Source organism: Mirounga angustirostris, unplaced genomic scaffold (genome assembly GCF_029215605.1).
Source record: "Mirounga angustirostris isolate CCGP_5_RB_7025 unplaced genomic scaffold, mMirAng1.0.hap1 SCAF_2, whole genome shotgun sequence".
In the NCBI taxonomy this organism is placed as follows: domain Eukaryota; kingdom Metazoa; phylum Chordata; class Mammalia; order Carnivora; family Phocidae; genus Mirounga; species Mirounga angustirostris.
In genome coordinates, this window is record NW_026991710.1 from 94,919,347 (window position 1) to 95,207,704 (window position 288,358).

Below are 288,358 nucleotides of genomic sequence, written 5' to 3' on the forward strand. Positions count from 1 at the left end.
GAAAGAAGCATTCTCTCTAAAATCAGGAACAATACAAGGATGCCTGCCATCACTACTCCTAATAAAACATAATAATGAGGTCCTTGTCAGTGCAGACAAGGGAAAAACAAAGTAATATAAGGAATGAAAAGGACTTTTTATTACTTATGTAAGATATAATTCTCCACAGAAAACTTCCCTAAAATCTACTGATAAATTGATAGAATTAATGAGAGTTTAACAAGGTTTAAAATACAAAAATCAATTTATTTCTAGGGGTGCATGGGTGGCTCAGTCAGTTAAGCATCTGTCTTTGGCTCAGGGCATGATCTCAGTGTCTTTGGATAGGGCCTCACATCAGACTCCCTGCTAACTGGGGAGCCTGCTTTTCCTTCTCCCTCTGCTATTCCCCCTCCCCACACTTGTGCACTCACTCTCTCTCTCTCAAATAAAAAATAAAAATCTTAAAAAAAATCAGTGCACTTCTGAAATATGAAAGCAAATAATTAACACACTTCTTAATAAGATAAAATAAAAAGTGACCATTTACAAGAGCATAAAACATAGGAATAAATCTTTTTTAATGTGTACAATTTATAGGTAGCAAATTATAAAACCTTACTGTAAGTCATTAAAGAAAATCTGAAAAAAAAATGGTAGAAACAACTATTTCAAGGATTGGGAGACTCAACACTGTTATGATGTAAACTTAACTGATATACTGTAATTCTAGTAACATTCTCAATGTGGTTTGTTTCACTCAATTTTACATTTAACATACGGTTTTAATATTTATATGGAAGAGCCACAGACCAAGAGTGGTAGAGGGCATTCTAGAAAAAGAACAATGTGTGAAGACTGGTCCTTCCAGATATTAAAAAGCAGCTATAAAGATACAGTAACAAATACAAGTATAAATAAATACTTATACAAAGGAGACTGAGGAGAGAGCTTAGCTATAGACCCAGAACACTGAAATAGACTCATGCAAATATTGAAACCTGATTTGATATAGAGTAAGAATAACACAGTGGTGTGGAAAGAACAGATTCTTAAATCACAATGTGACAGTAATACCAATAACAACAAAATAATAATAGTTGGTTTGGGATAAGGGGAATATAAAAACATATTACTTTTTTCCTTGTATTTTCTTCATTTATAAAAATGAAAAGAAACAAAATAGCAAATACCATTAAAAAAGTAGTGAATGAAAGGTGAGGAAGTGGTGATTATAAGTAACTTTTGAAGTTTGGCTATGAAGAAAAGCAGAGAATTTAGATACTAGTTATAGGGAAGCGAGGACCAGAGGACATTATTTATAATGTTGGAATACAGAGCATATTTATAGGCTGATATGAATGATCCAGTAAAGAGTGAAACCTTGATGATGCAAGAGGGTAAGTCAATCAATTACTTAAAAGTTTGTCTGTACGGGGGACTCTTAATCCTCTAAATTTGATATAAATGAAGCATAATTAAAATGAAGACATTGTGGGGGAGCCTGGGGGGCTCAGTCCTTAAGCATCTGCCTTTGGCTCAGGTCATGATCCCGGGGTCCTGCGATCGAGTCCTGATTCAGGCTCCCTGCTCAGGCGGGAGTGTGCTTCTCTCTCTCTCTCTTTCTCCCTCTACCCCTCCTCCCTGCTCATTCTCTCTCTCAAATAAATAAGTAAAATCTTAAAAGAAGAAAGCAAACAAAATGAAGACATTGTGACCTAAACTGGAATAGCACTGGGTTCTTTTCCAAGTCTCTATTACATTTCAGAAAAAATAGAAATTAGCTGAAAGAAAAAAAAATGCTGGAATACTTCTGGAATAATCCTTTTGACAAGGAAAAATGTAATGTATTCATTAGTGAAAAATACATGGATATCATGAGACCAAAGGAGATAATTTGATACAATTTTACTTTCTTTAGTTTCCATGAGGAAAATATTTTTTCTTGACGGAGGTTGAAGAGTTATTCTTTCAATTTTCTTATTTATAGAAAGTGCTATGGGTCTACTGAACTACTGAAGAACTTATAAATGCATGAGGGCAGGAGTATGAATAAAGTCATACTTACTATAATTCTTCCTTGATGTAAAACTCTCTGTATATATTTTGTTGTACTCTTAAGCCAACCTCAAGATTATGATTCTAATTTATATTAATTTAAAACTCATTTATGAGTAGTTAAAAAAAAGAATCTTGGTAGATGTTATCACTGCTCACAAATATATGGTCCTTCTGTATTTCTGGGCATAGGAGAAGATTGCACTTCCCTATTCCCTTGAATTAAATAGTGACCATGTGACTTTTTTGGCAAATCTAATATGAAAAATGAGTGAGGCATCTTCTGTTGGAAGTCAGTGATAGATTCTTCAGTTTGACTCTTCCTTGCTTCAGTGATTGTGAAAAACATGTTGATGTGGAGGTGCCATAAATTCAACAGCAGCCTCAAATTCTCAGTAACTATAAGGACAGATGCTCTGGGACATGTTTTACATCCTCAGTGATGTGTGAGAAAAAAAAAATGGGTTAAGCCAATGAAAATTTAGGATTGTTATTACCACAGCATACCTTAGACTTTCTTGAAAGACTTAAAAAGCAAGAAGGTAGAGTAGGAGAATTAAACCCCAGGAGAACTAAAAGAAGCTGGGTAGAAGAAAAGTTAAATATTCAAACTAGTCTTAGGAACGGAGTCTTGGGAAGAGTCTTAGGAAAAAAGGGGTTCTACGTGTAAGAAACAGTAGAAAATGTTATGGCATAGTATAACTTGAACTATTTATTCTCTCCTAGTGGAACTGTGTTTGAATGTTACCTACTTAGTTATATTTATTAATACCTTAATGAAATTTTATTTCATGTTTTTTCTATTTTAAAAAGGCTTTACAGTTCTGTGACCAGAATAGCTGTAGTCTAGGATTTTGAGCTGTAATTTCAGAAAATAGAATATGACTAAAAGAAAGTTTCAATATTCATATTCTTTGGGAAAAAAGAAAACTTCTAGCATTTTATTAATTCTTTACGGTGAGATTATCTTGTAAAGTTTATAGTGAGTAAAGAAAGGTAATTAGGGACACCTGGGTGGCTCAGTCAGTTAAGTATCTGCCTTCGGCTTGGGTCATGATCCCAGGGTCCTGGGATGGAGTCCCTCATCAAACTCCTTGCTCAGTGGGGAGCCTGCTTCTCCCTTTGCCTGCCGCTCCCCCTGCCTGTGCTCTCTCTCTCCCTCTCTCTCGCTGACAGATAAATAAATAAAATCTTTTAAAGAAAAAGATAATTAAAAATTATTCTGGTTCTTAATATACTAAGGAAATGTAACACATCATTGATCTTTTTGTACATACATGTTGTCCTTGTCATTTTATTTTAGGCATCTGAGTCTATTTTACCAAAATATTCCTAAAAAGTCTTAAGACTCACAACTGAAAATGTCCCCACCAAAGAATTTCAGAAACCTATTTTTTATGGTTAGGAAGGCACCCCTGCACATAATAATGAGAAAAGATTGTGTCAGTGAATTCCAGGAATGTCCGTTAAAAAGTTTCATACTCTGCCTTTCCTGTTTCCCTCCTTATTGACTTTTAATATTATAACAAACAACAGTATTGTTTTTATCTCGAGGGTCAAATTACAGAAAACAATAAACTGGCTAAGAGTAAGAAAGAACTATTACATAAAATCAAACAAGAAACTAAAGTTCCAAAATTCAGATGACCACTTTGTCCTTACTTTGGCTTGCTTGTGGGAATTTATTGAAGAAGCCTTTTAAACTTCATCAGAAAAGCCTCATACCAGTTAATGATAGTATGGGGGAATAAGAGGTTTTGCTATGTTTAAATTCCATTAGAGCATTGTGGGTTTTCACTTCCTAAGTGGATCTTTAACTTCTGAAGAAAATCCTTTGAGGTCTAAGCTTATTTGCTCTCAGAAAAAATATGGCTTCAGTCACTTCGGGGAAAAAAAAAAAAAAAAAGACAAGAGTAATTTTTGAAAATACATATTCAGAAAATATTTCCCTATCATAAATATGTAGCCAAAATTCATTTTTAAATTAAATTATTAGTTATAATGCATAAGTTTAAATTTTCAATTAAATGAAATCAGCTAAACTGAGCATTAATCAATTGCAATTTTTTTCTTCATTTCACTTAAAGAAGGAAGCATTAAATAATAAGAACAAATAGCTTATAACAGCAATAAGGTAAAATGAAAAAAATATTATGAGTCATTTCAAATCTTATGATATAGTTATTTTCCAAATTTTGGTGCTAGATTTTAATAAAAGATGGATTAAATTCTAGAGTCTCAGGCAAGATAAAATTTTCTTGTCCTACCTAGGGTCCGTTCATAAGTTCATGTTAAGTAAATCCATGATTAGGGTGCCTGGGTGGCTCAGTCGTTAAGCGTCTGCCTTTGGCTCGGGTCATGATCCCGGGGTCCTGGGATCGAGCCCCGCATCGGGCTCCCTGCTCGGCGGGAAGCCTGCTTCTCCCTCTCCCACTCCCCCTGCTTGTGTTCCCTCTCTCGCTGTGTCTCTCTGTCAAATAAATAAATAAAATCTTTAAAAATAAATAAATAAATAAATCCATGATTATATGAGATAAAATGCATAAAAATAATTTTGATACCAATTGTATTGCAAAAATACTGCAAAAATATTGCAAAACCAGTATTTTTAAGCACTATATCTTTCTGACTCACTAACTTGACTCTGAAGCTTTTGGTTAGACATAGAGGATTGACAGATCACATACATTTATCTCCTTATGAAGACTCATTAAAGTGGGAATTATAAAAACCCATAAGGTCAAAGGGACCAAGAAAGCGAATCGCTGCAGTGGAGAAGCAAGGCTCCTCGCTTAGCCGATTTACAACATAATGCCTGCAGGGGGCATGACTGACAGGAAAAATAACCGTTTCCACAGCTCCTGGAAACTAGTTAGGCAAGAAGCAGGGATAAGATGGGGAGCTGAAAACGCGAGACGGTGTGAAAGTCTGTATTTGAACTCCTCCTTCCCAGGTCACTTCTCTACAACTGATAAAGGTACTCCGTTTGTCGGACAGAAAAAAATGCAGGCCGTACCAGTGGCCCACGTCACAAATTCAAACCTAAGTCCGCCTGCCTTCAGGGAAAAGCCTCACCGTCCAGGAAGCCTGGCACACCAATCCCAAGCCTCCAGCTGGGCTTGAGTTCGCCCGGCCTCAGGAAATAGGGCCTCCCAGCCAATCGCGCCGGTGTGTTCTGCGCGGCCGCTTCTGACGCTCTATAAATGCGCTCTTACCCAAAATCCCTTGGGCGGAGTTGGAAGCCTACGCGTTGGCGTGGGAGGCCCCGCGTTCCCCTCGCCCACGGGTTGTTTTCCTTCGGAGGAAGGAGGTCGAACTCGTTACCAAATTATTTAGTTTTCGCTTGAGAGTTCTAGGGAGGAGGTGGGAAGAAGGCTGCTGAAGTCTCAGTACTGCTGCTAGACTCAGGTGAAGGGACTTCGGTTGCTTTTCAGGGATCTCCGGTAAGCTTTTCTCTTCTAGCTCCGTTTATTTTGCATTACGAACGCTGGAGGTTTGTCCTTCTGGGTGAAAAATTGGGGTGTGAGAGAATCCAGATTTTCATGGTGAAACTTCAAGTGTTTCAGTGTTAAATGGAATAGGACAAGACAGTAAAGGGCTAACGGGCGTCATTCAGTCTTGTGACTTGATCCTGCGGTCGTGAGTTTGAGCCCCAGGTTGGGAATAGAGATCACTTAAAAAAATGTTTTGCATCATGGCTTTAGGCCAGAACATGAGTCCTGTAGAGGTAAGACACTCAAAGAACAGAGAAGCAAGACAGAGTTATTTAGTCCTTTCTCTCTTAGGAGAACTGGTAGCTAGTATTTTGCAATGTATATCAAAATTTAACTGATAGTAGTGATATTTATTAATTATTGAAGTATAATTGACATATAACATTGGTTTTAAGCTTGCAACATATTTGTATATTTCTGAAATCATCACAATAAATCTGATTTACATTTATCATTATATAGTTACAAAAATTGCTTTTTCTTATGATGACTTTTAATATCTCTCAGCAACTTACAAATATGCAATACCGTATTATTTACTGTAGTCACCGTGCTGTACATTATATCCCCATGACTTTTTATTTTTTAATTTTTAAAAAAGATTTTATTAATTTGAGAGAGAGAGACAGAGATAGGGACAGAGATAGCGAGAGAGAGCACAAGCAGGGAAGAGAGGGAGAAGCAGGCTCCTCACTGTGGAGGTTCCCTAATCTGACATGGGGCTTCATTCCAAGACGCTGGGATCATGACCTGAGCCAAAGGCAGACACTTAACGGACTGAGCCACCCAGGCACCCTATCCCCATGACTTTTTAATTTTATAACTAGAACTTTGTACCTTTTGGCCTCCTTTACCCATTTTGATCCTCCCCCTCCCCCCCACGTTTGGTAGCCACCAATCTGTTCTGTGTATCTATAAACTTGGTTTTGTTGTGGTTTTTTAATGCTACATATAAATGAGGACATACGGCATTTGTCTTTCTCTGATTTATTTCACGTAGCATAGTGTCCTCAAAAGTCCATACATGTTGTTGTAAACAGCAAGATTTTGTTCTTTATGGCTCAGGAGCATTCCTATGTGTCTGGGGGGCCGGGGGAGCATCTTCTTGAGCCATTCATCCATAGATGAACCCTTTGATTGCTTCCATATCATGTTTATTGTAAATAATACTGCAATGAACTTGGGAGTGCATATGTTTTTCAAATTAGTGTTTGGGGCTTTTTTGGATAAATACCTGGTAGTGGAATTGTTGGTAGTTCTATTTTTAACTTTTTGAGAAACCTTCATACTCTTTTTTCACTGTAGCTGTACCTTTTTATATTCCCACCAACAGTGCACAGGATTTTCTTTTCTCTACATCCTAACACATGATTTGTTGTATTTCTGATAGTAGCCATTCTAACAGGTGTGAGGTAATAATCAGATTGTGGTTTTATTTGCATTTCCCTGATGATTAGTGACTTTGAACATCTTTTGATGTGTCTGTTGGTCATCTGTATATTTTCTTTGGAAAATGTCTATTCAGATCTTCACATTTTTAAATCAATTTTTTTTTTTTTTGCTATTAAGTTGTATGAGATTTTTAAAATATATTTTAAATATTAACCCTTTGTCAGATATATGGTTTGCAAATATCTTCTTCCATTCAATAGGTTGCCTTTTCATTTTGTTGATGGTTTCCTTTGCTTTTTGGTTTAGTCTCTTTTGTTAATTTCTGTTTTTATTGCCTTTTCTTTTGGAATCAGATCCAAAAAATATCCAAGACTAATGTCAAGGAGCCTGCTGCTTGTATGTTCTTCTAGGAGTTTTATGGTTTCAGGTTTACATGCAAGTCTTAATCCATTTTGAGTTAACTCTGTTTATGGTGTAAGATAGTAATCTGGTTTCATTCTTTTACATGTGGCTGTCCAGTTTAATCAGCACCATTTATTGAAGAGACTGTCCTTTCCTCAGTGTATATTTTTGGCTCCTTTATTATAAATTAATTGACCATATATGTGTGGATTTTCTGATCTGTTCTGCTCTGTGTGTCTGCTTTTATGTCAATACCATATTGTTTTAATTATTATAGTTTTGTAAAATAGTTTGAAATCAGTGTGATGCGTCCAGCTTTGGTCTTTTTTCTTAAGATGCCTTTGGCTAACCCAGGGTCTTTGGGATTCCATACAAATTGTAGCATTGTTTATTCTATTTCTGTGAAAAATGCCACTGGAGTTTTGATAGGGACAGCATTGAATTCTGAAGAAAGCTTCGGTTGTATGAACATTTTAACAATATTAATTCTTTCAATCCATGAGCATGGAATATCTCTCCATTTATTTGTGTCTTCAGTTTCTTTCATCAGTGTCTTACAGTTTTCAGTTTGCAGGTCTTTCACTTTATTGGTTAAATTTATTCCTAAGTGTTTTGTTATTTCTGATGCAATTATAAATGGGATTTTTCTTAATTTCTCTTTATGATAGTTCATTATTAAGTATATAGACGTATAACAGATTTTTGTATATTCATTTTGAATCCTGCAACTTTACTGAATTTATTTATGATATTAATGCTATTTAAAGTAATCATAGAACATTTGAATAACAAATATCAGATTTGTTAGCATTTTCCTTTTTTTTTTTTTTTTTTAGAAGATTTTATTTATTTATTTGGGAGAGAGATTGAGTGAGAGAGAGCATGAGAGCAGGATGAAGGGCAGAGGGAGAAGCAGACTCCCCGCTGAGCAGGGAGCCCAATGTGGGATTCCATTCCAGGACTCCAGGATCATGACCTGAGCCAAAAGCAGCCACTCAACCCACTGAGCCACAGGGGTGCCCAGCATTTCCCTTTTTTATTAGACTTTTGTACCTATATGCATAAGTGAAGTAAAATTAAAATTTCATTTTTATTTTTGTCAGATTTTGCCCTGCATTGTAATATCACAAACACTTGTAATACTTGCTGTGAAACTACCTTCATCCAGAATTTTAAAAAGTTTTTTTACTATTTCAGTTTCCCATTAGATATTCGTTGTTGAAATTTTATTTTGTTTTTAGGAGATTTCAGTAAGTTACACTTTCCCAGATATTTCCCACTTACTTATTTTTCATATATATACTATCAAATATTGCATATAGTATAATTTGCATTTGAAAATTTTATTTGTGGTATCATCAGTCAAAATCCTTCCTAATTGGGTGGTGATTTAATTAAATTTGCAATACTTTAATATATTTTATTTCCTATTTTATCCCCCAGAGAAGGATGCCTGGAATGGGTTTATTTTTCTGCTTTACTTTTTTCTAATATATAAAATCTTTCTCTAACTTGTCTATCTCCTCCACTTTTCTTTCTTTGTTTCTCATATTTTTTCAACTTCCTAATTTAATGTTTAAATAATTTTACCCATTTTTTAAAAAATAAGTGTTTGACTTTATCTCAGAAAACAATTGTGAGTACATTCTAAGGCATTGGAAAGAATTCCCATTTTCAAAAATAATCTCTAATTATAAGTAGAATATCCTAATTGAGCCAAGTTTTTAGAGGAATATTGTTTATTATTCAAATGAATATTTTTAATGAAAAATTTGTCAATTAACTTATAATTTTATTACTTTCTGAAAGAGGTGTGACATACAGTTTCTACTCATTGGAGTTTATTGAGATTCTTTTTCACGATCTATTCTTTGGATCTGTTGAGGAAATAATTTTTAGAAATAAGAGCTATCTTACATATTTAGACTTATTAAATGTACTGTACAACTCCCCTATATCCTCATTTTGATTAGGCAAAAGCAAATATGTTTTTTCTTCATTTTATATGTAAACTACATTTTTACAAGGGCAGTATGCATATATGTATTTTACATTTATTTTGAAAGACTGTGGGTGTTTTGTTAATGCCTCATGTATTTCCTTTAATTTATATTTGTATTTCTAAGAATTTCTGATTTATATATTTAAAGTTATGTAGTACAGCAAAATCTTTTTTCTATGGACATTGCTCTCTTTAATGCTTTTGCCTTGACGTATACTTCATTGTTTATTATAACTAATCTTGCATTATTTTGTTGGATTTCTTTGATGAAACTGCTCAATCTGTTACTTACAATTTGTGAATATTATACATTTTATAAGTAATGGATATATAAATCTTTAACATTGACAAAGTTTTTTAAATCTTTTTAATGAGTTTACACTTTTTTTTTAATAAACCATTTGTTTTGTGAATTCTGTTCTTGATGCTTTCAGTGTTTTGTTATTTTATGGACTATTTTTCTTTATATATTTTTTTAATATAGAAAATATAGGTAGTATACATGATGTTTTAAATTTTGTTAGTGGTCATTTTATGCTTACACTCATTGCTAAATGTGATGTGCTAGTTCAATTTTTTATTATGAGTTTTTTTAAATTAATTAATTAATTTATGTGACAGAGAGAGACACCGTGAGAGAGGGAACACAAGCAGGGGGAGTGGGAGAGGGAGAAGCAGGCCTCCCACAAAGCAGGGAGCCCAACGTGGGGCTCGATCCCAGGACGCTGGGATCATGACCTGAGCTGAAGGCAGACACTTAAGGACTGAGCCACCCAGGCGCCCCTTTATTATGAGTTTTAAGAGTGAGGAAAGATCTGGTGATGTCTTAAGAGTTGAAATTGCATTTGACTATAAGTAACTTAAAATAAATTACATTTACTTTTAGAAATAGGAGTTTATTTTTCTCATGAAAAACAAATCTGGAAGTATGTCATGGCTGCTGTTAGTTTAGAGAAGTACAAGGGGGCCAGTGTCCCCAGTATTATCTTGGCCTTTCCCTAATTCTCCTTTCAGGTGGCCTCTCAAGATCTAGTCATGAAAGATTTGTGATCAAGGAAAGAAGAAGGAATCATTAGAGGTTTTACAGAAGCGAGACCTTGCCTGGAAGTAGCTAGCATTAACTTAAGTGAGATAAGCAATTTTTCCCCTTGTTATTCTCTTCCATCCTCTTCCTAATTTGAGATATATATATGCATACATATATGTGTATATATATGCATATGTATATATGTATATATATATATACATACATTACAGATTATTACCTATATACACATATACTACAGATTATTAGATTTATTTTTCTTAGCAATTTTTTGGTTTGTTTTCTATCTTCAATTTCAGAAGTTATCAGATGTAATGTTTATATTGTTTTATAAAATTATATAAAAATTATTTAGACAAAATTATTTAAGTGCTCACATGATTTTTAGTTTGTTTTTTGAAATATCACTTCTGAATTGTATTTTATGTATTCCATGTGTATTAATATCGCCATGCTATCTTTTCAAATTTGGGGTCTCTACCTTATTTCCTTGACAACATAGAAAAAATTTTCAATATTAGAAAACAAGAATGATCCCGCTAGGGAGCAAGATGGCGGAGGAGTAGGAGACCTGGATTTCGTCTCCTCTCAGGAATTCAGCTGGAGAGGGATTAAACCATTCTGAACACCTACAAACTCAACAGGAGATGGAAGAAAGGAATAGCAACAACTCTCTGAACAGAAAAGCGACCACTTTCTGGAAGGTAGGACGTGGGGAGAAGTGAATCCGAGGCGATATTCGGGAGGATAGACGGCGGGGGAGGGGCCTCCGTCGGCTGCTTCTGGCAAGTGATAGAGCCAGGGAGCACAAAATTGGAACTTTTAAAAGTCTGCTCCGCCGAGGGACGTCACTCTGGTGGCTAAGCGGGGGGTGGAACCCTCCGGGACAGTGTGGTGTCAGGACCCTCGGGGTCACAGAAAGACCGGGGGTGCCTGAGGGCGGCGGAGCTCCCAGGTATCGGAGCAGGGAAGCCGGCTGCAGAGGCGGGGCCCAGGCGCGGGCTCTCAGCTCGGGGTGGCCATAAACCGTGATCCGCGGCCCAGTCGGGCCCCTGCTCCTCCAGCAGGGACCCAACAAGCGGCAGATCCGGGGAGACTCACCTTCCTCCCCCGGGAGGAGCCGCGCGGGAGTGCACCGCAGGGATCTGCTGGGTTTGGAGACTCCACCCGGGGTTGGGTGCCAGAGATAGAAACGCGCGGTCACAGGCCGGGTGAGCACAGAGTGCGGCCGGACACCGGGGAGACGGGAGTGACTGACGGCTTTTCTCTGGGGCTCACTGAGGAGCGGGGCCCCGAGTTCTCGGCTCCTCCTGGGTGGAGATTGGGAGGCCGCCATTTTCACTCTCTGCCTCCAAAGCTGGACGGAAAGCTCGCAGGGAACAAAAGCCCCGGAGAGCAAACCCGAGCAGATCACTTAGCCGGGAGGGGGCGAGGGCGGGGCAATTCCGCCTCCGGCAGGGACATTTGGGAACCACGGCAACAGGCCCCTCCCCAGATCAGCGAGAACAACCAAGTTTACCGATCAATAAGAACGGCAGAACTCCAGCGCTAGGGGAATACTGCACATAGAATTCATGGCTTTTATACCCTGATTCTTTAGTCTTTCACAGTTAATTTTTTTTTAACTGTCTTTTTTTCTTTTTTTTTTTTTTGAATTTTTCTTTTTCCCCTTTTCAACCAACATCTTATCAATCCCTTTTTAAAAAAAACAAAAAAATTATTTTTCATCTTTAGCGTCATATTCTATCCCTTCATAGTAGTTACCCATATTTTTGGCTTATATATATAAGTTGTTCTCTCTTTAAAATTTTGAGATAGTTTCTTCTAACAGATTAAAATATACCCTAAATCTCTAGTATATGGTGTTTTCTATTCCCCTGCCTGATCACATTCTCTCCCTTTTTTTTTCTTTTTTTAAATCCTCTTCTTTCTTTTTTCAAACAACTTCTTATCAATTCCTTTTATAAAATTTTTTATAATTGCCATCTTTACAGTCATATTCCATCCCTTCATCATATCAACCCTTATTGTTGTACATACATAAGTTTTTCTTTCTTTAAAATTTTGGGAGGCACTTTCTTCTAAAAGACCAAAATACACCGCAAATCTAGTCTGTGGCACTGATCTATATACCAGCCTGATCATATCTGATCACATTCTAGTTTTTTTTTGTTGTTGTTTTGTTTGTTTTTGTTTTTATCTTTATCTTTTTCTTTTTTTTCTTTTTCTTTTTTCTCTCTTTCCCTTTCTTTTCCCACTGCTTCAGGTCTTTTCTGATTTGTTTAGAGTATATTTTCTGGGGACGTTGTTACTCTGCTAGCATTTTGTTCTCTCATTAATCTATTCTCCTCTGCACAAAATGACAAGACGGAAAAAATCACCTCAACAAAAAGAACAAGAGGTAGTACCGACTGCCAGGGACCTACTCAAAACGGACATTAGTACGATGGCAGATCTAGAGTTCAGAATCATCACTTTAAAGATACTAGCTGGGCTTGAAAAAATATGGAAATTCTGAGAGAAACCCTTTCTGAAGAAGTAAAAGAACTAAAATCCAACCAAGTAGAAATCAAAAAGGCTATTAATGAGGTGCAATCAAAAATGGGGGTGCTAACTGCTAGAATAAATGAGGCAGAAGAGAGAATCAGGAATATAGAAGATGAAATGATGGAAAATAAAGAAGCTGAGAAAAAGAGAGATAAACAACTACTGGATCACGAGGGCAGAATTCGAGAGATAAGCGATACCATAAGATGAAACAACATTAGAATAATTGGGATCCCAGAAGAAGAAGAAAGAGAGAGAGGGGCAGAAGGTATAAAGAAGCAAATTATAGCAGAGAACTTCCCTAATTTGGGGAAGGAAACAAGCATGAAAATCCAGGAAGCACAGAGAACCCCTCTCAAAATCAATAAAAATAGGTCAACACCCCGACATCTAATAGTAAAACTTACGAGTCTCATAGACAAAGAGAATATCCTGAAAGCAGCTCGGGAGAAGAGATATGTAACCTACAAGGGTAGAAACATTAGATTGGCAACAGGCCTATCCACAGAGACTGGCAGGCCAGAAAGGACTGGCAGGATATATTCAGAGCACTAAATGAGAAAAATATGCAGCCAAGAATACTATATCCGGCTAGGCTGTCATTGAAAATTGAAGGAGAGATAAAAAGCTTCCAGGACAAACAAAAACTAAAGGAATTTGCAAACACAAAACTAGCCCTACAGGAAATCTTGAAAGGGGTCCTCTAAGCAAAGAGAGACCCTAAAAGCAACATAGACCAGAAAGGAACACAGACAATATACGGTAACAGTCACCTTACAGGCAATACAATGGCACTAAATTCCTATCTTTCAATAGTTACCCTGAATGTAAATGGGCTAAATGCCCCAATCAAAAGACACAGGCTATCAGACTGGATTAAAAAACAAGACCCATCGATATGCTGTCTGCAAGAGACTCATTTTAGAACCAAAGACACCCCCAGATTGAAAGTGAGGGGGTGGAAAACCATTTACCACGCTAATGGACACCAAAAGAAAGCTGGGGTGGCAATCCTTATATCAGACAAATTAGATTTTAAACCAAAGACTGTAATAAGAGATGAGGAAGGACATTATATCCTACTTAAAGGATCTATCCAACAAGAAGATCTAACAATTGTAAATATCTATGCCCCTAACATGGGAGCAGCCAATTATATAAGGCAATTAATAACAAAAGCAAAGAAACACATCGACAACAATACAATAATAGTGGGGGACTTTAACACCCCCCTCACTGAAATGGACAGATCATCTAAGCAAAAGATCAACAAGGAAATAAAGACTTTAAATGACACACTGGACCAAATGGACTTCACAGACATATTCAGAACATTCCAACCCAAAGCAACGGAATACACATTCTTCTCTAGTGCCCATGGAACATTCTCCAGAATAGATCACATCCTAGGTCATAAATCAGGTCTCAACCGGTATCAAAAGATTGGGATCATTCCCTGCCTATTTGCAGACCACAATGCTTTGAAACTAGAACTCAATCACAAGAGGAAAGTCAGAAAGAACTCAAATACATGGAGGCTAAAGAGCATCCTACTGAAGAATGAATGGGTCAACCAGGAAATTAAAGAAGAATTAAAAAAATACATGGAAACCAATGAAAATGAAAACACAACTATTCAAACTCTTTGGGATGCAGCAAAGGCAGTCCTAAGAGGCAAGTATATAGCAATACAAGCCTTTCTCAAGAAACAAGAAAGGTCTCAAGTACACAACCTAACCCTCCACCTAAAGGGCTGGAGAAAGAACAGCAAATAAAGCCTAAACCCAGCAGGAGAAGAGAAATAATAAAGATCAGAGCAGAAATCAATGAAATAGAAACTAAAAGAAGAGTAGAACAGATCAACGAAACTAGGAGCTGGTTCTTTGAAAGAATTAACAAGATTGATAAGCCTCTGACCAGACTTATCAAAAAGAAAAGAGAAATGACCCAAATCAACAAAATCATGAATGAAAGAGGAGAGATCACAACCAACACCAAAGAAATACAAACAATTATAAGAACATATTATGAGCAACTCTATGCCAGCAAATTATATAAACTGGAAGAAATGGATGCATTCCTAGAGATGTATCAACTACCAATCTGAACCAGGAAGAAATAGAAAACCTGACCAGACCTATAACCACTAAGGAAATTGAAGCAGTCATCAAAAATCTCCCAACAAACAAAAGCCCAGGCACAGATGGCTTCCCAGGGGAATTCTACCAAATATTTCAAGAAGAATTAATACCTATTCTTCTGAAACTGTTCCAAAAAATAGAAATGGAAGGAAAACTTCCAAACTCATTTTATGAGGCCAGCATTACCTTGATCCCCAAACCAGACAAAGACCCCATCAAAAAGGAGAAGTACAGACCAATATCCTTGATGAACATGGATGCAAAAATTCTCACCAAAATACTAGCCAATAGGATCCAAAAGTACATTAAAAGGATTATTCACCATGACCCAGTGGGATTTATCCCTGGGCTGCAAGGTTGGTTCAACATCCGCAAATCAATCAATCTGATACAATACCTTAACAAAAGAAAGAACAAGAATCATATGATCCTCTCAATAGATGCAGAAAAAGCTTTTGACAAAGTACAGCATCCTTTCTTGATCAAAACTCTTCAAAGTATAGGGATAGAGAGTACATACCTCAATATCATAAAAGCCATCTATGAAAAACCTACAGCGAATATCATTCTCAATGGGGAAAAACTGAGAGCTTTCCCTCTAAGGTCAGGAACGCAGCAGGGATGTCCACTATCACCACTGCTATTCAACATAGTATTGGAAGTCCTATCCACAGCAATCAGACAACAAAAAGAAATCAAAGGCATCCAAATTGGCAAAGAAGAAGTCAAACTCTCACGCTTTGCAGATGATATGATACTTTATGTGGAAAACCCAAAAGACTCCACCCCAAAACTGCTAGAACTCATACAGGAATTCAGTAAAGTGGCAGGATATAAAATCAATGCACAGAAATCAGTGGCATTCCTATACACGAACAACAAGACAGAAGAAAGAGAAATTAAGGAGTCGATCCCATTTACAATTGCACCCAAAACCATAAAATACCTAGGAATAAATCTAACCAAAGAGACAAAGGATCTGTACTCAGAAAACTATAAAATACTCATGAAAGAAATTGAGGAAGACACAAAGAAATGGAAAAACGTTCCATGCTCATGGATTGGAAGAACAAATATTGTGAAGATGTCAATGCTACCTAGAGCAATCTACACATTCAATGCAATCCCCATCAAAATACCATCCACTTTTTTCAAAGAAATGGAACAAATAATCCTAAAATTTGTATGGAACCAGAAAAGACCCCGCATAGCCAGAGGAATGTTGAAAAAGAAAAGCAAAGCCGGCAGCATTACAATTCTGGACTTACAGCTCTATTACAAAGCTGTCATCATCAAGACAGCATGGTACTGGCACAAAAACAGACATATCGATCAATGGAACAGAATAGAGAGCCCAGAAATGGACCCTCAACTCTATGGTCAACTCATCTTTGACAAAGCAGGAAAGAATGTCCAATGGAAAAAAGACAGTCTCTTCAACAAATGGTGTTGGGAAAATTGGACAGCCACATGCAGAAGAATGAAACTGGACCATTTCCTTACACCACACACAAAAATAGACTCCAAATGGTTGAAAGACCTCAATGTGAGACAGGAGTCCATCAAAATCCTAAAGGAGAACACAGGCAGCAACCTCTTTGACCTCAGCCGGAGCAACTTCTTCCTAGAAACATCGCCAAAGGCAAGGGAAGCAAGGGCAAAAATGAACTATTGGGACTTCATCAAGATAAAAAGCTTTTGCAAAGCAAAGGAAACAGTCAACAAAACCAAAGGACAACTGACAGAATGGGAGAAGATATTTGCAAATGACATATCAGATAAAGGGCTAGTGTCCAAAATCTATAAAGAACTCATCAAACTCAACACCCAAAGAACAAAGAATCCAATCAAGAAATGGGCAGAAGACTTGAACAGACATTTTTCCAAAAAAGACATCCAAATGGCCCTCAGACACATGAAAAAGTGCTCAATATCGCTCGGCGTCAGGAAAATCCAAATCAAAACCTCAATGTGATACCACCTCACACCAGTCAGAATGGCTAAAATTAACAAGTGAGGAAACGATAGATGTTGGCGGGGATGCGGAGAAAGGGGAACCCTCCTATGCTGTTGGTGGGAATGCAAGCTGGTGCAGCCACTCTGGAAAACTGTATGGACGTTCCTCAAAAAGTTGAAAATAGAGCTACCCTATGATCCAGCAATTGCACTACTGGGTATTTACCCCAAAGATACAAAAGTAGGGATCCGCAGGGCTACGTGCACCCCGATGTTTATAGCAGCAATGTCCACAATAGCCAAACTGTGGAAAGAGCCAAGATGTCCATCAACAGATGAATGGATAAAGAAGAGGTGTTATATATATACAATGGAATATTATGCAGCCATCAAAAGGAATGAGATCTTGCCATTTGCAACGACGTGGATGGAACTGGAGGGTATTATGTTGAGTGAAATAAGTCAAACAGAGAAAGACATGTATCATATGATCTCACTGATATGAGGAATTCTTAATTGCAGGGAAGAAACTGAGGGTTGCTGGAGTGGGGTTGTGGTGGGAGGGATGGGGTGACTGGGTGATAGACACTGGGGAGGGTATGTGCTCTGGTAAGCGCTGTGAATTGTGCAAGACTTTTGAATCTCAGATCTGTACCTCTGAAACAAATAATGCAATATATGTTAAGAAAAAAAAAAAGAAGAAGAAGGTAGCGAGAGGGGAAGAATGAAGGGGGGGAATCGGAGGGGTAGACGAACCATGAGAAACGATGTACTCTGAAAAACAAACTGAGGGTTCTAGAGGGGAGGGAGCTCGGAGGATGGGTTAGCCTGGTGGTGGGTATTGAGGAGGGCACATTCTACATGGAGCACTGGGTGTTATGCACAAACAATGAATTGTGGAACAATTCATCTAAAACTAATGATGTAATGTACAGGGATTAACATAAGAATAAAAAAAAAAGAAAGCAAGAATGATCATGTACCACTAAATTTTGTTGTTGAGAAATCTTTGGCCACTGTGATTTTTGTTTCTTTCCTAAGTTACTTTTTTTTTGCGGGGGGGAGTTGTTGTTTAGTTAGGTCTTCAGTCTCAATGCTTCTAGATTATTTGATTTTAAAAAATAACAAAAATCCACCTATTCAAGGGTGCTGACCTATTTTTACTTGTTTTGAGAAATACCAATGAGCTGTTATCATTTATAAGTTTTTAGTTAATTTTAAGATCACTATTTTTTAAAAATCTGTTTTAATTTGATTATTGTTTCTGTTCTATTAGTTTTGGTTACTTCTAGATATTACAACACCATTTCCAGATTACTGGGAACTTCTAACCTATTCTTTTTATCTTCTTGTTTCTTTATTTTATATACTATGAGTGGTTCTCAACTTTTCTTTCAGTTTTTTGATTTTATTTTTTGGAATATTCAGTTCTTTATGAATCTAAATTTGATTTTAATATGGCTTTGGAAGTGTTAATTACCTTCCAATATTTTTTGCTCGCACATAATCTTTACATGTATTCTAATCACTTTTTCATTTCAGTTTGTTACTTTATCTTATTTTTCATTATTATCTGACACATTCTCAGAATTCTAAAAGTTTAGTGATTTTAATATGCTTCTTGTGTTGTATTGAACTGAAATCCCCCTTTATTTCATGTTGTTCTTTTCATGTGCAAATCTATGTAACTAGACCAGTAGTCCACAGTGTAGTTTGGTGTAGAGGCTGCTACCAAGTGTAGATAGTAGCAAAGCTGATCAGAATTCCCTCTGGCCTCCACCCCCATTCAGGAATTGAAAAGTGTGTGTAAGAAATGCTTTCATGTTTTTATTGGGAAAGAAGAAGAAATTAGGAGAGATATATGAATTTTATTAATATTAGGAAACTAAAGATTAGTAAATTGTATTTATAATGTCCCTAGAGATTCTGTCATAAATCCAGTACCTTTATTCTGTTCTAATGAAAGGATACCTTTATTCTATTAATTAGAATAGAATATATAGTTCATAAATTTAATGGATACCTGGTTGATCAGGTTATGTATTATCTATTTTGTCAGGTTACGTTTTATGTATTATATATTATTCCACATAAGTTTTTAAAAAGATTTTATTTATTTGAAAGAGTGAGAGAGTGAGCATGAGTGGTGTGGGGGGAGACAGAGAAGCAAGCAGACTCCTTGCTGAGCAGGGAGTCCAACATGGGGCGGGATCTGCGGACCCTGGGATCATGACCTGAGCCAAAGACGGATGCTTAACCGATGAGCCACCCAGGCACCCCCCCCCCCCAAGAAATTTTTATAATGAGAATGTCGTGTTAGCTGAGTCAGTTTCTTGATTATTTCTGTTTTTGTTATTACGCTTAGAGGGGCACTCCCAACCCCAAATTAAAGAATATTGACAGATAAATGCTTTGGTTTTGCATCCTTTATCTGTATTTACTTGGCTATGTGATAAGGTGGTCAGGCCTAACCTCTTTTTCCATTTAAACAACTCATAATTGCCACAGTTTTTTATATCTTTATGTGAGTTCATCGTACCTCATAATTTATATGCATTGTATGTTAATATTGTTACTGATATTAAGTGATTCCTTGAAAAATGTTTGAACTCAAAAGTTGAGGAAAGGGCATTATGTATTATTGTTTGTCAAATTATTCTACTTACATGATGTAGTTCTAAGGCCACAGTGCTTAAAATAAACTCTTATTGCTAGGTTAAATATAACTTTAATTGTGGTGCCATTCATACAATATCTAATCAGAAGCCTATCTCAGGTTTATACAAAGGTGCTCTAAACATGCAGCTTTAACCTCCACTGATTCAAAGACTCTGTCATTAACCCATTTTCCAGGGTGAGGTGATTTCTAATTACTTCACATCCTGGTTAATTTCATGTGATAAGTTTGAAACTAATAGATGAATAGCCCTGATTGTTTCTGAAAATGAAACAGTTTGGATTAAATGGAAAAGAAAAAAGATGTAAGAAATGACAAAAGTGAATTTCACAAAGTCACACATATTTTTTAAATGACATTTACCTACAATTTTCCTGTCTACAAAGAAACAAAAACAAAAGCCTCTTTTGCCCTTTCAAAACCGATAAAAAATAGGTTTAAATGAAAAAAAAACATTCATATTGCTGTTGGTTTATATACCGTGTCTTTAAAAAAACCACAGAAAACGGGCAAATTAATTTTTTCAAAATATAATGGAGCAAATATGTTCTGTGTATCAGATATCTAACTTATTTTATTTTATTTTTTTGGTAGCAGTGAGACATTTAAAAAATATTCATTTAAGCATCCAGAGTTAAACTGAAGCCCAGCTTTTACTGTACCTCTGTCAGGAAACAATTCTTTCAAAAATCTTTCCTTCCTTGTATCTTTATAAAGAAAGATAAGATCTGCTGATGTTTAATGAACTTTAAATATATGATGAATGGTAGGACTTCAGATTTATCAGTAGTGTAACATTAACAAAACACCTCTGTGTGCTATTTGTGAAGTAGAGGTATGCTATTACTGTTGAAGGAGTCAGGGGCGAGTTGCAATTTCTTTAAGAAATGCACATTATATTCAAGTATGGCTTGGTATTCCCTTGCTGTTCACTCTTTTGAGTGCAAAAAGTGGTTTTTGCTAACTCCATTTTGCTGCTCATGGAAAGCTGAAAAATCAATAGCTGCAGGTTGATGAAACCTAAATCCATTTGATTCCTTTCCACCATTGCCATTATGCAGACAGTCAAGTGTGATGTATTTAGTTCATGCAGTACTTATTACTCTCAAGCACAGCTTCTCATCAGGGAAAAATTAGACCAGATGAGAAGTAATCAAATTCTGGAGAGGTTGCAAAGATCTTCTTTTTAACAGCTTCCTTTTTTATCCCCCCCCTGCCCCCGTCTTTGGCTCTCCTACTCTTTTGCAAAAAAAGAAAAGTTAAGATCTCTACCACAAAGCTCCAGAAAGTTTTGTCGAAATGTTTTGTCATTCTTTTTTCAGTATTTGTATTTAGTAATGGTTACAATAAAAGACACTAGCTGGATAAATGACAAATTAAGAAAAATCCCCCCTTACTAGAGCTACCAGAGTCATCACTTTGGCAGGATTGAATAAATAAAAAAAACAGCTTAAACTGATTGGACATTTCCATTTTTTCTTAATAGGCTATTTAATAAACAACTGTAGTGGTTGTATAATCCAGAGTTCAGAGCATGGTCTTTGGCAATGGACTGCCTTGGTTCAAATCCATTTCTGTTAGTTACTCGCTATTTGATTAATCTTGGACAGACACATTTTCCTCTCTGATTATCAATTTCATCAACGTCAAAGTTTTGGTCAGAGAATAAAATGGGTAATCAATATGAAGCATTTAACATCATAAGCATTCAATATGAATTATTTGTTAACATTAATCCCTTACATGGCAATAGTTGTATTTAAATATACAGCAACACTTTTCTACAGCAACACTTTGAATGTTACAGATATTTGACAAAACCTCTTATATCTCATTGCTGTAATGTATGTATTCAAATGAGTGATCAAATGATCAACTGGTCCAACTTCCTGGTTCAGTAGCTAAAATACTAAAATGACAGTTTAAGTGATTTGCCTGAATGTAAACCTCTGTGCTTGGTGGAGATCCAAGACTAGAACTTGGATGTCCTCACTTTCAGAAGTGTCTTTTACCTTTAAACTCCCATTTGTGAGTTTACCTAGACTTGCTTTCAGACATGGATGGACAAAATAGGCTCCAAATTACAGAAACTAGAATTTAAGGTAAGAACTTGGTCACAGGGCTATACAGAAAGATTACCCTTACTTTCCTAATAAGGGTACCAGTAGCTGACCACTTGGAATAGGTTAGCAGCTGGCAAAAATCATTATCTCTCTGACCAGTGGAGTAAGAGCTGTTGTTGTCCTAGGAAAAGACAACTGGATGGTACTGAAACTGTCCCACTCCTACCAGACAAAACAATAAAAATAAAGCAATGATATACCTCAGGAAGAGATGAATCTACCTTCATAGACTTTAAGGAAGTTGAAATTGTGATCTCTTTCATTTCTATGTTTATTTCAGTTATGTTGGTCTTGCAGAAACCAGATAGATTCTAACAAATGGTGGTGGATTATCATAATTTTGTTAGCTCCAGTTACATTTGTAGCCTTGAAAGGTATCTTTACCTAAATGTGTCAAGACAGACTTGGACACTGAGTATGCTGCTATTAATATGATAAACACTTTTCACTCTCCTCAGTTGAGAGGATCCAAAGCTGTTTGCCTTTTGTGAAAAGAACACAGGAATGTACTATCTTGACCTAAGGTTGGGTTAACATTACTCTCTTTTCTCTGCTCAAAAATAATCTGCAGTACCTTGATTATCTTGACATTCTGCAGAACATCACACTGGCTCACTATTTTAATTATATCATGAAAATTGGACCCAATGAGCAGGAAATGATATTATATTTAATACATTATGTTAAGATGTGGATCTCTGCCTATGGGAAATAAACTCTGCCTATGGGAAATAAAAAAAAAAAATCAGAGACATGACACATTAGTGAACATTTTTAGATTATTTGGGTAGAGTGGTTGTACATAATGGTGGCATGGTGGGATGTGTTCAGTGTTCAGGGGATGTGCTGGATTGTCTCTTGGTACTTCCATGCTTTTGTAGTGACCATAGCTCTAATAAGACAAGGCGATAAATAGTTCAGAGCTTTGTGGGACTCTTTAAGGAGGAATCAACCCACCATGAAAGCAATCTAGAACAGCTGAATTGCTGATTCAGGCTGAGAAAAATCTAGAATGTATGGTGGAAGAGGGAAATGATGAATATAACACAGTGGCAAATACAGTTTGTTTCAGTAGCTATGATATATAGTCTTTTGTACTGCATATAAAAAATGGTCAGCCACTAATTTGAAAACTCAATGACAAAAAAGACTAAAATGGTGCAAGTGGTAGACAGTATCAGGTGCCTGGGTTGCCTTCCTCTGCATCTTCTCTGTCTCACACACAATTCTAAATGAAACTTTGTGGATAGTTCTGTATGGACTTGGATACACCTGGTGCCAATTGTAACTTGTTTGTTTTAAGGCTTCTCCAGAGCTGCAGAGCTAGATGGGATTTACTTCAACACTGAATAGTAACCTGAAAACAAAAAGCAATTAGTGCTCTTGAAAACAACCCTTAACCACTATGGTGATAGGAGCAGAGGCATTAAACTCAGGTGGATAATTCCAGGAGACATTCTGTACCCTTGTTTGAATATCTTAGTTGTAACTGAACCTCAGTTGTCCGTAGCAATGTGTATTCTTTCACATTTCCTAGCTTTTTCTCCTTTCCTCAGCTCTTCATGTCTTTAACTCCTGCTCCCTGAGATTAACTCCTAGAAAACTGCCTGCTCCTAAATTCTTGTTTCAGGCTCTGTTTCAAGGGTTTCCCAGACTAAGATATCCTCTGAGAATAAATCTAACTGCATGGTTATAAGAGATAAATATTTTTGTAGAGCAATTATATCACAAGTTTACCTGATGAATAAAAACAGTTCTTTCAGTTATGAGGCCCACAGTATCTCATTATTTTTTTCACATAACTATTTTCTATAATTGATTATATATATATATTATATATAATATGTAATCATATATTTTATGCATATAGTATTATATATATGTAATGTTTATTTCCTATTTATTGGTCACCACTATACATTTTAAACAAAGTTTCTCTCTTTCTTTGAGGTAGTTCTACCCAAACCAGTACTACCTTGGCTTTTAGTACTCCCCTATCTCTGAAATTTAAAGAACTGTATTACATCATAAATGATTTAGGGAAAAACAGAAAGGCCGAGTACTTACAAATGTAGTTCAGGAATCCTAGGGGAATTAGATTAGGGACTCCAAATGCTTCACTGTTTGAATAATATATTTGTAATGATATTAAATTTAGTAGGATTAGACACATAAGAGAATTGTTAAATTCATGCACAAACTGACTTTAGTTACTTCTTACAGTGCATTGTTGCTGGAAGCACTCTTATTATATTGTGAATCTCTGTGGCATGTATTCATTAGAGTTTTATTACATTTTCAAAAGCTAGAGATGCAATTTATATCAATTTGCTTTCCATACTTCTTAGGGAATTTGATTGAATATGAAGAAGTTCTACTGAGTTCCTGTATGATGTACTGGTAATTGGGATATATACCTGTACAACTCACTTGTTAAAATGTCTAACACTTTCGGGTAATTCACTAAAAAATATATATAAGGCTACCAACTCCTACCAGCTTCACAGGGTCTAGAAATATTATTTCTGGATATACACAAACACAGGCACACAAAGACACACACACCTCTTGATTTTCTTTGCCCCTCTTTTGCAATTGGCATAGGACAGACAGAGAATCAGAAAAGGGCAAGAAGGCAACTTTCTCATATGATTCTATATAGCAAATCATTTACTTATTGTGTTTATTATATACTAGGTATTAATCCTCAAAGGCTTTCTGTGTGGTAGGTTTTATTTTATGTTTTGATTTTTTTTAACGGGTGAAGATATAATAATATATTGGGGCTTGGAGAGGTTAGACAGTTTGCCCTAGGTCTCACAGCTCGTAAGTGGTACAATCAGATTCAAATCCTTCTGACTTTGTTTTAAATTTTAATATTTTCATGACCACTTACTCCTTTTTTTAAGTTGGAATGTATCTTTTGTTTCAGCAATTACTGATTTGAATTTAGGTATACAATTATTTGTTTATGAATTGATATCTTACATAATTTTCTGTTACCTAATATATTTCATTCCCTCTTTACATTCTCATGAAGACATTTATCATTATGTGAACAAAAGTCTGGCTCATCCATAACTCTTTCTAGACTGTGTGTTCTTTTGAAAGAAAGAATTTCATAAATTGGATTATAATGGTGTACATAGAAGACTTCTACTTTCATTGATTAGTAGTAAAGGTGTATGATTGTATTTCTGTCTTCTATATTGTACTCTATGAATTTGTTTCCTTAATATTATTATGCATATTAACAAAATATATTTATATTACAGATATGTAGATTACTAATTACATATTTGAGTTACTTAAAATAGGTAAAATATTCAAAAAATAATTTGACTTTGGATACTCAAATGGCCAAGAATTTCAAGAGATGCAAGTTAAAAGGAATAAATTACATATGAGAGAGGATTTTGAACTAATGATTTGAAAAAATAAAATATTGAACCTATGTGATCTGACTCTATACCAAAGTAAAGACTTTTTAAATGAGGCTTGGTGGTAATTGTTTTGGTCCAAAAATATGACTTCATATGAAACTATACAGACTATTATTTTATGCCAAATGCAGAAATACCTGTAAGGCCAGCAGACATGTAAATGTTATCTTTTGCCTTTGATGCTTCTACATTGAAATTACGTGTGCAATTAGCAGAGAGAGACTTGGGAAATGCTAAGGCTACTTCGCCCCTTGCTAATTAATTCCAACTATTTGTTAGATATTTCTGTATTATCAGGAAGTTACTCCAAAAGTCTAATACTGATTTTTTTCTGTTATTGTCTAAGACTGTTTTCCCTGGTCCTTGATAGGTTTATAATACCTATAATATGAGAGGTATTATAACTTATTAACAGAATATAGCATTTCATTTTTGTATCATTCCATATCCTGTTCCTATTATGATGGGGACCAGCAATACATTTCTGTCACTTTATTTGCTGTTTGAATTGTTCTTACACTGAATCAAATCCCTTTGTCTATTAATTATATACAATTATATTCAATGATAATTAAATATTACTTTAATTCTCATTATTGCTTGGGCCTGAACTGATTCCATCTCTTATATGAAAACACTGACTTTTATCTTCTAAATACTTAATATTTAACAATTACTGATTTTTTTAAATATATATTTTTATATTTACTAAATTTTTTCACTTTATAATTTTGATTTGGTTACAAAAAACTGAGCTATTTTAGTAAATTTTTCCACCCTATTATGAAGCCCAGATTTTTTTCTTTTTAAAGAGATGGATTCTATAAGATAAGGAATCTCTTAAATAGCTAATGCAAAAATGAAAACTGTGAATCCTATATATTATTTTGAAATATTTTGGGGGAGATTGTTGTACTATTAGATAATTAATGCCAATATTTTCTTATGTTTAGTAATGAAACAAATTATTTAATAGAACTGCCAGTGCCACAACCTAAATGGTTTTTGATTTCTCCTGAAGAAATCTGATTACTTCCTCCATACCACCTATATAAATTTATTAATTTACCTGTTTGTAATTCTCTATTTTTTGAAATGACTATATGTAATATATATGTAATATATATATATAATATATGTGTGCATATGTGTGTGTGTATATTATATATATATATATATATGTATATATGTGTATGTATATGTATTAAGGGCCGGAACCATGCTCTAATTCACTAATCAATGTCTTTATCTTACTTAGAGCTTGATGCATTCTTGATGACCTAACGACGCACCTCTAACCTGTTCTCAGCACCCAGTGAGGAATCTTTGAAGTAGCCCCTCAATTTACAGCTTCTCGAGAACTCTCAGTGAACAGCAGCTATAGCTGTGGTATCTTAAGAACAGCATTCATTGCTGTTCTTGCTACATTCAAATGTAGCTACATTTATGACTCCTTCAGTTCCTCACATCATTACTTCCATGTGACTAAATCTAAGGACATATTTCCCACTTATATTATTTGACTGCTGTTCTGGTAAGAGTATTGACCACATACACTCCTGCAGCACCATTCAACCCTAGGCCATGCCTATTTCTCTAATGAGTCCTTTGTAGTGTCTCTCATAGGCTTTTCTACTTTTTCACTGTTCTGGAAGCTTTTTGTGGTTTGGTAATGTCATTCAGTATTCCTAAGGTTTTAATGTGGTTTTACCTGCCCCTTACCAAGTCCCGTAAACCCTTCAAATTGACATTATTTTTTCTCTCAAACCTGCTCTTCTTAGTTACTAATACTTTTGACAAATCACATCACTTCACGAATACAATGAGTTTCTAACTCCAGTTGATATTTCCAATGATGGCTTATGTGTCAGCTTGGCTAAGCCACAGTACCCAGATATTTGGTCAACCACTACGGTAGATGTTTCTGTGATGGTATTTTTTTTTATATTTTATTTATTATTTATTTGAGAGAGAGAGAAAGAGTGGGCAGAGGGAGAGGGAGAAACAGGCTCCCTCCTCGGGACTCTATCCCAGGACCCTGGGATCATGACCTGAGCTGAGGGCAGATGCTTAAGGGACTAAGCCACCCAGGCACCCCTCTGTGATAGTACTTTTTGTTAAGATTAAGATTTATATCAACCTTATCCTGCAAATAGTGAAGGCCTGGAAATATAGGTTAGCAGCACAGTTTTTGAGATGTATGATAAATCATATATACAGAAATGTGTTAATTGTTTTCTGTTTGTAATAGTGTTTAACAATTGCTGTTCCTTCTATTGACAGGGAGATCTCACCAGTGCCTAAAGAATCTTAACAAACCAGTGGTGATTTGTAGACTAACCTTGGTATGGTTTTATTGTTGAAACTGTTTTATAGGAGTGACTCTAAATCCCCTTTTTTTCAATTATTTTGAATAAACAGGATATTAATATCTGATTGCTAAATTATAATAATGGTAGAGATACCATGAAAATAGGTTTAACTTATTTTTCTTCCACTTTTCATTCACACATAGTTGTAAAAAAGAGGAAAATAAATGTAGATGTACATCCTACCAATAAATGTAGATGGAGTCATTAACTAGTTTTTACTTCTCCTTTAAAGTATATTTTTATTTCTGTTATAATTCCAACCTAACTGCTTTTAGAACATGATAATAACTTCTTACTTCTCCAACTTTGACCAGTCCTAGACAGTGTATTACATCTTTGAGAAACCCCTATTTTCATTTAAAAAGTGAGAAAATTTATTGGACAGTGTAATTGTAATAAAGTATTAAAAATATTCTGTGATCAAGGTTTTTAAATCCCATTTATATATTAATCTAGGTAGGTACATTCAAATCTTTATACTGGCATTCTTGAATCTAGAAATTCCTAGAGTTTAGGGATAAACATAGAAATAATACTGTGTAATTCCCAAGTATAACTCCTTTCAGGCACGAATATATGCATTCAAATACCTCCTAGAAATCAGAGGTGCCATGCTAATCTGAGAGCAAGTTTAAATGAAATAACTCTTTCCAAATGGGTAACTTCCTCTAGTGAGCAGGTTAAAAGTTCCATAACCATTGATAGAGGCTCATAGAATACTACCAACCCTATGACTGCTAAGCCCCAGACATAAGGGAATAGCATAACTTGATTCTAAACGAAGCTGTATTCTCAGATCTTATTGGTGTTTTATAACTTTATATCTTCAAAGTGAAAACTCTCACAGATCAAATATCAAAGACCTATGAAATGTTAATTCTTGTTTAAAAAATGATCTCAATATTTTATATAATTTCTACTATATGTTCATTATTAACTTAAATACTGAATGGAATTTTGGGCATTAGTATTTAGTTTGTGTAAATACTGCTACGTTGGGAAGGTAACATAAACCTTGATAATCTGCCTGGAGCACAATTCAAACAAATAAATACCTTTTCTTGTTAGCTGTTATAAAGGAAAGATCAGTGAGTATTTGAACTACCTGGCTTTTCATTGTGTGGGGAGAACACAGGGAGACCCATATTAAGAATAGTATCGTAATTCAGAGAAAAAAATGTGGGTTCTGTAGCTTGACTGTCTTTTTTTTTTTTTTTTTTTAAGATTTTATTTATTCATTTGAGACAGAGAGAGAGCATGAGCAGGGGGTAGAGGCAGAGGGAGAGGGAGAAGCAGACTCTCTGTTGAGCCAGGAACCCAAGGGCTCTCTCCCAGGACCCCAAGATAATGACCTGAGCCCAAGGCAGACACTTAGCCATCTAAGCCACTCAGGTGCCCCTCCTGTCTGCGTTATGATCTTGACTTTCACTTACTGGTATCTTGGAAAAATTACTTTTTTTTTTTTTTAAAGATTTTATTTATTTATTTGAGAGAGAGAGAATGAGAGAGAGCATGAGAGGGGAGAGGGTCAGAGGGAGAAGCAGACTCCCCACTGAGCGGGGAGCCCGATGTGGGACTCGATCCTGGGATTCCACGATCATGACCTGAGCTGAAGGCAGTCGCTTAACTAACTGAGCCACTGTGTGCACCTCAGTTTTGTAAATTGGTTGTAATGGTAACACATACTTCGTATGAACAATGCCTAGGATAGTAGATACTCAGTAAATGTTAGTTACTCATATTATGAGAAATGAAATCTATGTATCTAATGTTCAAACACTAGTGATTTCTAATCTTTTTCTCTCAGTCACTATTTTTGTTAGTTTGATGTTTGTATTCTAAAACCTTCATAAAATTATGTTTAAGAATTATCATGTTGAGGTTAACTTTTCTCAGGAATGTTATAATAGTCCTTGAAATAAATGCCTTGAGGTATATTACTTTAGCTCCATATTGGGGTGGCATTTTTTATGTATTACTTGAATAACAGAAGGCTAGAGCTGGAAGAAAGCTTAGAGGTTGTTATTTACAAGAGGGGGATCTGGATCCAGATAGACCTTCTGAAAATCACTCAACAAAGGTAGAGGATCTGAGAATGGAATGCAGGTCTTCTGAGACTTAAATCTGTGTTTTTCTTGTTATACTACTCTGCTCTTCTTCTCAGCAATTAAATTGCATGCTTTTAAAAAAATGCATGTATTCTTTCTATATATGTATTTCTTAAAAATGAAGAAGGCTACTATGATTGGAAAATAAATTTGTCAGGCTAATTTATATGCAGAGAGCATTTTCCTAGCCTTCTGATTCTAAATAATCCTTATACTATTGAACAAATGATTAGGCATTTTTCACATCTTAGGATGTAGGACCAATATTGTTAAATCTTTAATCATGCCCAGAGGCAGTACATCAAAGGAATCAACCATTGTAATGATCATGACTTCAATTAACTATTTTGTAATCCAATAATGAATTTCATTAGAGTATTTGAAGAACTTTCTAGGCATTATTACCATAATCTTCAGTGTTCCTCTTTGGTATTTATTTTGAGTCCTGAACATAATAAATAGAAAGGTACAGTCCCTACCACCAGATAACTTTCATTTCTTAGTAGAATACACTGCAGAGTAATATGTGTTGACAAAAGGAAATATTTGCACCTAAATTTTACTACTGTGGATTAGTTATAGGTCTGTGTTGGTTCTTTATGAGAGAGGAAAGAAGAGGAAAAAGCAAATGAGGGATTGTTTTTTTTTTTTGGCTGTCAGAAAGCCAGGCAAAAGCTCTTGCTAAATATTAAAGCTGCTACAATCTCTAAATGAAGGTGAGATATTCACTTACTTCTCAAAACACATGCAAGAAAGAACATAATATTGATGACTTTTGGCTCTGGAGAGCTGAGACATTTACTAATAAGAGGATCCAGGATCTTGTGATATTCTCATTTCCCAAATTAGTTTGTTTAAACCAAACCAAATCTTACTCAACTCAGTATCTCCTTCTATAAGACAATTTCTTTTTTAACAACTCTGTGTCTTTGAGAGTCTAAGTATGTTTTCTTTTAACAATAACTATCAGCTTATTTAAGGAATATCTGCCATTCCTGGTAGGCAGAATGAAATGAGTGAGTGTGTGCACATACACCTATTATTTTAAAACCTAGTGGTCTCTAACAGGTCCTTTGACATGTGAAGGCTTGACAAAAATCTACTGTATTTGATGATTGTTTTAAACAAAAGACTCTTCTGGGTATAGGAGAAAAGAAAAAAAAACGATTTTCATGCTCGTTTCCCATTTTTTAGTAATGTGAGACTCCTAAAAGGGGAAAAAATAGCTTATCCACAAGCTATTAAAGGCAATACTGTGACCACCAGGTGACTAAGATTTTTATACTCATTTCTACACAAATGGTGATTTTCTGTAAATTTATAATGAGTGGTTCCTTTATGTTTCCACAGCTGTGTCTGGAGTGCATTTTATCTGAAGTATAGCTTAACTCTTTCTCTCAAACATGTAAGAGTGGATCAGAATGACAGTGGTGTATCCTATAATTTTAACTAATTATGAGTTTATTACTATGATTTTTTGTCCCATATACTAATGGGTAGAGACAGAGTATATGGAGCTTAAATAATATGCTTATTATAAAACCATGTATTAGAAAATAATGTTTGTTTTTTAATTTTAGTTGATGAATCTAATTATTTAATGTGTCCTATAGCAGTTACTTTATTAATCCAAGCAAAATAGATTGTCAGTGATCAGAAAAATATTTTAAGCACATACTTTATTACTTTTCTTAATGTAACATTTCCAAGAAGTGCCTCTCCTATCCTTCTATAAACTCTCTTACGCATTCTTATTCCTCAGTCAGTGATACTCTTTCACTTGCTTCCTAAATAAATTCTTTTTGTGTACCTGCATTCAACTCAAAACTATCTCTTTGGGACTGTCCTTAGCCTCTATCAGTTAACTTTTTTTTCTTTAATGTTTTTACCTGTATGCTGCTGTTGAATTCATAGTCTTCAAGGAATAAGCATTTAGGAAACAGCAATAGTAGAAAATGGGCGCACATATATATATATATATATTTTTTTTTTTTTTTATAGAACTCCAGTGCAGGTGTCTGAGCAGGGAGCCAAATCATGGATTAAACAGAAGAACAAAAGGCACTATTGTGTGGAACAGAGGCTTGATTCTAGTGGAGAACAAAACAAAACCCCATTTTTGGAGCTAGACTATGATACCAAATGTAAAAAGCCTGATTTATTTCTCACCTAATCAATTTTTTTTAATTATATACTATCAGAATATATCCACCCCACTTCATTTTCAAATTGCTTTTTACATAAATTTTCATAGTGTTTTCTTATTATTTTGCTAGCTGGTAATAATTGTTCAAAATAATTGCTCCTATTTCTTACCAGTTTCCTCTTTATACAACCATCCCCTAGAGGAATGAGTTTCTCTGTATGTTTCAATGTATATAGAAATGCTAATTATATTATATTTATTGTATTGTAGTGTGTTATATTACATTTTATTTATTATATTAATTTCCTGGCTCATTTGACAACCGGCTTGACCATGTGACTTACTTTGGTCACTTGAATATGAAAAGATATAATGTGTGACAAACAGTTTTAAGAGCTAGTATGAGATCACAACACTTTTTAATTCCATAGCTATGAAACTAGCAAGTTTCAGAACAAAAGGGATTTAAAATTGATAAACACACTTAGCCATGAGGAATTTAACCAAACAACAGTGGTTCTTTGCTATTGTAAACTACTGAGATTTGGTATTATTTGTTGCTACAGCATAACTTATTTTCAGTTGATTAATATCTGCTTTGTCCATAGTTTACTTTTTAATTTGTTCCTTCTAGCTTGGTCACATTTTATTAAACATCAAATGAGAAATTCAACTGTTTCATTATTTTCTTAAAAAAACTGATTTTGCTTTTTCAGATCTCTATTTTATCTTTGTTTTCTATTTTTTTTGACAGACATTATCATTGTTAATAGAAGGTACCTTTATTTTATCATCGCTTTCTTCTACTTTCTTTGGGTTTATTCTGTACTTCTTTCAGACCTCTAAAATGGGTCATTAGCTTATTTAGTTTTAACATTTCTGTTCTCTAATATATAGTTTCTAAGCTATAAACTCCCCTCTTATTACTATTTTGCTTTAAGCCTACAGGTTTTAATGTATAATTTTGTTTTGTTTTGTTTTAATGTCTTTTTGAAACTAGAGGTAGTTAGAAATATGTTTTTAAAATTCAAAGCAGATGGTTGTTTTCTTTGCTTATATTGTCATTATTGACTTTGAATTTAATTGTATTGCAAGCAGAGTAAGTGTTCTGTGTGATAATGATTTTTTAACATTCCTAGACTGTTTTTAGTGCCATGTTTATAGTGAGTTTTTATAAATGGCCCATGTGTGCTACAACATAATTTGTATTTTCTCATTGTTAGGTGTAAGGTTCTGCAAATGTCCAACAAATCATACTTACTTGTTTCATTATACAGATGCTTCTTACTTTCCTAATTTTTTTACCTGATTTTTCATTAATTGAAAAGATCCTGTTAAAATTTTCTATTAAAATGGTGAATTTGTCCATTTCTCCCTGTTTTGCACATTATTCTGTATAAGATAAGGCAATTCTATTAAGAAATAAAAGTTTAAAATAGTTTTATTTTGTTACTGAGTTGAATCTTTAATCATGTCCTTAATGCTGCTTTTTCTTAATGTTATTTTATATAACTTTAACAGTGTCAATACCAACTTTATTTTTGTTAGCATTTTCCTGTATGTATTCTTCCATTTTTTTCTTTCAGTGTTTTCTTTTACTTATTTTAGGAACATCTCATAAAACATCATACCCCTAATTTTTAAAATCCCAATTTGGAAATATTTTGCTTTTAAATGAAAATTTATCAAGGATTAATTGTTCATTGAAATCTGCTTCTGCTTTTTCCTATTATTCCATTTCATTGTGTTTCCATTGACTTTCTGGCTTTGACCAAAAATTTTAGGTATGTTTTGTACATTTGTACCTTTCACTCTATTCTTTCTATGGAATTGTATCTACTTCTATTTCTTTGAAAACTGAACTTTATATTTATATAGGTTATTATTTGGAAGTTACATTTACTGAAGTATAGAATATATATTTTAATATAATTCCAAAAAAATATAAGGACCTTGGAGCTTTCTAACATATTTTCATTCCTTATGAAATTCCATGCCCTTTTGGTTTTGAGTTTTTTTAATCTTTAACAACCAAAAAAAAGAATTAGGATCATTATTACTTACATAGAGAAAGTTTAGTTAGATTCACCTTTATTAATTTTTTCTCACTACGGATATCATTTTCCTTCTTCCCACAGTATATTTTTTTATTACTACCTTTAGTTTAGGTCTATTTTTGGTAGCTCATTTTTCTTTACCTGAAAGTGTTTTATTTCATTCACATTCTTGAAAGGTATTTTTGTTTTTTTGTGGGGGTGGGAGGTTGGTGGGTTCAGAATTCTAAATTTTAAATATTTTAACCTCCCAGCATTTTAAATATCCTACTTCAATTTTTTTAACTTTCTTTTTTTAAAATTAAGAAGTCTGCTTAAAGATTAATTACTGTTCTTTTAAAGGAGTTTTCTTTCCCTGTCTTTAAGAAATTCTTTTAGCTGTTGGTGTGCCCGGTTTTATTTTTGAATCATCTGCATTTCTTTTAATTGTTGGATACATACTGTGTTTCTTGTACCTGTGAATTTAGGTCTTTCATCAGTTCTGAATAATTTTTTCTTTATCTTTTAGATACTTCTTTCAATCAAGTCTCTCCCTAGATGTACATTAGAACTTTCTGTCTGTACTTTTAAACCTTTTTTTTTTTTTTAAATCTTTCTTTGTCTCTCTAAGTCCTCTCTGAGTAGATTCATTATAATTTTCTTCCAATTGAATTATTTTCTTTCAGCTATATCTCCTGTGCTCTTTAATCCATATTTTGAGTGATTTTCAATGGTTATATTTTACTTAAAAGCCTTCTATTTTTCTCTTTTTCAAATATGCCTATTAATTACTCATCTTTGTAATTCTGATTTTCTCTTCTTTAAACATCCACTTATAGGAATATATATATATATATACACACACACACACACATTTAGATAACTTTCATATCAAAAGTACTGACTAGTCTTAAATATGTTTTTTGTTAACCTACTTCTCATTCATGACATTTTGCTTGATGGTATATTAACTGATTCTTGATATTTAACTCAACAAATCACAAACTCCGAAAATCTGGAGGCTTAAGTTGATGAGACTGCCTTCCATGGGAGATTTGCTCTTGCTTCTCTGTGACAGAGTCCAATATATTTGATATGTAGTTTCTCTGCTTATTACTAGCAATGCCTTTATTTATTTTTTTAAGATTTTCTTTATTTGACAGAGAGACAGCGAGAGAGGGAACACAAGCAGGGGGAGTGGGAGAGGGAGAAGCAGGCATTCCGCTGAGCAGGGAGCCTGATGCGGGGCTCGATCCCAGGACCCTGGGATCATGACCTGAGCCGAAGGCAGATGCTTAATGACTGAGCCACCCAGGTGACCCACTAGCAATGCCTTTAGAGCAACCCTCCCTTTTATATGTCATTGCTCAATATTCTGTGAGATCATTTCTTACTGGACCCGTGGAGATTTTTCATCTTTCCTGTGAACCTAAAAATACAAGGACAGTTTTATGCATAATTTGTAGCACAAGGATCGCTTTGAGTATCTAGCCCCCAATGATGTATTTTCTACCTTCAAAGTTCCCTTTTAGTCAAGGAGTTGATGCATTGAAATTTTGAAAGCTGTTTAAGTTCACCTACATAGTGTTAAAATTAACTGATATTTCTTTTTTTAAAAAGATTTTATTTATGTATTTGAGAGAGAAACAGTGAGAACAAGTGGGGGGAGGAGCAGAGAGAGAGGAGCCAGCAGGCTCTCCTGCTCAGTGGGGATCCTGATGTGGGACTAGATCCCAGGACCCTGAGATGATGACCTGAACTAAAGTCAGATCTTAACCCACTGAGCCACCCAGGCACCCCAAAATTAATTGATATTTCAATTAGCAGATATTTATGTGTATATTTTCATCAAAGTTATGTGGCAAATTTATTAAATAAGATATCATGGTGGTATGGGTAGGGATAAAAACTTAAGAATACTAGTTCTTTCTTTACAACTGTACTGTATTATACAATTTAAATTATGAGCCCATGAAGTTAAGAACTTTCTCTTCTTTTATTTAGTATATAAACCTGATTTAAATTGATTATATTTGTTTTCATGAAATAAGGTACTGAATTAATAGCTAATGTTTGGAGAGTATTTATGTAATAGAGAAGCCTGCCATCATAAATCACTTTGGTGAATACAACAGTTTTTTATTGAAAGTCATCAGAGTCAGCACAAAAATCAATTCAAATCAAATCAAAGTATAGCTGCACACATTTTAAGATTTTAATGGAATTAATATATTAGACTTTTATTTTTATTTATTTTTAAAGATTTTATTTATTTATTTGACAGAAACAGCGAGAGAGGGAACACAAGCAGGGGGAGTGGGAGAGGGAGAAGCAGACTCCCCGCTGAGCTGGGAGCCCAATGCGGGGCTCAATCCCAGGACCCTGGGATCATGACACAAGCCGAAGGCAGATGCTTAACGACTGAACCATCCAGGCACCCCTAGACTTACTTTTAACATTTAATCCAAATCTTTAGTGTGTATATAAAGTTTTTTGTTTCATTTCTATTTATATGTTTACCAAAAATATATGTGTTATGGAATATAAATATGATTTGCAATGGTGCCTTCTTAAGGTATAATATTGTATGCATTAATTTTTACACCCAAAAGGTTAAAATTAATTTGCTATTTTAGGGTGTTTTAGAGTTATTTAAAATCAAATAGAAAATGCACATTTTGTCACATAAAACTGAGAGCTGCTCCTGTCATTCAAGGCCAAACAAAAGCTACAATTATTAATTCATTAATAAATAGTCAATTAATTTTTAGCATTCCTTTTTAAACTACTCTGCATCCTATAACTATACATTTCATTGAATCCTGATCCTACAGTGTTTTCATAAAAGTGACAACTAAATATTTATTGCTTTCTATATCTTTTAGCTATTTGTGAAAGTATTGCATTAGGACTCATAATAATATTTCATTCTTAATCTCTGTAATAAGATGAGAAGCTCTACCAAAGTGTTCCCAGAATAAAAACTATATAGATAAATTATGTTTCTAGCCCAGAAATTAAGCCTACAATGAATCTACCTGATTTTTTAAAAAACAGAATCTTTATTTTAGGTTTTAACGTATCTTTATAGTTTTAAGAAATCCATTTTTCTTCTTTGAAAATTCTGTGCAACCCTAGCAGAAATAAGAAAGGCACCACCTCTTGAATGTAAAAGGAAAAGACCCCTGGCAAAAACAATGTGCCAGGCAATGTACCATATATGTTACCTACGTTAGGGCATTTAATTACATTAAACAACTGTAGGAGGTAAGTGGTAGTATTATGGCCAGTTTGCATAGGAAAGAGATATGGCAAATTGCCTCTCTCAATACCTCTTTATCCCCTTATGATAGCTTGAATTTCTATAAATTCAAGGTTGAAAATGTGAAGTATAAATTATAAAGATTTCCTCAAGTACACATAGCCTTGTGAGACACGGAAGTTAAAAGTGACCACTTCAAAGTGGCAGCAGCATAGCTCTCTTGAAGCTTTTGAGCAAAGTATTTAAATTTCCTTCTGCAAAAGCTCTATTAAGTGGCTCTAGTGTCCAAACAGTCCCTAGATTGAATGTTGCCAAGCTAGCCACAATGGCTGGCTCCCTCACCAAGCCAGTTTTACAGAGTATCTTGGAGGGCTTTCCTGATAGGTCAAACTAAGCTCTTCAGTTCTTGAACACTTTATGTCACTTAAAACCCTGTAATAAATTACTTTCTTCTTAATTTTTTCCTTAAGTCTTAAACGGATTATGTTTTCTGCAACTATACTCTGGTCTGAATCAGAGAAGGAAAGAGAAGCCAAGAAAGGCAAAGTAACAACATACATAAAGCTAATTATAGAGGCAAAATTTGAATCCAGTCAGTGTGGGCCCAGTGCCCAAAATGTTCACTTATACAGCTTTTGCCAATAAATCAAGTATTTAACAGGCAGATATGTGACATGATATCAGAAAGGGGCACTTTGGGAAATTCAGTGGGAATTTGAATAATATTTATAATGAAATGCAAAATCATATAAAGTATTCCCATATAGCTCCAAGAATATGAAAACATATGAAATGCTTTCCAAAAAGAATGAATGAGTAAACTTAACCCTATTTGAAATCAGTGGTGCCCGATATATGGTTGTTACTCAACTTTATTATGAATTATACTGATTAAAATAGTGACAGCTTATTCAAATCACTGCTTAAAAATAATCCAAAAGAAAACAGGGAAGCAGGAACTAAGAAACAAAACGCAAAGAAAACACATTTTCAAAAGGAGTAAATCTAAATCTAAATCTATCAATAAATAAATGTTAATGGACTAAACATTCCAATTAAAAGTTAGATATTGTTGAGGGGGGTGGAGCAAGATGGCGGAGGAGTAGGAGACCTGGATTTCGTCTGGTCTCAGGAATTCAGCTGGATAGGGATCAAACCATTCTGAACACCTACAAACTCAACAGGAGATTGAAGAAAAGAATAGCAACAACTCTCTGAACAGAAAAGCGACCACTTTCTGGAAGGTAGGATGTGCGGAGAAGTGAATCTGAGGCGATACTGAGGAAGATAGATGGCGAGGGAGGGGGCCTCCATCAGCTGCTTCTGGCAAGTGATAGAGCCACGGAGCACAAAATCGTAACTTTTAGAAGTCGGCTCCGCTGAGGGACAACGCTCCAGTGGCTAAGCGGGGGGTGGAACCCACGTGGGACAGTGTGGTCTCAGGACCCTCGGGGTCATGGAAAGACCATGGGTGCCTGAGTGCAGCAGAGCTCCCAGGTATCGGACGGGGAAGCCGACTACAGAGACGGAGCCGAGGTGCGGGCTCTCAGCTCGGGGTTGCCATAAACTCTGATACACGGCACAGTCGGCCCACTGCTCCTCCAGCAGGGACCCAACGAGTGGCAGATCCGGGGAGACTCCCCTTCCTCCCCCGGGAGGAGCGGCGCGGGAGCGCACTGCAGGTATCTTCTGGGTTTGGAGACTCCACATTGAGTTGTGTGCCAGGACAGAAACGCTTGGTCACAGGCCGGGTGAGCACAGAGTGCTGCTGGAGACTGGGGAGACAGGAGTGACTGACTGCTTTTCTCTGGGGGTGCACTGAGGAGTGGGGCCCCGAGTTCTCGGTTCCTCCGGGGAGGAGATTGGGAGGCGCCATTTTCACTCTCAGCCCCCAAAGCTGTACGGAAAGCTTGCAGGGAACAAAAGGTCCTGAGAGGAAACCCGAGCAGATTACTTAGCCCGGACTGGCAAGGGCGGGGCAGTTCCACCTCCGGCAAAGACATTTGGAAACCACGGCAACAAGCTCCTCCCCCAGATGATCAGGGAGAACAGCCAGCCAAGACCAAGTTTACCAATCAATGAGACTGGCAGAACTCCTGTGCTAGGGGAATAATGCACATAGAATCCATGGCTTTTTTACCATGATTCTTTAGTCTTTCAAAGTTAATTTTTTTTTAATTTTTTTTTTGAATTTTTCTTTTCCCTTTTTCAACCAACATCTTACCAATCCCTTTTTTAAAAAAACATTTTTATTTTTCATTTTTAGAGTCATATTCTATCCCTTCATAGTAGTTACCCATATTTTTGGCTTATATATATAAGTTGTTCTCTCTTTAAAATTTTGAGATAGTTTCTTCTAACAGATCAAAATATACCCTAAATCTCTAGTATATGGTTTTTTCTACTCCCCTGCCTGATCACATTCTCTCCCTTTCTTTTTCTTTTTTTCTTTTTTTAAATCCTCTTCTTTCTTTTTTCAAGCAACTTCTTATCAATTCCTTTTATAAAATTTTTTATAATTTTCATCTTTACAGTCATATTCCATCCGTTCATCATATGAAACTTTATTTTTGTACATATATAAGTTTTTCTTTCTTTAAAATTTTGGGAGGCACTTTCTTCTAACAGACCAAAATACACCCAAAATCTAGTGAGTGGCAATGATCTATGCACCAGCCTGATCATATTTAATCATATTCTGTTTTTTTGTTGTTGTTGTTTTCTGTATTTTTGTTTTTATTTTCTTTTTCTTTTTCTTTTTTCTTTCTTTCCCTCTTTTTCCCCCCGGCTTCAGGATTTTTCTGATTTGTTTAGAGTATATTTTCTGGGGATGTTGTTACCTGTTAGCATTTTGTTCTCCCATTAATCTATTCTCCTCTGGACAAAATGACAAGAACGAAAAAATCACCTCAACAAAAAGAACAAGAGGTAGTACCGACTGCCAGGGACCTACTCAATACGGACATTAGTACCATGTCAGATCTAAAGTTCAGAATCATGACTTTAAGGACACTAGCTGGGCTTGAAAAAGCATGGAAATTACTAGAGAAACCCTTTCTGGAGAAATAAAAACTAAAATCTAACCAAGTTGAAATCAAAAAGGCTAATACTGAGGTGCAATAAAAAATGGGGGTGCTAACTGCTAGGATAAATGAGGCAGAAGAAAGAATAAGTGATATAGAAGACCAAATGATGGAAAATAAAGAAGCTGAGAAAAAGAGAGATAAACAACTACTGGATCACAAGGGCAGAATTCGAGAGATAAGCGATACCATAAGACGAAACAACATTAGAATAATTGGGATCCCAGAAGAAGAAGAAAGAGAGAGAGAGGCAGAAGGTATATTGGAGCAAATTATAGCAAAAAACTTTCCTAATTTGGGGAAGGAAACAGGCATGAAAATCCAGGAAGCACAGAGAACCCCTCTCAAAATCAATAAAAATAGGTCAACACCCCGACATCTAATAGTAAAACTTATGAGTCTCAGAAACAAAGAGAAAATCCTGAAAGCAGCTTGGGAGAAGAGATATGTAACCTACAATGGTAGAAATATTACATTGGCAACAGACCTAACCACAGAGACCTGGCAGGTCAGAAAGGACTGGCATGATATATTCAGAGCACTAAATGAGAAAAATATGCAGCCAAGAATACTGTATCCACCTAGGCTGTCATTGAGAATAGAAGGATAAATAAAAATCTTCCAGGACAAACAAAAACTAAAGGAATTTGCAAACACAAAACCAGCCTTACAAGAAATCTTGAAAGGGGTCCTCTAAGCAAAGAGAGACCCTAAAAGCAACATAGACCAGAAAGGAACACAGACAATATACTGTAAAAGTCACAGGCAATACAATGGCACTAAATTCATATCTTTCAGTAGTTACCCTGAATGTAAATGGGCTTAATGCCCCAATCAAAAGACACAGGCTATCAGATTGGATTAAAAAAATGAGACCCATTGATATGCTGTCTGCAAGAGACTCATTTTAGACCCAAAGGCACCCCCAGATTGAAAGTGAGGGGGTGGAAAACCATTTACCATGCTAATGGACACCAAAAGAAAGCTGGGGTGGCAATCCTTATATCAGACAAATTAGATTTTAAACCAAAGACTGTAATAAGAGATGAGGAAGGACACTATATCCTACTTAAAGGGTCTATCCAACAAGAAGATCTAACAATTATAAATATCTATGCCCCTAACATGGGAGCAGCCAATTATATAAAGCAATTCATAACAAAAGGAAAGAAACGCATTGACCACAATACAATAATAGTGGAGGACTTTAACACCCCCCTCACTGACATGGACAGATCATCTAAGCAAAAGATCAACAAGGAAATAAAGACTTTAAATGACACTGGACCAAATGGGTATCACAGACATATTCAGAACATTCCATTCCAAAGCAATGGAATACACATTCTTCTCTAGTGCCCAAGGAATATTCTCCAGAAATGATCACATCCTAGGGCATCAATCATAAACCGGTACCAACCAGTACCAAAAGATTCCCTGCCTATTTTCAGACCACAGAGCTTTGAAACTAGAGCTCAATCACAGGAGGAAAGTTGGAAAGAACTCAAATACATGGAGGCTAAAGAGCATCCTACTAAAGAATGAATGGGTCAACCAGGAAATTAAAGAAGAATTAAAAAAATTCATGGAAACCAATGAAAATGAAAACACAACTGTTCAAAATCTTTGGGATGCAGCAAAGGCAGTCCTAAGAGGAAAGTATGTAGCCATACAAGTCTTTTTCAAGAAACAAGAAAGGTCTCAAGTACACAACCTAACCTTAAACCTAAAGGAGCTGGAGAAAGAACAGCAAATAAGCCTAAACCCAGCAGGAGAAGAGAAATAATAAAGATCAGAGCAGAAACCAATGAAATAGAAACCAAAAGAACAGTAGAACAGATCAACGAAACTAGGAGCTGGTTCTTTGAAAGAATTAACAAGATTGATAAACCCCTGGCCAGACTTATCAAAAAGAAAAATGACCCAAATCAACAAAATCATGAATGAAAGAGGAGAGATCACAACCAACACCAAAGAAATACAAACAATTATAAGAACATATTATGAGCAACTTCTATGCCAGCAAATTAGATAACCTGGAAGAAATGGATGCATTTCTAGAGATGTATCAACTACCAAAACTGAACCAGGAAGAAATAGAAAACCTGACCAGACCTATAACCACTAAGGAAATTGAAGCAGTCATCAAAATTCTCCCAACAAACAAAAGCCCAGGGCCAGATGGCTTCCCAGGGGAATTCTACCAAACATTTGAAGAAGAATTAATACCTATTCTTCTGAAAGTGCTCCAAAAAATAGAAATGGAAGGAAAACTTCCAAACTCGTTTTATGAGGCCACCGTTACCTTGATTCCCAAACCAGACAAAGACCCCATCCAAAAGTAGAATTACAGACCAATATCCTTGATGTATGTGGATGCAAAAATTCTCACCAAAATACTAGCCAATAGGATCCAAATGTACATTAAAAGGATTATTCACCACGACCAAGTGGGATTTATCCCTGGGCTGCAAGGTTGGTTCGACATCCGCAAATCAATCAATGTGATACAATACATTAACAAAAGAAAGAACAAGAATTCTAAGATCCTCTCAATAGATGCAGAGAAATCATTTGACAAAGTACAGCATCCTTTCTTGATCAAAACTCTTCAAAGTATAGGGATAGAGGGTACATACCTCAATATCATAAAAGCCATCTATGAAAAACCTACAGCGAATATCATTCTCAATGGGGAAAAACTGAGAGCTTTCCCCCTAAGGTCAGGAACGCAGCAGGGATGTCCACTATCACCACTGCTGTTCAACATAGTATTAGAAGTCCTAGCCACAGAGATCAGACAACAAAAAGAAATAAGAGGCATCCAAATTGGCAAAGAAGAAGTCAAACTCTCACTCTTTGCAGATGATATGATACTTTATGTGGAAAACCCAAAAGTTTCCACCCCAAAACTGCTAGAACTCATACAGGAATTCAGTAAATTGGCAGGGTATAAAATCAATGCACAGAAATCAGTGGCATTCCTATACACCAACAACAAGATAGAAGAAAGGGAAATTAAGGAGTCAATCCCATTTACAATTGCTTCCAAAACCATAAGATACCTAGGAGTAAATCTAACCAAAGAGGCAAAGAATCTGTACTCGGAAAACTATAAAATACTCATGAAAGAAATTGAGGAAGACACAAAGAAATGGAAAAACGTTCCATGCTCATGGATTGGAAGAACAAATATTGTGAAGATGTCAATGCTACCTAGAGCAATCTACACATTCAATGCAATCCCCATCAAAATACCATCCACTTTTTTCAAAGAAGGGAACAAATAATCCTAAAATTTGTATGGAAACAACAAAGACCTCAAATAGCCAGAGGAATGTTGAAAAAGAAAAGCAAGCTGCTGGCATCACAATTCTGGACTTCCAGCTCTATTACAAAGCTGTCATCATCAAGACAGTATGGTACTGGCACAAAAACAGACACATAGATCAATGGAACTGAATAGAGAGCCTAGAAATGGACCCTCAACTCTAGGGTCAACTCATCTTTGACAAAGCAGGAAAGAATGTCCAATGGAAAAAAGACAGTCTCTTCAACAAATGGTGTTGGGAAAATTGGACAGCCATATGCAGAAGAATGAAACTGGACCATTTCCTTACACCACGCACAAAAATAGACTCAAAATGGTTGAAAGACCTCAATGTGAGTCAGGAGTCTATCAAAATCCTAAAGGAGAATACAGGCAGCAACCTCTTCGACCTCAGCCGCAGCAACTTCTTCCTAGAAACATTGTCAAAAGCAAGGGAAGCAAGGACAAAAATGAACTATTGGAACTTCATCAAGATAAAAAGCTTTTTCACAGCAAAAGAAACAGTCAACAAAACCAAAGACAACCAACAGAATGGGAGAAGATATTTACAAATGACATATCAGCTAAAGGGCTAGTATCCAAAATCTATAAAGAACTTATCAAACTCAACACGCAAAGAACAAATGATCCAATCAAGAAATGGGCAGAAGACATGAGCATACATTTTTCCAAAGAAGACATCCCAATGGCCAACAGACACATGAAAAAGTGCTCAACATTGCTCGGCATCAGGGAAATCCAAATCAAAACCTCAGTGAGATACCACCTCACACCAGTCAGAATGGCTAAAATTAACAAGTCAGGAAATGACAGATGTTGGCAGGGATGCGGAGAAAGGGGAACCCTCCTACGCTATTGATGGGAATGCAAGCTGGTGCAGCCGCTCTGGAAAACAGTATGGAGGTTCCTCAAAAAGTTGAAAATAGAGCTACCATATTATCTAGCAATTGCACTAGTGGGTATTTACCCCAAAGATACAAATTTAGGGATCCGAAGGGATACGTGCATCCTGATGTTTATAGCAGCAATGTCCACAATAGCCAAACTGTGGAAAGAGCCATGATGTCCATGGATAGATTAATGGATAAAGAAGAGGTGGTATATATATACAATGGAATATTATGTAGCCATCAAAAGGAATAGATCTTGCCATTTGCAACGACGTGGATGGAACTGGAGGGTATTATGTTGAGTGAAATAAGTCAAACAGAGAAAGACAAGTATTATATGATGTCACTGATATGAGGAATTCTTAATCTCAGGAAACAAACTGAAGGTTGCTGGAGCGGGGGCTCGGGTGGGAGGGATGGGGTGGTTGGGGGATAGAAACTGGGGAGGGTATGTTCTTTGGTGAGTGCTGTGAATTGTGCAAGACTGTTGAATCACTGATCTGTACCTCTGAAACAAATAATGCAATATATGTTAAGAAAAAAAAAAAAAGATAGCAGGAGGGGAAGAATGAATGGGGGGCAATCGGAGGGGGAGTAGAACCATGAGATACGATGGACTCTGGAAAACAAACTGAGGGTTCTAGAGGGGAGGGTGCTGGGAGGATGGGTTAGCCTGATGATGGGTATTAAAGAGGACATGTTCTGCCTGGAGCACTGGGTGTTATGCACAAACAATGAGTCAGGGAACACTACATCAAAAACTAATGTATATGTACCCTCACAATTTCCCTCACTGGTTATATTTTGGGTGACTATAGTACATAAAACCAGGGAATTGGCAGTGGTACAAATGTGCGTATAGTTCTATGCAGTTTTATCATATGTGTGTATAAATATTCAGGATATCCATATATTATCAGACATAGAACTATTTCATCCACAAAGATCTTTTGTGCTACTCCTTTATAGTCACACCCATCCCCTACCATACCTAACCCTTGGCAATTATGAATGTGGTTTTTTCATCTCTATACAGTATGTGAACTTTGCCTACTGGCCTTAAGTGAACAAACTGAGCATTTTAACTTTGAGATCTATATAAATTATGTTGCAATAGTTTGCTTCTTTTTATTGCTAAGTAGTATTCCATGGTCTGCGTTCTCTATTCTATTGATTCATGCATCAATCCCTTTGATAATACCAGAGTCTTGCTTATTGTAGCTATTTAATAAGTCTTGAAATTAGATTTATTGATTAATTCTGCTTTATTCTTTTTAAAAAGTGTTCAGCTATTTTATTTTTATTTTATTGTTTTAAGATTTAATTTTTATTTTTCGGCAGAGAGAGAGAGAGAACCCAAGCAGGGGGAGTGGGAGAAGCAGGCCAAGCAGGGAGCCCGATGTGGGACTCGGTCCTAGTACCCTGGGATCATGACCTGAGCCGAAAGCAGACGCTTAACGACTGAGCCACCCAGGCGCCCAAGTAGTCAGCTATTTTAGTTCCTTTGTGTTTTGTATAAATTTAGAATAAGCTTGCCAGTATATGCAATTATGCTGAGATTTTGATTGGAATTGTGTTAAAACCTTTCATTTGTGGGAGAAATATCTACTATATTATGTTTTCCATTTAAGTTGTCAAATTTATGTATATAGAATTATTTTATAGGATTACCTTATGTTTCTTTTGATATTCTCAAGGTGTGTAAAAACATCCTTGTTTCATTATTGTACTTTAGCATGAATTTATTTGGTTTATCTTGCTTTGGATTCACTCAGCTTCTTTAATCTGTAGATTTATGTCTTTTGCCAAATTTGGTAAATTTCTAGTCATTTTTACTTCAAAATCTTGTTGAGCCTCACACTCTTAATCTCCTGGAACTTTCTTTTTTTTCAAAAGTTAGATCTTTGGTTATAGTCTCACAGGTTCTGAGGCCCTGCTTATTTATTTTCAGATTGTTTCCTTTCTGTTAATATTGTATAATTTCTTTTATTGTATTTTCAAGTTTAATGATTCTTTCCTCTATCATCTTCATTCTGCTGTTGAAACCATCCTGTGAATTTTTTATTTTGGGCATTGTGTTTTTCTTTTCTTTTTTTTTTTTTTAAAGATTTTATTTATTTATTTGACAGAGAGAGACAGCGCGAGAGAGGGAACACAAGCGGGGGGAGTGGGAGTGGGAGAAGCAGGGAGCCCGATGCGTGGCTCGATCCCAGGACCCTGGGATCATGACCTGAGCTGAAGGCAGATGCTTAACGACTGAGCCACCCAGGTGCCCTGGCATTGTGTTTTTCAAATCTAAATTTCTACTTGGTTTGTTTTAGATTTTCTACCTTTTGCTGAAATATTCTATTTCATTGTGGAGACTTTATTTTTTAATTTTTTTAATGTGTATTGAAAATTGCTAGATGGATTATTTTTATGATGGCTACTTTAATGTCTGATGTTTCTGTTACCTCATTGTTGTCTGTTATCTTTAATCATTCAAGTTGAGGTTTCCTGGTTCTTGTTAAGATGAGTGCTTTTCAATCATATACTGACTATTTTGGGTACTTCGTTATGAGGCTCAGGGTCTTATTTAAATCTTCTGGTTTAGCAGGCCTGTAGTGGCACCACACTTGTAGGGTAAAGAAGATGGTGCTTCATTACTACTTTGTGCGGATAAAAGTCAAGGTTTCCCACTCAGCCTTTGTTGACATTTCAGGGGTTTGGGAGGATGCCTCAGTACTGCTGGGTGGGGTTAAAGTTCAAACTCCATCAGCCTCCACTGTTACCATTCTGGCTGGGAGAAGCGGGACACCTTGTTCCTGCTTCCATATGGCTCTGTGTTGGATGGCCTCTTTCCTGCCTGATGAATTGAAGGGTCAGGTACCTAGCTAGGTTTGCCTAACTTTTATCATCACCCCAGTAAGGGGTAAGGGCCTTTGCTGAAATGTGTGAAGGTGAAGTCACCATTTTGTCCAAGGCACGTAGTTGAAGTAGGATGATTATTTAAAATATTTTTGTCTTGCTAATCTACCCTTTCTTGGTCCTTTTCTCTAGAGAGAAGCCTTTTCTTTAATTTTTTAAAATTTTAAGTAAATTTTTTTTTATTGTGGCAAAATCACTTTACATGAGATCTGCCCTCTTTTTTTTTTTTTTTTTTTTGAGATCTGCTGTCTTAACAGAATTTTATGTGTACAGTACAGTATTGTTAACTATAGGTACAATGCCAGAGTAAATCTCCAGAACTTACTCATCTTGTTTAACTCAAAGGTTATGCCCATTGATTACCAACTCCCCATTTCCCTCTCTCTTGCCCCACCCCTGGCAACCACTTTTCTGCTCTGTGTTTCTGTGTGTTTGATGATTTTAGATAACTTGTGTAAGTGAAATGATGCAGTGTTTGTCTTTCTGTGACTAGCTTATTTCACTTCACTTATTTCACCATCTTCTTTACCCTACAAGCATGGTATATATACCCTATAATGCCCTCCAGGTCCATGCATGTTGTTGCATATTGCAGAATTTCCTTCTCTTTTGAAGGTGGAGTAAAATTTATATAAATGCAAATAACAATTTTCTTTATCCATTCATCTGTCAGTGGACATTTAGGTTGTTTACACATTTTGGCTTTTGTGAATAGTGTTACAGTAGACTTGGGAATGTAGGTATCTCTTCAAGATGCTGATTTCGTTTTTTTTTTTTTTTTTTTTTTTTGATAAATACCCAGAAGTAGGATTGCTAAATCAGCAGCAATAGAAACAATATGGAAATTCCTTTAAAAATTAAAAAGAGAGCCTTTTCTTGAATTATTATTATTATTATTATTTATTATTATTATTATTTTCTGAGGTTTCCAGGATACTGGCTTCTCTAGCACCAAGTCTGGGCTTATCAGGTAAAAAGAAAACTGAGGAGATTTACCACCGTGTTGCTCCTTGATGGTGAGATTGCTAGCCTGTCTGCTTTCTTCTTGCCACCTTTTAAAGCCTTCTTATATTTGCTTTATATATAATATTTAGGGTTAGTATCTGTACTTAGCAAGAGGAATAGAGAGAAATGCATCTAGTTCATCTTGTCCCAGAATCAAAAGCCTTGCAGTACCCTTTAAACTGGTATCCCTGTTTTCTTTTCTTGCTCTCCCTTAGAGAAATTTAAATTCATTAAAGAATGAAAACAAGTTACAAGTAAATCAATAAAAGAAGTAGGGTAGAACAATATAACTAATTGTTCTAGCAGAAAAATATTTTTTTATTTTATAAACATATCTATATTTTACATTCTCCCTTTGAAGGTTTGTTTGATCTGCCTTTGCCTCTTTAGGCTTTATCCCAGTGTCTAATCATTACTTTCTTTTATTTCAGTGTCCTCTTTTCTATGGTATGGTCCTGTTAAAGGTTTTTAGAGTTTTTGTATTTCTAATCTTCAAAGTGTCACTTCTGCAATACAGAGAACAGTAATTTTCTTCAGCCTTTGATTGATATAGAATTGATTTGGGACTATTTGAAAATTAGTTTTATTTTTTTCTTCCCTCTCAGACCCTCACCTAAAATGTTTATTATTATATATTTCCAAATCAATGGTACATTACTATCTTCATTGAATGATTTTCTAGTGAGATGAACAAGTAAATAGTTCTTATTCATTTAACTTGAGATCTGGGAATAACTTAGGCAGAAGAAGATTATACTGTCATATCAAAATATCACCATCTCTGTTTTTTAGTTTCTCAATCAGCAATACAACAAAAACTGGATGCATGCTATATCATTGGGTTATGTAAATAATAATGAAACATTTATAAAGTTATTATATCTAATGGAGGAAGGGAGTTATGTAAAGAAACTCTGTTTCACTTTTCAGTAACAAAAACAACTGTAATAGTACAATATTTTGGGTTTTGTTTTGTTTGTAATAATTATAATAGTTTGGTAATCGATCTTTTAGGAGAGCATGGAAATTCAATAAAACATTTCGTTTGTTTAAAAAGATATTAAAACTATGATCAACACCTGTGATTGTAGATATAGAGTATAGCTACAGTTCATTGGCCACTTGCGATATAATTTTCATTTGCTGTATAATTTAATTTTTACAAGAAAACTTTGGAAATATATATTAAATGTTTTACTAATGAGACAAATGAAGCTCAGGGACTTTAAGAAACTTTCTCACTATTGTAGTTATTAAATACAAGATCCAACTCAGTGTACAATGTAAACCTACCTTTCAGTATAATTATTTGCCACCTTAGAGTATAATTAACTATTTTAAGATTATTTTAGGGAATAATAGTTAACTAAATAAGCAAATTATATTTCTTCAGTTTTGCCAGGTCTTTCTCCTTCCTTCCTCCCCTGTCTTTTTTTTTTAATATTACTAAATAATGATAATAATATGGATCATTTATTTTTTTAACTGAAGGATAAATCATATTCTTCTTTTTTTTTTTTTTTTTTTTTTTTTTTTTTTTTAAAGATTTTATTTATTTATTTGAGACAGAGAGAATGAGAGACAGAGAGCATGAGAGGGAGGAGGGCCAGAGGGAGAAGCAGACTCCCTGCCGAGCAGGGAGCCCGATGCGGGACTCGATCCCGGGACTCCAGGATCATGACCTGAGCCGAAGGCAGTCGCTTAACCAACTGAGCCACCCAGGCGCCCCTCATATTCTTCTTATAAAGGATTTCACAATAATAAAAGAGTGGAGAAACAAATTTTTCTGAAGTCCTGCTGCTTTCTGGAAGGCAGATATATGATGATTGCCAGTAGGATTTTTTAATGCCTCAGTGGAAATTTGTATGAAGGATAGTTGAGTACTTTTTGGAATGGGGGATGCCAGAATCTGAAATATAGGAGGTGTGTGAACAACATCCTCCGCATTAGCATTAACTAAGTATATCAGAACTTTAAAAAAAAAAAATCAGATGATTATTTCAGATATTTTTCAAAGGATATAAGAGGCATGATTCTATCTTTTGAACAAAACAGAAATTTCATATACTTTTCCCTCTAGGCTTAGATGTATGAAAAACTACCTTCTTGTCTACTGCTCATGCTCTTCTGTCTTCTTTCCCATACTGACCTATAGGGAGAATGGTTTTCCATTTGTCTAGGTCCTAGGTCCTATTACTGTGCTTCTTTTTAATCATATTAAGAATTTATGGGGCGCCTGGGTGGCTCAGTTGGTTAAGTGACTGCCTTCGGCTCAGGTCATGATCCTGGAGTCCCTGGATGGAGTCCCGCATCGGGCTTCCTGCTCGGCAGGGAGTCTGCTGCTCCCTCTGACCCTCCCCTCTCTCATGTGCTCTCTCTCATTGTCTCTCTCTCAAATAAATAAATAAAATCTTTAAAAAAAAAGAATTTATGACAACCCACCACTTCCAAATTCCAGAAAAAGAAAAATGTTAAATTTAAATTTCATATTTTAAAATTTTGATTTAATGGAAAATTATTATTATTATTTTACTACAAACAAATAATCTTTAGGTGAGAGAACTCGAAATTTTTTTTTAAGATTTTATTTATTTATTTGTCAGAGAGTGCCCAAACAGGGGGAGTGGCAGGCAGAGGGAGAAACGGGCTCCCCACTGAGCAAGGAGCCCGATGAGGGACTCAATCCCAGGACCCTGGGATCATGACCTGAGCCGAAGGCAGATGCTTCACTGACTGAGCCACCCAGGCATCCCCTTAAGATGAGGAGTAGGGTCCAATGATTGAGAAATAGAAGGGAAAAGAAAGCCATTTGATACAGATTATAATATTACAATGAAAATTCTTGTCAAACCCTAAATAAATTTCAATATTATAAATCGGAGTTTTGTTACAATTATATTATTACTAGTAGTAATAATAATAGCTAACATTTACTGTGTTCTTACTATGTGCATTGAACTAAATGTTTTACACTAGTTATTCCATTTCTTATATGGTAGATATTGAAAATATTTTCATTATATAAATGATAAAATTTAGGACTAGCAAATCAAATCACTTATCAGTTGGAGAGAGACTCAAGATTTGATCACAGCTGCACTACCTCCAAAACTTACATTCTAAGCCACTTCAGAATACTCCCTCCAAAAGGTCTGAGGCCAGTAGAAGCATACACACATTGTAAAGACAAATATCCCTTTTTATACATTTTTCTTAACTCCATTTTGACTGATTTGCATTTTTCAGGTTTGCATTATTTATGAACCTTGACTGACCTGGGAATAAAGAAATGCCACTGCTTTCAGTTGACAACTGATATAGTCTCTTAGATTTTCAATGGGAGGGAAGTGTGATTTCTCAAGCTGCTTGTGGGAGTTTAAACATGCAGTCTTGGGAGGAAGAGAAAGTACTTCCATTGGTTATATAAAATTTCAAACAGTGGTATTTATTATTGATATTTTCAGAGCCCCACTGGATATCACTATGCTATAGCAATAACAAAGAAATGCAAAGACCTGTGGTCAAAACATATGGATAAGGTAATTCTTTAGAAAATATATTAAGGGTGCTTTCTCTTCTGTCTCCCACTGCAACATGGCCATATACAATTTTAACTAGGACATTCATGCTCTGTTCTGCAAAATACTTGGCTTTGGTGATTCAAATCAACATATTGTCACAAATACTAAAGCCAATTATTATTTCTGAGAAGTTAATTGACAGAAGACAAATCATAATTTTTGAAGTATTCTGTTTTTGGTTGTCTTCATGTGTTTTCATGGGAAGATGAAAAAGATTGTATCAAGTGCCACTAACTGTATGCTTTTTCAAATTGGAATATGTTTTAGCATCTCTTAACTAAAACAGAAATAACTTGACCCAAGAATATATACTAGCATGTAACATTGTATCAGTAGATATCTTTTTATTTAAAGGTGTAGATTCCAGCTGCATGTTATTTCCAAAATATTGTGGGAAAAACAAAGGAGCTCAGAAAAATTTCTATTCATTTTATATATTCAAAGAAATGTTCAACCATGGAGGATTGCATCAATACTTCACTTACAGATTCAAGAATTCAAAGAACAGATTCTGTAAGACAAAGTTCTCAAGAACATGTTCAAAATCTATTACCATGAAGCTCAGGTGCTCTCAGTGCAAATGAAAACATCTGGCAGCTGGTGATCATGATATACTGGTATCCATGATTCTGGTAAGGTCAAGCACCTGAATTGTACTTTGAATGATAAGAGAATGATGTCTGAAGGTACTGTGGCATTTCTACCACTACTCATAAATTGGCTTAGCAGTTTTTTTTTTTTTTTTTTTTTTTTTAAAGATTTTATTTATTTATTTATTTGAGAGAGAGAGAATGAGAGAAAGCACATGAGAGGGGGGAGGGTCAGAGGGAGGAGCAGACTCCCTGCCGAGCAGGGAGCCCGATGCGGGACTCGATCCTGGGACTCCAGGATCATGACCTGAGCCGAAGGCAGTCGTGGCTTAGCAGTTTTAGCAAATTTTCTACTGCAAATAACTAATACGTTTTTCACACCATTTTCTCACAAGTGTTTTGTGAAAGTTGTTGAAGCTGACAGTTTTTTTAAGGGTAAAATAATTGTGGCTTATGCTCATGGAAATGAAAGATTTATGTCTTTAGAACAAGCAAACTTTAGGAAATACCAGTTAATTTCCTGCCTTTATTTTCTAAGTACAATTAAATATTTAAGGTGTGTTCAATGTGTTGTGATTTGTGTCCATGTCTTTGAACTATAAAACTAGAAATGTTCCTTTTATTTTTGTGTGTGTGTGTTTATTTTTTCTATGAATTCTTTTTATTCAACATAAATCAGGAGTTATTCATGTCTGTAAGTTTAGGAGATTATTTAGCAAGTTTCTTGACAACAAGCCTTTCAATCTATTTTTTATTTTATTTTTTTATATAATCATGACTATTCTTTATTTTGTCAATGTGAATTACATGATTTTTTTCAAATTTTTATTTAAATTCTAGTTAGTTAACATATAGTGTAATATTGGTTTCAGGAGTAGAATTTAGTGATTCATCACTTGCATACAACACCCAGTGCTCAATACAATTGCCCTCCTTAACCCATCATCCATTTAGCTCACCCCTGCTCCCCTCCCCTCCAGCAACCCTCAGTTTATTCTCTATAGTTAAGAGTCCCTTATGGTTTGCTTCCCTTTCTTTTTTTTCCCTTCCCCTATGTTGATCTGTTTTGTTTCTTAACTGCTCCTTTTGTTTTAAAAGAGGGAAATGAATATATTGATTTCCATTTAAATACCTTTCTCTTTCTCAGTAGATAGATATAGATATGGAGAGATGATCATATTTTATATATACAGATTTACAAAGAAATTAATGAGTAGCATTGCTTAAAAAATAAACTAGTGAGTGGCATTTCATCTTTCAGTGGGCTCAATAAAAAGGCTAGGTATGACTATAAAGACTATAAATGCTCTGAAAATTAATCAGCACTAACGGTTACTATTTGGAGTCCCTGAAATTCTGAAATAGAGGGTCTATGCAAACCTCAGCCCTTTCTAAACTTATCAGTCACTGATGACACAATTCCAATAGAATAAACAATCATCCCTTACCCGACTGTTGACTCTTTAATTTGGAAATACTGGAGATCCTATAATTTTATATCCTCATGTAAAGAGATTTCCAAAACTTTGTCAAGTTTTTAATCATTTAGCACATTTATTCTTTCAGTAGGCTTTTAGTAGATACATATTACTTGTTATGAACCACAGAAGTGTTAGAGGTAGACAAAATACTGAGTAAGGTGCATATCCACCCTCAGGGAATTTGCAGTCTAGTACACATATAGACTGGATTCAGTATCAGAAAGACCTAATTACAGTCTTCACCTCAGTACTTAAAATATAGACTAGAGATGTTGTGAAGGAAACTGATAATATTTGTGATTCTTATTAAACTGTACAGCACAAAATAATCAATAATTAGCATCTTTAAGTATAATATTCACTAATAGCATTCAAATACAGATACTATGTTACTAAAGGAACAACCTCAAAATTTCTTAGGTATTTTTCTGAGGAATTGTAAATTGTAAAATTCTAACTTGCTTTGTATTTATTTTGTCATCATCTTTAAAAACAATTAGAGGCCAAGTGAACAATAATTTTTTTAATCATAAAAGTTGAATTAATTTGTATTTTTAAACCTATTTGTATAACACATAGTTGGCTTTGTGAAAAAACATCTTTTTACAAGTTAAGATTATACTAAATTATGCTAAATAAGAAAAGGTATTATATATTTAAGGTGTATTCTTTTTTTTAAAGTGAACTTAAAGTTGAAAAAATAAACATAAAAGTGTACACATCATCAGAGTTCAATTCAGCAAATTTTCATAAAATAAACCACTCATGTTATCAGCACAGGGACCAAGAAAGAAGACAATATTAACAGTACAGAAGTTGCCTCTTATATACTTTAAGTCATTCCCCTACAAAATAAATACTGTGCTGATTTCTTTCATGTTAGAATAATTCTGTCCTTTTTGAACTATATATAAATAGGATCATGCAGTATATACTCTTTTGTGTATGGCTTCATCCACTTGCTAGTTTGTATCTAGCTAAGGTTTATTCATTCCCATTATTGTGTGGTATTTCCTTGCAGGGATAGCACAATTTGTGTATCCATTCTAATATTGATGGACATTTGGTTGATTATAGATTTTGGTTCTTATAAATTGTGCTGTTGTGAACATTCTTATATGTTTTTTTGCTGAAAATATGGCAGCATATCTGTTTAGAACAAATGTACTCTTGAGTTTGTTTTGTCTCAACATTATGCTTATGAGATCTATCACATCACTGTTTATAGTAGTAGTTCATTCGTTCTGCTTATTCTGTAATGTCAGAGTACTGTGGTTTGATATGTGTGTTTTCTTGCCTTTCCCTCTGGTTGCACATTTTTCTGATTTAGGTTGAATTTGCCTAGAATGATGTTTGCCCCAGAGAATGATTGTTAATAGCCTACTTATTCTTTACCTCTTTACTGCCATCCTGAAACAGCTCCCTTTGTCAGTCAGACACTTGGCAGTCAATGTTTAGTGGCCCAGAACAAGGAACTATTCCTGTTTTCATCATGTGAAAACCTGAGAAAATACTATCTACAAAGAGTTCAAAACTCTTCTAACATTTTTTTAAATTAAGTAGCTACTGACTTTATGTTTTTTTTATTTCCTTTTCTTTTTGGAATCCTTTATAATTAAGCCAAGTCAATGCCTAATTTACTAAAACCTTTCCTTTTATTACTCTTTTATCTCACATTTTTTTCTAGAAACTTAGAAAGTTATGGGGAAAAAAAACTTGCTTAAACTTGTTCAAAATAAAAGTTTATATAAAACTAAGGAGAGAATTACTCAGTTACATCTATCCTGTCTGGTGGCTATGGGCTCCTCAACAGCACATTGCATGCTTGATGGTTCTTCAGACATTGTTAGCTTTATCTCTATTTTAAACAATCAATTGTGTCATTTATACTTTTTCTTATCTTGATCTTTAGTTAGTAATAATATGTAAAGCTATATCTTTCCTTTTTCACTTAAATACAATTCTATTGCTTAAGTAAAATTCTACTTCCCAAGGGCTATATGTATTTGGAATTTTAGGTTTTTATTATTAATACATAATTTCAACATTCCCTAGAGACTTTTGTCAATAGTGCTATTAAAAGTAGGACTTTAATGTATACTATTTGTAGTATGGGATTCTCACATCCCATACACATACTAAGACAAACCATCCAAAGCTATCCTCAATAACTTTTTAGAATAGGTTGAAAACATAAACTATAGTAGTTTCCTTTTGTTGTTATCCCAAATGTTTTAGAGAACAACTATTTTTTTGGGAGAGAGTGATAGAGAACATGAGTGGGAGTGGAGGGGCAGAGAAGCAGACTCCCCACTGAGCAGGGAGCCTGACACTGGGCTTGATTCCTGGACTCTGGGATCATGACCTGAGCCGAAGGCAGACACTTAACGGACTGAGCTACCCAGGGATCCCAGAGAACAACTATTGATGTGGTGGATTGATAATTTTAATTCTGGGGACAAAAACAGCAGTCAGGGCATTTGGGAATAATGCATTAATACTGAACTATTTTTGAGGATATTATATGAACTATCAAGGAAAATAAAAATTGCACCAGAGTTAAACAGGCAAGGGATGCTTTATTCAAGACTATTATAATAAGGAAGAGAGAGTGAACTCAACTCCACTGAAATAAAAGGCAAGAGGATTTTTAAAGGATGAGATCAGCTAATGGAAAAGTACTGGAATGCATTAGGGATGGAGGTTGGTTTGTGTGATTAGGCCATCTGTGTTTGCCAACTGGCTCATCAAAGTTGGGGTCCTACCCTCCCACAAAGACTGGGAGTAGCGACCCTATCTTTTTTATGGTTACATTTCTAAGAGGTGACTTCCAGGTTCTTGAGAAAGACATCCTTAGGTTGTAGAAGATTCACATCTCATGAGGCACAGGAATAATTTTCAGTGACAATTCTTCTAAAGTAAATGCTGTAAGGAAAGGGAGATTAGAAGACTATAGTCAGGAAGAAACCTATCTAAAATTTATTCAAGTTGAGGAGGATGTTAGTACCTTCTTGGTTAATACAAAATATTTGTTTTCATACAAGAAGTCTTATATGGAAGTACCTTTGTATTTTTAATCCAGTAATTTATTTCCCCAAAACAAACTAACTAACCTTGTACCTAGTTTTGGCTTGAAAATGAGCAATGACATTTACTCTTATTCTTGCTTAGGCAGTTATAAAAACAAAAAAGGAAATATTTATTATATTGGGCATAGTTAATACCCAAAGAAATATTCCTATAATTTCAGTATACATATGCATTAATTCCTAGGCATAACTTTTTTTAAGAATTCAAAATTTAGTCTTAATACTAACTGCTTTCAATAGCTTATTCTTGAAATGCATACAATTTATCTGTTAAGTTTTTATAAGCTAGACCTGGTAAGTTTAATTTCTTTGGACAAAAATGAAGCCCAAAAGCAATGACTCCCTTTGGACCATAGACAGTTTCCAAGTTGCTGTAATTTAGTATTACCGTCAGATAAAAATAATAAAATATTTCAGCTTCCTTGCCTTATATACATTGAATATATTTAATCAGTATTAAAACAATGCAATTTTATCATCAGAGAAGAAAACATGGAAAAAAATCTTAAAATTATTGCATATGTTAATTGCTCACTGTTCAGAGGTCTGTTGACACTTAATGATTTGTACAGGATTATATAAATTACCACTTCCTGGTTTGCTCTTAGTCATGAATTTCCTATCCTACCATAAACACTTTATCCCATCTGCCTGTCAAACTGCTACTTTTAAATTTCACGTTGCTACATACAATAAGTGAATGACGTAAAATACAAATTCTATTAAAATTTATTTTGTATAAAGTGGTTTTGTACTTTGTATCATAAATAAATGCAAAAACAGTTTTTAAATGATTTCTCCAGAGCTGTACTACTCCTAATGCAAAAAAAAATGTTTTCTTCATTGATAAAACAAAACCACAAACTACTGATTTTTTACATTATTTTGTATATCTGAGAATTGCTGCAGTACCTCTCATTCTACAATGCTTAAAACATTTGCTTTCTAAAATTTAATCAAATACGAGTTTATTTTGAGAACAAATGAATAAGTATAGATGAAACTCCTTTGACTCTTACAAGACTCTAATAAAAGAGCTAGTCATAGCTCTTAAAAACAAAACACAAGAATAAGCCTCCTTTGTGTGGTATTATTTTAAGAGTTTTGTTTTTGGAACCATACATAACTTTCTGGTTTCAGTACATCTTTTATACACATGGTTTTATAGACACACTGAGTCATAGGATTAAAAAAATTATCTGTCCTTTGCCTTTTATTATTTTGTTCTTGGATTCTGATCTACTTACTAATCTAAAGCAACCATATGAGCTAGAGTGGCATCACAATGAGAGAAGGCTTGAGTTGCTTTTTAAGTGTATGGACTCTATGACAGATGAACAATTTCAGTTCTACAAGTCTTTCTGTATGTTTTATGGAAGCTATAGAAGGAAGAAAGGGGAAACAAGTTAAGATTGAAATGTCATCAAAGGGGAAATGACTTTGAAACACATGGGTACAGAGAATGTGAGGGTGAGTGGTGGTAGAGAGAATGAGACTAAATTTTTTTTTTCACATTTATTACCATGGCATTTCCTACTTTTCTGTTCCTGCTTTCTAGGATTCTGCTGAGATGTCTATTAAGTTGTTGTTTAAGAGCTGCACTCTCTCCGTCCTAACACTCTGCTAGACAACATTTCTCAGTCCTTCTGCTATTACTTGGAGACATGTGACAGAGTTGTGGCCAGTGCACTGTTAGTAGAAGTGGTGGATACCAGTTCCAGAGCTGATTGTTGTTTTGTTTGTTGTTTTGGCACTGAAATGAAGATTTATTTAGAGTGAGACAAGAAATCACAACTAATTATAAGTTTCAACACTACCACAGCATCACCAAGTTGAGAAAAAGAAACCTCTAAACATATTTTTTTCTTGCACTTTCAGGATAGGTTCAGGCTTATTCTTAGATATGTAAAATTTCTCACATAGTGTCCCAAATTCTCTCAGCTTCCTCATTTGCTGGCAAAATGCAGGTATCTAGTGATTATTCCAAGATCTTTGGAAGCCACATAAGGGAGGAGCCTTGTTTATTTGAATAACTCTATGAACCAGAGTCCCCCAAAGGCCAACGGCCATTGAACTCCATGGTGAGTGAAAAATAATCTCTGACTGCATTAAATTACTGAGATGTTGGAACTTTTTTTAAAAATAGTAATTAATAATACTTACCATGACCAACACAGACTATTAGTTGTCATTTCGTACTACTGAGATACGGTAGACACAACTGTAGACATTTTCCCATCTGTAAAAAAAAGTGTTACTTAAATGTTTTGCCTATTCTGTGTACCAGAATCTTAACTATAATGTTCTTTTAAAGTCCACATGATTCACATATTTCTGTTTAAGCATATTGCAAAAAGTTCTTTTGTCAGGACTTAAAAATTGTAACAGATATAACAGAAATACCTATTTGAATTACAGAATTCATATTATCACATGAAGTTACATTATATTTATATTTATTATATAGTTTAATATATAAGTATACATGTTTTATATATTTTTATATTTTTTATATATAACTTAATATATAAGTGTGTATGTTTTATTTAATATATACTTAAATTTGTTTTATAATTATATTTAAATATAGGGATAAGTGTTATATACTTATTCAGTTAACTGCAGAATAAAAATATCACGGTAAAGATTTGATATTAATGTTAAGTATTTTATTTGGGAGAGATTTGGAGATAATCCCTTTGCCAGTTTTGCTAAAAGAAAGATCTCAATTCAGTTCTTACCTGAATTTTTCTTGTTAATATTATTCAGTTCTGAGGAAGTTCTTTTTTGTTATTATTCATATACTGGGATGTTGTCTTCCTATAAAAGATCTTCATAATCTTTGGAAAATTATTGAGTCTTTTTTAATTATACAATTTATTTTAAGCACATGTTTGGTCTTAAGTTCTTCGGTATTTTAAAAAAGCAAAAGATAGTGTATGTACTACCTCCCTGACAATGACGGTGAAAGTCTTGAGAATTTACTCACTTTGCAAGTTAACAACTTAATCTACCAGTTTTCATAGTTCCTGAAAAACAAAAACAAAAACATTAAACTATTAGGTTAGAAGCAAAGGAGTTTATTACAGCAATATCATTAGCCAGTGTATCAGCTTTCCCTTGCATGATGCCCCAACTGCCAGTTCTAGCAAGGCAACACTAAGAGGACGAAATGGTACCTGCACTTGGAAGAGAGAACCACAATCTTAGGGAACTTGAATGTAATAAGCAGGAGGGATGCCTGCTCTTTACTCTAGAGGGAAACATTCAGTATCTTCCAAACTGTTCACTATAAAAACAGCCTTGAAAGAGTTCAAAACAAAGATAGTGTCTCTGCTTGTAAGATAATGCAGAAACATAAGAGATCAATGGGGAATTGCCTCCGAGTCCTACCAAGCAGCCTCTGTATCTATGGATGCTGTATGTTTCTATTCAACATCTGTAGGTTATATTAATCTCTTTTTTTCTGTCCTTACTACCATAATAGGAGAACAATTTCATTCTACTCTATTTAACTAAAAAGAGTAACATTTAGATTACAATTTGAGCCCAAATCTGTTTCTCCTCCTGGCCTGAGTCAGAATGTTTTGATACTTTAGTGTCATCTTTAAACCAGCTTCTCTGCATTCTTTTAGACAAGCTCATGGTGTTAATATTTAATTATCTACAGCCTGTGGCCTCTTATATGAGCAATGTGAGCCACAAACAAATGATTGTTGGACCTTTTCCTCCAGGGATGTAAATTGCAATGGCTATAATAAGACATGATGCATGCATTTTACAAAAAAAATACAAGGGACTGAATGTGAACATAGTTAAATGCCAATGTAAATATTAGTGCTATATAAAGTCATTAATTTCAGATGAAGGCTGTTTATAAAAATGGATATTAATGGACTATCCAGCCTAAAGAAATTATTTAAGTAGAAGTTTTAATTAGTTGAACATAAAGGTATAGTTTTCAGATGTCAACAAAATTAAATTCATCAATTTGGTCTCAAAATCACTTTAGAGTGGTACTGTCCAAGAGATAAATAATATGAGCCTCATATGCAATTTTGAAAGTTCTAGTAGGCAAATTAGAATAGAAACAGATGAAATTAATTTTAATACATTGTTTTTAAGCCCGTATATCCAAAATACTACTTATATAATTAATGTAGAATTATTAATGAGTTTGTGTATATTATTTTCTTTATCTTAAGCCTTCAAATTCCAGTATGTATTTTACACTTAATGGCATATCTTTGCTTAGGCAAGACACATTTCAAGTGCTCAGTAGCTATAGGTGGCTAGCACCTATAATATTGGATAATGTGAAAAATAAAGTCAACTTTCATTTAATTGCTTCATCAAACTCATAAAACGGCTATTAAATTAAAATTTCATGATGCAGGGGTGCCTGGGTGGCTCAGCGGTTAAGCCTCTGCCTTCGGCTCAGGTCATGATCCCAGGGTCCTGGGATCGAGCCCCGCATCGGGCTCCCTGCTCAGTGGGAGGCCTGCTTCTCCCTCTCCCACTCCCCCTGCTTGTGTTCCCTCTCTCACTGTGTCTCTCTCTGTCAAATAAATAAATAAAATCTTAAAAAAAAATTAATGATGCCAAGATACCCTCTATGAATGTACCTGAACAAAAGTTTTGAATTTAGTCTTTCCATTATAGCAGAATGATACAGTGGTAAGAATATTGGACTAAAAGCCTGGAGTCACAGGCTCAAGTTTCTACACACTAGCTATAGGACCTTGAGTGAGTCATGTAAACCCTTGGGTCTTGCTCTCTCATATGTAAATGAGGGTTTTATGATTTATAAAGTTGTTTTAGTTCTAAAATTCTATCAATCTGTGCAGACCAAATAAATGTCTGGAGGGGAGATATAAAATATCATTAACTTGAGAAATAGGTGATCATGGCTTTGGAAAATTAATGGCTATGCTTTACTAAACATAGCTACTAAATCTACCTTGTATTGGGTCATATAAAAATCACATAAACATATATGGTTAATTTGACATTAAGCATTGGAATAGCCTGAGAACTAACATTTAACAGAAGTTATGGGGATTATCTCATATTTAGATTTGAGTGTTATAAGATGTATATAATTCATATATTATCAAAAATTCTATTGAGCCATTGCATCTAATTCAGAAATGCATTTTTTTCTTCCAAAAAGAAGTCAGCCACAATGAAACAAGCAAAAGGTAGTAGAGGGAAAAAACGATGTATTAAACATGCTGCAGTCTTCCTAGACACATATATTAACCTGTCTGGCTGAAGGTATTTGCTAATTCATTTAGCCCAGAACATTGTCTTGAAAGCTCACAGCTGGTTACAAATCCAATCTTTTACAAAGCTATATACCTGCAGGTAGTTCAAAGAAATATTTAAGTTCAACTTCAGCTGCAATGGGAAGTTAATCAAGTTGACTTCCTGATTTTCTTATACAATTGAGTCGATCACATTGGATTTGCCCTTTAACATTTTGGCTTTTTTTCTGCCAAAAAATTATTTGGCTCTAGAAGGAGAGAAAAAAAAAAAAAAAACAAGCGTTGTATTTTATTTGCAAAGGTGGTGTGATTAAAACAGACAAAACTGACCTGTTACCTGTTTTATACCGAAAGGTCATTGGCCTCATTTCCTGGCAAGCCAAAAGTCTCAGTATATTTTGAGCACCTTGAATATACTTCAAAATCAACAATACTGCAGGTGAAATGATAGAGGCTTTTACAAAGTCCAATACTGTATTTCTTAATAGAAGTTCAGTATAGAAATTAATTCTATGGTCTTAGTTGCTTAACAATTTGTGCTTACGGAGGTTTATGTAGTTAATTTCCTTTAGTTGTAGACATTCAGAACAAACCAAAATATGACAAGCCTTCTTGTTAAATTGAGTACCACTTAAGATTATTTCTGATCAAAATGGAGAAAGTGTAAAGAAAAACTATAAATATCTATAAAATTAAAAAAGAAAAGAAAGAATATTACAGCAGTTCTAACAACACCTAAAATGTATTCATTTTTTTAGGAGAATTTACCCATTATTTGCTATTTGCCCAGTCACTATAAAGTTGCATGTCCACTTATAAATTTCTTTTTGGTAGAAAAGATAACTTCAGGGGCTATAAACATTAACTAGATTTGTATTTAACCTGGCAGCCTTTTTATAATACATTTTTTTAAATGGCTTTCATAATGGACTATATATTTGGGTTCTTTAAATGCCTGTGGAGTCACCATCTTATTAATTCATTAAGGAGTTAAATGAAGTAATTAAAAAAAGTGTCAAATGCACACTGTTGGAAATTGCAAAAAAAATGCACACATTCTATTAATGGAAGTCATGTTTTTAACATGTGAAAATGATAGTTTAACACTTAAAACTATTTTGAAGACTAAATTATTCATGGAATTCAGTTATCTTAGCACTATTAGAAGAGTCAAACCATACTTCCAGTTTATTCATCTGGGGAAATACCTCTTTCATTAGGACAATAGATTGCTCATCTACTCAGACAACTGATACCTTTTTTTTTTTTTTAAAGATTTTATTTATTTATTTGTCAGAGACAGAGACAGCGAGAGCAGGAACACAAGCAGGGGGAGTGGGAGAGGGCGAAGGGAGCAGGGAGCCCGATATGGGACTTGATCCCAGGACTCTGGGATCATGACCTGAGCCGAAGGCAGATGCTTAATGACAGAGCCACCCAGGCGCCCTAGACAACTGATACTTGCTCACTTTACCATACCTGCCAATTCTAAATTATTATGTCACAAACTATTACATCCAAATTAGTTCTCTTGAGCCCAGATTACAAAATCCTGAAAACATACTCTTCCAGTCTCCCATCTATACTATTAAACCACCAGAGCCCAGATTCCAAAAGCTTATATACTTTGCTAACCTCTCCCTTTTCTGAAACTGCAAAGATTCTATCGAAGATGTATTCTCCTTTAATAAAGGTCTAATAAACTTAGCTAAACTAGAGCAATAGGTTATTTCGGTGGTCTTTTGAAAAGAAAGTTAACAGTTTATGTTCTAGGCCATGGACTGGACTTTGACTTATTTTGAAGATTTTTTGCGTTTATGAGAATATGCTAATTTGTGGAGAGCATACTTTTGTCAGATGGTAAAAGTGCTCTGCATATCAAAAGTGTAAGGTTCAGTCTTTAAAGAATTTACACTCTGGATTATTTTAATGATAATTTCTAGATCTACCTTATTGTTATACATACAGAGGCTAAGTTCTTTAGAGAGGTGCAAAGAAAAGTTGTTACTCAGCTTTTTCTAGGCATAAGAATATTTGCAGTTCCTTTTAAATTTCTGTCAAGTTTCTTAATTGTATACCTGTGTGTAAAAGCCAAGATAATGGTTTCTAAATCTCTTATTGTTTATTTGTACTCTCATAAAGCACATTAATATTTACATTACATAATGGATGGCTTCTTGGGACAGATATTAGAGTTTTCCCTATGTAAAATGATCAAAGAAAGGAGTCCAGAAGTAATGAAAAAAATATATAAGGGAAATCGTAGCAGAGCTATGGCATCAAGAGTGGTAACAACGTGTCAAGCCATTCTTATTTTTATTATAATAACATTTCCCTTTGTTTATCCAATGGTTGTAGCTTAGAGGACTATATATAAAACTAAAATTATAGAAAATGTAAGTAGTATAAGGAAATTTTTTCTTGAAGAGCATACCATTTCAGCATTGTTTACATTTTTGATGCTTGTTTTTTCCAACTTATTATAATTCCTAAATAAGAAAAATGAATAAAAACCTTTTTTATTTATTACCCCATAGGTTATCTTTATGGCCTGAATTATGTGCCTGCCTGCCCAGAAATTATATTTTTGTAAAACTGTGTAATAAATACAGTGGACAAAGTAGGAATTGACAACAGCGACCGACACCTGTCTCCTAACATAGTTCCCAGGACACCAGGATACTTTCAAGTTCTGTGCACTTTTTCCTACTGGAAGGATGTGGATGAAGAGAAATATGGACTCATTGGTTCCTCCTGAGAAAGAGTCAGATTAACTGGCCTCCTCACCAAATCTTCAGAGGGACTGGTGAGGCTGGAAGACATTGATTCATTGGTTTTGAGAAGAAGGTCAACACACGTAAAATGTAGTTATCCAATCACAAGGTCTGATTGGTGCTCTCTCTCAAACTCCTCTTCAGACTCGTGACCATCTTTCATCAAATATATGCTTCCCTCTTTCTGATCCCTTCCCCAATATTGATACACAGGGCCAAGCCTCAAGGGCATATAAATTGTCTCATTACACAGAACCCTGAGCTTAGAATGGATTTATGCTTAGTTTCATGCTCTGCTGTCACCATCTTGGAAGTCTTGATATTTTTTTTTTTTAAGATTTTATTTATTTATTTGATAGAGAGCGAGAGCAGGAGCACAAGCAGGGGGAGTGGGAGAGGGAGAAGCAGGCTTCTTGCTGAGCAGGGAGCCCGATGTGGGACTCGATCCCAGGACCCTGGGATCATGACCTGAGCCGAAGGCAGACGCTTAACGACTGAGCCACCCAGGCGCTCAGTCTTGATTTTTTTTTTTTTTTTTGAGAGAGAGAGAATGAGAGAGAGAGCACATGAGAGGGGGGAGGGTCAGAGGGAGAAGCAGACTCCCTGCCGAGCAGGGAGCCCGATGCGGGGCTCGATCCAGGGACTCCAGGATCATGACCTGAGCCGAAGGCAGTCGCTTAACCAACTGAGCCACCCAGGCGCCCCAGTCTTGATATTTTTTAACATGGGGCATCACGTTTTCATTTTGCTCTGGGTCCTGAAAATCATGTTGCCAGTCCTGCTATTATATGGAAAGAGGGGTCATCTCTCATTGAATTATTTCTTCTTAAAGCTAAGGGAAATTATAATTATTAGCTCAGTTACTGTATCTTGCTTATCAAGAAGAGCAACATTCTAAATTCTAATAAAGTATTTTTTTTTTTTTGAGTAGTTAGTATAAGAGAACACATGTCCTGAAATCAGGAAATGTGGATCCTTGTTTGAATGCCATTAATCTACTGTATAACCTTAGGACGTGTATGGCTTCTTGTCCCATTTCCAGGAAAAACAGGATCTATTTTTAAATAGATTTAGGCTAGGTAATTTTAAACATTCTAGTTTTAAATTTTATACAAATTTGAGAAAGGAGAGCAATTCACTTTCGGTTGTTTTTTGCCATCTCCACCCCAAGTCATTTTATATTTTTCTCCTTGAATTGAAAGTCAGGAGGAGAAGAACCAAAATTTAGAGTACAGGGTCAAAGAAGCATATGTGGATTTGTGGTGTATAATTATGGATATTTAAAGGATATTTAAAGAATTACTTCCTGATACTTCAGCTGCTGACTCATCAGCAGGACTAGTAAGTTTTTTTCTTATGATTAGATCTTGCTGTTTCATTGCAGATCACACACACACACACACACATATATCCATGTATATATACATATACATAGAGTATAGATATATACATATACATATATATATATACACCCACACACACACAATAATTTAACCTGAATAAATTCAGCAAGTCTTAATTATCACTTTTCTCAAGATGGAGGGGAAAATTCTTTTTTTCTAGTAAATCCTACATGTAGCTGTATATGAAAATATATCTATTGCTTTAACATAAGTCCAGTAAAGCTTCAACATAGCACAGTATGATGGGTCCAAAAAGATAAAGAGCATAACCTTCAGGGATACATCACTGTGAAGCTGATGGAATGGACTAAGTAGCCTATTATAGCCAGTTGCTCTGACTTTGCCAGCTGAATCTCTCCTGCACTGATCTGTGCTTTGGGGCAACTAGATGCCCTTTTTAAATCTGGGTTAAATTACTTGGTCATGTGGTTGATTTTTCACCATCCTCATCCTCTCCTTGTCTACCTTTTCTCATACCGAAGAAGGTAAGAACTCTAGCCTTCCTCTCCCTGAGACTGTGTAAAAGATTGGAGGCAGATATCATTAATTCAAAATTTATCATATTTAAATTCTGTTATCCTATGGAATTTTTTCACAGGTCTTTTTTACTCTGTTATTTTAAAATTCAATATCCGGGGGTGCCTGGGTGGCTCAGTCATTAGGCGTCTGCCTTCACTTCAGGGCATGATCCCAGGGTCCTGGGATGGAGCCCCACATCAGGCTCCCTGGTTGGCGGGAAGCCTGCTTCTCCCTCTCCCTCTCCTTCTGCTTGTGCTCCTCCTGTTCTCGCTATCTCTCTCTCTGTCAAATAAATAAATAAAAATCTTAAAAAAATAATAATAAAATTCAATATCCCAGAATAATTCAAATACTCTATCTAAATATGTGAATAGATATGTCTTCACCTAAATACCCCCCACCAAGAATAAAAACTGTCCCAGGACACCTGGGTGGCTCAGTTGTTAAGCATCTGCCTTCGGCTCAGGTTATGATCCCAGGGTCCTGAGATCGAGTCCTGCATTGGGCTCCTTGCTCAGTGAGGAGCCTGCTTCTCCCTCTCCCTCTGCTGCTCCCCCTGTTTGTGCTCTCTCTCTCTCTCTGACAAATAAATAAATAAAAATCTTAAAATAAAATAAAAACTGTCCCCATCCTCCCTGCTGCCTCTTACTCTTCATTCCACTTATTAGCTATCACACTATATGTTATTATTTATTTATGCTGCTAATTCTATCTTTCCTGGCTAGAATGCAATTCTGAGGAAGGCAGTGCTTTATTCACTAACACTGTTGTACATAGTAGCTGCTTATTAATTATTTCTAAAATGAACAAATAGTGTTTAGCAAATTCATTTAATTTTTATCATGAAGTTAAAATTCCACATTGTGTATGGGGTTCTCATAGCCTCTATTAAACAGAGTTTTAAAGTTAGGCTGAATACAATGTTTAGATGATAATTAGTCTTCACGTTTTTCCTTAATAGACATATTTTTAATCCCATACTAACAACTAAAAGTTTTGAACACCAGGGCTTTCAATTGCAGAAACCTGGCTTTTTAGAGAAAATGGTGTTTGGACATTCCATAAATCATAGCCAAAATAGTAAAAATAAGTAGTTTATATAATAAAGGAGTTGAAGAATGCATATGTGTACAAGCTAATTTCTGCCCCAAGGGAACTCAGTTTTCATCAGCTGAAAGGCTAGAGAGCAAGAGAGTAAAACTAGCTGGGATGTTTGCTTGGTGCTGGAAAGGCCTTGCCCAACCCACAATGAGCCACAGATAAGTGTTGTGGGAATCTGAGAGCAGCGGGCCTTACCCTTCACTTCCTGTCATATCTCCTCCTAGAGCAGCCTCACCTGGAGCAGGTATCACTCTGGCAGAAATGGCTGACTCAGTGTAGTGAAATAAAACTTCCCACATATCTCAGTGCTTCTATAAAAAAGTCCTGGCTTTCTAAGCCATGGAAATGTGTACAATATAAAGATAGGAATATTTGCTTTCACTTCCTCAAGAACATCTTACTCTTTAAATACCATGAGAAACAGATATAGCCATTTGTCTAGTTAATTGCTCTGACACAAGAAGGCTGAATGGTTAAGCCTGGACCAAAGTGTTGGAAAGATAAATGACATCCCTTGCTTATAAAAGCCACAGATATCAGGGGTTTATTGGACCTTGGAAAGATGTATTTATATTCCAAAATGTTAGACTGAGAACCTAGGATCCTTTCCATCCACCCCAAAGAAACATATTCCCCTCGCCCTATTCTTTTGGAAGATGAGGGGACAGTTCTTTCTCCTTTAGGTACACAGAAAAAATTCATTGTTCTCCAACTGTTACCCTTGACTACCGAGATACTTCTGTGGGACATTTGGCTTGGTTTTCATCATATTGTAGGAGGATAAAGCCTGAGCCAAGGAGAGCCAATTTGTTTATTATTTACTATAAGATAAATAATAAGAAATCTGCCTCTGATCCAGAACACCTTGTGTACACATTCAAGATAAAATAAATGAAGATGCAAACTGAGGGTTCTAGAGGGGAGGGGGTGGGGGGGATGGTTTAGCCTGGTGATGGGTATTAAAGAGGGCATGTTCTGCATGGAGCACTGGGTGTTATACGCCAACAATGAATCATGGAGCACTACATCAAAAACTAATGATGTAATGTATGGTGATTAACAATAAAAAAAACAAATATGAAATGTATTAGAAAACATAAAAAAATAAATGAAGATGCATTCTAAAAACTCAGTCGTCAGGTGTTAGGGAAATCTCTGCTATGTCCTGTTGCAGAACTTGACACTCATGAGCTAAAGTTCTGTGTTCCCTTTGAGGGAAAACTGACAAAAAGACATTAACTTTGTGTGGGAATCCAGAGGATAACAATCTGCTGGCCAATAGCCATGATAGGACAGATAAATGCCAAAAGTCCAGTGCAATTTGTACATTTGATCATACCAACACAGACTGTAGACCACCAGAGACAAGCTGACTCATCATGTTCTTATAGGGTTAGATATAACACCCACTGCAGCATTCTTTGTCCAACACATAAATTAGATCACACTTGGGAGAAGGGAGAAAATCTTGAGAAGAAACCTGAATTAAGCAATTCCTCAAAAAGTTTAAGTCCTCCATAAATAACAAAGCTACTTTGGATTGGCAGATTTGTTTTCATTTTCAGGATGAATGGAGCTTCAAAATCTAAGGTTCATTGTAAGTTAAGAAGTCATATTTTTGCTTCTATGTAAGCATAAGAAATTATTTTTTTTCCAAGTTTAATTCCTTTTGATTTTCTGCATTTGGGAGAACAAGTTGATACTGATGCAGTGTTACACAGTTTACCACCTGGGTGCAGGCTATATATGTCTATAAATACACTTTCTAGGTAGATACATAAGATCTGAGGATCTTATGGGTAAATTGGAATTTCTGAAACATGTCTCTATATCTTTTTTAATTGGTACATCATTTCATTTACTAGTTGCATTACTTCCTGCTTTGCTGTATTACAGAAAAGGAATAAAGTAATATTGGTATTTATTTCAAAGGCAGCATGTTTTTTTGAGAGGACTAAGGTCTTTTATTTCCCATGTTTTGTATTTACTGTGCTACTTTATCCCTACTGATCCTCAAAAAATCTTTACAGATTTAACATGAATACATACATCTAAATCCTTCCCTAAGTCATTTTGTTTACTTTTGATATCTTGATTATGTTTTCTTTTAATAACATTTTTATCTGTTAGTGATATTTTATTCAACAAGTATCAATTGAGTGCCTCCTAGGAGACAGGTAATTTTCCAGGAGGATAAAAAAGCAAGGGTTACATTATGTTAGGAAGAAGATGCAATAATGACCACTGATTTATATAATGTCTTAATAAGTATAGTAGAAGATAAAAATAAAGGGGCAAAAAGGATATAGGCTATGTGGTGAAGCAGTTTTCAAAAGGGGTCATTGAGAAAGTGGTACCTGAGCAAAGATTTGGAAGAAGTGAAGAATACACCTTTTATGTATTTGACACAAACACTTCCCAGTAGAGGCAAAGACAAATTCCAAGGCCTTATGGCAGGAGCATGCCTAGTACATTCCTGGATTAGCCATCAGGCCAACATGGCTGGAGCAGAGTGAGTTGAAGGATTTGAGTCAGGGAGGAGATGAGATCAGAGAGTTGGGGAATGGGGAGGCACAGAGCTCCTATTAAGATATGCTATGCGTTTTAGCTTTTAATTTAATACTATATGACTACATTATTGGGTTTTGAGCTACAAAATTTATCATAATCTTATTTTCATTTTAAAAAGAACCTTCTAGTTGGTACTTAGAGAATGCATTGATTCCTATAAGGATAGAAACAAAACCATCTTTGTTTGTTTGTTTCTAAAGACTTTATTTTTCTACAAAAATTTTAACTCCACAGCAAAATTAAGTGGAAGGTACAGATATTTCCCATATATCCCCTGCCCACATGAGTAGTGGGGCAACCACCAGAGTAGTGCATTTGTTTTAATTGGTGAACCTTCATTGATACAGTCACCCAAAGCCCATAGTTGACATTATGGTTCACTCTTGGTGTTTTACATTCTATGAGTTTGGACAAATATATAGTGATATATACTTATCATTTACAGTATCATGCAGAGTAGTTTCATCACCTTAAAAATTCTCCGTGTTCCACAAATTCGTCTCTTTTTCCCACTAAACTCTGATACCCACTGATCTTTTTATAGTCTCCATTGTTTTGTCTTTTTCAAAATGTCATTGGGGCACCAGAGTGGCTCAGTCGGTTAAGCGTCTGTCTTCGACTCAGGTCATGATCTCAGGGTCCTGAGATTGGGCACCACGTTGGGGCTCCTGCAGAGCAGGGAGTCTGCTTCTCCCTTTCCCTCTGCCCTCCCCCCCACTCATGCTCTCTCTCTCTTTCTCAAATAAATAAAATCTTTAAAAAATGTCATATTGTTGGAATCATACAGTATATAGCCTTTTCAGAATGATTATTTCCCTTACCAATATGAATTTAAGGTTCCTCCATATCTTTTTATGGTTTGATCATTTCTTTTTAGCACTGAATAATATTCCATTTCCTGGATGTATTGCAGTTTATACATTCACCTACTGAAGGATATCTTGGTTCTTAGTATTGACAACTATGAATAAAGCTGTTGGAAACAGACCTGTATGGGTTTTGTGTGGACATAAGCTTTCAACTCCTTTGAGTAAATACCAAGAAGCCCAATTGATGCCATTGTTTTCCCTGGGTCCACCCCTCTCTTACAGATCCAAGAAGAGTTGTTGATTTTTCAGTGTGTTTAGCTTTTTGTTAGGATGGAGTGGTGAGTTCCAAGCTCCTTAGATTTAAAACTGGAAAATGGAAAACTATCTTTTAAAATATTGCCATCATCAAGGCAAGAAATGATAATGGTTTAGACCAAAATCATGAGATGGTAGTCATAAGAAAAGCTGAATATGTTTTGAAATTGGAGTCAATAGGATTTGATGATGGAACAGATGTGGTGCATGAAGGAAAAGTAGGAACTAAAGACTGACTTGAGACTGGAGGGGTGAAGTTTTTTTTTTTTTTTAAAGATTTTATTTATTTATTTGACAGAGAGAGACACAGCGAGAGAGGGAACACAAGCAGGGGGAATGGGAGACGGAGAAGCAGGCTTCCTGCCGAGCAGGGAGCCCGATGCGGGACTCGATCCCGGGACTCCAGGATCATGACCTGAGCCGAAGGCAGTCGCTTAACCAACTGAGCCACCCAGGCGCCCTGGAGGGGTGAAGTTTATTGGTGTGTGTGTGTGTGTGTGTGTGTGTATGTTTTAAAACTGAAAATCAGAAAACGTATAAACTGTTCAAGTAATTACCAGTGTTGATATTTCATTTACAGGTAGAATTTATTTTATTTTTAGAACATTGAAATTTGTTTTTTCCAGCAAATAAAACAATAGGAGATTCAACAGAACTAATTTTTGCTTCTTAGGAGGAACTGAGATTCCTTTGAAAATATTTAGGTCATTTTATTTTTGAACTAACTTGGAAAAAGTATGTTTTATAAAAATGTTTACATAGGATACCTTCTAGATATCTACTGTTTAGGTCATTTTATTTGATTTTGTTTTGAAGTTTATGGTGATGAGCAAATCATGTCATAGAGAATGGTTTTAAGATTTTAAGATTATTTATCGTTCCTTCTTAATTAACTAGTATTTATTCCTCTGGGTTCACCACCTTTTTAATTCAGGATATCCCACACAATCCTTTATTATTCTGGCCTATAAAGAACTGGAATAAATTAAATTTACAAGGTTCTAGTCTTATGTTTCAGAATTATCAATAATCTCTGTCACAAACTCTTCATTAGGACTAGGTATAATTTATAAAACTGAATAATCAATGTATATTTATTTTCCCATAATCTATAGACTTTGGAATTTTGACCACTATAGAGGAAAAAAAAACTATAGAAATAGACAAAAATAAAGGTACAGAGAAGCCATAAACTGGATGATTAACTCTTAAATAGCTTACACTTGGTTGAAAGATAATTTAAAATAAAATTTGACAAGGGAGGGTTGATAAGCATTCAATGCTCTTAGAAATAGAAATGACAGTAACTTATGCCATTGGCATAAACAAGCTTTGGCCCAGTAACCTCATTCATAATGTCACAAATTTAAGAGAATTACATGTTAAATGATGTTTCTCTGAGATAATTTTCTAATAGTCAAATTTCAATTAATACTTAATTTTCAAGGCCAGCAATTTAGTGATAAATTAATTTTTTGAACAATGCACCATACCAAGTAACAGAGACTAATTTGATTTTTTCAAGTGTGTCAAGTGAAAGGAATTCATAATAATATAGGGATCACTGTATATTTATATGTTAATGTTCCCAGGTAGTCATCTTGAAAGACTGGAAATGATAAATATGTTGGTGCATAAACCAGAGATAATGTTCAGCACTTCATAGACATAGGGACATTTAGGACAATGTAAAAACATCTGCCCAGGAAATTGTTTTCCAAACTCTGAAAATTATAAGCAATTATAAGAATTTTACCTGACTATACTTATAACTCTGACTTAGTGACAGCTTAACTGGTATTAAGCTTCATTTTTCAGCACTAGGATTTTGGGATAATCACTGTGTGCTGGTAATTTGTACTGCTTCATCTTCCTTCTTTGCACATGCTGAAAATGTTTTAGCAATATACTCTTAAAAGGGTAATTAGGTTGGAGTATTAGGTTGATTTTATTTTTTAAAGCTAGTGAAAAGAAATTTGGCATTACTGTACTTACCTAAAAGTTTGAGAACTTAAATTTTCTCAATTTTAATTTTATTCTTTTACAAAATGATACCAAGCCAATCACTTCCAGTATCAATGCTTATATTTCATTTGCACCTGTTTGTTAATAGCAAAATATAGGACTACTAAAAAAGAAAGAAAAATAGAGTGAAGATTGCATGGCAAAATATATAGATTTTTGTATCAGGCAAACTGATATTCAGATCTTAGCTTCATTGCCTACCCTATAACACCTCTTAATTTCAGTCTTAGTTCCATCTGTAAATGGGAAATATTTCTGCTGGGAAGGACAATGAGATGATGTATAAAGTGTTTATTAAAGTGGTCAGCACATAGTATTCAATGAATAATAATTATTACTGTTGACCAACAATGTACTTTTAAAAATTAAGATTATATTCATTCACTGTTATTATTACCAAAGCATACTTCCTCTGGTATTTCATTCACATTAATATAAAAAACTTTCCATATCAAAAGAAAATGAAAGAGAATAAGTGGTTAATGAAAAGATCATGAAATTATATGTGAAGGTCAAAGAGCACTAGCAGAATAGCAATCATAAAATTATATGAACTTTTAGACCTCACTGGAGAACACAACTCAACATACTTCTGTGTAATATATTTCCTTTTCAAATCTTCAGCCTGTCATGGCTATGTTTGAAAAAGTAATCCATTATATATTTTTTTACATGAAGCTACATTTTTTTCTTCCAATCTGCATAGAGGGAAATTGCATCCAGATAACAACAGCAAATGTACTTTAATCAAAATTCTGGAATACTGGTTACAGAGTCCTGAAGGTGACAGAAAAGGATTTGATGCCTGATAAATTTGAAATTTAAGTCTTAGGAAAAGAAACATAACAAGAATAAATAATATAACTGCTTAGTATTCTCTGTCAGTGTTTAATGTATTTAAGCAGAACTTCATAGTTTTTATTTTAATTTAATACTACAGAAACGATATGTTAAAAGTGCTAAGTAAAATTATAAAAATGACAAATATATACTGTATTTATGAAGCTATTTCGTTAACCTCCATTTTCCTGGGAGTCTCTTCTTCATTTTTTTGCTATACCCTAAAACTATTATTTTTCTATCATATTTCAGGTTTGATACAATAGCAAAAAGACAAATTTCAAAAGTTAAAAAAAATAAACAGGCACCTGGCTGGCTCAGTAGGTAGAGCATGTAACTCTGGATCTTGGGTTTGTGAGTTCGAGCCCCACATTGGGTAGAGAGATTCCTTAAAAAATAAAATTAAAAATAATAATCTGTCATTTACAGACTTGTATGCTCTTTCCAATATTAAGGCAACACTGAACGAAAACTTTTTTGTTTGAACAGCAGTATAGTTTTGCAACTTCTGTTAACAAGGAGAGAATTTGTATGGAGAAAAAGTTGAAACAGCTGAATAATACACCATCATCATTATCATCATTATAATAATCAACAGTATTGTTCCCAATAACTTATAGTAAAATACACACTTTTGAAACAGAAAACTATCAGTTTCATAGGTAGATAAATATATTGAATGTCTATAAAATACTGAAACATATTTTTTTAATATTTTTTATTTATTTGAGAATTTGAGAGAGAGAATGAGAGACAGAGAGCACGGGAGGGAAACAGGTCAGAGGGAGAAGCAGACCCCCCGCCGAGCAGGGAGCCCGATGTGGGACTCGATCCCGGGACTCCAGGATCATGACCCGAGCCGAAGGCAGTCTCTTAACCAACTGAGCCACCCAGGCGCCCCCATATTTTCAATCTAAATCTCAAATAGTGTGCGAACTGACAACTTAAAATATTTAATTATATTCTCTTTCAAACTTTAGATGATGACTACTTTATACATGGTTACAAGAAGAACAAGATGGGACAAGTATAATAACTGATTTTTTTTTCTTAATACCCATTTGTTTTAATCTTTTCTCAACTTTGGGAACTTGGTTTTTGATAGTAATAGTTCAGGAAGAATGCATACTTTGTCACTCATCTACTTTTTCAATGTATTGGCTGTCCTCTTCCAGGATAAAGTTAATAATAAGAAAAGTATGCACATGAATCATATTAGCTTTTGCAATGACAAGAGTCAGCTATAATGTCACTTTCATTGAGTTGCAGTTTATTGAAAGAAACATCACATACTTTTTTTAATTTTTAAGAACAAGGCAAGTGATAAAAAGAAATGAGAATACTGTTGTTAGCAGACAATGATAATTATACTGCTTTCATAAAGTATTTTCAAAAGATAAAATGAGGTATTTGTCTAATCTTTTTATATATCCCTCATAGTTTAAGTTTATTTAGTCACAAATCAGGAAAATAGATGTATTTGGTAATGATATTGAGTGGTTATTAATGCTTCTTTTGTCATCAAATTTGTATATTTCAAAGAATATACCTGCAAACTAATCTTACTAGTTATTTGCATAGTTGACAGAAGTTACATTTTCAATCTAATGAATTACAGTTATCTCCACTGCCAACTAATAATGAGAGCATGGTAGTAAATCTACTTTACTTTTCCAAGATTTTTCTTTGAGCTAATAATCTAAATGGCAGTGTTTGTTTTCTGAGACCTGTGTATTTTGCTCATTTCAAAATTTCTCTACACAATTTTCAGGGTCTTCATACTGACAATTCTGAAGCATTCCTGGAGTTGACAAAACAACTCATAGTAAAGGGCAGTTATGTAAATTACCTGCTTTGAAAAGATACTACCTGAAAATATTACCTTACTAACAGAAACAACACTTTCTACAGGCCTTAAAATGATAGATTTTGGTGGGAAAATGGAGGGAAGCCAAAAGGTAGTTCCCTAGTTGAATAATATAGATTGAAAAAGAGTGAAGAGAAGACGCAATTTAAAAAGCTAAACCTTTGGGGGACCTTTGAAAGAAGTACTTGCCAGCTGACCAAAGACAATTAACAATTTATACTGTGCAGGTAGAAAGGAATGCTGGTTTTCATTTTGCTGCATGAGGAAATTAGCTCATGTCCCATGTGTGGAATATTAAATATCTGAGTTTATTTATAAAGATTTCTTGTGTCAATAAAGAAATGCTGTTTGTGGAATATAGAATACAGAGAAAAGAGAGAAATTCCACTTGATTTCTGTTGCTAGGATCTAGATGATCACTATCTGAGCCAAAATAATGACCATGAAAATGAACTGGAATGGGTATATATGAAAAATATTTCAGAACCGATTGTGTTTTTGGAAGTTATGCCTTCTAATTTAAAATAATCTAACTTTCCACAATATTATAGACAGATGGAACCTGCCATTTACAGACAATTTTTCGGTAGGAAAAAACAAAAAAGACATGGTATTCTTTATTTGCCTCATTATCTCTTTTTGTTTTCTTTTACGTTCTTACCTAAGTAATTATTTTATTGTTTCTGTTTCTCAAAGATCAATTAATTCTATTCTTTAACATATCAGAAAATGTTATTCTAGTTTAATGTAATTTTTGGTATTTTACTTAACTCTCTTTTTCCATCTTTTAAAAATGTTCTATAAAGATATAAACCCATTAATGAAGAACTCCATGTATAGCTGCATTACTATCTATAGGTGTGTTGCCTTAATTTCTGGTCAAATTATCAATGTCAACATTTTATCTTTGAAAATGTTAATCACGGGCGCCTGGGTGGCTCAGTCGTTTAAGCGACTGCCTTCGGCTCAGGTCATGATCCCGGAGTCCTGGGATCGAGTCCCACATTGGGCTCCCAGCTCGGCGGGGAGCCTGCTTCTCCCTCTGACCCTATTCCCTCTCATGCTCTTTCTCTCTCTCTCTCAAATAAATAAATAAAATCTTTAAAAAAAAAAAAAAGAAAATGTTAATCACAGTCTTTCTTGAGTTTGGCTATAGGGCAATGTATTTTTTCCTTTAGAACTTAAAAAATTCTGTTCAATATTTCTTTTCTTGACAATTATGATTTATAAATAGGTTATGAAATACAGATTGGCATTTTCTCTGATTCTTTCCTCAGTCTACTGATTAAATTATTGTTAGGTCACATGGCCTAATTTTATCAAAATGAGTCTTGTTGCATCAAGAGTCAGCAGGTGTTATGGGGGTGGAGCGTTTCCTAGCCCCACCCAGGTACCTATACTGGAATTTTCCCATTAATGTCTCTATACCTTTGGGGATTAAGGCTTCTCTTTCTATTTTGGGGTGGGGATGTCCCTTGGCCTTTAACAAAGAAGGCAACCACAGTTAAAGCTCAGATAGATACTTAAACTCCAGTGTCTCAGAGACAGTCCTTCTGCAGGAAAACCCACAGACAATGGCCTGGTAACTCTTCAACATATTGAATGAGATGTGAGCAAGGCTCCTCAGCATGGGCATTTTGGGAAACTCTCTGTCACATGATATGGGATGATACTATGCAGGTGTTGGCTTGGCTTCTACTTGACTCAGTCGTCTCTCTCTGGTGGCCATCTAACAAGACTACTACCTTGTTTCTTGCCCCAACACACTCCATACCTTGGTCCAGCTGCCCCCATGTAGTCTCTATAATTGGAAAGAACAAGCTTTGCTCTTTTTAGTACCACTGTCCATTAATCTATTTACAGTATAAACTGGATGATTCTCTTTTCTCAGTACCTTTCATTTTGATTTTCAAAAGTCTATTTAGGAAGCAAAACGAAAGAAAACTAAAAGTGATATTAACTCTAAAATTCCACATTTCTGTATAATACTCCACCTTTTCCTCAAGGTCCTATAGATGTCTCTAATTGATAAGGAAATAGCATATTTATTTTTAATGTTTTACCATAACAACTCCGAGTCTTGATTGCTTTTGCTCTGTAGCTCACTATTATTCCCAATAATATAAATCTTTGTTGTAATTTCTCCAGTCATGCAAGTAATTTTCCAACGTTATAGACAATCCTCTCCTTGAAATCCTCTTTAAAGATATTGTCTATACTCTATCTCAGCACCTCATACTCATAATCATATTTACAATGTTGTTGATACAAATAACTGCAAAACTTCCATAGAATCGATTGCATGCTTCTAACCTCTGACCATTACATCTTATTTTTTTCCTAGCTTATTTTCTCTTGTATCCTGATCTCAAAAATCTTTCAACCACACTGAGTCCTCAAATACATTGTCCTACCAACTTTTGGATTTCCCTCATGTAATTGGTTTCCCTGATGCCTTCTTAATTTATGTTTAATCAATATAATCACTTCTTTGTATACACCCTCAATTCCATAGCTTCTTTATTTGCGTAAACTCTTGGCAAAACCATAGCCTTGTTTAAATTCATCTCTCTGCACCAGTGCAACTGAATATGGTCACTTTAAAAACAAAACAGGGTACCTGGGTGGCTCAGCCGTTTGGGTGTATGCCTTCAGCTCAGGTCATGATCTCGGGGTCTGGGGATCCAGCCCCACGTCTGGCTCCCTCCCTCAGCAGGGAGTCTGCTTCTCCCTCTCCCTCTGCCCCTCCCCCTACTCGTGCCTGCTCATGCTCTCTCTCTCTCTCAAATAAACAAAATCTTTAATAAAAGCAAAAACATAACAAACAAGATAAAAAAACAAAATTGCAACTATACTGAATGATCTCACTTTACATTTGTGATTGCAAGCCTCAAGTAGCTGTAACTACTGCAGCCAATCATACTCTACATTTCTAGTGCATTTACTTGCTTTTCAAATGTATTTAGCATCATAAATCAAACAAGTTGTGTATTGCTCATGGGATATTTTATGCAAGGTTTTGGAGATATATATATATATATATATATATATATATATATATATATATATATAAAATTTCCACACTGTTTTACCCAGAATAGGTTCACATGATCCTACCAATATGCTAGGTAGTTAGAAAATATAGTTTAGAATTATTTCTAGATTAAAGAGGAAGAACATGGGTATTACTGAATATTAGCACTTTTTGTCAATAGCCAGGCTTTGATAAGTAACTTAATGTAATATCTCCTTTAAATCAAACCACAGGGGCACCTGGGTGGCTCAGATGGTTAAGCATCTGCCTTCGGCTCAGGTCATGATCCCAGGGTCATGGGATCGAGTCCCGCATCGGGCTCCCTGCTAGGTGGGGAGCCTGCTTCTCCCTCTGCCTCTGCCTCTCTCTCTCTCTCTCTGACTCTCATGAATAAATAAATAAAACACTTAAAAAATAAATAAACCACAAAAATTTTCTTCAATATATTACTTGTATTCTCTTTTACATTAGAGTATGCTCTGAGAAATATGTAACATTCTCAGAAAAATAAGAAACTTTTCCAAATGTGTATAACTAATGCATTAGAGTGCCAAGATTTCAATCCAGACAGTATAACATTAGAGTTGCAAAGACTTAGTTTAGACTTTCTTTTGTGTTTTAAATGAATGGATAAAGATGTGGGTGTGTGTGTACACTCACATACACACACATACACACACACATATACAGGAAATATCACTCAGCCATCAAAAAGAATGAAATCTTGCCATTTGCAACGGTGTGTGTACACCACATATATATATATATATATATATATATATATGTCTTCTTTATCCATTCATCTGTTGAAGGACATCTCAGCTCTTTCCATAGTTTGGCTATTGTGGACATTGCTGCTATAAACATTGGGGTGCCTATGCCCCTTCAGATCATTCCATTTGTATCATTGGGGTAAATATCTAACAGTGCAATTGCTGAGTCTTAGGGTAACTATTTTTAACTTCTTGAGGAACCTCCATACTGTTTTCCAGACTGGCTGCACCAGCTTGCATTCCCACCAACAGTATAAGAGGGTTTCCCTTTCTCCACATCCTCACCAACATTTGTTGTTTCTTGACTTGTTATTTTTAGCCATTCTTACTGGTGTGAGGTGATACCTCATTGAGGTTTTGATTTGTATTTCCCTGATGCCAAGTGATGTTGAGCATTTCTTCATGTGTCTGTTGGCCGTTTATATGTATTCTTTGAGAAATGTCTGTTCATGTCTTCTGCCCATTTCTTTTTTTTTTTTAATTGTTATAAAAATTTTTTTTTGCCAATTTCTGGATTATTTGTTTTTGGGGTGTTGAGTTTGATAAGTTCTTTATAGATTTTGGATAGTAGCCTTTTATCTGATAAGACATTGGCAAATATATTCTCCCATTCTGTTGGTTGTCTTTTAGTTTTGTTGACTGTTTCCTTCCCTGTGCAAAAGCTTTTTATCCTGATGAAGTCCCAGTAGTTCATTTTGCTTTTGTTTCCCTTGCTTCTGGACATGTGTCTAGCAAGAAGTTGCTGCAGTTGAGGTCACAGAGATTTCTGCCTGTGTTCTCCTCTATGATTTTGATGGATTCCTTTCTCACATTGAGGTTTTTCATTCATTTTAAGTTTATCTTTGTGTATGGTGTAAGAAAATGGTCCATTTTCATTCTTTTGCATGTTGCTGTCCAGTTTTCCTAACACCATTTGTTGAAGAGACTGTCTTGTTTTCCATTGGACATTCTTTCCTGCTTTTTCAAAGATTAGTTGACCATAGAGTTGAGGGTCCATTTTTGGGTTCTGTATTCTATTCCATTGATCTATGTGTCTGTTTTTGTGCCAATACCATGCTGTCTTGATGATCACAATTTTGTAATAGAGCTTGAAGTCAGGCATCAAGATGCCTCCAGCTTTGGTTTCCTTTTTCAACATTCCTCTGGCTATTCAGGGTCTTTTCTGGTTCCATACAAATTTTAGGATTATTTGTTCCAGCTCTGTGAAAAATATCGATGGTATTTTGATAGGAATTGCACTGAATGTGTAGATTTTCCTGGGTAGCATAGACATTTTAACAATATTTGTTATTCTAATTCATGAGCATGAAATATCTTTCCATTTCTTTGTGTCTTCCTCAGTTTCTTTCATAAGTTTTCTATAATTTTTAGAGTACATATCCTTTACATCTTTGGTTAGGTTTATTCCTAGGTATCTTATGGTTTTTGGTGCAATTGTAAATGAGATGGATTCCTTAATTTCTCTTTCTTCTGTCTCATTAGAGTACAGAAATGCAACTGATTTCTGTGCATTGATTTTATATCTTGCCACGTTGCTGAGTTCCTGTATCAGTTCTAGCAATTTTGAAGTGGACTCTTTTGGGTTTTCCACATAAAGTATCATGTCATCTGAGAAGAGTGAGAGTTTGACTTCTTCTTTGCCAGTTTCAATGCCTTTTATTTCTTTTTGTTGTATGATTTCTGAGAACTTCTAGTACTATGTTGAACAACAGTGATGAGAGTGGGCATCCCTGTCATGTTCCTGACCTTAGGGGAAAAGTTCTGTTTTTTCCCATTGAGAATGATAGTCACTGTGAGCTTTTCATAGATGGCTTTTATGATATTGAGGTATGTTCCCTCTATCCCTACTTTGTGGAGAGTTTTAATTAAGAAAGGATGCTGTATTTTTTCAAATGCTTTCTCTGCATCAATTGAGAGGATCATATGGTTCTTGTCCTTTCTTTTGTTATAAATGTGATGTATCACATTGATTGATTTGCGAATGTTGAACCACCCTTGCAGCCCAGGAATATATCCCACTTGGTCATGGTGAATAATCCTTTTAATGTACTGTTGGATCCTATTGGCTAGTATCTCGGTGAGAATTTTGGCATCCATGTTTATCAGGGATTTGGTCTATAATTCTCCTTTTTGGTGTGCTCTTTGTTTGGTTTTGGGATTAAGGTAATGCTGGTCTCATACAATGATTTTGGAAGTTTTCCTTCCATTTCTGTTTTTTGAAACACCTTCAGAAGAATATATTAGTTCTTTGAATGTTTGGTAGAATTCCCCTGGGAAGACATCCAGCCCTGGACTCTTGTTTATTGGGAGATTTTTGATTACTGCTTCAATTTCATTGCTGGTTATGGGTCTACTGAGGTTTTCTATTTTTTCCTGTTTCAGTTTTGGTAGTTTATATGTCTCTAGGAATGCATCCATTTCTTCCAGATTGCCTAATTTGTTGGCATGTAGTTGCTCATAATATATTCTTTAAATTGTTTGTATTTCCTTGGTGTTGGTTGTGATCTCTCCTCTTTCATTCATGATTTTATTAATTTGGGTCCTTTCTCTCTCTCTCACTCTTTTTGATAAGTCTGGCTAGAGGTTTATCAAATTTATTAATTCTTTCAAAGAACCAGCTTCTAGTTTCATTGATCTGTTCTACTGTTCTTTTAGTTTCTATTTCATTGATTTCTTCTCTAATCTTTATTATATCTTATCTCCTGTTTGGTTTAGGCTTTATTTGCTGTTCTTTCTCCAGCTTCTTTAGGTGTAAGGTTAGCTTGTGTATTTGAGACTTTTCTAGTTTCTTGAGAAGGGCTTGTATTGCCATGTACTTCCCTCTTAGGACCGCCTTTGCTGCATCCCAAAGGTTTTGAACAGCGTGTTTTCATTTTCATTTGTTTCCATGAATTTAAAAAAAAATACTTTATTTATTTTTTTGAGGATCTTATTTATTTGAGAGAGAGAGAGAGAATGAGTGAGAGAGAGAGAGAGAGAGAGAGAGAGAGCATGAGAGGGGGAGGTTCAGAGGGAGAAGCAGTCTCCCTGCTCAGCAGGGAGCCCGATGCAGGACTGGATCCCAGGACTCCAGGATCGTGACCTGAGCCGAAGGCAGTTGTTTAACTAACTGAGCCACCCAGGCACCCTATTTATTTATTTTTGAGAGAGAGAGAGAGAGGGAGAGAAAGAGAGAGACCATGAGTGGGGAGAGGGAGAGGGAGAAGCAGACTCCCTGCTGAGCAGGGAGCATGATGTGGGACTCGATCCTAGGACCCCTGAATCATGACCTGAGCCGAAGGCAGACGCTTAACTGACTGAGCCACCCAGGCACCCTTCATGAATTTTTTTTTTTTTTTTTTTTTTTTTTTTTTAATAAATTCTTCTTTAGTTTCCCGGTTGATCCATTCATTCTTTAGTAGGATGCTTTTTAGCCTCCAGGTATTTGAGTTCCTTCCAAATTTCCTCTTGTGATTGAATTCAAGTTTCAAAGCATTGTGGTCTGAAAATATGTGGGGAATAATCCCAATCTTGGTACCAGTTGAGACCTGATTTGTGACCCAGTATATGATCTGTTTTGGAGAATGTTCCATGTGCACTCAAGGAGAATGTGTATTCTGTTGATTTAGGATGGAATTCTCTGTACATATCTATATAGTCCATCTGGCCCAGTGTGTCATTCAAGGCCCTTGTTTCCTTGTTGATCTTCTGCTCAGATGACCTGTCCATTGCTGTGAATGGGTTGTTAAAGTCCCCTACTATTATTGTATTATTATCAATGTGATTCTTTAATTCTGTTATTAATTGATTTATATAATTGCCTGCTCCCAAGCATAAATATTTTAATTGTTAGATCTTCTTGCTGGATAGACCCTTTAAGTATGATATAGTGTCCCTCTTCATCCCTTACTACAGTCTTTGGTTTAAAATTGAATTAGTCTGGGCGCCTGGGTGGCTCAGTTGGTTAAGCAACTGCCTTCGGCTCAGGTCATGATCCTGGAGTCCCTGGATCGAGTCCCGCATCGGGCTCCCTGCTCGGCAGGGAGCCTGCTTCTGCCTCTGACCCTCCCCCCTCTCATGTACTCTCTCTCTCTCATTCTCTCTGTCTCAAATAAATAAATAAATAGAATCTTTAAAACAAATTTAAAATCGAATTAGTCTGGTATAAGGATTGCTATCCCAGCTGTCCTTTATCATGATAAATGGTTCTCCACCCCCTCACTTTCAATCTGGTCGTGTCTTTGGGTCTAAAATGAGTCTTTTATAGACAACATATCAATGGGTCTTGCTTTTTTAGCCAATCTAATACCCTGTATCTTTTGATTAGAGCATTTAGCCCATTTACATTCAGAGTAACAATCAAAAGATATGAATTTAGTGCCACTGTATTACCTGTAAAGTCCCTGTTTCTGTATATTGCCCCTGTTTCTTTCTGTTCTATTTTACTTTTGGGCTCTCTCTTAGTTTACAGGATCCCTTTATTATTTATTGCAGGGCTGGTTTATTGATTACAGATTCTTTTAGTTTCTGTTTGTCATGGAAGCTCTTTATCTCTCCTTCCATCCTGAATGACATCCTTGCTGGATAAAGTATTCTTGGTTGCATGTTTTTATCATTTATTACCCTGAATATATCATGGCAGCCCTCTCTGGCCTGCCAGGTCTCTGTGGATAAGTCTGCTGCCAGTCTAATGTTTCTACCCTTGTAGGTTAAGGACCTCTTGTCTCGAGCTGCTTTCAGGATTTTCCCTTTATCTCTGAAATTTGCAAGCTTCACTATTATGTGTCAGGCCATTGATGTATTTTTATTGATTTTGAGGGGTGTTCTCTGTGCCTCTTGGAATTGAATACCTATTTCCTTCCCCAGATTAGGAAGTTCTCAGCTATGATTTGCTCACATATACCTTCTCTCTCTTTCTCTCTCTCTCTCTTCTTCCTCTGGGACCCCAATTATTCTAATATTGTTTTGGTTTATGGTATAGCTGATTTCTCAAAGCCTACCCTCATGATCCATTAGTTGTTTTTCTCTTCCTCAGCTTCCTTACTTTCCCTAATTTTGTCTTCTGTGTCACTGACTCTCTCTTCTGTCTTATTTACCCTAGCCGTTAAAGCATTCATTTTAGACTGCATCTCAGTTAAGGCATTTTTAATTTCAGCCTGATTAGATTTTAGTTCTTTTATTTCTGCACTAAGGGATTCTCTAGTGTCTTTTATGCTTTTTTCAAGCCCAGCTAGTATCTTTATAATTGTTATTCTGAAGTCTAGGTCCTACATTTTACTTACATCTATATTGATTAAATCTTTGGCAGAGAGTATTCCCTCTGATTCTTTCTTTTGTTGTGAATTTCTCTGTCTAGTCATTTTGTCCAAAGAAGCATAATTTAATGAGAGTACAAAATCCAAAATATCAACCATGACCCCAGTGAAATACATACTAGACAAATCCAAAGAGATCAGAAACCAAAAAAAAAAAAAAAAGGAAAGGAAACATAGAGAATATAATCTCACTGGTGGAGAAAATAGGGTGGTCCTGGGTGTATTTGGTCTGTTAAAAGACACTAAATCCCAAAATTCTAAAGAAGGAAAAACTTAAATACATACAAAAATAAAATTGAATAAAGTGAAAGGAAGCCAAAATGAAGAATATATTTATAAAATGTAAATGTAAAAATGAAAATTAAAAAAAAAGACTTAAAAAAGGTGTTGATAAAATAAGAAACTAGTTGAAAAGGAAAAAAAAAGAAAAAAAACAAAAAAAAATTAAACTGAATGACTAAAGAATCATGAGGAAAAAAACTTCAAATTCTATATACTATTTTCCCCTAGCACTGGAGTTTTTCAGTTCTGTGTGATACATAAACTTGGTATTAGCCTGATGTTCCTGTTGTTCTTCTGGGGGAGGTGCCTGTTTTGCTGATTCTCAGGTGTCTTTGCCTGGGCAGAGTTGTACTGCCTCTTGCCAAGGGGCTGGGTTCAGAGTGTAAGCTCCTTGGGGTTGCTTGGTCTATGTGGCTTTTGTTCCCTGAAGGCTTTCTGGGCTGCTTTAGGGGATGGAAAAAAAAATGGCAGCACCCTGATCTCCACCACCAGTGCTGGATGATCCCATCCCCCACTCTTCAGTGCACTCTCAGGGAAAAGCAGTCAGTGACTTTTGTTTGCACTAAACTCTGAAGACTCTTGCGATGTGCATACACATCAATCCTCCCAGGGGAAAGAGGAGGTTTCCCCAAGGTTTTGCTGCTTGCTGGGCCCCTGCTTGGAGAGGAGTCCCCTGATTGTGCTGTAGTTCCAGTTTATGCCAACAGCCTAATTCCCCACTCCATTGCTTGGGAGCTCTGCCTCACTCAGGCATCCCCATTTTTCTGTGACCCCAGGGATCATGGATTATTACTACTCCACCTAGGATTCTGCCCTACTTCACCACCTGAGTACCTTTCAGACAGGGAAGTCCCTCATCAGAGCAAACTTCTAAAAGTTCCAATTTTGCACTCTGTTGCTAATATCACTTTCCGGTAGCTGGCTTACAGAGGCTCCCTTCCCACCCCCTCACCCCCCATGGTTTATCTTCTGATATATCCCCTCAAATTCACTTCTCTGCACCTCCTACCTTGCAAAAAGTGGTTGCTTTTCTATTTGTAGAATTGCAGCATTCTTTTCTTAGATCTCAGGTTGAATTCACAGGTGTTCAGAATGATTTAATAGATATCTAGCTGAATTCAAGGGACCAGATGAAACGAGGGTCCCCTACTCTTCTGCCATCTTTCCTCCTATCACTTTTTTTTTTTAACTTCTCTCTATATTACAATTATCTGGTTAACCTCAAAGAACAGGAGCCTTTGACCTTTTGTTCATTTCAGTAGATTCAGAGCACTAATAACAGAATGATTTAAGTGTTCAATAAATATTTCCTGAATAAGTGAATTTGTGAAAGATTTACTTAAAATAACCCTGGGCTCTACCCAAGAAATTTGCATTAAATGTAAAGAAATGATTTTGGAAAATATTTTCTCTTTTCTAATGCAGTGCAAGCCAGCAGGTAGACATGTTTATTCAGTGTTTAATGTGTGTGAGGTGTTCTGCTGGGAGGTTATTGCAAATGAAAAACATGTAATTTGATGAAGAAAATGTAATTCTACTGGAAAACAAGGAAGGAATCCAAAATCAGCCATACCAGGTGTTATAATGCTTCTTTTGTAATATCAAAAGCATTCAACTCATTGTGAGTTGAAATCTGTCCTGAGACCATATATTCTAGAATGTGTTCTAAGTTTATCTTTTATTATGGAATGTGGGCTGTGTTTACCTAATGTACCAGATTGTAGTTCATTACTCTCAGCATTCAATCTAGCATCCTTCTCATTAATTTTTTCCTGGGAAAGTGGCCTAAGTATATTTGCATACTCTATGACCTGTCCAGATTTCAGTTTTGACCTGTGATAACTTCCCAAATCCACTTAATTGATTTATAGCTGTGGATTAGAGTCACTTAAGTACTCTAATGTCCTCTCTTTGCTGCAGATCTTCCTCCATACTTCACAAATGACCTGCATCCTCCCATTGAAAAAAAAAAAGTTTAAATCCTTATAGAAAGTTAAAAAAGAAAGAAAAAGTTGAAATATCACTCTCATGGAATTTATAATCCAGATGGGAGATTATTAAAAATACTACAGGAGTGTAATGTATAATCATAATTTATACATAAGTTTTGTTAAATATTAATGGAGCATGGTAATCAGAGACATGAAATAAAAGAAAGGAAACTGAGTGAGTTGAGTCTTGTGGAAAAAAAACAATGCTCCTAAGTGTAGGATAAGAAGTAGCAGTTCAAAGGAATCAGTGGAAACACTGAAAGTATCCAGAAAAGTATGTTTTCCAAAATTTAGTACTATTAAATAACCACTGTATCTAAGCCAGGCATCTGTAACTATCATAATTGATAAAAGACTTTTCCTTTACCTCTTCTGAATTCCTCAAGAGAAAAAGAGTAATTTAGGATCTATTAGAATCTACTTAGTTCCTCTTGCTTTGAAAGATGCCATGCATATCCAAGCTACAAATAATTTTTAGTCAGTAATGTAGATTGAATGTTATTTTTGAGAACAGCATGGAGTTGCTGGGCCTGCCTTGCCTGTTAGAAAATCCATGGAATAAGAGGAGTATTTGTGTGTGCAATTCAATTATCTGAGGATAAAACTAGTTGAACACTTTTTATTCATACCATGGACAGCAAAGTTAATCTCTTGCTTTCATGAAGCATTTGTTTTTGCAGATCTGTTCTAGGAAAGATTGAAATCATACCTTTACCTATACCATATTTGAGGTAGAAAATTATTTCCTCCTAACTCTTGAATAGGTATAAGTAGCTATTTAAAAATACATTTTCAAAAATTGAAGAATAGCAAATATGCATTTCTATAAATATCTTCATTATTTTATTCTTAAAAGCAATTAAACCTGTGAGTGCAAGGTAATAGATTTGAATGAGTTATGGAAAATTCATCCCTAAATCATAATTTTTAATAAAGTTGTCAAATTCAATTCTCATAGACTAGAATGTTTCTTTAGTAAAGAAAATCTGGTGAGAATTTTATATGTTCATGACATGAGCTTTGTAAGTCATAAAGTTCTTCATTAAGAGGTTTTGCCTATTATATCAAGCTGTTTGAGAAATAAATGGAAATATTTAAATTTGTTCAGAACTTCCTTACTGTTGTTGTTTTTTTTTTTTTCAAATCAAGTGAGTATTAGAGAGTAAAACTAGTTCCAGACTTGACTTGTTTCCATAAAATTAATTCTTCTTAATTCTAGCATTTGGAAAGTGTGAAAAAATTTTTGTATTGTGCTAAAATAACATTTTAGTGTACTTTGTCATCATTATAATCATCATCTTTGTATTACTAAATGTGTTGCTTTTTAGTCTTGGAATAAATGCAAATGCTTCTGTAAGTTTGTCCTCCCAATAAATTGGCTATGGTGAAAATCAAGTTAAGTTTGATGCATATAGTTAACTTTTCCATTTGTACACCCTCACTTTAGATTTAAAAATCTCCTGAAAGTGAGTTCAATGGTTTTTTGGCAGAGCAATCTATAGCTAGGCTTTGGACAATATGAGAATGAGGGCAGCCTGTATATGGGGCTAAAGTGGTAGGGATGGAATCAAAGTTAATATACTCTGAGTTCTCTAATCAGCAAGTTAACAAGTTAACAGATTTAGTGTTTGTGTCACTTTGTATGACTAATATTAATTATAATTTTAGAAAAACTAACAAGATAAGTTCTGGCATTTTAAAAATTTTGAAGATTAAGGAATTGAGTCTTTAATTATGTAATTTTTCCAGGATCACACAATGAGGTATACCTGAGTCAGAACTATACCACAAGAATATCTGATTCTAGTGTCCTAATTCTTAATTATAGGAGTTCTTATTGCATCACCATATAATCTATATGCAACCTAAAGTTACAGGAGAAGGTATTAGTCTTAATATCTGTCTGCTTGTCCTTGTGATTGAGAGAAAAATAAATCTAATTTTAGATAAAATGTGTATGTTTCAATTATCTTTTGTTACATAGCATACTACAAAATCTCATGATTTGGGGATGATTGGGTTTAACTAGGCAATTCTCAGTTGGGTTCTCATGAAGTTTCAGTCAACTGGTAGCTAGAACTAGAGTTATCTGGGAGGTGTCTTCACTTTCATATTTGGCAGTTTGTGCTGACCATCAGCTGGGACCTCATGTGGAATTGTCAGCCAGGACACCTCCACATGTCCTCTGCATGTGTCCTAGACTTTCTCACAACATGACAGGTGGATTTTAAGAGCAAGATTCCAGGAAAGAAAGCCAAGTAGAAGCTTTAACAAGTTATCTTTAGAAGTCATGGTGTCACTTCTTCGGTATTCTGTTACAATATGTGTCATCAAGACCAGCCAGTATTCAAGGGGAGAGAATTAACTCCACATCTAACTGGGAAGGGTATCAAAGAATTTGCAATCATGTTTTAAAACCACTTCAATATACATGTATTCTAATCTTCTCAATTATTTTTTTAGTACCAGATAGTAGACTCATTTCCTAATTCCTTGCCAGTTGTTAGGGCATCATTCATTGTTCACAACCAGCCAAATATAGGAACCAGTCTGATCGTTCATATTTGACACACTCTGCAGATCATTCTGGGGTATACGTTAAAAACTAGAAGCCTTGGAAATAGACATGATTATGTAATGAGTTGGAATGAAAAGAATACTTGCTTAGGAATCAGAGACATGGGTTTCTGGCTTATTTATCCCTATTAAGTCAACATATTTTTGGGCAATTTACTAAAGTTTTTAATGCTTATAAAAATGGAATATATACACACACACATATGTGTGTATATATATATATATATACACACATATACATATTTGGGTTTCAAATGAGATAATGAGAAAAAAGTGGTATGTTATATATATATGTGTGTGTGTGTATATATATCTATATATATCTATATCTATATAGATATATATAGATATTTTTTTTTACCATATATGAGGATTTCAGAAAGGAGGAAAATTGCTTAACCATTAAGTCGAATAAATGTGCTGTCTCCAGTATACTGAGTTTGAAAGCAGATAGAGGAAATTAAATAGAGGCATTTCGATATAGACATTAAAGAGTGTATCTACCAAACCCTTATTTTACAGCTGAAGGAAATGAGACCAAGACAGGTAAGATATTTGCAGAAGGTCACATATTGCTGGGCAGGGACATAACCAAATTCAGAAGTTCTTGACCAGAGCTTGACATGTTTATAGTCTTTGCTTATTTTTTTTTTTTTAATGTACTGGCTTGACATAAATTTTGCTCCTGTACTGGTAATTGTTTTACATAATCTTTCACTGAATTTAACTATTTGAAGCCACATTTCTGCCATTTATCTGTTTCTAAGTTCTTATAGCTCAAAATCAATATTTTAGTAATAATATTGTTTAAAATTTCTCCCCTTTGATGAGGTGTATAGAAGGAATGAAATCTGATTCTTGTGATTTATTGGTGGAGCAAGGGAAAAATGTAGTCAGGAAGTACATTATCAGCTGACAATGTGCAGAAACAGCACTAGGACACATGAATGATCTGCTAAGACATCATTCTTTTCAATTCTCTCTCTCTCTCCCCTACAATATAACCTAGCCTTTATTTATGGCAGTGAAGCAGCATTCAAGAAGAAATAAGATAGAGATTTGAAGTGCATGCAACATATTTTACAGTATATCTGATGAACCCATCTTAAATTTTCAACAAAGATTGTCTTAGAATAAAACTGTAGGTTTGTATTTTTTCGTTCATTCATTGGATATGTGTTACATGCTCAGGACCATACAATATGCTGAACACAAAATGATGACATGCTAGAGGTGGCTCTGGCTTTCACAGAGCAAGCCGTCTTATTGATAAGACTGATAATTGATCATCATGGTGGACCATGTACAGTAACCTGTCAGTGGAGGTAGAGGGCTCTGAGGAAGCTTTGAGGGTTGCTGATCCAGACAAGGGTAGTTGGGAGGTTTCCATTATGTTAGTGACATTTCAGCTAAGACTTCAGGCTTGAGGAAGTGTTCCTGGCGATGGTCAGAGTTGGTGAGAACATAATACATTCAGCCAGGACTTGGGGTAAATTTCTCTGCATCTCTTTTTTTTTATGACTCATTTTCCTTTCCCCAAGCCTAGAGTCCATCTCCCCTTTTCTAGGCCAATATGAGCATAAACTAAGAGTCAAAAAAGATTTATATGTGTCAGAAAAAGTTCTATAATTACAAATTTATGCTTGTTGCTATAAAAGAATCATGAAAAATGGGAACTTTTAAATTTGGTTTTAATTTCTCTTTCCAGCTATACTTTCCTTCTACCATCCCCAAAATAGAAGTAAATAGGAAGCTAAATTAGTCAGATTTTCAGATTTTGAAGTCTTAAGAGTTTCCTTTGTTCAAGGAGAAGAGTTAAGACATTTTTAAAATTAGTTTTGTTTCCTAATATCTTTTTTTATTTCAAGTTTTATTTAAATTCCAGTTAGTTAACATACAGTGTAATATTGGTTTCAGTAGTAGAATTTTGTGATTCATCATTTATATACAATACCCAGTGCTCATCACAAGTACCCTCCTTAGTACCTATCACCTGCTTAACCCATCCCCCTACCTACCCCCCTTCATCAACCCTCAGTTTGTTTTCTGTAGTTACCAGTCTGTTTTATGGTTTGCCTCTCTCTTTTTTCCCTCATGTTCATCTGTTTCATTTCTTAAATTCCACATATGAGTGAAGTCATACAGTATGGGTCTTTCTTTGACCTATTTCACTTAGCATAATACACTCTAGCTCCATCCACGTCTTTGCAAATGGCAGGATTTCATTCTTTTTGATGGCTGAGTAACATTCCCTTGTGTGTGTGTGTGTAGAGAGAGAGAGAGGTGGTATATATATAAGAGGTGGTATATATATATATATATATATATATATATATATATATATATATATCCATTCATCAGTCAATGGACATTTGGGCTCTTTCCATAATTTGGCTATGTTAATAACGCTGCTATAAACATTGGGGTTCATGTGCCCCTTTGAGTCAGTATTTTTGTATTCTTTGGGAAATACCTAGTAGTGTAACTGCTGGTTGTACGGAAGTTCTATTTTTAACTTTTTGAGGAAACTCCATCCTGTTTTCCAGAATGGCTGTAGCAGTTTGCATTCCTACCAACAGTGTAAGGGATTTCCCTTTTCTCTGCATCCTCACCAAAACCTGTTGTTTCCTGTGTTGTTAATTTTAGCCATTCTGACTGTGTGAGGTGATATCTCATTGTAGTTTTGATTTGTATTTCCCTGAAGATAAGTGATGTTGAGCATCTTTTCACACGTCTATTAGCCATCTTTATGTCTTCTTTAGAAAAATGTCTATTCGTGTCTTCTGCCTATTTCTTGACTGGATTATTTGTTTTTTGGGTGTTGAATTTGATTAGTTCCTTATAGATATTTTGGATATTCTTTATTAGATATGTCTTTTGCAAATATCTTCTCCCATTCCAAAGGTTGCCTTTTATCTTATTTTTTTTTAAAGATTTTATTTATTCATTTGAGAGAGAGAATGAGAGAGAGAGATAGAGCACAAGAGGGGGGGGAGCGGGAGAGGGAGAAGCAGACTCCCCACTGAGCAGGGAGCCCGATGCGGGACTCAATCCCAGGACTCCAGGATCATGACCTGAGCCGAAGGCAGTCGCTTAACCAACTGAGTCACCCAGGTGCGTGGTTGCCTTTTATCTCAAATCAAGTACACAAACTCAAATGCCAACTTGAATAGTGTAAGTAAACTAAAAGAGTAGATTTGGTCATGAATAAGAAATGAATAAGCAATTTAAATAATTAACTGTAAAAGATATTTAGAGGAATAATTGGAGATTTTGGATATAGCCTATAATATGATTAATTAATTATTGCTAATTTTTAGGTGTAATAATGGTATTGTGGTTATGTAGAAAAAGTTCTTTTAGGCTTTTTTTTCTTAGAGATGAATACTGAAACATTTAGAATTGAATATCATGATGTGTACATTTGCCAACAAAGGTGAGTAAGTATAAAAACATAAGTAAAAATTGTTAGGCACTATCTAACCTGAATAGAAGTGTTATAAATTAAAAAGCCATTATTCAGCTTTCTGCACATGAGGAAATGTAGGCTCAGTGTTGGGCAGATGTTCAATTTTTCAAAAGAAACTGTAAGTCCATATTTTTATATGACACTACCTGTGTTTAGAATATTGGCACTTAATTAATCAATATTTAAACATTCTTTATTCCAAACAAAACAGACTTAAGACCCTAAAGAGATCTTTGGGATTTCTAGTTTAGGCTCATACACAAGGGAGAAATGGAGCTAAGATTTGGGAAGTGAGGAGGCAGTTGCAGCTATCCAAGGAGAGATGCTGAATGCATCCCTCTAAACTAGGAAGCATACTTGGTCTTGAAATGTTCAAATAATACATGCATGGTAGATGGTAAGATTGAGAGAGATATGTTTCAGAAAGTTGTGAATTTCAAAAATCATGTTGGTTTGGAATGTACCCCTATTGATAGGTATAAATATGAACCTATGTCTGTCCAGTGTTAGATTTTTGCTGTAATTTAAGATATCTATCTTCCAATGACTTCATTGAATTTGGTGCTCCTCTGGTGGGATAGTATGTAGAATGGATTAAATTTTATTAAGTAGCTTGAAGTAAATATGATTTTTATTATAAATATTTTGTTGTGTGAAGCTCACACACTTGCTATGGATATTTTATAATTATTGCTTTGACAAAATACCAGTTTGTAGAAAGCATTAGAGATGATTATGCTTAAAGGTGGTGAGATCAGTAAGTGGTCCACTTTAGTAGTCTAGTATAGATGGAGTGCTGGCCTGAACTAAGAATATATAATGGGGATGTAATAAGTGAGTGATGAGAAATATTAAAGAATTTTGATTGAGTAGGACTTAACAATACAGAGATAAAGCAAATACAATTTTCAGTTTTCAAAGAGGTTTACTGTGTTTCAAGTTTAATAAACTAAGTGACTTATGGAGTCATCTACTGAGCTAGAAAAGGCTGATGCAGAAGCAAGTTTGGGTGGGGTTTTGTACATGCTGATATGAGATGCATGGGAACTTTCTGGTCAAGATGCACTGAGTCATTTAAATATTGATTTGAAGTTTAATAGTGAAATCTGAGCTAGTAATATATATTTGGGATTGCTAATTTAGTGATGATATTTAAAGTAGACAAATTGTCATAGAAAATGTGTAGGAAAGAGAAGGTTTGAAGGATAGTGCAGTAAATACTATCATTTTAGTCTTCCCAGTCTCCATTCCCTTATTCTTCTAGCACAAGAGTGTGCCCTTGACCTAAATTAGACCAATCATAAATACTCCTTTCCCTTGGTCACAGTTATTGGTAAAAGGAGTAGGCATGTGACTCAAATGATGGTAACTACCATGCATGTAAACCATGCATTAAAACTAGAGCTGGGAGAAAAATACTCTTTTCTGTTCTTGTAAGATGTGTGAGCAGATGACCTTAGAAGCAGATGTTGTATGGAAAAAGGAAGACAGCTGTAGAAGAGAAGTCATCAAACAGAGAAAAGCAGAAAAGAGGCAGTAAGATAGTCCTGATGGCACTTAAGATTTTGGCTCCACTTTTTCTCAAAGTCACTTTTTTAAAAGCCAGTGTATTTTCTTTGTTGGCTTAATTCTACCCCAATATACAACATTTTCAAGAAGTTAAAATGTAAAGGACTAAATGCATAGAATTGTATTTGCAGGGGGCAGAGGGTTGTTTAGGGCTTAAAAAAGAGGGTATTTTTCCCCATATACATTTTTTTTGTATATATATTTAACTTAGCAGAAAAAAATACAGTATGTTTAAATGCCTGTAAAAGAGATCCAGTAGTAAAGAGAGAATTACAGTGAATCAAACTGAAAATATTAACACTTATTAATTGTGTGCCTCACAAATAAGGAGTGACTAAGACTGAGCTCTAATAATAGTAGTTTATCTTTAATGAACAGGGCTATTTTACCAAGGTAATCATAACAGATAGAATATATTTTCCAAAAAGATTGTTGAAAATGATGAATTTAAAGCTTGTAAGAACATGTAATATATAATATTACATAGTAATCTTAGCATTCAGTGTTTTTTTTCCCTTAATCTTTAAATTATTTCATGTAAGCAAAGTGATACATATTGAAATTAAAAGTTGGTTTTATCACCATTAGTAGTATATTACATATTAAATCTAAAATAACAAATTTTTTCAAATTCTCTTAAGTGTTTTGAGATTTATCTTTGAGTTTTAGGTAAAAAACAAACAAACAAACAAGTAAACAGCCCCTAAAACCTTACTTAAACTGTGCATGTGAACCTGATACCAGTAATTGATGTTAAACTCACTAGAAATTTGGACACATTAGGAGCTGTGGTGATGTCACAGTGTTCACAGTAAGGAGGGGGGAGTAAGCCATGTAAATAGTCTGGGTTAAGGGTGCCTGGGTGGCTCAGTCGATTAGGCTCCTACCTTCAGCTCAGGTCATGATCCCAGGGTCTTAGGATTGAGCCCTGTTGTCAGGTCTCTCTGTTCCGTGGGGAGGGAGCCTGCTTTTGTAGCTCTCCCTGCTTGTGCTGTCTCTCTCTCTCAAATAAATTATGATTTAAAAAAAAATAGTCTGGGTTAGACTGAGGTTGACAAAATCATTAATTTATAGTCCCACTAAGATTATGGTAAAACCCAATAAATTTATATTCCCACAAGATGGATTTATACTAGAAAATATTACCTGGCATATGGGCTATGAGGCCTAGGCTAAAAGTATAATAGATAAAAGGTCTCTATTTTGAAGGTATTTCAGACAGCAACAGATAATTACCCTCATTGGATGTTTTTTGTGGAACTGAACTCTTGTAAAACAGGTGGCTCTTTCTACTTTTGGGGCTCTTTAATTTCCCACCTGGAAATTATGCTTCTAGAATATTACTATGAGTCTCATTGCTTTATTTGCTTAGTTATGAGAAGTAACTATTTTGGATTTAAAATGATATGTCATTACTAAAGCAAGTAATTCACATAGAATTTCATTAGTAAGTAGAGACATTATAAGGCCTCATTTTTATGATTATTTAATAAAATTTGTCTTGGTTTTTTTATTTCCTTTTGGCCAAAGACAGATTTTATAGAAAGTAGATTACAATTACTGTATTTTAATTAAGAATCTATGTCAAGAGAATAAAGGTGAATTGTATTTGTTACAATACTTGTTTTCTGTGCACATTCATCTGAAAAGACATTTGTGTTATTAATTTAAATATGTATCTTATATCCTTCTAAGAGTAGGTAAGTAGATGCTCAAACTTAATTCTTTTAAATGTGTTATAAGCAACCTTCTATTCTATTAGAAGGTTCTATTCTATTATGTTGATAGGATATACTAGATGCTACTTTTTAATTTAAAATAAATATAAGTACTTCTAATGTGTATGGTGGCCAATTTGCAATTATGATCTCCATGATGAGATTCTTCCAGGAAATGAGAGGTACATTATAATTTAAATGGAGTTGTAGATCTGGTTGATTTTAATTTGTGACCTAGAGGTCAATAGTTATTGGGTGTAATAACCTTCCAGTAATGGGGAAATTCAAGGCACATTTATATAATGAGAAATCATAACTAGTTATGGTTCAGGATGATGATTTTTCTCTTTGCCATTCTGATCTGCAATTCTGCCTTCATTTTATAGACTTCATACCTCTAGTGTTTAAGACACATCTTTACTCTAGACAAAGTTATAAAGCTACTCTTTGATTTATAATAAAGTTTATAATATCCACTATATTCAATGCAGTGCTACTTTTATATGCTTGCTATTTTTAAATGTGTGTTTTTATTATCTTTCTTATAAGTCTCATATTAGTGTTTGCCTAATACTTTGTTTCCTCAGGATTGTCTTTCAGATAATCAGATTTTCCTAGTTTTATTTATTTATTTTACTAAATTAAAATGCACATTTTCTAGATAGAAGAAAATTCATAGCAGAGCTGTCTTTGTATAAAACTATTTATTGCACATCAAGACAAAACTAAAATTTATTACAGTGTTAGAAACTAGTATTTCCAAGTTAAATGAGAATTACACATAGTAAAATAACATAAAATCTGATCTTTATTCATTATTACCGAATCAGAATTTAACCTTGAATTTAGAATAATGCAAATCAAAATAGAGTCAAAACTTTAAAAAGTGAGTGAAAAAGATTTTACTGTATAGAAGAAGTGTTTTACTCATGAATAACAATAATAATAAGGATAAGGGTAATACATTTTTGAATAATTATGCTGTTATGTGGAAGATTTTCACTCTTTAGGTGATTATCATATAGTTCTTTAATCTTCGTAACTACTGGGTGAAATAGTACTATCATTATATCCATTTAAAAATGAGAAGTCTGAGATTAAAAAGATTAAGTAACTAGGTCAAGGTCAGGTTTGCTATTAGTTAGTTTAGGTCTTTGGGGTCTCAAATCTGTGCTCTCTGAACCACTTCTCTTTGAAGTATTTTCTTTGAACATCTGTTTCAGACCTACTGAATCAGAATTTCTGGTTGTGGAACATAATAGTCTGCATTTTAACATTTGTACTAGAATTCACATTTCTTATACATGGCAGCCTACAGAAGACAAGAAATACCGTAAATAATTAATGATGAGTCTAATTCACTTGAAACAATGTACTAGTAAATAGGATTGTAGACAGCCCAACAGTAGAGTGGGAACAAACTGCCTATTTTAGTAGAAAACTGCCCATTTCAATGATACTTACAATGGTGAAGCCTTTTGACAGTACTTTTGTTGGATTTCACTTCTGACTCAGAATGAGTTCTTCATAACAAACTATGTATTTGGAGGCTCATATTTAGCTTGTCTCTTTGGCAACAATTGGGTGAGAGGAAATGTTAGCAGGAACCATAGCATGGGCTGTAAAAATCTACTCCAGTCCCAGTAATGTTGAACATTTGCTTAGTTTGTTTTAAGAAGCTTTGTAGGTACCACTCTTGCTTTTTAATGAATACATCAGAGGGAGTTTACAGACATAATTAGAATTCTTTAGTATCAGCACTCCTTTCCTGGGGTTTTAAACAGTTATAATAGGTGAAACAAATATGTTTATTTAAGGTCTTTGATATTTAAGTGAAACAAATTTTGTTCACCATTTGGTATTAAAAACAAACTCAAAACTGACCTATTGGGCGGGAAAATAAAAGAAATTAAAATCTGAGAATATCAAAGCAGGAATTTAGATGTTGAATGTTTGAAATATGGATGAAAGAAATATTCAGTGTGTTTCAGGTTTTTAAATAGCTTTAGTCAAATTCTTGAATTTTGGCTTATTGAAATCCTATGCAAATATTCATATTCTAAGGTAATATTGGATAATTTATGGCAGCTTTAATTTAATAAGTCACTTCTCTAAATGTGAAAATCACACTTTAGAAACAAAACAGACACAAAACCAAACAAAATGAGGTAAAAGTTAAGATAATTTTGGTCATGTGAATCTTACTTAAAATAATAGGTTATTCCTTATCTACCGACCTGGTAGCAATCAAGCGTCTACTTCCCACACACTGAAAAAGCTTCAGCCAAAATAAATAAACATTTCAAAAACAACTGATTTGTTCAGTTCCTCAAGGGCTTCCTAAGGGACCAGCATAAAAACAAACAAGCAAACATATTTTTATATTACAATAACAAAGAAGTTCATTGTAGAATATGTTAAGAAAATATAAGCAGGGGTGGCTCAGTTGGTTAAGTGTCTGCCTTTGGCTTGGGTCATGATCTTGGGGTCCTGGGATCAAGCCCCACATGGGGCTCCCTGCTCAGCAGGGAGTCTGCTTCTCCCTCTCCCTCTGCCCTTCCCCCTGCTCATGCTCTCTCTCTTGCTGTCCCTCTCTCAAATAAATAACATCTTTTTTTAAAAGAAAGAAATATAAGCTAAAAGAACAAAAATTAAAATTACCTATAACACAGACATGAACATTATTATTCGTTGTCTATTTATGCTGCCCACCCCTCAGAAATGGAGTCATAATTCTATGATATTTTAAATTTGATCCTTCATTTTACAATCTGTCTTTATTCTGCCATGCCATGAAATAGTCTTATGTAACTCTGTTTTTAATGGCATTATTCTATTCCCCAATGAGGATGAGGATTTAAAAATTAATAATGAAATAGCTTGTTGTTGGACATAATTACATGATATAGGGGATAAAATACAGGTTGTGGAAATAGAGGGTCAGCCTCTTTCAAGCTAAATGGCTTGGGCTGTGTTATTTAATCTCTGTACCTCAGTTTCCTTAACTGAAAATGTAGATTAAAATGTTTGTTGTCTCATTGAGTTGTGAGGATTGGATGAGTTAATATCTCTTAAGCATAGTAACTGGAGGGGTGCCTGGGTGGCTCAGTCAGTTAAGCATCTGCCTTTGGCTCAGATCATGATCCCAGGGTCCTGGGATCGAGCCCCACATGGGACTCCTGGCTCAGTGGAGAGCCTGCTTCTCCCTCTCCCTCTGCCTGCTGCTCTGCTTACTTGTGCTCTTTCTCTCTGTCAAATAAATAAATAAAATGTTAAAAAAAAAAAGCATAGTAACTGGAATATGGCACAGCTCAATAATTATTAGGTATTATGAAGACAATAATAATTATGTAATACATTCCTAGAATTAGAATTTCTGAGTAAAAGATGAAGCATAATTTTTAGAACTTTGATGCTTATCAAGAAATTGCCCAGATATGCCCAATGGGAATACACAGATTATCTATCTAGTTCTATTCCCAGATTCAGAGTTTAGGATCAAATTTAACATGAAAATTATCAAAATTTATTTTAAGAGTTATAAAACTAATATTATTGGTACAAAATCCAACTACATACCTTACTTATTTTTTTATGTATTACTTGTTTATATTTCTATTATGGTAAGCAATACATATTATAATCTTGGGATAGTTATTTGTTGTTTTCTCCTCTATATCCATACTAAGTAGCATGTTATTGTAACTTTATGATCTATTTCAGTTTGAAACATACAAATAGAGTATCAGTGTTGTCTTTTTTTAAAGTTTTTATTTAAATTCTATTTAGTTAACATATAGTGTAATATTGGTTTCAGGAGTAGAACTTAGTGATTCATTACTTACATACAACACCCAGTGCTCATCACAAGTGCCCTCCTTAATACCTATCACCCATTTAGCTCATCCCTTACCCACCTCCCCTCCATGAACCCTCAGTTTGTTCTCTATAGTTAAGAGTCTGTTTTATGGTTTGCCTTTCTCTCTTTTTTTTTTCCTTTCCCTATGTTCATGTTTCATTTCTTAAGTTCCACATGAGTGAAATCATATGGTATTTGTCTTTCTCTGACTGACCTATTTCACTTAGCATAATACACTAGCTCTATCCATGTCATTGCAAATGGCAAGATTTAATTCTTTTTATGGCTAATATTCCATTGTATATATTACCACCTCCTCTTTATCTATTCATCAGTCAATGGACGTATGGGCTCTTTCCATATTTTGACTGCTATAGACTGCTGTTATAATGCTGCTGCTGCTGCTATAGACTTTGGGGTGCATGTGCCCCTTTGAGTCAGTATTTTTGTATCCTTTTTGTAAATACCTAGTAGTGCAACAGCTGGGTCATAGTAAAAGCAGTAAAAAAAAAAAAAAAAAAAAAGCAGTAAAAAACTGCTTTTGACTTTTCGAGGAACCTCCATACTGTTTTCCAGAGTGGCTGTTTGCACTCCCACCAACAGTGAATAAGGGTTCCCCTTTCTCAGCATCCTTGCCAATACCTGTTGTTTCTTTTGTTGTTAATTTTAGCCATTCTGACTGGTGTGAGGTGGTATCTCATTGTGGTTTGATTTGTATTTCCCTGATGATGACTGATATTGAATATCTTTTCATATATCTGTTAGCCATCTGTACGTCTTCTTTGGAGGAATGTGTTCATGTCTTCTGTCCATTTCTTGAGGGATTGTTTGTTTTTTGGGTTTTGAGTTTAATTAGTTCTTTATATATTTTGGATACTAATCCTTTATCAGATATGTTATTTGCAAGTATCTTCTCCCAATCTGTAGGTTGCCTTTTAGTTTTGTTGATTGTTTCCTTGGCTGTTCGGAAGCTTTTTATCTTGATCAAGTCCCAATAGTTCATTTTTGCTTTTGTTTCCCTTGCCTGAGGAGATATATCTATTAAGAAGTTGCTACAGCCAATGTCAAAGAGGTTACTGCCTATGTTCTCCTCTTAAAATTTTGATGGTTTCCTGTCTCACATTAGGTCTTTCATCCATTTTGAATTTATGTGTGTGTATGGTGTTAGAAAGTGGTCGATTTTCTTTCTTTTGTATGTTGCTGTCCAGTTTTCCCAACGCCATTTGTTGAAGAGACTTTTTTCCATTAGATATTTCCTGCTTAACAAAGATTAGTTGACCATATAGTTGTGGGTCCATTTCTGGGTTTTGTAGTCTGTTCTATTGATCGATGTGTCTGTTTTTGTGCCAGTGTTTTTGTGCTGTCTTGATGACTACAGCTTTGTAATATAGCTTGATATCCAGAATTGTGATGCCTCCAGCTTTGCTTTCTTTTTCAAGATTACTTTGGCTATTCAGTGTTGTCTTAATTTTCATATTTAATATATTTTTGAGGTGAATACCTTTTTATCTTTTTCTTTGACCTGCTTTTGTTGAACTGCTTTATCTCTTTCTTTTTCTTTAGGAATGTTTCTACTAGATGCTTGTTCCCATTTGTTACTAATATATTAAACCTTTCTCTTCAGTGAATTTGGCCTGTTTTTATTTTCATAATTTGTTACTTTATTTGCCTTGATTTTTTTCCCCTTTCATTTCTTCCTCCTAGGAGATGTGTATGGTGTCGGTGTGTCAGTGTGTGTGTGTGTGTGTTTATATGTGTGTGTTTGTATATGTATTCAGTCATATCTATGTAAGTTTATGAACCTTTTTGTTTCTATAGTTGATATAAAATGGATGATTATTTAAAATTTTTAATTTGGCCTGAACCTTAAGTTACTGTGAATTTGAAACCCAAAAACATTAATATCTTCTGCAGTTTTCTCCTGATTTGGCTTCCATATGAAGCCCCTAAGTTTCATAGTAGCTCTATAATTAAAACATATCCTACACAGAGTGAATGACAGCCATTCTGTTAAGTAATTTGTATATATTCTTTAATTTATTAACATAAGGATTCCATGTTCTTCCATGTTTTTCAAATTAGACATACAAAGTTTAAGGAATGAACCAATTCCACAGATCTATAAATGACAGAGCTAAGTCTTATTGCCATTTTAAACCTCTATAAGATAACCTCTTCTGCACCATTGCACTCTAACATTTTGGAAAACTTAGAGGCAGTAAAAGGTGAACACCAGAACTATGGAGCTCAAAAGTCTTTGAGATATTCTGGCACAAATGCTTCACTTTTTCCATGCGTGGACTGAGGTAAAGAGGACCCATTGTGATTAAGTATCTTGCCTAACACATTCTAGGTAAGAATTTTAACAATATAAATTAGGGTTATTGCGTGTGGATATAAGACATATTTGGTTGATATTTTTGAATCTGTAATTAAAACATCTGGATATATTTAAATTACTTGTTTGTTTAGTATGACAATCTCTAGTTTTATTCTTTATATTCACATACTTTTAATGTTAAGAAATTTATATTTTTATCAATATATGCTCAGATAGCTTCATTTTGGGCTCCTTTAAGGAAAAATACAAACAAGATATATAATATCTAAGCTAATTATTGCTTATTAAACATAGGAAATGATGAATCACAGACCTGTACCCCTGAAACAAATAATACATAATAAATAATAATAATAATAATAATAATAATAATAATAATAATAATAATAAATGAATAAATAAAAAGAAAAAGAAAAAAAGAAAACCACAAAAAAATCCATAGGAAATGGTAGAGAAATTCTGTGTGCTCCACCTTTTTTTTTTTTTTTTTTAGATTTTATTTATTTATCAGAGAGAGAGAGTGAGAGAGAGCACAAGCAGGGATAGCGGCAGACTGCAGGAGAAGTAGGCTACCCGCTGAGCAAGGAGCCCGATGAGGGACTCAATCCCAGGAACCTGGGATCATGACCTGAGCTGAGGGCAGATGCTTAACCGACTGAGCCACCCAGGCACCCTGGTACCACGCAGTTTGATAGGCAGGTCTGACACTAAGTATAAACTACCTTTAAGTATCCTCAAATTAGTTTTCTCTATTCCATTTGATTTCTGATGAATAAATAGGAACTTGGGAGGAAGAATGAGAGGCAGATGTGTTAGGATTAATATAGGTAACATCAAGCACAGGCTGACATTTATAATTGCCATGAGTTGAATTCTCTGTTAGGACCTAGTCCTGCTGCTAAGTCTGAACCAGTATTTTTCTTCCAGTTTTTGTAGCCTCAAAACACTGATTAGCCCATTTATTTTGGCTTGCTGTGTTCTCAGTTCTTTGGTTTGATCTCTTTGCCTACTGACTTCACTCCTGTTTTGATCCTTCATTTTACAACACCCTTATATCACATCTTCATGAACCTATTTACTGGCTTGATCACATTTTCCTGCTGCAAACCATTGAAGCTTTATTTAAAAGATCTCCAAGGACATGTTTACAAAGACATGCACAAATTGTTCTTTTATGTGATTGAGGTAGGGAGCATTTATATCATACAAGCAAACCTGTGTTACTAACATTTATTGAATGTTTATATATTAAGCACTATGGTAGGTGTTAGGAAATTAAGAAGAATAGATACTGTTTCAACCCTGGGGACCCCAGTCTCTCTGGTGCCTTTTGTAACATCTAAAAAGAATGGGAAGTCATAGTATCTCTTTAGGGAAGATAGATATTCCTACAGAAAAAGAAAGTTAAATTTTAAGCTTTAACGAGAGCTTATAGCACCAAGTAGTGTGAGGGAGAGCTTGTGACCTACGTCCATCCTACATATATGATCCAGTGCCTAGAGGTGTGTCTGACAAAGAGTAGGTGCTCAAAAAGTATTATGTTGTGTTGACTATGCCAATGATACTGATTCTGTATGTCATCAGTACTAAGTATAAATAGAAAACACTGTTCAGTGGATCAGTCAGAAAAGGCCTATTGGAAGAGATTTTATTCAAAACGAAAATAGAAGCGCATACATGATGGGCAAAAGAGCATTTCTCTCAGAGTTTAGAGATTATTTTAAGCACAGATGGGAGTTGATTCAAGAGAACCTGTCTGCCTTAGCCATTTTATGAATATATTTATTTGAAGACAATAAATTTACATACACTTATATAAATTATAAGCACCCTTTTGTAATTTTTTTAGTAGGCTCCACACCCAGTGTAGAGCCCAATGCAGGGCTTGAACTCACAACCCTGAGATCAAGACCTGAGCTGAGATCAAGAGTTGGATGCTTAACCAACTGAGCCACCCAGGTGCCTCTGTAATTTTTTTTTTATATCACATTTATTTATTCTGTAAGAAGAAGGACTCAGGCTTTCATGAAACTAGGAGGGCATTAAAAAGGTATGCTGTACTAAAAGAAGGTAAAAGAGCTACAGCCTTTTTTTTTTTTAAGTATACATTTGATTGTTTTTTTATGGCAGTTCTTCACAATGGACATTTTTACTTCAAGCCAAAAGTAGGTGTAGAAAAGTATCTAGATATTCATAGAAGTTTCCTTTTCCTCTTCCTTGTTTTTTGGTGGAATGTGTTAAGAAGAAAAACTAAGAGAGGGAATTTGAGGAGTTAATATGGCAATTTGATCACTAGGCATTATTCCAAAACAGCACTTTATATGAACAACTGAAGAAGAATCAATAAACTCAAACAATGGCGACAGCTGAAGGCAAAGGAAGGTAGAAATTTTATTTTGGAACAATATAACCATGACATTGTTATTGGAGAAGCAGCAGCCATCACTGATTATGCCTTTGTGCAATAAGTAGATGTGGTGGTTTAATTCGGAGTAAAAGCACAAAGTCAGCCTGAGGTTAGCAGAGTGGGTTTTAGGCTCTTTCCCAAGCTCTAATACTAAGAATAAATGGTGTATGCTGACTAAGTGAGAGAAACAGCAATGATAACATCTTTAAATAGACAGAAAAAGAAAATGTTTTTGAGATCACCTTCCCGTGGAGAAAACAATTACTACTGGGGAGTCTCCATCTAAAAATGCAATTCAAAATTAAGCTTGTGCAAAAACTATGAAGAAGGGGAAATTTATTTCCATTGTTTCCTAGCCTCCCCTGTAAATTTCTGAATGTCCTTAGGTGCTAAACACACTTGAATGAAAAAGAGTATTTTTGTCGCAGCCAGCTTGATACAGCTAACATGAGGTACCATTAGATGCAAAGGACAGCTCAAGATGGAATAAAGCAAGTGCAAACTCAGGAGATATCCCTATTCCTACCTCAAGTTTGTGCCTCATTCCGCCTCTCAGCACTTCCCTATCCCCTCCCTGGGTAGAGACCATGGGGTGAAAATGTTCATTTTTACTGTACAAGTATAAATATTTATAAAATTGCTAGGGGATACATGTGACTATTTTTATTATTTTAGTGTGTAGAACTTCTTTCATGCTAGAAGCAGGTCCATAAAGGTTAGACACCTAAGAAAAAAATTACAACATTTAACCATTGTAGCTTTTTTTTTAAACTATTGTAACTTTAAAAAAAAAAAGATAAACTGGACAAAAATATTTGCTCTATATATTGGAGGGCTTATATCCTTTATATGCCAAACCTGTTTACAACTTAACTGAAAAAGCAAGAACCTCAATGGCAAATAGGAAGCAAATATGCGTGGTTATTTTTTATAAAAAGATAAAGATAAATTAAGATTTATGGACAATAAAAATAAGATGTTTGAAGTCAAGCAAATTTTTAAAGATAAAATGTAAACATCAGATTGACAATTATGGAAGAATTTTCAGTATTCAAGATGTATTGTTAATTTAAAAAATCATGTTTATGGGGCAATATGAATAGCTATTAATTGAATATGAATAGATCTCCATTATGGAAGGCCACATAATTATGAGTATACATGTTTTAGATGTAAATCTATCTCTATCTTACCTGTCTATCTTCATAATGACGTGGATGGGTAAACATGGGACAGTTTACTTTAGCTATTTCTGGGAAGTTGAGTGGGATTACATGGTAGTTAAAGAGAACCTTATTTCACATTTTATTAGCTAATGCTGAAATACACATGTAAATCAAAACCAGGTTCTCACATAGAACCAGCTCCAGTCTGAGATGAGATCAAGTGGTTCATGGCTTGAGCCAGTTCATGAGACTCATTGTAGGTATCAATTTCTAACTCCATATTCAGTGACATCATGTTAGTAGCTTAGAATACTCCATGGTGGGGATATTTACATTAAAATAATTAGTCACTAAAATCAGGGTTCTCTTCCCTTCTCTTTTCTCTCCTTTAGTCTACAGAGATGATTATTAAGCATTTCTCAGCACACCACTGGATGGGACCAGTATAATTGGTTTAGGATTTACCCCTTGCGTGCGTTTTATGTGAGGGATACTATTAGTAAAGTCAGGGTTCTTAGCAATTTAAAGTAGTGAGTGAAGGTTAAACAGTCAGTGAACAGTGTCTGATATTACAGTATAGGAGACAAGAACAGTAATAATTCCAGTGTATTCTGGATGGGGCTAGCACATTTGAGTTACCATAGTCAATCCTAGATAACCCATTTTAAGTGCTGCCCTGATTAACGAGGGGACTTAGGTGAAGAAAAATGAAAGATTCGGTATCTAAAGTATATGACACATAAGTAATTACAGAAGGATATGTGAATGCTTAGAATGAAACAGGCAAGTATAAGGAGGATATAGTTATGTTCTTCAGTATTTAAAGGTCCATCATTTGGAAGAATGTTTTGACTTTTTCTAAAGTGCAGGATTGGAATGTGCACATATACGTTCATGGAAATCAAACTATATTTTTGATAACTTAGTTGTGATTAACAGCATAATTATTATGGGCTTGACTAGTTCTAACTCATTAGATAAGTTTTTGGTTTTTAAACCATGTATAATTTAATAACTATGATGTCTTATTATATTTTGAAAACATAATACCATCTTTAAATTAAATAAGCAAAAAAGGATAATTTAATCTCATAAATCTTTTTATAATCCTATTCTCATCAACTCCTATAATCATTCACATTAATAATTCAATATATAAAAAAATCTTTACACTATTATAAAAACATATTAGTCTCTATACTTTCTTGGGTAACCCATTTCCATGTTAACTATAACTGAATATTTAGATATTAATGCTGAAGAACACTGCAGATTAGAAGCAAACATGTTTTTATGCAGTGTTCCTTTCAGCACAGTGTGAGAAATAAAAATGCTATATGTAATATTACCACACACAAGAAACCAATCCCATATTCAGGACCAGGAAGGCAGTTTTTTATCCCAGCTTCTCATTAGCTTTTCTTCTGAATTCTTGTAGTAATAATGGCAAATGCTGAAATCCCTTCTCCTTTATTTTGTTTTAGGTGGTTGTCATGATACTTTTGAAACAAAGTAAGATAAATGAAAAGTATGACTATAAACATATAGTCATTCTTCTTAACAAAATAACATCATACCTTCTACATATTACCCATGTTGCGCCATACAAATTGCTTATATATTGAATAAGCAGAAATACAGTTCCAATTATTTGTTTAACTTATAGGCAAAATGTATGAATTTATATGATTTATAAAGGGGAGATTAAGGCAGCCCATTTTAATTAAGAGTTTGGCATTTAGATAAGATTTTACTTTGATAATGTATTTCCTTCTCAGTGAATTCAAATAATAAATCAAGAAAATACAGCTTTTTAAAGTTTTCCTTTTTAATGGCACGTATTTGCTGATACCAACTTGGAGTCAAATGTAGACTGGGGGCTACAGAATTAGTGCACTAAAAGGGTGTGTTTCTTACTCACATGGGTGAGAACAAATGGCTCTGCATTCATGGGACTTTTTCATTTTATGAAGAAATGGGGAAATTTTTACATTGTTAAATAAAAATCATTTAAACTTTAATTTGACATTTGAGACAGTTTTGGATTTAAGGATCAGAATATCTGGAATTAAGTTCACATTTTACAAAAGCATATGAAAAAAATACTACATCACACAAAGTTCACAACTGCACTATGCAGAATGGAGAAAATAGCTGTCTTAACCTTTCTTATGAAGTTTGAGCAATAAGATATATATAATCCTAGTTTTTAAATATAAATGAAATGTACAAATAACAAGTCCTGTAATTTATATATTTCCCATACATATATAGACTATTTACATGTTCTAAATATAAGATGTGAATTTTGACAATATTTATGATGATCTACTTAATACTAAAGTGCTGTTTTTTTTTATTTATTTTTATTTTTTCAAGTTTTTATTTAAATTCTAGTTAATGTATAGTTTAATATTGATTTCAGGAATAGAATTTAGTGGTTCATCACTTGCATAAACTGAAGTGCTGTCTTAATCTGTTACCCTGTTACTTGATCCTCTGAACAACAAATGTGCCACATATTCTCTAATTATAGATGAAAATATTGGACCTCAGAGATGTGAAATTATTTGTCAAAAGCTAATAACCAGAAAAATAAAAGTAAAATTTATTTTAGCAAATTATAGATCCAGTGTTCTTTTATATATATGTGTATATATATATATACACATATGTGTATGCAAATATAAGACCGCATGTTTACCTTAGCAGAGCTTCAGTTTTACTTAAAAAAAACATATGAAAAAACTAATTAAAAATCTAAAACAAGGATCTAAACCATTTTGCTGTATTTGGTATAGAAATAAGAGATAAAGAAGTTTTAAGGAAGAAGAGATTACTGTAGGTTGAAGAGGTCAGGGAAGACTGTAATTCAAATCTATGATTCAAAAGTATAGCAAACTTTATTTTATTGCACTTTGCTTTTTTGTGCTTTGAAGATGTTGCATTTTTTACAAATTGAAGGTCTGTGACAACCCTTTATCAAGCGAGTCTGTCACACCATTTTTCCAACAGTATTTGCTCACTTCATGTCTCTGTGTCACATTTTGGTAATACAATACTTCAAGCTTTTTCATTACTATTCTGTTATGGTGATCTGTGATAAGTGATTTTTGATGTTACCATTGTAATTGTTTGGGGGCACCACAGACCGTGTTCATATGAGATGGTGACCTTAATAGATAAATATTGTGTGTTCTGACTGCTCCACTGACCAGCCATTCCACCATCTCTCTCCTTCTCCTCAGACTTCCCTATTCCATGAAATACAACAAATTGAAGGTCTGTGACAACCCTTTATCAAACACTCTCCCTGTGCTTTATATGTGGAACAACAAAGCCTGGATGACAGCACATTTGTTTAAAATGTGGCTTACTGAATATTTTAAGCCCACTGTTAAGACTTACTGGTCAGGAAAAAAAAAAAAAGTATTTTTCAAAATACTACTTGCCAATTGATAATGCATCTGGTTACCCAAGAGTTCTGATGACGTACAATGAGATTAATGTTGTTTTCATGGCTGCTAATGCAAGATCCATTCTGCAGCCTTTGGATCAAGGAGTGATTTGACTTTTAAGTCTTTATTTAAGAAATACATTTTGTGGGGTGCCTGGATGGCTCAGTAGGTTGGGTGTCTGCCTTTGAGTCAGGTCATGGTCCTGGGGTCCTGGGATCAAGCCCTGGGTCAGACTCCCTGCTCAGTGGGGAGTCTGCTTCTCCCTCTCCCTCTCTCCCCACTTGTGCTCTTGCTTGCTCTGTCTCTCTTTCTCACAAATAAATAAAATCTTTAAAAAATGAAGATTAAAGAAATATATTTTGCAAGGCTATAGCTGTCATAGATAGTGATACCTCTGACCGATCTAGGCAAAGTAAATTGAGAACCTTCTGAAAAGGATTCCCCATCCTAGATGTCATTAAGAATATTTGTGATTCATGAGAAGTCAAAATATCAACATTAACAGGAATTTGGAAGAAGCTGATTCCAATCCTTATGGATGACTTTGAGGGTTGCAAGACTTGGGCAGAGGAAATAGAGCCTGAAGGTATGACTGAATTGCTTAATCTCATGATAAAATTTGAACAGATGAGGAGTCGCTTCTTATGGATGAGCCAAGATAGTGGTTTCTTGAAGTAAAATCTACTCTTGGTGAAGAAGCTGTGAAGATTGTTAAAATAACAAAGGATTGAAATATTGTTTAAACTTAGTTTGTAAAGCAACAATAGGGTTTGAGAAGATGGACTCTAATTTTGAAAGAAGTTCTGCTGTGGGTAAAACTATTAAATAATGATGCCACAGAGAAGTCATTTGTGAAAGGAAAAGTCAATTGATATGGCAAACTTTATTTTTGTCATATTATAAGAAACTGACATAGCCACCCCACACTTCAGCAACCACCACCCTCATCAGTCAGCAGCCATCAACACTGAGGCAAGACCCTCTACCAGCAAAAAGATTTTAACTCCCTGAAAGCTCAGATGATGGTTAGCAATCTTTAGCAATAAAGTATTTTTAATTAAGGTATATACATTTTTAGACATGTACTTTTATACACTTAATAGACTATAGTCCAGTGTAGACATATCTTATATGTACTGGGAAACTATTATTTTTTAGACTCACATTATTGTGATACTTTATTGTGGTGGTCTGAAACCTAACCCATAATATCTCCTGGGTATGCCTGTATAATAGTATTTTTTAATGGTAACATGGGAGGTAAAGAAAGATAGTTCAAAGAAAGGTAATGGTAAGAGCAAGAGTTCATAAAGACTCTGTAAAGAGGGAGTTCTTTTTTTTTTTTAAGATTTATTTATTTTAGAGAGACAGCATAAATAGGAGAGGCAGAGGGAGAGGGAGAGAGAATCTCAAGCAGACTGTGCTGAGTGCAGAGCCCAAGGCAGGGCTTGACCTCATGACACTGAGATCATGACCTGAGTAGAAACCAACAGTCTTTTGCCCAACCAACTCTGCCACCCAGGCACCCCAAGGAGGAAGTTCTTAATAGATATGTTGGTATAAAATATAATTATTCTTCCATGTGCTTTATCAGATGCAACAATAAAAAGGACATTGCAAAAGTGCCCTTTAAAAATACTTCCCAAGTAGGGGCGCCTGGGTGGCTCAGTCGTTACGCGTCTGCCTTCGGCTCAGGTCATGATCCCAGGGTCCTGGGATCGAGTCCCACATCGGACTCCCTGCTCGGCAAGAAGCCTGCTTCTCCCCCTCCCACTCCCCCTGCTTGTGTTCCCTCTCTTGCTGTGTCTCTCTCTGTCAAATAAATAAAATCTTAAAAAAAAAAATACTTCCCAAGTAGGTAAAATTCTAGCTTATAATTAATTTCGTAAATTTACACTTTCTAAATTGAAATAAAATAAAAAGACTTAACTACGCCTTTTTCTTACTTGCCATTATTGTCATACACTTTCCTGTTTGCTTTACATTCGATTCTCTCTCTCAAATATTTTAAGAGACATTTTCTTTATATATACATATATATAAATATTATGAAGTTGTAAATTCAGGATTATAATTAAAAAGAACAGTTTTTGCCACTGCATCATTTTCTCACTACCAAGCAGCCACTTTGCACAGTTATTCCATTCCAAATATCCTTCAAATATGAACATTCAATAATTCTGTGGCCCTCACAAACTAACATATTGTATGTAAGAGCTAAATACATATTTTGTATTTTCATTATTGCAAGACAGTAACAGGAAGTGGCAAAGGACAAAGCCATTGGGGGAGGAGTTAATCATTAAATAATTGATTTTTTAAATTATTTAAATCCTGAACATACATTGAGAAGATTAATAATTGGGTCAATATTAGAATGTTTACTTGTCAAATTTGCTTGGAATTCATGAATTATAGGTGTGGAAATAAACATGTAACTTATGAATGAGGATTGATACTGGTCATTAATAATTTTACTTAGGGCTGGCTTACTCATACTAATCTATCTATTACAGTGTGTTGAGTAATATTTGCCTTATATTTCACTTGTCCTCAGCCTCTGTTAATGCTTATAATATGCTTTGAGTCATAGATTAAAGGTGTTACGTAGATATCTTTTAAAAACTTAATATGTGAATGAATTTTGGTTCCTAAAAGAGCAGCAGCAACAAAAAACAGACACGTTTATCAGGCAAGTGTTGTCAATCCAAATGGCCTAGAATTTTGGCCAATAAGGTACTTTGATTTCAGAACATAACATATGTACTTAATATAGCATAACATATAAAATAAAAATTTATACATATAATGCAAATTATTTAAGATACAGTGAATGCGAAAACTCGAAAGATGGCAGAGGAGTAGGGGACCCTATTTCAACTGGTCCCCAGAATTGAGCTGGATAATCTACCAGACCACTCTGAGCACCCACGAAACCAGCCTGAGATGTAAGAAGATCTGGATCTCTACAAATAGAATATCACAGGCGGTTGGTATCGAGGTACGAAGCGGGAGCTGTGATTCCGTGGGCAGCTATCGGAGGATAAACGGCAGCGGGAGGGTGCCTGGCCGTGGGAATCCTACACCACCAGTGAGCAACAGCGTTGCTCGCTGGGGATGGGGCACAGACTCGTAGAACGGTAGCGGTAGGGAAAGGACTCTAGGGCAGCCCTTGGAGCGGCGGGGTCGCGCGTGTGTGAACTGGGAGCAGCTGGCGGTTTTAGAAGCACAAAGGGCAGAGACGTGCCCCGACCTGGAGGCATGACTGGGGGCACTGCAGAGGGGCGCACAACCCAGGCTGCTGCAGTTTACAGCAGCATGGACAGAAATGGAGACAGTGTGGCCTGGAGAGCTCACTGAAGAACAGACTGCGGTCTCTCTGCTCTGAGGCAGAGGGCTGGAAATGGTCTCTTCTGCTCTGACTTGCGGAAGAGATGCAGAAAGCCGCTCGGGAAAGACACCAGAGAACAAAAGCCCCCAAAACTGATTCCCGCTGAGCCCATCCCCCGCCACAGGGGCACAGGGCAACTCCGCCCAAACAGGGTTGCCTGAGTAACAGCGCGGCAGGCCCCTTCCACAGAAGACAGGCTAGGAAAACAAGAGGCCAGCAACGCTAAGGTCCCAAGAAAACAGGTGCATCTTGCTTGGGTTCTGGTCAATAATTTGGACTCTATACATTCCCTCAAACACCCATCAACACAATGACTAGGAGGAGGAGCCCCCCAAATAGAAAAGACTCAGAGATTATGACTTATGCTGCAGATTTACAAATGGATGCAGATATAACCAAGATGTCGGAGATGGAATTCAGGCTAGCAGTTGTGAAGACAATGGCTAGAATGGAGAAATCAATTAATGGCAACACAGAGTCTCTAAGGGCAGAAATGAAAGGCAAATTGGCAGAACTTAAAAATGCTATCAATGAGATCCCATCCAATCTAGATAATCTAACAGCTAGGGTAACTGAGGCAGAAGAGCAAATAAGCGACCTGGAAGGCAATATAATAGATAAAAAGGGAAAAGAGGAGGCCAGGGAAAAACAACTCCAAATCCATGAAAATAGAATCAGAGAAATAAGTGACACCATGAAGCATTCCAATGTCAGAATAATTGGAATCCCGGAGGCAGTGGAGAGAGAGAGAGGACTAGAAGATGTATTTGAGCAAATCATAGCTGAGAACTTCCCTAATCTGGGGAACAGACATTTGCATCCTAGAGGCAGAGAGGAGCCCTCCGAAGATCAAGGAAAACAGGCCAACACCCCGGCATGTAATAGTAAAACTTGCAAATCTTAGAACCAAGGAAACCATCTTAAGGGCAGTTAGGGGGAAGAGATTCCTTATGTACACAGGGAGGAACATCAGAATAATGTCAGACCTATCCACAGAGACCTGGCAAGCCAGAAAGGCCTGGCAAGACATATTCAGGGTACTAAATGAGAAGAACCTGCGGCCAAGAATACTTTATCCGGCAAGGCTTTCATTTAGAATGGAGGAGAGATGCAGAGCTCCCACGACCAGCAGAAATTGAAAGAATATGTGACCACTAAGCCGGCCCTGCAAGAGATATTAAGGGGGGTTCTATAAAAGGAGAAAGACCCCAAGAGTGATATACAACAGAAATTTACAGGGACAATCTATAAAAACAACGTCTTCACAGGCAACATGATGACAATTAATTCATATCTTTCAATAATCCCTCTCAATGTGAATGGCCTAAACGCTCCATAAAATGGCACAGGGTTGCAGATTGGATAAAAAGACAGGACCCATCCATATGCTGTCCAAAGAGACTCATTTTGAACCTAAAGATACATCCAGACTGAAAGTGAAGGGATGGAGATCCATCTTCTATGCCAGTGGACCTCAAAAGAAAGCTGGGGTAGCAATTCTTATATCAGACAAATTAGATTTTAACTAAAGTCTGTAATTAGAGACACAGAAGGACACTATATCATTCTTAAAGGGTCTATCCAACAAGAAGATCTAACAATTGTAAATATCAAAGCCCCCAACATGGGAGCAGCCATCTACATAAGCCAACTGTTAACCAAAATAAAGAGTCATATTGATATCAATACGTTAATTGTCAGAGACCTCAATACTCCACTCTCAGCAATGGACAGATCATCTAAGCAGAAAATCAACAAGGAAACAAGAGCTTTGAATAATACACTGGGCCAGGTGGACCTCATAGATATTTACAGAACATTCCACCCTAAACAACAGAATACTCATTCTTCTCAAGGGAACATGGAACTTTCTCCAGAATAGACCACATACTGGGTCACAAATCAGGTCTCAACTGATACCAAAAGATTGAGATTATTCCTTGCATATTCTCAGACCACAGTGCCTTAAAACTGGAACTCAATCACAAGAAAAAATTTGGCAGAAATTCAAACACTTGGAAGCTAAAGACCACTCTGCTCAAGAATTTTGGGTCAACCAGGAAATCAAAGAAGAACTTAAACAATTCATGGAAATCAATGAAAACGAAAACACATCGGTCCAAAAACCTATGGGATACTGCAAAGGCGGTCCTAAGGGGGAAATACATAGCCATCCAAGCCTCACTCAAAAAAATAGAAAAATCCCAAATCCACCAACTAACTCTACACCTTAAAGAACTAGAGAAAAAGCAACAAATGATGCCTTAGCCACACATTAGAAGAGAAATAATTAAAATTAGAGCAGAAATCAATGAATTAGAAACCAGAAACACAGTAGATCAAATCAATGAAACTAGAAGTTGGTTCTTTGAAAGAATTAATAAGATCAATAAACCACTGGCCAGACTTATCCAAAAGAAAAGAGAAAGGACCCAAAATAATAAAATTATGAATGAAAGGGTAGAGATAACGACTAACACCAAGAAAATAGAAACAATTATTAGAAATCATTATCAACAACTATATGCCAATAAACCGAGCAATCTGGATGAAATGGAGGCCTTCCTGGAAACCTATAAGCTGCCAAGACTGAAACAGGAAGAAATTGACAGCCTGAATAGGCCAATAACCAGTAACGAGATTGAAGCAGTGATCAAAAACCTCCCCAAAAACTAGAGTCCAGGACCTGATGGATTCCCTCGGGAATTCTACCAAACATTCAAAGAAGAAATAATACCTATTCTACTGAAGCTGTTTCAAAATATAGAAACAGAAGAAAAACTTCCAAACTCATTCTATGGGGCCAGCATTACATTAATCCCCAAACCAGGCAAAGATCCCATCAAAAAGGAGAATTTCAGACCGATATCCCTAATGAATATGGATTCCAAAATCCTCAACAAAATCCTAGCTAATAGGACCCAACAATACATTAAAAGAATCATCCACCACGACCAAGTGAGATTTATCCCCGGGATGCAAGGGTGGTTCAACATTCGCAAATCAATCAATGTGATAGAACACATTAATAAGAGGAGGGAGAAGAACCATATAGTCCTCCAATTGATGCAGAAAAAACATTTGACAAAATACAACATCCTTTCCTGATTAAAACTCTTCAGAGTATAGGGATAGAGGGAACATTCCTCAAGTTCATAAAATCCATCTATGAAAAACCCACAGCGAATATCACCCTCAACGGGGAAAAGCTGAGAGCCTTTCCCTTAAGATCAGGAACACGTCAAGGATGCCCACTCTCGCCACTATTGTTCAACATAGTACTAGAAGTCCTAGCAGCAGCAGTCAGACAACAAAAAGAAATAAAAGGTATTCAAATTGGCAAAGAAGAGGTCAAACTCTCTCTTTTCACAGATGACATGATACTTTATGTGGAAAACCCAAGAGACTCCACCCCCAAATTACTAGAACTCATCCAACAATTCAGTAATGTGGCAGGATACAAAATCAATGCACAGAAATCAGTTGCTTTCTTATACACTAACAACGCAACTGTAGAAAGAGAAATTAAAGAAACGATTCCATTTACAATAGCACCAAAAACCATAAGATACCTCAGAATAAACCTAACCAAAGAGGTAAAGGATCTATACTCTAGGAACTACAAAGCACTCATGAAAGAAATTGAAGAAGACACAAAAAGATGGAAAAATATTCCATGCTCATGGATCGGAAGAATAAACATTGTTAAAATGTCTATACTACCCAGAGCAATCTATACCTTCAATGCCATCCCAATCAAAATTCCAATGACATTTTTCAAAGTGCTGGAACGAACAATCCTAAAATTTGTATGGAATCAGAAAAGACCCTGAATCGCCAAGGAAGTGTTGAAAAAGAAAAACAAAGCTGGGGGCATCACGTTGCCCGATTTCAAGCTATATTACACAGCTGTGATCACCAAGACGGCATGGTACTGGCACAAAAACAGACATATAGACCAATGGAACAGAATAGAGAACCCAGATATGGACCCTCAACTCTATTGTCAAATAATCTTTGACAAAGTGGGAAAAAACATGCAATGGAAAAAAGACAGTCTCTTCAATAAATGGTGCTGGGAAAATTGGATAGCCACATGCAGAAGAATGAAACTTGACCATTCTCTAACACCATTCACAAAGATAAACTCAAAGTGGATGAAAGACCTCAATGTGAGACAGGAATCCATCAAAATCCTAGAGGAGAACATAGGCAGTAACCTCTTTGACATTGGCCACAGCAACTTCTTTCAAGATACATCTCCAAAAGCTAGTGAAACAAAAGCAAAAATGAACTTTTGGGACTTCATCAAGATAAAAAGCTTCTGCACAGCAAAGGAAACAGCAACAAAACAAAGAGGCAACCCACAGAATGGGAGAAGATATTTGCAAATGACACTACAGATAAAGGGCTGGTATCCAAGATCTACAAAGAACTTCTCAAACTCAACACCCAAAAAACAAATAATCAAGTCAAAAAGTGGGCAGAAAATATGAAAAGACACTTCTCTGAAGAAGACGTAGAAATGGCTAACAGACACATGAAAAGATATTCATCATCATTAGCCATCAGGGAAATCCAAATCAAAACCACATTGAGATATCACCTTACACCAGTTAGAATGGCAGAAATGGACAGGGAAAGAAACAACAAATGTTGGAGAGGTTGTGGAGAAAGGGAAACCCTTGGGGCGCCTGGGTGGCTCAGTTGGTTAAGCGACTGCCTTCGGCTCAGGTCATGATCCTGGAGTCCCTGGATCGAGTCCCGCATCGGGCTCCCTGCTCGGCGGGGAACCTGCTTCTCCCTCTGACCCTCCCCCATCTCGTGCTCTCTCTCTCTGTCTCATTCTCTCTCTCAAATAAATAAATAAAATCTTTAAAAAAAAAAAGAAAGGGGAACGCTCTTACACTGTTAGTGGGAATGCAAGTTGGTACAGCCACTTTGGAAAACTGTGGAGGTTCCTCAAAAATTTGAAAATAGAGCTACCCTATGACCCAGCAATTGCACTACTGGGTATTAACCCAAAGCCACAGATGTAATGAAAAGAAGGCCATATGCACCCCAATGTTCATAGCAGCAATGTCTGCAATAGCCAAACTGTGGAAAGAGCCAAGATGCCCTTCAATAGATGAATGGATAAAGAAGATGTGGTCCATATATACAATGGAATATTACTCAGCCATCAGAATGGATGAATACCCAACTTTTACATCAACATGGATGGGACTGGAGGAGATTATGCTAAGTGAAATAAGTCAAGCAGAGAAAGTCAATTATCATATGGTTTCACTTATTTGTGGAACATAAGGAATAGCATGGAGGATATTAAGAGAAGGAAGGGAAAAATGGGGGGGGTAGTTGGAGGGAGAGATGAACCATGAGAGACTATGGACTCTGAGAAACAAACAGGGTTTTAGAGGGGAGGGGGGAGGGGTATTGGTTAGCCCGGTGATGGGTATTAAGGAGGGCACGTACTGCATGGAGCACTGGATGTTACATGAAAACAATGGATCGTGGATCACCACATCAAAAACCAATGATGTATTGTATGGTGACTAACGTAACATAATAAAATTAAAAAAAAAAAAAAAGATACAGTGAATGCATGGGGAAAATATATTTGAGACAATTTTTCACTCTGCTTTTAATTTACCTTTATATTCCTTTTTAAGAATTAGAGATGCAATTCACATTTAACCACTAAAAAGATGTTTATCCCAATTTTCAAAAAATGAAAGTCTATACACAGTTCAATGTGAATATAAAAAGAATATTAAAATTATTTCCTTAATAGATGTGATTATTTGTTAAATGCAAATAAATAGATGTGATTTGTTAAAATATTATGTGGTGCAAATAACTCAGTTATCTATATCTGTTAAACATTGATTTGTAAAATAAAATTAAGGTCTATTTTAATTTTTTTAGGTTACTCTGACCACTGACAGGTTATTATTTAAAAGATTATTACTAGTTTTGGGCCTGGACAACATAAGAAGATACGTAGAAAATTGGTCAGATTTGAAGGAGAGTAATGATGATGTCTATATTTTGAAATTTAATTTCTGAATAGGGTGGCATCATCAATTATGGAAAAAGAACCAAGAAAAGATGATTTAAGGCATCCTTAAATACATGAATAGTCATGACCTATTTACTGTCAAATATGTGCACCCAACGGGGCTTTTCAATGTTGGTATGAGAAGAAAATAATAGAACTTTATCATATTTATTTTTGTCTCATCCCATTATTCTTTTCATTATTATCTAGTTCTATTATGTATGTCATATATTAATATAATATAGGCATATAATTTATAAATAACTAAAGATATATTCAAAAGTAACTTAATTTTTAAACAGTAAAGTGAGGAGATCACTGCTCTGGGAACCTTTCACGTACCACCCAGGCAGGGCACAAAAAATTGAAGGGAACTCTAAAAATATGTTGGTTGAGCAGGAATTAAACTGAATTTAATTAATAAAGGTGATGCATAAGTCATTTACCTCTATGAGAAAAAAGAGAAAGATAGATGCATATTTCTTTGTCTAAATAAAATCATAAATATGATTTCATAATATATGAAGGCATATTATATTAACTATGAAAAGGTTAAGTATATGATAAGATTTCTCTGGTAAATTTCCTTCCCTTTTTTTTTAAATGAGAAATTAGGGGGCACCTGGGTGGCTTAGATGGTTAGGCGTCTGCCTTTGGCTCAGGTCGTGATTCCAGCGTCCTGGGATCGAGCCCCACATTGAGCCCCACTTTGGGCTCCTGGCTCAGTGGGGAGCCTGCTTCTCCCTCTCCCACTGCCTCTCCCCCTGCTCATGCTCTCTCTCTCTCTCTCTCTGTGTCTCAAATGAATAAATAAAATCTTTTAAAAAAATGAGAAATTAGGCCAGTTTCATCTTCTAAAAATACTTATTTGTGATATGCCAGGTCTACCAATAGAAGAAAAAGCAGGATAATTTTTGAGGTTTCTTCTTTTTAAAACCTTTTTTTTTCTATTCTAAAAATATGAATAAAATGCTGTTATTCAGATTTAAGCTGTGCTCAGTCCTTTGAATGATTTTTTTTTTAAAGATTTTATTTATTTGTCAGAGAGAGAGAGAGCACAAGCAGGGGGAGAAGCAGGCTTCCCACTGAGCAAGGGAGAAGCAGCATCCTCACTGAGCAAGTCCCCACTGGGACTCCATCAGAGGACTCTGGGATCATGACCTGAGCCTAAAGCCGAAGCTTAACCAACTGAGCCACCCAGGTGTCCTTGAATGATTCTTTTTAAAAATCCATGTTCCTATGTCTATTTCCTCCTGAGATAAAGCTGTATGCTTCTTATCAAGTGCTAGAATCTTGGCAGAATTAATTTACAGATATTACCTTTGGGACCTGAGAAGAGTCATGGATAGGCTTGTTAAGGTTGGATTTAGATTTTTCCTAACTCATCAACTGATCATTCTCATATTTAGCTTAGTTTTCTTCTATGAATGTTCTTATTTGCTAGTTTTCATATATATATGGTGCACATATTTGACATATATATATATAATGAAGGTGTTTTGATTATATAGATACTTAAAACAAATGTATTATATTATACATTAGGGGTAGCTAACCTCTTTTACCACTGAGAAGTAGCTTTTGTAATCACAGAGGTACTCCTGACATAGTCATAGGTATGAGCTTTGTTACCTTACAATATTTAAAGGATAGATTGGAGAAAAATAGAAAAATTTGTATATAATTTTATTTTGAAAAGATCTTTCAGAGTCCATCGTCTCTCATGGTTCATCTCCCCCTCTGATTCCCCCCCCTTCATTCTGCCCCTCCTGCTATCGTCTTTTTTTTTTTTTTAACATATAATGTATTATTTGTTTCAGAGGTACAGATCTGTGATTCAACAGTCTTGCACAATTCACAACGCTCACCATAGCACATACCCTCCCCAATGTCTATCACCCAGCCACTCCATCCCTAGAGGGGAGGAGGGGGTGGGAGGATGGGTTAGCCTGGTGATGGGTATTAAAGAGGGCACGTTCTGCATGGAGCACTGGGTGTTATACACAAACAATGAATCATGGAACACTACATCAAAAACTAATGATGTAATGTATGGTGATTAACATAACAATAATAAAAAAAAAGAAAAAGAAAAGATCTTTCAGTTGGGGTAAATAGAAGACTACAAAAATTTAATTTACTTTCTCATTTAAAATGAGGGGGAATTTGAGGAAAGTATTGTACCGCTAAAGTGTGAATTTATATTTTAGGGTGCACATTATGTTTCAAGATGTGCATATTTCATGGGCCCAACCATGACTTCAGGTCAGCAGCCACTTTTTCAGTGGACATGGAGGAGTGAAGTCCTAGAAATGCCACCACTGTTACACTTCCTCCTCTTTTACATCCTTCTCCTCCTTCTAAGGAAAAACTGAAAAAAGGTATTTGTGAAGCACCCTAACAAATGCTATTTATGAATGTTACATTATGCAAAAATAATGAAAGTGTTTCTGTATAAAAACATTATGGACATACTAGATACATTTTGTGCATTATTCTTTTTTTTTAAGCCATAAATATAAGAATACAAATTCACTAGCTTTTTGAGAAGTTATAAAACTGCGTAGAATTCATTAGAGAATTTAATGTCAGGAATTAGATTACCATTTAGGGATTCACAGTTTAGAATAATCCTTAAATAACTAAATTGTCCTTCACACAGTATTTTCATGGGGTGACAGCAATCTTTTTACACTTCTAACATGTTCATAAAGATACTGCACCAAAGATCATTTTGCAATACAGCATATGAATAGTTAAATCTTGACTCCTAGAATTAATATTTAATATTTCTTATTATTACTGTCAGTAGGAAAGAGCCTATCATTTACTGCTTGCTTCAAGCCTATCAAGCTTTCACAGCCAAATTAATAGTGTCACTTTGGACAACACCAATCTTATTCATAGGTCTTACCTTGGTTCCTGTGAAAAGCCTATTAATATACATCCCTTCAATGCATCAAAAATCCTATTCTCATTTTCTGAGTCCACAAAAGTTTCTGGGTATTTTTCATGAAGTTGTCTATTGTGCAAGTATGTTTCATACTTTCAAGAATTAGAAATCTATTACTCTATCCATTAATTAATTTAATTAAGAATTCTTTTAATATCTACTTTATATGTTGCATTGCACAAGGCAAAAGGAAACATTGAAGACATATAATAGCAATAGATGACCTAACTGACAAACATTTTAAAAATCCAGTTAAGGAGAGAAGACATATAAATAAATAGTTTGCAATCTAAGTACAGCAAGTATTGATCATAAATATGGTCAATATATTTGAAAAAATTAAAAAAATTAAATATAGAGCTGATGCAGCTGTAAAGGAGATTATATAAAAGGATTTGACAAAATTTAGTCCATTGATTTCAACAATTTTAGATATCTAGTGTTTATTAATTGGAATTGAATCCTTACCCCCACTGCCTTAACTGTCTAGGATTTGTAGAATACCCTGTTTTCTTTCTACCATTGTTTTAGGAATACAGGGAAAATTACATATGCCTGGCAGTTGAATATGCTGAAACCAGATTTGCTAATCAGATACGGCTACATTCCAAACACATTCACTTGACACCTACCCTGCAGGCCTATAATTTACAGCTTTCCCAGGTGACTGACATTCAGGATGTAATTGGTCCTCATATTATTTATTGTTAAGTGTGGCTATATGAAGAGAATAACACAGAAATAAACTTATTTTTGCAAGTTCTACTTTAAGTAGTATTTAGATGAATATGCAAATAAAACCATTCTCTTTGTAGGCAACTTAGCTTTGAATTTTTATACTTAAATCTGCAAATTAAGACTGTTTTGAAACCCTATAGTATCCTTCTTTCCATTAGAAATATGCCTGAAGGCTGCCAAGTGATTGGAACATCCAATATGACTAATAAATAATAGATGTTCCTATTGACTATAGTTAATGTGGACCTAGTCCTCCTTCAGGATATGGAAAAACATTCAATTATTAATTTAAAATGACATTCAATAAATAAACAGTCTTTTAAATTTAATCAGTGAATTTTAAAAGATCTATTGTTAAAAGATTATATTATTTTCTATTTTTTTATACTTGTCTCAAATAACTCATTATCTCCTTGCCTATAAATCTGCAATTTCCTAAAGGCTGGGTATTCTATGTTCCTTGCAAAATCAACTTTTAAATTTAGGATTTTACATATTGTAAGCATTTGGGTATTGTATATATTTTTATATTGGACATCTTTGCATTTTGTTTTGTCAGAAAGTTGAATTACTTCTTCCTGAGCTAGAGATTTTGATATTAAGAAAAAGGTTACAATTTACTCCTATTCGTGATTTTGCAGTTTGATTTGAAGGGTACCCTGTATTTTAGATACATATGACTGAAAAAAACATTTATTTTGTAATTACCGTACATTTTTTAAAAATAAGGCTAACAGTTCCATGACAATCACTACTAACACCATGTAATTTGCAAGCTTAAATACCTTCACTAGCTCTCCTTGCACATAAAATTAATTCCTTTTGATTGTCAGCATCTTCCCTATATTCCCTGTACTCCCAGGTTTATTTATTACTAAAATTTCATACTTTGTTCCAGCAAAACAGCAATGATTCCTATTCTTCAAATGGTCTGCATTTTCCTGTTTGTGATATGGCTCACAGTATCCCTTCTCCATTGTCCACATGCCAAAACACAAGTTCCTCTTCTATTTAATGATAACTGTTTGCCCCTAACTCGATTCTAGACATTACTCTATGGGCTTTACATTTGTTAAATCATTTAATCCTCAAAGAAACTGATGAAATAATTATTACCCTTCTCATTTTATGGATGAGGAAACTGAGGCACAGGGAGGTTAAGAACTAGTTGTCAGTCACCCAGCTGGTTAGTGACTGTCTTAGTCTGTTTGGGCTACTACAATAAAAATACTATAGATGGGGGGCAGTTCTAAATATTTATTTCTCATAGTTCTGGTGGCTGGGAAGTCCAAGGTTAAGGTGCAAGCTGACTGTCTGGTGAGAGCCCAGTTCCTGGCTCATAGATGGCCTTCTTATTATGTCTGCAGATGGCAGAAGGGGCAAGAAAGCTCTCTGGGGTCTCCTTTATGAGGATGCTGATCCTATTTATGAGAGCTCTACCTTCATGACCTAATCACCTCCTAAAGGCCACAACTCCTAATAAGTTCATATTGCAGAGGCAGGATCTCAATATATGAATTTTGGAGGGATACAAATATTCAGTCCATAATAGTGGCAGAATTAATATTTGCACCCAAAGTAAATTTCCAGAATCTATGTTCTTAACTACTACCATATTGCTAACTACTTGCTCCAGCTTAAGAGTAATCTTTTTAGTAAGCATCCTAACACCTTATGGACAAAAAGTACTTCTCTTTTCACTGCAGTATTTATACCCTTTGGATTTCTATTTTTGCTTTTATAACAGCTAAGATTTTATTATAATAATATGTGTATGTGAAATAAGCTAGTCGAATATTTTCAACTCTTTTGTAATCAAATATTACCAGTATTTAAAATTTGAAAGTCATTGGGGCACCTGGGTGGCTCAGTCAGTTGAGCATCATCCGACTCTAGATTTCAGTTCAGGTCATGATCTCAGGATCATGAGATGGAGCTCCACCTCCGTGGCTGCACTGGGTATGAAGCCTGCTTAAGATTCTCTCCTGCTCCTTCTGCCCCTCCTCCACTCATATGGGCAATAAATAATAAATAAATAAATAGAATTTGAAAGTCATTTCTGGGACCCTATCTCTTACCCACAAATATTCTTTTAGCTCTGTTAATTTTTTTTAAATAAAACAGCTTTATAAGGCTGCTTAAATAAAATGGAATATAAAATAAAAGCAGATGAAATTGTGCTTAAAAAGCATTATTAGATAAAAAGTCTCAAAAGTGATATTCTTGTTCTTTTATCATGAGAGTGTTAGTAATAGAAGTTATGAAATAAAGACTGAGATATTTCCTTGACTTTGATCAAAACTGCAATTTTGACCAAACTCACATGTAGGTATCTTCTAATATTTGCTCATTTCTGCATTTGTTCATTTGTCTGTGTTTTGTAATTTTAGGTATTTAGTACATATTTTCCAATTTTTTTTCTGAACTCTGGAAATTAGGGCAGCCTGCTTCTCCAGATTTCTCAGAGACTCATTGAATTTGTTTTTTTCCTGCTTCAAATCAGAATCAACTTTTCTGCTTCAAGTCAGAATCAGCTTGCATTTCTTGAAATTACTGAAGCTGATATAGAGATTTAGGTACCAGGAATGTTTGCTGATTGCACACAGATTTTTTTTTTAATTGATAGTATGAAATTGATTGTTTGACACTAGTTGGGACTGAGAGCAATTAAAAATCCAGCAAGTATTACATAATTAGAATTTGGCAACATACAGCATGCAATAATAAAACAATAAATCAATAATGTATAGTCATCTGGAATTAAAGGACACAATTAAGGAAAGACTGACAGATCAAGTGGCCATTGATTAAAACTAGTAATAAAACAATGTCATAACACAATTATTTGTAGAGGATGGGAGTGTAAGGATTGGAGGTGAATTAGATGCCTCTAATATTTCTAGATTACCAGAAGAAAGAGAAAGACAAATCAAACACCTACAATTTAATTTCAAGGCAGAGAGTACATTCTAGGAACTTCTATAACTCTCTTAATTCATGCAGTCATAGTGCCAAGGCAGCCAAATTTCATATGAAAAGACTGAATTGGTTTGTTGCCAATTTGCAATCTTAGTAGGATTTACAGTCTCACAAGGTTTTAAAAATGAAATTGAGGGTGCTTAATAAAAGATAAAGGGAGATACTAAAAATTGGAATCCGGGCTTCTGGTAATTCCTCTCCCAGTCCCCTTAGGGGATCCTCACCTCAACAACTCATACCTTGTTATTCAGGAATGGTTTCTTGAATTTGTTGAAGTTTGTGCAGTAACTTAATGTAAGCAAATTGCATGTGAAGAAAAGCCAAATTTCCCTCCTTCCTAAAATCTCCCTTCCGAACCTTCCTTTTCTAATACTGCTCATTACTTCTGTACACAAAACTAGAGTCAGGACCTCAAGTCTCTGTGGTCAAATTATAAAGTCAAGAACAAAACTAGATGGCTTGCCTCACAAAAGTATTTCAAGACATTTAAATAAGCAAAATTTGAACAAATACATGTGCAAATGGAGAGCAGAGAAGAACATCATCTTATTTTATTTTATTTTTTTTAAATTTATTTATTTGACAGAGAGAGACACAGCGAGAGGGAACACAAGCTGGGGGAGTGGGAAAGGGAGAAGCAGGTTCCCTGCTGAGCAGGGAGCCCGATGCGGGGCTCGATCCCAGGACCCTGGGATCATGACCTGAGCCGAAGGCAAATGCTTAATGACTGAGCCACCCAGGCACCCCAAGAACATAATTTTAGATGGAGGTCAATTTATAGATGTGGTTAGACATGTCATTCCATATTTAAATGCATTAGAACATTATTATCATGGGGATAATGATAACAATTATAGCTAACATTTATTGAATATTCCTACAGGGCACTATGTTTCTTTTTTTAATAATTGTTTTTACTTTACGTAAAACTTACTTATTATGATATATAGTTTATTAAGCTTTGACAAATGCAGTCATGTAACTACCACCACACTTAAGATACAGATCAATTTTAATATCCTCCAAAAATCCCTCACAATTCTCCTTTATAATCAGTCCATCCCCTCACTCCCAACTCAAGGTGACTGTCCATTGTTTCCATGGGTTTGCTTTTTCCAAAATGTCAGATAAATGTTATCATACAATGCATAGACTTTTGAGTCTGGCTTAACTTAGCATAATAAATTTTGTTGTTGCATCTATCAATATTAGGTCCTTCCTATTCTGAGTATTATTCATTGTATGGATTACCAGTTTTTTTTTAAATGCCTTCACCAGTTGAAGGACATTTGAATTGTTTCCAGCTTTTGACAATTATGAGTAAAACTACTAACAGTTACATAGTTTTTGTGAACACAGTTTTTACTTTTCTCAGTTAAATACTTAGGAGTGGGATTTCTACAGCATACTGTAAAATATGCTTAATAAGAACCTGTAAAACTGGGCACCTGGGTGGCTCAGTTGGTTAAGCATCTGCCTTTGGCTCAGGTCGTGATCCCGGGGTCCTGGGGTCGAGTCCCAAGTCAGGGTCCCTGCTCAGTGGGGAATCTACTTCTCTGCCCCTCCCCTGGATTGTGCATTCTCTCTCTCTCTCTCTGTCTGAAGTAAATACATAAATAAAATCTTAAAAAAAAAAAAAGAACTGTAAAACTGTTTCCATTTAATGTAATTGCTGATATGGTTGGATTTAGGTCTATTATTTTATTAGTTTTTACTGTTTCCCTCTCCCCCATTTTTTCAGTCCCTCTGTTCCCCTTTCTTGTCATATTTGGATTATTTAAGTGTTTTCTAGTATTCAATTTTAATTTGTTGATTGGATTTTAGGCCCTATCTCTTTGTATTGTGTGTGTGTGTGTGTGTGTGTGTGATTGTTGTAGATTGTTACATCTAATCCTTCAATGTCTACTTGGAATTTATATTTACCACTGCAAATAAATATATAAGCCTACAACCACATAAGCCCCTTTATCCTCCCCACATTGTTATAGTTGACATATGTACTACATATATATACACTGAAAATGCAGTAGACAATTTTGTAACTTTTGTTTCACCAGTAATATATATATTTAAAAATTTAATAGTAGAAATATATTGTGTTTACATATATAGTTGTCATTTCTGTTGCTGTTCATTCCTGAATTTCCAACTTTCCCTCTGATCATTTTTATTTAGCCCAAAGAATTTAGATTAGTATTTCTTTGAGAGAAGGTATGCTGTTGACAAGTTCTTTTAGTTTTTATGCTTCTGAAAATAACTTTTTAAAAAAGATTTTATTTGAGAGATAGAGCACACATGCACACACAAGAAGGGGTGAGGTGGAGAGGGAAAGGGAGAAGGAGGTTTATCAAGGAGCCTGGGGCTGGATCCCAGGACTCAGGGAGCATGACCTGAGCAGAAGGCAGTTGCTTAACCAACTGAGCCACCCAGGCAGCCCTGAAAATATCATTTATTTACCTTTTCATACCTGAAGGATATAGAATTCTTGATTGCCACTTTTGCTACTTCTCCCCCCACCCCCAACCAGTTAAATATATTGCTACATTTCATAGTTTCTGCAGGAAACTAGTCATTCTATTAGCTCCTCTATATGTACTATATCATTTTTTGTCTTTCAATTTTTTTTCTTTTATCTTTGATTTTTAGCAGTTTTTAAATGATGTATCTGGGTCAGTTTATTCTATTTAGGGTTTTCTGAGCTTCTTGAATGTGTATTTTTTTTTTAATTGGCAGTTTTGAGCCATTATCTCTTCTATGGTTCTGAACCATTTTTCTGCTCTCCAGCTAGGACTCCAATGATGCAAATATTAGACCTTTTGGTACTGTCCTACAATCTGGTCTGATGCTCTATTTTTCTTTTTTGTCCTCCCAATTTTTCTTCTCTCCATTTTTAAGACTGGATAATTTATATTCCTCAGTCTTCAAGTTCATCATTGCTTCCCTCTTTGGATAGGCTATTAAGCTTATCTAGCAAATATGTTATTTTGAATATTATAGTTTTCAGTTCAAAAATTTTCATTTTGTTTTTTCTATAGTTTCTGTTTCTCTGCTGAGAACTCCTATCTTTCCTTTCATCTCAATATTTACATTTGTCTCCAGTTACTCAATAATAGCCACATTGAAGTTTTTGTCATCACAGGATTGGCATTTGTTGATTGTCTTTTCCTTAGAGAATCATCAGGAGCTGAGCTGGAAAGAGCTGGGCTGCCAGGTGTCTAGGTGGCCAGTAAAACAAGCCCAAATGAAGGTAACTGTCAAGTCTTTAATCACTTACTGCGATAGTGTAAGCAAGAGACCAAACGAGAAAAGGCACTGGCTCCCTCATGCTCCATTCTTTCCCACAGAACAGCATCAGGTAAGGGTCAGGTGGATCAGCTCAGACATGAGGATTTGTTCACTGCTGAGGGAGTCCAGATGAAAGGTTCATGCTCTTTGTATACCTGGGAGGAGGAAGAGAGGAGCTTGGAGTGAAAAAATACTGAGTGTGAGAAAAGATGTTTTCAAACTTCCACCTTTCTCCTCCACATAAGATCTTGGTAGAGGCACCTGGGTCAGGCCTTGGCTTCCCCCCAATATACTCACACATTTAAGGAGGTCTCTGAATGGAGGCACCTGGGTTCACAATGCAGTACTGTGTAAGACCATGGGCTGTCAACTCCTGAGTCCTTGATTACAAGTACTTTCAGAGACTGTAGTGTACTTGCTGTGCACAAAGTCTAGTGTGAGGAGGACAATTTTCCTCAATGAAATCTTCCTGATAAAGTCTTTGTAATAGGCTAGGGTTGGGCTTGATAGATCACACATAGGCTTTGGCTTAGAGCCAGTGACTCTTCAATTTTCCTGTGTGTGTGGTAGTTTTGTTTGTTTGACTGTTTGTTTTTTAATGTTGAATAATTTTTATTTGTATCTCGGCCATACTGAATATTGTGATGTAAGTCTCTCATACTATTCAATTTTCTAGAGGATATTGATCTTTTGTTTTGCTTTTATTTTGCAGGCTCCCCAAATACAAAACATTTCTTTCATAGCACCAAGTCCTAGTGGAAAGGGCCCTACCTCATTTGCCTTAATGGTTGTCTAAAACCCTGATTCATGTGTAAGACTGTTGAATCACAGACCTATACCTCTGAAACAAATAATACATTATATGTTAAAAAAAAAACGATAGTAGGAAGGGAAAAATGAAGGTGGGGGGGAGTCGGAGGGGGAGATGAACCATGAGAGACTATGGACTCTGAGAAACAAACTGAGGGTTCTAGAGAAGAGGGCATTGGAGGGATGGGTTAGCCTGGTGATGGGTATTAAAGAGGGCACGTTCTGCATGGAGCACTGGGTGTTATACACAAACAATGCATCATGGAACACTACATCAAAAACTAATGATGTAATGTATGGTGATTAACATAACATAATAAAATAAAATTTTTTAAAAAAGGAAAAAAAATAAAAATAAAAAATAAAACCCTGATTCAACAGTGACAGGATAATGATAGACCTGAAGTTTCAGATATTGCTTGATATTATATAGAGGAAAAAAATCCCAAGGTATAAGAAAATATGGGTGTGGGAATATATTTAATATGTACAATCTTTTTTAAGCACCTTAAGTTTCCTTGAATAGATCTACAAAATTCTCTTTATCAGGTTTTGAGACTCTATTTGTAAAAAGAAAGCCCATCCCAGATTGAGTCACTGGCAAATTCTACCAAACATTTAAGGAACAAATCATATTGATTTTTTACTATCTCTTTCAGAAGATAGAAGCAAAAGGAATACTTCATAACTCCTTTTATGAGGCCAGCATTATCCTAACACAAAAACCAAAGGCATTGAAAGGAAAGAAGACTGCAAACCAGTATCTCTCATGGATGTAGATGTAAAAATCTTCAACAAAATGTTAGCAAATCAAATTCAAAGAAATATAAAGAGAATTATATACCACAACAAGTGGGATTTAGTTCAGGTATGCAAAAACAGTTTCAGCACTTGAAAATCAAATAAAGTAATCCATCACATCAACAGGCTAAAAAGGAAAAATCACATGATTATATCAATAGTTGCAGACAAAATTTCATGCCTATTCATGATAAAAACTCAATAAACCAAGAATAGAGGGCCTCTTCCACAATTTGGAAAAGAATATATAAAAATTGTAGCTAATATCATACTTAATTGGGGAGAAATTAGAATTTTTTCTGCTAAGATCAGTAACAATGCAAGGTTGTTCCCTCTAATCACTCCTTTTCAACATCGTTCTGGAAGTCTTAGATAATGCAGTATGACAAGAAAAGAATAAAAGATAAACACATTGGGAAGGAAGAAATACAACAATCTTTATTCAGAGATAACAGGGTCCTATATGTAGGAATTCCAAAAGAATCAACAAAAGAACTCCTGGAACTGAAAAGCAATTATAGCAATGTTGTAGAATACAAGGTTAATATACATAAGTCCTATATACCAGCAGTGAACAAGTGGACTCTGAAATTAAAAGCACAATACCATTTATATTAGCACTGCCCCCACCCCCCACCAAATAGTTAGGTATAAATTTAACAGTGTAAAAGATCTGTATGAGGGAAACTACAAAACCCTGATGAACAAAATCGAAGACCTCAATAAATGCAGAGATATTCCATGGTTCATGGATAGGATGACTCTCAAGGTGTAAGTTCTTACCAACTTGATCTACAGATTCAGTCACAAATTCCCAGCAAGTTTTTTTTGAAGATATTGACAAACCAATTCTAAAGTTGTATGATGAGGCAAAAGACCCAGAATAGCCAACACAATATCAAAGGTAGAGAACAAAGAACAGTGAAACTACCCAATTTCAAGATTCACTATAAAGCTATAGTAATCAAGACAGTGTTGTTTTGGTGAAAGAATAAACAATTCAATGGAAAGACTAGAGAGCCCAATAATATACTCACATATATTCAAATAAATGTAGTCAACTAATCTTTGACAAAGTAGCAAAGGTAATACAATGGGGCAGAGATTACCTCTTCCACAAACAGTGCTGGAATACCTGGATAGCCACATTAGAAAAAAAAAATAGTATACAACTGGGATATGATAATACTCCATTAACATTGTTGCAGTATATTGTAAATGTTGCCTTCCCTGGCTTCTAAGAATAATTACTAGAGTATCTATGAACTAAGGAAACCAAAATATTCAAATGTATCCATAATTATGGGAGCTAACACTAAGTCCTACAGATCCAGAAGGACCCTTTTCTCACCACTGTGAGTGCATATGCGGAAGTTACTAAAAAGAATTTTGATACAAGTGTGATTCAAAGTAATGCCAGTAAGACCCCATAATAATACCAGGCTTATTTCCAAAGTTCCTAAATTGGGTAGTATAGTTGGAAAAGACATTTTTAGGTAGAATTATTCCATTTGTATTCTCATTCTAGATGTTTTCTCGTCTATTATTATTATTATAGGTTGGGCCAAAAGTTTTCATAGATTTGAAAAAAAAAAAATACTTGGGGGCACCTGGGTGGCTCAGTTGGTTAAGCGACTGCCTTCGGCTCAGGTCATGATCCTGGAGTCCCGGGATCGAGTCCCGCATCGGGCTCCCTGCTTAGCAGGGAGTCTGCTTCTCCCTCTGACCCTCACCCTTCTCCTTCTCTCTCTCTCTGTCATTCGCTCTCTCTCAAAAATAAATAAAATTAAAAAAAAAAGAAAAAAATACTTGTAAAGTCAACTAAAGGATGATAGAGCATTGATTCCTATTGTGCCCAACAGATGCCTCTCTCCAATATGTTGGAATCTTCTTTTTATATATTTTTAAGATTTTATGTATTTATTTGGGGAAGTGAGAGCGAACATGAGCTGAGGGAAAGGCACATGGAGAGGCAGAAGCAGACTCCGCACTGAGCAGGGAGCCCTACATGGAGCTTGATTCCAATACCCTGGGATCATGACCTGAGCAGAAGGCAGATGAGCCTTCTGCTTTAACCTACTGAGCCACCCAGGTGCCCCCCGATATGTTGAAATCTTCTGAAAAAGGTTCAGAACAATTAGGAATTTTTCCACTAGGCAGAACTTAGGGAATATCTCTTACTTTCCCTTTGCCTAGAAGAGCAGGACTAAGAAGTGTGTCTGCATTTACTTATAAGCTATCTTTTTTTTTCTTTTGCTAGATTATGGGCTTTGAAGAAGCAATAGTTAAGAACTGGTGTCAAGATTGGGGAAATCAAGAAATGGGCAGAAGACATGAACAGACATTTCTGCAAAGAAGACATCCAAATGGCCAGCAGACACATGAAAAAGTGCTCAACATCACTTGGCATCAGGGAAATCCAAATCAAAACCCCAATGAGATATCACCTCACACCAGTCAGAATGGCTAAAATTAACAAGTCAGGAAATGACAGATGTTGGTGAGGATGCAGAGAAAGGGGAACCCTCCTACACTGTTGGTGGGAATGCAAGCTGGTGCAGCCACTCTGGAAAACAGTATGGAGGTTCCTCAAAAAGTTGAAAATAGAGCTACCCTACAACTCAGCAATTGCACTACTGGATTTACCCCAAAGATACAAATATAGTGATCTGCAGGGGCACCTGCACCTCAATGTTTATAGCAGCAATGTCCACAATAGCCAAGCTATGGAAAGAGCCCAGATGTCTATTGACAGATGAGTGGATAAATGTGGTGTGTATGTGTGTATATATATATATATATATATATGGAATATTACACAGCCACCATCAAAAATGAAGTCTCGCCATTTGCAATGACATGGAAGGAACTAGAGGGTGTTATGTTAAGTGAAATAAGTCTATCAGAGAAAGACATGTATTATATGATCTCACTGATATGCAGAATTTAAGAAACAAGGCAGAGGATCACAGGGGAAGAGAGGAAAAAATGAAACAAGACCAAACCAGAGAGGGAGACAAAGCATAAGAGACTCTTACTAACCTTAGGAAACAAACTGAGGGTTGCTGGAGGGGGGCGGTGGGTGGCTGGGTGATGGACATTGGGGAGGGTATGTGCTATGGTGAGCGCTGGGTGTTGTGTAAGATTGATGAATTACAGACCTGCACCCCTGAAACAAATAATACATTATGTGTTAGTTAAAAAAAAAAAGATTGGGGAAGACATTTTAATAGTCTGTAGCACAAAAATATAGGTGGCCTATGAATTATCATTAAAGTACCTAATTAATGAAAAGATTCTTAGAAATCATCCAAATTTATAGAATATTAATTCAACATTCTTTCCTATCTTTTACCATGTTTGTTCAATGATTATGTTCACTCATTCAACCAATATTAAGATTATTTGGGGGTTTGAATGTGCCAAGCAGTATTTTAGGTGCTGGGGATATAGAAGGAAACAAATCAGGCAAAATCCTTGACTTATAATTTAGTGAATAAAATAAAGAACCTAAATATATAATATTATGTCAGATAATGCTATGTGTGCTGTCAGGGTAAGGGAATAAATATTAAACATTGACAGATGGTGTTTTAGAAAGAACAATCAGAAAAGGACTCTGAGCAGAACTCATACATGTGTGATTTAATGGCAGGATGGCAGTTATTGCAGAACCTCAATAACATGTTCCTCCTCTGATGAAGTTCTCATATGAACCAATTTTCCTCCAGTAGAAACAGTCATGAGCCTAATCCAGCATTTTACACCATGTGACCAGCCTGTTTTCTAAAGCAGCTGATTTTGCTGGAACCTTTTCTAATACAAAGTGGGCAGTGATGTTCCTCAGGAAATATGCATTTATTCTGAATTTATTTTTGCTTTCCATGCCTGCCTTCTTTTCTTCAGGATTATTGAAAGCCTCTGTGGTTGCATTGAATGCCTTTGATTATATCATGGTAGCCCATCCATACTGCTTCATATTTAGGATTTTATTTCAGAGCAAATGAAGGCATCATTAAAGAGATCTGTTGGTGTTGCTATATATAACCTATTACCCCAGAGCACCTAGCCTTAAAGAATAAGGATGCCAACACTAAGCATAATTCAAAATAGGCTCAGATCAGTGATCTGTATATGAGATCATTTTTCTCAGTGCCAATATACATATATCTTGCCTCCAAGATGGCAAAGTAGGATAGATCATTTGATTACAATTAACAATCTGTTTTCAAAATAAATAGGAAGTTGTAGTGTCTGCTGGAGGACAAGTGAAGAAGATTACTTCTGTGAAAAGAAGAAAGGAAGGAGTAGGGAATGGGAACTCAGAGTGTTCCCTTCATTAACAAACACAGTGGCATAAAGTTAAGGAAATCTTAACTATATACATAGGACCATTTGGGTACTGTCTGTATAGTTTAAGACCACCAATATAACTTTATGTGCAGGTCACCCATGGCTTAAAGTCCATGGGACAAAGCTTTAGGTGTCTCCGGCTGAAAAAATTCATTTCACTAAACATATAGTTGAAGATAAAATGTAATGCATAAGAGAAGAGAGAAATCACAAGTACTATGCCCCAGTAGCAGTAAGAAAAGTGAAGTGAGAACTGTGTACTTTGCCCTATACCACTATCTCTTTCTTTTTGTATTATATACATATGTATATCATATTTATTTTTCTGTATTATACATATTATATATCATATAGATGGATTCATATGTGTATTATACATGCATATCTCTTCAATATATGTAATATCTATTTATGTAGAGAATTTTTTAATTTCATGTTTGAGTGGAGAGAACTAAAGAAGGAATGGCCATCACCCAGAGATAGGGGGCTTGAAGATGAATGTGGAATTGATTAGCCTTGAGGTACACTTTGTATTGTTTGAGGATAATTGAATTATGTTAATGAGAATGTAGCTGGGGGGAGTGAAACAATAGCAGGAAAGGTTTATGTTGACATTGTGAAGCCAAAGTGTGGATACTTAGGATACTTCTGTTTTCTTTTTGGCTTTCCAACATATGACTCATTTTATTGGGGGAATCTCTATATCCACAAGGAGAGAATTTGATTCTAATTATAGGAAACCAAAATGACTAGATATTTACTTCTCTGGTTACCTCTCTCAACTAGATTACACAAAAATTACTTATCTTCAGAGGTCCTTACCTCTGACTTGTATGCAGGATTTAGTGATGCAAAGAAGCAGGAACCAAAGAATGCATTTGTGACTAAATGTTGCCTCTAGTAGAAGCAGCAACATGCAGTTTTCATGAGAAACAGTAGCATGATTGCTAATAGCGTCCAGTGTCCATTTCAAACACTGCCTATCGTGCAAGGTATGCAGTCTGGTGTTGAAGGTTGGCAGCTGAATCTTCACTAGAAAAGTTAAGTGAGTGATAATTGGTCATAGCTCTGGCTGATCAGCTTCTTTTCCCTCCTGCTGACTTTCTGAGCCTGTTTCTCCATCCTAGACATTATCTAAATTAATATTAATAAATTATTTTTGCTTAATTTAATAACAGACTGTATTGTTCACAAATAAGCAACAAACATGACTAGCATGTAAATAGACTTTTTTAAAACAATTTTTATTATTGTATACAGTCTGTACATTTGGGTCATGAACACATAATACTCATGACACTAGTTAGTTATATTACCTTCATATGAATTATAAATTCAAGGAGACTTTCTTTAAAGGTCTATTGTAAAATCCAACAATGTACTTTATTCTAATTTGTAAAATAGTATGTTTGTCTCTATGATATTTATTCTGAAAGAGGAAAATTCCCCAGAAAAAAGTAGAGTCATGTTACAGATTTAGGACACTGTTGATTAGATATTTAGGTTTATATTTTGGTGACTTCTATTACATTATTTTCTTACCAATGTTCATATCCTTCCTGGAGTGGCTTAGTGTCGGAAAACATCCAACTACCGGTAATTAGGAGACCCAATAATGTAGTAGCTTAAAAAAAATAAATTTCTCATATAACACTCCGGGAGGGAAGAGTACAAGACGGTGGTGCAGTTCTGCCCAGTCACTGTGCTCATCCAGGGACCCAGGCTGCTTCCATACTGTTGTTCTATTCTCTGGGGTAGGGGTCTGTAAACTTTTTCTGTAAAGAGACAGAATGTAGACGGTTTGGGCTTTCCAAGGTATATGGTATCTGGTACAGCTATTCAACTCAGTTGTTTTGCTGGAAAAGTAGCCGTAGACTATGTCATGATTGGGCATGGATGTGTTCTAGTAAAATTTTTAAAAGAACAGGCAGAGGGAGAAATTTGGCTTATAGGCTGCAGTTTGCCAAACCTTGTACTAGGGTATTGTTGTTATTTGAGTGGTTGAAGTTGGGTCACTGCCATGTCTCAGTTCCACTGGCAAGGGGAGGAAAGGAAGTAACATCCAGACATGGAAGTGACAGATATCACTTTGGTTTACATTCGATTAGCAAAAATTATTCACCATTTCTAACTACAAGGAAGACTAGAATTGAAAATTGATAGTTTAGCTAAGCAGTGGTGTGTCTAGCAGCTACAGGTTCATTTGTTTTTGTTTATTTTTGGTTTTTTGTCTTTATGGAATGAGTGAAGAAAGGATTTTGGTGGAAAAAAAAAAGTAATCTCTGTCATAATGACACAGGATTTGGTGAAAAAAAAAATGCTGCAAATTGGTAACAATATTTTCCTATGATAATTTAGCCAGACAACAAAAAGTGTGGAGAACGACCTCTTAAATATATAATATAAAATTAGATTTATTAAGATTTGACATATCATAAAAGCTATTCTTCAGTGTTGTTACCTTTGCCATACTAATTAATCCAGTAATTTGAAATTAATTACTAAGTTGGAATGCTTAACAAGTATTTTAGAGAATATAATTTGAGAAGTTTTCAACTGTCAGCTCATTTTTTTTTTCTTTTTAGTTTGCATGCCTAACACATTCTTAAACAGAATCTATAACTTACATCCTGCAGAAATTAATAAATGTATCTGTGCCACTTTGTGGAGAATTTATGCCATTTGGAACAGCTGAATGCAAACTGGGTTGATGATGCTCTCCAGCTGTCAGTAGTTCACTGGAAAGTGTGCTGCCTACAGACATGTCAATATTTTATCAAATGTTTTTCTAAAATGCATACATTCTAAATCTATTTCCAGATTTTTCACCTAAAAGACAGTTTAAAAAGGAATTCACTGAAGTTACTAGAATATACATAGTCCGCAGCTTACATATGCTTGATTCCATGAATAAAATTAAAATGCCAAGACTATGTAATCATATAATAATGATTTACTATTAGTGTTTTATTCTTATGTTTTAGATACAAAATGTAAAATTTTTTGGCAATCATTTGTACCAAGACTATCTGCTCCAATCACTTTACATGTTTTCATTAATACAAAATAATAATGATAGTATTTACTTGCTGCTCTCAACTGGCAACTTACAAGAACACTCTTTTTGACTCTAATACTGAATATATATTGGGATCCACACAAACTTCTATTCTTATTTTTTGTTTCATGTTAGACTCCCCCTCTGTGTTATTCATGCATTAATTCAAACCCTGTGCCTTTTCTCACATTCATACAATGTTAATAGATAAAACTCAATTTGCTGTTGTTTGCTAAATTATTGCCGAATTTTGATACCGTGGCAGTAAAATATCCAAAGTTACATTTCTTTTTGTCTCCTAAAAGTTTTTTTGTATTGATATGATTTGTCAGGACATGATAAGTTTTAAATATCATTAGTTTTTGATGTAGTGTTCCATGATGCATTGTTTGTGTATAAGACCCAGTGCTCCATGCAGAACGTGCCCTCTTTAATACCCATCACGAGGTTAACCCATCCTCCCACCCCCCTCCCCTCTAGAACCCTCAGTTGTTTTTCAGAGTCCATTGTCTCTCATGGTTTGTCTCCCCTTCCGATTTCCCCCCCTTCATTCTTCCCCTCCTGCTATCTTCTTCTTCTTTTTAACATATATTGCATTACTTGTTTCAGAGGTACAGGTCTGTGATTCAACAGTCTTACACAATTCACAGTGCTCACCATAGCACATACCCTCCCCGGTGTCTATCACCCAGCCGCCCTATCCCTCCCACCCCCCACCACTCCAGCAACCCTCAGTTTGTTTCCTGAGATTAAGACTTCCTCATATCAGTGAGGTCATATGATACATGTCTTTCTCTGATTGACTTATTTCTCTTAGCATAATACCCTCCAGTTCCAACCACATCATTGCAAATGGCAAGATTTCATTCCTTTTGATGGCCGCATAATATTCCATTGTATATATATACCACCTCTTCTTTATCCATTCATCTGCCCATGGACATCTTGGCTCTTTCCACAGTTTGGCTATTGTGGACATTGCTGCTATAAACATCGGAGTGCACGTACCCCTTTGGATCCCTACATTTGTATCTTTTTTTTAATTTTTTATTTTTTAAGATATTATTTTTATTTATTTGAGAGAGAGAATGAGAGACAGAGAGCATGAGAGGGAAGAGGGTCAGAGGGAGAAGCAGACCCCCCCCGCTGAGCAGGGAGCCCGATGCGGGACTCGATCCTGGGACTCCAGGATCATGACCTGAGCCGAAGGCAGTCGCTTAACCAACTGAGCCACCCAAGCACCCCCTTACATTTGTATCTTTGGGGTAAATACCCAGTAGTGCAATTGCTGGATCATAGGGTAGCTCTATTTTCAACTTTTTGAGGAACCTCCATACTGTTTTCCAGAGTGGCTGCACCAGCTTGCATTCCCACCAACAGTGTAGGAGGGTTCCCCTTTCTCCGCATTCCCCCCAACATCTGTCATTTCCTGACTTGTTAATTTTAGCCATTCTGACTGGTGTGAGGTGGTATCTCATTGAGGTTTTGATTTGGATTTCCCTGATGCCGAGCAATGTTGCACACTTTTTCATGTGTCTGTTGGCCATTTGGATGTCTTCTTTGGAAAAAATGTCTGTTCATGTCTTCTGCCCATTTCTTGATTGGATCATTTGTTCTTTGGGTGTTGAGTTTAATAAGTTCTTTATAGATTTTGGATACTAGCCCTTTATCTGACGTGTCATTTACAAGTATTTTCTCCCATTCTGTCAGTTGTCTTTTGGTTTTGTTGACTATTTCTTTTGCTGTGCAAAAGCTTTTTATCTTGATGAAGTCCCAATAGTTCATTTTTGCCCTTGCTTCCCTTGCATTTGGTGGGTTTCTAGGAAGAAGTTGCTGCGGCTGAGGTCGAAGAGGTTGCTGCCTGTGTTCTCCTTTAGGATTTTGATGGACTCCTGTCTATAAAACAGTCATGAAAGAAATTGAGGAAGACACAAAGAAATGGAAAAATATTCCATTCTCATGGATTGGAAGAACAAATACTGTGAAGATGTCAATGCTACCTAGAGCAATCTACACATTCAGTGCAATCCCTATCAAAATACCATCAACTTTTTTCAAAGACATGGAACAAATAATCCTAAAATTTGCATGGAAACAGAAAAGACCCCGAATAGCCAGAGGAATGTTGAAAAAGAAAAGCAAAGCTGGTGGCATCACAATTCCGGACTTCAAGCTCTATTACAAAGCTGTCATCATCAAGACAGTATGGTACTGGCACAAAAACAGACACATAGATCAATGGAACATAATAGAGACCCCAGAACTGGACCCTCGACTCTATGGTCAACTAATCTTCGACAAAGCAGGAAAGAATGTTCAATGGAAAAAAGACAGTCTCTTCAACAAATGGTGTTGGGAAAATTGGATAGCCACATGCAGAAGAATGGAACTGGACCATTTCCTTACACCACACACAAAAATAGACTCAAAATGGTTGAGAGACCTCAATGTGAGGACATGATGGGTTTTAATTTAATTTCTCCTTGTCTGCCTGACTCCACTACAATGATAACATTTTCTAGAGCAATAAACAAAAATCTAAAATAATGGGTTACTATATAAAATAGGACTTTTTGGAGAGAAGTAAAATCTGGCTCCTATTTGTATTTAATAGGAATAACCTAGTCATGCATCTGAGTTTGTGTAATGTACTTTTATGAAAGATACTAACAGGGGTGTCTGAGTGTCTCAGTCGTTAGGCTTCTGCCTTCGGCTCAGGTCATGATCCCAGGGTCCTGGGATCGAGCCCTGCATTAGGCTCCCTGCTCAGCGGGAAGCCTGCTTCTCCCTCTCCCACTCCCCTTGCTTGTGTTCCCTCTCTCGCTATGTCTCTGTCAAATAAATAATTAAAATCTTAAAAAAAAGAAAAGAAAAGAAAAGAAAAATAAGCCAAATAATAAATACATTTAAAAAAATTGTGCCTGGGGCACCTTGGGTGGCTCAGCAGTTAAGCATTTGCCTTTGACTCAGGTCATGATCTCAGGGTTCTTGGATGTCAGGCTCCCTGCTCAGTGGGGAGTCTGCTTCTACCTCTCCCTCTGCCCCTTCCCCTGCTCGTGCTCTCTCTCTCTAATAAAGTCTTAAAATAATTGTGGCTAAAAACTTCACTAAACATTTGTTAACTTAAAGAAGATACTTCTATGAAAGGATGATTTTACTAATGAATAGTTTCGTCTGAAGTGGCTTACCCAATTATTTTGAAAGATCATATTAGATTCAGTGTTGAATTGACGTTGAAAAATAAATTAAAAGTTTTTCATGTTCTATGAGTCAATATCATTGTTCTGCCTGTAAGGGCTCCAATTCGCTCTTTGCACCCCATCAAGATTTGACATTCACTATACTTTCAGGCCTAGATCTGAAGCCCTTACTTGGAGAAGACTTTTCCAATGCCCCAAACTGAATCATGCCTTTCCACATTATCTGTAACACTTAACTGATCCAAGACATAATGAATATACATATTTAGATTGTCAGATACAAGTATAAAGTATTGAAAGCCTCTATGTAGGAACTACATGTTACTCATATATTCTTCAGGCCCATATATGCATTTGTATTCCATGATTGGCCCACAAAGTGGTGTTTCTTAAGATCCAAGGAACCTAAGACAATGAACTAATGCAAATTTATTTTATTTCTTTTGCAAATGCAATTTTTAAGATGTAATACATTGAATATATGCTATCTATTGGAATACACAGATTCAAGTTTTTTTTTTTTAATTTTTTAAAGTATTATTTCAATGTGATTATACTCGAGCTTCATGCTTTTCAGGAACTATAATTCTCATTAACATAGAGATTTCTTTAAAAAGTGAAGTTAGCAGATTATTAAAAATGTTTAGACAAAATCTCCAAATACTTAGTTATTACAGTCAGTAATTCTAGGATATTGTTGGTGAAATGATAGGAGACCACTTGTGACTCAATAAATATGTTGAATAATAATAACCTAACATTACTGAGTACTTACCTCCTTAGCATATTTTATTTCGTGATAACCCAATGGCTAAGAGATGTTAAATAAGAGATATTAAGTAATTGTATATGCCACTGAATTATTTGATTTTTTTCTTTTTTTTAAGATTTTTATTTATTTATTTGAGAGAGAGAGTGGAAGCAGGGGTGCAGGCACAAGCAGGCGGAGGAGGGGTAGAGGGAGAGAGAGAATCTCAAGCAGACTCCCTGCTGAGTGCAGAGCCCAAAGCAGGGCTCATTCTCATGACCCTGAGATCATAACCTAAGCTGAAACCAGGAGCCAGATGCTCAACTGACTGAGCCACCCAGGCGCCCCTGATTTTTCCTTAATACTAAAGTTTTGTTTCCAGGTAGGTGAAATCATTTCACTAAAATATATGAGGAATCCTAATAGAAAAGTTGGCCAATAGTGAGCTTTAAATATTTAGCTTTAAGGATTTGACTTATGAACATAAATATAGAAAAAGGCCTTCTAACAATTTTATCTCTTGTTCCCTCCAAAATGATGAAGTTAGCGTCCCTGAAATGTTGAATAACTTTTCCAAGTTCATCTATCTTATGAATTGCTAAAATATTGTCTGATTAGAAGTTGAAAATAGACCCATTGGAGACAAAATAATTATCTAAAGCTGGAGTGTTTATGAATATAGATTTATTTTGTATTATCTGTTTTGAATTTGACAACCCTGCAATTTTCACTTTACCTAGTTGTGTTCATTGGCCTTATAGTTAAGTGAGGTGATTATTGCATGTTTGGATCAATGTATATTTAATATAAAAATTGAAAATTTTTGTGAGTTTGAGAGCATATCTTAACCATATCTTAAAATTCCCTAAGTACCTAATATATAACATAAAAGCTGGTTAGCTATTGACTTGAGTTTCTTCTGCAAATTAGTTTTCACGGCATTGGAGAGGGTTCTAAAGTCTCTTCAACTAAGTACACATTATTGGAAATAATTTTCCTGTACTTTCGATTTCTCCATAGTGAGTGTAATTCTATTATATATATATGATTTGGTTTAATTTTACTATAAACCAGTTTAACTACATATTCATTATTAAATCAGTAAGAATTTATTTTAAATGTAGGTAACCAAACAAAAGAAAAATAATATATTCCACACTCATATTCTCACTTTAAGATAGAAATTTGGCTGAAAAAGTATGAAAATTGTTAGAATTTATGAAGATGGCTTGCAATAGATGAGTATGTAAAAATCAATATTCTTCTGATATGCTAAGAAAATATGGTAAAAATTAAAAGGGGCTAATGAACTCTATTATTAAAGAAAACAAAAGAAAATTAAAAATAAAACAAAACAACAAAAAATATAAAACAAGAGATAAATTTAATAGGAAATCTGCAGGATTTACGAACTTCAAGAGTGAGAAAATCTAAGGCCACAAATGAAAATTTGTCCTATGGAAAGATAATTTTATATTCTCAAAAAAGTTAATGTGCATATTTAGCACAATTCTAATCCATGTGTGAGTGTAATGTCTTAATGACAAAATTATAGCAAAATTTGGGGCACCTGGGTGGCTCAGTCTGCCTTCAGCTCAGGTCATGATCTCGGGGTCCTGGGATTGAGCCCCACATCGGGCTCCCTGCTCCAGGGAAGCCTGCTTCTCCCTCTCCCACTCTCCCTGCTTGTGTTCCTGCTCTGTCTCTCTCTCTGTCAAATAAATAAATAAAAATCTTTAAAAAAATTATAGCAAAATTCAGCTGCAAAGTAAATGCACAAGAAATTTTTGAAAAATATATTCATGGAAGGGGACTTTTCCTACAAAATATTAATATGTATTATGATGATAACATATTAAACTGGCATAGAAATGGACATGAATGAAAATCTAAAAGATACAAGTATGCCTCACTGTTTTGCAGTTTAAGTAACTCATTATTTTATAAACTCACTATGAATAAATAAATTTAGTTTCTTAATTTGTGCCTATTGCCAAAATGATTTTAGATCAATTTAAGAATTATATTTTAAAACTGATTACAAATTAGAAAAAATAGGTATATGTCTATGTTTATGTAAGTCCTCATGATACAGGACTTTAGAAATATAAACTCACAGATAGAAATCATAAATTACTTTTAAATGTTTACCTACAAAATTATAATATCCTTATAGCTAAAGCCTGATAAAGAAATGCAAGTATTGGGGCACCTTGGTGGCTCAGTTGGTTAAGTGTTTGCCTTCAGCTCGGGTCACCATCCCAGGGTCCTGGGATCGAGTCCCACATTGGGCACCCTGCTCAGTGGGGAGTTGCTTCTCCCTCTCCTGCTCCCCCTGCTTGTGCTCTTTCTCTCTCTCTTTCTTTCTGACAAATAAATAAATAAAATCTTTAACAACAACAACAAAAAAGAAATGTAAGTACTGAATTTGGAAAATATTCACACTAAGATTGGTAGGCAGGAGTTAAGTATCTGTCTTAATCTTATATTGCTATCTATATAAGCTTTCTATTATCTATCATCTATCTATCATCTATCATCTATCTATCTATCATCTATCATCTATCTATCATCTATCTATCATCTACCTTATCTAGGGAACACATGCAAATTAATGTTAGAATAGAATAAAACAAAATAGAAAAAAATGGTTTAAGAACATTCACAAGAGGGGCGCCTGGGTGGCTCAGTCGGTTAAGTGTCTGCCTTCAGCTCAGGTCATGATCCCGGGGTCCTGGGATTGAGTCTCGCATCGGACTCCCTGCTCAGTGGGGAGCCTGCTTCTCCCTCTCCTTCCCACTCATGTTCTCTCTCGCTATCTGTCTCTCTAAATAAATAAACAAAATCTTTAAAAAAAATAAAAAAAAGAAGGTTCACAAGGTATTTATTAGACTAAAAATTCAATGGTATTACACACACAAACAAAAGCAAATCCTACTGGTAAACCAATGACCAAATAAAATAATATGCTACATTTTATCTCTTGTATTTTATTATTTATTTTTTTATTTTTTTTAAAGATTTTATTTATTTATTTGACAGAGAGAGATAGCGAGAGAGGGAACACAAGCAGGGGGAGTGGGAGAGCGAGAAGCAGCCTTCCTGCTGAGCTGGGAGCCCGATGTGGGACTCGATCCCAGGACCCTGGGATCATGACCTGAGCCGAAGGCAGACGCTTAACAACTGAGCCACCCAGGTGCCCTATCTCTTGTATTTTATAATAAACATATAGCCCAAACCAGAGGTCAAGAGAAGTCAATATAAATGCCAGTGCAATATAAATGACCACAAAAGCTCAAGAAAATAATTTGGCAAAGTACATTTAAAGCTCTAAAAATAATGCAATTATTTGACCTCTTTGTGTTTCTAATTGTGAAAAACAATGAGAAATAAATACATACTTTAAACTGGAAAAAATATTCACTAAACTATTATATGTTCTTATACCATAATATTATAAAAATATTTTAAATGTGACACATAAACATTGTGATGTTGCCTATATATGGTGGAGATTATAGCTCTTCTCTTTTTTTTTCTCCTCTCCTTCCTTTCTTTCCCTATTCTTCCCTATAGATTCAATCTGTTTTGAGAAGCCCAAGGAAGATAGACATCATATGAGAGGACTGAGAGATAGCTGTGGTGACAGCTGAGTGACAGTTGTGAGTGTCTTAACTGGAACAGAGTGAGGAAAATAGCCATTCAGGAAGTGGGGGGGGGGAGTAATGGATGTGGAGGAAAATTTCAGAGACAAAGTAGGGTAAGGTAAGGAGGACATTTGGGTGGGAAGATGACCCATTATGTGTGTCAGAGCTTAAAGTGTGTGAGAATGGCATCTGTGTGGGGTTTGGAATGTAGGAGTCCTACACTAGGGCACAGAAGCCCAAGTGGGATGAGGAAAGCAATTATGGGGGCAAGGTGACAATGGAGGCCTGGCACGGGATGAGGCAACACCAGTATGATGAAGAAGATGGCATCATTGGGGTGTTTGATCCTGAACAGTTTATTGAAGTCTGTGTAGAGTAAAAAGGTTCTCTATGAGTAAGGAGGGGTGTTAGCAGCATGGCATGGTGGGTTGAAGCCTGATTTGGATGAAGAGATAATTTGTATAAAAGGTAGAGAGAGTAGTGGCCCAGGAAAGGATGTTGGAATAAAAGTGAAGTTAGAAATGCCTTTATGCTGGGGTTAGAGGGTGGATGGCTGCCAGTTAAAGTTTAGTTATTGAGCAAATAAGTAAAAATAATGATAGTAATAGGAGCCAGATTTCTCACTGTTGGATAAAAGAATTACAAGTAAGGGAAGAAAATAAATTGGAATGGACCTGTGGTATTGGATTGGCATTTAAGATATTGGTCTGAACATATGGATTTCAGTATATAGCTATAGGTATAGTTATAAAGAAAATAGAAACACATGTATGTACACACACATGCACACACACATTATATATATTTCTGAATTCTGTTCATTGAAAGGATAAGGAAATAGCAATGACTCAATAGTGATGAGCACTCCTGATAACTAAATGTTCATTTTTAATACAATTCTCTTTCTTTTTTTATGTCCAAAATAATATTCCAATTTATGGATATGCCACTTTTTATTTATCTCTTCATCAGTTGATGCACCTATGCATTGTTTCCAATTTTTGGCTATTATGAATAACGCTGCTATGAACATTTGTGTGTAGGCGTGTGTGTGTGTGTGTGTGCATATGCTTTCAATTCTCTTCTCTAGGAATGGAGTAGCTGGACTGTATGATAACCACGTGTTACTTTTTGAAGAACTGTCAAACTATTTTTCTGAATAGGCAGCAAGTAACGTTTTATGTCCCAATTAACATGCATGAAGATTCAAACTTCTCCACACCACCAATCCATTTAGTTATCTATCTTTTTTTTATTACAGTTATTCCAGTGCATGTAAGGAGTATCTTGTGGCTTCGATTTGAATTTCCTTGATGGCTAATAATGTTAAGCCTCTCTTCATGTGCTTGTTGGCCACTGTTATATGTGGGGTTTTTTTTTTTTTTTTGGATAAATGTCTATTCATGTCCTTTGCCCATTTATTAAATTGTGTGTGTTTTTATTGTGGTGGTGGTAGTTTGTTTTTGTTGACTTGTAAGTGTTCTTTATACACTTTTGAAGCAGACATATATATTAGAAATGCAACGTGGCAATTTTGGAAATCAGATTCCTTTCCCTCCCATTACCTAACCCAGGGATTGCCTTTGCTATTCTTGATGTTTGCTTATTTAGAGACGTTCTGGACTAGGTCTCCTAATCTGTATTGTTTGTCATTTATGGCCACTGAAGTCTTTGCCCGATTAGTTTAGTGGTCATATAATTATTAGGCAGAGATTTCCTTAAATACCTTGAACCAATAAGATTCCCAGCCTTTATATATATATATTTTTTATATCCCCAAGCTTTTTGTATATATATTTTTATGCCTTTAACACTCCAGTAGACAGTTTCCATTTCTGCCTTATTCTTCATTTTCTGTTTGCCTTGAGATAAGGCTAGCCAGAGATATGAAATAAAGGCCTTTTCAAGTTTTTCCTGAGCAAGTGAATCACCCTCTGTATGCAGGTGGCATTCTAGATATTCCCAAGTTGCCTTATCTTTTCAGTGTCCTGTGAACATTTGATTCCTGTTGTTTCAAGTTTTTTGATCAGCCTCCTTGAAAGTCCCAGCTGGTAACAATGCCTCAGCAGCTGTGATGTTAACCAATTGCCACTTACTGTTTTAAATAAATGCTTTTGGAATAAGACTATTTGTATTGAGTAAGCTCTGAATCAGGTCAAATAAAGACAAGCCCTGAGAATGGAGCTTTTCAACAAGTTGCAAGACAGGTCAAATAGTGACCATTATCTGAGAATGGGACTTTCATAGAGCTCTAAACTGGTTCTGCCCCTTTCAGGGGCTACTTCACAGCTAAATTTCAATGCTACTTTAATTGGGAGGTCTTGGTTTTTAAAGCTACCACATAGCTGGCAAGAGAAAGATAGAATTAGAGAAGGTTAAAATGTCATGAGTTACTGTTCTTACTGAGATTTAGCTGTTTTTCTTGAATAAACACTCCTCAGATTGTTGCAGATCTTTAGTTTAATCTTGAAAGTCCTGAAAAAGTTGATTTTGATAGTTTCTGCTGTAGTTTCCATTGCTGTTATTCATGAAAGGATTTTTTGAGGGTCTTACTTCACCTTTCTGGAAGTCCCATAAATATTTTAGCATTGTAGAATAGTAAAATTATTTGTGTGAAATACAGCTTGTTATGTACTCTGCCTGATAGATTTGATTCAGAAATGCTAGGCAGCCGTCCATTAAACACAGTCTTCTATGCTGCTTGCTGCATGTGCCATAAGAACCTCAATGAACATGATATAGTGCTAACAGATATCATTAATGAAAAGAACATTGATTAACATAGCTTAATGTTATGAGTATTGATTTTTATTAAAATTATTTAACAAAATGATCATAGTTATTTTAGTATTTTTTTTAAAGATTTTATTTATTTATCTGAGAGAATGGGAGACAGAGAGCATGAGAGGGGAAGAGTCAGAGGGAGAAGCAGACCCCCCGCTGAGCAGGGAGCCCGATGTGGGACTCGATCCCGGGACTCCAGAATCATGACCTGAGCCGAAGGCAGTTGCTTAACCAACTGAGCCACCCAGGCGCCCGAGCATAGTTATTTTAGTATTTTTGATAAGCAAGGATATATTTTCTGTTTTTCAAAAACTTACAGTGGTCAAAATATCTCAGGATTAAAATTCTCTAACCCAGGAAAGAATCATGTTAACAAAATGTTTAGATAATTAAAGATGGTTTTGCCACCAAAAATGTAATAACTAGGTGAAAAAATAAATTTTTAACTTTATGTGAAAAATGAAAATTTATCTTAATGTAAACTACCTTATGAATAATTATACACATATATACTAGGTTATTTTTTCTTTTTAAGAGTGTGTTCATTAAAAATACTAGCCCAGGGGTACCTGGGTGGCTCAGTTGGTTAAGTGTCTGCCTTTGGCTCAGGTCATAATTCCAGGGTCCTGGGATCTGATCCGTCATCAAGCACCCTGCTCAGTGGAGAGTCTGCTTCTCCCTCTCCTTCTGCCCCTCCCCCACCCATGCACACACACACACACACACACACACACACTCTCTCTCTCTCTCTCTCTCTCTCTCTTTGTCAAATAAATAAATAAAATATTTTAAAAAATTAAAATACTAGTCCATAATCCCATGGGTAATGTATATTCACATAAGGTAATGTAACTGAATTGCTGAGTCAATAGTTACATGCATTTTACAGGCATGTACCAAATTGTTCTCCAGATAGTTTGTAGAAATTTTCACTCCTCGCTAATTGTGTTTGACTCTGCCTATTGCCCCACATTCCACTACAATATGAATATTTAAATCTAAATTATAGTCTGCTAAATGAGAGCACTAGTACTGTTTTTGGAGACTAAAAGTCTCCTGTGTCATTATTCTGTGCACTTGTAGACTGTGACTGCTGCAATATAACATATTTTCACAATGAGCCTCTTAGTTTTCTTTTCTATGAAATAGCTACCATTCTAGTTGGTATCTTCTGTTATTGATTTAGATGATGAGGAAAGTATAAGAAGTATGGCTTATGAGTTTACAAAACTTTAGTTAAAGCTTAGATTGTGACAAAGCTCATTCACTCTACAGTTGCTTAAAAATACTCTAGCTTCATCTGAGTAGGTTACCTACATACACCTTACTTGAGTTCCATTTGTCATCCATCCTGCTTTCTCAGAATTGCTTCTATCAAGAATATTGGAAAATACCTAGAAGCCTGAAGGTTTCCCAAGGCTGCTTTATACTCGAATGCAAGGCAGTGATTGATATGAGACACTCATTCTCAAGAGTTTTGCAAAATAAAGATTAGTTTCTCCACCAAAATAAGTTTACCAGGGGAGTGCTCAGGCAAGTTACAATAACTTCACATTTTTCCTCGGATTTTATTATAGGTTATTGAGTTACGCAGTGGAATGTTGGTATACTGACTTGCCCATGCCAAAGTTCATTTTGTATAATGCAAAAATGTCATAAATAGCAAAACACAAAAGACAAAATTTTTGAACTGAATATTACAGCTATAAAATGAATTGTTCATATATAGAAATGAAAAATAATAATAAATGTCCTGGTGTTTTAGGCTGAAATGACATGAACTTTGGTTTTTAGAAATGACTATTTTATTTTATGCATATTTTTCATTAGTTAAAGTAAAAACCTCTATAACGAGTCCTAAATTAGGTATTGGTATCCTTCAGGCTAGTAGTTTTTCTAAGCATAAAATTCTATTGATCCCGTGTCTGGTTTATTGTACATGAGGATAGAGTGCAATCCATTATCAGGAAAAGCAAAGCCATTAGACTTCTCACGCATTCAATTAGGCTATTACTTTATCTATCTTAATTGATACTGCTAATAGTATCATATATAATTGCTGCACATAGGCAGAAAACATGCTTGTTAATAAGTATTAGCTAATTCACAGAATGACATTTAAGCACCATCAGGAGCACTGTACATACATCCGAGATCAATATGTGAGCCATCTCCCAGCCTTAGAGTAGATGGTTGGAAACAGTAATTCAGACTGGATGATGATAATTTAAAGTGAATTCTAGGGTATTTCAGGTTTTTTTCAGAGCAACAAGCGTTCATTTTTCTGTTGTTTTTTTGGGGAGGTGGGTATTATACAGGTATATGAATTTGAGGTCTAGATTGATGAACAAATGGTTTTGAAATTGACATCACTGTTATTAACAAACCTTTATGTTTATGTCATAATAATTATGTTAAATTCTTTTTTTTTTTAAGCCTTGTCTTAACAAATTAAACAAAAAAAATTAGGGCCCTTCAATTTATGTGAACTTAGAAAAAAAATACACTGCCATATATAAACTGTGTAGAAAGATGCAAAGACTAGAAATTATGTTAAAATATATGACTTTTAGGGGCACCCAGGTAGCTCAGTCAGTTAAGCATCTACCTTTGGCTCGGGTCATGGTCCCGGGGTCCTGGGGTCAAGCCCCCCATTGCTTCTTTCTCTGATGCTCCCCCTGCTTGTGCTCTCTCTCTCTCTCTTTCTCTCAAATAAATAAATAAAATAAAAAATATGACTTTTAAAAATGTTGCTCTTTGGGCACCTGGGTGGCTCAGTTGGTTAAGCGACTGCCTTCGGCTCAGGTCATGATCCTGGAGTCCCGGGATCGAGTCCCGCATCGGGCTCCCTGCTCAGCGGGGGGTCTGCTTCTCCCTCTGCCCTCTTCCCTTTCGTGCTGTCTCTCATTCTCTCTCAAATAAATAAATAAAGTCTTTTAAAAAAAATGTTGCTCTTTGTTTAATTCAGGTTGCCCCAAGAATGTAATTAAGTGATTTTCCTAGCTATTTTAATTGTTTCAGCCTATGAGATGCTGTTTAATCCAGTCTTGTAAAATAGGATGATTTCTCTCAGAGAAATAACTTATGCAGTGGCACAGTATCTCAGTAGCATGTAATGCAGAGTGTGTTTCGAATTGACTCTAAATACCAAGTGTGGAGTATGTTCTGGATCTGGAGAAGAGAGCTCCCCATTTCTCTACAGTAGATGGCTATACTACAGTGAAAATGGAAAGTGGGCAAAGAGTTAACCTCTATCCAAATAAAGGATGCTTTGTTTGAGACCCATACTTTCCTACTCCCTAGGATTGCTCTCTAAGATGTTCACTAAATTCTGTTTTATTGTCTGAGCACTGCTATGTTTGAAGAGAAATTGAATTGTAAAGAAATGTAGGTCCAAGAAAGATTATTTGACTTGTCTAAGGCCTTATCCAGCAGTTATTTGCTGATATATAATTAGATTCAGAATTCCTTAGAACATCTTTTAATTTTTTAGTGGGGTGCTTAGATCACTGAACCATGAACTTAATTTAGAAAAATTTGCCTAATATTGTGCTTTTTAAATCAATTTATGCAACATATCTGACATATTTTCAATCTGGAGAGAGCATATCTACAGTTACTTTGCAAAACCAGTTTAAAAAAATATTTTACTTCTGACACTAAGGTGCCTTTGCCTCAGACCTTTATAAATTTTATCAGGTATTTCTAACTTGTCTTCCCAGTGGAAACCATGAACAGCCTACAGCATTTTTACTGACTTTCACTTTCGGAGCACTATTTTGCTACTAGACTGAAAAATGAGTGAAGAACTAATTGGAAAAAAAAAAAAAAGAGCACCTCTCTATTTTCCAGCTCAGTAAGATCCCTAAATGTTACATAAATTCTAAATGGTACAGCGTGTAGTATTTGAAGAGTGCTTTGGACTTGAACACTAGATAAGCCTATTTCTTCTTACAGAGAAAGTTGTTTAAAAATCTGGAGGACATTTCAAACTGTATTACAAACCACAAGTATGTAACTATCTCACTGCTATTCTTTATTTCATTCAGAAGAGTTTGGTAATTGAATAATGCATACTCATTATGGAAAAAATCAGTTTCTCCTTATAAGTAGTCATCTCTATGAGTAATCTCTTTTTCTGCTTCTCTGAACATAGTTTTGACTGGAATTTAGTTGTTTGTTTTGGGGAAGGTGATAGAATATCTATACTACATACAAGATATAGTAGGGACTGAGGTTTTAATTTATTTTTCCTTTTATTGTAAGAGTATCACAGACAGTTGTGAACATCCAAAAACTTCAATGCATCATTAACTCTACAAATGCTTGTCAGAAATGTACTTACAGTTAACTTAGGCTATATCATGCCAGGAGAGTTTAGGAAGATGATATTCTTCCTAGTATCACCCCAGATTGAGATATACCAGGAAAAACTCTAATTCATATAGATAAGAAAGAGCTCTAGAGAAAGAAAACCATGATATCTTAACGTATTGCTTTTGATTCTTCCTCCATTATTTTGTGTTTGTTCAGTCCTTCAATATAAACCACTTCTCCCTGACATTGGGGAGGAATGTTCCCAAAATTTTAGTTGAAATATTTTCGTATCACCTGCAGCAGCTTTTTATATACACCCAAATTTCTCAATTTAGTCTAAATACTAATGTACTACAATTTATTGTAATTCTGCTCGTCATATGTAGGCAAGGGGTAGTGAATCAATCTACTCTTAGCTTCTTTATGCTGACAAGTTGCTTTCATCTACCTTTTTTTGTGTCTTGTCTTATTTTTCTTGATCTAAAATTATGGGAATTTACCTTCTATTTTGTTAGGGGCTTGAGTCACATTCTGAAGTAAGAGACTTTATTTGGCCCTTCCTTGCCTGAACCCCAAGGTACCTGAACACCAAATCTGAAGTTTGAAATTAAAGAAAATCCAAACTCTAATACAACCACACAAATAACATTATCTTAGCCAAATATTTCTCTTAATTTTTTAAATGTCATTTTCTGAAAAACATATTTCTGTGCTTTAAGTAGTTTTTTAATGGCAAGTATTATAATTGTTTAAATAGGGAACATCTGTTACAATTGGATTTCAGTCTACTACTATTTTTGTGTAACTCTTGATGATTTAGTAGTTTTTAGTAACTAGATGTGCAAATCATTTTTTAAAATATTTTTATTTGAATATAGGTGATACACACTATTACAGTAATTTCAGGTATACAACATAGCGATTCAGCTTCTCTGTTCATTATGTTATGCTCACCACAAGTGTAGCTACCTAGATGTGCAAATATTAAATGTCATGACAGCTTTGTAAGAATCAGAAGTATACTAAGGTAAAAGATGTATATTTATATTGCATTTTATCTGTCCCCTTCTTCATTTTAAAATGAAAACAAAAAGAAATGGATATCTATCTATATATATCTATACACATAGATATATATCTTTTTATATTCTTTATATAATTCCAAAATGTAGTCTTTGAAGGTCTAAAGCTATGGTTTGCTGAAGCTCATTTATAAGGTACACTTAAATGGTTATTTTTTTTTTAACTATATATCAACTGCACTCAATTTGTGGCAATGCTAAGACACTAAATTTCTTAGAAAAGGAATTTAGGTTTGCCTTTGACCAGGAGTGAATGGGCACTGATGAGACCATTTTAGCAGGCTAGTTTAATGTAGACATCTGAGAACTGGCTCCTACATATTGCTTCTGGCCATAGACTTAGTCTCATAATCCCAAAGCAGGTCTCCATGGCTGCAGCCCTAGTTTTACATTTGCTTATTGTCCACAATTCAGGTCTTAGCTTTTTTATTTGTTTGCTTTTTTTTGCAAACCTAGCAGTGCTTTAAACAATAGAAACAAAATTTCTTTTTTCCACCTATTTCTTTTTTATCCTAGTACAGTTAACTCTTACTTACCTGCATTGCAGTGCTCAAACTTCTATTTGCATATTTATCCAACTGAAAAACTATGCCCAGGTCCGGAAAAAAATACAGGACACATGCACACTCAAACACATACATCTTGCAAAACTCCATTTATTTTCCTGAGGAATTTTCTGAGGCCCTACTCAAGGGAAACCTTTGGATACCTTTTGGAATAATCAAAATATTTTCACTTACTATTTTCCAAGAATGTTTTCCCTCAAAGAACACTCCCTCAGGACTCTGGAATGTCCTCAGTAGATCCTTCTCAGTCTTCCTGCTTTTAATGACCTCAATGTAACAATTATAGAGACACAGGACTCCCTCTTGTGTGCCTGTAGCTGGGAGCATTAAATGAATGTATTTGCTTCCCTTCCTTTAGTCCACGTTTTCCCTCAGCTTCCCTGGGACTACCTCAAGTTTCTTTCTTAAATAACTAATTCTCCTGTAGGAATGACAGTTTAATACTAGGTATCTTGGAATTTCACTTGCATCTATACAGGGACTGATCCCTTTTTTAATGTCTATACTTCCACATTGAAGAAATACTTGGGCATTTCCTCTTTCCATTCGTACCTCACTCTCCTTCCCCACCAATATTTCCTTCTCTTCTCTTAGACTGCCAGTCCTATTGCCCTCTCCTTTCGGAAAATTCCTCCCCTCCTATAGGAAAATATCTTGTTTTTTAAGTTTCTCACTTCTCCTTTTCCTCTAGCAGAGTTGCATTCTTATTCATGTGGTCTCCATTAAAAACTAATTATCATGACCTTGTTTCACTTTTCATTAGAGAGGTCAGCTGTTGGGATGATAAGAGGCATAAGGATGGGATAGCGTTGTTATGCCCTCTTTCCAATGGGCTATGATTAATGAGTCTCTCCCTTTGACATTTCTCAATATTCTCACCACTGAGTACTGAGGCCCTTCACATTTCGTTGTGAGTTAAATTATTAAAACCACATTCTATTTCTCCTGGAGAAAAAAAGCAAAAAAAATTAAAAACAAGTTTTACCTGTTGGTAATATCTGTACTTATGAAAAGAAAAATAAATTTATTTCACTGAGAGATTTCATTTCTCCCTGTTTTTTTTTTTTTTGTTTTTTTTTTCTGGGATTGACAGAGGCCCAAATAGGCCCATGGTTGTAATGGTGACATCCTTTGTTAAAAAATATGATGACAATCTCTATTAATTTCTTCTGATTCCTTCTTTGATAGGAAAACAGAAGGAGCTATTCATTTCTCAAGCAATACTTATTACTAAATAACACTATTCCCTACCTAAGGCCACCCAGTCACAGGTTACCATTCATTCTCCAGTTCTCTCCACAACCCTTGCTTTGCTCCTTCTTCTTCCTGACATAAATCTTTGTTTTCCAAAAATGAGAATTCTCCCCTTCTCTGGTCATTAGGTAGTCAAGTAACCAAACCCCAGTTGTCATAGACAAATATCTTCTCATAGTTATATGTGGCCCTAAAAGCAGCCTTAAAAATTGCTATGAATTAATCTGATTTGTCCCTAAGTAGGTTTTAAAACATTTCTAAGCATTCATATGTAGTCCTAGACATTCTTAATGTAAAAAATAATATCCATGTTAAAATGAGAAAGATTTCCATTATGAAAAAAAAAAACTACTTCTATTTGTAAAACTATTAGAACCCTACTTCTTTGCAGACATTTTGAATTAATGTTCACTCTTTTCAAGGCTGCTGTTTGCATTCTGTGTGGAGTTTCTAAGTTTTTCCTCTTTTATGGATTCTTAGAAGTGGTATATATATACATGGACCTTATATATAATGATGATTCTCAGCACAGAAAAAATGTATAAGGAAAATTATTGTTTATAAACAAAATAAATTTCTTCACTATATTTTCCATATTTTTATTTATTTATTTTTAATTTTTTTTAAAGATTTTATTTATTTATTTGACAGAGAGAGAGCGAGAACAGGAACACAAGCAGGGGGAGTGGGAGAGGGAGAAGCAGGCTTCCCGCTGAGCAGGGAGCCCGATGTGGGGCTCAATCCCAGGACCCTGGGATCATGACCTGAGCCGAAAACAGACGCTTAACAACTGAGCCACCCAGGCGCCCTATTTTCCATATTTTTAAAGTGCATGGATTGTGTTGTTTTCATTATTCAGTCTCCTCACTGTCATTAGATCTCCCTCAGATGCTTTCTAGAGGTTGAAATTGAAAAAGGTCATCAGGGAGTGATCCTGAAGTGATAGGTTTGTAGAGTTTGGGAATAGGCACGTAGGTGTACATCTAGGTGAGGGTACTATTAAGACTAATGAAATAATAGCTAGAACATTTCAAAGTGTACAGAATCAATTTTAGTTATATATTCTGTTGCTAACTGTATAATGGTTACCTTTCTATTTGATACATTATGTATTTTGCAAGATCATTTTACAGCAGTGGGTTTTCAGTGTGGAGTCCCCACACAGCAGCATCAGTATCACCAGGAAACTTTTCAGAAATGCAGTCCTTCAGTGCCTCTCCAAACTTCAGAATGGAATGGAAAAGGTGCCCAACAATTTGCGTATTAACAAGCCCTCCAGGTTATTCTGATGCATAAAATTTGAGAACCACTGGTTTAGTGCAATCCAAACCTAAATTATCAAGTTTTTTTTTTTCTCCTTCAGTGAAGAAAATAATGAATTATTTTTTGGGGCATTATTCTTTCTATCTTTTGAAATCATATACAAGACAATATCTTTCATGAAATGTAGTTTTGAAAACCTATTGTATAAAAGTCACTCCAAAGCATTAGAAGCCCTAGGCAGTTAAAAAATATACCTGAAGACAGGTTTATTTTATTCTAAGAAGTTTGTTTTTGTTTAATTTATAAGCTTTCAACTTAACCTTTCATTTCTATCAAGAACCCCACTTACCCAACATGATCTACAATATCCCATGATTCAAATAGCTTTGTGTTCTCTTATCCCTGTACTCTTAATTGTGAAAGTCTACCCACATAGCTGTTGATTTGGAAAAACTTTACAGATACAAGATAATTTATGGTTTCAAGTTAAAGAAAAATGAAAATGCATCAAGATGATGATCTGAATCAAACTATCTACCTCTCCCTCCTACTAAAATATTAATATTTTAATATGTATAGAGGTATATTCATAAAAGTACTGAAAAGATTAGAATGGTTGATTTCAAGGGAATTGCTTATTGCAGTTAATAAAAGAGGATGGAAAATAGTGTAGCTTAAGCCCCAGTACAAAAGACCAAAATAAGAGATTTTCTTCCAAAAGATACCCTGATACAGATGATAATCTTTTGCACTATACTTTTCAAAGTGTAATTCTTAGAACAGCATAATAGAATCACTTGGGAACTTACTAGAAATGTACATTCTCCATCCTTACTCCATATATGCTGAATCAGAAGCAGGGGGAAAAGCTGAGTAATCTATATTTTAATAATCTCTCCAAGTGATTCTGATGCATGTTAAAATTTAAGAGCCATCATCTTAACACTATTAAGAAATAAAAAATAAAAAGAAAGAGATAAAAGGAAGGGAGGAAAAAAGGAAGGAAATTCACCCTTTTCCCAATATTAAAAAAACTCTTTCTTAGAAATGTAAAGTGTTCCACCTATAAGACAATTACTGAATTAATAAAGAAATTGGTATTAAAAGCCATTTTAAATAAATGATACTGAGAAATGAGATTACTGAATTTTAAAATCTCTGGGCTATGGTTAACTTTACTCAGAAGAAAATAAGCAGTTTTGAATTTATTTATGGGGAAACAAGCAATATTGAAAATGAATTAGGAAAGTGGTTTCAAAATACTAGAGAAAACCAATTTTAATAATCCAGAGAAAATATACATGAAAAATAAATAAAAGATAAAAGCAGAATAATTGATTTCTCTGACTGTGTATTTCCTGAAAGGACCAAACAAACAGTTATGAAGTGGTATTAAGGTCACAAGCAGGAAATATGTAATCAATATTAGTGATTTTAGTTTTTGACAATGTGTCAGACAGCATGTCCTTCCAAAGACCATCTGACACTAAGACAAACAGGTGACAACAACAATAATAGCAAGTCCTAGAAATATTATTAACCAGTTTATTACCTTCACATCAGAAGAAAACTCTTGGAAAGAATGTTTTCTTCTCACTGCTTCCAATTTCAGTATGTCTTTAACCAGCCTTGGTCAGGTATCCATCCTCACCACTCCACAGAAGCTGTCCTTTTTTTTTTTCACTAATAATTTCCCTGTTGATAAATCAGGGATGGAGTGGTCCATTGTCACACTTTTTACTTGACCTGTGAACAACAATTCACTCTATTTGTTTCTTCCCTTTTCTTCCTTTTAATCTATTCTCACAGAAAATGCAAAAGTCCTCACTATGAACTACTTGGCCTTAAATCATTGACTTCCCATTACCTCTGTGATTTTATTTCTGAATGCTTATACTAATAAAACCCAAGATAATATTAATGACAATGATAATAATAACAATTATCAATATAATTTTATATGCCGGCTGCAAGTGATTTGTATATGTTAACTCCTTTAATGACCATAGAAACCCCATGAGGTGAGTTTTAATACCATCTCTACTTTACAGGTGAGGAAAATGAGTCCCGTGAGTCAACACTTGGTAAGTGTCAACTTGATAACAGAGAATATGATTTTAATATCTATATTCTTAACTCTGCCTACCATATCCCCTCACTTACTCTGCTCAGAATGTGTGCTTATCTCATGATTCAAGGATTCTCCTCTTATGTATGTATTGAAATAGAATGTATCACAAATTCACAAGGAGGTATATTTAAAATCATCCATAGTATTATCCTCAGTTGTAAAATCCTGGAATTAATCTGAGAGTTCATCCACAGAATGGATAAATCAATAGTGGTCTATTCATATACCCCAAATATCCTGCTGCTAGGAAAATGAATGAACTGGAGCTATTGGTATGCATATGGCTAAAATCACTATCAAAATATGAAGCTATAAAAAACAGTTGAAAACAATTTATGCACCATGATATATTTCTATATGGTTTAAAAACTGACAAGACAATTCTCCATGTAGTTCATGGATACATATACCTTGATAAAACTTTAAAGGCATGAAAAGGAATGACAAACATAAAAGTAAGTATAGGAGTTACTTTGATCTGGGTTGGGAAGGAAAATGAAAACAGAAAGGGTTCACAAGAAGTGCCAACAGTATTGGTCTATGTCTACCTTAAGCTGGGATTTATGCCCATCAGCATGTATTATGTTGATCTTTACTCCTTTTTATATCTCTGAAATAATTTAGAATACCAGTTTTGAAAGCAAAATAATCATATCAGTAACAAAAAAAGTGGCAGCAACACAAATAACTGTATAATAATAAAACTGAAAAGTCAAATGTATGATTTTAAACAAAAATATTTATCAAATATGCTCAGGAGGATATAAGAATCTCAGATATATGTCATGCATTGAAATAAAGTTAAAAGAAACATCTGTGAAAACTTGGGCAAGTTAATTATCATCCTTGTGCTTCTTTTCCATATATGTCAAGTGGGAATGACGGTATCTACAGAGAGGGTTGTTGGGAATATTCAGTGAGCGAATATTTATTAATCACTTATAATGGTATCAGACACGTATTAAGCACTATGCAAATCTTATTTATGATTATTATTGCTGCTATGTATAAATGAATAAAATGCCATCACTTGCAAGATTAAAAATGGAAACAATCTACATGCCCATCTAAAGAGAAATGCTTAAAAATTATAGATGATCCATATCATGAAGTAATATGCAACATGAAAGTGTAGGCAAAGGATTTTAGTCAGATACTTAAGCAGATACAGCAAGGCATGGTTAAAAAGTCAAATACAAAATAAAAATATTTGTGTATGTATGTATATGTATAAGTACATTCACTCACAAATCTATGTATATACATAAAATTCACAAAAATATCCTTGATAGAATGTGTACCGTATTTTTAACAGTGGTTAAACATTAGAAGAGGCTAACAGGCTGTGAAAAAAGAAGTAATTAATAATAATAATAATAATAATAATAATAATAATGTATTAATAATAACTCATATATTAAGCACATTTTATATACCAAGTAATAAACTAAGTAATTTAAAGATTTATTTATTTATTTATTTATTTATTTAAGAGAGAGAATGAGAGATAGAGAGCACGAGAGGGAAGAGGGTCAGAGGGAGAAGCAGACTCCCTGCCGAGCAGGGAGCCCGATGTGGGACTCGATCCCAGGACTCCAGGATCATGACCTGAGCCGAAGGCAGACACTTAACGACTGAGCCACCCAGGCACCCCTAAACTAAGTAATTTAGATAGTTTATGTCATGAGGACTATTAGAAAGGTATGATTATTATCTACATTTTACAGATAGAGACTAATATTTAGAGTTTACTAACTTAACCAGTGTTATGCAGGCATCAAATTCTAAAATTGAAATGTGAATAAACTGTGACTGCAAAGGCTAAAAATTTATTCACTGCCATACATAGCTTTTATTTTATTTATTTCATTTCTTTTTGTTACTTTTTTGTTTTGTTTTATATTAGATATAGGCAAAGGTTGTCTGTTTTCAAGAGCACTATTTAATGTTCCCTATAATTAAGGAACTTACCTGAAGCAGAAAAACCAGATAAACACTTCTTTTTGCTAAGGGAGCCCAAAATTCAGACAAACATCTTTTGGCTGTCCTATTTTTGATGGAGAAAGGGGAAAATTTGTAACTTGCCCATATGTCGCTAAGTCCACAGCCAAAACAAAGAAAAATAAATAAATGAAAAAAAAGTAGTAACATTATTTTCTCAAATCGCATCATTTTTTCTTAATATATATTTTTATTATAAAGTGGTTTTAGATGTACAGAAAAGTTGTGAAGATAGTGAAAGAATTCCCATGCACCCCATGCCCAGGTGCCCTTATTATTATCATCATAGTATGTTCCATTTGTTACAATTAATGAACCAATATTGACACATTATTAACTGAAGTCCATACTTTATTTGAATGTCCTGACATTTTACTTAATCTCCTTTCTCTGTTCCAGAATCTTATGCAGTACATCATATTATATGTAGTTGTCATGTCTCCTTAGATTCCCCTTGGTCAAGACAGTTTTTCACAATTTCCTTGCTTTGAGGATCTTGAGAATTTTGAGTAGTACCAATTGGATATTTTATAGAATGTCTCTTAATTAGGATTTGTCTTATGTTTTTTTTTTTTTCTTAATAGTTAGGCTAGGATTATAGGTTTGAAGGAGGAAGACCACAAAGATGTCATTCTTATCACATCATATCAAGGATTTACAGTAGCAACATGACATATCACTGCTGAGGTTAACCTTGATCGTTTGGCTGAGGTAGTGGTTATTAGGTTTCTCTACTGTAAAGTTATCCTTTTTTCCTCCACTTTCCACATATGCTCTTTAAAATAAGTCACTGTGTGTAGCCATCACTGAAGGATACCCAAGGAGTAGGTAGTTATGTTGTACCTTTTTGAGGGCAGTATATCTACATAAATTATGTGGAATTTTTCTGCACAGGAGAATTGTCTCTTTTTATCCATTTATTATTTATTCAATCATTTATTATACCTCTGTGGACTAATAAATATGTTTCATACTGAAATTCTTCCATCTTTGGTCATTGGAAGTTTTTTCAGGTGGCTTCTATATCTTTTTGACATATTCACATCATTGTTTGTTTGCTTATTTTAGCACTTGCTTGCTTTCTAACGCTATAAGATGCTTTGGGATCCTCATGTATATTCCGTCCCTCAATCCTAGAATTAGTCATTTCTTTAAGAAGGTCTGGTTATTCTTATTGAAAAATGGTATTAGAAACCAGTGGGCACTATGTGAGTTCATTGCTACGAGTGTATTGTTGATTTTAGGCCCTCTCAGTTGACAGAGCAAGGAAATATATGTGTATGCTAACCTGTGCATGTACATATATCTATACTTATATTCAAGTATATATGTATATGCGTATGTGTGCATGTGTGTGTCTGTACATATATTTACACACATTACCACTAGTTCTATATTAAGCTTAACATGTGTTCATACTAATGGCTTCAAGTCTGATCCATTACTCTATGGATAATTCTAGCCTTCTTCCCTAGCTTGTCTAATCTCCATTCCAACCACGAAAGATCTGGCTCCCACCATCTGTCTTCCATTTATTTATTTGTTCAATTCCAGTATACATGTATATTGGTTTTAGAATTGCTAACTCATTCCCTCACAGGAAACAACTTTATCAACTGGAGTTCACTTCTTATGTATCATTCCTCATGCATTTTCAAAATTACTTCTGTTAGCATTTTTTTTTTTCCCTCAGACCCTTCAGTGATGTTATTTCATTCATTTGTAATACAATTGGATTTCTTTGTCACTGTCTGCATGCCAATCTGGGATCCCCCAACTGCCTAAGTTATTTTTTTATTAATTTGCATGTATTAACTTCCAGCATAAATTTGTCAGTTACTACAAATGACTTTTTTTTTTTAAGATTTTGTTTATTTGAGAGAGAGAGAGATAGCATGAGCAGGGGGAGGGAGGAGCAGGCTCTCCACTGAGTAGGGAACCCTGCTCCATCCCAAGGACTCAATCCCAGGACTCTGGAATCATGACCTGAGCTGAAGGCAGACGCTTAAACAACTGAGCCATCCAGGTGCCCCCCTACAAACGACTTTTTGCGATTTTGACTATAAATGCATTAAATCTGTAGATCAAGTTTGGAAGAATTTATCTTATCAATATTGAGACTTCCAATCCATAAACAAAAAAATGTCTTTCCATTTATTTAGATCTTCTTGAGTTCTTTTATGAATATTTTGTTGTTTTCTGCATACTGATCCTATCCTATATGTATTTTGATGGATTTATTTAGAAGTCCCTTTTTAGTGTATTTTGATTGGTATTGATTTCTCAATTTCAAATTTCAGTTATTCATTGTTGTCATGTAGTAATACAATTGACCTTTGTATATTGACCATGTATCCTCTGATCTTACTATGTTCACTTCTTTTTCTTCACCTATTTTCCTCACCCCCACCCTTCACCTCTGACAAGCACAAATTTGTTCTCTGTATCCATTCCTTTGGTTGTTGGTTTTGTTTTGTTTTGTTTTAGATTCCACATATAAGTGAGATCATACATTATCTGTCTTTGTCTGACCTATTTTACTTATATTCACTTTTTCGTTTCAGGATTTTTATGTTGTTGTTGATTCCTTGAAGTTCTCTATACAGGTAATCATGTCATCTAAGAATAAGGACAGTTTTATATATTTCGCATCTTTATACCTTTTCTTTCCCTCTCTCCTTCCCTCCACTCCACCCCTTCCTTTCCTCCCCCTTCCTTCCTTCCTTCCTTCCCATCTTGTACTAGCTGGGACATCCAGTACAATGTTAATAAGAACAGATATCCTTACCTTGCCTTATTCCTGATCTTAGAAGAAAAGAATCTTGTCTTTCAGCTATACAGTAATGATGATATTAGCTGTGGGTCTTTTGTAAACATTATTTATCATTTCAGGAAATTCTCCATATTCATAGTTTGCTGAATGTGCATGTCATAAGTGAGAGTTAGATTATGTTTTAATTAATTAATATGACCATATGATTTTACTTTTTTAACCTGTTAATATTGTAGCTTACATTGATTAACATTTTAATGCTTAATTAGTCTCACATATCTATAATATATCCTATTTGATCCTGGTATATAATTCTTTATAACATAGGTGGAATCAGTTTACTAATGTTTTTTGAGGATTTTTGCATCTAAGCTCATGACATAATTTCCTGTAGTTTTTATTTCTTATAATACCATATTATGGTTTTGGTATTAGGACATTGCTGACTTCATCGAGTAAGTTAGGCAGTGTTTCCTCTGCCTCAAGAGATTGTGGAAAATTGGTATTATTTGTTCCTTAAATATTTGGAAAATTTTACCAGCAAAATCATCTGTACCTGGTGCTTTCTTTTTAAAGAAGGTTTTTAAGTATTGCTTCACTTTCTTTGTAGGTATAGGCCGATTTAAATTATATATTTATTTTCCTGTGAGTTTAGTAGTTTGTATCTTTCAAGGATTTTTTCCATTTTGTCTGTTATCAAACTACAGGTATTGCAGTTTCCTCTTGTAATCCTTTTAGTGCCCATAAGATAAGTAGTAATAAGCCCTCTTTTTCTTCTCTTTTTTTAAAAACTTTATTTTTTAAGGCAGTTTTGGGTTTACAGTAAAATTGAAAGGAAGGTACAGAGATTTTCCATATACCCTCAGCACCTCTACACCCATAGCCTCCCCCATCATTAAGATCACTTACCAGATTGATACATTTTTTTATTCAAGATGAATCTACATTGACACATCATAATCCCAAAGTCCATATTTACCTTAGGGTTCACTCTCACTATTATATATTCCATGGGTTTTGACAAATGCTCAATGACATATATCTATCATTATAATGTTATATACCAAAGTATAGTTGACCCTTGAACAACTCAGGTTTGAAGTGTGTGGATCCACTTATATGCAGATTTTTTTGACAAATATTGTTTAGTACTGTAAATGTATTTTCTTTTCCTTATAATTTTCTTAATATTTTCTTTTCTTTAGCTTACTAGATTGTAAGAATACAGTATATAATACATATACACAATATGTGTTAATAAGTAATGTTTATGTTATCTGTAAGGCTTCTGGTCAATGGTAGGCTATTAATAGTTAACTTTTAAGGGAATCAAAAGTTATTTGTGGATTTTCAACTGCATGGGAAAGAGTCCCTACCTCCTGCGTTATACAAAGATCAATTGTATTTTTACTGCCCTAAAAGTCCTCTGTGCTCTGCCTATTTATCTCCCCTTCCCACCCTGGAAACCACTGATATTTTTATTGCCTCTATAGTTTTGTATTTTCCAGAATGTCATATAGTTGGATTCATATAATGCATAGCTTCTCAGATTGGCTTTGTTCACTTAGTAATAGGCATTCAGGGTTCCTCAATGTCTTTTCATGACTTGATAGCTCATTTATTTTTAGCACTGACTAATATTCCATTGTCTAGAAGTATCATAGTTTATCCATTCACCTAATGAAGTACATCTTTGTTGCTTCCAAGTTTTAGCAATTATGAATGAAACTTCTATAAACATCCATGTGCAGGTATTTGTGTAGGCATACATTTTCAACCCCTTTGGGTAAATATTAGGGAGCACAATTACTGGGTCGTATGTTAAGAGTATGTTTAGTTTTGTAAGAAACTGCCAAACTATCTTCCACAGTTGTCTTATTTTGTATTCACACCAGCAGTGAACGAGAGTTCCTGTAGCTCTATATACTTGCCAGCATTTGGTATTGTCAGTGTCCTAGATCTTTCCTTTCTGATATTAGTAGTTGGTGTCTTCTCTCTTTTTACTTGGTTAGCCTGGCTAGAGGGTCATCAATTTTATTAAGCTTTTCAGGGGTCCAGCCATTGGTTTTGTTGATTTGATCTATTGTTTTTCTCTTTTAAATTTCTTTGATTTTTCCTCTCTCTCTTTCTCTCTCTCTCTCTCTTTTTTTTATTATTATGCTGTTTTTAAAGCTGAATTTGGTCCTGTTTCTCTAGTTTTCTAAGGTGGATGCTTAGTTATATTAATTTAAGATCTTCATTCTTTTCTTTTCTTTTATTATGTTATGTTAATCACCATACATTATATCATCAGTTTTTGATGTAGTGTTCCATGATTCGTTGTTTGCATATAACACCCAGTGCTCCATTCAATACGTGCCCTCTTTAATACCCATCACCAGGCTAACCTATCCCCCCATGCCTCTCCCCTCTAGAACCCTCAGTTTGTTTCTCAGAGTCCATAGTCTCTCATGGTTCGATCCCCCCCCCTTCATTATGCATTCATGCTATACATTTCCCTCAAACACTGCTTTTGCTGCACAAAATTTTAAGTAAAATTTTGATAAGTTGTATTAATTTAGTTTAAGATTTTTTTTTTAATTTCTACTGAGACTTTAAAAAAATCTGTGGGTTATTAGAATGGTAGTGTTTAATATCCAAGCATTTAGGGATTTTTAGTTATATTTTTGCTATTGATTTCTATTTTAATTACGCTATGAGAACATATTTGTATAATTTTAATTTTTTTTAATTTGCTAAATTATGTTTTATGGCCTGGAATGTGGCCTGTCTTGGTGAATGTTCCGTATGAGTTGGAAAATAACATTTATTTGGCTATTGTTAAAGTTTACTGTAAATGTCAAATAAATCAAGTTGATTTATTGTGCTCTTCAGATCATCTAAATTCTTACTGATTTTCTGCTTGCCTGATTAATGAATTATCAAAAAAGAGTATTTTCAGTCTACAACATTAATAGTGAATTTGTCTATTTCTCCTTGCAGTTCTCACCTTATGTATTCTGATACTTTTTAGGTACATACACATTTGGGATTTCTAATGTCTTCTTGGAGAATTGCCCCTTTTATAATTTTGTAATGCCCATATTATTGCTCATAAATTTCTTGTTCTGAAGTTTGTTTCACCTGAAATTAATATAGTATTTCAGCCCTCCTTTAATTAGTGTTTTCATGATATATCTTTCTCTAATGACATCACTTGCAACCTATCCAGGTCTTTATATTTAAAATTGATTCCTTGCAGTCAGCATATAATAAGGTAAAAAAAAATAACCTACTGTTACAGTCTTTGTCTTTTAATTTGTGTATTTATCCATTCACATTTAAAGTGATTATTGATGTAGTTGTATTATATGTACTATATTTGTAACTCTCATCTATTTGTCACATGTGGTCTTTGTTTCATCCCCCCCTTTTCTGCCTTTTCCAATTTTAACTGAGCATTTATATGATTTCATTCTACCTTCTCTCTTAGCATATAAATTATGCTTTAAAAAAGTTTTTAGTTGTACAGCATAGGGAAGATAGCCAATGGTATTGTTATAGCTTTGTGTGGTGACAGATTATAGCTACATTTGTTGTATGCATAGCATATTGAATAGACTTGTCAAATCACTATATTGTACACCTGAAACTAATGTAACACTGTGTATCACCTATATTTCAATTAAAAAAATACTGACTATTCTAGAATTTACAATATGCATTTTTAATTAGTCTAAATCTACCATCAAGTAGCACTACTACTTCATATGTAGTACTGGCACTTTATAACAGAGGATTCCTAATTCTCTTTCCTGTTACTTGTGATACTGTTGTAACTATTACACTTACCCATATGCCTTAATTACCCAGTACATTTTTCTTTTACTACTTTAAGCAGAGAGTTATATTTTAGATCAATTAAGAATAAGAAATAGAAAAAAAACTACCTTCATTTATTCCTATTCTGATCTTCTTTTCTTTTTTTTACATAGATATGAATTCTGACCTATATAAATTTCTTCCTACCTGAGGAAATTTTTTATCATTTATTTTAGGAAAGGTCTGCTAGTGATAAATTCCTTCAGTATTTGTTTGACTAAGAACATCTTTATTTGTTTCTTTGCTACTGAAGGATAATTTCACTGGACATAGAAATCTAGGTTGGTAGTTTTATTCTTTCAATACTTTAAATATTTTACTCCACTCTCTTCTAGCATGTATTGTTTTAGATAGTAAATCTCCTATAATTCCTATCTTGTTCTTCTATAATTAAAGGGTTTTCTACCTCCCTAGATTGCTTCTTTAAGATATTCTATTTTTCTCTCTGCAATTTAAATTTGATATGCCTAAGTGTTGGTTTGCTCACCCTTTCTTTTTCTTCTTCACCCTTTTTAAAATATATATATTTATTTCGCTTGGTACTCCGAACTTCTTGAATATGTAATCTGATGACTACTAATTGTGGAAATTTCTTGGTCATTGTTACTTCAAGTATTTCTTTTTCTCCATTTTTTTCTTTCTCTTCTGGTATTCTGATTTCACATGTGTTATAGCTTTGATATTGTCCAACATAATAGGATATTCAATTTTTAGTTTTCCTCACTTTTTTTTCCTTTGAATTTCAGTGTGGGAAATTTCTATTGACATATATTCAAATTCACTTTTTTTTTTCCTGAGCTATACTGAGTGTGCTGATGAGCCCTTTAAATGTATTCTTCATATATATTACTGTGTGTTTGATTTTTATCATTTCCTTTTTATTATTTCTTAGAGTTTCATTCTCTCTGTTTCCATTACTCATCTATTTTGCATGCTGTCTACTTTGTATATTTGGGCTCTTAAGTTGTGAATCATAGTTATTTTAAATACCCTAAATACCCTGCCACATAATTATAACACCTGTGTCATATATGAATTTTATTATGATTGCTTTATCACTTCAGATTGTACAATTTTTTGCATTTTGGTACACCTCACAATTTTGTTGTTGGATGTCAGACATTTTCTACTGAGTAATAGGAAATTAATTAAATAGGCCTTTACAGTACAGATCTATATTATTCTGGATAATAGTTGGGTGATGTTTAATGTCTGTTTAGCTAGATATCAGAAGCTTCAAATTCCTTTTTATCTTTGTTTTTGTCTCCCCTCTTGACTTTAAGCTTCCCTGGAGATCCTTCCTCAGAGATAGTCTGTATCTTCAAGCTCTTTTATCTGTAACCCACTCTTACTATATTGGAACCCTGTATGATAAGATGTCCAGTACAGGTGGTATTCTATAATCCTTTAATTAAATCTTAGTCTTTTTGGTGATTTACATCTCAAGGCTGTGCACTTCATTAGTGTTTTTTTCAGTGGTACAGCTTTTATTCTCATCCTTGGCTATAGTGTTCTCCCAATCTGTTTTACTTGTTTGTTTGTTTGCTTTTTTAATTTTTGTTTTTATTTTTATTTTAGGCCTTGACTCCTGTTGACCGTGTTTTGGCATAGCATTTTCCCTTAGGTGAGACAGACAGGCTGGAGGGTACTGGAGTACAGATGAATTCCCTTCTCTCACCTGGGATAAAGTTTTAGAACTGTACTTTAGCAAGGTTACTTTCCTTGAAGAGTAGGCCTTTATTGCTGAGTAGGCTCTGGTAGTATATTAGAGTGGCTACTCCCAGAGCCAAAAGGGAATCTTTGTGGGATCTTCACACGGAAACCAGGGACTTGAGTGGACAGAAGGTGATAGAAGATTCCTGCAGGGAAAGCCCATGAAAATGTGGTGGCTTCCAGGAGCTTATCATTCTCGTGCTACTCCACACTCAGTCTCCATCAATTCATCAAGACAACCATGTAAATATTCCTCCTAGTTTATGGCTGCAGCCACTTTTGCTTGAGGAAAGCAGATCTCACTTGCTGTATCTCTCTGGCTACACTTCTTTTTCTAGATATTGGGTTGGTAACTTGCCCTTTTGGATCCAAGAATAGTCACTGATTTAAGTCTGTCCATATTTTTGTTGTTGTAAGAAGAGTGATAACTTTCCAGTTCTTTATATATTGGAGTTGAAACCAGAAGTCCTACTCACTCTCCTTTAGAGATAAATTTACTATAACTTGCTTAATTACAAAATAAAATAAAATGGATATTGAAGTGTCGAATACTTTATCAAATATCTCCACACAAAAGTCTGAATTTTCGAAAATGATTTAGGTAAGATACCTGAGAACCAAATAGTTATCAACAAAAGATAATAAACTTTTTTAATGCAAATACTTATGGAATAATTGAAGAAAATTAACTTGCTTGAAAGGATCAGATAAGGGTAGATGCACAAAAATACCAGAATTTTAATTAAACGATTTGAGTAATGGTAGAAGCATAAGAACTCTGAAACTTAGGGGCGCCTGGGTGGCTCAGTCGTTAAGCATCTGCCTTCAGCTCAGGTCATGCTCCCAGGGTCCTGGGATCGAGCCCCACATCGGGCTCCCTGCTCGGCGGGAAGCCTGCTTCTCCCTCTCCCTCTCCCACTCTCCCTGCTTGTGTTCCCTCTCTTGCTGTGTCTCTCTCTGTCAAATAAATAAATAAAAAATCTTGAAACAAAAAAAAAAACCCAAAACTCTGAAACTTAGAACCTGAATAGATGGTAATGTGTTGGTGCTAGTATCGTTTTTTAAAAATTATACCTGTGTTTTCTTGGCAATCAGCAAAATATTTATCTATTTTTAGAAATGAGATTTGGTTTTGAAAACTGTACTTCAAATTGTTATTTTTGTAGTTTTAATGTTAAATAATGCCATATCAGACATTTGCATGACTTTTGAAAGAGCATAGCAGGAATTGATAATAATTCATAGAGTTCTTAAATAAATGGCATAAACAATAGGTGATGATAAGCTTTTGTTTCTTAAGAGATATCCAAACTTGTAAATTTTAAACATATTTTAAGTGAATACTAATTCAATCACAAGAGACTTTCAGGGTTTTCTTTTTTTTTAAAGATTTTATTTATTTATTTGACAGAGAGAGACACAGAGAGAGAGGGAACACAAGCTGGGAGAGTGGGAGAGGGAGAAGCAGGCTCCCGGCCGAGCAGGGAGCCCGATGCGAGGCTCAATCCCAGGACCCTGGGATCATGACCTGAGCCGAAGGCAGATGCTTAACGACTGAGCCACCCAGGCACCCCAAGACTTTCAGGGTTTTCTTAACAATTATGTGTATCTGTAGTTCTTTCCAAGATATACAAGCGGAATCACACAAAATATACTTCAGTCAGACATTAAATACAAATGATCAGGTGAAACAAGAATAAATTTTTCATAAGTATATTTTCAAACTGGCTTCTCATTTTATTTTAATTAACAACAAACAATTTCAACTAAACTAACAAAGCAGAAAAAATAGTGAGGAAATGTCATGTTGCACGTTGCCTTTTGGAGTATAAGTATTTTTATGAACAAATTCCAGTAAAAATAGTTACAATTATGTGATTTCTTTTATCATGATAATACTTTGATTCAGTTTATAAATTGCAAAATTTATAACATTCATTTCAAACAGGTATTTATGTATCCAGAAAAATCAAGCCCCCTTTAACTAAACATTGAAGTATAACTGGGCCTAAAATAAGTGTTTTTGAATTTTAACGTGTTTGAAAGACATTGATAATGTTATGGCAATGTATTTATCTCATAGTTTTAAATATTTAAAACTTGAGCTATCTGGATCAAGATGGTAAATAAACATGAAAAAGTGAAAATAGTAGTGTTTTGAATGAAATATTATAGTTGAATATGCCTGTCCTTGTCCTTTGACACACATATTGGGTGTTTATTGGGCATTTGTCTAAAAAGAATAATTATCGTCTCCTAATATATGATGTAACATATAAGGAATTTCTCAAAGTAATTTTACCAAATTACTCTTCTCTTGCTCAATGTCCTTGATAATACTTGGTGTTACCACATTTTGTTTTTTAATTTGAGAAATTTTGCTGGTGGATAGTGATATCTTATTGTGGCTTTAATTTTAATTTCTCTGATGATTAATGGGTTTAAACATCTTTTTGAATATTTGTCTTCCTTAGTATATCTTTTTTGTGATGTGTCCATTCTTTTGTTTGCCTTTTTCTGCTAGTTATATTGTCATTTTTAGTTGTTTTTTGGGGAAAAATACATTTTTGTCAGTTTTATGTATTCAAAATATTTTCTCCAATTCACAGTACGCATTTTTATTCTATTAATATCTTTCAATAATTGAAACATTGTATTTTTACCTTTATAATTAATATTTTCTGTCTTGTGATTAAGAAATGTCTATTTAACTAAAGGTCTACAATGTTATTTTCAAGAAGCTTCATAATTTTACCTTTACATTTAGATCTAAATCCAGTAAGGATTGATTTTTATGTATTGTGGAGGATAGGGACCAGAGTTTTTGTTTGTTTGCTTATTTGCTTGTTTTTATTTTTATTTTTTAATTTTTTTAAAGATTTTATTTATTTATTTGACAGAGAGAGAGAGCACAAGTAGGCAGAGTGGCAGTCAGAGGAAGAGGGAGAAACAGGCTCCCCGCTGAGCAGGGAGCCGGATGTGGGGCTCCATCCCAAGACCCCAGGATCATGACCTGAGCCGAAGGCAGCCGCTTAATGGACTGAGACACCCAGGCACTCCTATTTGCTTGTTTTTAATATTATTATGTAGTTGACTAGGCCTTCCTTTCCTTATTTCTCAGCAGAGCCACTGTAGTAATAAATCAAATGTCTATGTAAGTGTGGGTCTGCTTCTGGACTCTTTGTTAATGTCTTTGGCAGGCAAGAAACCCCAAGTGGCTCACTGCTTTAGAATTTCCTTCTCTCTCCCATCTTGCCTTGCAAGTTATTGGTGACTTGCTAACTCTCTAAGGCATTCAACTAGTTTTTTGTTTGTTTGTTTCATTTTGTTGGTTGTTTCCTAGATTTTCTAATTATTATCAATGAGTGTATAGATCTGAAACAAACTAATCTGCCACAGCCAGAAGAGAAACTGAGCATTTATTTTTAATAAAGAATGAGTGTTTTATTCTATTAAGTGTTGTTTCTGAACATATTAAATTGATCATCTCTTTTCTCCTTTCATACATTGTACAGACTAAATGGACAAAACCAAGCATACCATTTGGCGCAGGACTATCCTGGTTTTAGCATTGCAAGTCCAGCATCTCAAGAAGCCCCATGCGCCCAGCCAATCTGGGACAATTGCATACCCTATTAATAAAGCCCCACATATTGATGGATATTCATGTTATACTTTTCATCTTTTCTTGGGATAAATCCTACTTAGTTATGAAGTACTGATACTTAACAATCAGTTGCATTCTAGTATTAAACACCTTTTTTAAAAAGGGGTTCATGTTAGTTAAGATTAGGTTTTCTGCATTTAACAGATTAAGCCAAAATAGTAATGGATAAAAGGATAAACTTTTTTAGGAGGAGCTACGATGGCAGAGTAGTAGGAGGACCCTAGGCTTGCGTCACCCCTCAAACACAGCTAGATAAATATCAAATCATTCTGAATACCTAAGGAATTGATCTGAGGACTGACAGAACACTAGAGGGAGAGAAGAGGCCACATTGTGGAAAGTAGGAGGTGCGGAGACCTGGTTTTACGTGTGGGAAAACCATAGAGAGGAGAGGAGAGGAGAGAGAAAAAGAGAGAGAGAAAGAGAGAGAGAGAGAGAGGAGTGCACAGGAGATTGCACAATGAAAACACATCCCCAAAGCCATTGACTGGGGAAAACAAGAGGGGCTGATTTTCATGAGTTTTTACCACCGGGGGGGTGAAAGACCAGAGTTTTACAAGTCTGTGGTGTAGCTGCGGTGGAGCCCTGAGGGCTGTGCAGGTGGGTGGCATTTCCCTCCCCTGTGCCTCAGCATAGATGCAGAGACACCTGCTGAGGCTGGTTAACCTGGACACTGGCTCTTTGCTTTGCTGTGTTTTACTCTGAACTCCAGGCCCCTGTGCTTTGTTGCAAGTGTCCTTCTGGGACAAACCTGCATCAGTTCCAGTGCTTGAGACCTTCCCCCAGAGGACCAGTGTGGGTACCCGCCATGCCAGTTCCCTAAAATTTGGAGTTTTAAAACTTAGCTGGCCTGCCTGGGTTAGACCCCAAAGGTGCACTGTGCTGCTGGATGGGCAGATGGCCTGAACACAGACAGGGTGAAGGCAGCACACTGAGGGATTCCTGGGACACATGAGGAGAGATTGTTTGCTCTTCTGGGAGGGCTTCCAGGACAGTGGTGGGCATGAACTCCCCTCTCTGGGGACTAGGGCTCTGGCTGGCACTATTTTCCTTCCCCACCCTTAGCATAAACTAACTTCAGTAAACAGCATAACACCAACATGGTGGCCTAAACTGCTTACACCAAGCACTGCCCCCTGTGCTCTGTAGGTGCTGCTTTTCTCAGGCAAGTATGCCTGAGAGCCAGTATAGCAGGTCCCTGTCCCAGAAGACCAGCACAACCCATACCCCCCTGCCCCGCATGCACCATGTCTAGTGAATGTAAAGTTCTGTAAGCTTCAACTCTAGTGGAAATAGCATCAGGACTTTTTTAGAACACACCTAGTTAAAACTCACCAAACTCTGGCCAAGGTCCAAACACTCCCCACTGTAGCCAGGTAGAAACCCCTGAGAAACTGTCCCGAGGGAAAGAGCAGCCAAAACACAATAGCAGAGTGCACACAGCATACAACTGAAACACTTCCTGAAGCACTAGGCCCTGGACAGTATATGACCTCTTCTTAGTATCACCATTATTCTCAGGAGCAGGAAACATAACATGCTTTCCTAACACATAAAAGATAGAGACCTAGACAAAATGCCAAGATGGAGAAATTATCCCCAAAGAAAGAACAAGAAGAGGTCACACCAGGGATCTATCAAAACAGATATAAGTAATATGCCTGAACCAGAATTTAAAACAATTATAAGGATGCTAGCTATACTTGAGAAAAGGATGGAAGACACCAGGGAGTGCCTTACCACAGAGATAAAAGACCTAAAAACTAGTCAGACTGAAATGAAAATTGCAATAACTGAGATTTGAAACTGACTGAATGTAGTGACCACAAGGATGGAAGAAGCAGAGGAATGAATAAGTGATACTGAAGATAAAATTATGGGGAAAAAAATGAAGCTGAAAAAAAGAGGGAAAGAAAAATACTGGATCACGAATGTAGACTTAGGGAACTCAGTGACTGTAAAATATAATAACATTCATGTCATTGGAGTCCCATAGTAAGAAGAGAGGGAAAAGGGGGCAGAAGGTTTATTTGAGAAAATTATAGCTGAAAATTTATCTAATCTGGTGAAGGAAACAAACATCCAAATCCACGAGGCACAGAGAACTCCGATCAAAATCAGGCCAATACCAAGGCATATCATAGTTAAATTTGCAAAATATAGAGATAAAGAAAAAAAATCCTAAAATCAGCGAGACAAAAGAAGTCCCTAATTTACAAGGGGAGACAAATAAGGATAGCAGCAGAGCTCTCCACAGAAATTTGACAGACCAGAAGAAAGTGGCATGGGGAATATGCTGAATGGGAAGAATGTTGCAGCCAAGAATACTCTATCCTAGTTGTTATTTAGAATAGAGGGAAAGATAAAGAGTTTCCCAGACAAACAAAAACTAAAGGAGTCCATGACCACTAAACCAGCCCTGCAAGAAATATTAAAGGGGACTCTTCCAGTGGTAAATAAAGACCAAAAATGACAAAGACTAGAAACAGAGAAAATCTCCAGAACAATGACAAAACAAGTAATACAATGGCGCTAAATTCATATCAATCAATAATTAGTCTGAATGTAAATGAACTAAATGCTCAAATCAGAAAACACAGGGTGTAAGAATGGATAAAAAAAACAAGACCCATGTATATGCTGCCAGTGCAGACTCATTTTAAATCTAAAGACACCTGCAGATTGAAAGTGAGGGGATGGAGAACCATTTATCATGCAAATTAACGTTGAAATAAAGCCAGAGTAGCAACACTTATATCAGACAAACTAGATTTTAAACCAAAGACTGTAACAAGAGATGAAATGGCCAGTATACCATAAAAAGGGGAATTATCCAACAAGAGGATCTAACAATTGTAAATATTTATGCTCCCAACTTAGGAGCACTCAAATATATAAAACAATTAATAACAACCATAAAGGAACTCATTTACAAATTATTGTATGATAATAGGGGTGCCTGGATGGCTCAGTTAAGCAGTTGCCTTCTGTTTAGGTCATGATCTTGGGGTCCTGTGATTGATCCCCGTGTCAGGCTCTGAGCTCAGCACAGAGTCTCCTTCTCCCTTTTCCTCTGCCCCTCTCCACCAACTCGTGCTCTCTCTCTCTCTCTCATTCTTGCTCTCTCAAATAAATAAATAAAATCTTTAAAAAAATACAATAATAGTAGGGGACTTTAACACCCCACTTACATCAATGGACAGATCATCAAAGCAGAAAATCAACAAGGAAACAGTGGCTTTGAATGACACACTGGACCAGATGGATTTAACAGATAAATTCAGAACATTTCATCTTAAAGCAGCAGAATACACATTCTGCACATGGGGCATTCTTTAAAATAGATCACATACTAGGTCACAGATCAGGCCTCAGCAAGTGCAAAAAGACTGAGATCATACCATACATATTTTCTGACCACAGCACTATGAAACTTGAAGTCAACCACGAGAAAAAATTTGGAAAACCCAAATACAGGGAGTTTATTTCTTATTATTTTTTAAAGATTTTATTTATTAGGGACGCCTGGGTGGCTCAGTCAGTTAAGTGTCTGCTTTCTGCTCTCTCTCTCTGGCAATTAAATAAATAAATAAATAAATAAATAAATAAATAAATAAATAAGTAAGTAAATAAATACATAAATACATAAATATTAAAAAAATATATTTTATTTATTTGACAGAGAGAGAGAGAGAGAGCAAGCAGGGGGAGCAGCAGGCAGAAGGAGAGGGAGAAGCAGGCTCCTTGCTGAGCAGGAAGCCCGACGTGGGGCTTGATCCCAGGACTCTGGGATCATGACCTGAGACCAAGGCAGACGCTAAACCAACTGAGCTACCCAGGCGCCCGCAAAATACATGGAGTTTAAAGAACATCCTGCTAAAAATGAATGGTTCAAGCAGGAAATTGAAGAAGAAATAGAAAAATACGTGGGAAAAAGTGAAAATGAAAACATGACAGTCCAAAACCTTTGGGATGCAACAAAAGGGGTCATAAGGGGGAAATATACAGAAATATAAGACTACATCAAGAAGCAAGAAAAGTCTCAGATACACAAGCTAACCTTACACCCAAAGGAGCTAGAAAAGGAATAGCAAATAAAACCTAAAGCCAGCAAAAGAAGGGAAATAATAAATATTAGAGCAGAAATAAATGATATAAAAACAAATAAAAAAAAAACTAGAACACATCAATGAAATCAGGAGTTGGTTCTTTGAAAGAATTAGTAAAACTAATAAGCCTCTAGCCAGACTTATTAAAAAGAGAAAAGAAAAGGGTGCCTGGGTGGCTCAGTGGGTTAAGTGTCTGCCTTCCTCTCAGGTCACAATCCCAGGGTCCTGGGATGGAGTCCCATGTTGGGCTCTCTGCTCAGCAGAGAGTCCGCTTCTCCCTCTGTCTCTACTCCTCCCTCCTGCTTGTTCTCTCTCTTTCTCTCTCTCTCTCATGGTCTCTCCCTCTCTCAAATAAATAAATAAAATCTTAAAAAAAAAAGAAGAGAAAGGACCCAAATATATAAAATCACGAATGAAAGAGGAGAGATCACAACCAACACCACAGAAATACAATTTTAAGAGAATATTATGAAAAATTATGCCAGCAAATTGGGCAATCTGGAAGAAATGGATAAATTCCTAGAAACATAAACTACCAAAATTGAAATAAGGAGAAAGAGAATATTTTTTTTTAATTTTATTTATTTATTCATGAGAGACAGAGAGAGAGAGAGAGGCAGAGGGAGAAGCAGGCTCCCAAGGAGCAGGGAGCCCGATGCGGGACTCGATCCCAGGACCCTGAGATCATGACCTGAGCCAAAGGCAGACGCTTAACCATCTGAGCCACCTGGGCGCCCAAGAAATAAAATATTTGAACAGACCCATAACCAGCAAATACATTGAATCAGTAATCCAAAATCTCCCAACCAACAAAAGTCCAGGGCCAGACGGCTTCCCAGGGGAAATCTACCAGACATCTAAAGAGGAGTTTATACATATTCTTCTCAAGCTGTTCCAAAAAATAGAAATGGAAGGAAAACTTTCAAACTCGTTCTACGAGGCCAGCATTACCTTGATTCAAAAACCAGATGAAGATCCCACTAAAAAGGAGAATTACAAGCCCATATCCCTGATGAACAGGAATGAAAAAAATTATCAACAAAATAGTAGCAAATTGAATCCAGCAGTACATTAAAAGAATCATTCGCTACAATCAATCGGGATTTATTCCTGCATTGCAAGGGTGATTCAATATTTGCAAATCAATCAACATGATATACCACATTAAATAAAGAAAGGATAAGAACCATATGATCCTCTCAATAGATGCAGAAAAAGCATTTGACAAAGTACAGTATCCATTCTTGATAAAAACCCTGAACAAAGTAAGGATGGAGGGATCATACCTCAACATCATAAAAGCCGTATATGAAAGACCCACAGTTGATGTCATTCTCAATGGGGAAAGCTGAGAGCTTTTCCTATACAGTCAGGAACAAAATAGGGATGTCCACTCTCACCATTGTTATTTAACATAATACTGGAAGTCCTAGCGTCAGCAATCAGACAACAAAAAATAAAAGGCATCCAAATTGGCAAGGGAGAAGTCAAACTTTCACTCTTCACAGTTGACATGCTACTCTATATAGGAAACCCGAAAGACTCCACCAAAAAAATTGCTAGAACTGATACATGAATTCAGTGAAGTTGCAGGATACAAAATCAATGTACAGAAATCTGTTGCATTTCTTTATACCAATAATGAAGCAGCAGAAAGAGAAATGAAGGAATTGATCCCATTAACAATTACACCAGAAACTATAAGATACCTAGGAATTAACCTAACAAAAGAGTGCACTCTGAAAACTATAGAACACTTATGAAAGAAATTAAAGGTGACACAAAGAAATGGAAAAATATTCCAGGCTCATGGAGTGGAAGAACAGATATTGATAAACTGTATATACTACTCAAAGTAATCTACACATTTAATGCATTCCTTATCAAAGTACCACCAGCATTTTTCATAGAGCTAGAACAAACAATCCTACAATTCTTATATGAAACCACAAAACACCCCAAATAGCTAAAGCAATCTTGAAAAGGAAAAACAAAGCTGGAGGTATCACAATTCCAGACTTTAAGCTATATTTAAAGCTGTATTGAACAAGACAGTATGGTACTGACACAAAAGCAGACACGTAGATCTGTCCGATTTGGCCAGCAAACCCTGAGGCATCAAATGAAAAGATTACTCCAGACACCTAAGTAGGAGAAAGGAGAGGGTGTGGGGACCAGTCGCTCTAGTGGAGAAAGGCCCCGAGCCAAACTCTGCCTCTACTTTTATTGCATATGTTATCAATACAACAAGGGAATAAGAAAAACAAAAAGGAGTGAGAAGCCTTAATAATCAGGACAGTGACATAGAGAGTATCCTGTGATTAGGACAAGGTGTGTTCTCGACGTGCATGCAGACAGGGAGTACATGGGGTGCGTGCTTGTGACACGTGTGGAGGCAGGAAGTACATGGAGTGTGTGACCACCAAAGATAAATGTTTCTCCTGAGCATTTACTCCCTGGATGAGTGTACTGAGCCACAACAAGGATCTGGCTGTTTTCAGCCCAGGAACTTTGAAGGAGGCCCGGTTTTCTGGACACTCCTTTGATTTTCAATTAGTCTCATTCAGGGAGCATATGTTTATTAAATCTTATCTAGCCAGGCATTATGAATTCCTACAGAGATCAATGGAACAGAATAGAAAACCAAGAAATGGACCCACAACTATATGCTCAAATAATTTTCGACAAAGCAGGAAAGAATATCCAATGGAAAAAAGACAGACTCTTCAACATGCAAAAGAATGAAAATGGACCACTTTCTTACCATACTCAAGCATAAATTCAAAATGGATGAAAGACCTAAATGTGAGACAGGAAAACATCAAAATCCTAGAGGAGAACACAGGTAGCAACCTCTTTGACATCAGGCACAGGAACTTCTTGTTACACATGTCTCAAGATGAAAGGGAAACAAAAGCAAAAATTAACTACTGGGACTTCAACAAAATAAAAAGTTTCTTCACAGCAAAGGAAATAGTCAACAAAACTAAAAGGCAACCTTTGGAATGGGAGAGATATTTAAAAATTTCATATCTGATAAATGGTTAGTATCCAAAATCTATAAAGATCTTATCAAGCTGGACCCCCCCCCCCAAAAAAATAATAATCCAGTTAAGAAGCGGGCAAAAGACATGATTAGACATTTTTCCAAAGAAGACATCCAGATGGCTAACAGACACATGAAAAATGCTCAATATCACTTATCATCAGGGAAATACAAATCAAAGCTATGATCAAGTACTGGAAGTCCTAGCATCACACCTGTCAGAATGCCTAAAATTAACAACATAGGAAACAATAGGTGTTGACAGATGAGGAGAAAGGGGAACCTCCTACACTGTTGGTGGGAATGCAAACTGGTGCAGCCACTCTGGAAAACAGTATGGAGGTTCCTCGAAAAGTTAAAAATAGAACTATCAAATGACCCAGCAGTTTGTACTACTAGGTATTTGCCCAAAGGATACAAAAATACTGACTCAAAGGGGCACCTGCACCCCAATGTTTATAGCAGCATTATCAACAACAACCAAATTATAGAAAGAGCCCAAATGTCCATTGAGACTGGTGAATGGATAAAGATGTATACACGCACACACACACACACACACAATGGAATGTTATCCAGCCATCAAAAAGAATGAAACCTTGCCATGTGCAACAATGTGGATGGAGCTAGAGTATATTATGCTAAGCAAAGTAAGTCAGTCAGCAAAGACAGATACCATATGATTTCACTCATATATGGAATTTAAGAAACAAATCAGATGAACATAGGGAAAGGGAAAAAAAAGATAGAGGGAGGCAAACCATAAGAGACTCTTAACTATAGAGAATAAACTGAGGGTTGCTGGAGGGGAGGTGGTCGGGGAATAGGCTAACTGGGTGATGGTTATTAAGGAGAGCATTTGTTGTGATGAGCACTGGGTGGTATATGTGAATGATGAATCAGTAAATTCAACTCCTGAAACCAATATTATGCTATATGTTTACCAACTAAAAATTAAATAAAAACTGGAAACAAAACAAAACAAAATATCCAAGTAGTATGCCCCAATTTGAAAATATATATACAAGAACTCATACAACTTAGCAAAAAACAAAAATGAAACTTATTTAAAACACAAAACATCATTTCAAATAGTGCTAACTACTATGTAAACAAAAGTAAAATAAAAAATAAAATCAAAATAATGGGGAAGAAAATATCTGGGGATGGATAGAGGAGACCGGCTAGGTTAGGGATGCCTTCATGATGCTGAGAGAAGCCAATTATTCTACGATTATTGAAAACCAATCACCTTCTGACATGCACTTTTGCCTGGCATAAATGATAAAAATTCGATGTTACAATTTCAAAAATTATGTTAGAAATATACATAATGTCTAACAGATAAATTGAACTTATCTAATAAACTGCTCAGTCAAAATTTCAAGTAGAAAAGGCTGATGTTTTTATCCTGGTGCTTTTATTTCAAAACCATTTGTCAAACTTTAAAACAAAATATGAATTATGTTGGAAGTTGTGGAATGCCACAGACTGTAGTATAAGATTTAGTTGAACAAGATTTTCAAATCAAATTGAAAAACAAACTACTTCACAGATTGAACCAATGCTGTTAAAATCTTAAGATTGTGTTATTTTAAGATTTTTATATAATTACCATTAATCTTAAATTGTGTGAAATGAATAAATTTTGTTTTATTCTTTTATCGTTATTATAGGGATACATGCACATGAGAGTGAAATTTCAAACCATCTGAGTAGGCATAATATTAAAAGTAAAATCTTCTATGCTGTTCCCACAACTATACCTCAATGTGTCCTTTTCCATTTCTAGTTTGTCTGACAGTTAAATCCATCACTCTAAATAATATGTTATGTGTTTCTTTTGTAATGATTTGTTAGAGATTGAATTGTGTTTCCCTCCCCAAATTCATATGTCGAGGTTTTAATCTTCAGTACCTCAGGATGTGACCTGATTTAGAAATAGGGTTGGTTCTTTGAATGTGCTGTATCATTTGATCCTCACCATAGCCCTAATAGGACCCTACTACTATCATCCCCATTATGTAGATAAAGAACAAAGCACAAGGAGGGAAATACTCTTCCAAAGGTTACAGTCAGTGTGATTCCAAGGCTGATTGCTTAGCCATGCCAACATTATGTTGATTTCTTGATTCACAAAGACTCCAGCTACTCTAATTAACTTCTCACTAAAAAGTCTGTGGAATTTAGTTCAGTTCAAATAATCTTTCTTATTATAACCTCTAATATTTATTGCTTACTTTTCAATTTTTATTTTCTATTGATTAGCTTTGTTTTAAAATACTACATTTAGATCTCTATTTCCTGATCATTCAACTTTAGACATTATATCTTATCTACCCACTATATCAAGTTAAGAAAATAACAGTTCTACACTTCCCTCAAATTCTTCTTCCTCTTTTTATCTCTCAATCTCAGTCTGCTTTCTTATGTTTACATTATCAAGGCATTTAACCAGCATGTTATATGCAGTAACCTTGATTAGTTCTTTCCAGTTACAGAGATCATTCCCTATTATATAATCATTATTTTCTCTAAGCCAAGTAATATGATGTAATCATAGAGAAATAAATAATTATTGTATGTCACTAAACATATTGTCTTAAATTTCAAGATCAGATGGGGTATATTTTCTTACACATTTTCAACCAACCACAATGTTTTAGTTTATGTTATTTAAAAATTTTCACTTTCTTGTACATATTCTCCCAAATCGTTCTTTCACCAGAATTTCCTACTGATTTCCCACTATCTTGTTATTAAGAATAGCTATATATTTAATAAATTAACATCTTTGTTAAATGAAACAAATAATTCTCTATTATACTGACTTCCTTTTAAGTGGGCTATATGGTTCTTGCCCCAGAATCTCTTCATTGCATCTGGGCTATTGGGCTACTCTTTAATTCAAGTAATTGTTACTCTAATTAGCTGTTTTTGTTTTTGTTTTTGTTTTAGTCATATTTCAGCACTTGAGAAATGAATGTGGGCCCTTGCATGTTGTCAATTTTTTTTTCTTTTTTAATCTTATCCTTATACCAATTGATGGGGCATAGCATTTTGGTGAAAAAAAATTGCTTTTTTCTGAGAACTTTGCAGGCATTGCTTTTTCTAAAATTACTAATAAAAAGCCTGATGAAATCTGTAGGCTTTTTTTATTTTATTTTATTTTATTAGTTTGGGTTTCCTCAAAGTAGTCTTTGAGGCAAGGATTTGATTCCAAATAATTGATTTTGGAGATGAATCTAAAAAAATACTTGAAAAGTAGGGAGTTAGGGCACAGAGGAGAGAAGGCAGCTAATAAAGACTTTGTTTTTCTGCAGCCTAATCCTCTAGAAGTCAGTGTAGATGTGCCTCAAAGTAATTCCACCTGAGGAGTGAAGGACATGGGGGTTGTGTACCCCAGTTTGTGCCAGGCATTAGATGTGGAATTCGCTGAATGTGAAATTGAGTTCCCTGGCATGGGTGCCAATGAGCTGAGAGAGTTCTCAGGCAAAGTCAGGTGCTGGCAGTTGGAAGTTGGGACTGGGACAACTTGTAGAGAGCAATAAAGGTGAGAAGAGAGCACATGGTCTCCATCTGTGTATGCTACATTGTATATTTGTACATATACCTTTAGCTTATATCTATTTTTCAGGAGAATGTATCTATAAATATGGGTGTCATTAATTCTAACTTTTCACAGACCTTTTAAATAAAGTTCAAAGTCTTTAGCTCTGTGAAAATGTATTCTATTATTAATTTTGATTATTTCCTTCATTCCACTATCATTCTTTTCTTTTTTCAGAAAATTCTATTAGATGTTGGTAGATTCCCTAGGCTTTATTTTCTCATACACATATTGATTTTTTTTCCCCTAGACAATTGCGTTATTATTTTCCATGACCTCTTCTTGCTTGCTGCTTCTTTTTCATACCAAGCTGTTAGGTTTTATAGATTCATTTTATTTTTTATAGAAGAAATATATTCCGAGGACATTTAAGAACATTTTCGATTTCCTTACTCCCATCTTTGCCCTCATTCTCAAATTAGTCAAAGTATCATTGAATAGACTTTTTATTATTGTGACATGTACTTCTACAGAATTCTCTTTCTTACTCAAGATCTAGAGAGTGGTTTTCCATCTCACAACAGCCACTTTCTTTTTTAAGATGGATTTCAAGTACTTGCCAGGTATGCTTTATTGCATAGACTTTACCATTGTAGACTTTTCTTTACTTTGATGTTAAATATCTGTCCTATCTTTTCCATTATTTTAACATTGTAGTTGATTTCTTTTTTTTTTTTTTAAGATTTTATTTATTTATTTGACAGAGAGAGACAGCGAGAGAGGGAACACAAGCAGGGAGAGTGGGAGAGGGAGAAGCAGGCTTCCCGCTAAGCAGGGAACCCGATGTGGGGCTCCATCCCAGGACTCTGGGATCATGACCCGAGCGGAATGCAGACGCTTAATGGACTGAGCCACCCAGGTGCCCCTGTAGTTGATTTCTAAGGAAGCATATGGGATAATTGACAAATCGTTTCCCAGGTTAACTCACTATAAAGTTAATTCACATAAAAATATAAACATATAAATAGACAATTTTTCTGTTAGCAGATCTCTAACATAACAATTTCTTAGCAGTTATTAAAATTTGTACTTCATTTCAAAATATGTTTTTTCTAATTATAAGTGCTATGTGTTCATCTTAGAAATATCTCAAAATACAGAAATATATAAAAGAACACAAAAATATCAATTCCAACACCTCAAACATAACAATTGTTTTAATCTTATGCATTTTCTTTATATATATGTAAAATTTTGCTAGTATATTCTGTTTAAAGTATTTTAATGTATTTAATATATTCTTGTAATCCGTGATGAATGATAGAGATTAACATACGTTAATTCCCTAAATTTTTCCCCCATGTCACCAGCACCCCTTATTTTTCTTTCACAATAAAATCTATGGTTTGAATACTAGAGTTTAAAATTAAAATAATGTTACTAACATCTATTTACCCTTTAAAGTGCGATTTCTGACACTTGCATTGCCTCTGATATCTGTCTTTTCAATGGTTTAGGAAATTCTAAATTTAACTGGAGTACTGCTCACCACCAATACTTTTGGCCAGGCAATTATTCATGTTTTAATTATGCATTTTAATTTGTTTCACTGTCAGTTGGATTACACCTTTAAGTAATTTTTTTTCCAGAACAGAATATGAGTTGTGTATTTTCAGAGTATTTAAAACTCTCCTTTATGTTCACAGATAAAAGAGGACAGTGACTATGATATGATAGGTCTGAATGTTTTCCTAATAAACTGTCTAGATGTTATAATATTTTTTTACAAAAATGATTCTAGTTTTGTTTATTTTTCTTTAATTGCATAACTTTTTTGTTTGTTTTTCTATATATTTATATATATCTTCTCTTTGTTCTGGCAGCTCAAATTACTTAATACATTTGTCTACGTATATGCCATTTTCAGTAATTTTTACCTGAAATATTATGTCTCTTGTAGACTTAATTCTATCAATGAGACAAAACAAAGACCATGGTTCCTACCTTTGGAAATGTTTCTATAAGTGCTACAGAGAGACCAGATAACAGAGCAACTGATTATAATGAATCCAGGATTTAAGCTAAATTTAGAGATCATTTCTTTTGGCTTTAAAAATATGTACCAAAACTACTTATTTGAAATCCTTAGTAAAAATGAATTGCTATATATAATTTTGAAGTCCTCACTGTGTTTAAAAAAATGAATTACTGGGGTATGTGGGTAGCTCACTGGGTTAAGTGTGGGACTCTTGATTTCAGTTCAGGTCATGATTTCAGGGTTGTGAAATCAAGCCCCATGTGGGGCTCTGTGCTGGGTATGGAGCCTGCTTTTAAGATTCTATTTTTTTTCTCTCTCTCCCTCTCCCTTTGCCCCTCCTCACCTTCTCACCCCCGCTCATACAAGCGCTCTTTCTCTCTCTCTCTCTCTCTCAAAAAAAAAAAAAAAAAGAATTACCAAAGAGAGCTGAATTGAGGTAAAAACCACACTAAATTCTGTAAAATATTTTGTTAAGGGATGCCTGGGTGGCTTAGTCAGTTAAGTGTCTGCCTTCGGCTCAGGTCATGATCGCAGGGTCCTGGGATCGAACCCCACATGGGGCTCCTTGCTCAGCAGGGAGTCTGCTTCTTCCTCTCCCTCTGCTTGCCACTCCCCCTGCTTGTGTGTCCTCTCTTGCTCTGATAAATAAATAAATAAATAAAATCTTTAAAAAAAATTTTTGTTAAGGGAGTACCAATTTAGCTTCATTTAAAATTTTAATACTTTCTACCAATCATTTCCCAAGACCCTAACATACTTTCTAGTTTCTACTTTATATTTCTTCAAATTAAAATTTAGTCTGCTAAAAAAAAATAAATAAAATTTAGTCTGCTATTTGACACTAACATTATTATTCCAATTTCTAAATAATTATTTCTCAAATTATACTATTGTGGTGATGTTGATAATAAAGGGGTAAAGACAACAAAATAATCAAAGAGATTTGGAGTCTGAATTTAATATTGAAAAGAAATCAAAGATTTTAAAATAATTTGAAGATAACAAATATGAAGAAGGGAAATATAGTAAAAAGTGCAAGAAGCAGAAGATGCCATTCTCACCGGAAAATGTGGAAAGACTAGGATAATAAATATAAAGAAAGAAGTAATTAAAAAAATTGGTGATCCCAGTCTTATCTCAGTTCAACTCTGGAAAAATACTAAGTTACCAAGAGAAAGTAAATGACAAAATAATCTCAATATTCAATTTGTATGCAAAATATTTCATAAATATTTTCACAGAAACTTTGTCATTTACATCATACTGTACAATTTTCCAGTTCATAATGTGTGAGCTATAGTTAATGTGTCAATTGAATACACATATGTAATGATTAATAAAGCTTTATGAATTTATTCTTAATATCATTCCAAAAAGATTTCAAAGAAGGAAATGACAAATAAAGATACATCACAGGAAAAAATTGAATGATCTTAGGTAGGTTTAATGATAGGACCCACAAAATTCCACCTGCATAGCCAGCACAGTTTATATGTTAGAAATTGATTCTCTGTCAACATGTCTTAAATTTTACCTAAAGTTGTGGATGTTGGGTATAAAACCATCATTAATACTGCCTCCACTCTAATAGCATCTTAGATTTCTTAGAACTCAAGGTTGAAAGAGTTCAATCTAACAGTATACAACTGTAATGAGATAGTAAACTAGACTTCCTCAAACATGCAGTTTTTTCTTACATTTTAATTGTTTCATCTGCCATATACACTAACAAAATTAAGAAAGTAAAGGCTTTGGGTCCAAGTAATTATCTGCTGATATGACCAACTATTATTATGAAAATTTTGTTTTATTAGTCCCAGATTTCTTCCTTCAGACCTGGCATGCCTTTGAAATACATAAAGATAGCAGAAGGAATCCCCAATTGTTCTACAAAATTCAGTATGGATAGACACTCAGCAGAGGTTGAATTATAGGAAAACCCTGAGGCTGTACTCTTTGGCACACAGAGGTGATAATCTATTCTAATTTCTCATTATGACAATTTGGGCTTTTTTCTTTTTTTTAAAGACTATGAATTGGGCCTGCAAATTTCTTCCTCATACCTGCTGCTATTATTTTATATAAGATAGACGACTGTTAGCTTGGCTGCCAAAGGAAATGGTGGAATTAGAGCTGGTAATTACATTTAAGCAATTGCTTTCAATGGAGTTACCAACAGTAAATTTCTTCCAAGCTCCTGTATTTTATCCACTAAAAGTAGTTGCAACAAATCTTTTGACTCGCAGACATATTAGTTGGCTAAAGAAGGGTTTTTCTGCTTACTCCGAGTTAGTCTTTTCCAAATATATCTATAGGAAATGAGAAAGGAAAATTTTGTTAAGGTGAACAAAATTCATATACTATTCATCCCTGTGAAGGATGAAATGGTTTTAGTTGATTCTTATAATAGTTGTCTTTATTGATCATTCAATTATCTAAAATATATGAAATGGGGGTGCCTGGATGGCTCAGTTAGTTGAGTGTCTGACTCTTGGTTTTGGCTCAGGTCATGATCTCAGGGTCCTGGGATGGAGCCCTGTGTCAGACTTTGCACTCAGTGGGGAGTCTGCTTGAAGATCTCTCTCTCTCTCCTTTTCCCTTTGCCCCTCCCCCCGCCACTTGCACACACAGTCTCTCTCTCTCAAATAAATCTTTAAAACATAATAAAAATAAAATACACTAAATGGATCAGACTTTAATAGTTTTTTATGAGAAAAGTGTGAGAAATCTTTGAAACATTCACATTTTTAACAACTATACAGGCAACAAGCTAGATTAACATTAAGAGAGGGTAAAAATATGTAATTCAGTGTGATGAAAGGAACAGAAGGCAAGTTGAGGGCAAAGCACAAGCTAATACCCCACAACCGCCCCTCACCAAGGTGGGATATATGTGACATTCCTCGGGCACTCCTGGATGCCCTCGAACAAAGGAAAGGGTAAAACAAATGGTTCACTGATAGAGATCACAGTCATGTAGGACATGAATCTCCATCAGTTTGCAACAGTCTTAATGATTTACAAGAAAAAAGAAATCTCCAAAAACCTATAGACTCAATTTCCTGGAGCTCTAATATCATCCTCTGCTTCATAGGATAGAAAATCTTATATAATCAGTCACTCCTCACAACCCCCAGTGCAGCTCTCTCTGCCTGTCCTCATGCTTTAATAAAACCACCTTTTTGCATCAAAGACATCTGAAGAATTCTTTCTTGGTCATCGGCTCTGAACCCCACTTCAAACCACATCAACCGCATGTGTATGGTCATTTTTCAGTTTGTGTGCTCTTGTATCTTATGTTTTGGAAGAATACATTTGTGGGTATAAAATAATGTAACTGCATTATGTTTCTCAAAAATTCTAAATGCAAAAAATATACAACTTATCTACATATCTTTATGGCAGTTGTGTTATGTGGTAATAGTTTAAGATTACTACATATCAAAAATGAGAAGCCCATCCCAAAGTCTGTCATTTTCAAATGAATGTAATGAGTGAACTCAAAATATAAGATTTTTTTTGGGGGGGGTACTGTTTCCCAAAGCATGAACTAAATTTCTAAATAGCTAATTATCTGAATAGAAATTTAAATTAAAGGAGAAAAACATAACCCCATTTCAATATATGTATGTGTATATATATATGTATATATAATATGTATAAAATACAATGCATAATATATTTACACTTATAAGTGCACTTATACACTACACAAGCAAATATGTGTACACTTAATATAAAGGAAAAATGCAATTTTAGGAGGAATTTAGTTTCAGAAGTAGAAGAATAAAAGGAAATTCTGAAAAAGTAATTTGTCTAGATTTACATCCTAATAATAAGACTGATGGCTAATTATTCTATTCATTGGAACTGAATGAGGAAAGGTCATTATTCTTTTTCACTCTTGGCACCTTAAAATGTTAACACACACACACACACACACAGAGTTCTTTGGTTCTAAAAGCTGTTTGGATGCTTATTATTATTACTTTTTTTTAGATTTTATTTATTTATTTGAGTGAGAGAGAATGAGAGACAGAGAGCATGAGAGGGAGGAGGGTCAGAGGGAGAAGCAGACTCCCTGCTGAGCAGGGAGCCCGATCTGTTTGGATGCTTATTATCATTTTCTTCACCTGGTTTCTTCCAAAAGTGCTGAAACCTGTGGCTTGGAAAATTACAAGTTAAGTAAGAGTGGTTCTTTCTCTGTGCCACTCTTTTTGATTAAAACTGAAAATCACAATTCTAATCCCTTTTTTCTCTGATTCTTAAATGTAATAAATGCTACTCATTAATGTCAGTTTCACATGGAACCAAATTTATTCAAAAATACAGTACATTCAAAAATGAATGTCTTCTTTGTTCTTTCCCACAACCTGAACAATGTTAGAATCAGAGGCATTTTGTTGTTTCTTTTAATAATATTAAACTTTAGTTTTCTTATGCGTCTTAGAAAAAGCCCATATTCAGTTTAAAATTCTCTTTAAAACATGCCTTTTCCTTCCTACTGTTATTTTAATTTTGCACATTATAAGCCTAATTCTCCAATCCACAGGTTTACACAGGGGGTGGGGAAAATTACAATTCTCACCCCTGTAGGAGTATTGCCTTTCTCTGCAAGCTTGTTCTACCCCGAAGCCCCAGGGGGTGTTGAGGAAGTGGTGTGTGTCCACTGACAGGGAGCCACTTCAAGTCTGTGCTACATCACATCTTAGTGTGTCCAAATATAGACTGTGTGTGTGTGTGTGGTGTGTGTGTGTATGTACATAATGTTGTGATGTTGTGCCAGAAGACAATGGCTCATAACTGACACCTCAAGCCAGGTGGAATTTATGGCTTGTATCAGGGAACTAGAAATGGTTTTGATGTGGAAATAGGGTTTTTCACTCCCTGCAGTTATGATGGCACCACATGGGGATGACAGGGGAAATAGGACACTAAATGGAGTATGAGCTTTTTTATGCATTTGTATTACGTTGCATGGTCTTCCAAAGAAGTCAGTGTACATCAGAAAAAAAAAAATGATAACTTGCCTTAAGCATGGTATTATATTGAAAAATTACCAAAAACAGGGCTTAGAGTCTGAAAGAACAGTGAAGCCAAGTGCTTCCAAATATGTGTAGGCTGAGAACATATCCATAAAGTATCTATACCATATCTATAAAGTATTTTAGTACACAATATCTGGATGAAGTCTTTTCATAAAATTAATTAAATAAATTAACAACTGAGCATTAGACATATTTATTGCATGAAAAAATGTGTTCATAGTTAATGTAGAAAATCGTGCATTAGGACCTGAAGATTTTGAGAGAGACAAAATAGAGGTGCTTCAATGATTAATAAAAATAGAAGAAATAAAGGGAAAACAGAGATGTGAAGTTATTACCAACTTTCTGTATATTTTTGCAACAAGTAATGGGGACATGGAAAATTAGATAGACATTTTTCCTGAAACATTCTTATTTATCTTTCAAATTAGTTTAAGCCTCCAAAAAATGAGGAGGGAAATGATTAGCTTCATTAATAAGAAAATATGAACAATTAGTAGGTTTTTAAATTATTTTCCTACAAATTGTACTAATTTGTGTTAATCTGGTACACACATTTGTGATGTGTACAAATATCTGTGAAGTGCTATAGTTGTTTTCAGTAATAGATACTTTGGTGCTAACATCTGGTGCCCTGCAATCTGGAATATCTTACATTTTTATCTGGATAAAGTTTTCATATTCTAGTCCCCCACATCTTTCTCCCCCTATCACTATCAGACTGAATCTTTTTGTTAGATCAGGTAGATTTTCCTTCTCTAAGTTTCCTCACCTTTCTATTTCCAGGGTCTTTGTTGGCCACTGGTTCTCAATTTTAATTTTCCAAATATTTATACATAAATATTCTTTGTAGGCAAAGAATAGTTTCAAATCGTAGATCTATTGTGATGAATTGATACTGAGTGCTTATGAAAATTATGATATCATGTGCAGCCATATGGGGCCTGTGAATGTCTAATATTGGAGAAGCAACGGGAGGATTATGACAAACTGGGTAAGAACTTGACATTGCTGCTCTGAGCATTTTCCAGGACAATTCTCAGTTGCACGCTGGTTGAAAGTACATAGGTCTTGAGATGGAAACGCTTGATTTAGATGCTTACCCATTGTCATAAATGTGATTTTGAGTCAGTTATTTAATTTCCTCGAACCTCCCCTTCTTCATAATGGGAATAATTTTTTTTTTGTAAGATTTTATTTATTTTTTTGACAGAGAGAGACATAGCGAGAGAGGGAACACAAGCAGGGGGAGTGGGAGAGGGAGAAGCAGGCTTCCCGCGGAGCAGGGAGCCCGATGTGGGGCTCGATCCCTGGACCCTGGGACCATGACCTGAGCCGAAGGCAGACGCTTAATGACTGAGCCACCCAGGCGCCCTGGGAATAATTTTTTATGACTGTAAAACCTGTGCCAATATTACGTGTTCAGTAAGTGTCAGTCCCTGTCTTTCCTTCACCTCTTTTCTTTCCCAGTACCTGATGTAAGTACCAGAATATGAGAACAAAAATTGTATTATTTGTATAATTTTGATATCAATATATTAAAAAATAACACTTTGTGATATGACTCTACTGGCAAGAATACGTTAATATCTACTGTATAGAAAAATGTTACTTAGGGGCGGCTGGGTGGCTCAGTCAGTTAAGCGTCTGACTCTTGATTTTGGCTCAGGTCATGATCTCAGGGTTGGGAGATTGAGCCCCGTGTCAGATTCCGTGCTGGGTGTGGAGTCGGCTTAAAATTCTCTCTCTCCCTCTCCCTCGACCCCTCCCTCTTCCCTCTTTCTCTCTACAAAAAAAAAAAAAAAAAAAAAAAAAAAAAAGTACTTAGTTTTTAACTTAGTCATTTTTTTCAAGATTTTATTTATTTATTTGAGAGAGAGAGTGCAGAAGCTTGGGGGGAGGGGCAGAGGCAGAGGGAGAAGCAAACTCCCCACGGAGCAGGGAGCCCGATGTGGGGCTCGATCCCAGGACCCTGGGATCACGACCCGAACCGAAGGCAGATGCTTAACCGACTGAGCCACACAAGTGCCCCTAGTTTCAGTTTCAGTTCATTTTTTCCTGGACTGCATTTCTTGACTAACTCCTCCTTGTAGGACTTACGGGTGTTTAAAATTCAAGATGTGGCTTCATAGGTTTATGCTTTGATATTACAATCTCAGCTTCTACCAATGATAGATATTAGTAATGCTCATTAGAAGAAGCTTCCTACAGATTTTATAATACTATTCTTGAGGACATTATTTAAATTTTGTTCAATATCACTTATATAAAATACCACAACATAAGTCACTCTTAGTGTTTGGTGTTGAACATTTTATCTGTCCTCTTAAAAAAGGAACTTGCACTTCTTAGACTATTAAAGCCAATTATTCACGGTATCTCCACTTTGAATTTGTTGAAACAAAGAGAAAAACTAGGATTTTATTAAAATTGATTATATTTAACCTAATTTTGAGCATAAATAAGTTCTCCTCCACTCCCATTCATTACTTGTGTCTAATTACTTTATTTGCTGTTGGAGTTCCACCATGTTGTGTGTGTGTGTGTGTGTGTGTTGTAAATCATCTAAAATAAGTATGGAGGTATTCAAATTATAGATTAAAAATAAAATAAATTTATATTTGTAGACAGGACCCTGTTAATAGTATTTTTGTTCCTTTCTGAATGACAAAAGAAAGGTTACTGAGTGTAGCAATAGCTTCTAATTATTTCATCGATGATTAAAGTGAAACATGGACAAAAATGTGGAGCTTCTAATTATTTCATCGATGATTAAAGTGAAACATGGACAAAAATGTGGAGCTTTTGAGACTTCACAACAGATTACTGAAGAGGGTTGGGAAATCTTCTTAGAGATTGTAGATAAAGTAGCAACACTCTAAAAGCCCTGCCTATTCACTGTGATGGTTTTGGAAAACGTGGTTTAATAATGACACACTTTGGACATTCTCTTGCTGAGAATCAAATGAGCACTGTCTTTCAAAGCAATATGACCACTGTAGTACTGCTAAAGCTTTCCAAGTCTGACCATCTGTGCCTCTGGACTTATGCTAAAATGTAAACAGCCTCACCGAAAACCTCTAATCCTTTTTTTTCCTTTATGATTGTCTCCACTATGAATAAGGATTGTCATCCTTAGCTGATAGTGTTTAAAAGAATACACCGGAAACATACATGATGTAAAACCACCAGTTCTGCAGAAATGATTTCTAGAAAATGTAAGGAGTAGGACAAAGCTGTTACTATAACTTAAATACGAAGAGATAACTGTGAAAACATTGTTCAATAATGTGTAAATGCATTATTCTCTTAATCAAGAAATAAAATAAGACCGTTTTTTCTTTGAAAATTAGCAGGAAACATTTCTTTTTTTTTTACAACTTCATTTGTGTGAGCAAAGTATAACATTGTATTAGTTATCTCCCTTCAGGTAACACTGAATTCCCTATCTTCCTTCAAAGATGCTTTTGAGAGTGCCTTTACTAAAGCAATTGCTGCAGAAGCCACACATTTCTCAGAAAGTTTTTCATAAAATTACTGTTCTATTCTTTCACTGTTTCATTAAGGCATTGAAATTAGATTGGTCTTTTATATATACTCGTTAGTGGGTCTGATTCTTTCTCTAGTAGTAGCCTTCACAGGAGGAGATAGAACTGCCATAGCACACATTCACATTCTAAAAGGAATTGTTCATATTCTTTTAAGAGAACAAAAAATCATCTCTTCTTTCTTAGTCTTAATTCATTTTCTCTTTTGGCTCACAAAGGGGGCACAATTAGGTGAGATGTCATGGGGGAGAGGCTAAGGAGGCAAAGAGAAAGACAGTCTCATTAATTGAAATTGTATTTCCTGCTTGTTAATTACCTGGATGCTGTACCACCTGATTTGAGAAAAGAAACTTCTAAAAATGTTGGGATTTCTTTGTAACAGATTATTAACATAAAGTTTAAATTTTAATTGGATTTTTGGTAAGTGACCTTTATTGCTCCTGGCAGCGACACGACATACAATAACTAAATAATCCAATTGGAGTCAAAGAGATTCCAAATGTCAAGATGGCAATGAAAGTGGTACAAACCATGCTTCTAATTTTCAGAATCTAAACAGCCAAACAAACCAGGCACAATAAACTCAGTGAGACAGTCACAATGGATCGCCTGCCCTCCAACCCACCACACAAGCATTTTTGAAGAAGACTTAAAGAATAAAATTTTGAACCTGTCCCAGTAAACCGCAGTAAGATAATGAAGAATCATAGAATCTACTGCTAAGCCTTTGAATTCAACTCTGATTAGATGTTCTTGGTGAAGAAAACTATTGAATCAAATATAGGTTATACATGTGAAAAAAGCATGTCCCAATTCTGCATGGAAACCTAAATTAGTTATAATCCGTAACATCAGAAGCCACTGGGCAAAAACATTTGATATTGAAACTCCCCCAACCTCACAAAGAGTGGGCACTGGGTGAGAGTGTGAAATCATTCAGAAAGCAATATAATTTGTGCCTTCTCAGGAAGGAGGAGATATCACTCTGACAGGATGAATACTGTTTGGGGATTTTAATTTTATATTTTTTTCCCTAAAAATATCAGTTTCTGTTATTTAAGAAGTCAGCTGTCTCTATATTTAATTTCCTGAGGATAAGTGTAGGGCAGATCAAAATGTAAAAGAAGCAAGTCTTTCTTGTTTTTACTTTCCAAATATCTAAGCTCTTGGGAGGACTTCTAAGTTTGAAAAATAAGTAAAAATAAAAAACATGTATGCAGACATCAAAATAACTTCTAGCCTTGCCTTTGACTAAGATCTTGTCCTTGAGCAAAGAGACAAGCAGATAAGGAAGACAAATTGTTCCCACTATCTTTGCCACTGGTGTGAAGACCTACCTCAGTGCAGAGTATTCAGCCTTCTTATTTGACCCGAGGATTAAAAACTCTAGACTATCTAGTAATATGTTTAGCATATGCTTTAACAAAAATGTTGTAGATTGATAAGTTAAGTCCATTGTTCTGTTGATAAATATACTCAGTATAGTCTTCCATTTTATCAGAGTAAATTCTGCCCCAGAGGGTTCCTGGCTCTGAAGACTTTCTCTGCTGAAGTTATGCGATCCATTGATTTCTTCCTTTTCTAATTAGAAACCCAACTCTGCATATCGTAAACTATTTCCCACTGCAGTGATCCCATTGTAGCAAATTATAACTATTACTTTAGCTTACAATCACTACTCTGAATACAAACCTACCTCCATCAAAACATTTACTTGCTTCAACTTCCTCAAATTAAAACTACTATTGGGTTATAGATTAATATACGTAAAATATATATTAATATACATGTATGTATTTATATGTATTGTGCTATGTGTAAATATCTATCCAGTGTCTAATATATATGCATATAAACATATCTCATATGTATGCATTATGTATGATTGGGTAAACAAGCCATTAAATTTTTTTAATGCATTCTATTTCCATTTTGAATAGGAGACACCAATTTCATCGATTATTGACTCTCATTTGAGGGATATTATTTTTAACATGCAGTAATCAAAGTTTCACTAAGCATTTATACATTTCAAAAATAATAAACAATCTTATTGTCTATGAATCTCCTTTTTCATTCTGTTACATACATATACAAAGGGTACTATCTTTGTTAAAATGCCTAAATCATACACATTTTACTCATATTTCTTTCTTTTTCATTATGGTCTATAAATTGTGCCTAATTAGATACCATGCTTTTGATTATTTTAATTTTCTTAATATTTTCCTCCCTTCAATTCAGAAATCACTTGTGAATCTTCATTTGATCTTACTTTCTCTTGAATTTTACTCTGTTACATGTCAGTATATCTGACTCCACCAACTGTCTTGGCAATATTTGCTTCTGTGAGTTATAAAACATATTATTAAATTCCACATATCATATAAAATATATGATTAAATTCCATAATCTAATCATAAAATACATATAAAAATTAAATATATACCAGATGAAAATATCATAACCATAAGACATACTAAGTATTTAGAATATATACCAATTGTTAAAGGCATGGGCATTTGATGAGTCAAGTGAAGATATACATACTCTACACATTAATTCTTTTAGATTACAAATTAGAGCATGGAGCATACCTTGCAAAGGATTTTTATTATCTAATTTTTAAAAAGTCTAGTATGTCATTAAATCAATATTTAAATTATTCTTATAAAATTTGAATTCCCATACTTTGCTGAGAGTTGAGAATATCGCAGTTGTATCAGTTGTTAGTATCTCTTAGTACAAAGCTTGTGATTCATGTGCTGGAAGTAAGTATAGGAAGTAAAGCTAGTGCAATGAGCCATAAAGTGAATTATAAAGTGCTCAGCAAATTCAAGGGTTCAGAGCCTATTAAAAATAATTTCAAAGATCCTGAATGTGGAAATTCAATGAGACAAAGAGATAAACTTGGGCTTTAGTGAGAGACATCTGAACAAGATGTATTTGGGTAAGTAAGGATAGAGGCGGTTTTTTGAAGCAGGTAGTGATAGTCTTCTTAAAAAATGTATTTGTTGGTTATCATACTTTGTATGTAAGTGTTTTCAGTTTATAGAAACAAAGTTTGGGCAGGAATACAGAAGGTAACTCAATATTTTTCAGATCCATTCATCTTGAAGTCAGTGTTTCTACAATGTGTTTTCATTTTCTTTGAACTAAAGCATTTAGCAATATTTTGAACGAGTGTTGGTAAGGATGTGGAGAAAAATGTATCCTCATGCACTATTGGTGGGAATGTAAATTGGCACAGCCCGAGTGGAAAACAGCAGAGAGGTTTCTCAAAAAATTAAAAATATTTTGTAATATATGCATTCTACCACAGAATGTGTGCATAACTTAGAAATAAACACAACAACTTTGCTTTGCCCAAAGTTATTAAAATACAAATATCTATGTGTGTATGTATGTATGCATGTGTGTATATGCATAAGCTTGGTATAATATTTACATAATGATTCAAGGGCCACAAATAGCAAGGCGCTCTTGAAGTGAAAGTGGAGAGTGATAATGGTTTTCCTTGTGTCGTTTCTAATCCTAGAAGGAAGATTTAAAGACTTCACTATTAAGTATGCTGTTTGCTATTATTTTTAGAATCCTTTATCAGATTGAATACCTTACAAGATGTCAATTATTAAGATATTATTACAAATTAGAATAATTGGGGCGCCTGGATGGCTCAGTTGGTGGAGCATGTGACCATCTATCTCCGGGTTGTAGGTTTACACCCACATTGGGTGTTGAGATTGCTAAAAAATAAAAAAATAAAAAAAAAAAGAAAGACAAGTGACAGTATACTACTGGCAGAATATGCAAATGGATTTAATGCCTATGTAGACAATTTATAACAAAGGTGTCAGTACAAACTAGTGGGGAAAATATGGTCTTTTCAATAAGTGGTGGTGGGCCAATTAAACTGTCAAATGGAGAAATAAATAAATCTTTTTTTAAAAGGTTTTGTTTATGAGAGAGAGCATGAAGCAGGGGGGAGGGGCAGAAGGAGAGGGAGAAGCAGGCTCAAACTCAGGACACCCAGGTCATGACCTGAGCAGAAGTTTAACCGATTGAGTCACCCAAGTGCCCCCCTTTGAGTATGTTTTCTATCTATTTTAGGTCACAGATAATTTTATGACTATACACTAAATAATTCCTGTTTTAAATATGAAACTTTTGGCAGGAAAGCACCTATATTGAAATAGCATCTCCTATAAGGTAGTAATCTGCCTCCAATTGTTTTAACTTCTAGAATCAGTCCATTTTCTATTCTTGCTTCTCTTTGTCATTTTAATTGTAAAAATGATTTAATATTTTTGGCAGAAACCTATTGTATTTGTCACTAAAATGTTTGGAAGAAAAGCTGCAGGCATCATATCATATTTCACCTCCCAGTTCTAGAAGACAGAAACCATTATTGTGTTATCAACATGCCTTCCCGTAGCATGGTTCCTAAATGATTCATCTTTATGAAACTATATTTTTCGAGACTGGTAAGAAAATTTTAAAGGAAAACAAACATGACCTCGTCTTCTTCCCTTAAACCTGTAAGCCAATACAGAGCAGGGAAACGTTCTTAAATAATGCTATTTTATTCTAGACTTGAACAGCACAGGGAAGATTATAGTACCTAGGAAGGAAAGGCATAAGGTTAAAGCTCATTACTCACTACATAGTCCAAGATACAAATATGAGGACCAAGAATATTCCAAATGAAAATGCCGTTCAAAGCTAAACACGAACATTCTTTCGTCAAACATGAACATTTTTCATACAATCTAATAAACAAACACAAATACTGAAGGAAAACACTTTTTATGATGTCTTGCCATCTGTGATATTTAGATCTAAATTAAGTCATTCCATTTAACTTTCTACAGCCAAGGAAGAGTATTCTGCAATTCTCCTACAAGATAAATGGAAATTTACAAGAAAACCATCACCTGTGACCTGCAGGCACAGCACAGGCATATCAAGCCTGTTTGGAACACCAGTGCAGATCTTGAACTTGGGAACATTTCTCATTATCTAGGCAGATGACATTGCAACAAGTCAATTTAACACACTGGCCATGAAAAATCTCACTACTTGATCACACTGCGATAAAAGTAAGTTCATAGTTGACATTGTTCTGAAAAGAGAGGCTGGTATCATACAGTGATTTGTATCCTGTGTTTAAATATCCCCTACTCCTTCACTTCAACTTTTGTGCTTTCTTTTCTTTTTTTTTTTTTTTTTAAGATTTTATTTATTTATTTGAGACAGAGAGAATGAGAGAGACAGAGAGCACATGAGAGGGGGGAGGGTCAGAGGCAGAAGCAGGCTCCCTGCCAAGCAGGGAGCCCGATGCGGGACTCGATCCCGGGACTCCAGGATCATGACCTGAGCCGAAAGCAGCCGCCTAACCAACTGAGCCACCCAGGCGCCCAACTTTTGTGCTTTCTAAACAGCAAGAAGCCAGATAACTAATATTCAAAAGAATAACATATAAAAAGGAAGAAGTCTTTGTGTATTTAATAATACAAATACATTCAGGAGAGACTTGTCCAACTGTGTGGTTATTTAGGAATCTTTAATATAAATTTAATATTTATTTTAACTTTTATCACAAGGTGATGAAACATTCAAAACTTGCCCATTTTAGTTATTGTGAATAGCTATGGCATCTGAAGAAATTTCTGGTCATCCAATTACTGTCTAACTTGTTCACTCAAAAAGCTTTCAGTGTCTTCCCTAGCCACTGAGTTCAAGTGATCTCAAAAGTGTGAAGTTTTTATGTTTCACTTTTATTTTTCAGCATAAGTTCGTATTTACCAAAATAGAGATTGAGACAGCTAATAAAACAAAATTAAGGATTATAGTCAAAGTTTATAATAGTTCATATACTTAAGACATATTATACATAGCATTATAATTACTTTAAATCTTTTAATAACACTTTAAGTATAAGACAGTAATTTTCTTTCCATTGTCAATTACATTATTTATTTTTCATAACAATTCTCTTACATAAATAACACTGAGATTATAAGGTTTGTGATAAATGAGTGGTGTTCATGGAAAGAAAAAAAATGATTTGCCCACTCCTGGAAACCAGTTATCCATGGATCTCTTGCATTTCTGTCCATCTTCTGAGCAAAGCGTTGGCAGGTTTTGTTATAGACTCTTCAAGGATGTTTGTATAGTAAGCAGTCTGGGAAAAGATTCTACTATATTCTTGCTTGGATAGATAAATTTGAAAAGACTGAGAATACCAAGTTTTAGATAAGATATGGAGCAACTGGAACCTGTTTTAGCTTTGAAGAGATAATGAGGGAGGGCATTTAGTCTGTTTTCTGGTTGTACAATTCTTTAAATCGCAACTTATTTTTAGCATAATCTACCTTTAACTTCAGATGATGTGGGTCTTTCTAAATGTTGCCATGAAGGTTTTCTGGCATTCATGGTATGCCTTGAATTGATAGTAGGTTGACCTGATTTTGTAGTTCTTTTTTTTTTTTTTTTTTGGCAAGTCTTCTAAGAGAGTAAGCAAAATGTAAGCAACTCCAAAATCTGTATAAATACCTCTGCTCCATTAAATTTCAGGTGCTACAACTAGTGCTATGAGTAATAAACTCTTCTTTGTTTTTAACCCAACACTGTATCTTGTATTTCCTGTCAGTACCCATGAAACTATGGCAAGTGAACATTTTTTGCTAGCAAGTGGGGTAAATGTCAGACTCTTCCCAGTTCTTGGCAGTTTGAGTAATGAAGATGAGGTGGTGAAAGAGAAATGGCTTTCTCAAACAGAAACAATAGAAATGATAAGAGAAAAGTCCCAGGGATATGGTAGTGAATGCTCTTGCCCAAGCTGTCAACAGCAAGGGTTGGTATAGGGGCTCTCCACTGCCCTACCTGCTAGTGAGTATTGAAACAAGGGGTGTTTGAGGTGTTACACACTTTCCTCCTGGAAGGGTCAAGGAGTCCCCAAAACTGAAATAAATTATGTCAGCAATGATAATGTAGGATTTTATGTGGACCAAAACCAGAAGTGTATTTAGCTAAACCCCAGAACACAGTATGCTACTCAAAACAGAAAGTGAATGTAAAATCTTGCTTGCTGGCACAAGGCCATTCCCTCCTTCTGCACATTCTAATGTCCCTCTCCTTCCCAACGTCAGCTATGTTAAGAAGAAAGATGATTAAATGCGGGGCCAAAGTCTTTCTGTGTCCAGGTGGTAGTGAAGGGTACATACACCTGTCTCCAAGTATGCAGAAGGACTTCAATGGGGAAGGGACTTACACTTGTATGATTTTGCTGGATACAAGTACCCAATTGATCATCCTACTCAGCAACATGGAGTGTAAGGGGTGCCCAGATTAAATGCAATGTGTTTGTACAGGGTTCACAGTAAGGGAAGAAACTAATATAACTTTGAGAGTTGAGTCCTTTAAGCTACTTCAGTGTTCTCTTTTTGTTGCTTCTAGGTCTAAATGTATAATAGAAATTGATGTGTTACATGCTTGCACTTACACATCCCATAAGTGCCAGAGAAAATTAGTCCTCCAAGGGAAGATCTATAGATATAGAAATGATAGTAAGATAAACTGCCCTGCCATTTGCCACCAGTAAGAAGTGAGTCGGGATTTAACGCCAACACTCCTACCCTATGGTTTCCAAAGTTTTCACTACGTAGATGATGTCCTCCTCTTGGTTGGCAAGTTAGAAGCCTCAGTTTCAGTGTTCTGATTGTGGTGTGTTACAGCTTTCCTAGAAGGGATGCCAAAGTAACCCTGAAAAACTTCAGGAGCCTGATTGCCAAATAGTTTCTTAGGAATATGTGGGTTGATTCACAACCTTCTACCCTCTGGCAGTGGCACAAGGGTACTCTTGTCTCTTAAGCTCCAACAACCAAAAAGGAAACCTAGCACTACATTTTACTACTTGAACATGGGGTCAATACAAATATGTGTGACGATTTTGCCATCTAAAGCATCTATCAGGGCACCTGGGTGGCTCAGTCAGTTAAGTGTCTGCCTCCAGCTCAGGTCGTGATCCCACGGTCCTGGGATTGAGTCCCGCATGGGGTTCCCTTCTCTGCGAGGAATCTGCTTCTCCCTCTGCCTCTGCCTTTTTCTCTCTCTGTCTCTCATGAATAAATAAATAAAATAAAATAAAATAAAAATAATAAAGCCCTATCAGGAGTGTTCTCCCCGCCCCTCAGGAGATCCTTTGCTGTTTAGGACTTACAGCCTTACCTTTTATTTTTATTTTTTTAAGATTTTATTCATTTTGGGGCACCTGGGTGCCTCAGTCGGTTAAGCGTCTGCCCTCAGTTCAGGTCATGATTCAGAGGTCCTGGGATCCAGCCCTACGTCAGGCTCCCATCTGTGAGCCTGCTTCTCCCTTTAACCTCTGCCACTTCCCCTGCTTGTGGTCTCTCTTTCTCTCTCGCTCTCTCTAAGTAAAATAAATAAATAAAACTTTTAAAAAAACCTGATTTTTTTATTTGAGAGAGAGAGAGTACGTGTGAGCAGGCGGAGGGGAAGAGGAAGAGAGAGAATCCCAAGCAGATCCATGCCAAGCACAGAGCCTGAAGCAGGGCTTGATCCCATGACCCTGAAACCCAGAGAGAGGAGCTGAAACCAAGCTTCTGATGCTCAACCAACAGAACCACCCAGGTGCCCCAAGGATACTCGTTTAAAAAGTAGCTATTAGGGGTGCCTGGGTGGCTCAGTCGTTAGGCGTCTGCCTTTGGCTCAGGTCATGATCCCAGGGTCCTGGGATCGAGTCCCGCATCAGGCTCCCTGGTCAGCGGGAAGCCTGCTTCTCCCTCTCCCACTCCCCCTGCTTGTGTTCCCTCTCTCGCTCTCTCTGTCAATTAAATAAATAAATAAAATCTTTAAAAAATAATAAAAAAAAAAAAGTAGCTATTAGCTTTCTACTGGGCTCTTGTTGAAATGGAACACCAAACCCATAGAGACCCTGTGACTCTCTGGTCTGATATTTCCATATCAGGGTGGGTCAACTTGTACTTAATGACTGAAAGAGTAGGAGGGCCTCAAAATTTCGTTATATGTAGCAGTTATCACCGTATTACCTCTCAGATCTAAATCCATACCTCACCTGGATAACCACGTAGGAAATACTCTAAACCCTATGCAAGTCCTACTTGGGGAACCCAACAAGTGTGAACACACTTTCATTCAGGGGCACTCTGTCCCCTTGGAACTCTACTTTCTGTGTGAGAATCACACATCAATCTGCCTCTTTTCTGAGAACACAGTGACTTGCATCTTGGGTGGGTGATAAGAGATCTTCAAGTGTTTAAGGAAATAACACCTCAGCCTTGGAAGGTATTCCAGTCAGTCTCAACTCACTGGCCAAAGTTGTGATGGATGACACAAGTACCCTAGACTTCCTTCTTGAAGGTCAAGGTGGAATTTGTACAATCCTGTTGTTTCTGGATTAATGCCTCAGGACAAGTGGAAATGTCAATAAAGTAATGCGGCTTTATATGGTAGATATTGAGGGTTTTGCACATTTGCTTATCAAGAACCCCAGAGAGCATGGCTGAAGTCAATATTGCAGATTGGCCTTACCTTGCTGCTTGGAATCCTGTTGATTGCATTGCTGTTTGAGGAAAATAGCATCTCCTGTTGGGCAGATGAATCATAGTAGCTGAGGGAGTGGTATGCCCATGGATAAATTTACCTGAAGCAAAGATGGTGTAGAAACATGGGTGGGTAATGTTGGAAGATAATTTTCCATGAATCTCTAATGTTTTCCTGTTATTCTAAGCAAAGGCTTTTTTTTTTTTTCCTGGACTACCTTTCTAAGGATGTCTGTATAACAGACATTTTAGTAGGATAGTAAATAGTGTCTTCCCTGCCCAGACACAGGGTAAATTTGCTTCCTGACCAAACTAATAAAGATAATGTCTCCCTCCTGGACATAGATTGGCAGGTTTGCTAGCAGCCCATTTATATGACTGGGATGGTTCCTTAGCTCAGGGCTACTCAACTATGATGTAAACTCACTGTGTGTACAGCATCTACCTGGCCCACTCCATATGACCCCAGGGGGCTTGGGGATTTGGGCAACAAATGCAACCATGAAACTCATACTACCTGGTATTCTGAGTAAAAGTCTGTTAGACCAAGGCATTTCATATTTTCTGCCAACATCTATGAGACTGGGTGGCTACACTGTAGATTGAGAGTAGGTAAACCTCATACCTTTCACAGGTTTTAATATCCACATTTACTTCTCTATCCAGGAGAAACAGACCTAGAACCTTGGTCTCCATTTCCCAATAGTGCCTTATTTATATACAACCATGGCATTTGTTATTACTGTTAAAGTGCCCAATGGGAATTTACATTCTAAGTGTATTTTTTGACAGAATAGAAAGTATTTCCTGTATCCTCATTTTTAATGTCTACTTAAGAATAATTTTTTTTCAATGAGTAGCAACACCTGGAATTTTACTGAAATCATGTTTTTTAGTAAGAAGAGTTCACCACACCAGTGTTGATTTTAAACTTGGCAAGCTTATTTTTCTATTTCAAATTTAAACTGAGAGAGTAATCAGCAACAACAGGGCTGTAGGGGAAAATAGCATGCTGAAGTAAAAGTACTTTTGGTTCTTTGAATTATAGGGATTTACTTTGTTACAAGATTTATGTACAACCTAAAGCAATGCACATTAAAAAAAAATTCCCAGGTGATTAATCTGCAGTCTTTGAAAAAAGCAATGCAAACCTGAAAGTTTTTTATAAAAACTGAAACATTGTGTTTTGAAGTTCTTTGTTAGGATTCCAAAATAATTTAAGGTATATAATTTTCATAAAAGCTATAATAGAAACATCAATTCTTATAATTTGCAATGCTGTATATATTTAATAAATTAATTAGAACATATTGATTTTATGGCATACTATTGTGGTATTATTACATATTAATAATACCTACAGAGCATTAACAAAATAATGCCTACAGAGACTATTCTTAGATTATATTTATCACAATTCATGTGTGAACTTGTTTCTATAAAAAGTATAAGTTAGTTCTGAGGAAAATTAACTGAGGATAACTTTTGAATAAAACTAACCTAATAAAATACATATACATTTTATTTATTTTAGTGGAAAGCCAGTCTAAATCAGCTAAGTCTAAATTATAAACTTAACAGAGCTACAAAAGAATATATATATTATATATATGTATATGCTACATATATATAGCATATATATAGATTAGCATATATACATATGTCAGTCTCAACTCACTGGCCAAAGTTGTGATGGATGACACAAGTACCCTAGACTTCCTTCTTGAAGGTCAAGGTGGAATTTGTACAATCCTGTTGTATCTGGATTAGCATATATACATATGCTAATCTAAATTAATTCAGGAAAGTACTGCTTTGAAGAGGCCCTTAGATACCTGGTGTTAATTTGAAAATAAAGAAAAAAATTGAAAGAACGAAAAGAAAGGAATAAAATTGCTTAAGGAGATTGTATAGACGTTCTGGTTCAAGATGGTGATGTAGGAAGATCCTGAACTCATCTCCTCCCATGGACACACTGAGTCTACAGGAAAAACTACACAATTTCTCTTATAAAAACCTAAAGCCTGGATGAGTGACAGCTATACATCAGGCAACCAAGAAGAGAACCACATCAAAGTGGGTAGGTGAGACCAGGACATTCAAAATAATCTCAAAATAAGCCCACCCCCAGTGCAGCATCCCACAACCAGGAGGGAATTCAAAACCTAGAGCTTCTCCCTGAGGAGCAAAGTATTCAAATCCACTTTGCACATTCCAACTTTTGAGACATACACTTGAAAGATGAACCTCCAAAACATCTAACTTTGAAAAGCAATAGAGCTCCTGTCCCAAGACCCACAATATACTCGAGTGATCTGAGACACAGCCCTTACAGGGTGTGTGTACTGGGACTCACCCATCCAAGGGCCCTGCTCAGAGGCAGCTAATAATGACCTCACTTAAAGTAAAGGAGGCTTGCTGCTTATGTTAAAGCATCAGCCTGAGGGGCAGACCTCTAATTTCACAAACACGTCTAGGAGTTGGCTTGAACACAGCTCCAGGGATGGGAGACTGATGGGCACCATCTCTATGTTCTCCCTTTGCCATTCTCCAGAGCACCAGTATCTCCCAGAAGGGAGCTTTTACATACATCTGGTGCCCCAATTATTTCAGCTGCTATCTAGGTGACATCTTTTGATCACTGGGCTCTGAAGTCCAGGAGCACGTATGTTCCTAGTCCCATGGGATTGTAATAATCAGTGTCACCCCCAAAAAAGAGCTCATATTCCTATCTGGTGCCTCAATTTATGTGACTGCTACCAGGGGATATCTCTACATTGCCTGGCTTGGTGGCCAGTGGGGCTTACACTCAAAGGTCCCATAGGACTGTAAAGAGTTCTTAAACATCTACCATCCCCAGGGCACAGCAAAATGAAACAGGAGTTCTGCTCTTTTGTAAAGGAGGCTTATTAGCTAATGGTCATAACTGTGGCCCGAGGGTCAAGTTTCTAGTTAAACATGCATCTTGGGGCTGACTAATCTTTTCCAGAGATCTCGGAGGGCAGGTGCGATTTTCATGCTTATCCACTGCTGTATTTAAATTTATACTATAATTTTATATTATGCCCAGTAGTATTTACTTATTGTTTTATGAAAATATCTATTGAAAACATCTAAAAATTAAAGTCAAAATTAATGTCTATAAATTACTTATATGATGATTTTTAGATACCATTAGTAAATTTTCTCTCACAACTGTTTTAGGTGACATAGTCTTAGTTTATACATTAGCTAGTTTCCCACACTAAAAATAAAAGGAAAATAGGAAAACATAAAATGTATTTCTTATATTAGTCAAGTAGATTTTTCTTTGGCTCATTTTAGTTTTTATTAATGTTGGACTGATTGTTTTTTTGTCCCTGACTACTTCAATGATTGTTACTTAAATACCACTATCATGGTTTTACTAACCATTTGAATGTAAATCACTTCTAAAAATTAAGGTTTATTTTGAGATTTCATATTATTTGAATCAATTTTATATCAAGAATGGGTTGAATGTAGGCAGAAATGTCAAGGTTGGAAGCAAAGGACAAGAAAACTGCTATAAAATATCTCATTCTCTAAACACACACTGTTTTGCACACTTGAAAGTAAAGGTCATTTGTTGAACATTTTAATATCCGGACATGTTTAGGACATTGCTAAGTCTCTTGTGACTATCACTGACGGATCTACACTCTTGTTTGATGCATGCGTATTTTGAGTTTTGATACCCAATATAGAATAAGTGACTCGGGGTACCTGGGTGGCTCAGTCGTTAAGCGTCTGCCTTAGGCTCAGGTCATGGTCCCAGGATCCTGGGATCGAGCCCCGCATCGGGCTCCTTGCTCAGTGGAGAATCTGCTTCTCCCTTTCTTTCTCCCTCTGCCTCTCCCCCTGTTCGTGCTAGCTCGCTCTCTCTCTCTCTCAAATAAATAAATAAAATCTTTTTAAAAAAAAATGACAAGTGACCGTACTCAGAACCCTACTGTGAGAGCCTTGAGGCTACCTCCATTTACCTTTCAGTTTAGAGTCTGCAAAATTGTTCTTTAAAGGTCCAGATTGCGAGTAATGTAAGCTTTGCAGCCATACAGTCTCTGTTCAACTTTTCGCAACCACTGTTATAGCACAAAAGCAGCTGTGGACAAAGCCACACACAAGCCACACGTGACACATGAACCAATGGGTGGGGCTGCCTTCCAGTAAGTGAGTGTCTCAGTTTGGGCCCCCAGTGGTAGTTTGCCAGCCCTGTCACTACCTCCCTCTCTATATTCCACGCTTGCATTAAGTTATAAAGAAAGAGGCAACAGGGTACACATCTTCCCAGACATCAAACTGGGCAAGAGACTGATGCATTCCTGATAACAGATGCCAAGATTAATCTTATTTCCAGGGAGCTGAGAGAAGAATAACTTTCTACTGACCAGTCTATAATAAGGAAAACAACTGAAATAGTATTTTTTTAAAATTCACATCATTATCTTTAAAATTTTAGGCCTGGTAATAGCCAATGCTGCAATATTTTTCTTTATTCTAATGTGAGAAATAATATCAAATTATCAAAAATAAATTTATCATGATATCATACATAATCTCACTTTATCAAAAGATGCTTTTGTTTTAAAGTTGTGGCAGTTGTTTCATAATGCCTGAAGTGTGCATTAACTTTATTCCTTCCAAAATGTATCTTTATATTCTCCTCTATAAAAGGCTTCTAATTAGCAGGATAATTCCAAATTCTTCAGCCATGTAAAATAGACTTGCTAAAAATGCATATGTTTTATAGGTCTCTAATGCTTTATCATGTACGAAACACTGAGGCATTCTGAACAATCGTATTAAAGATACGTTCTATTATAACCTTCATTCTTTTGGAGAGAGCACAGTTAGGGTCCCTAGGGTACTGACATAGTCTCTCTCTGAGATTAGTGATGATATATATCTATTAGTCAAACAAGGCTTCGGTTTTCAGAATTAATGTTTTGTAATGATGTAAAAGTTTAATAAACATTTATTAATTTATTATATCAGAGTCTACGTAGTATTTTAGGAAGTATAAGAGTGGGAGAATGATATACTGTGAAGGGATACATGAGTTGGAATTTATTCTGTTGATCTTTGTTAACTTGGCAAGTTAACATTTTTTTTTCTCTTTGTTTATAAGGATCTTCAGGTATTACTTGAAGGGTGAGTGATCTTATACCGTTTGGATTCTGACACCCCATATTAGGTTACTATTCCAGGTGAGCAATCTCCTCTATGATGCATGTTTCTTAACTGTTCTATGTACCAAGCTGTCCCTCCTGCAATCATTTTACACCAAATCAAGCTTTTTAAAATGCCAATCTGATCATTTTATTCTTCAGCTAAAAATATTTCAAAGATTTATTATTCCTTGAAAAATTAAACAATAGAGTATGACTTGGAAAATACCACGCTCAAAATCTACTTATTTTTCCTCATCTTTTACCACTTACTCATGCTCAAAGACACCTGTATGTTTCACTTGTTCTTCACTCCAGACTACAGATCAGAGCATAGGTAATTTCTATTTATTCACTTTGGATGACATATCTTGTGAAGCTTTAATTTATCAAACAATTTGGTTAGGTATTCTTTTGAATGCTTTCATGGAATGCTGTGATTATTTCTGTCATACCAGGGAGTCTATTTCATTTTTGTCCCCTACATAGGTTATGAGCTTCTCAAAGGCTGCTACATTGTAGGTACTCAAAAAATGGATACATGAAAAAAAATGTAACAGGCAAAGAATTATAGGTAATAATTCTTATAGTAATTATATATGTATAATATTAGTAATAATTATTACTAATTCAATCCAGCTAGTGCAGTAACTGATTTATGCAAATGTATTGAAATCTTAACTGTATAAGAACTCTCTGGTCTCCATATCAACATATGTTTACTTTATGATTCTATATTTCTTTTTTTTTTAAAGATTTTATTTATTTATTTGAGAGTGAGCAAGAGAGTGAGAGAAAGAGAGAGAGAGAGAGAGAGAGAGCGCGCGCGCACCAGCAATGAGGAGGGGCAGAGGGAGAAGCAGACTCCTGCGGAGCAGGGAGCCAGAGGCGAGGCTCGATCCCAGGACGCTGGGATCATGACCTGAGCAGAAGGCAAACGCTTAACGGACTGAGTCACCCAGGCACCCCTGATTCTATATTTCTTATTACTCATTGGTAAGGCCTGATATTTGATTTTTTTATTTAATTATGTGTTTGTATTTCTCCATTCTCACCATCTCACCTGATCACATTTTGCCAGGTGAATGGCTAGCATCTGGGCAGTGTTTCTTACCAAGTAAGAGTGAACCAATTAATTGACACTTTTTTTTTAACAAGTAACATTTGTGGCTTCATTAAAAATAATTTATGAATAATTCACAAATTCTGAACAGATATTTCTCTAACATAACAAAGGAAAATAATATCCTTAAAACAAATGCTTCAATGGTTATGAGAAAAATTTGGAAATTAAGGAATTTCTTTAGTTCTTATATTTTCCTTAGCAAGGAAGTCATTTTAGGAATATTTTCATAATCCGTATTTCAATATCAATAAGCTAGTGAGCTAGCAAATTATTCTTGCTGAATGCTTTCCAGAGCTTGACAATTTAGATTCCTATAATACTAAGGTTCCAGTTCCCAAAATTTATTGAAAAGTTTACATTTCAGGGCGCCTAGGTGTCTCAGTTGGTTATGCATCTGACTCTTGATTTCGGCTCAGGTCATGATCTCAGGATCACGGGATCAAGCCCTGCATCTGGCTCTGCGCTCAGTGTGGAGTCCTCTTGTGCCTCTCCCTCTGTTCCTCCCCTGCTCCCTCTCTCTCTCAAATAAATAAAATCTTAAAAAAATAAACATTTATGTTTCAATTACCTTTTTCTATAAGAAAAATTAAAGTCACTAAACTATTATTAGACTGCTGTGCAGGAATGCTAATAGCATCCAAAATATAATTCTTAGGGGAGAATTTCAAAGATAGCACATGGATACAGTGGCATTAATGGTCAACAAATGAAAACTTAATATAAGCTGAATAATAGGATATAAAAAAAATTGTGGTGATTTATAAAAATATTTGGCATAGTGTTGCCATGTTTTATTTGGTTAATATGAATGTTTTATTTCAAACATGGTAATTAAAACAAACATTGAGTTAATGTACCTGGCTCTTTATGCTAGATAGGTATCTTACTATTAAGGGATTGTTGCCTTCATTCAGCTTTAAGCAAGGCATACATGTCTACATGTACTCTCCTTTCATTGTTCAAGGAAACACATTGCTCAAGGAAAGCAAATTTCTTGATTTTCTTCCTAATATACAACATCAAAAGGCATCAGTCTTCAGGAAATACATGTACTATAGAACAAAAGGGAACAAATCACATTTTGAAATTTATAGAATTCGTAATTTGGGCCATTGCAAGATTACTGGTATTTCACATATGTTTTTATGGTGTTTTCAAATATAAATGTAAACAACGTAAATCAACACCATTCCATCTTCTTTCCCAGTTATGTCAGTCATGTGTGACAGGGGCTAAGAATATTGGCATAAGTGAGTTTAACACAGGACCACAGTTAGACATTTAAAGGTATGGCTTCTAGAGTTAGGCCTGAAAGTAAGCCTTGCTTCTTTTTGTGGGTCCTTTGGAAATTATTTAACCTGTGGATATATGAGCTTCTTCATCTGTAAAATAGTAATAATTATATATACCTTATTGGGTTATTGTGAGATTAATAAGCTGATAAATGCAAAACATTGAGAAGAAAACATTAAGTAATGAGTGCATTTGATCACAATCTCTGCCTGCACCCACATATCAGGAGAACGATATTGCTCATCTACCTTTCAATTCTCTGTAAACAACCCCACCTCCGAACTTCAAATATAGATTTCATGTTTTATTTTTTCAGGGCTTCATTATGAAGATCAAAGTAATGAATGAGAGGAGAGCTGGATCAAGTGAGAGCCTAGAGGAATTACACTGGAAACTGTAAGGGAAGGGGTAGGCAGGGGTAGAAAGTCAAGAGGGAAATGCAGGAGTTGGAGAGATTAGTCAGAGAAATTTGGAATAACAGGTAAACAAGAGTTTTTGGAAAGAGCCGCTTTGTGTGTGAGTTATTAACAGAATAGGAGAGATGAGGAAGGGGGAATAATTAAATAAATTTTTCTGAATTGTGTAAATATCTTATTAGGTATTTCTTTTTAATTTCAAACAAGTTTTAATTATCTTATTTTTGTTGATCACACATTCTTTGAATAAAATACCCACTCAACGTAAGAAGAAGGTATTCCAAATCTGTGAAGTTTACATATATACATGTGTAAGACATACATTAGTATTTCTGCCTAAGGAATTTCCTAATTCAAAGATAAGCTAGAGAAAAGTCTATAATTATAACGCATGGCTATACTTCAAGCAACCGCAGTTCTTCATTTGCTCCTCTAAAGCTGAGCAGTTCTGAAACACTGAGAAACTCCCTCCTTTCTATGACAAATACCTGATAAAACCATTCTATTTTGCTTTTATTCTGCATTTTGGTTTGCAGTGAAATCACCCTGGATTTTTCAAGCAAGAGAACACATGGATTCAAAATGATATATTTGCTCACTGAACCAGGTGCCTTGATTATGCTTATTCTCTATGTGACATATAAGCACATGTCTCCCTTGGCTCCAGCACAAGTTTGATTAGGATTAAAAGATATGTTGGATTGTACCTAAAAGGGCATTACTTGGAGTCTAGATGATTGAGTACTTATTCCTTCCCATGTCATAGTTTCATGTTCTTATCCAGAATTCTGTCTTCAACAGTGAAAACAATACAGGCTTCAGTAAGAAATGTTTTGGGATATTACAGTTGCTATTCCCAAATAGAAGAGTTAAAAAAATACATGGCTCAAGGAGAGCAAATTTCTTGATTTTCTTCTTAATATACAACATCAAAAGGCATCAGTCTTTAGGAAATACATGTACTATAGAACAAAAGGGAACAAATCACATTTTGAAATTTATAGAATTCATAATTTGGACCATTGCAAGATTACTAGTATTCACATATGTTTTTACAGTGTTTTCAAATGTAAGTGTATACAACGTAAATCAACACCATTCCATAACTAAGAAGTCAGATTATTAAGCTTAAGGGCATTTGTATTCTTTCCAAGAGCTTTAAGGCTAGAGGGAAATATAAACAATAAAATGATTATTTAGAAAAATAATCATAATTTTGTGTAGATCAAGTAATACTATGTTTGAAAACAGTTACAGAACTCTCCCAGAATTCTTAGCACATTTTTACAGTATGTGCTAACAAATCAATTTGCTTTGTTATTGGTGATAGTATAAATTTTTGTTGTTGTTGTTATTGTTGTTTTTGTATAAGAGTCTCTGCAAGTCTGACAGCTAGTACTGCCAAGGGCTTAGCAAAGAAGACACTAGCAATGGGTAATGGAAACCTGTGCAGAATTCTCTCAGTAGTTATAATGCTATGGTCGATATATATGATCAATCTACTTTAAACTCACATACACACGTGCATCGTGTGCACACACACAATGTTTAATTTGTGGTTTCTATTATGTTCTATTACTGGCATGATGGTCCGTAGCACTAATATTAAGTACAGACATTTTATCATTGCAACTGAAGAGTAAGAAAATGGAAGCAATAACAATGAAATGTAGTTCAATTATAAAAATTCAATAGATTCTAAAATATGTGTGGCCAAAAAAAAAAAAATCACTGAGAATAATTTAAGAATTATAACTGGATGTTATACATAATTTGGCATGGTGCAATAAATATTACAATTATATAAATTCTCATATTAACAAGAAATTAGCCAAATATTGCATTACATATTACACATCATATATTACTTTAATATTATGATATTTATCTTTACAATGATTTTAGAAACTGAATTATTAAAAATATTTTCTTTGAATAAATAGAGCCAGAGAAATCCTACTTAGAGAAAGCACATCTGAGCTTTTCTAGACAAGTTAAGATTGTAAATTCATTTGGCATTGTTCATCAACTTAAAAAAAAAATAAAAGTAAAAGCAAATCATATTTGTGGTAGATTCCAAACATGGCCAAAATTTTTTTTCTCCCTGTAATCTTGCCTTGTGAACTCCCCTGCCACTCTGGCCTTGTGACTTGTTTGGGTCGATACCATGTTAGCAAATGTGATGCAAGCAGAGGCTTGAGAAGCACTTGCACAGAGGGCGCATCCTCTCTTGCAGCTCCTGGGTCTCCTGCCACCATGAGAATATGACCAGTTAGTCTACCAGATGATGAGAGGCACATGGCCTGGTAACTCCACCAACCTGGCTGACAGTCTTCAAACCATTCACATTAGGCTATGTTGGAACATCCAATCACTGGACAATCTACTTTCTGATGACAGATAAAAGAGAGCTCTGCGGAGATGAACTGAGCTAGCCCAGTTCAGAATAATTGTTCAGAGAACCCACAAAATCATGACCTAATTAAATGGTTGCAGTTTTAGGCCATTTTGTTTCAGAGTGGTTGGTTACACAGCAAAAGCTACACACATGAAAAAACACAAACTAAATATGTTAGGGATTGTTTTAACTGTATTATGCAACGTGCTTACTTTACAATGGAAGGTTATCTAGCAACTTTAGCACCAGGTACAGACAGATCTGTATTCAGAACGGGTTATAATAATAACATTTAAGGACTATTATGTTTTTTACTTACAGTGTATTTAATGCTGTTTTGGTTTGTTTTGCACATAATAACACATTATATTCCTGTGTTAACCAGCTAGAATAGTACTATTTTTATCACTCTCATTTGTTTTATAGAGACAAACAGAGGACAGATCAGTAAATAAGATAGATCATTGATTTGAACTGAGGCAGCCTGGCTCTATAAACTGAATTCTCAACCATTATATTGCTTCTTGTGACTGATATTCACAATACATTGTAGGGTAAATAAAACAGGAAATAGGATATTATGAAAATTCAACCCAAATTTTTGTTTCAAAAGATAAATAGTTTGTACAGAGTAGACAAAGATAAGTAAATGACATGAGCACACTAATGTTTCCTATTGCTACTGTTACAAATTACTGTAAATATAATGGCTTAAAACAACACAAATTTATTATCTTACAGTTCTGTAGGTCAGGAGTTCAGTACAGGTCTCGCCAGTATAAAATGGAAGTATTGGTAGGCTGTGTTCCTTTGTGGAGAATATAGAGGAAAATGTGGTTCCTGCCAATCCAGGTTGTGGACAGAATTTAATTCATTGAGGTTTTGGATTGACACCCTTGATTTTTTGCTGGCTATAATCTGAGGGCTGTTCCAGCTTCTAGAAGCAGCTGTGTTCTTTGTCTTCTAGCCTCTGTCCTCCATTTTCAAGCCCAGGTATGATGAGTTGAATCCTCACGTGGCATTTCTCTGACATCTCTCTTCTATTGGTTTCCACTTTTAAGAATCCATGTGATTAGACTGAGTCCATTTGGATAATCTAGGATAATCTCTTTATATCAAGGCACTTAAACTTAATCAAATCTATAGAATCCCTCTTACTATTATAAGGTAACATATTCACAATTTCCTGTGATCAGGACATGGGCATCTTTAAGGGCACTATTATTCTGCCAAATACAACTTGTAAACATGTATGTCCTGAAGTTGGCAATGTTGTTTCTGAATGATTTCAGTTTATAAGTGAATTTTGTTTACTTCTTTTGGCTTAACTGAATTCTCTGATATTCCATAAGGAAAATATGTTATAAATCTGGTATAAAAATATTTGTATTCACAGTACATTTTCTGAAAAAAAGTACCTGGGGTATATTTTCCGGATACCCAACTTTATGTGTCCTTTAAATATAAATACTATTACTAAATTAACATTGCTTATATCTCAGGCTTGATTATTATTTTATGGCCATAGTCAAAGTCATTATGTCATATAACATAAAATTGGACTTATTTGCAAGTTCAGTGTTTTTCTAAAAGTCATATCAAGAGGCATTAAGTGTTAAAATTAGAAATTTAAGTTATTCTGACTTCCTCTTATAACCTAGTATGGCATTGTGGTTAATAAATGGATAAAATTAATAATCCTTCTTGAACATCTTATTTCCTTCCACAAATCTTGAGTTAAGTTAATTACCCACCTTGAAGTATTATAGAAATTCCTCAGAAAACTAGCATTTTCAAAAATATTATAAAAAGTTTCCTGTCCATTTATTAAAGTGCAGTTGTGACATTTTTGACTTCTTAAGCTCTTTAACTCATTCTCCCTTTCTCTCTCTCCATTTCTTCTCTCGCTCTCTGTCCCCCTTTTTTTTCTTCTCCCCATCTCCTGTCCTTGAAATGTTATTTCTTTCCTTAATACATTACCTTTTTTAGATTCCTATTTCTAACTCCAGTTCTGCTTTTGATTTTTTTTTTTTTTTTGGAAGCCTTACATGTCTTATTGGGAGTCTTACTGAATTCCCACAGTATTGGTATTCTGTACACAGGGACATGGAAAAAAGCTATATGTAAAGGGGTAGCAAAAAATATTAGATATGCATATTGCTCATATTTCCTCTGCTCACATGCATGCTTCATTGTTCTATCAGACTTCACTTACAAAACTTAAATTCAAAGATAAAATTACTAAGAATTTCAAAATAATGACAGTTGTGCAGTAAATTACGTGTGGCTCCCTTCTCAGCATAGGCCCTGAGTGGCTGCATAGCTTGCACACCCACAAAGCCAGCCCTGTTTTCTTCCTCTGGTATCTCTTTCCCCATTTTCTTACTTGTGCTTTCTGTGATTACCTCCTGGTTAAGTGACTTGCATCCCAAACCTTTGCTCATCATTTTATTTTAAGGAAATGCATACAAAAATGGCAACAGTAGTGGTCATCACAGTGAAATACTGGAATTTGTCAGAAGGCACCAAATACCCCGCTGCTGGTGACAATGGTGTCTAATGGCCAAACTGATAATGTATGCTGAACCGAAACATCATAATTACACTCTCATTTGTGGAGAATGAAAGGAGATACAAGTAGAAAGGAAAACCATGATTATGCAATGTTGCTCAAAGCACTTGCAACATATTAGCGCAGTAGTTAGATTATAAAGATATTGGAGTTGACTACATTTTTTTACTGACCTAGAAGCTGTGAGGAAAGAGAATGACAGGTTCAGGCCAGTTGAGTATTAGTTTAGGTACACTGTGCAAGCCAGAAACGCTTCCAGGCAAATACGGAGAGACCCATATCTTTGGTAGCCAAAAGTCAGATTGTGCTGAAAAATCAAATCCATGCTTTGATTTTAAGAGCTGCAGAACCACCAAAAGGCATCTTCACTGCAAAACATAAGCTCTTGATAGAGAGGGACTGGGATGCCAAAAACAAGCAAAGGGCATTGGATAGATTCTGATAACTTTGAACTCCTGATTTCTCTGAGCCCTCTGAACTGGGGAAATGATGCCCTATCTCTTACTATAGAAGGAAAAATTATATTATCTGAAGATTGAGGATGGCCTTACTTAAGATAAATGGCACATTAATGGTACTTTTCTCATGATCTTTTGCCTCCTAAATCAATAACTAAGTGAAATCTTAGCATGTATTAAGTAGGAAGTATGTGAACAAAGGATCATTCATTTAAGAACTGCAGAAACCCACCAACATGTAACAGCAGAAGAATAAAATCTAGGGATCTGAAATATAACATGGTGACTATAGTTAATAATACAGTATTGTATACTTGAAAGTGGCTGAAAGTGGATCTTTTTTTTTTTTTTTAAAGATTTTATTTATTTATTTGACAGAGAGAGAGAGACAGCGAGAGAGGGAACACAAGCAGGGAGAGGGTCAGAGGGAGAAGCAGGCTTCCTGCCGAGCAGGGAGCCCGATGCGGGGCTCGATCCCAGGACCCTGAGATCATGACCTGAGCTGAAGGCAGTCGCTTAACCAACTGAGCCACCCAGGCACCCCAACTGAAAGTGGATCTTAAGTGTTCTCAAAAAAAATGTGTTAACTGTATGAGGTGATGGATGTGTTAATTATCTTGATCTTGGTAATTATTGTACAATGTATATGTATATCAAATCATCACATTGTACACATTAAATATATACAATTATATTTGTCAATTATTCCTCAATAAAGTTGGAGAAAAAAGAGCAGAAGCCTAGAGAACACATACAGAAGTGGACTTTGAGTACACTGCACAGAGGATGAGGAGACAGAATATGAAGCTGATTAGCAAGAGAGTTTATTGATGTGGGAGTGATATCTGATGTATCAGATGAAAATACTAGTAGATTTGATGAAAATCCTGCAGCCAGTTCTAATACACTGCTTAAGTAGTTTTATATCAGTTTTCTGTTGTCATAATAATGCCCTATAACAAATAACCACACAATCCAATGGCTTAAAAGAGTAACTATTCATAAGCCAGTGGGTTGGCTGGATGTTTTGTTGTTGTTCTAGATCTGGCTCAATTGTGTCAAGTGGATTATCTCAAGCATATGCTATTAACAGACAGATGGTCTGAATGTGGCTTGTCTGGAATCACCTTAGCTGGTTCAGATAGTCTCTCATCCTCTAGGAGCTTAACTCATACTTACCTGAATGGTGAGGCAGAGATTCAAAAGAAAGGCTGGAAGTGTGTAAGGCTCTAGGTTAGAGTCAGGCACAGTGATCCTTCCACTTCATTCTATTAGTCAAAGTAAGTCAAAGACCCAGTTGAGATTCAGAGAGTGAGGAAATAGACTCTACCTCCTGAGCTGCAAAATCATATTGCAAAGAAATGAATACCAGAAGGAGTAGATAACTGAGTTATTTTTCAAATATTCAATCTCCCTTGAAGTTTAGAAATATATATACAATCATCACTGTCTTGACAGAAAATTGAAAAAAAGGAGTCAGAAGATTCAGAAAGATGGGCATGTTAGGATGAATTTATTATGTGAAAATGGGGAGTCTATCTGTAATTAAGTTCCCTCATATGCTGTAAGTAACATTCCCTTTATTAAAGACATAAGGAATGCACCAGTGGAGGGGGTAGGGTGGGCAGCATCCTTGAGAAACTCTTTGTTGTAAGTATGAGAGGTTACCAAAAACTGGCCTCCAAAGTGACAGTGCAGATTATTTCATCATAACAGAGGACAGTGGCTTTAACTATTGGAGGCAAAGTGGATATGATTATCAAAACGGGCAGCAAGACAATAATAGTAACTAGTGAGATTTGAACTGCAGGAATTCTGGTAATGGCTGTATGTGTTTTGGATTAGAAAGTTGGCATCCAAGAAGAGTATAACTTGACTTATTCCAAAAACATCAAGAGATGGTGAGCAAAAGCTAATGTCTGACAGTTCAGTGGAAAATAATTGTTTCTTACTAAGTTACTGTATTTATCCCATTTCTTAGACCCAGAGCCTATCATCTATTGGAGTTTTGGTCTGCTGAGTAAGGATTCTGCAGACACCATGAGTAAATAAAATGAATATCCTCCCAGTCTTTCTCAAAAGGGTCCTAAGTGCATTTACCAGAGTAGTTATACAGCAGGTAAAATAAAATTCCAGACCTCCCAACAAATCTGAATAAGCATCTGAGCTATATGCACTAATGATCCCTTATTAGAGCAAATGAACATTTAGCCCAGGTGATAAATGCAACCCTGGCCTATGTCTGTTTTGTAATGCATCCGGTAGGCTGGCAGATTTCCTCATGGTCATTTCCTTAGTTCCTTGAATGTATAAAATATATGGATATACTTGGCACCTTGCTGAAGTCTTTCCTTGGCTCCCGACCTGGGGAGTAATGGAATTTATCATAGAGATTAGATAAATCCTAAAAAACTTAAAGGATGCAAGAGTAGTGGTTTCCTGGTTTCCATTATATCTCTATTCAACTGGGGGGGAAAAGTGAATCATGATGAAAAATGGTTGTGCTATCTAAATGTAATCAAGTAACAGGCCCAAGTGCAGCTATGGTGTCGGATACGGTACCTTTAGTAGAATAAATCCATGCAGCCTCTAGCATTTGCTTAATAAATTTAGTTCAGCACAGTGCAGCTATTGATCTGACAAATGTGTTCTTTTTAGTTATTGATAGAAAAGACTTCTTGAAGGTTCCACTCTTGTTCTGAGACCCACAGAAATAATGGAGGGAGGGACCAAAGGGCTACCTGTTCCAAGTCCCAGAACAAGAGATGAATCTATATGAGGTTTAAGTATCCATATAAGGAGTATAGGCCAACTCCAAAAGGTGGGTTCCAGTTCTAGGGTACTAGAACAAGGTCATGCCTTTTCCAGTAGAGAATTACTAATAAATAGTAAATAGTAATTACTATTGATCTTTAAAGTAGCCTGTATCTAAACCCTAGAACAGACTTAGTACCTGAAAATATTGCATGAAGAGACTATGGAATTGATTCTGCCTTTCATAAGCTGGGTTATCAGATATACCACTTAATAAATTTAGTTCAGCACAGTAGCAATCCATTGCATAATGAAAATTACTCAATTATGGTTGAGTCATAGTCATTAAGTAGATCTAGAGGGCACAAATAAGTTATATGAACAGAACCCAAAATCAACTACAATTGTTGTACCAATACCTATCCCTCAGCTATGACTGGTTTCACACAATCAGCTGATGGAGGAAGAAAATACTTAGGAGTAGTTCAAGGATGAGTCAGTGAAATATATATGTGAGTTAAAAACAGACTGCTATCACATAAGGAGTAGCATTAAAGGATGATGTTGAAGGGAAATATCCTAGTGGACAGAATTTCAAACAGTATATGGGATCATCAATTCTGCACAGATGGAGAAGTAGTCTGAGATAAAGATATACATTAACTTTGGAGAGTAGAAAATACATTGATTAGTTGGGCAGTGACCTAGAAGGAGCAAGGTTGAAATATTAGAGAAAAACAGATGTGGGGAAGAGACTTGTGAATGGATCTATAGGAATGAGCAGAGAATGTTCAGATTTGGTACAAAAGCCATTACCAGAGAGCTTTCAAGCATGCTGATGTATCAGCATGGCATTCCGTCTAATATCATCTCCTATCAAAATAATCATTTTTAAGGTAAAGGAAGTTTGACATTGTGTTTATTACCATGGGATTCTCTAGTGATATTACATACCATGTCACCCACAAGCTGCCAGCCTGAGAAAACATTGGAAGTGCCCCTAAAGTTTTGCTAGAGCATCCAGCTTAGGGATGGCATTGTGAAGTTGGGAAAAGTCCTTCAGAATGTTTATCCAAGTGGCACGATGTATCATTGTTTATATTTACTAAAATATATAGCACCAGAAAGGAGAGTGTGAAATTAGAATAGGTCCCTTTAGCATTGATCTACTTGAGGAATAATTTGTGCTTTTTATCTTTGAAACTCAGTTCCCAAGGATTTAGGACCTGTTTCTTGGATTGGATGCAGGGTGTGTGTAGGGGGGCGTCACTTTTACCAGAGACACAGGGTTCTTCTGAACCTACTTACCACTGACCACTTTGTCATTTTGACTTCTCATACCAATAGACCAGTAAACCAGCAAAACTAGCAAACCAAGTATGGGGCACCTCTTGGTCATTAATACATCATTATTATCGTAAGTGGTTGATATATGAAACACTGCCTAAGAAAAGAAAGGCAAACAGGGGCTTAGATCTCTCAGGAATAAAGGTCTGGGCAAATAACCTAGACTAAGTTTGACATGAGTCTCAAATAGGTGATAGAGGAAGAAGAGGCTGAAAACCAATTTTGTCCTCAGGTCTAGGGGTGTGTATATGTTTTTATTAACCCTGACATTTTAAGGCATTTTTTTTTTCAAAATTGTGGTAAAAGTTCTGAGATTCTGCCCTACTGGCAAACTAACAAGTGAGCCTACCAGTTTTATAGATGCTGAAAGAAGATATAAGGCTCCTCCTGTGTTAGAGACAAAGGACATTATTACTGACAGCACAGCAAGCATCATAAACTTGATATTCGTGTTGTTCCCCCTTCTCCCCAATCCCATGGGGGCATTATAGAATAGCAGACAATTTGGATGCTACACACACAGTAGAGCTGTGGTAAAGCTGAGGAACTCCAAACATAGAAAACCTCAATCATTTAAAAAGAAATGCTAAGTTTTGCTACTCAACCTTTTTCTCTAGGAGACATTACCTCTGTCGTTCAAGGCTCTTTACTCTTCAAATCTCCTTGAAAAGATAGTCTGGGACAAACATTTTTATGAGAGTGTAGAAATGCAATAAAGAATCTTACACCCAAATCTGAAGAGTGATGGTGTAAGCTCATTGTGGGTCATGAGTGGATTTGAGCCGAGCAAGAGATAGGACTATAGCAGATACTGTAAATTCCCTGCCCCATATGCTTACCAGCAGTCATTCATACTGATAGCTTCCCAGTTCCAGTGCCAGCTTTCTCTGTTCCTCTGACTTTAGCCACTGGTATCTGCTCCACCCACATTCAGTGAAGTCCGTATGTGCCAGGAATCTGACGTCTACAGGGCAGTCTGCAACTAATGAGAAGGTGGAAGTTAGTGGATTAACTCTGCACTTCTCAGTTCCTTAGTGGAATAATTCTTAGGCACATGCTGTGTCCTTTCTCAGAATTGTTGGCAGGATTGGGGGCACCTGGGTGACACAGTTGGTTAAGCTTCTGACTCTTGGTTTCGGCTCAGGTCATGAGCTCATGGGGCTTGAGATCGAGTCCTGTGTTGGCCTCCGTGCTGGGTGTGAAGCCTGCTTAAGACTCTCTCTCCTTCTCCCTTTGCCCCTCCCCTCCATGCTCAAATTTTCTCTCTCTAAAATAAATTAATAAATCTTAAAAAAAAAAAAAAGGAATTGTTGACAGGATTGGACCCATTTGCTCATAGCAGTTACCGATTCATTAGGCATAGTTAATTGGATTTTCTCCTATTCACGGCTTACTCTCCTTACTTCCTCATTTGTACTTACTGTGATTACTTCCTACAACTACCTGCAACAAGGCCTTGCCTTATGACCTAATATTAAGAGAACCAAAATATTGACAACTAGTGTCATCATATTATTGTTTCATCTTTTATTTCACTATTTCTCACAAGTTTGAGTTTCTCTTCATATACATGCTAGTCTTAAGCATTTCCTTTTTTACAAATTTTTCTTCACATTAAAAAAAAAATATTTTCCTGTTGGTTTATAAAAATATCTTGCATATTCTAGATGTCATTTTCTTGTCTCTTTTGGACATTACAAATGTATTCTTCCAATATAGCATTAGCTTCTTCAGTGATGTCTTTCATTGTAATGAATCCTTATTTTGATGTAATTATATTCATAATTTATTCATGTTTAATTCTAAAGCCATGGTTGAGCAATCCCTCTTTCTTGATTTATTTTTCTGGTTAGCAGTTAAGCTCATGTACTCATGGATCTCTGTCCCTCTATATAAATTTTGGAGCAAGTGTATCAAGCTTCTCAAAAAATGCTCACTGAGGGATGCCTGGGTGGCTCAGTTGGCTGAGCTCCCGACTCTTGGTTTAGGCTCAGTTCATGATCTCAGGATCCTGAGATGGAGATCGAGGCCCAATGTCAGCTCCATGATCAGTCGGGAGTCTGCTTGAGATTCTCTTTCTCCCTCTTCCTCTGCTCCTCCCCCTGCTTGTGCTCTCTCTTTCTCTAAAATAAATAAATAAATAAAATCTTAAAAAAAATTACTCCATTGTAATACTTTTATTTTAAATACATTAATATATATTTTTAAAGATTTTATTTATTTATTTGACAGAGAGAGACACAGTGAGAGAGGGAACACAAGCAGGGGGAGTGGGAGAGGGAGAAGCAGGCTTCCCGCGGAGCAGGGAGCCCGATGCGGGGCTCGATCCCAGGACTCTGGGATCATGACCTGAGCGGAAGGCAGACGCTTAACTGACTGAGCCACCCAGGCGCCCCTAAATACATTAATATTTTAAAATATACAACGTAATTTTAAATTTTATTATAAGATTTATATATAAATATGCACATTTGTGTTTTTATATAAAATATGTATTGGGGCACCTGGGTGGCTCAGATGGTTAAGCGTCTGCCTTCGGCTCAGGTCACGATTCCAGTGTCCTGGGATTGAGCCCCGCATGGGGCTCCCTGCTTGGCAGGGAGCCTGCTACTCCCTCTCCCTCTAACGTTCCCCTTGCTTGTGCTCTCTCGCCTTCTCTGTCAAATAAATAAAATCTTAAAAAAAAAAAAAGCATTACAAATAAAACTTATTTAATTATATTATATTTTTTTCTTTAAATATATTTTACCATCCAGCATTGTTTTCTAAGTGTCTTATATTCATCTAATAAGAATGAGGTTTTTTAATGTTGATTTGTTTTCTTTTCAAAAACTTAGAGAATGTTTTTTGCTTGGTGTTGATAAATATCACTGTAATGTGTCTACATGTGGAATTTTCTTGATCTCACCTACTTGTCATTCTATGAATCCTTTCAGTTTGTGCATTTTAATCTTTCTCTAGATCTGAGAAATTTATTCTCATTATTTCATCAACACTTTCTTCTCTTTATTTATATTTCTTTCAAGTGGGACTCCTAAATCCTGATGCTGCCACCTTTATATCTGCCATCCTGTGTTTAAAGAGGGAAGCATTGAAGAGCACTTTGCTCTCACTCTTCAGCATTTCACTTTAAAGTCTTTTGTAGAAGGTGATAAAAGTTGATTAATGTTGTTAGGTTGGAATACACCAGCCTCAGGGGATCAGACAAGGAAGGAAGTGGGAAAGGAAAAGAACCAGATGGTCTGTGCCAAAGACTCCAGCAGGACCTTTATGCTGTGATTTTACTTCAACTATTGGCTAAGGGGCAGTCAGAATTTCTAAAGACAATGTGAAGAAAAGTCAAAGGCAGACATTTAAACAGTTCCTTAGATCTACCTTTTCAGTGCTACATCCATCTGTCGCTGGCTTTAAGTTGCAGCCACTACTCAACATATATTTCACTTCAAGTCAACCTTCAGTTTCTTCAAGAATTTTTTGTAACAGCTTTGTTAGCTCCTGTTATTCATAGTCCCCACTCTTTTTTTTTTTTTTTAATTTTGTGCTGGATCAGGGGACCAGCAGACTGCTAGTTTACTATCTTGACAAGAACTAAGAAACATCTTTGATAGTCTTTGCCCTGTAAGGTTCTTTGTTTCCATATCAAGCCTCTCTATAATTTTGTTTTAAGATCAAAAGCAGTCTTTATACAGATACATACATTAATCCAGCATTATTCTTGTTCTTTACATACATTTTCTTAAACTTGTTTTCTCTTTCATATGCCCACAGCACCTGTTCTCAAATCCACATATGCTTGTTTATTCACACATAGTGAATATATTATTCTATTTCAGGACATTTAGCTTTCCTTTCTAATATCTTTTACAGAGTTATTGATTGCCTCATTTTCTCTTTACTTTCTATCCACCCAGGTCCTAAAATATGATATAAAGAATTCATTTATTTGAACTCTATGATACTATAGTTTTATCCCAATCAAGATACATTTGGTAAAGGTATAGGATTGCCACAAAGTTTAACATTTTCTTCAGTAAAATCATGCAGACAAAATAAATTCCTAGTAGAAGCTAAGAGGTTTTTTTGAGAACTATATTTTAGCTATTAAAAATTGTATTGGTCCATTTATAATACTTTCAAAGTCTTTAGAGATATATTTCTTTATCAAAGCAATTTTAGTCTAATAACAAAATCAATAGCATCTTTAACTCATTTTGAAAAGTATCCATAAAAGTAGACTGTAATTTTCCTATGTACTGAGTTAAGCCAAATATTTAAAAACTTAAGAAAAGAATTTTAATTTGCATGTAAAAATTGAGTGCATTGTTAGTTTATAGGAAAAGTATTTATATATGTTTTATTTTTATGACTTTCACCTTTTAAGATTCTTTAGATAAGAGGTTAAAAAAAGAATTAATATTATGTCACATGCATAATTATTATTTATATTTTCATGTATAGCCATCCATATATTTATCTCAGTATATACACATACCTACATTAATAGGTATAATATATACAGTTTTTCACAAAATCATATTTTACAGTTTGTACTTTATTATTTAACACTATATTTTATATTTTCTTTATTGTCAATTGTTTTTCTGAAGCATGAATTTAATTAGATTTTAATTATCTTATTTTGGTAATACTAATTTTTGGACAATAGCAATTGTTTTATCAATCAGTGTGTGCTAGGTTTTCTTTAGTAAAGCAGCTGCAAAATTTTCATGGCTTACAAAAATAAAAATTTATTGCTCACATTTGTGGCATGTCCAAGAGGTCACCCAGGCCACTGGTCCACAACATCCAGAATCTTGCATCCAGGTTGATGGAGGAGTTGGTATCTCTCTAATGCTGCATGTGGCAATGCTATAGGGAAGAGGAGCATGAAAAACCATTTACTGTCTCTTCAAGTTTTCACTGAGAAGACACACATATGTTATTTTTACCACCATTTAATTGGCCAACCATATGGAATTTCCCAATTATATTTGACCAAGACTAACTGTATTTGGCCAAATTCAACTAAAAGGTAGAATTATAAAATTAACTTGTTTCTGTAGGAAGCTGACAAATGGAATATTCATGAACAGCCCTGAAAAGTAACATCTGCAGACCTCTCATCCTCACTCAGTTTACTCTCCTTCCCCCTTAAACATGCAGGTACCTCCTTGTCCCAAAGGAAGACAATTCAAAAATCCTGTCCAGTCACAGTATGGAACTCAAAGTACAAGATCTGTGGATGATGCACAATGATATCTTTAGTTGGTGATGTTATTAAGTCCATACTTTAAATATATATATGCCTTAGAGCACCCACTAACAAAGCAGCTAATTAACTAATATATATATATATATATATATATAGAGAGAGAGAGAGAGAGAGAGAGAGAGGGAGAGAGAGAAAGTAGAAAAAGAGAAAGAGAATTTTAATTTGCTTAAATATGCAAATACTCTATTTTGAAATAAGGTCACATTCTGAGGTACTGAAGGATTAAGACTTAAACATATCTCTTTTTGAAAGAACATTATTCAACCCATAATACTTATCATGTATTCAGTAGACAAGAATAGAAAGATTTTGAACTTCCCCAATGATTGTCACATTTATTTTTCAATTCTTAAGTATTTTAATAATTATTCTCTAAATAACTATCTCTATAAACTATTGTGCTATATTTTTAATAGGAATTACTTAAAGTAGATTTACTTTGTCAAATGCTCTGACAGTTTTTATGGCTTTTGTTAAGTCAAATAAGCTTTAATCAAACTGTTTTCCCAACAACACTTTTTAAATGTCTATTTAGCTTTAAACATTTATTACTATCTTTTTGTATTGATTGACATCAATTTGAAGAGAAAATTGTGCACTATTGTTTTAATTTGCATTATTATTACTAACATCTTTTTCCCCTATAATAATTTGTGAATGGACTATATATATGGAATTTTTTTTATATTTTTATATTTTTGCAAAACTGTATTTTTATTTCAAAATTATTATGTAATTATACATATTATTTCCTTTATTTATTTATTTCTTTTTTTTTTAAAGATTTTATTCATTCATTTCAGAGAGAGAGAATGAGAGAGAGAGCACATGAGAGGGGGGAGGGGCAGAGGGAGAGGCAGACTCCCTGCCGAGCAGGGAGCCCGATGCGGGACTCGATCCCGGGACTCCAGGATCATGACCTGAGCCGAAGGCAGTCGCTCAACCAACTGAGCCACCCAGGCGCCCCGACTTATTTCTATGGCACAGAAACATTTTTATTGTGGTAACTTTGGGTTCAGTTTCTTTGTTGTTTGTTTTTCTCTACAGTGTGTTTTGTCCTTATCTCCTGGCTTCAGCGGTGTCAAATGGTTTACAATTTCTGGTCATCAACATGGATGGAGATAGTATTAAAATAAATGTTGATCTGATACCTATACACTTGATGTGTAAGTACACACAAGCAGATTCTTTCAGAAATTCTCAGTGGAAGTGAGGTAATAAGCTGTATTTCTTTGGGCATTCTCCATAAACATTAGCAATAGCACTATTAATGTTACATGCCTGGGCAAAGGTAATTTGCTTACTTAAGGTTGTGATATCACTTTGTCAGTTCCTTCTATAAGTGAAGGGTTGTTTGATTTTAACTCTGGCTATAGCATCGTGTAAGTTCCTTAGCCTGATAATTGCCCAGCATTACAAATACTGTTGAATCTCCTCCTCCTTCCAGCAGAGTTCTCACTCTTTTGCCTTTAATGGTCATTCTGGGATCACATGCAAACTCTTTTTCTTAAACTCATGGGAAATACGTCTGTATCTTAAGGAACCCTGAAATCACATAGTATTGATAGACAATTAGGGAATCCATTAACACTAAAGGAGGTAACTGTGAAATCCCAGAAAATGGCAGTACAAAGCTTTGCTACTAACTGTGCTTCCCAACTACTTTAAACATGCCAGCTACTAATGTCTCTACCATCAAATAGCTTTTTGGAGCTGAGAATTAGGATAAAAGGTATAGTGTAGTCTAAAGAAAATAGTTAAAAGATATTTGTTCCTTAGATCAAATGATAACTGAGAGACCACAGGTTGAATGTTTCAGGGCATATATTTGCAAACAGAGGTTCTGGAGAATCACTGACTTGAGTAGATCTATGAAGTGTGGCGAGGAAAGGTGGCAATCTCTTTGATTCTGAAGAGGTTGCAAATTAGTAAATCAGAGAGACTGAAGCCTGTAACCTTAAAGCTAGGAAAGCTGTAAAATTTGTAGTCAGCTCTAGGAGGAGAAAAGCTTTCTCTTAGTCCCTGGACAAAGGGACTGACAACTTCAAAGCCGGTAGAGCTCTAGCCCACAAGAGAGGAAGATCTTATTCCCATCCCTCTTGAGACCCGCTTAAGTCAGTACCTGAAGCCAAGCTCCAAGGAGTGAGTAGTCAAAAACCTTGTCAATGTTCTTAATGTGCTCTAGCAGCCAGATGGAAAAGAAAAACAAACTGAACACATCAAACAGACAATTCAGAGTAAAGTGGAATTATTGGAAGAAAGAAGTGGAAATTTGAACAATGATGAGAGGAAAAGAGAGATGCAAAGAAAGAGAGATTGATTTTAGGCTGTAAAATAAAAATCAATGCCAAACTTAGTAAGGATAGACTCATTTGAAAGGATGTTGCAAAAAAAAAAAAAAAAAAAAAAAGGAAGGATGCTGTTGCAATGGGGGCAAGGGAGAGGCACTGTTGTGATAGGCAGAGCACTATGATCATAAGAACTGCAAGTGTCCCAAGGGTGAAGCAAAAATGATTATTCTTTCATAGAGAGAAGTAAACAAGGTTAGATACAACCAGGTGTGAGCAAGTGAGATGAATGGAGGTGGCATGATTGGACGGTAGATCAGAGAATGTTTTATATTAAGGCCAGCCTATTCTCAGGAGAGGCTGAAAAGAGCTGGTATGCTTGTTCAGGCTGAAGATGGGCAAAAGTGTAGGAAATTCAGGGGAGGGGAAAATGCTAACCAAAGTTTGGTTAACAAGTATTTTGTTCCAATTGATCAGCCCATCATTTAGAGACCAGAATGGAAATCTGAAAATATCTTATGTCTGGTCCTGTTATAAGTATATAACAGGGGCATCCATGAGTTTTCTTTAAGTCATGTGGGGATGGGTTGTTCTTTGCCCTAAGCTCTTTCCTAGAACACAAAGGATGGAAGATTTCTTCACCTTCACTATTTTCCAAGACTACAGGGCTCAAGTAAGGTTCAGTATTGTTGGAGAGATGTTTCTGTAGCACAAATTAGTTTGTGGAACTTTTGGGTTTTTTTTCCTGAACTGCAAGTAGTCAGGAGATAAATTGGAAGAATTTTCACCATTGGATAGATAAATTCTTAGATGGAAGATTAATGGAAGAAATATCATAAAACTTAGAGTAAAATTCCAGGAAAGCAAAAATCATAAAGAAGGAGAGAAAATAATTAGAATATAGATAATGGCTATTAATATAGAAAAAATTTAAAATAGTTACAAAGGATCTTTTAAAAGGATCAAACTAAGGAGAGACAAACATTAAAAAGTTATACATTTAAAAAATCTCTTGATGTGAAATTCTGCAGTTTTAAGGTTTTTTTCCAAGTTCAAAGCAAGAACAAAAGAACACACACACACACACACACAACCCATAAGTATACATTGGTAAATTTTTTTTTAATTCCATGGATAAACAGAAAATCTTATGAACTTCGAATTACAGAAAATTAAATGATTTGTAAAAGTAGAACTAATAAGACTGGTATTAGGTTTCTTATCTGTGAAACTGTAAGCTGGAAGACTGTGAATAGAATCTACATAATGAAAAAAACAATAAGCTTGAAACTCAATGTTTCACCTTATATGTGCCTAAGAAATACATCATTCATCAGTCAGAGTGATAGAAAGATATTTGCAAAACTCAAGGATCCAGAAATTATATCACTTATGTAGGAAATATTTGGCAAAAAGACATAAAACAATGCATTAACCCAAACTAGAATTGGAGAGAGGGAAAGATGAAGAAGGATTGTGGTAAGTAATCAACATTTCTGCTCACTCACTCTCTCATTCCCTCACTTGCTCTCTTCTTCCCCTTCCCTCTGTCTCTTCCATTCTCTCATTCTATCTACCTTATATATGTGTGTTTAAGTCTAAAACAGTATTAATGGAGTTTCTTACCTGGTAATGTTTATGTTGAAGAGGATTTTTTAATATAATAGATATATGACAAAGAATAGTAGAATAATAGGAACTTGGCTAAACATCAGAGCCAGATGGAAGGATGGTGAGAATCTTTTAAAGGTCACTGCAGGGCAGGTGGAAATTTAGAAGTCACATTAGTCTAATGGTTTCTTCTGATCTGGAGAGGAGCACAGCAGTAGGAGGATAGATTTGTACAGTAGAACCACTAGATTAACTAGGGAAAAGAGGACAATTAGCAGCAATACAGATCAAACTAGCCAAAATAAAGAATGGTGGGAGAAAACTTTCACCAAGTAAGAGAATTAAAGAATGATTAAAAAATAAATCAAGTGTGTTCATATGTTTGTGTATATATATGTAAAACTTTTATTTAAGTAAATATATATAATAAATAATAAATATATTTATAAATGTGAAAATATATAATATATAGTTATATTAAAAGTAAATGGGTTATTAAATATCAGAGATTATCCTACTGGGTTAGAGAAAATAAACAACTATGCCCTGCTTAAAATGACTTTTAAACCAAGTGCAAAACAAGAGTTAAAAAAATTTGCAAATGCACAAAAGATAACCACACAAAAGTAAATATTAAGTGGCAGTATTAACATCAGACAAGTGTGAATTAATAATAAGATTGTTAAGTAGGTTAAAAATGGGCACCGTGTACTGATAAGAAGCTCAATTTATGAATTAGATATGACATTCATAAATTCACATACAGTTCAAAATAACAAAATATATAAAATCAATACTGTTAAAATTATATGTAAAAAGGGAAATAAAGCTTTGAAAAAAATATTAGTACACATTATTTTAATAATTAGACACCTTTAATAGCCCAAAGTAACTAATTATATATTTAAAATACAACCAAGTTATTAATTTAATTACTAAATAGCAATTTTCATATTTATTTTTTGAATAGAAAAAAATAGAGGATATCCATTTTTGTATGCCCATGGAACATTTACATTTATTTTCATTACAAAAAGTTTAGCAAATTCTGTGATCACTGCTCCAAAATAAAAATACATATTGACAATGTAACAGCTATGTTATTATTTTCAATTTGAGACTTTGGAATTACCTTAGACAGAAAAGATCAACCCTAAAGTTCAATCTGCCTACAAAACAATGAAAAGGAGTACACATTTTGCACCAGAATTTAAGTCTGATTAATCTTTTTTTTTAAAGATTTTTTTTTAATTTTATTTATTTATTCATGAGAGACAGAGAGAGAGAAAAGCAGAGGCAGAGGGAGAAGCAGGCACCCCGCGGAGCAGGTCTCGATCCTAGGACCCTGGGATCATGACCTGAGCCGAAGGCAGATGCTTAACCGACTGAGCCACCCAGGCGTCCCGTAAGTCTGATTAATCTTAAGGAACACTGTCATTATTGTAAACTTAATTGGGTGGAGATTCCAATTTTAGCTGAACTAACAAGATCCCTGAAACTTGGTACAGAGGCATTGAATTGGCAAATGCATTCTTTTCTCCTTCTGATTAGCAAAGATGATTAGAGTGAAGGGTGAGAGGAGGAGAGACCTCATCTCCTCTACATTGTACTCTATCTCTCAGCAGCTATATTTTCTCATGGCTCCACTGCTTGCCTGATTGGCCCACCAAGATTCCAGCTGCCCTCTTTGCATGAGTTTGGTCTGGTTGCCTTAACAAAATACCACAGACTGGGTGGCTTAAACAAGAGAAATGTATTTTCTCACAGTCCAGCATAAGGTATTGGCAGGTTTGGTTTCTCCTGAGGCCTCTCTCCTTGACTTACAAGATGGTCCCTTTCTTCCTGTATCCTCATGTGATCTTTCCTCTGTGTTTGTGTGAATCTCTAATGTCTCTTCGTGTGAGCAAATTTTCTCTTCTTTTTAGGACACCAATCAGATTGAATTAGAGCACATCTTAATGGCCTTGCTTTAACTTAATCATATTTTAAAGACCCCATCTCCTAAACAGTCACATCCAGAGATAGTGGAGGTTAAAGCTTCAACATGTGAACTTGGTGGTGGTGGGGACTCTATTCAGCCCACAACATTCTTCTATTTGGTTTTCGGCCTAGGAGTGGTAGTAGTATCTGGTTGCAGTTAATCACTCATCATCCTCTGTTAGCTTTTGTGCTTCTGATCACCTTTGGTTTTTATTTTTAGAAACATCTTAGAACAAAAAGAAAGGAAGGAAGGAAGGAAGGAAGGAAGGAAGGAAGGAAGGAAGGAAGGAAAGAGAAAGAAACAGAATCACACATCACTTCATTATCAATTTTGCAATTTTGATACTTTAGGAATAAAGTAACCTACACAACACCTCACCTCTTTTCTTGTATAAATAAATCTCATAAATCTGTTGGCCACAAACATGCCTTTATTACTACCACTATCATGACCAAGCCCTCAGACTAGATATATGTGCTTTGTAGATGCCTCAAATGTATGGAATTTTTTTTTCTGTTTGAAAAATTGAATATTAGCACATCACTGTTTTTTATGACATAACAACATGCCCTTCTGAGAATTAGAGTGAGACTAGTTTTGAGAGTCTGGTCACTCAGTGTCATTCTTAGCATAATGACATTTTTGAAGATTTCATAGTGATTTAATGACTATGGATCAAAAACTATTAAGATGTCTCAACATGACAAAATATGGCACTGACACTGCAGGGGTTCTAGTCAAGATTTAGTGGACCACATTTTAGTTGTTTATAGGTCCTCTAATTTATGAGTCTTCTCTTACTCTCTACACGAGACTTCTATATTTTCACTGTTCATTAACAAAATAAAAATATAAAAATAATCTGGATTTTGTAGTAATAATGTCATGTAACAAACAACTATTAAGCTCATTAGCTTAAAACAATAATCTTTACTTTCATGCATCTGCATTTTTGCTGAGGGATGTTTCGTCTAGGTTGGGCTTGGCTCCAAGTGCCAGGCTGGGCTCAGATCTGCTTCATGTGTCTTTTTTTTTTAAATCATTGGTCAGTCAGGGGTATGTTCTTATTATATGATGGAAGAAGAGAAATAAGTTCAATGACACAAGGACATTCCAAGCCTCTATTGCATTACATTTGACAACATCCTATTGGCTAAAGTACACCTTATGATGAGTCCAAACTCTAGAAGCAAGGAAGTACCCTCTCCATTTGGTGGAAAAACTTCAAAGCACAACATAAAAGTAATAAATAGAATGAGGAGGGGATATTTGGGAAGAATGGATGTTTTGCAGATGTGATTAAATATTAATAGGTTCTTAGAGTTTATAGAAAATTTTCAGTATTTCATTCAATCCTTAACATAATCCTGAGAAAAATTACAATTAACTTCATTATCAACGTGATAACCAAAGTTCAAGGATCTAACTTTTAAAATATTTATGCTACATGGTCTTTGTATGTGCACATTGAGGATATTGTGGCTTCACCCTGAGCAGAAGCCAATGTCTGTCTTTTCTATCCTTCATACCTCTGCTTGTCAATGGCATTTCAAAGTGGGATGAGATGTCTGATCAGACACTTCTTACTGATTATAACTTAGGCTGTTATGGAGGATGAACTCCAGCATGATAGCTAATAAATTAATCTATTGTATCAGGATGGAGTTCTTCTTTTATTAAAAAAAATCTGAGGACATACATTTTTATTGTTTCAAAAGCTTGCCTCTTTACAATCAAGTCTTAAATGGTTTTTTGAAAATATTTAAGAGAAGAAAAACAAGTAGTTGGTTATTGGAAACAATCCTATGTCTTGCAGATTACTTATGGGCAGAAAGTTCAGACTACATGAGCTTTTAATATTCTGTTCTTGAAGAGGGGATATATTTATGTACTCTGTGAAGCTAGATTAATTGTATTATACTATGACTTTTTTTTTAAGATTTTATTGAGAGGGAGAGAGAGAGAGACTGTAAGCAGGGGATGGGCAGAGGGAAAGAGAGAGAGAGCACACTCTGTGCTGAGCCCAGAGCCATACGTGGGGCTTGATCTCTGGACCCTGAGATCATTACTCGAGCCAAAATCAAGAGTCCAACGCTTAACTGACTGAGCCATCCAGGCACCCCTATGATTTATTTTTTTAATTGAGTATTTGTTTAGTTTCATAGCACTAAGTGAAAGTGGATTTGTAGATGGAAAAAAAAATTCGAGCTGTCTGTTAGGGAATAAAAAATAAAATACCTAGTGATAACTTTGTAACAGAAGAAATAGTTATGAGTTTTATTTTAGAGTTAACATTTTTAATATATAGAATATTGATTATGTAAAATATTTTTTTAAAATTCAGGTGAATTTATTATACTCAAATATAACATTTAGTGTCAATTAAAAATTTATATGATACATAGCTAAATGTAAATTACAAATATGTTTTTATTCAATGGATAATGAGCAACAAACTATGCTGAAGTATCATTATTTTGTTGTTGTTATTTGGGGGGGTATTTTGTTTTGGTTCTTGCAAATTTGCCTTTGAGTGCACATCACCCAAAATGGTGCCACAATATATTTGTTGAGTAAATGCATTTATGGGCAGAGGCAAAAAGGTAAAAAAAATCAAGCTTTAAATACCCACTTTTACCATATGCCCATTTTCTTCAACAACTATCGTATTTTCTATTCTCTTTTTCCTACTGAGTGTTTTCATGTCATCATTATGGAGCACAGTTCCCTTACTCTTCCCAGTCTGTACATATATATCATCTTTGAGCGAATTCTCTTTCTTTCCCTTTGTGACTGGATAAACTCTCATTAAACATACTTACACCCTTGATTCCTTACTTGGGTGTGATCTGAATCAGCTTTCTTTTATTTCCATTATAAAGAAATTACTATCTCCTGGCTGCTCACCACTCTTGAGTAAACCATCAATTTATTTTAAATTCTCTGTCACATTTCCCATGGTTGTTTTTCTAGATATAAATTTCCCAACCTCATGTCTATCCCTACTGCTCAGCAGAATACCTTAGATTATATATGACAAATGGTAAAGACCATCCAATGTAGCTTCCCTCCCCTCTCTCTGAAAAATATATTTTTCTTTTTTCGAGTAATCATTGAGGAAAACAGTGTTCATTCTTGCCATGAGTATTACCTCACCCTGTCATCCTGACTCTGTCTTCTCCAGCATCTTTGAGGAGCCTATATTCCTTAACCTCAAATACTTATTCTTCTGTTTCTCCTGGTACTGTCACCTCTGTCTACATACATTTTCAAGGAGTCCTAAAAAGAAAACTTGATCTTGTTAGAACCTCAAATACTATTCATATCTTAAAATTTTCAACAGAATTCTCAGTCCGGTAATAATTATTTTTATGGAAAACAAGTTACAGACCTGTAGCAAACCTGAGTTTTGCAGACCTCAGATTTATGAAACACAGCTAAAGTCTTTTTGTCTTTCAGAATCTGTCATTCTTCATGTCTATCTAGAAAATGCTAAGGACTTAGGGTCCTTAAATGCACTGGGATTTAGTCTCTGGAAGGCTTACTGCCAGGGTTATTTTCTGTGGATATTACCAACAGGAATAAGAATTCCTCATTTTCAGGCAAGATAACTGGTTTGGATGAAAAACAAGGCTTGCTTAAACTGAGCATGTCAAAAAAGGTGTAAGTCTACAGTCTGTCTTACACAAAACAAGATACTGTGATCTATTATCATAATTTCCTTAATTTGTAACACTCTGTTGTTGTGGCAAATGGATACATGGTTCTTGTGATGATTCAGTGTCAGGGTTAGGTGGGCTTTTCCCTTGTTGGACAGTGAGACTAAGATGTGGGTGGGAAAGAGATTAAGACATTTGTGAACTAAATACAGGGTGACTATTTTTTTTGTTGTTGTTGTTGTTTTCTTTTTCTTTTTCCAAATTTATTTATTTTTGAGAGAGAGAGAACACGTGCATGAGTGCAAGTGGGGGGAGGGGCAGAGGGAAAGGGAGAGAGAGAAACTCAAGCATACTCCCCCGCTGAGGTTGGAGCCTGATGTGGGGCTCAATCTTGTGACCCTGAGATCATGACCTGAGCCGAAACCAAGAATCAGACACCAGTCAGACACTCAAGGGACTGAGCCACCCAGGTGCCCCTAAATACAGTGTAACTATTTCTGTCACAATACCAGTATATCATCCTAGTTCTTTGGGATATTTAATGTAACAGAGGTCTGTGCTGTTCACAAGCATGAGGATAAAATGGGGTCTTTCTTAAAGAAGAAGAAAAAAAAAAAAATACAACAAACTGAGCATTACTCTTAGTATGCCAGGTGAAATATAATCCTTATTCATAACATGTTTGCAAAATGGAATGCTAAATCATATACAAATGAGGACTGCTTTATATAGTGTGTAATTATTTTATGGGATACATTATCACAAGATGTTAGATTGAGTATGTAAATAGATTCCAAAAAGGTTTTACAGAATTTATTAATGATAGAACAGAGGAATGTGAAAACTGAGATGTCAAGTCAAAGTCAACAAGACTTTGAGTAAGGATTTCTCCACTGTGGTGCTATTGATATTTTGGGTGGGATAATTCTTTGTTATGGAATCTGCTCTGTACATTGTAGGATGTTTAACAGCATGTCTCTGCCCCCAAGCCAGTTCATGCCAGTAGCAATCCTCTACCCCAGTAATGACAATCAGAAATACCTCCAGACATTGCAGAATGTTCCTTGGAGCCCATAATCATCCCCAGTGGAGAAGCACTGTTATACGTGTAACACTAATCTTAGAGGCTGATAACTGCCCTGGTGCTTACCAGAAATTGTATATTAATAACAGTAAGCTGAACAACATTTTAGTATATGTGCTGCCGAAGCGAGCACAAGCTGAACAACATTTTAAAAAATTTTATGTCCTGGGGCACGTGGGTGGCTCAGTCGTTAAGCGTCTGCCTTCATCTCAGGTCATGATCCTGGGGTCCTGGGATCGAGCCCCGCATCAGGCTCCCTGCTCCGCGGGAAGCCTGCTTCTCCCTCTCCCACTCCCCCTGCCTGTGCTCCCTCTCTTGCTGTGTCTCTCTCTGTCAAATGAGTAAATAAAATCTTAAAAAAAAATATATATATATATGTCCTCTCTCCAGGAAACTGTTAACTAAAAAAGAAATGATAGGAAAATATCCATTTATACATAGACCTCTTCCTTGCTTTTGCATAGGGCCCCAAACATACACACATACACCCAAAATTCCATCAACAATCCTAAAAAGTATACTGAATCAAATTATGATTACTTTAATAGTTTTATCCTTTTTGCTTTCTTCATTGCAACTTACATGTTAGAGTAAGCCTCTTAATTTAAATCAGTCATAATTGATTATCAAAGGGCAAATTCAGTGAATCTTAAATTATTTTCCTCTGGTCACTTTCCATACTTATTGCCTAAGAATCTTCTTTTCCACAAGGCCAAATCACACGCTGGCAGCAAGTCACTTTTAAATTTATCTTGTTATTAGACCAGTTTATTGTTTTTCTTAATGGCTGTCTCACCCTCAGTATTTGGTATCTCTTGCCAGTGTTTATTTCTCAATGGAAGCAATTTCAGGAATGACAGAGGTCTGGAGGAATCAGGTGCTCTGCTAAAGACAGAACCTATAATAATAACATTATCTTTCAATTTTAATATTTTAATCTTCAGGTTCACAATGTAAAGACTGTAAAATATATAAAAGGAATATAAAAGTAAAATTTTGACTTTCTCTTGAGCAGTGCTAAGCAATTATTCTGGTATTCTGAAATTCTCTTTTATTCTCTTATGAATCATTTCTTGAGTGGTTTACAACATGTAGTGTATGGTGTAACATGCTATGAAATACATAAACATGGCAAAAACAGATTCTTGCCTTTGAAGAACTTGCCAGGCTGACATGATTTAAAGCAGAATCAAAAACTCTAAAGTGAAAATAGTAAGATACAATTTAAATATAGGCGCTTTTATGTTTGGTTGAGGGGAATTACAAACGGAATTTATTAAGAAGAAAAACCTTAAAGCAATTCAAGTATAATATGAGTGATTGCTTTATGAAGTGCTTAAACATATTGTAATCATACGAAAACTGGTCCTGCTTTTAACATTTCTCTATTCCATATATTTTAGATATTGCAACCAGTCCATACTTTCTAATTCTTATCTTTCAATGCCTTTGCCCTCAAGTTCTCAAAATATTCTTATTGCATCAGAACAAAGATTTCATAAGTCTTTGTTTGGCATTCTGTAATCCCTTCCTATTTTTATTTCCAACTTAATATTATTAGATTTCATAAGTAAGGCAATTTTCATTCTTAAGAAATACAGCAAAACCCATACACTCTAGACAATTAAGCAGTATTATTAAAGGCTTGATAAAATACATAGTATTTGGTCTTTAGAATATCTTTTAAAGTCTGTATATATACTAAATCTTTATATGTGGTTTTGAATATTTAATTTGCTTTTAATAGATTTATGTCTTGTATGACTTGAATGAGTTTGCAGTTTTGTTTTAAAGATTTTATTTATTTTATTTATTTTTATTTTTTAAAGATTTTATTTATTTATTTGACAGAGACACAGCGAGAGAGGGAACACAAGCAGGGGGAGTGGGAGAGGGAGAAGCTGGCTTCCTGCTGAGCAGGGAGCCCGACGCGGGGCTTGATCCCAGTACCCTGGGATCATGACCTGAGCCAAAGGCAGACGCTTAACGACTGAGCCACCCAGGTGCCCCTATTTATTTATTTTAGGGAGAATGAGAGAGAGAGAGAGAGCACACACGTGTGCTCCCATGAGCAGGGAGAGGGGTACAGGGGGAGGGAGAGGGAAAGGAGAAAATCTTAAGCAGGCTCCATGCCCAGGGCAGAGCCAACATGGGGCTCCATCCCAAAACCCTGAGATCACAGCCTGAGCTGAAACCAAAAGTCAGATGCTCAACAGACTGAGCCACCCAGGAACCCTGAGTTTGCAGTTTTAATGGCAATGCTTAATCTGAGATACAAGTATTAACAGTGCATTTAGTTTCCATGAAACAAGATATTATCAGTATAATTTCTTTAAAGGCAAAATTACCATCTTATCAAAGTGTCTCAGAACACTAAATTTTGTTTTAAAACAATAAACTACATAGGAAATTGTGCACTGAATTTAATAGTCAACCTTCAATTGCTGCAGGGACACAGAATTACAGTTTTGTACATGTAAAACATCATATAATAGATTCTTATAGTTCTTTACCAGCATTAATTTTATGGGGGGGGGAATTGCAGTGAAAATACTACTACAAAAATAAACACTACCTTAATATTATAACATTAGTAATATAGTAATAGTACTACTTAGACAAAGTATATTAGTTTTCCAGGGCTGCTATAATAACCAACTACCACAAAGTGGTGGCTTAAGCAATAGAAATTTGTCTCACATTTTGGAGGTTATTAGTCAGAAATCAAAGTGCCAGGAAGATTAGTTCTTTCTGAAGGCTGTAAGAGAAGAAGCTTAGAATCTGTTCAGGACTCTCTTCTTGATTTGTAGATGGCTTCTCTGTTTCCTCATGTTGTCTTCCCTCTATGCATGCCTGTCTCTGGGTACAAATTTCCCTTTTTTATTAGGACATCAGTCATTTTGTATTAGAGCCTACCCTAATGATTTCATTTTAACTTTATTACCTCTAAAAGGACCTATCTCTAAAAAGTCACATTTGGAGGTACTGGGGATTAGGACTTCAACATATCTTATTTTGGGAGAACACAATCCAACCAAACTAATATAAAAGTATCTCAATTTTTTTTAAAAAAATGAATTATTCTTTTTATAGGAAAAATATTTTTCAAGACCTCAGGTTTTAAAATTTTAAAAAGTTTAGGTTAAATGAAAAAAATTTAAATATTTTAAACAAGGTGTAAAATAGTTATGTTTTTTCTTTTTTTCTTTCTGTATTTTATTGACTAACAAGTTTAACACCACTACTACAGTTCAAAAAGAAAGAAAAAATATGCCTTATGCGTTCCCCTACAGTTATACTTGAAATATTATCTAATTAATTTTCACTACTTACAAGATGTATGGGAAATTCTTACAACTCTTTGAAGAAAAATAGTGAAGAAAACAATCTCTTAAAATGGGCAACTCTATCATCTTCCATTCAGTTCTCTAGCTTCTTTTTTCAGAGTTGTAGGAATGTTTATTTAAATATGTGTACTGATGGTAATGTTTCAATTTATTTGTCCTGGCAAGATCAAACACAATTTCTTTAATACGCTGAGGTAAGTGACACTTGGGTTAAAGCTGAATCCTCATGTAATGAAGAGGTAGAATTAAATAATTTTTGGCATACATTTTCAAACTATCTTGACCATGGAACATGTCACCCTTGAGTAGTATTATATCTTTAATTTGGACACCAGGTAGGTTGGTGCTACATGGAATTAACAATATTTGACAATTTTTAGAAATGGAAATGTCATAGGGGCTCCCGGATTGCTCAGTCGGTTAAGTGTCCGACTCTTGATTTCGGCTCAGGTCGTGATCTCAGGGTAGTGAGATCAAGCCCTGTGTGGGGCTCTGAGCTCAGCATGGAGTCTGCTTGGGATTCTCTTTCTCCCTGTCCCTCTGCCCCTTCTGCCACAATCTCTCTCTCTAAATAAATAAACAAAATCTTAAAAAAAAAAAGAAATGGAAATGTCATAAATTTAATCTAGTAAGAATGAAAAACAGAGAAGGCAGTTGTTCTCTCCCCTTCCTAAGGCTAAGCCAGAGAGGAGGTGGGCCTGGCTGAATGATTACACCAATCAAGGCTGCTTCTTACCCATTGTCACCCTACCTTAAGAGAAAAAAACAAAATCAGACACTAAAGAGCATGCAAAGACCAATTCAGAGAACATGGACCATAATGCATCACTGTGTAGAGAAGAATTAACTTTACTCAGAGAGGTCTAGCTTTGTTTCAGTTCTGAGGAGGTAATTTCTAAGTCTTTGGAATTTCCCAAAGGATAAGAGTCTTTGTTATTCATGGTGAGTCCCTCAGACCATACTTAATTAGATAATGAGGTGACTTGTGGTGGGCCAGTAGATAGTTTATGCTAACACGGTGACTAAGGGTGGAGGCTGACCATGTCAAAAAGACCAACCATGTAATCAGAGGTTTTGGGGTTTTGAGCCCTGTGCTATCAGTTTAACTTCTGGGGTAGAAGGATGCTGGAAACTGAGTTCAACTACAGGAGCAAAGATTCAATCAATTATACTTAGGTAAAGGGTGAGCTTCCCTAGTTGGTGACACTCTGAGAATCATCATACTTGGATGCTGGAAGGGTACCATATTCCTGAAGAATATGAAGTCTTCATCCTATGTTTCTCTTTGTTTGACTGGTAGTAATTTTTATCATTTTGCTATAATAAAACTGTAGTTGTAAATATAGTACTTTTCTGAGTTCAGTGAGACATTCTAGGGGATTACCAAAACTGAGGGAGTCTGTGGAGACCCCTGAATTTGTAGGTAGCTGATCCAAAGTGACAATTTTAATGAAGCGAGGGTGACCCTGGGGACCTTTAAACTTGTAACTGGTATCAGAAGTCATGAGCAGACTTGGCAGTCTGGAAGACAGTGCCTTTAACCTGTAGTTGGGTCTAACTCTAAAATCACAACTAAGTCACCCTAAGGAAGTTTTAGGAGTAGAAGTACACAGCCAAATAGGGATTAGAAAAAAAGAGAAGCTGAAAAGTTAGAATAAGGAAGTATTTTAACCAAGAGACAGTTGTCTGAGTGGAGGAGTATGTTTATGCTTGATTTTTTTTTTATGAGATACTACTTTCATTATTTGAATAGTCTGGCTCCTTTTAAAGGAGTTGGAATGAGTTGGATTTCATTTAAAACTCCAAGTGTTGGGGGGGCGGAGCAAGATGGCGGAGGAGTAGGAGACCTGGATTTCGTCTCCTCTCAGGAATTCAGCTGGATAGGGATCACACCATTCTGAATACCTACAAACTCAATAGGAGATCGAAGAAAAGAAGAGCAATAACTCTCTCATCAGAAAAGCGACCGCTTTCTGGAAGGTAGGACGTGCGGAGAAGTGAATCCGAGGCCATATTCGGGAGGATAGACGGCGGGGGAGGGGCCTCCGGCGGCCGCTTCTGGCAAGTGATAGAACCACGGAGCACAAAATCGGAACTTTTAAAAGTCTGCTCCGCCGAGGGACGTCACTCTGGTGGCTAAGCGGGGGGTGGAACCCTCCGGGACAGTGTGGTCTCAGGACCCTCGGGGTCACAGAAAGACAGGGGGTGCCTGAGTGCGGCAGAGCTCGCAGGTACCGGAGCAGGGAAGCCGGCTGCAGAGGCGGAGCCCAGGCGCGGGCTCTCAGCTCGGGGTGGCCATGAACCGGGATCCGCGGCATAGTCAGGCCATTGCTCCTCCAGCAGGGACCCAACAAGCGGCAGATCCGGGGAGACTCACCTTCCTCCCCCGGGAGGAGCCGCGCGGGAGTGCACCGCAGGGATCTGCCGGGTTTGGAGACTCCACCCGGGGTCGGGTGCCAGAGAGAGAAACGCGCGGTCACAGGCCGGGTGAGCACGGAGTGCGGCCGGAGACCGGGGAGACGGGAGTGACTGACGGCTTTTCTCTGGGGCTCACTGAGGAGCGGGGCCCCGAGTTCTCGGCTCCTCCCGGGTGGAGATTGGGAGGCCGCCATTTTCACTCTCTGCCTCCAAAGCTGGACGGAAAGCTCGCAGGGAACAAAAGCCCCGAAGAGCAAACCCGAGCAGATGACTTAGCCGGGAGGGGGCAAGGGCGGGGCACTTCCGCCTCCGGCAGAGACATTTGGGAACCACGTCAACAGGCCCCTCCCCCAGAAGATCAGCGAGAACAGCCAGCCAAGACCAAGTTTACCGATCAATGAGAACGGCAGAACTCCAGCGCTAGGGGAGTAGTGCACATAGAATTCATGGCTTTTTTACCATGATTCTTTAGTCTTTCAAAGTTAATTTTTTTTACTTTTTTTTTTTGAATTTTTCTTTTTCCCTTTTTCAACCAACATCTTATCAATCCCTTTTTTTAAAAAAAACATTTTTATTTTTCATTTTTAGAGTCATATTCTATCCCTTCAGAGTAGTTACCCATATTTTTGGCTTATATATATAAGTTGTTCTCTCTTTAAAATTTTGAGATAGTTTCTTCTAACAGATTAAAATATACCCTAAATCTCTAGTATATGGTGTTTTCTATTCCCCTGCCTGATCACATCCTCTCCCTTTTTTTTTCTTTTTTCTTTTTTTAAATCCTCTTCTTTCTTTTTTCAAACAACATCTTATCAATTCCTTTTATAAAATTTTTTATAATTTTCATCTTTACAGTCATATTCCATCCCTTCATCATATCAACCCTTATTTTTGTACATATATAAGTTTTTCTTTCTTTAAAATTTTGGGAGGCACTTTCTTCTACAAGACCAAAATACACCCCAAATCTAGTGTGTGGCACTGATCTATATACCAGCCTGATCATATTTGATCACATTCTGTTTTTTTTGTTGTTGTTGTTGTTTTGTTTTGTTTGTTTTTGTTTTTAACTTTATCTTTTTCTTTTTCTTTTTTTTCCTTTCTCTTTTTTCTCTCTTTCCCTTTCTTGTTCCACTGCTTCAGGTCTTTTCTGATTTGTTTAGAGTATATTTTCTGGGGACATTGTTACTCTGCTAGCATTTTGTTCTCTCATTAATCTATTCTCCTCTGCACAAAATGACAAGACGGAAAAAATCACCTCAACAAAAAGAACAAGAGGTAGTACCAACTGCCAGGGACCTACTCAATATGGACATTAGTACGATGTCAGATCTAGAGTTCAGAATCATCACTTTAAAGATACTAGCTGGGCTTGAAAAAAATATGGAAGTTCTTAGAGAAACCCTTTCTGGAGAAGTAAAAGAACTAAAATCCAACCAACTAGAAATCAAAAAGGCTATTAATGAGATGCAATAAAAAATGGGGGTGCTAACTGCTAGAATAAATGAGGCAGAAGAGATAATCAGTGATACAGAAGATGAAATGATGGAAAATAAAGAAGCTGAGAAAAAGAGAGATAAACAACTACTGGATCATGAGGGCAGAATTCGAGAGACAAGCAATACCATAAGACGAAACAACATTAGAATAATTGGAATCCCAGAAGAAGAAGAAAGAGAGAGAGGGGCAGAAGGTATAATGGAGCAAATTATAGCAGACAACTTCCCTAATTTGTGGAAGGAAACAGGCATCAAAATCCAGGAAGCACAGAGAACCCCTCTCAAAATCAATAAAAATAGGTCAACACCCCGATGTCTAATCGTAAAACTTACGAGTCTCAGACAAAGAGAAAATCCTGAAAGCAGTTCGGGAGAAGACATATGTAACCTACAATGGTAGAAACATTAGATTGGCAACAGACCTATCCACAGAGACCTGGCAGGCCAGAAAGGACTGGCAGGATATATTCAGAGCACTAAATGAGAAAAATATGCAGCCAAGAATACTCTATCCAGCTAGGCTGTCATTGAAAATTGAAGGAGAGATAAAAAGCTTCCAGGACAAACAAAAACTAAAGGAATTTGCAAACACAAAACCAGCCCTACAGGAAATCTTGAAAGGGGTCCTCTAAGCAAAGAGAGAGCCTAAAAGCAACATAGACCAGAAAGGAACACAGACAATATACGGTAACAGTCACCTTACAGGCAATACAATGGCACTAAATTCCTATCTTTCAATAGTTACCCTGAATGTAAATGGGCTAAATGCCCCAATCAAAAGACACAGGCTAACAGACTGGATTAAAAAATAAGACCCATCGATATGCTGTCTGCAAGAGACTCATTTTAGACCCAAAGACACCCCCAGATTGAAAGTGAGGGGGTGGAAAACCATTTACCATGCTAATGGACAACAAAAGAAAGCTGGGGTGGCAATCCTTATATCAGACAAATTAGATTTTAAACCAAAGACTGTAATTAGAGATGAGGAAGGACATTATATCCTCCTTAAAGGATCTATCCAACAAGAAGATCTAACAATTGTAAATATCTATGCCCCTAACATGGGAGCAGCCAATTATATAAGGCAATTAATAACAAAAGCAAAGAAACACATCAACAACAATACAATAATAGTGGGGGACTTTAACACCCCCCTCACTGAAATGGACAGATCGTCTAAGCAAAAGATCAACAAGGAAATAAAGACTTTAAATGACACACTGGTACAAATAGACTTCACAGACATATTCAGAACATTCCACCCCAAAGCAACGGAATACACATTCTTCTCTAGTGCCCATGGAACATTCCCCAAAATAGATCACATCCTAGGTCATAAATCAGATCTCAACCGGTACCAAAAGATTGGGATCATTCCCTGCCTATTTTCAGACCACAATGCTTTGAAACTAGAACTCAATCACAAGAGGAAAGTCAGAAAGAACTCAAATACATGGAGGCTAAAGAGCATCCTCCTGAAGAATGAATGGGTCAACCAGGAAATTAAAGAAGAATTAAAAAAATACATGGAAACCAATGAAAATGAAAACACAACTATTCAAAATCTTTGGGATGCAGCAAAGGCAGTCCTAAGAGGAAAGTATATAGCAATACAAGCCTTTCTCAAGAAACAAGAAAGGTCTCAAGTACACAACCTAACCCTACACCTAAAGGAGCTGGAGAAAGAACAGCAAATAAAGCCTAAACCCAGCAGGAGAAGGGAAATCATAAAGATCAGAGCAGAAATCAATGAAATAGAAACTAAAAGAACAGTAGAACAGATCAACGAAACTAGGAGCTGGTTCTTTGAAAGAATTAACAAGATTGATAAACCCCTGGCCAGACTTATCAAAAAGAGAAGAGAAATGACCCAAATCAACAAAATCATGAATGAAAGAGGAGAGATCATAACCAACACCAAAGAAATACAAACAATTATAAGAACATATTATGAGCAACTCTATGCCAGCAAATTAGATAACCTGGAAGAGATGGATGCATTCCTAGAGATGTATCAACTACCAAAACTGAACCAGGATGAAATAGAAAACCTGACCAGACCTATAACCACTAAGGAAATTGAAGCAGTCCTCAAAAATCTCCCAAAAAACAAAAGCCCAGGGCCAGATGACTTCCCAGGGGAATCCTACCAAACATTTCAAGAAGAATTAATACCTATTCTTCTGAAACTGTTCCAAAAAATAGAAATGGAAGGAAAACTTCTAAACTCATTTTATGAGGCCAGCATTACCTTGATCCCAAAACCAGACAAAGACCCCATCAAAAAGGAGAATTACAGACTAATATCCCTGATGAACATGGATGCAAAAATTCTCACCAAAATACTAGCCAATAAGATCCAACAGTACATTAAAAGGATTATTCACCATGACCAAGTGGGATTTATCCCTGGGCTGCAAGGTTGGTTCAACATCCGCAAATCAATCAATGTGATACAATACATTAACAAAAGAAAGAACAAGAACCATATGATCCTCTCAATTGATGCAGAAAAAGCTTTTGACAAAGTACAGCATCCTTTCTTTTTTTTTTTAAGATTTTATTGATTTATTTGAGAGAGAGAGTGAGAGAGAGAAAGAGCACAAGAGGGGGGAACGGGAGAGGGAGAAGTAGACTCCCCGCCGAGCAGGGAGCCCGATGCGGGACTTGATCCCGGGACTCCAGGAACATGACCTGAGCCAAAGGCAGTCGCTTAACCAACTGAGCCACCCAGGTGCCATACAGCATCCTTTCTTGATCAAAACTCTTCAGAGTATAGGCATAGAGGGTACATACCTCAATATCATAAAAGCCATCTATGAAAAACCTACAGTGAATATCATTCTCAATGGGGAAAACTTAGAGCTTTCCCCCTAAGGTCAGGAACGCGGCAGGGATGTCCACTATCACCACTGCTATTTAACATAGTATTGGAAGTCCTAAGCACAGCAATCAGACAACAAAAAGAAATCAAAGGCATCCAAATCGGCAAAGAAGAAGTCAAACTCTCACTCTTTGCAGATGATATGATACTTTATGTGGAAAACCCAAAAGACTCCACCCCAAAACTGCTAGAACTCATACAGAAATTCAGTAAAGTGGCAGGATATAAAATCAGTGCACAGAAATTAGTGGCATTCCTATACACCAACAAGACAGAAGAAAGAGAAATTAAGGAGTCGATCCCATTTACAATTGCACCCAAAACTATAAGATACCTAGGAATAAATCTAACCAAAGAGACAAAGGATCTGTACTCAGAAAACTATAAAATACTCATGAAAGAAATTGAGGAAGACACAAAGAAATGGAAAAAACGTTCCATGCTCATGGATTGGAAGAACAAATATTGTGAAGATGTCAATGTTACCTAGAGCAATCTACACATTCAATGCAATCCCCATCAAAATACCATCCACTTTTTTCAAAGAAATGGAACAAATAATGCTAAAATTTGTATGGAACCAGAAAAGACCCGGCATAGCCAGAGGAATGTTGAAAAAGAAAAGCAAAGCCGGCAGCATTACAATTCTGGACTTACAGCTCTATTACAAAGCTGTCATCATCAAGACAGCATGGTACTGGCACAAAAACAGACATATCGATCAATGGAACAGAATAGAGAGCCCAGAAATGGACCCTCAACTCTATGGTCAACTCATCTTTGACAAAGCAGGAAAGAATGTCCAATGGAAAAAAGACAGTCTCTTCAACAAATGGTGTTGGGAAAATTGGACAGCCACATGCAGAAGAATGAAACTGGACCATTTCCTTACACCACACACAAAAATAGACTCCAAATGGTTGAAAGACCTCAATGTGAGACAGGAGTCCATCAAAATCCTAAAGGAGAACACAGGCAGCAACCTCTTTGACCTCAGCCGGAGCAACTTCTTCCTAGAAACATCGCCAAAGGCAAGGGAAGCAAGGGCAAAAATGAACTATTGGGACTTCATCAAGATAAAAAGCTTTTGCAAAGCAAAGGAAACAGTCAACAAAACCAAAAGACAACCGACAGAATGGGAGAAGATATTTGCAAATGACATATCAGATAAAGGGCTAGTATCCAAAATCTATAAAGAACTCATCAAACTCAACACCCAAAGAACAAAGAATCCAATCAAGAAATGGGCAGAAGACATGAACAGACATTTTTCCAAAGAAGACATCCAAATGGCCAACAGACCATGAAAAAGTGCTCAATATCGCTCAGCATCAGGGAAATCCAAATCAAAATCTCAATGAGATACCACCTCACACCAGTCAGAATGGCTAAAATTAACAAGTCAGGAAACGACAGATGTTGGCGGGGATGCGGAGAAAGGGGAACCCTCCTACACTGTTGGTGGGAATGCAAGCTGGTGCAGCCACTCTGGAAAACTGTATGTAGGTTCCTCAAAAAGTTGAAAATAGAGCTACCATATGATCCAGCAACTGCAGTACTGGGCATTTACCCCAAAGATACAAAAGTAGGGATCCGAAAGGGTACGTGCACCCCGATGTTTATAGCAGCAATGTCCACAATAGTGCAACTGTGGAAAGAGCCAAGATGTCCATCGACAGATGAATGGATAAAGAAGAGGTGGTATATATATATATATATACAATGGAATATTATGCAGCCATTAAAAGGAATGAGATCTTGCCATTTGCAACGACGTGGATGGAACTGGAGGGTATTATGTTGAGTGAAATAAGTCACACAGAGAAAGACATGTATCATATGATCTCACTGATATGAGGAATTCTTAATCTCAGGAAACAAACTGAGGGTTGCTGGAGTGGGGGGTGGGGTGGGAGGGATGAGGTTACTGGGTGATAGACACTGGGGAGGGTATGTGGTCTGGTAAGCGCTGTGAATTGTGCAAGACTGTTGAATCTCAGATCTGTACCTCTGAAACAATGCAATATATGTTAAGAAAAAAAAAAAGAAGAAGAAGAAGGTAGCGGGAGGGGAAGAACGAAGCGGGAGGAAATCGGAGGGGTAGACTAACCATGAGAGATGATGGACTCTGAAAAACAAACTGAGGGTTCTAGAGGGGAGGGGGGTGGAGGGATGGGTTAGTCTGGTGGTGGGTATTGAGGAGGGCACATTCTGCATGGAGCACTGGGTGTTATGCACAAACAATGAATTATGGAACACTTCATCTAAAACTAATGATGTAATGTATGGGGATTAACATAAGAATAAATAAATAAATAAATAAATAAACTCCAAGTGTTCTTGTAACTTTATATTACTCAGTCTTAGCCAGACCGTAAGGCATAAATATCTCTGATGTATCCTTTAAATGAGAGATGTTTCCTTATATTGATTATTCTAAACTATCTTTCTAATGGAACCTCATTGTTTCATTGTACTAGGTATAATAAAATCTAGTCCGTTTTCTGAGATGTACTCGCATTCTCTGTCTTCAGTTGTTGGGGAAATCCTCACGTCAAAAAATTGGCATTTATTGTACATAGAAATCATGAAAACTGAGTGATTATGGAAAGTCATCAGATCATTCATTTATCCAGTACACTGGCATCAGACTCAGAAATTTTGAGAGTTTTGACCCTTTAAAAGAGTTACACTAAAGGAAGCAAAAAGGAAAATGTCTACCATCTAGAGGCTGAGTATCTGTACTTATTTAGTTCGTTAACACATCAAAATGTGTTTCCTTTAAAAAGAAAATGTGTTTCCTTTAAAAAGCACCTCTAAAGGCCTGTGTGAGAATTGCCTTGTGGTCAATAGGGCTGTGACGCTGACTATATGGGATAAGAGACTTGGGGACACTCAGGTAGGGGAGGAGAAAGTGTATCTTCAAACTTTACAATTAAAATAAGATTTTTTTTTAAAAAAAATAGGTGATTAAAATAATGATATGCTTGGAAAGGGTCACAGTATTTTACTTGTAAAATATTTATTTCATTTATAAATTATCACACTCTGTTTAGGGACCTAAGACATGCTGGAGATTTTTCAATAAACATGTTGCAGGACGTAGTTTTTCTTGATAAATATTTTACAGGAGATTTCTTGATATATTGACATGTAGAATTGTCATTACTGCAGAGCTCTTTTTGTCATTAGTGATTACCATGTGCCAGAGATATTTCAAGAACATCTGTTGTTGATACTTCTCATTATGGTTTCCACTTTCAGTGCCACTGCTGTTCATGTGGAAATGGGTATCTTTGTCTCTCTGCTGGAATGCCTGTCCCATTCTTTCAATATATCTTGTTCAAATTAATAACAACATAAACAATATTCAGCAAATTAATCCATAAAATATATTAAAAATACTACATAAAAAAGAAGACAAAGATAGAATTAAGAAAATCTAAAAATATACATATGTATCTTTGGCACAAATAATATAGTCTGAAAAACTCCAAGTTAGTTTTCATTCAAATTGTATGAAAAGAGTTAATGAAAATTCAGTGATTTTTTTTTTACTTGTATATCCAACATTTACCTCCTGTACACATCCCATTGTTGAAAGTCTTCAAAATTGTCATTCAATGAGGATTAGAAAAATGACCTAAGGTTATGTTGCTAAGAACATTCCTAAACATACATATAAAAACATCTGTTTTCAGAACATGAGAGTACCAAATTCTTTTCTAGTTTTGTTATGTTTATTGGAGACTTAAGTAATAAAGAAAATAAGGAAAAAGAATCTTATGTTTCATTATTGTATTTAATTTTGATGCCATTTTCTATAGTGTCAAAATATATTTTGATTCACATTACTTTTATATCCTATAAATTCATACAAGAATTAAATTTATTGCAAAGTTTATTCTAGTAACTAGAAAACTAGAAGATATTAATGACCATGTATGGAGCTTTTTCCGTTAAAGGTCTTTAGTCAAATTAACTGAATAGAGTTGATTTAAAATTATCTGTTCAAGGTTAATTTTGCTGTAATGAATATAAAGTTAGGTTCACACTGCCATTTCTTCTATTTACCAATTTTTCTGATAATTTTTCATAGAAATGTATCACCAAATTTATTTTAAAAATAAATCATTGTCATCATCATCATCATTTTGTTTTGATAACTCCCTGGACATATTTCCTACTAAAAGGGCATATTACAAAGTTAAAATCATATATGGTAAACTATCATCTTCTAATTTATATTTTATTAATTTAAAACTGTGTACTTTGTGCAATCTTCTTTATCTCTCTTACCAGGGATGAGAACATTAGATAGTTTTCACTGACAATTAAATATTTTTTTTTATTTTTTTAAAGATTTTATTTATTTATTTGAGAGAGAGAGAATGAGAGACAGAGAGCATGAGAGGGAGGAGGGTCAGAGGGAGAAGCAGACTCCCCGCCGAGCAGGGAGCCCGATGCGGGACTCGATCCCGGGACTCCAGGATCATGACCTGAGCCAGGCAGTCGCTTAACCAACTGAGCCACCCAGGCGCCCGACAATTAAATATTTTTGTCCTGAACTGTTACCCATCACTTTTTTAGAACCATACATGGTTCTGCCTAACTTCCAGAGGACAAAGAAGTGTAATCCTCTAGTATTCCTGGAAAGGAATGAAGAACCAGATGTGGATGAACAATAAAAGTTTCTACCAGTAAAAGTTTCTACTTATGAAGACCAAGAAGGATATGAATGCATGAATCATAGAATAAATTGTGGTTGATCACATTCATATGATGTTTTTTTAAGATTTTTTTTAATTTATTTATTGAGAGAGAGAGTGATAGAGAGAGCATGAGAGGGGGAGAGGCAGAGGGAGAGGCAGACTCCCCGCTGAGCAGGGAGCCCGTTGCGGGACTCGATCCCGGGACTCCAGGATCATGACCTGAGCCGAAGGCAGTCGCTTAACCAAATGAGCCACCCAGGCGCCCCCCTTTTTTTTTTTTAAGATTTTTTTTTTTTATTACATTCATATGATTTAAGAGAATTCTAGTGCAGGCGCTATGTCAAGAGATAGGCTCCATGACAGAAATCCTATGTGTGATATTTCAGGCTTGAACCATTGGCAATCACAAGGTTTTGCCTGACAGCCCTCTCGGGGAATGATGCTCCTCACACCAGATTTGGTGCATAGTCAATGTCTTGTTTTCTGCAGGGAGTTAGAGTCAAGGTCTCAGCCTCCTCTCCCTGCCCTCAAGCTAACCAGTCCCCGTGTCTCTATTCAGAGGTTTCCTTATCAGGGACATTGCCTGGGGCTTTACTATACTCTGACTCACTATCCTTCTACTCTTAGCCCCTCTTTATCGCCGTGGCTCACAGATCCATAAAGAGGCAATCATCCTTTGTTTGGGCCTCCTTGGCAGTGAGAAGATGACCCACATCTGTGGCACAACCACCTGATGCAGTCTTGGTGCCATTCTGTGGGGGAGGGTGGGGGTGGTGCGGGGATTGAACAGTGGTTAGCTGGCCCCTTACTTTTTGTCTCTTGCTTGCACTGTTGTGGTAAGTGAATAAAGGCTTGATTGTTATTTTTTTTTATTGACTTATTGCCCACTTGACCAACTTGATACCAAGCTGTTTGGCATTCTGAATAGTAGAATGATGTTGTAAGTCTTGGGGAAACAGCTAGAGGTCTCCTTGGAGAATGACTTATGCTGAGATCTCAGGCTGAAAAGGGAAAATTGAGAAGCAGATGGGGCACCTCAGGAAGTAGTTCTCTAGGTGAAGTCCTACTCCCTCTACTGTAAGTGTTGTTTTTCAAATGTGGATAATAAAGAGTGGGTAGACTTTCAGTTTATTAGAGTGATTGAGAACTATTTCCATAAGATTATGTGCATTTAAATAGCTTTTTTTAATTGTCAAAAGTTCACCTTATTGATTGGAGGAACTGACTCTTGAAATGCATGAACATTTAAAAAAGGTGTTTTTGTAATCATACTAGGAAAGATTATTTAAACCATATATCATAAATCTCTTTAGCAAATCAGGAATATAACTGCCTCATTTATATATATTATACATGGTATTCTTAAGAATCCTTAAATTGCATGCAAGTAAATAACTACAATTAGAGAAAAAGGGTTGCATGAGAAGCTGTGGTTTGGAGAGAAGGATTCTTGGGTAAACATAAGGTTTATATAATAAAGTAATAATTAATATTACTAGGTTTTATTAATGCCAAGCAAAAACCTAGTGTATGAGAAAGTGCCACTGGATTCAAAAATATTGTTTTTAGAAATTTTTCTTTTTGATACATTTTTTATTTTGAAAAAAAAAAAAGTTATTTCATTTTCCAGAAGTTTAATATTACCTCCAAAGTCCCTGATAAACCTAGGTGTGTATGTTCCTCTGAACAGAAAGGAAGCTTAAAATTTTTCATGTTCTGTAGTAGTTCATATAGTATGATGAACTAAGTTCTTCTAATGGATTAATGTATATGTATATGCATATACATATACACACACGGTATTAAAAAGAGACACACATATATATGAGGATTCTTTTGAAAATTGAACTGTATAAATCTCAAGTAAACCTCTGTAAATGATTGTTGAATTTTTGTATTAAACATTTTATTATCTCCCAAAAGTTAAACAATGCCATAGTAGAAAATACTACTTTCTGAATCTGAAACATGGTGTAATTATGGATTTCACACATTTCAAAAAAAAAAAAATACAAAAGAGGTTGCATAAAACTTACTATAAGAATTACAAATTCTTAGAACCTGCACTATTCCTATTCTGGTTATGGTTAACATGGCCTGCAGCTTATCAAAATACATTCTCCACCACTTCCCTGGTAAAAGAGTCACAGCTGGGGTAAGCTGTGTGTATTTTCCAGCTCTCATGAAAGCTAGGTGTAGATATTTGAATTAGTTCATCACAGTATGGGATGAGAAATGATGTGTATACTTCTATACTTGGCCTTAAAAAACCCTTTTAGTTTTGCTCTTCCCAGCATCATTATGGCCCTTATGACCCAATTTTGAAAAAAACCCACTTTTATATTTATTGATTAATCTCACTATTCAGAAGATTCCAATGTACTCATTTAATCTTTTTTTAATTAAGTTCTTTTTTTTAAAGATTTTATTTATTTATTTCAGAGAGAGACAGAGGGAGCACAAGCAGGAGGAGGAGCAGAGGGAGAGGGAGAAGGACAAGCAGACTCCCCACTGAGTGTGGGAGTCCAACACAGGGCTCATCCCAGGACCCTGAGATCATGACCCAGGCTGAAGTCAGACACTTATCCTACTAAGCCACCCAAGAACCCCATTAAGTTCTTTTTATATGCTATTGTTTAGTTTTATATTTCTAATTTATTAAATTGAACTTATATTAACACTTAGGCATTTTTTTAAATAAAGACGATTATCTGCATATATTTTAACTATAATTATATGTATACATATATATCAGGAATAAATGTTCTCATTCTTATTATTCTTAGATAATACATAATTTCATTTGTATTTTCTTAAAAATATTCTTTTTTTTTAAAGATTATTTATTTATTTATTTGAGAGAGAGAATGAGATAGAGAGAGAGCATGAGAGGGGGAAGCGTCAGAGGGAGAAGCAGACTCCCCGCTGAGCAGGGATCCTGATGTGGGACTCCATCCCAGGACTCCAGGATCATGACCTGAGCCAAAGGCAGTCGCCTAACCAACTGAGCCACCCAGGCGCCCTTCTTAAAAATATTCTTAATTTATAAGTAGTCAAGGATCTGGAGTATCTTTATTATTTATATGTAATGTTATGTTATCAATGTATAATTATAAAATTTGGCTTTTAGTCTCTAGTACAAATTTTAGATACTATTTCAAAGACATATAAAAAGCAGCACCATGTTGGTTGAATATAAGGATAAAGTTATATCAATTTGTTCTACTTCATTTGTTTCCCTACTAAACTTGTTTTCATCATATTTTATTCTTAAATGAATTTTGGTTTCTCTATTTTGTTTGTTCATTTGTTTTTATATAATCATTTTAATTTTATGTTTTTCTTTACTTTGTGACCCTTTTAGTCTTAATTTCTACTTTGATATTAATGTTTTCAGGCACAATTTGTTATATCTTTTTATTGTACTGGAATACATTTTATTTTATTAGAATACAAAGAACACACGACTTGGCAGGATTTTGTTCATATTTAAATGACATTGACTCTGTCTTATGGAAATGAAGTTTTATCAGTTCACTTTTATTTATTTTATTTGTTTTTATTTTATTTTATTTTTTAATTATTTATTTTATTGTTTTGTTTTAATTCAGTTAATTAACATATAATGTATTATTGGTTTCAGAGGTACAGGTCAGTGATTCATCAGTCTTATATAATACCCAGTGCTCATTACATCACATGCCTTCCTTAATGTCCATCACCCAGTTACTCCTCCCTCCACCCTCTCCCCTCCTGCAACCCTCAGTTTGTTTCCTATGATTAAGAGTCTCTTATGGTTTGTCTCCCTCTCTGGTTTCGTCTTGTTTTATTTTTTCCTCTCTTCCCCTACGGTACTCTGTTTTGTTTCTGAAATTCCACATATGAGTGAGATCATATGATAATTGTCTTTCTCTGATTGACTTATTTTGCTTAGCATAATACCCTCTAGTTCCATCCACATCGTTGCAAATGTCAAGGGTTCGCTTTTAATCATATGCTAACACAGTATCATGTTAGTATTGTCTTTTTCTATTTTCATGTCTCCTGAGTGTGGCAAGTTTTTGATCTTTCTTCCCATTCTCATTTTGGACGTTCCACTAAGCTGTTCAATAGTTTGTATCATTATTTTCCCATTCCTAACAATCATAAACTTAGAGTCACATGTTATAATATAAAATATAAAAGTGAAAAAATGTGTATTTTCCTAGAGACAGATTTTTATTTTTCTTCCCCTCCTTCTCCAAGATGAATCATTTACAACAGTTTTTGTCTCCTATTCCCCTTATCTTCCTTCTTACCCTCAACTCCTGTGTTTGCTGAGGTAATTTAAACTATGTATATTTTATCCTATATTATGTCTGTTAGGAGACTTTTTTTTTTTTGTCCCCATGGATTTCTTGCATTCCTGAACGCTCTGAAGTTTCCAAGCAAAGGGAAAGTTTGAATGGCAAATGTGCCTTGAAGCCAGACATAGCATCTCCTAAAAGATAGAGACTCCCAGAGACATTCCAAAATAATAAAGTCTTTTTCCTCTCCCTCAGAGATATTTGCTTACACCTGATGGTATTAAAAAGAGACACCTTGGGAATTTGGGGAGGTGAGTGAAATAGGTGAAGGGGACTAAGAAATACAAATTTCCAAAATAAGTAAGTCCCAGGGATGAAAAGTACAACAAGGAATATAGTCAATGATGTAATAATGTACGGTGACAGACGGTACTTACTGTGGTGAGCACTGTGTATAGAAGTGACAAATCACTATGTTTTACACCTGAAACTAGTATAATATTGTATGTCCACTATACTTATATATATGTGTATACATATATATACATATATATTAAGGGAGACAACTTCTCCACACTTCCCCAAAGATTTGCTTGAGTCTTTCTGGAAGGGAGGGTGAACAGATGTGTGAGCTATCCCACTGAAGTTCTGAATCTCACAATTTTGCTGTTTCTCTCCTGTGGGACAACCCGCGGTATGCACAGGTATGTCTGGCCCTCATCATGTCACTTTGTGGGAATTGGGGCATGGAGAACTGATACTAGGTGTTGCTCTGGCTGCTCTTTTGTGTCTGCGTATCTGACCCAGAGTTTTGTGTTCTGTCCAAACATACATATATATAAATTATCGCAAGCATCTTGCACAAAACAGTTTGTAATAAGACATTTTACAGTTTCTGACATAATACCTCTCTTATATGAATCTCCAGAAACATTATAATAATTCATTAAAGTTTAACTATATAAATATCAAGATTCATCTTTTCTGTTGTAATTTATCCTGTGTTGATATTTTTTCTAGTTTAATCGTTGTGTCAGAATAGTTCATCAGATACTGACCTCGCACAGAATACATAGGAAGTATACAAATTGAACCCTTGCATTCTGAAAATCTTATTCTTTGTTCTTATTAGATGAAGGTCATCATAGCTATAAAGGGTCCTTTGATTATAATTCTTTTTTACTTCTCCCCACCACTTATTTTTACTATATTCCAGTGTCTATTATGATAAGTCTAATGATAATGTCATCATCTTTCACTTATTATGTATGTTTGCTATTTTCAATTAGAAAGACACACATTAGTTAAAGAAAAATAATGGAGGCATTAGTTGGCTAAAGTGAGACTTTTGGTTTAGACTTCTGCTTTGAAAAGGAGTTTGGAATACTTCTCACTTCAAGGGCCATTTGATCAAGAAGTTAATGATATCATCAGCATTCCTGCTCCATTTCCTGGCAGTAAACTCGATCTGTGTGCTGCCACTCTGAGTCATCTTTCTCCGTAAGAGCAGACATCTTACCTCATTTAGAGAATTATAGAATGCCTGTACTACATCTCCTATGGATGAGGAAAATCACATTGTTTTAATATTAAGCCTTCTTCAGAACTTCTTGTTTCTTTAGCTCAAAATGATTCACATGCCCATCCATAGAACAATCACTGTGAGTAGGGTGATATATACCCTATTAGAGACATTGAGTCCTCCTAGAACCTAGAGTCAAGTGGAATTTCTCTAACAGAGTGACTGCTACAACACAATAGGGAGGGAGGCATATCTTGCCAATGAAAGAAAGGTATTTTTGAGAGAAGAAGGGAGGCAGTAAGTGATAAAGAGAATCTCTAAATGCCCATTACAGTAGATGAGTGGAGTAATATATATATATATATATATATATATATATATGGAATAATATATATATTATTATATATATTTATTATATATTATATTTATTATATAATATATATTAATATATATTATATAATATATATAATATATATTTATTATATATATATATTATATATATTCCTTCTACCTGAAAGCTTTTTAAAATACATGGTTTACTCTTGGATATTGTTGATTATGTTTTGTCCTTGACATATTATAATTCCATGTGGGTCTGTCTATGTAGTCTTTTTTTTTTTTTTTAAGATTTTATTTATTTGAGAGAGAGCACATGAGAGGGGGGAGGGTCAGAGGCAGAAGCAGGCTCCCTGCCGAGCAGGGAGCCCGATGCGGGACTCGATCCAGGGACTCCAGGATCATGACCTGAGCCGAAGGCAGTCGCTTAACCAACTGAGCCACCCAGGCGCCCTGTCTATGTAGTCTTTTTAAAAAAAAAATAATGACAGCGATTTAAAAGAAATAATTTTGTCTCATATTTTAAAGTACTCGAGAAAACCATTTTAAATCACAGGACAAAGCTAAATGGTATAAAAATAGGTGCATTCCTCTTTTCACAATCCCCTCCTTTGTCCACGTATGCCTCTGCCAATAAAAGGAATAAAATGTGCTAAAATCCTGTGTGGCATAATTAAGAAATCCTTTTAATTAATAATTAATACTGTGATAATTGTTAAAATACATTTTAGAAGTTATATTAGTTTATCATAGTAATCTCATTGGGAGGTAAACATAAAATGCAAAAACCCTGGACAGAAAAAAATATATATTAGACATGTCATGAAAGATACATTTGAAAAGAATGTATTAGGAAGAAAAGATGGTATTAGAAAAACCAGTATACAAACAGAAATTTATATTTCATATCTTCAAATGATGTATTGGTTAAATAGAAGGATCATGTTGAGAATTAAGGCACAAATAATATTTTTCTAAAATAAATATGTATCTGCTGAGGGCATATTTCTAAAATAAAGATTTAATGGCATTTTAGCACAGTTGATTTCCATATCTGAGCAGAAAAACAAATGGTTTATTGATTTGTAATAAAATAAATATATTAATTCAGAAATGACATAATATCAAGATGAAAAGACCTGTTGAATTAATAGGGTCTTTTTTGTTCTTTTCAATTCTTAATATTTATGGTAATGTGATTACCATGTAATATTTTATCATTATTTCAGATTGTCTACTAACAAACGTTTGTCTACTAACAAACGTTAAGGTGGAAAAAAAGTAAGATGCTAGGTAAAATCTGTTATTTTATCAAGATTTTTAATATTCAGTTTTGCTTGGTTTAAATGTTTTGAGAAAATCAAGAGATAAAAGAACAGAGGTAAATGTACACTTGTAAAACTAAAAAAAAAAAAAGAGAGAGAAAACAAAAACTAAAAAGAATAGCTTAGCACTTTAGGCCTATATTTTCTAATTCCAAATCGTGCTAAAAATAACAAATTGAGGCCCTTTTTTGCATGACATTTTTATCTAAGTAGAAATACAAACTTGTGTTATTATCTGTGTGAAGTTAATTTCAAAATAATACAATTATCACAGATTGTAAAGCATATATAACTGCAAAACCATCTGTAGCATACCTCCAAATGCTTTACTTAATTGTTAAAGAGTATTGGGAAATAGGGGCGCCTGGGTGGCTCAGTTGTTAAGCATCTGCCTTTGGCTCAGGTCCTGGGTTGAGCCCCGCATGGAGCCCCGCCGCATGGAGCCCCACATCAGGCTTCCTGTTTGGCGGGAAGCCTGCTTCTTCCTCTCCCACTCCCCCTGCTTGTGTTCCTGCTCTCGCTGTCTCTCTCTCTGTCAAGTAAATAAAATCTAAAAAAAAAAAAAAAAAAAAAAGATTCTTGTACATCACACAGCAAATTGGTCACATTCATCACCAATTTTTAAAAAAGCATCACATTTTGTCAGCTGTCATTTTACTTCATATATATGCATACTATTTTTACATAATTAAGCTTATTATCATAGCATCAAAAATTCCAGTGTATTATATTCAACTCAAAATAAATTTCAGTTTACCTAGATTATTAAAATTGCCTTACTTTCAAAACTTCTTAGATGATTCTCATCTTTTACTAGAATTATTTTTTAATATTAACAAATCATAAATATAATGCTTGTTTCATCCAGAAATATGGGAAAACAGAGAAACTTCGCAATATCATTTTTTCTTCTGTGGCAGTGTTATAGTCTCTTCCTCAGAGAAATTTTGTACTCCTCAGAGAATCAAGCTTTCATTGGATGAATAATTGGGACAAATTTCAGTTGGAATAATATTATTCCTTGAAAAAATAGAAAAAGCAAATTCCAAAATTTGAGTATTACATGAAAATTTATTTTAATAAGACAGAAATCTCCTCTGATATGTTTTCTAATATAATGTACTTATGAGGTTTCTGGTTATATGCAAATCTGCTTATAAAAACTGAAAAATATAACAAAATAATGAAACATGATTCTTTCCTTTTAGAATGATTATATTATTAAACAGGACAGTAAAACTATTTAAAATGAAGGAATACAGTGTTATCACTGATTATTATCTTAATAATAGTGTTGTAGAATCCAAACATTACAAACTTTAATAACAGAGTTGTATATAGCAAGGGCTAGAATCCAGGTACCCTGAAGAGTAACTAGCACTCGAAAACTACTATTATGTTTTACTAATTAATCTGGTGAATTTAATGAATATGAATATTTTATATTTTGTTTTTAAGTCATTTGAACTTACATACTTTAATTTAAATAATGAGCATATGATTTTATATTTTATTTTCTTATTTTAAATACATAATCAATGAATAATTTTCAATATATTTACATTAGGTTTCACCTCAAGGAAATAGCACTATGTTGGTTTATTACTTATTATATTTAAAATCAGATATAATTATTATGTAGTTACTTTATATGGAAGAAAGTGAATATTGGATTCATAAATTAAACAATAGGTTTTTAATAAATACAGAAAAGTGTTTTATGTGCTGATATACATCTCAAAAACTTATTGACTCTCTGAATATGTTTTCCTTTTCAGAAAAAAATGTGGCATTTTACTCAAAAGTTCATAAAGTTGAAGATACCATCAATCATATTCTTTTTATAGGGCAAGCCTGTTCAACTTACTCCATCCTCGTTAAATAAAAGATATTATTGGTACAGAATTATTGTCAAAATTATTTATTCTGCATTTTAATTCATGTTTCAAATTATTTTTTAAAGACTTTATTTCAGAGAGGCAGTGTGTGCGGCGACAGTGGGGTGGGGTCGGAGAAGGGGGAGAAGCAGAGTTAAAGGGAGAATGAGTCTTAGGGAGACGCTGTACTTAGCACAGACCCCCACACGGGGCTTGGTCCCACGACCCTGAGATCAGGACCCCAGCTAAAACCAAGAGTCAGACGTTTAACTGACTGTGCCACCCAGGGGCCCCCATGTTTCAAATTATTTGAGGATTATTAGGTAGACAAAAGATACATTGTTGAACTCTAGAGGACTATGAAAGTTATACATCTGAACGTGATTTAAAGTATTGCTATATTAATTATCACATATTCTAAAATATATTTTTTCATCTTATTATAGGTGAAAAAGTAATGCAAATGAGTTACAAAATTTGCTTAGAATGAGATAGGTGTAGATAGATTACACATGTTTATTATAGCAAAGGAGTAAGGATTATAGAGCAGCATAATTTTAAATATATGTTTAATGGAAAATTCATTAGGAGAAGGAAGATCGTTGAAGCATGCTATCAGGAAGACACTTAAAACAATCAATATTTGACATTTATGAGAAACAGGAACATATGAATCAATAAGATTATAAAATTTGCATTACTTTCTATGCATCTCAGTTTGTATTTCTTCAGAGAAGACAATGTAGTGATAAATTTCCTTGTTGAATACAAAATCATATACTACGTAACATTTTTTCATATAAACTCAATTTAGAAGTTTCATATATTATCCATGAATGTCATTAATTTAAATATTGCATTAACTCAGAAAACTGGCAGTAGCTCTTCCAAACCTGTTATAGCTCATTGAGTGGTAAATGAGGCATGGGTAGCTCTTAATTAAATTCATATGTGGTGACTCTGCTAAATTAGCAACAAATGAGGAGACTCAAGAATTTTTCTCATTTTTTTAAATAAAAAAAAAAACAATTTTCTCTAAGTATTGTTTCTCTCATGAAAGTAAATATAATAATTAAACTCTGTCTGTATTATAGAGCACATTTGACAATGAAATCCATGAAAAGATAACTGCTGTGGATCAAAAAAAAAAAGTATAAATTTCACATAGTAGTTTATGCATTAAAACAGTCACGTGACCACATCCCCAATCTTTTTTTTTTTTTTCCTTTATGGCAATAATTACAAGGTTATCTTGCCTATACAGATTTATATTAAAATAAATAAAAGTCAAGTTTTAAAACTATTGAAATATAATGTCTCTTAATTGATTTTATTTTGCAGAAAAGCACTGCCTTTTAATATTTTATATAATTAATGGACTATAAGAGAAAGTAGTAAAATATCTTGAGACATGAAAAATGAACTGTTCATTTTATTTTGAAGGTAAATGTTTCTCTGGTTTTCTGAGTATATTTAAATTACTGCCAATTGAACTACTCTGTGTTCAATTCTGTTTTCAATACAGCCACATATGATGACAATAATTTATAGTAATTTTATATTCTTTTATAATATATTTTTATAATTACTCTCCTTATTTCTTCAGAAATGATTAAAATATAAACTTCATAATGGGAGATACAGCATTTTATTCTTTTCTCTATGCCAGAGTTTACCATGAAGTCTCACATCTAATTAGTATTTAATACGAGTTTTCTGAATGAATGCATAAGGGATACTGCCATTCATTTATTTCTCCTTAGTGCCAAGTACTTTTCTAGAGCTTGGGATAAAGCAGTTAAAAAAAAAATGGAATTTTCCTGTCATGGCGTTTATACTCTTAAAGATACAGACAACAAAGCAAATTTCACATTATATATCACTAGGAGATTAATAGTATAATACAAATCAAAGCTGTGTAAAGGGAAAGTCAGTGAGAAGAGATAAATTTCCTTAATATATCAAATAATTTTAATGAAATATTTTAGTTATTCTGTAATTCTCAGAGAAAAAATATATAATAATGGTAGCATTTCATCATGAGTGTTTTGTATCTTCTCCTTGGAAGAACTTTTAGCCGGTGTGTCCTAGAACACACATTAGATATGTCATCAAAGTCATCCTTATGCATTATACTGTGTGAGAGAAAACACCTACAGCTTCTATATTGTCACAGTAAATTAGTGCTGCAATATTATTAAACTGATTAAAATGATTGATTAAAAAGTTTATCCATTAATTAAAGGCTCTACAAAAATACAATTTATCAGACACTGTACTTAGATGGATTCAAAACTAATTAGCATGTACTCTCTTTCCTAAAGAGTTTGCTGCTTTTACTAATATTCTTCTTAAATACTTAAATTTTCTCAGAACTGAAAAATCAATATATTGAAGTTAGTATGGTTGAGAAAGAAAGTAAACTCTCCATATGGTCAAAATAAAACAACAAGCTTTCATTTGTACTGAGTTCCTATAGGACTGATTCCTCTGCAGAACCCAGCTATAAAATCTAGAAGTATTAAGGAATTATCTGGAAGAACTAGAGAGCGAAACAAAGCAGGCAAATTCTTTTTGAGCACATATACTTGGAAGAACAAAGTTGTATGCACGAGTTCTTGTTTTCACAACATTTAGTTTGTTGCCAGCCACATTCCAGTATGGCACCTGGGATGTTGATATTAGTGGAACATATGCAGTCATTCTTGCCTAAAGAACCAGAAATCTAAATCTGGGCAAACTGCTGGATAGTAGATGGGCAATCTTAGGTAGAGAAGAAACCTGCAGAAGATTCCCCAAATCTGTCTATTCACATGTTTGGCCAGTATGAAGGAAGCATATGCCAAATAGTCAAAGCAGCTCAATTCAAAATATCTGAAATCAGACTGAAATATTTGTCCAAGAAATAGACTTTGAGGGAATGACATTAGAAAGATGGGGTAATAGGAATCCCTACCTCTTATTCCTTCACAAAAACAATGATCTAACAATAATATTGGTACCAAAATATCTTGAAGAGAAATTCAGCATACAGTTAAAAAGTACAAGTTCTAGAGGAGCACAAACCTGAGAACAGTCACATTTAAGTGGGTAAGAAAAGCAATTTCACTTTACCCTCAACTATCCCTTCTCCAAACTTCTCTGCTCCAAGGGAGAAGATTGCCTGTGATTTCTCCTGTGGTGGGGGAAAATGAGATTTTGGAGTGTGCTCTTTTCCTCTCAGGGCATTCTCCATGGGACCAGTTTCTATTTTGCCTTATACAAGTGCAGAACTGCAGAATCTGCTGCCCTGGGACAGGTAGGAACAAAAGAAAAGGAAAGGCATTTCCTTACAGCCAGCATTGCCCTGTGAGATTGGGAATAGGCACAGAAAAGAGCTATGTTATTTTGTTTTGTTTTATTTTCCTCTATTAGGGAGAGAAGGGAGCAAAAGGGGTCCTATCCCCAGCATTTTAGAACCAGTTTCTATAATATTTCATTTCAAGAACTAAACAACCTATAGTTAGCAGTAAAGAAAAGGGACAGGCATCCTCTTACATCACACACTCCTTTGTGTGGTTGGGAAAAAGCAAAGAACTGACTTTTGTCCTCCAAAAAGGAGATAAAATATCTTGAGACAAATTAAAATAGAAATACAGCATATCAAAATGTATAGGATGAACAAAAGCAGTTCTGAGAGGGAAGTTTATAATTTACAGAAATGCCTACCTCCAGAAAAAAGAAAAATCTCAAAAAAGCAACCTAACTTAACACCTCAAGAAACTAGATAAAGAATTAATTAAATGTAAAATTAGCAGAAGGAAGGACATAATAAAGATTGCACCAGAAATAAATGAAATAGAGACTAAAAAGACAGTAGACGTGATCAATGAAACTAATAACTGGTGTTTTGAAAGATAAACAAATTTGACAAATCTTCCGCTAGACTGTAAGAGGAAAAAAGTTGATACAAATAAATAAAATCAGAATTGGAAGAGGAAATAGTACAACTGATACCACAGAAATGCAAAGGATCATGAGGGATTACAATGAACAAATTAGATAACCTAGAAAAAATGGAAAATTCTTAGAAACATACAACTGAATCATGATGAAATAGAAAATCTGAACAGACCAATAATGGGGAAGATGATAGAGTCAGTAATCAAAAACCTCCCAGAAAATAAAAGTCAAGACCAGATATCTTCACTGGTGAATGTTACAAAACATGTGAGGAAGAATTGTCACCAATCTTTCTCAGACTCTTAAAAAAAAAAAAAAAAAAGAAGATGAAGGAATACTTCTAAACTCATTTACATGGCCAGTATTACCTTGATACCAAAGCCAGATAAGGACACTACAAGAAAAGAAAATTACAAGCCAATATCCCTTATAAACATAGATGCAATAATCTTCCACAAAATTCTAGCAAAGCAAATTCCATAGCACATTAAAATAACCATACCCCATAATCAAATGGGATTTATTCCTGGGATTCAGAGATGGTTCCATATACTCAAATCAATAAATTTGACACACCACATTAACAGAATGAAGAATGAAAAACATACGTTCATCTCAATAGATGCAGAAAAAGCACTGGGCAACATCCTTGAATGATAAAGACTCTCAATAAATTACATATAGAAGGAATGTATCACAGCATGATAAAAACCAAATATGACCAGCCCACTGTATTCAACAGTAAAAAATAGAAAACTTTTCCTCTAAGACCAGAAGCAAAAGAAGGATGCCTAATCTCATCACTTTCATTCAGCATAGTATTGGAAATCCTAGCCAGAGAAATTAGGCATGACAAGGAAATAATAGGATCAAATCAGAAAAGAAGAAGTGAAATTATCTGTTTGCTGATAATACAATCTAATATGTAGGAAACCTAAAGAATCCACCAAAAAGCTGTTAAAACTAATAAATTCAGTAAAATTGCAGGATACACTATCAATCATGTTTCTGTATACTAACAATGAACTGTCTGAAAAAGAAGTTAAAATAAGCAATCTCATTTACAATAGCATCAAAAATAATGAAATACTTAGAAATAAATTTAATCAATAAGGCTAAAGATGTGTACACTGAGAACTGTAAGACCCTGATGAAATAAACTAAAGAAGACACAAACAAATGGAAAGATACCCTGTGTTTATGGATTGGGAGAATTCATGTTGTTAAAATGTTCATATTACCCAAAGTGATCTATAGATTCTGTGTTATCCTTATCAAAATTCCAATGACATTTTTTCAAATAAATACAAAAAAAAATCCTAAAATTCATACAGAGCCACAAAGACCCCAAATACTCTATCAATCTTGAGCAAGAAGAACAAGTGTGCAGTTATCAGACTTCCTGATTCCAAAATATATTACAAAGGCATAATCATCAGAATAGTATGGTAGGGCATAAAAGCAGATGTATAGATCAATGGAACAGATTAGAGAACGCTGAAATAAATCTACATATTTATGGTCAAATTGCTTTTCAACAAAATTTCCAAGAACACACAACAGGGAAAGGATTGTCTCTTTGATAAATTTTGTTGGGGGAAAACTAGATATTATGTACAGAAGAATAAAATGGACCCTCATCTCATACCATATACAAAGTTAGCTCAAAATAGATTTAGTTAAATATAAGACCTGTAACTATAAAACTACTAGTGAAAAATATAGGAAAAAATGTTCTTGACATTGGTCTTGGCAACGATTTTTTTGGTCATGTCACCAAAAACACAGGGAACAATAGCAAAAATAAACAAATGGAGAGCATCCAAAATATATGGAACTGAACTCAATAGCAAGAAAACAGATAACCCAATTTAAAAAATGGACAAAGGACATGGATAGACATTTCTAAAAAGCAGACATAGAAATGACAACCAGGTTTGTGAAAATGTACTCAACATCACTAATCATCAGAGAAATACAATTTAAGACTACAATGAGATATCTCCTCACATTTTAGGAATGGCTATTATCAAATAGACAAAATTAACAACCGCTGGTGAGGAAGAAGAGAAAAGGGAACCCTTGTACACTGTTGGTGGGAATGTAAAATGGTGCAGCCATTAAGGAAAACAAAAGAAAATTCCTCAAAAAATTAAAAATATGATACATCAACCTACTTCTGGGTATATATCTAAAGGAAATGCAGTCAGTATTTCAAAGAGATGTCTGCACTTCCATTTTATTGCGACATTATTTACATTAGGCAAGATATTGAAACAACCTGTTTGTTGACAGATGAATGGATGAAGAAATTACAGTATATAAACAATGGATTACTATTCAGCTTTAAAAAAATAAGGAAATCTTGTCATTTGCAACAACATAAATGAAGCTACAGAACTTTATGCTGAGTGAAATAAGCCAGACACAGAAAGACTAGTATGGCGTGATCCTATTTTTACATGGGAATCTAAAATACTCAAACTCTTGGAAGCAGAGATTAGAATGGTTACCTGGGGGATGGGGTGGGAGGAGGATGGGGAAATGTTGGGCAAAGGGTATAGAGTTGCAGTTACATGAGATGAAAAGTTCGGGGGATCTAATGTACAGCATAGTAACTATAGTTACTAATACTGTATTGTATGGAGGTTCCTCAAAAAGTTAAAAATAGAACTGTCCAACAACCCAGCAACTGCACTGCTAGGTATTTACCCAAAGGATACAAAAGTACTGATTTGAAGGGGAACACACCCTCCGATGTTTATAGCAGCATTATCAACAATAGCCAAATTATAGAAAGAGCCCAAATGTCCATCAACTGATGAATGAATGGAGAAGAAATGGTATATGCATATATAATGGAATATTGCTCAGCCATCAAAAAGAATGAAATCTTGCCACTTGCAATGACATGGTTGGAGCTAGAGGGTATTACGCTAAGCAAAATAAATTAGTCAGCAAAGACAAATACCACATGATTTCGTTTGTGTGGAATTTAAAAAACAAATGAACAAATAAAACAGATGAACTTAGAGGAAGGGAAAAAAAAGGGAGAGATAAAGGGAGGCAAACCATAAGAGACTCTTAATTATAGAAAACAAACAGAGGGTTCCTGAAGGGGAGATGGGTGGGGGATGGGGGGAATGGGCTAAATGGGTGGTGGTATTAAGGTTAAGGGCACTTGTTGTGACGAGCACTGGGTGTTATATGTAAGTGATGAATCACTAAATTCTACTCCTGAAACCAATATTACACTGTAGGTTAACTAACTAGAATTTAAATAAAAGCCAAAAAATTTAAAAAGTGCTTCCTTTAAAATAATTTTAATGATATAAAACAAAATATGCTTGCAACAACAACAACAACAAAAAGATAATGAATCTTAGCAGAGAAATTGAATAAGAAAAAGAAGTGGTAATTTTGGAACTGAAGATTAAATTATCTTATATAAGCAAATCAATGAACAGTCTTACCAGCCGAATGGAGATAATGGAGGAAAAAATGAAGTTGAAGAAGGATGAAAATATCAATGAATTAGATCCCACTGAGAAAGGAGATAAAAAAATGTAGCTGAAAAATATTTGAAGAAATAATAATTGAAATTTCTGAAATTGATGGAAGACATACATGTAGAGATTCAAGATGCAAATTAAAACCACAGTAAGATTTTACTACAATCTCACTAGAATGGCTAAAAGTAAAAAGACTAAAACATGAAGTGTGGGCAAAAATATGGACCAAATGGAACTCTTAGACAGCTGGTGGAATGCAAAATGGAAGCCTTTTTGGAAAACATTTTGGCAGTGTTTTATAAGATTAAATATGCACTTATCATGTGACCCAACAATCTCATTCTTCAGAATTCACTGAAATGAAATAAAAACATGTCTCCAAAAATGATTTGTAAACAAGAAAAATTTTATTACACTATTGTTTTTAATAATTAAAATTTGATAGAACTCAAATGCCCATCAGCTGGTGAGTTAAAAAAGTGTTATATCCATACTATGCTATCATGCTTAGCAATTTAAGAGTACAGTCTAAATGAACACAACATGGAAAATTACAAAAACATTATGTTAAGTGAAACACAAAAATATATATTGTACGATTTGATGCATATGAATTCTAGAAAAGGAAAATTAGTGATAGAAAACAGATCTGTAGGAAAGAAAGAAAAAAAAAAAAAGAAAGAAAACAGGTTAATGATTGCCAGAGTGGGAAATTGGGAGCAGAGCTCAACTCAAAAAGCACATGTGGGTACTTTTTAAGTTGATGGAAATGTTTTATATTTTTATTGTAATGGTGGTTACATTACTATATAAATCCCAAAATTAATCAAATCATATATTTAAAATGAATAATATGTATTTTATGAAAATTATGCATCAATAAAACCGAGGGAACTACAGCTAGCTCCTTCTCCATAATGTAAGCACACAGCAGGCAAGAAATATATCCAATTTATTTATTTATTTATTTATTTATTTATTTATTTATTTATTTATTTATTATTATGTTATGTTAATCACCATACATTACATCATTAGTTTTGATGTAGTGTTCCATGATTCATTGTTTGTGTGTAACACCCAGTGCTCCATGCAGTATGTGCCCTCTTTCATATCCATCACCAGGCTAACCCATCCCCCCACCCCCTCCCCTCTAAAACCCTCAGTCTGTTTCTCAGAGTCCAGTCTCTCATGGTTCATCTCCCCCTCCGATTTCCCCCCCCTCATTTTTCCCTTCCTGCTTTCTTCTTCTCCTTCTTCTTCTTCTTCTTCTTCTTCTTCTTCTTCTTCTTCTTCTTCTTCTTCTCCTTCTCCTTCTCCTTCTCCTTCTCCTTCTCCTTCTCCTTCTCCTTCTCCTTCTCCTTCTCCTTCTCCTTCTTCTTCTTCTTCTTCTTCTTCTTCTTCTTCTTCTTCTTCTTCTTCTTCTTCTTCTTCTTCTTCTTCTCCTTCTTCTTTTAACATATAATGTATTATTTGCTTCAGAGGTACAGGTCTGTGATTCAACAGTCTTACACAATTCACAGTGCTCATCATAGCACATACCCTCCCCAATGTCTATCACCGAGCCACCCCATCCGTCCCACCCCCACCACTCCAGCAACCCTCAGTTTGTTTCCTGAGATTAAGAATTCCTCATATCAGTGAGGTCATATGATACAAGTCTTTCTCTGACTGACTTATTTTGCTCAGCATAATACCCTCCAGTTCCATCCACGTCGTTGCAAATGGCAAGATTTCATTCCTTTTGATGGCTGTAATATATTCCATATATATATATATATATACCACCTCTTCTTTATCCATTCATCTGTCAATGGACATCTTAGCTCTTTCCACAGTTTGGCTATTGTGGACATTGCTGCTATAAACATTGGGGCACACGTACCCCTTTGGATCACTACATTTGTATCTTTGGGGTAAATACCCAGTAGTGCAATTGCTGGATCATATGGTAACTCTATTTTCAACTTTTTGAGGAACCTCCATACTGTTTTCCAGAGTGGCTGCATCAGCTTGCATTCCCACCAACAGTGTAGGAAGGTTCCCCTTTCTCCACATTCCCCCCAACATCTGTCGTTTCCTGACTTGTTAATTTTAGCCATTCTGACTGGTGTGAGGTCGTATCTCATTGAGCTTTTGATTTGGATTTCCCTGATGCCGAGGGATGTTGAGCACTTTTTCTTGTGTCTGTTGGCCATTTGGATGTCTTCTTTGGAAAAATGTCTGTTCATGTCTTCTACCCATTTCTTGATTGGATCATTTGTTCTTTGGGTGTTGAGTTTGATAAGTTCTTTATAGATTTTGGATACTAGCCCTTTATCTGATATGTCATTTGCAAATATCTTCTCCCATTCTGTCGGTTGTCCTTTGGTTTTGTTGACTGTTTCTTTTGCTGTGCAAAAGCTTTTTATCTTGATGAAGTCCCAATAGTTCATTTTTGCCCTTGCTTCCCTTGCCTTTGGTGATGTTTCTAAGAAGAAGTTGCTTTGGCTGAGGTCAAAGAGGTTGCTGCCTGTGTTCTCCTTTAGGATTTTGATGGACTCTTGTCTCACATTGAGGTCTTTCAACCATTTGGAGTCTATTTTTGTGTGTGGTGTAAGGAAATGGTCCAGTTTCATTCTTCTGCATGTGGCTGTCCAATTTTCCCAACACCATTTGTTGAAGAGACTGTCTTTTTTCCATTGAACATTCTTTCCTGCTTTGTCAAAGATTAGTTGACCACAGAGTTGAGGGTCCATTTCTGGGCTCTCTATTCTGTTCCATTGATCGATGTGTCTGTTTTTGTGCCAGTATCATACTGTCTTGATGATGACAGCTTTGTAATAGAGTTGGAAGTCTGGAATTGTGATGCCACTAGCTTTTCTTTTCTTTTTCAACATTCCTCTGGCTATTCGGGGTCTTTTCTGTTTCTGTACAAATTTTACGATTATTTGCTCCATTTCTTTGAAAAAAGTGATGGTATTTTGGTAGGGATTGCATTGAATGTGTAGATTGCTCTAGGTAGCATTGACATCTTCACAATATTTGTTCTTGCAATCCATGAACATGGAATGTTTTTCCATTTCTTTGTGTCTTCCTCAATTTCTTTCATGAGTATTTTATAGTTTTCTGAGTACAGATTCTTTGCCTGTTTGGTTATTTTCATTCCTAGGTATCTTATGGTTTTGGGCGCAATTGTAAGTGGAATCGACTTCTTAATTTCTCTTTCTTCCATTTTGTTGTTGGTGTATAGGAATGCCACTGATTTCTGTGCATTGATTTTATATCCTGCCACTTTACTGAATTCCTCTATAAGTTCTAGCAGTTTTGGGGTGGAGTCTTTTGGGTTTTCCACCTAAAGTATCATATCATCTGCAAAGTGTGAGAGTTTGACTTCTTCTTTGCTGATTTGGATGCCTTTTATTTCTTTTTGTTGTCTGATCTCTGTGGCTAGGACTTCTAATACTATGTTGAATAGCAGTGGTGATAGTGGACATCCCTGCCATGTTCCTGACCTTAGGGGGAAAGCTCTCAGTGTTTCCCCATTGAGAATGATATTCACTGTGGGTTTTTCATAGATGGCTTTTATGATATTGAGGTATGTAGCCTCTATTCCTATACTCTGAAGAGTTTTGATCAAGAAAGGATGTTGTACTTTGTCAAATGCTTTTTCTGCATCTATTGAGAGGATCATATGATTCTTGTTCTTTCTTTTATAAATGTATTGTATCACATTGATTGATTTGCGGATGTTGAACCAACCTTGCAGCCCAGGGATAAATCCCACTTGGTCATGGTGAATAATCCTTTTAATGTACTGTTGGATCCTATTGGCTAGTATTTTGGTAAGAATTTTTGCATCCATGTTCATCAAGGATATTGGTCTGTAGAAATAAATCTAATTTAAAGATGAATCCCCCATTGTACCAGGCACATAAGAGATAATCAATATTTGTTAGCTGAAGAATTAAAAAATGGCATGAGTTGTATTATTGACTGTGTACATAAAATATCTACACTTAATTTACTATCTGTGTATATACTTTTGTGGACTTTTTAATTCTAAATATATTTGAGATCAAATAAGTTTTATTTCACACAGAGAAAATATGTGAAATCTGTTATGTAATTTATCAATAGTTTCTTGTAATTTGTCTTTTTGACTTTTTGCTTTGTGATTATACTAAGATACATGGTTTACTGATTTGTAAATAAAAGAGTGAAAAACAGTGTTCACTGCAACTGTGGTAGTAACAGACTGTTGTGCTATAACAGAACATTAATAATCAAAGACATTTTGCTTTCCTCTGCTTATCCCTGTCACACCCCACCCCCCTACCTTGCTTTTTTAGGGCATATTCTTTTCCCAACCATGTAAATTAAAAACAGTGGTTCAAACAAAACACATATCTTAGTGTAACAGAAATTCTGGCCTGTAGAATGTTGTAGACCACATTTTACTTTAAGTGCCTGGAAAGGGAGGGGAAGGAGAGAAGCAACATGCTTGCATATTGGTGGAAGAGAAATATTCAGTATAAGGGAAAGGGCCACTACCGAGGGCCTTGGAACTAGGGAGAAAGGACTAAGAGCAGTGAGGATAAACTAACATTTGGCATGCTTACCCCTCTTGCTTTTACCTATATGCCAACTGCCCTGTAATGGTATAAGACGTTCATTAGCGTATTCCCTCCCCTGTCCCAAACCAATAGAAGACAGTGGTTTTGCACACCCTGTGTAAGGTAGTGGCCTAAAGGGAAAACCTTATCCACTGACCAGGGAGGAACTCAACAGAAAAAGGGGAGGAATTTCTCATGAACATAGGCAGTGCATGCTCTCTGCAATGGTTATTCTTCTTAGAGGAAAGAAGAGCCTCTCCAGTCTAATCAGATCCACTTAATGTAGTTCCCCAGAAAGAATGAGAATCATGCCTGAAGAGGCAAGATGAAATAGTTGATTTGACATCCAGATGCCTCATTACAATGAATCAACACTACTCATCTTGTGACTTTATCAGGAGAAAAAAAAAAATCTCTTTCCTATTATATCCATATGCTACTCAGAAGTTTCTTGGCTGTCTAACATTATTTTTGAACATTTCAGTTTCTCTAGCAGTAATTTGGCAGGGTTAGCAACCTCTGCTAACTAAGTCATTGCTGAAAAAGAGCAATTCATCTTTGCTGGGTAGTGCATCATTTTGGTTTGTTGCCACTGTTGTTTCTCTGTTTTCCACATCTATGCCTCGGTGAATTCAGCTGTGTGTTGGTACATCGTGATAGTATTTCTTTTGCCTTCATTTAAAATGAAAAACACCAGCTGTTCAGATGTCATGGTTTACATCTGTCTCATCCTGCTCTGCTTTCTAAATTCACAATTCTATCAAGATCATTACTCTTCTTTCCAGTTACTCTGGGTCACAATTTTAGCATTAATTTGAGTCCTATCACTGCTTCATCCCACTCATATCGTTTATCAGTTTTTCCATGTTAACGACCTCCAGATTCATCTCTTCTATTTAGTCTGTCACAAGATTCTCCAATCTCTTTCTTTTGAATTTATCAGACAGATAACTTCTATGTTGTTTCAGGATTAATATTCTTCAAAGATTGCTGTCAGACTTATTCCCTCGGTCAAAACCTTTTGCTAGTTCTGAGTTAACTAGCATATCCTACCCAAATGGCTCAATTTGGCATCTAAGGCTTTCCATAAAGTGAACTTCTCTCACAGTCCCTGTCCCCCAGATCTCACTTCTCATGCATGCTTGTATATCTAAATTTATAGTCCTTTCTTGACTGTGATGTCTTATTTAAGAGAGATGTGTCCTCTCACTGTATTTAAGCCACAAATTTTTGTTTTTACAGTGATATACAGTCACTTCTTATTTGCAGGAGTTTTGTTCTATAAAGTTGCTGTGAACACTGAATTACCAAATATTGAACCCTTATTCCTGGGGGAAATAATATATCTATCTAAATGTGTATCTGTATCTATATCTATATATGCATACACACACATAGTTCACATAGATTATAATACTAAATCTTAAAAACAACTCATCCTGGTAGATTCTATTTATTTTACAAGAGAGAAAATGAGATTTCCATGTGTTAAGTGATTTGCCTGATGCCACCTCATAAACAAGTACCAGAGTTGGGATTACAAACCGGATCCACTGGCCCCAGAGAAGACAGCTTGTTGCACTATACTGCACTGCCCCCTATCATTTCCACTTTCTGGTCATTTTTTATGAGAACTGGAGCAAGAAGGCAGAGCATTGCTTTGTTTGACCTCAGCTGGGAACATGAGATTAAGGTGATTCAAATTTTTTGTTGCTTTGTTCGTATATCTGCAAATGTCCATGAAAGTACCATGAGTATTAATTTTGGTGTTACAGATAAATTGTATCTAGTGGGAATCCGCTAATGATGAGGATTGACCATATATAACTTTTCTGCGAGTTCCTAATTTAATACCTGCATCAGTAGAAAAAATATTCATTTTCTCTAATTTTGTTGTTTTTATTTCATCGTATAATATGGCAACTAATTTAAGAACCATACAAGTGTGTGTGTGTGTGTGTATTTGTGTTTCAGAAAGCTCCAGCGCAGTTATGAGGACCCCCATAGATATATTTATTTCTTTTCCATAGACATATTTATTAAACAGTTACTACATAGCCACATGTAGATTGCTGTTATAAGCTTTTCAAAATGGTTATTGGCCTGACTTCAGATAAAATGTAACTATCTTGTAGCCCTAGAATTTATTATTTAAGATGGTTTTTGTAGATGTTTTCATTTAAAACCTTTGCAGAAGACTTCTATGACATTTGGGTTGGCAACAATAATGACTTCTAATGTTTATTGAATATCTACTCTATGGTAGGCATTATCCTCAGTTCTTCATATATCTTAGCTTTTTTAACACTCATATCAATATGACCTAAGTTCTTTCATTTTCTGCATGTCAAACAACTTAGAAATGGCAGAGCAGGCTTTATCTTTAGGTTTTTCTGATTGTAGAAAACATTCTGAGCTCATGTCTTTGTAGATGGATAGCTCCACAACCTTAGCCTATAATCTATATATGACTTAAGAATATGTTTTTAACAAATGTTGTCTTTTAAATGAAGTTATGCTGAATACTATTAAAATTAATTTTTAATGTACTGATTGGACCAAAAAAAATTAAAAGTGTCATAAGGGCTATCCAGTTTTAGCTTGCAGGTAAAAAGAGTGCTAGAAAGAGTGTTGTGCCACACCATAAGGAGAAAGATGTATAAACTCTCTCTGAAGTCATTAGCCAAAAACTAACTTTAAATCTGGAGGTATACATGCACTTTGGGGGAGAAAAAGGACCTGAGAATTTGCCTACCTAGGACAGATTCTACTGGATGTTGTATACGGAAGATTTAGCTAGATTTTTTTTTTTAATTGTCAAAGAATGAGTGTGGGCTAGCTGAGTATAGGGGAGTTCATAGCATCTTGGAAGGTTTTCTTCCAAGAACCTCAAGAGACTGACAGGAAATACCGGTGAGAATTCTAAAAAAGTTTACTTTGTGGTGCTGAGGAGAAAAATAATAGACACTTCCAAAATGAGCCTAGGTCCATCTTCCTTCTCTTTCATATGGAACAGTAACCTGTGTTTATAGGTAGAAGGCCGAGGGAAAAACATAGTAGCCTGGGGGCCCTAATGGATACCTGCTGGAGTTAGAGAGCAGAGAAGCAGCCACCACTGAAAATCTGTATCTATCTCTCCTATTTTCCCTGTAGAACAAAAGCCTTACTTTGCAGAGAGAATGGCAACAAAATGGTAAATTGTAGGTATTTGGGATAACTGTGGAAAACCACTGCAGCTGGAGGGAGGGGAATAAGCAAACAAATGTAAGAAAAAGGAAGGGAGGAAAAAAGGGAAAAGAGAAAAGAAAAAAAGGAAAAAAGAAAAGAAAAAATGAGAAGAGTATATTTTAAGAAGTAATGGCTGACAGTTTTTTTAGTGACGGACACCAATTTATGGAACCAAGAAGCTCAGAGAATATCAAACAGTATAAATACAAAAAAAAAAGGCAAAAAACTAAACAAATGTGCATCATTCTAACTGATAAAAATGCAAGACAGAAAATCTTGAAGGTAGGCAGAGAAAAGTACATATTATTTAAAAAAGGGAAAAGGATAACAGCTACAGCAAACCTATTAACAGAAACTGTGTAAACAAAAAGACGAGTGACACCTTTAAAACACAGAAAAAGAAAGAAAAGAAACAACTAAGTGTTCTATACTCAATAGAAATATTCCTCAGAAATGGGTCTTTTGGGGGCGCCTGGGTGGCTCAGTCGTTAAGCGTCTGCCTTCGGCTCAGGTCATGATTCCAGGTCCTGGGATCAAGCCCCGCATCGGGCTCCCTGCTCCGCGGGAAGCCTGCTTCTCCCTCTCGCACTCCCCCTGCTTGTGTTCCCTCTCTCACTGTGTCTCTCTCTCTGTCAAATAAATAAATAAAATCTTAAAAAAAAAAAGAAATGGGTCTTCTGAAGACCTGCTCTACAAGAAATATTAAAAGAATTTCTACAGATAGAAAGAATACAAGGCAACCAGAAAGATAGGTCTATAGAAAGAAATGAAGAGTACCAAGTATGGAATAAATTAAGGTTAAACATCTTGTTCCCCCTTATTTTTTATTCTTCTAAAAAGTAACTGTTTAAAGCAATATGAGGAACAATGTAGTGTGTGTTTATAGCATATATAAAAGTAAAATATATGAATACAGTGGCACAAGAAATGGAAGATAGGAATTGAAAATAATTATAAGGTTTTTATACTACACAGGATATATTATAATATTTAGGATAGAATACTCAGATTATTTTAAATATATGTATTATAAACTGGGGAAACCATGAAAAATTAAGGAAGAGATACACGTAGTAAATCAATAGATGAGATAAACAGAATAATAAAAATGCTCAAACTGACAGAAGACTAAAAAACAGGGAGAATGAAAGAAACAAAGGAAAACTGGAGGATGTGAAAAACATCTAACCAGGTGGTAGATTTAGTTTAACCATATCGATAATTAATTTAAATTGTTGTCTGCAAGTCAGGAAGAGAGGTCTCACCAGGAACCAAACCCTGCTGAAAACCTTGGCTTGGACTTTCGCCACCAGCACTGTGAAAAAACTAATTTCTATTGTTTAAGCCTATACATAGTCTGTGTGTGTGTGTGTGTGTGTGTGTTTTAAATGACCTTCCAAGCAGACAAATATACTAAAGATAGTAATAAATTTCTCAAGACTGTTTTTTGATATTCCCATACTGTTTAGGTTCTAGCTTTGATTTGATCCCATACTTTGTGATAAGTGTTTCATTAGAAAAAGTGTGATGGCTAAGTACACTCATGGACAACTCCTAATCCTACATTATCAATAAAAAACAAACAAAAAACACATGGTTTTCTATAGACTACCTATTATAATCACATTATATTCCACGATTTTTTCAGGATCATAATTGTTATATATTCTTACATGTATGCATGAAGAGCAAATTTAATCACATGCAATAATATGGATTCTGAATTTCTAAAGATAGTTCAGTAAGATTTTCAAATTAATATAGTATTTTGTTTTGAATTCAAATTATTTTTAGCATTTAAAAAATTTCTTAATTGAATTTTGTAAAAGCTTAGCAGGATAAAACTATTCAGTAATAGAAATGCCAACTCATTTAGAAGCTGGGGCAGTTTTGCTTGCCTTACTTTATATATAAATGATAGTTTGTTATAGTTTAAATTTATTTCAATCATATGCAGTTTGAGGTTAGTTATACATTAATTTTTAGATATAACCAATAGTTGGAAAATAAATAAATATTTCCAGTAACAAGTGACCTCTGGATAGTTGTAAATCTAAGTAACTAAAAATGTTAAATTTAGGTACTTAAATTCAACTGTGAATCAAAATTAAAGTCAGTTATTCAACTTGTTCAGTGTGTTGTTCTCATTTTTATTTTCAATATGCTATGTCTGTTGATAGAATTCCTTTTAATATCCAAAATGTCATGTTTTGAAAAATATTTTTAAATATTTGGTGGTTTTGGTTTGGTCTACTTCCCCAGTTATGAATGTGGAAATTGGAAATGTTGAAGACAAATGAGCATCGTACATTCAAAGATTACCTAACAGAATATTATCTATATTCTACAAACCTACATATCTGATCATTTTTCTCTGTAATTCTTCAAGAGAAAGTAATGAAGTGTTTGCTTTATAATATGTTAATTTATTATGAGATTAGAGATAAAATTAGTAGTATATTAACAAGCACAATATTAAATTTTATTTTATTATGTTTGCAAGGTATGCCTAAATGATGGTATCATCTCACGCAAAAGTATTTTTTTAATAATGTCTGAATTTTGGGCCTGGATTTCTTAAAGATTTTATTTATTTATTTGACAGAGAGACACAGCGAGAGAGGAAACACAAGCAGGGGGAGTGGGAGAGGGAGAAGCAGTCTTCCCGCTGAGCAGAGAGCCTGATGTGGGGCTCGATCCCAGGACCCTGGGATCATGACCTGAGCCAAGGCAGACGCTTAATGACTGAGCCCCCCAGGTGCCTCCGGGCCTGAATTTGATCTATGTTGTTCTCATAAACATGCCTGGTATTACACACGTAGAATGTAAACCAAACTTAATTTATTGAACATTTTGGTAAATTGAGTCACTAGGATCTGCATTATCCAGGCAATGCTGACAAAGCAAATATTAGACAAGACATATCCACTTGTTCATTTTATCAACAAGTTTTTATTGAGAACTTTATATGCAATTTGCGATTCTTGGTGATAGGGATACAGCAGTAAACAAAGCAAAGTTCTACCCTAATGAATAATACCTTCAGTAATAAAATGTTGAAAAGGTTTAAATGTACAGGGCTTGCTAGGGTTTTTCTGTGTGATATGGAGGCATCACAGCCATATAAAAAGGATCATAGAATTTAATTTTTAGTTAGTTGACTAAAGATAACATGATAATAAAGTTGAAAATAAAGACAATTAAGAGAAAATCCTAAGCATCAGTATTTCCATATGTAGCTCATGGTACATTCTGTTTTTGTCTCACTGCAACTAACTCACTAGAATTCCAGCAAAAGAATTTGGGGGAAAAATTAAACAGTAGTATTTAATATTCTTATTTGTAATATTCAGTAGAGGCCCATTAAGGTTCTGTTTTTCCTCTTACCTTTTTCATCATCAATATCATTTTGGATCATTACTATTTACACTGCCATTATTATCATCTTCATCAGTATTCTTATTGTCTTCATTAACTGTTTATTGAGTGCTTACTGTGTTGTTGTTAAGGTATTAGGTATTATATGTATAATAGGGGAAGTCCCACTTCAAATTCATTTCAATTATAAATAGCTTTACAATTCATCCTACTGATCAAAGCAAACAGTTTGGGTATATTTTACTTTCCTTATTGCTATCTTACCTTGCATCAAATCTATTAGCTAAAGGTAAAGCTCAAGCACCCATCAACTCTTACCTGAACTTCTAAAATACCTACCCTACTCAACTGACTTCTCTGCTTCCACTCTTGTTCTCTACACATTATTCTCCATAGAGCAGCTGAATGAATGCCTTTCTTAAAGTGTTAATCAGATAAGGTGACTCTTTTCTGGGGACTCACCAAAATCATCATGATCATATTGTATTAGTTTTCTGTTGATGGTGCAACAAATTACCACAAATTTAGTAGCCTGAAATAGCACATAGTTATTGTTAAGTTTTAGAGTTCATAAGTCTGAGATGAGTTTTACTGTGCTAAAATCAAGGTTTCAGAAGAACTGTGCTTCCTGTGGAGGCTCTAGGGGTGAATCTGTTTCTTTGACTTTTGCAGCTTCCAAAGTCTATTCATATTCTTTGGCTCATGGCCTCCTTTCCTCTCCAAAGCCAGCAATGGACAGTCGAATCTTTTCCATGCTTCATCACTCTTACACTAACTGTTCCTGCCTTCCTCTCCCATATTTAAAGACCATGTCATTATATTGGGTCCACTCAGAAAAACCAAGATAATCTTATTTTACAGGCATCTGGTTAGCAAACTTAATCCCATTTAAAATATTAATCCTCCCATTCTCCCATACCATGTAGCATAAAATATTCATAGGTTCTGGGGATTAGGATTTGGACATCTTCAAGGACCATTCTGCCTACCACACATTTTTATTATAATTTCATATAATTTTCCCTTGGTGATCTTTTCACTTTCATTTCTTACGATTCTGTACCTCCTTAAATGCATCTAAGCCATGGTGAACTCTTTGTTTTCTTTTTATAACATGGATTTAGGGGCACCTGGGTGGCTCAGTCAGTTAAGCGTCTGCCTTCAGCTCAGATCATGACCCCAGAGTCCTGGGATCAAGTCCCGCATTGCATCTGGCTTCCTGCTCAGCAGGGAGTCTGCTTCTCCCTCTGTTCTTCACCCTGCTTGTGCTCTCTCTCGTTCTCTCTCAAAAAAATAAATAAAATCTTAAAAAAATAAATAAAAGAATAAAAAATAAAACATGGATTTCATTCAAATGGCAGGGATATTATACCATCTTTTCCTTCTTTCTTGAACAGGAAGTCTTTTCAAAGACACATGCATCAATGTCTCCTTTGCTTCCTTTTAGTTACTCAAATGTCCTGTTTCCAAAAAGTCCTTCACTAACCAACCTATTGATTATAATATTCTCTGTCACTATCATTTCCTTACCCTGCCTTACTTTCTTTAAAATATATGTTTTTTTATTATTGTCTGAGTCCCTCATGAAAAGTTAAGCACCATTAGGGCAGAGATTAAAATGTTTCGATTCTCTCAGTGTTCCTAGTATCTAAAACAGTGACTGTTATAGAACTAGCACTCAAATATTTGTTATATAAATGGATGGATGTAGAAATGCACCCTTTTTATGCTCAGATCTATGGTAAGTAAATATGAGGTCTCATTTAATCCTCACAGCTTTCCAATGAGTTTATCACTTATATTTTATAGCCAAGATAACTCTGATTCATAGAAATTACTTTATTTGAGACTCCACAGTAGCAAAACTGGGATACCTATTCATACATGTCTGATTCCATATTCCATATTGTTTCTCAGCAAAGTCTATCTGTTTCATGATACTAAACTGCTTTACAGAGATGAATAATGTTGGTCCATGCCTTAAAAGTCATTACAATTTTATTGGAGATGTTAGATATTTAATTTAAAGAACAAACATCAAGGTATAAAAAAATTACAGTATGCAAGAAATAACAGAGTACTTGCTACATAGTATGTTTCCATTAAGATTTATTGAATACTTGTTGAAGAAAAGTTCTTTAAGATTTCAGAGAAGTTAAAAAGGCACTAAAAGTTGGAGTCTTCTACAACATCTTCGAGGAGGTGGAATAACACAAGAATAAAAAGTTCATGCATTTTATCCCACCACTCTCATTTTAGGTTCTCTCTGATGATCTAATTGGCAGGTGAATTTGCCTATGTCAAGTATCCTGAGATAGAATAGAAACTTTGGTTATGACACATTTAGGATATTTTCTAGTACAGTGGTTCTCCATGCTGGCTGCACATTATAATCACCTGGAAAGCTTTACAAATATTTCCCCAAGGGGAACTCCTATCAAAATAGAGATTTAATTGGCACCAAAATCTTTAAAAGTTCCTCAAGTGATTCCAATGTTTAGTCAAGGTTGAGGACTACTGCCATAGTATATGTGTAGGGGAGAATACTTAATGAATGCTAGGGTCTGCAACCAGGCAAAGAAATGCTTAGACTTAACAAATTAATGGTTATTTTACACTGTGCTTTTTTGAACTAAGAATATTTAATAAATAAGAGACATTGTAGTGTCTTCGATCTAATAGCTGGATATAATACACATAAATAACTTATTTCTTTAAATGTCTAATAATTGAGTCTTTAAAACTTACATATATTTTCACATTCCTAGAGAATATAACTTATTGGGTTTATGTAACTAAAATGACATTGTTTATGCCCTGAAAATAAGGTATGATTTACTTCAAAATTTTTATCTGCATAACATTCTCAGAAGTGATAGTTCCTTTTGTTTTTTCTGGGTAGAAGTTTTTCCATATGCTTGTCATAACAGTAGTAATTTCATTTAAAATCACAGATGGGATATTGGTGTAGAAATCTGAACAACTGAGGACAGACATTACCTAAAACATCTTGGGAGGTCATTTTGCTTGTGTCACTTTTTTCTCTGAGAGAGAATGCTTCTCCTAAAATCCCTGTAAGTAAGGTGTGGTGAATATGAGCTGTTTTCACTTTCTATTCCTTTTTAAAGATAATATTCATTCTCTTGTAAAGTCAGATACACGGAATGACAGAATACAATCTAAATTTATTTAAAGTTATTATATTTTATTTATTATAAATACTAATGTAATCGTTCTCTCCCCAGCCAATCAGTGAGCATAACAACTTAGGGGGAAAAAAAAAAAACAAAACAAAAAACAAACAAACAAAATGACTGCTTTATTAGAGTAGACTGAAGACTATATAAAAAATTAATCATAAACTCCTCATGGAATATCATTGAACATCTGAATCTGGTCAGCATTTATATTTATAACTACCATATAAAATAACAAATAGCTCTCAATTAAGTATAAATTTCTATGTTTCTACTCTCTGATAAAAATTAAGAGTAAAACATTACTTAAACTTGTGATTTGCTTAAGAAATATTTTTGTTCTTTTTGATTTTTATATATTTGCTTTTCCTATTATATTGGGAATCCTTATTAGTCTGCATGTTCTTTCTGAATTCCTCAGATGAGTGATCCTTAACGTCAATGAATGGGTCTGTGTTGAAGGGGAATTAGAGTTGAATGCATAATCAAAAACCACGAAGAAAAATTTCATTCAAAATGAAGACCAAAGCGAGGCAGGGCAACAGCATGAGAAATTTCAGGGCTTTTAAAAGCATAGATTCTCTGTGAACTTTTAAATTTAATTTTCTGTAAATGACTGACTTTAAGCAGCAGACTTTTACACATAACATCTATACTGAAAAAGCAGAAATGAGAATATGCTTGAAATTACCAGGTAAAAGTTGAAATCAAATGGCATGGCTAAAAAGTGAGGAACAGTGAGAGAAAAAATTGGAACTGTATATTTGGGTGTATGACTAACCATTTATCAAGATAGTAGAAAACTTCATTGCTATAGCAAAGTGGAAGCAAAATGGACATTTTTGAGACTAACTCAGCAGGTTCAGAAACCAGTCAATGCCTTTGAGCAACTGCTCTGTACGTGTCATTGGGAATTGATGTTGACTTCACAAACACACCATAGAGAGGAATCCAGCCAAATGGATGAATAGTCAGCCTCTTATTTATTCAGTTGTTGCTTTTCTCCCATTGCCTCTTTAAGTAATAAGCAAGCTACTTGGAGCAACATTTCAGACTGCCTTGTTCACTGTTTCATCCTCTATAACTCACCTCACCAGGTGCTTGACTTACTTATGGATAATAGTGGCTGCGGTATTATTCTGAAAAGAAAAAAGAAAAATACTCTGAAATTGTCATTCTTGTTTGGATTTCATTTTTCAGCAAGGAAAGTTGAGTTGTTGTTCGTTACCAGGTTCAGTTAATCTTGAGCATATCATAAAAACTTAATAAAATAATTTAATAGATTAATGAGAACTGAAATAGAGGCACAATTAATATATTTTACTTAAAACTTCATTTTTTCCTTTCTCTTTCTTCCTCTCTTCCTTTTACTCTTCTACTATTCTTCCCTCGTCACTCATTCTTTCTTTATCAATGCCTGCTCAAACATCTCAAATCCTCTTGGTGAGGGTGAGTGTGATCACAGAGAACAGGATTGGCACTTGGATGTGGGCCAGGGGATGGGCAGGGAAGTGGGAGAGTCAGTGATAGTTGGCTAAGCCTGCTCTGTGCATGTTCCTCACAACTAGAAGCATTATACATGCTGAAAGTGATGATTTGAATATTCACATGCTTTCAAAAGAGTGTTTAGTGTTTACATTGGAAAGTTCTAATAAAATTAAAGACGATAGAACATACATAAAAGCTTTATGATAATAAAGCTTTCATTAATAAAATAAGTTTTACAAAAAGTCTAACACAACTAGGTTAGCATACCTGTGCCAAATGTAAGCAATGTAATTATGTTTCTTCGGTTCAGCTTGCCAATCTTAGATATGAAATATAAAAATATGAAAATAAATACCATTATAGTAATTTAAAGAATTATACCCGATTTTAGAAGAAAATACACTCTTTTCATATTATTTCCTTGGTAACAACATTAAACCCAAATATTAAAGGCTAAATTTAACATTTCCTTGTAAGGGGCATAAATGCAATTATTTTCCTAAAATTGCTATTGATTACATAAAATCATTTTATAAAAGGTTATTTCAGATTGGTCATGCTCATTATTCAAGGGCCTATTATTCTGATTTGAACTGAAATGAACATTTCTTATTATGGCATATATAGAATGATACATTATGTATTATTAAAATCTCCATTTTTGCATTCAAGAAATATGGAAAAATATGAATACATTTGAAAATAATTTTTCAGATATATTAATGAATTGAAATCTTTCTTCCCAAAGTTTTCAAGTAACTTTTATCCATGGGCATTTGAAACTTTCTTATTTGGGAAATGTGGCAGAGATTGCTAATTACCTATTGAAAATCCATTCTCTCCTTTTACTTTAGCAATAAGAAGAATATATTGATAGAGGGAGGAAGATATTCAGCTATAAAAAGAACCCTCATGTCTTGGCTTCCCTTTGCAAAATTAAGTTCTCAGAACATATTAGAAGACATTGGGGAGGGTATGTGCTATGGTGAGCACTGTGAATTGTGTAAGACTGTTGAATCACAGACCTGTACCTCTGAAACAAATAATACATTATATGTTAAAAAAAAAAAAAAGAAGAAGATAGCAGGAGGTGAACAATGAAGATGGGGAAATAGGAGGGGGAGATGAACCATGAGAGGTTATGCACTCTGAAAAACAAACTGAGGGCTCTGGGGAGGGCTGGGGTTTGGGTTAGCCTGGTGATGGGTATTAAGGAGGGCACGTTCTGCATGGAACACTGGGTGTTATATGCAAACAAAGAATCATGGAACACTACATCAAAAACTAATGATGTAATGTATGGTGAGTAACATAACATAATAATAAAATAAAATAAAAAATAGAAGTCATCATGTGGTTCCTAGGTGGCTCAGTGGGTTAAGTGTCTGACTCTTGGTTTGGGCTCAGGTCACGATCTCAGGATCATGAGATCCAGCCCCACAACAGCACTCCTCTGTCTGCTTGCCCCCTCCCTCCCTCTTTGCTCCTACCCCTGCTCATGCTCTCTCTCTCTCAGATAAATAAATAAATAAATAGATAAATAAATAAATAAGTAAAATTTTAAAAAGAAATAAAAATAAAACATCAGTTAGGTCTTTGAGGAAAAGCTGGAAGATTCCTCCCTTTTCTCTGTCTTTTCTTTTTCCTGAGTATGACTAGGAATTACTGGTTGGTGCTCTAGTATTAATCTTGTTGACAGATGATTAGTTGAAGTACTAAAGATGAGAACTGAATATGGAAGGATTTTGGTACCTATTAGTGACATTGTTGAGATGTTACTGAAACCCAAGTTTGTCTGTTTGCCACTCAAAAGTCAATACTCAAGGGGCGCCTGGGTGGCTCAGTCGTTAAGTGTCTGCCTTGGCTCAGGTCATGATCCCAGGGTCCTGGGATCGAGCTCTACATCTGGCTCCCTGCTCAGCGGGAAGCCTGCTTCTCCCTCTCCTACTCCCTCTGCTTATGTTCCTTCTCTTGCTGTGTCTCTCTCTGTCAAATAAATAACTAAAATCTTAAAAAAAAAAAAAAAGAAACTTATGAGGCTACTCTTTTAGCTCGCAATTGGTATTCTATTAGAATACGTAGAAAATCAGTAGATTAAAAAGATCTATAATATTCAGAATCTATTCCTTGTCAAGAACCAGAACAGTGGATTGGAATTAAAATACCTGTTAGTTAAACTGTGTACTCCTGATGTGAGTTCATTAGTCTAGTATAAGCTATTGTAGAATGAGGAAGTTTCATATTATTTGAAGACCAACTATTTAGAAGGGAATAGGAAAATAACTACCTTCTCATTTTGACCAAACCCCTTTCTTTTTATTAAGTATAACCTGGTAAATATATTTGTGCTATAGTTACTAATTAGAAAACTTGAGAGACAATAATTTCGGTCAGTAATGATTTCTAGGCTTTAAAAAAATTCCTGAAACATTGTACAAA

General features: G+C 35.3%; 1 long non-coding RNA gene across 1 annotated transcript; it reads left to right on the forward strand.

Moving 5' to 3' along the window:
* Positions 1-5,275: 5,275 nt before the first annotated feature.
* LOC123848301 (uncharacterized) lies at positions 5,276-211,366 on the forward strand. Its single transcript, XR_006791757.3, has 5 exons — positions 5,276-5,480; positions 159,908-159,940; positions 200,213-200,440; positions 210,072-210,150; positions 210,867-211,366. It is a non-coding gene; the product is annotated as an uncharacterized LOC123848301 (long non-coding RNA).
* Positions 211,367-288,358: the final 76,992 nt, after the last annotated feature.